The sequence below is a fragment of the Macaca mulatta genome, chromosome 14, assembly GCF_049350105.2.
Source record: "Macaca mulatta isolate MMU2019108-1 chromosome 14, T2T-MMU8v2.0, whole genome shotgun sequence".
Lineage (NCBI taxonomy): Eukaryota > Metazoa > Chordata > Mammalia > Primates > Cercopithecidae > Macaca > Macaca mulatta.
Window position 1 is genome coordinate 38,318,118 of NC_133419.1, and position 243,793 is coordinate 38,561,910.

General features: G+C 37.4%; 1 protein-coding gene and 1 long non-coding RNA gene across 3 annotated transcripts; one reads left to right on the top strand and one right to left on the bottom strand.

Moving 5' to 3' along the window:
- Nucleotides 1-8,276: 8,276 nt before the first annotated feature.
- LOC106993303 (uncharacterized) lies at nt 8,277-241,329 on the bottom strand. Of its 2 annotated transcripts, XR_001439508.3 has the most exons (5): nt 241,022-241,329; nt 229,110-229,168; nt 92,621-92,749; nt 31,045-31,159; nt 8,277-8,381 (listed from the first exon to the last, which is right to left on the bottom strand). It is a non-coding gene; the product is annotated as an uncharacterized LOC106993303 (long non-coding RNA). The 2 variants fall into 2 exon arrangements; XR_013404523.1 differs by lacking the exons at nt 229,110-229,168; nt 241,022-241,329 and adding an exon at nt 154,209-154,406.
- On the top strand, nt 136,858-139,433 carry LOC699832 (cTAGE family member 9-like). The gene has a single exon (XM_077964822.1). The coding sequence runs from the start codon at nt 136,858-136,860 to the stop codon at nt 139,213-139,215; it is 2,358 nt and encodes a 785-aa protein (XP_077820948.1). The 3' UTR covers nt 139,216-139,433.
- Nucleotides 241,330-243,793: the final 2,464 nt, after the last annotated feature.

Consider the following 243,793-nt stretch of genomic DNA (forward strand, 5'->3'; position numbering starts at 1 on the left):
GTATGATTGAGAATAGATGTTCAATATACATTTGTAGAATAAAAAAAAAGCTGCTTTAATGTGTTCTGTTTTTGAAATGTCATAATACACCAAAATTATGTTTTAGAAAAACATATTTTTTTTCAGAAAATCTTGTAATGGGAACTTAGTTTCCTAAGAATGCATGAAAAAGTTCAGAAAGTTCTAATACCCCTGGTGTCCAACAATGTTATCCATACTGTTATTCATACTTACATCCCTATCCAACCACACCACATCCATTTCTGGGAGGCCAGGCCCAGATATGATACAAGAAGCTGATGTTTGTTAAAGACCTGAGGGTTCTGCACCTCTTTCACTTCTTTGAGTCAGTGTTAAAGAAGTGAAGTGTCAGCTGCTTTTCAATGCACATCTTTGTATTGAGAATCACATACGATAATACTCTTTCCTTTCTCCCAGCCAAGTCACCATCCATTGATAGAGCCCAGGGATGTGACTGCAAATTAATGCTCAGTTATCATTTGTCTGCTTTTTTTTTTTTTTTTTCTGGGGAATCTCGTATATAGTATCTATTCTGGATATACACAGCACAGATTGCATTGGAAGATACATTGTGAGGCATGGAGTGACTTGCTTCCCTATGAAAAACATAGTGAAATACTTGGATTTTAGATGTGATATAATACTAACCAACTTGATTTTTCTTATGTTTTGCTGTAGAGTCAATGAATCATGGAGTCTATTGGCAAGGAGGTTTCTTAGATATTGTCTAACCTAACTCCCAGCGATACAGGCATATTCTCACCCAGCAATACAGGCATATTCTCAATCACATCACTAGCAAGTGGTCACTGAGGTCTGTTTGAGCTCCTCCAATGATGGAGAAAAAAACAGTTCACTCAGTTATTGGAAATCATTTGCTTATTCTGCGCTGAGCTTTATATCCTGGCTTCATGTATCTATTGGTATTGGTGCTACCCTCTAAAGATGTGAGATTGTATTACGTCTTCTTCTTGCTATGACATATTCATGCTGGACATTTCAGTCAACTTTTCCTTTTAGTTTAACCTGTCCTGTCCACTGCCCCACTGGCAAAAGAGGAATGAGCCAAGAGCAAACACCTGGCCTACGAATTGCTCTCCCTTGAAAATTTGAACCTAGGGATGCTGAGGCTGTGACTGATCATAGAACCCTTCAGAGTAGATCCCCCAAAATTTAGAGTCTGAATGCCATTGGGGCCTGCTATGGTGAAAGCAGAGAGACAAAATGGAAAGACTGGCTGTATCTTGAATTATCATGATCAAAAGGTAGAGTTTATTTTTCCTTGTCTTTATACAAGGCTGTATATATGAATGTCAAATTATTCGTGTATTTACTCTGAGAAGTCTTCATACTTATTTACTTTAGTTAGCACACCCCAAATGCAAGATGAGTTAACTAAAAATATTTTAAATATGTAACTGTACCAACATTAATTAAGCTGAGACATCATCTCCACATAGGCATTTGCCTGCCACAAGAGGATTGAAGAGGCCACACCCTTAACCATGGCACAATCTTGAACTGTGCTTTGCTTGCACTTTTAAGAACAGCCATTCTGACTCACAGTTTTTCTAAGTTCTTTGTGCACCAGCCTTCAATCTTCTACCTCCTCTCTGATTGAAATATTCAGATTGAGACTATGAGTAAGTTACCATCACATCTAATTTTTATGCAAGCCAGTGCTTGCCTATTTTAATCTCAATTTTTCTCTTGTGTCTTTATTTTAAAATCTGACTCTCAGAAACCAATGAATTCACACAATTTTCCCATTTTATTACTGCATTTTCTCCCTTATATTGTCTACAGTATGAAGCTACGAGATTTAAGGCTAAATCAATCTTACCCTCCAGGCTTATGTCCTAGTGCAAGTAAGGCAATTATGTGACATAGACCACACCACAGCCATGGCATAGATTACAAATCAATCACAACATGCTTTCTCTTTTTATTTTTTGAGACAGGATCTCCTTTTGTCACCCAGGCTGGAGTGCAGTGGTGCCATTAGGCTCACTGCAACCTCTGCGTCCCAGGTTTAAGCGATTCTCCCACCTCAGCCTCCGAAGTAGCTGGGACTACAGGTGTGCACCAACACACCCAGCCACTTTTTTTTTTTTCTTAGTAGAAATGGGGTTTCACCATGTTGGCCAGGCTGGTCTTGAACTCCTGACCTCATGATCTACCCGCCTTGGCCTTCCAAAGCGCGGGATTACAGGCATAAGCCACTGTGCCCGGCCACAACATGCTTTCTATCTTAGCTGTGCATCTTTCTCAGCAAGGGCTCTAAGGGCTCTAGGCAATAAATTCATTCATTTGCACATATGTTCATTACTTCAGCAAGGATTTATTGAACACCTGTTATGTGTCAGGCATTATTCTGAGCATTGATTTTAACTGGAAATTAAAATAATGCCATGCTTGAGTTTTAAAGATGAAATGAGACAAGGCATATAACCACCTTTTTTGAACTCTACAGCTGTATTCAAATAGGGATACAAATTAAGAAGTGGTTTTCATGTTCTTCAATTTCCAATTTTTCCTCTCAGTAATATTATTTTGGTAAAAGTATGATGCCTAATTTCTCATGGATATTGTATTTTTCAGTAAACCAGAGGCAGAAAGTTGTACAAACTATAGACTCCAGTATGTTTTTAAAATCTGGCTTTATATTTACAAGACCTCAGCCAAGTTATTTAACTTCTTTTGTTCTCTGGTTCCTTAATGTGGAAATGCTATGAAGAAATACCAGAGACTGGGTAATTTGTAAGGGAATGAGGCTTAATTGACTCACAGTTCTGTAGGGCTGGGGAGGCCTCAGGAAACTTACAATCATGGTGGAAGGGGAAGCAACCACATCCTTCTTCAAATGGCAGCAGGAAGCAGAAGAGCTGAGCAAAGGGGGAAATGCCCCTTATGAAGCCCTCAGATTTTGTGAGTACTCACTCAGTATCATGAGAATAGCATGGAGGTAACTTCCCCCATTATTCAATTACCTCCCACCAAGTCCTTCCCACAACATGTGGGGATTATGGGAACTACAATTTAAGATGAGATTTGGATGGGAACACAACCAAACCATATCAGGTTATCATCCATTTTATTTATTGTCAAGGCCCAACTATATGACAGACATATATATTCTTTATCTTCTTAAGCTTATTTGTTCCACATGACAGTTTTGCAAGGTAGGCATTATTAGCTTCATATTACAAGAAATGAAACTGAGCCTCAGTGAGATTACAAATGCTTTAAAAGAACACAGAGTGAAAATGTAGAAAAGCTGGTTTTGAACCTAGGTTTGTTTCTCTCCAAATTATATGTGTTTTCCAATACATCAGTGCATCATTACCTCAGTAGCATTGCATTTCTGCTCTGTACATAATTAATCAAAAAGGCAACTTTTCCTCTGTTCCGATAAATTGGAAACACAGGGTTCCACATATCCAAGAGTATTTATCTTGCTACATTAGTCCCTCCCCTTTTTATTGGCTCTTGAAATAGTGAGCATTTTGCAATTGAGAATTATTGAGCCAACATATGGTTTCAATTGGATAATTTCAATGTATCATAAAAAAGAAGAAAGAAAGAAAAACATAACCAACCTCTGTACTTTTGCAAATGTCTTTGAATAAAAATTTGTGAAGTGAAAGTTTAGAGTTAAGTAGAGACATATTTTTATATTTGTTTATTTTTACCTTCACTGTTGGTCATGCCTAATGGCCAGAGAGCTTCAGACACAGCTTTCATTCAGTTGCTTTTATGATTTCCTGCAGTTTGAGGCACTACTTACTAGAATTTCAATCTATAGCTTACTGTGTTTGCCTATGGCCTTGTGGTGGCTCAGTAGCTGCCAGTTTGAGTTGGTTCTTTGTCCCAGAAAAATTGTAAAGATTTAACACACCACTCCCATTCTACTGAAAGAGAGATTCATATACTCAGGTAGGTCTGCCTCTGAAATGCTTCAGGCTGGGAATCACTGCATTTCAATTAGACTGTGGTTTTCCACACCCAAACTAGTTTGGTAAAATCTGATATGTTAAGTTGGAGGCAATGGTTAAGGTAGGTTATGGGAGAATTCTAACTCTTCAAGGAAGTTTGGCACAGAGTAGAGGTGCCTCTGTCATGCGACTGCAATGATAATTATCATCATAATTTGTGTAGGAATTACAGTACTTTCAAATATATAGTTGCCTTTCATCTTCATATTAGATCTTTTGAAGTAGATATTATCAATATATTATTATACAGGTGTGGGAAATTCAGTTCATGGGAATTTTGACTTGTCTTAGTCACACTTAACACTAAGTAATTGATATTACAGACTATAACTCTCTCTTTTCATTTTGAGACTTTGTTGGACTTTTGTGATATCAAAGTCTGGTTTTCCTTCTCTTCTGACTGTCATTCTCAACAGCTTTCTCTATTTATTTTCCTCTTTGCTTCTGTGCAGCTATATATCAAGGTGTGTTGGGGTATGTTCCTTGAGTGATTTTTCTCTTCTCAGTCTATTTTCTTTGTATATGATCTCATTCATTACCAGGTCATTAAATATTATCCTATTCTGATGACTCTCAAATATGATCATAAGTGATACATCACTTCCATTCCAACCTAGATACACAGTTGTGAATTTTTCTTATTCTCTCCCTTTCAAATAAAAGTGTGGAAATAAAGAACTCCAAAATGACAGAATTGCAAGATGAAAGATGCCTGGATCCCTGTGTCACCACTGGAGGAGGGCATGAAGAATTGCAGGACCCACATTAGGCTGAGTCATGAACAGTAAATAAACCCCTCTTGTATTAAACCACTGACATTTCAGGGTTCATTGTTACTGCAGCATAGTTTTTCTTGACCTGGGATTGGTAAACTTTTTCTGTAAAGGAACATATAGTAAATATTTTAGACTTTGTTGCAGCAAACAGTCAAGAGGCAAAAATGGGAATTTCATACTTATAACAAGAAAGAAGCCAAATTTCCAAATTTCAAATTACTTTTTTAAAAGTAATAGCAATATAATGTTATATGTAATACTCTAAGTCACATTATGTATAATAATATGTTGTTTGTGATACAGATCCACTAATGAGAAAACTGAATTTTTTGGGGAGGATAATGTTTTTCTTAATTGAAATTCAGAGGTGGTGTTCTCTCTTAACAAAATCAACTGCAAATTTGCTTCTGTTAATGCTTATCTGTAATATTATATGTAAAACATATTTGATCTTTAAAACACTTTTCCACAAAGATACTGCCAAATATTGATATTAATCCATGTTAGTTGATCATTTATGGAATTCTGTTAGATTCTTCTCTTGATAGTTGCTTTTTAGCAGGTCATTACATTGCAGATTAATTACTTTAAATTGAAGGTTAGATGGACTCTAATAATAAAGTTACATACATTTTGAAATATAAACATCTCCTTTGCACTTAAATTGAAGGTAATAAAATCTTCTGGAACTCTGGTTTAAACTCAGAAATCTATTCATTGCAAATTTGTAAGGGAAGAGACATCTTCATTTTTGTTTTAATTTTTGGCAGCACAGAAAGTTCACAAGGCAGCTTGACATTTGTTCTTATCTGTTAGTGCTACTGTAAGAAAATACTCAAGACTGGGTAATTTGTACACAATGGAAATTTATGTCTTATAGTTCTGGAGGCTAAGAAGTCCAAGATGAAGGCACTGGCAGGTTAAGCATCAGAGGAGGGCCTAGACAGACCCAGGCCCTCAACCCCTTATATAAGGGGCATAATTCCATCATGAGGGATCTATATAGGTACCATGGCAAACCCTATGCTATGGTCTGATGTTTGTGTCCCCTCAAACTTCATAAGTAACTTAATCACCAGTGTGATCATTTTAGGAGGTGAGGACTTTGGGAGGTGAGTAGATCATTAGGGCAAAGTCTTCATAAAAGAGGCCCCAGAGAGCTGCCTTGTCTCTTCTACCATGTGAAGAAATATCATATGAGGGGCCATTTATGAATCAGAAAGTGAGCAGGCCCTCAACAAACAAAAAATCTGCAGGCAATTTGAACTCAGGCTTGCAGCTGTCAAGACTGTGAGAAATAAATGACTGCCGTTTATAGCTACTCAGTTTCTGGTATTTTGTTATAGTAGCCCAAAAGAACTAAGCCATCTTAGTAACTGACATTACAGAACTTTATATACTTAGATGGTGAAAAACTCCCTAGATGTTTCATATCTTTTCCATTTACTCTTTAATTTCAGAGGACTGCAACCTGGATTAAAGTCTGGAGAACTAAAAGGACAAAGGAAATCCAGTAGGTAGCTGTATAGTCATTCAAAATAGTCTCGCCTTGAGAAACATCTTAGTATTAAATGGAGGAGAAAAAAACATTGAGAAGCTTTTCTGTCCCATAACTGTTCACGCTAATTGTACTATTAATATTAGACTTGAATACAAAATACAAGTCTACTTTTCCTGCTTTCCTAGAGGAGCTTGTACTCCAGAACTAACAGACTACTTGTAGCTCCTCAACTATGCTATATTGCTTCATTGAGAGTTTGCAATTCATTGCATCATTTGCAAAATGTTGATGGAACATCTAACTGAAAGACTTTTGGGACATACCTTGAGGGAATGCATGTAAATTATTAAGCATGATACTTAGCGTAATCACATAGTAAATGCACATTATTATTAGCAGTAGTATTACTACCGCTTTCTGCATGTTCAAATGCTGTTCCTTTTAACCTGAAAGTGTCTTCATTCCATTCTTTTTTAGAATCTGTCCCCAATCTGGGTGACTTCTTTTCTGTGTTAAATAGAACTTTGATTATTTTATTTACAATGACAATAAAAATTCAGGTCACAAAAATTAAACAAAGGGTTTCACACCCTCATTATTGCCCCCAAAAATACAACAATCAAACATGATTAGATACTATCCTTATTACTTGTAGCCTTTGGAAGGTGGGAGACTTTACTCTCTCCAAGTGCACCTTGTCCCAGAGTAGGAATGCCCTGAGGGTGAACAAACACAGATATTTTTTTCTGAGCTTTATACTGGAGTTTCTGCAGGCTTCTGACCTCCTTCCTAGCACCAGCTTCTTTATAATATTTTGAAGTATGGGATTTGTGGCTCCTCAAGGCTACCGTACAATGGACATCCCATAGGCAATTATGTTAGACCCTAACAAAGGAATGAACCTCTTCCCAAATGCATTTGATAGGGTGAGCATGCAAGACCATTTAAGTTATGCAGTTTTCAAATGTTATATATTTTTTCCTCAGTGCAAAAATGCAGATAACCTCCTTAAAAATGTGTAACTCGCTTTGGTACAACTTGATTAACAATAGTCAATAATATTAATATTTCATAATATTACAAAAAGGAGAAATTATACACATGATTTGTACCAGAATTTCATAAAGTTATTTTTCCTCAGACTATAATGCACACACAGTTTTCTACTATTTATTTACTCCGCCAGTATGTCAGGACACATCTGTTACTTCTATTATTTATACAATTTTAATCTTTTCTGGAAGATTGAACCATTTATATATTTGTTCTTTGAAGGTACCATATCTATGTGTGTGGGTAAATGTACACATATTTCACCTCTGAGAGTCTTGCTTAGAGCACAGACATTGATAAAATATTGGAACATCCCTATTTGACTAAAGAATGAATCAATGATGAAAATCTAAGGCTTGCTGGCAGTTCAGTTCAGAAGCTGCCCCGTTGCATCTGCGCAAAACTGATTTCACATCTTGAGGCCCTGGATTTGGCATTTTCTTGGCATGTATATATTTGGGCTGAATCCCCAGGGTGACCTCCTCTATGTATTTTCACTAGCCATTGAATCCTTCCCAGGGAGAACAGGAAGTCTGGCACTGCTTTTGATGACACATCAATGACGTGATGTCTGGTTTCTATTAAAAATCAAAAAGCAAAAGTTTTTATGCCAGAAACAAAGTATAGATAATGTCATATATAATCATTAGTATATTGCTTAATATACTAAGCAACCAGGCTCAAGGGCTGCCAGTAGATCCTGCATCATGGTGAACAGCTTGACTAGAGGCCTAGCCAAGGGTGAGAAAGGCAAATGCCACAGGCAATCACAGACTTCTATGATAGTCTCTGCATTTTCTGTTAAATGGCCCCATTAAGATAGAACTGCAGTAGTTATTTGGTTAGAAGCAAAGTAGTATACCAGTAGCGTGTCAGGTTTTAAAGCAAAGCAGGTTCAACTGCTTAAATTGTGCCCATATATATAACATACCTGAATTTGGAACTTGTAAGGGGTATGACTTGGTTCCATTATAGACTCCAGACATAACTGTCTTTGTACCAGGATTTAAACTTGGTCCCAAGGAGTTCTTCTATCTAAAAATAAGCATATTATACCTACTTTTTGAGGTTCTGGAAAAAAGGAGATAAATAAGATTAGTGTTTTTCCCTTAAGAAGCATATAATCCATTAGGAGAGAGAGAGACATGGAACGTACAAAAGCAATTAGGTATAAGAAGAGCTGTGATGGGGGATATACAGATACAGACAAGATATCGAATAAATTGGGGCAAGAGTCACACCTGACTTCAAGAGGAGGCTGTAATGGTCAGATTCCCAGTGCTCACCATTAGTCATTCATCCTTTTGTGGTCCAAGAATTGGAGTTGTTTAAAATGTCACATACTGGCCAGGCGCGGTGGCTCACGCCTGTAATCCCAGCACTTTGGGAGGCCAAGGCAGGTGGATCACGAGGTCAGGAGATCCAGACCATCCTGGCTAACACGGTGAAACCTTGTCTCTACTAAAAAATACAAAAAATTAGCGGGATGTGGTGGTGGGTGCCTGTAGTCCCAGCTACTCGGGAGGCTGAGGCAGGAGAATGGCATGAACCTGGGAGGCAGAGCTTGCAGTGAGCCGAGATCGTGCCACTGTACTCCAGCCTGGGCGACAGAGCAAGACTCCATCTCAAAAAAAAAAAAAAAAAAAAGTCATGTGCTGCATGAGCAGGATAACCTACTGATATACCAGAGAGTAAGTAGAAGGGCCATGAGGCCACACAGATAAAGGAGTTTTGTTTTTGTCAACGGGAAAGGAGGAGTATTAATATTAGACATTAATAACTGACACTTAGTCTTACTATGTGCCAGCAACTACTCTAAGAAATTTACATGTATCATCTCATTGATCACATTGAATCTTCTCATATTCCTGTTAGCTAGGTATTATCTTGAGAATGAGAACCTTGTATAGAAAGAGGAATTACAGTTGCAGGTCAAGGAAGGGTGCTTTATCCTGGGAGGCAGAGCAAGAAGTAGAAGTTGAGCTATCTCTGGAGAAAACATTCATGGGAGTATCCCACCCAGAGGGCATGTATCTTGGACTGGAATCTGAGGCACGTGGAAATTTTGAGTATCTTAAAAGGACAAGTTGGAAGAGATGATGGGCACAGGAAGGTGGGGTGGAAAACTAACTTTTTCTGAAACTTATATAACTTTATTTACAAGTTTGGCCCTCAACAGTTTGATACGTGGTCTATCGTCAGATTTTGACTTCCTTAGAAAAATAACCTCTTTCTTTCACACGGACAGAAAGGGATGAAAAATGATAGTCACTGCTAATTTTTTAAAGAAAATTTACTATGTGCTGGGATCTGTTTCAAACACTTAGCATACATCATTTCATTTACTCCAAGTAACAGCTGTATAAGGAATGAGCTACTGTCATCCCTACTTACAGATGAGAAAATGGAGATTTAGGATGGTGAAGTAACTTGTCTAAGGGTCACATCTCTAAATCAGGTATTTGAACCAACATTAGAAACCATAGCAGTCTGATTCCAGAGCCTACACTCTCAACCCCAAAGAGAGGAAAGTGTTAGATTATAACTCAAGGCGAAACATTTCTGTTATGGTGGAAAAATAAGAAAAATAAATTCCAGCAAGATGTGTCTTTTCAAAATTAAAATATAGTTTAAGCAGTTAAAGATTTTTTGCTGCGAGGCATTACAGACCACTGATAAATGTGTGCTGTCTCAGGCGGAGATTGGAAACAACGCAGCGGTAGCTTTTAGCCGTCAGCCTGTGGTTTGCTGCAGCTGTGATTTTCCATGGATGCAGTTTTAGGCTATCTTGTCACTGGCTTTTTGGTGCCAGAGGCTGCAGAATGCTGAAGTTTTTCTCCTTTTTTATTTTTATTTTCTGCAGACTTGACTATGCCTGAATCACCTAAAATTATTACCAGTCATGAGCCCTTTGTTGAACTAACGTCTTACTCCCAGTGCTATTTTTTCTTATTTCAATTGCCTTGTTGTTCTTCAATGTGATTTTTACTCTGGTGGACGGGAGAGGGGGGGAACAATCTGTCTTTTGATGATTTTGTTGGTTTTTCATTGGAATAAATCTGCAAAAATGCTTTTCAAAACATTTTGAATGGCAGCAAACAGTCTGGGAGGTGTTTTAATGCAATGGAAAAATAAAGGATTCATGGGGAAAAGATTTTCAGAGAACGTGGACAGAAAAAAATGTTAAAGCTGTTTGAAACGCAGCTTTATCTACCAAAATGACCCATCTAGTGTCTTTACACAAGACTTTTCTTTCAGAGGTGTTCAGGATCCAACATTTTGAGTTCACAACAACAAGCAAATGCAGAATATTTGAAGCAGCAGAGCGAAGCATTGGCTTTAGCAGGAAGTCAATTATTGACATTTACTAGCTGGGAACATTGGGCAAGTTTCTGTGATTTACCTCTGCCAGTCTCAGTTTTCTCTTTTGTGAATTGATGATAATGATATTAATTAACTCATAGTTGTTATGAAGACTAAATTATATATATATACATAGCTATTTGCTGAGTGTTTGGTAATATTAAAAGCTGAATACTGATGGATATTATCATTATTTTATAAGTACCTTTTCTTTCCTGCATTGATGTTAAAATGACATCAGTAAAAGTGTGTTGGTATTGATCCTGGAAGAATTCTGGCTTCATCTAGTTCAATCTTCACCAGACCAAAGAATCCTGCCTTTCTCCCAGAGACATCCACAATGTACTCATTAGTGCCATCCGTGGGCACCTTACTTTCTTTCATGATTGTATGTAGCATTGTTGGAAAACTGGCTCAGACTCTTAGAAAGTACCTATTCTAAGTACTGGTTTCTAGTAATTTCTACCCATTGGCCTCAGTTCCGTTCCTTGGGGCCACCTAAGATGGATTTGGTCTCTTTTCCATATGCCCCAAATATGTGAAAATATCTGAACAAGTTACATAACCACTCCGGGCCTGGGTTTACTCATATGTAAAGTGCAGACTAGTGTTTCGCCCTCATGGTGGTCTCCTGAAAATTAAAAATAGATATATGTCTGAAGATAGCCTAGCTATAGCAGGTGCTTAATAAGCTGTAGTGTGCTGGACTTAGTTTAAGAGCCTCTGCAGATTCTGTGAGTATTTGTCCATGTGGCTGATGACTCTCTATGAAGATTGCCCAATGTCAAATGTTTTCCTGCAGGCCACAGAAGGGATGTTTGGATTTTGGTTAATGCACATGGCAGCTCTCCATGATGGGGGCTGTGTCTTTTTGGTACTCTATTACTTGGCCAAACAGCCACACTGTGAGGAAGTTTCTCACTGCCTTGTGGTGCTGGCTTTCATGACATGGCAGTGGCTTGCCTCACTTTGGACTTCCCATGTCAGTGCTTCCCTGTTGCCCCTGGGTCAACAGACCTTGAGAGGTGCCCACATTGGTGCCTTGGTTTACTCAGCCAGGTCAGCAAGACTGGCAGTTGCAGGCTGCAGATGAGGCTCACGGGCACCTATGGGCTCACCCCTCATGCCGTGACTTGTGCTGTGGGTGTCACTGCCACTGCCTCAGGTTCTGGCTTCCCCAGGTGAGAAGCTGCAATTCTGAGATGAGGTGAACTCAATATCCTGTGAACACTTTGACTAACAGGAGCTCAGAGCTGGGCTTTCTTTTTGCTCCCTGACAGCTCTAGAGTGCAGTAGTTTCAGGCAGTTCTCTGAAGATGCCCCATGGGACTCAGCATTCAGCAGTGTTTGCTATGAACATGCTATTGAAATGACTCTCCTTTCCATGACTCATTCCTCCCTTTATTTTACTTCTGTTTTCAGGGATTTCAGTCTCAATAATTTGGGGGGAGTTAGCATATAACATTTGTCTCAATCTCTGTGTTCTTGGGAACTCTGGTAAAGATGGGTAACTGGTATTACTATTGCCAATGCTCTTCCTCTTACTCAGATTTCATTTCTTTGGGTTCACCAACCATTGCTTTCATGGCGGATTATCAGCTCTTCACTCTCCTACTCACAAAGCAAAGCTTATTTCTCTATTTTATGAGTCATCGTCTTTGGCCCAGTACTTCCCTTCTTTTATTGCCGCCGCCAGAGTTTCTCCCTTAATTCTTACTCTTCGCTTTCAAATCTCATCTGGTAATCTGATCTAAATAATATGCCAACAAGTGCAAGAGACTTGACACATCTCCTATGGGAGATAGTATGTTTGAATATTCATAGAAGTTTTCTGGAAAAAGAACCCCAACTTAACTAGAAACCATGGATTGGCAAATTTTTCTTGCAAAAGGCTAGGGATTAAGGGATTAAGTATTTTAGGCATTGCCAGCCATAGCCATATGATCTCTGTTGCAGCTATTGAACTTTATAGGTGTAATGTGAAAGAATTCATAGCAAATATGTAAATTAATATGCACGGTGTGTTTCAATAAACTAAATTTGCAAAAACAAGTGTTTGACCAGATTTGGTCTATAGGTTTTGGCTACAGACACTTGCTCTAAACAATGGAATTATAAAATTTTGGAAAATGTGGGTTATTCAATATCTTTCAAACTCAGTTTTCTTAGTTTCAATTCATTTTTAATTCAGTAAATGATATTGAGAAGAAAAGGTAACAAATACTTATTGAATTCCCCAGTGAGCCATATTCTAGGCTAGGGATTTCCATATGACACATCATTTGCTGCTCCTAGCAACCCTGTGAAGTCACTGTTGTTATTCTACTTTTTAATGAGATGAATAAGCAGGTCCAGAGATAAGTGAATTGTCTCTTTGTAAAAGGCAGTGTCAAGATTCAAAAATAAGCTTACTTTAACTTGAAGATCTATATTAAAGTATTCTAATTAAGTACATACTGTATGTAAAGTTTTGTACCACTGGCTGCATAGAATACAGAGATGAATAAGACATAGTTTCCTTTTAGTTAGAAGCAAAATAAAATATCAGCAAAATAAAATAAGACAGGCTCTGATATCCCAAGAGACCTACAAGGTACTAAGGGAGTTTAAAGGAGCTGCCTATCAGGCAGGTGGGAGGCAGGAAAATCCCACAGAAAGGGTGACAATTAAGGTGATATTTGAAGAACTAATATGATTTTGAAAGCTAGAGATAAGGAAAAAGGTTGTTCTAAGCAAAGAAAGAAAGAAAGAAAAGGAACAGGAAGAATCACTGCCTACCGAGGAGGTGCAGGCCATCAAAGAGAAGGCTTGCCTTCGTAATTGGCCAAAGGCTTTGCTCAGCCCTATCCCTAAAGGCCCCCTCTGAGTCTATCTCTGTCCTTTGACTGACCATTAGTTAAGCGAAGTCGTCCTTGTCTAATCTTCTCCTAGAAGGGTGTTTCATTGTGCATGATGGATGCAAAAACAGAATTCTCATCAGTAAAAACAAAAGCACACAGAATGGGAACTAATGAGTCAGAAGCTGAGTAGATTTTGGAAGAAGGGAAGGCAGAAAATTGTCACAGGTAGTACCAAAGCCGTAGGGCCTAAGATAATGTTCTAATTTAAAAAATGGGAGTTGAAGGCTCATTTTTATTACATGCTGGTTTTACTGGATTCTGCAACATAATGACCAACACTTTGCACACATGCAGAACAGCCTAAAGCTGTAACAACTACGACACGACTAAATCCATTGGTCAGCTGTCTTTTGCAATATTTATGACAACTGCAATTTAAATTCTTACTTGAGCAATCATATTTTCCCTGGACCGTGAGGACAAATAAGGGCAGGAAATTTTTCTGTCCTGTTCCATGCTGTCCTTGCATTTGACACATTGCCTTGTATATTGTATGTGCTCAATAAATATTTGTCCATTGATTACTTGAATACATGGCTGGATTCAGCCAGATTACCCTACAAGTAGAGAGCTAGAGTTTGAATTTTGTAGTAACTTGTACAACCTTTCTCAGCAGAAGCAGCCTGTTTCATGGAAGTATTCCTGTAATTCACTGGAGCTTCCCACATTCTCCTCCCAGTCTTTGAAGGCTCATAGCCAGAAGGAAGTGCTCAACCACCTAGTGTAACCAAGAGTCTTGCATCATTCACACAGAGAGGGAGATTTTCCAAGTTCTTATTGCGGTGGAAAGATGAGGTCAAACTGTAAGGGGTCAGCAGTGCTCTTAACACTGCCTTTGTGTTGTTTTCATATAAATATTTTTACTAGGACATTTTTTGGCAAACAAGGCTGGCTCCCAGGACTGTGGAGAGCAGGGAAGCTTTGCTCACCACATGCCCATGGTATGCACTTGAGTCAACTTAGGGCCAGTGTGATTTGAAATCATGTCCTTTTTCACTTTTGTCTTGATGCTTTCTCACTGACTCAGTGTCTATCCTTTATCCTTTCTCCAAATGGGAAACATCTGGGCTAAAGTGAAGTCCATGTCCAATTCCCCACCTCCCTCTCCTACCAAGAAAGCAGCAGCTGTTTCTGACACACTAATCCTATTACAGATGTTCTGATAATTACCAAAAAGCTCAATTTGGCAGCTTATTGGTAGAGTAGCTAAACCAGATTCACACATTTAAACATCTTCTGCCATTCACCTAAGATAGTTCTCGTTAAAAGTCTATTATACAATTTGGTTGGAGAAACTCTGAGAGGGTGCTTCTTTACTGAAATAGGTAAGTTTATTAAAGCAAATATAAACAATAACCTTTGATGCTTCCACAGAGAGTGTGGTTGGTTCATCTCTCTGTTTCTCCCACTTTGCAAAGCCTAATCCAAAATGTTGCCAATGCCTATTGGAGGTGCAAATGGATAAATCCAACGCCATACATTGCACTTTTCCTTTTGTCATGTTTCTTTGTTCAAAATACATTTGACCCATGTCTTCGTGCCAGAGAGCAAAGCAACATAGTATTTGGTAATACGATCTTGTGATAATAAAATGCCTTACATATTAAAGAGTTTGTGTGTTGTTTTTGTCTCCAAGTACTGTCTTATCCACAACCTTATTTCATTTCTATTATGCTATAAGATAAGCAGAATGCATTATTTTCATTTCTTGGTTATTTTCTCTCCCTTAACTCTTATATCCAACATAAATCAAGGTCATTGATTATAACTCTGCAATGGTCTCGGAGTCAGTTCTCTACACACTCCTACAGCATTACTATTTTACCGAGGCTGCCATTTTCTCTCATATAGTCCCCAGCAATTTTTTCCTAGCTGTTCTCCTAAACTTCTGATTCTTCTGTTCACAATATTATTATCTTTCCAAAACAAGGAATTGATCCTTCCCCTCTCCTTTATCTGATATGTTAATCACTCATCACTGCCTTCCTAGGTCAAGTCTGAATCCTTTAGTGTCATGCACAAGATCTTGTCTACCTTTCTTTAGTTTCCAGATGACTTGTGGTTGTTAAGCTATGTCATGCCTCTTCAAATTTCTGTGCCTTTTCTCATATGGTATCATTCATCTGGAATGCCCTGGCCCACTCTGTATTCTTATGAAACTCCTATTTATACTTTAAGACTCATCAAAACATTCACCTTATTTGTGAATGTTGTCATGACTCAGGAAGAGTTGAGTGCTTCTTCCCTCTCTTTATGTGACACTTTACACCTTTACACAAACCTTTTTCTGGTACTCATCAAACTGTAAGAAAAGTATTTGAACAACCAGTTCCCCTATTAAACCATGAATTTACCTTTATATCTCCCCCACCCCTGACAATGGCCCAATGCATGTCACATACCAGGTACCCAGTGAATGCTTATTTAATAAATAGATTTTACAAATAAGAAAGAACACTGTGAAGGAGTATCAGGGACAAGACTTTGGAAATATGTTCTAATCCTAGCTGTTCTACTAATTCGTGGAAACCTCTCTGGACCCATTTTCTCACCTACAGAATGAGTGCATTGATTGGGCTATCTTTATGGTCTCTTCTAGGATTTACTACTGTAAGAAATTCTAATAGGTTGCTCATCTTTTTAGTTAACAAAGCCAGGACCAAATTCAAGATCATCTGACTTGGGGTCTAGGATTAACTTTTCTGAAGCAAAGGTTGAAATTAAAAAGGAAGATATGTAGGAAGACAAAAGGACCTATTGATCCCAGTGTTGGTAATAGGTTGCACCAGCTGTGTGACCTTGGGGAAGATATTGTCTCTCTGGTCCTAGTTTTTCCATTTGTATAATGAAGGCATTAAACTAAATTGCAAATAGGTGACACTACTTTCCCAACTTATTCCTTCTATGCCAAAGGCAGTCATAATTAATCAATTACAAAACATTTCATTTAATCTGTCTGCAGGGTCAGACTTCATCTCAACACGATGCTACAAGAAGCCACTTCTGTTCTTTGGAGTACTTTCAATGCCAAGAATGTACATGAGATTAAAACAAAAGAAAGCTATTGATCTTTTTGGCACTAGATATTTTCTGAAACCTTTCTCAGTTCTGTTATATTCTAATAGATCCATGGTGGACTTTTTCTATATTTGGACTTAGTTTCTTGTCTCTGAGGGTGACCATGAGGAGCAGACCATGCACAGATCCCTGCAATGGGTGGGTTCTTTCATGATGAGCCCAGGCATAATCACCATCCTGTGAGTGACCAGTGTCTTTTATTTTCTTCAGGTCTAATGCCAATGACTCAGTCACATAAGCCAACAGGGTATCCATATTAAATGCATCTGAGCAGAGTGAAAATCAGTCATAATTGGGCACAGATGTGGATGCAAAGTTCTCATGTGTCTTTTTTCTTCTCAGTGGACTACTGCAAAGGAAGTGTTAACTGATTTTGGCACTCTCATCTGCTTTCCAGAAGGCCTGTTTAGAAAAGCATATGAGCACTTGGGGATTCCTTGATGCTTCTAGAAAATAGATTACATGAGGACATTCTCTGAGTCCTAATTAAATTAATGTTCCTTTTAGTTCCTGGAATGTAATAAGTGTAAAAATAAACATTTGTGGAATGAATGAATTGTTAGACTTCTTTTTAGCTAGAAATTCTATTGCCAAGTGCCATTTTCTCTCTAGAATGATGCCTCCTTACCTTAGTATATTACAGAATCTCCCCTCTATGAGCTGCCTTATTCCTCTGACTTTGGAAATAGCCAACTTTGTGTCTCAGACTAGCCTCTAAGTCTCTCAGGCAGGGAAGCACCTTACTTCTTTTCATTATATTATATATGTTATAATATTTATGTTACATAGCTCTCATATATTTATATAATAAATTATATATTATATATGTGTTATCATAGGGTATACTTTATACTCAGCATTTAGTAACTACATAGCAGTCAACTCTCATCCACATTCATGGAAAGATAATCTTTTAAAATGAGAGAACCAAGGAAAGAGAAGAAGGTTTATTCAAGTATGGCAGAATATAGGCTTAAGCCACATAAGCAGAATCATAACCTCGAAGATATGGGGTGAGGCAGTCCCCTGGATTGATAACATGTTATATTTAGTTCTAGCTGATACTAGCTTCGGAGAAATAGGAATAACCTGGAGCACATTCAGAGAAGAGGGACAAGGTTGGTATCTTGGTCAGCTTAGGCTATAATAACAAATATTTTAGACTGGATGGCTTAAACCAAAAGACTTATTTCTCATAGTTTAGGAAGCTGAAAGTCTGAGATCAGGGTGCCAACATGGTTGGGTTTTTGGTGACGGTCCCGTTCTCACATGGCCTTTCCATGGTGCCTGCACACAGAGAGCGAGTTCTGATCTCTTCATCTTCTAAGGGCACTAATCTCATCACAGGGCTATGCCTCCCTGAGTCCACCTAAACTTAATTATCTCATAAGGCCCCATCTCTAAATGCCATCACATTGAGGATTAGGACTTCAACAAAGAGATTTGGGGGAGACACAGACATTTAGTCCATAGCAGTGAGTGACTTGGAAAGCAGGCTATGCAAGGACTGGTTCAGCACTCTGGAGGCATTTACTCAGGGAAGAAAGGGCTTAGTGCTGGCATGATAGCTGTCTAAATTTATCGGAAGGCCTGCCTTGTAGCCACAGGATTAAGTTTATTGTGTGTGCTTTCATAGGGCAGAACTAAGATTGGTGGATAGAAAATATTGGAATGTGAAGGTGAGGTCCCTCCTGAATATGCTTCATGAAGGGTGGATGTCTAAAATCACAAAATTCTCAAACTGCAGGATACTTACCAGGTTCAAGTATGAGTATTTGTTACACATGACTCAACATTACTTTTTGGATAAAATACACAGGGCCTTATTGCCACATGGGAACATTTGGTGCCTATTTTCTGCTTGGAAATATTCAGCCATCAAAATGAATTTGAGAAAACAAGCACTTCACACAGCAGATAAGCATCAGTAATTACCTAAAATCTAAACTTCAGGAATTGGGGGCTCAAATCCAGCAGATCTATGGTACCATCTTATGAAGCATCTGAAGCCATTTGACTGATTTTTATCACCTTTACTTATTCCTAATAGAGACAGTGACAGTGGGCTCTTAAGCTCATGGAATAAGTCTGAGCCTTCCTGGTTTTCCAGGAGAGATGTCTCCCTGATTTTTTCAGGTCTGTTCAGGAAGGAGATATCTTCTTTCACCCAACCACTTGGGAGGCTGAGTTCTTACAGCTGGCATTAATCTTAGGGTTTCCAGGCACAGAACAGAGAAGTTGCTAAAAAAAGCAATAAAACTGGGTGTGCTTCTCTACCCCAACATCTGTGCTGCCTTCACTGAACCATGCTTTGTACCATGCAGCCTAGTTAAAAGACTTTTACACACAGCAACATACTAGGTTTTATATCTTCTCAAAGAAAAAGCAAAACTAAGCAATAAAGAAAAATGAGCCGTGTCAACAAAAGCATATGAGCTATTTTGCAACTATTCTATTTAGACTTCCTTGTTGGTAAAACAATGTGTTCTCAAATTTTCTTCACTAACTTGCCTTCCAAGACTATGTTAATGACACAGAATAATGACTGTCTGGATATAATTTTTTTAAAAAAACTTTCCATCTGTCTTCTTCATATGACATCTTGTATTTCTCATGCATACTTTACCCTAGAAAACTGGTCTTCGATGTGCCGGTGCAATCAACAGAAATGTTCCAGCTCAGAAATGTTTTCAAGAACAATTCTTTATAATCAAACATGAACAAGCAGAGCATTTAAAAAATGTATTTCTCTTTGGAGAGGAGCCAGACCATGACCAAATTATCTGGAACCTGGAACATGAGAGTGAAGCCAAAATGTAAAAATGGAAATAGAAAATGGTGTCATGAACCAAAAATGGAGACCAAAGGGTGTGTCTCTATGAATTCATCTGAGCCAGACCTTTGGATAGAAGAAGACAATGAAAAGTTAAAACAATCCCTGTATTTTTCTCATTTGACTGGCATTGATTGGTTACACTAATGATTCTTAGCCTTTTGGGGGTCCTGGCCTTCTTTGAGAATTTGATGTAAACCTCAGATGTCCACCTCAGAAAAAGATTAATTCTCACATGAGCAGTTTGAGTTACAGAGAGATCACACAAGAACCTCAGGCGAGGGGATTAACAGGTTAGACACACTGATGTGGTTTAGCTGTGTCCCCACCCAAATCTCATATTGAATTTCCACGTGTTGTGGAGGGGACCTGTTGGGAGGTAATTGAATCATTGGGTGGGTCTTTCCTGTGATGTTCTCATGATAGTAAATAAGTCTTATGAGATCTGATGGTTTTAAAAAGTGGGAGTTTCCCTACACAAGCTCTCTCTTTGCCTGCTGCCATCCACATAAGATGTAACTAGCTCCTCCTTACCTTCTGCCATGATTGTGAGGCTTCCCCACCCACATGGAACTGTGAGTTCTCCATTAAACCTCTTTTCTTTGTAAATTGCTCAGTGTAAGTTATGTTTTTATCAGCAATATGAAAACAGACTAATACAGTAAATTGGTACCAGTAGAGTGGAGTATTGCTGAAAATATACCAGAAAATGTAGAAGTGACTTTGAAGCTGGGAAACAAGCAGAGGTTGGAACAGTTTGGAGGACTCAGAAGAAGACAGGAAAATGTGGGAAAGTCTGGAACTTCCTAGAGACTTGTTGAATGGTTTTGAACAAAATGCTGATAGCGATATGGACAATTAAATCCAGGCTTAGGTGGTCTCAGATGGAGATGAAGAACTTTTTGGGAACTGGAGCAAAGGTGACTCTTGCTATGTTTTAGTAAAAAGACTGGTGGCATTTTGACTCTCCTCTAGAGATTTGTGGGACTTTGAACTTGAGAGAGATGATTTAGGGTATCTGGCAGAAGAAATTTCTAAGCAGCAAAGCATTCAATAGGTGACTCAGGTGCTGTTAAAGGCATTCAGTTTTAAAAAGATAACAGAGCATAAAAGTTCAGAAAAGTTGCAGCCTGACAATGTGATAGAAAAGAAAATCCCATTTTCTGAGGACAAATCCAAGCTGACTGCAGAAATTTGCATAAGTAATGAGAAGCCAAATGTTAATCCCCAAGACAATGGGGTAAGTGTCTCAAGGGCATGTCAGAGGTTATCACAGCAAGCTCTCCCATCACAGGCCCCGAGGCCTAGGAGGAAAAAGTGGTTTTGTGGGCTGGGCCAAGGGTCCTCGTGCTGTGTGCAGCCTATGCACCTGATGACTTGCATCCCAGCTGCTCTAGCCATGGCTGAAAGGTACCAACATAGAGCTTGGGCCGTGGCTTCAGAGGGTGCAGGCCTAAAGCCTCAGCAGTTTCCATGTAGTGTTGAGTCTGTGAGTGCACAGAAGTCAAGAATTGGGGTTTGGGAACCTCTGTCTAGATTTCAGAGGATGTATGGAAACACCTGGATGTACAAGCAGAAATTTGCTGCATGGGCAGGGCTCTCATGAAAAACCTCTGCTAGGGCAGTGAGGAAGGGAAATGTGGGGTCTGAGCACCCACATAGACTCCCTACTGGGGCACCACCTAATGGACCTGTGAGAAGAGGGCCACCATCCTCCAGACCTCAGAATGGTAGATGCACTGACAGCTTGCACTGGGTGCCTGGAAAAGCCACAGACACTCAACACCAGCCCATGAAAACAGGGGGCAGTGAGGCTGTACCCTGGAAAGTCACAGGGGCAGAGCTGTCTAAGACCATGGGAACCCACTTCTTACACCAGCATGACCTGGATGTGAGACATGGAGTCAAAAGAGATTTGGAGCTTTAAGATTTAACTGTCCCACTGGATTTCAGACTTGCATGGGGCCTGTAGCTTCTTTGTTTTGGCCAATTTCTCCCATTTGTAATGGCTGTATTTACCCAATGCCTGTAACCCCACTGTATCTAGGAAGTAACTAACTTGCTTTTGATTTTACAGCCTCATAGGCAGAAGGTACTTGTCTTGTCTCAGATGAGACTTTGGATTCTACTTTTGAGTAAATGTTGAAATGTTGGGAAGACATGACTGGTTTTGAAATATGAGGACTTGAGATTTGGGAGGAGTCAGGGGTGGAATGACATGGTTTGCCTATGCTCCCACCCAAATCTCATCTTGAATTCCCACATGTTATGGGAGGGACCTGGTGGGAGGTAATTGAATCATGGGGTGGGTCTTTCCCGTGCTGTCTCATGAGATCTGATGGTTTTAAAAATGGGAGTTTCCCTATACAAGCTCTCTCTTTACCTGCCACCATCTACATAAGATGTGACTTGTTCCTCCTTGCCTTCCACCATGATTGTGAGGCTTCCCCAGCCACGTGGAACTGTGAGTTCTCCATTAAATCTCTTTCATTTGTAAATTGCCCAGTCTCAGGTATGTCTTTATATAACAGCCGCGTGAAAACGGACTAATACACACACAATACAAACTTAAGGTCTAATTTGCAGCTCAGAGCTCAACTAACACTATTTTTCAAGTGAGTTATCATCCCTGGCTCCAGAGGTTTAGACTCATAATTTATCAACGTACTAAACATCCCTACTGAATACCCATCCATATGTGCCATCATTAATTCAAATTCAGTCTACTTAAAATTTAACATCCAAGCTCAAAACCTGAGTCATTTTGAGTTTTCTTTCTTCTGCATTCCTCTAGTTAGTCAACACGTTCCAACAATTTCATCCTCCCTACACATTGTGATCTCTTATATCTAATCCGTTTGCTGCTCCCTCTGTTCCTGTGGTCCTTATTTCTTCTGATGTGACTTAGCTGTAGATTTCTAACTGTTTCTAACTGGTCTTCTTGTCCATATTAATAAAACACAGGTCTATTTTTTTCACATTTGGCTTGGAAACATTTAAATTTTTCACTATCTCATGGATTATATCTGAAATTTTGGAAAATATTCAAGACTCACCACCAGAAACTTTAATTCCTAGGTTTTGACCAAAATCCTTCCCTCCACCTGGTGACTTCATGGCTGCTTGCAGAGCTCTTACCCTTTCTTAAGAATCTCTTGATACTTCCTCTACTTGCCTTTCTTTCCTCTATCCTTTTTCCTTTTGGAGAAGTATTTTTTTCTTTTGAACTTCCATATCATTATACATAAATCTCTTTTCAAACCTTTTTGAGGTATAATTTATATATTATAAAATTTATCCATTGTTTAAGTGTGTGATGTAAAATAGATTTACAGAATTGTGGAACCATTCCCACAATTCAGTTCTGCATATATTTTTCACCTAATAGAATCAGCACTGCCAGGCACTGTGATTAACACATTACTTTCACAATTATAACCATTGTGATGGTAATAATTATTGCTATTTTATGAATTAAGAACTTAAGACATAGAGATATTAAGTAATTGTCTGAAATCACATAACCGTTTTGAGGCCAAATCAGGATTGGAGTCTAGGTATGCCTGATTGCAAAGATTATGTTTTTTGGCAATATGACATAATTTTTCTCCATTTAAAAATCTTACTTTGGAACTGTAATTCCCTAACTAGATGTGAATTCATTTGGTCCAGTGTTGTATCCATAATGCCTAGCACACATATAAGCAAGCTCCCGGTAAACATTTAAATTACTTCGTGAATGCATAACTATGTTTCATGATGGGGTTATTTTGGAATTATTCCACTATTATTTTTGTTCAAATAGTAGGCTATTGCTTGTCTTAGGTGTTGGAATAATTTGGGTAACTATCACCTGGGTGGTGTTGAAGGGATATAAATGTTTGTTAATCCATTTTCACATGAAAGAGGTAAGTAGAGCTAAAAATTTATGCCACTTTGTTAGTAATTCTTGATAAATAATCCCTCAGCATTTTAATTTTCTAATCTATAGCATGTGGTGGTAGTAACTGATATACTCATCTTGAGGAATAAGTATAGTGAGAAAAATGTGAGAATAATAGTAGGAAAAAACTAAAGGAGGAAGGAAGGAAGAAAGGAAAGAAAAAGGAAGGCAGGAATACAGGAGGTCAGAAAGGCAGAAAGGAAGAGAGGAAGAAAAAATTGCTGACTATATTTAAGGAAGCATGCACAACTTCGTTCTCTATTTCTCATGTCTCAGTGGCATATTCATCCCATTTACCACTTGCAAGTGAAGAATATATACTCTCCAAAATTTTTTTGATTATTCTGAAATTTTAAGATTTTCTAGATAATGAAGATCTAGTGTAATTACAATTAAATAAAAATTTTCTGTTGGTGACTTTAACTTCATTTTACCAACAATTAAACTTGCTAAATATGAGGGAAGGAAAGTAGGGAAGAAATAAATGAAGAAAAGAAAAAATAATGAGAAGAAAAGAATGAAGGAAGGAAGAGAAAAGTGATTGAAGGAATACAAGATAAAAAATAAAGAGAAAAACGAAGACCAAAAAAAAGGAGGGAGAAGATAAAAAGAAATTTTAAAATAATGGAACAATAGGAGCATAGAAAAACTTGAAAGGAAGAAAAGAGAGAAACTTAGCTCATACCATTTCAGCCAAGCCTATACATTTTGAAGCAAAATTTTCTGAATCTATGATTTAACCACAAGCATTTAAGTGTAGTTTGAGCTGGAAACAGTTTCCACCCTGACATTTCTCCAAATGTTTTACTGCTGAAAAGACTGCCTTATGCATGAGATCCTCTCCCAGTTCCAGACTGCATTTGAAGGCAAACACTGGAAGCACTGGTTTTCCATTTCCACAAGAAATGAAAGGTTCTGGCCTTTTGTTAGCCATACACGGGAGGGCTTGATTCACAAGTAGACACTGCCAAGGGTATAGGAGTTTTACATTGCTGCCTGGAGGCCAGATTGTTTATGTCTTTCCTGATCCTATTCCAATGTGATCTCACACATCATGACAGGGATTCTGTATCACTCCATTGGAAGTGGTCCTCATTAAGTGAACTCTAGAAGCCTCTTCAAGGCAAAATAAAGAAGGCCTTGGCCGGAAATGGAGACTCTGCAAAGGGAAAGAATGTTGGACTTTTCTTTTTTTTTTTTTTTTTTTTTTGAGACGGAGTCTCGCTCTGTCGCCCAGGCTGGAGTGCAGTGGCGCGATCTCGGCTCACTGCAAGCTCCGCCTCTCGGGTTCACGCCATTCTCCTGCCTCAGCCTCCCGAGTAGCTGGGACTACAGGCGCCCACAACCGCGCCCGGCTAATTTTTTGTATTTTTAGTAGAGACGGGGTTTCACCGTGGTCTCGATCTCCTGACCTTGTGATCCGCCCGCCTCGGCCTCCCAAAGTGCTGGGATTACAGGCGTGAGCCACCGCGCCCGGCCGGACTTTTCTATCTAAAGTTTAATGTCCAGCTCTCAAGATAATTCATGAATCATGCAAATTCTCTTGAATCCTTGCAAATAGACTATATATGCTATTTATCTGGAAAAATCTCCATAGCCATTTCTGCCCAACTGCTATATTTTTTCAAGACACTGATAAGCTATCTGTTTTATATTGAGGCAAATTGATAGGTCACATGTATAGCTCACTGAAAGGGTCAGAATTTCTATCATACTGTCAACATTTCTATCATAGTGTTTATCATGGTGTTCTATCATACTGTTTACCATGGTACAGGGAGACACTGGTCTGCTTATTCATATTTGTCACGGCTTCATTATTTGTGAAATAAAGTTAAAACCAGCTATAGGCAATGTTTGATTTAATTGTGATTATACTAGAGTCATATTAACTAGAAATACTAGCATTTTGAGACACTCAAAAGGGGATTATGAGGGCATATATTTTTTACTTTTGCAAGGAGAAAAGGTGATGGAGATACTATTGAGACATCACCAAGAAAATAGTTAATCATATTTCCTTAACTGTAAAGTCAGTGATATCTTCTTATTTCTGAACCTAATACATTCATCCTTTTAAAATATCTGGGATTAAGTAAATATTCCCAGAACATTTTGACACTAATCTACTGATGCTGCAATCATATCTAAATGTGTAAGATGAAATATTCCAAATACTATGTTGTTTCTTTTTCTTAGGGATAGTAGAGGCCTTGCACTCAATGATTGTTATCAGAGACAAAAAGAAAACTCTATGAGAAGGGAATATTCAATTTTCTTCAGCTTATGTGATTGAAGTTATTCATTTACAGAAGTTCTGATAGTCATATGATTGTGATATTTGCTAAGTATGTCCTATTTGGTCAAATTGGTTGGTTTAGATTTTCAGAGGAATTTTTTTTAAGACATTAAGCACTAGGACCCTTCAACAGATCCTCTCTCTCAAGGAATTTATGACCTAGCTCTAGTGGGTCCACATTTCTGGCGGGAGATAGCATTCATCCTGGGCTCTCCACCTACCCCACTTCCCCTCCTCTCCAGTCTTTCTTCCATTCACATGTCTATTGTCCTAAACAAACTGCATCACCTGCATGTCCCTGAAGGTCTCAGATTTGTTCATGTCCCTGGCCTTTGTACCTGCTAATCTCTCCCTGGAAAGTGTTTTCCCATTGGGATGATCCTATTTATCCATTATGATCTTATCTATTAATTAACACTTGGTGAGAGCTTACAATTGGGCAGATGATGTTCTCAGTGCTTCATAGATTTTGATTCACTTAACCCTCATAATACTCTTATTTTCACAGTGTTGATTACAGAGGTAGGGTTTTAGTAACTGGTCCACCTCTTTCTTGTATGTACAACACAAATTATTTAAACCCAGGGAACTGAACTTCCGTTTCTGATCTTAATGGCATGCTAGACCCTCATTACCCCCCACAGATATCACATTCTCTGAGAAGCCTTCTTAGTTTTTTTCTGAGGTTAGGTTTACTGTTTTGTTTTGTTTTTCCCATGTGCTCTAACAATTCTTTGTGTTCAGTCTTTATTACTGTACTCACTACTATGAAGTAATTACCTATTTATTTGTGTTTTTATTTTTTATTTTTTTTGCAAGTTAATGATGAGCTACTTGAGAGAAGGCACTGTTTTTTTAAATTTATCTTTTTCTTCCACTTAGTAACTATTACATAGTTAACCATCAACAAATGTTGAAAGAATGAATGAAGTGGTTGGCTGAGTATTTTGCTTATTTTTTGGTTTGTTTTTAAGCAACAAACTATGTCAAAGAAAAGAGTCAGTTGATAAACTTTACATGCTTGGGAAACAAGAGAGCATTATAATGTTCATTATGCTATAGGAAACTACAAATAGTATAGAAACATGATGATTTCAATTTCATTCAATTTTATTGTTTTCAATACTTGCAATTAAAAAATAAATAGGTGCTTTAAATTCTTTTATAAAGGTGGTGTGAAAAATACGTCCATACATGCATATATACATATACATAAAATACAATGCTTAGTGTGACCAAATGTTTATAAATTTATAGACTTCAAAAATATTAATTCACCAAGAAGAGCAAAAATGTTTGTCAAAATACTTGTACCAAACTTTGGTTTAAAAAATATAGTCACTGTAAAATTTGGGTCCACTCCAATGTTTGAGAATGAGAAAGCTAATGAAGATGATGAGACCCATCAAAGGAAGGCCTCTTCTTGTGGGGCATCCAGTCTCTGATTATGTTTTTGCCTTGTCCCTTAAGTGTTGAAAAGGCTTGGTTAATTATAGAGGCATGCTTTTGGCCATTCACTCATTATCTCTGCATTCGCTTTTCTGCTCCTTATCTCCATGATTATAGGGAATGATTCTGGCTATCACTGTGCAGCATGATGGACACTTTTAACCTTCATTTTCATAAACTTCTCTATCCCAAACTTGAGGGACAGATTTGAATTATAGGTATGTCCACCACTTTTACAATAACATTTGGCCATCTCCCAGGTCCAATTAAGGTAATCAAGAGAAATAGAGATTGAATATCATCCTAGTTAACAAAAGAGTATGTAAATCAAATATATTTGATTATAATTTCAAATTTATATCTTCCTAGCTGTGTGAGATCTTGGGAGAGTCACCTAACCTCTTTGAGCCTTAGTTTCTCTCTGTAAAATGGAAAAGAGTGGTAACTACTCAAGAATGCATTAAAAAGTACACCTGATATGGTGTTTAGCAAATAACAAACACTCAAGAAATAGAATCTCTCAATATATATATATATTTTTTTTTACCATTTTTAATGTTACAATTATTAACATCAGCATGAAGAGATTGCAATTGATGTAAACAAAATGGTAAGCCATTTAGCTGGGTCATATTGTCCACAAAAGATCATTGAATTAAAAGAACAGCTGATATGGTATATAAAATAGAATCAAGGTATAAAAATATACAAATACATACCACTTTCTTCAAGAGAGTGTCACAGTAATTTCTAGGCACTTACCTTTGGCTTTTGAGAACAGCAACTTATCAGGATTCTATAGTTTAATGGAATAACTGCTTTAAAAATAGTCAACACTTCCTTTTCTAAGTTTTTCTTTCTTAAAAATGAGAATTTGTAGATGTTCATGGAAATGGTGTTTTTATGGCTGAGTGCATTTTGAAATGTATGTATTAGTCCATTCTCACGCTGCTATAAGGACATACCTGAGATTGCATAATTTATAAAGGAAAGAGGTTTAATTGACTCACAGTTCAGCATGGCTGAGGAAGCCTCAGGAAACTTACAATCATGGCAGAAGGGGAAGTAAACATGTCCTTCTTCACATGGCAGCAACAAGAAGTGCAGAGGAAAGGCGGGAATGATGATGTCAATTTCACACTTATAAACCCGTCAGATTTTTTGAGAGCTCACTATCATAAGAACAGCATGGAGGCAGTTACCTACATGATTCAATTACCTCCCACTGGGTCCCTCCTACAACATGTGGGGATTATGGTAACTACAGTTCAAGATGAGATTTGGGTGGGGACACAGTCAAACCATATTAGTTACAAATGCTTTATTCCTACAGAAGTAACATTAGCATATTAAAAGTTCTGAATAATCTTATGGTTAAAGAGTCTCATTTAAATTAAAACCAGAATTTTCCAAACTTATTGGCCACATTCACACAGATTGCCACACTGCCTCTGATTTTTTTTGTCCAGAAACCTAAACATAGTCTGAGGAGTTCATTTTTTTTCAGATGACTAGCATTTCCTGAGCAGATACATGTCCGTCATTCTGGAACCAAGGATTTCTTCTCCACCTCCCAATGGAAGTTAGTTTTCTGTGAGTGGGGTTAGCAAATCCATTTTCCAGAACCCAGTTGTCTCTGAGTGAACTGTTAAAATCTAGTTTCTGAGCCTGTGAAACTAAGTCCATAAACTACCCATGAGTGAAAGATATGATGGAGCAGAAAGGCAGTGCTTTTGACATTAAAGAAAAAATGACAGTTTGGGTCCCAGAGCAACTGTCTTTAGAAAGTCACTTACTAAACTTTCTATTCTCCATTTTCTCCTTTCTTTAGTAAGGGGATAATAATGTCAATTTCACACTTTGTAGTTGCAACCTACTGTATTGATATATGTTACCACTATGACACAGAAACCCTGAAATATTTATCCCTATAGCTGGAAAATATTTGAGAGTTTTCTCTCGAAGATCCTGTCTTTAGAAAAGCGATATCTTAATCACCATTGAGAGGGTCCCTGGTCAATTTAATTTCAAAGTCAAAGCAAGAAAATTTTACACATGATAGGAATATGGCTTTTCAGATATCATATTGGGCTCTGAACAAATACTTGTCCAAATGAATTAAATTGAAAGCACTTTGTGGAGCATGTAGCTCATGTTAAAACTTCAAATATGTGAAAACTTGCTTTCCTTTTCCTATAACTGACTTTCTATCCTGACTCTCCATTCCTCTAGCCACAGATCACTTGATCCAGCCACTTCCAGGTAATTTTAGTCAATTCAGGTATAAAGCTCAGGCCCATTCAGGACTTTCTTCTTGTTCTACATCCCTGTGCTCCACAGTTCCTGGGACTCATGTGTATACAATGGTCATCTGTCTTGATATCTTCTGAGAGCTGCAGCTGTTCATTTGCTCTTTAATCATCTGCTGAGGAGGCTGAAACTTTCCCCTGTTGCCATCTATTGAGAAGTCTGTGCTCCTACCTGGCTTCTGCTTTCATGCTCTGTTCTGCCTTCTTCATTCCTTTGCTCCCTCCTTCTTCTATGTCCCCATACCCTTCTTGCCCTCTTCTCCACTTTCCCTTCTTCATTTGTTTTGTTGTTTCTCTCTCTCATCAATACACACACACACACACACACACACACACACACACACACACCATCTATTGAACACATAGCAAGTGTCAGCCCTACAAAAGTGACTAAGACAGGGTGCTTGGCCTTAAGGAACTCTCAAATAAGGGAGTCTGCATCATGAAGGTAAGCCCAACAATTGCAGCCTTGAAAAAAAGTCTAAGTCTCTTAAAAAATGTTTCCTTTATGTCAACCAAATCTTCATACACCAAAACTTTTGAATCCTAATATCATTTTGTCTTTGAGTTATCTTGTCATTGAAGACAACTCATCACCTGGTTTAGTGCCAGAAATAGGAGGACTACAGGGAATCCACAGGTTTTTTTTGTTGTTGTTGTTTGAGGATAAGAAATAGGAGGCTCATCTTCATATTCAAAATCACTTTGACTGCGGTTACTGATGAGGTAAATTCCCTCAGCAGGCTGAGGCAATATTTTCCAAAGGAAAGCAAGTTTTGTTTTTGTATTTGCTTCTCCTTCTCATCACAAGCCATGCTTAGATTCCCAGCTATATCTGCCCACAAATGACCATCTGGCCTACAGCTGCCATTTCCAAGTGGAAATGCTTTAGCACGAGTAGTCCAAGAGCTCTTTTCACTTCTTGTAAATGACAATGTCTTTGTTGTAGGTTACCCCATCCTTTCCAGTGGAAGACAATAACTGTCATTTTCTTTCTTTCTCTTTTCATGCACACTTGTTTACAGTGGAAACACATATGTTGCAAAGTGTTTGTTGCAAGGAGCTAGTAGGCTTAAACTGTAAGCGTGACCAGTTGCATTTTATCGACTCTGAGAGTAAGCTCTCAGAGAGAAACTTAGAAGCTAAAGTGGCAATGTTAGAATTGTGGAATTCAGTCAGATGCAAGTTCGTTTGCTGCTGCATGCACCCAGCCAGATGCATGTTCATTTGCCTTCTGGTTGAGTATTGAGAGTGGTCTCAGCCCTAGAAAATAACCTATCCCTTCCTTTTCTTTACACTGACCAAGTCTGTTGATGCAAAGAAGAATACAGTAATAATAGTTAATATTTATAGAGTGCTTATTATGTGACTGGCACCGTGCTGAGTGCTTTATAAACATTATTTTATTAAATACTCTTAACCACGCTGTGCAGTGGTTATAAATATTACCCCACTTGAAAATTTTGAAATCTGTGGCTCCAAGGTGAGTCACTTGTCCAAGGTCACAAAGCTTGTCTGACTTACTTTTCTGGGTTTTTAAAATGGCAAGACTGTTGTAAACTGCTGGAGGACAGGAATCGTGATTTGTCCAGCAATGAGTCCTCAATACTTAGCACAGAGCCTCACTCAGCAGAAGATCCTAAAAGCAAAACAAAACAAAAACAAAAACTTCCAGAATGACTAGATTTTGACTGAATGGATAACAAGTTTGTGCATTTACAGTAGAAGGCTATTTGTTTTCTCTTCTAAAAACCATGAATCTCTCCAACCAACTTTATTGAAAGTCATCTACACTCAGGAATGTGGTAGAGAAAAATGCTACTGTTACATTGACCTCTCTGGGAACTACTTTTACCCCTATATAATCTGACCCTTGTTACCTGAAAATAGATTACAGTTAATGTTGTCTTATTTCTGTCTTCAGTTTTCCCATGAGTCATGCTATTTGTTTCATTAAAATGTCCTCTTGTTTTGCCTGTTCAATCCTGTCTACCTTCAAGGTTCAGCCGAGACCTCATCTCCTTCAGAAAGCATCCACCTGCGTTCCCTGATCTCTTTTTGCTCCTACAGTGATTATAGTTTCATGAATGCCAGTTACAATGTAATGATTGCTAGGAACCCAATAGACTGTGTATAGAGGCTGAGGGATTAGGTTCACTGGGTAAAAAGAGCTTTAGGCAGACACAGTCTTGACACATGGACAGTCTCTAAGAGAGTGGTTAATAATGACTCAATGATCCAGTATTTGTGGCCAGAGCTTTGGTCTTATATTCTTAATGGCTAACCCACCCTTCTTTAGCTGCTTTTTTCTTTAACTGTGCCTATGAACATAGACACACAGCCTTATGAGACTATTTCTTCATATTGAGACATTAGACAGTATTCTAATGGGCATTTAAAGCATTTACTGTGTTCCAGTTAGTTTACTTACATCATAGCATGACTTTAGTAGTCAAAGAACAGGGCTAGCCTAAACTGAAATGAAATATATGTTTCCTGAGTGAGGATTTTAGGTGTACCGTGGAGGTCCTGTGGATTCCTTTTTCCTGAATCTTCTTATTTTTTACTGCTTGCTAAAGTTCTACTCTTGGAATTTTATGTTCTTATAGCTAGTCCAATACAGAGACAGGCATTTAGAATTTGATGACCATAGTATTATGTCTTAAAGATTTTTTTCTTCCGGGAAAGTTGGCCATCCAGTGACTCTAGCTGTCAGGCTGGCTGTGAATTTTGCTTAGCTCTTTTGATTGACCCTTCTGTGTTTTAGAACTAGAGTCAGAACAATGTCACAGCTGACATTTGATCAGAACATCATAATTTATGAAGTGTTTTCAGAGAAACTCTCCTGAGCTTTAAAACTCCATATAAGGGATAACAAGATTTTTATCCTTGTTTTGCAAATGAAGAAATTGAGAATTAAAGATAAAATTTCTCACCAAAGTCTATTCAGCCTGTAAATGGAGGGCTAATGTGTTCATATTCCTCAGTTGTTTTTCCATCATACAGTATTTCCCATTTTTAACATGGTTTCAGACAGTGCTAACCATATTAGAACTATCTGGGATACTTGTTTTAAAAATACCAATGTCAAAGCCTTATCCCTACTGATTCTAGTTTCAGCATGGGTAGGGCCTGGCCATCAGTATTTTTTATGTTCCCTATTTCTAATGTGAGAACCACTGATCTGTAGTCTTCATTTCCACCACACTTGGTGAACTACAAAGGACTCTGCAAACTGAAAGCAATATAAATATTAGTGGTGTCTTCTTTATAGCAGTTGCGAAAGTCAGGCTGTTAAACCATTAAATTTCTGGATAAATAAATTTTCTGTGGATATACAAGCTTCAAAATCCAGGTCTTCTGTCTTCTGCCAGACAGTTTTCCACTCCAGGCTGTATGCTGCCCCAAGCAAAATAACAGGCGAAGGTTATCTCCTTTAACTGGCTAGCTGTTAGTATTTTTAAAGTTGTTTGTGCTTCTGCGATTTCTCTGACACAGACATAGTATTTACAATCACCAGCTTACTTTTATATCTGACCAGCTGCCTTAAAAAAATGTTAACTAGTTTATAGCTTATACTTTCTCAGAAATTTTATGGTGAAAACATATTTTCCAACGAGTACATTCCTCTGTTTTTCTGGGTTTCAAGCATAACACTTTAGATGTGATCAGTGGCTTGGACCCAGAAGCACAGTCTGCTCACTCCTGGCCAGTGAGACCATTTTGCTGAACAACAGCCGGCAACTGCAGAGTCACCTTCAGGCTGATTCCTCCAGGCTCACCTGGAGTTGAATTCCACTGCTTTCTCGGGGGATCATCATTTTTAGTAAAAGGACAGGGTCAGTTCTCCCTTCTCTGCCTCTAGTAGAAGGTGAGTCTGAAGTGCTGGAAAAGTTACACAGAAAAGTGAAGGGAGGCAAAAGTGAAGGCAGAATTTCTCTTTAGTAAATAAATCCTAGCTAATGAGAAAATTCAGTTAGACTTTGGAGTGGAACAAGATGGCAGAATAGAAGGCGACACCAACCATCTTGCCTGCAAGGATGCCCATTTAATAACTACACCGAAAAAAATCACCTTCATAAGAACTAAAAAAAGATGAGCACACTGTAGATGGTGTTAACCTTGTATTGCTGAAAGAGACACTGAAGAGGTAGGAAAAACACTCTTAAATCACTGACGCCACCTTTCCCCCATCCTCCAGCAGCCCTGACATAGTATGGAGAGCATTTTCGTGTGCTGGGGAGAGGGAGATTATAGCATTTGTGAGGCTTTGAACTCAGTGCCTGGGGAACATGCCGCCTTGAAGGGAAGAACACAGGCATAACTGACTTTGCCACCTGCTGATTGTAGAGCCCCAAGGCCTTGAGCAAACATAGGCTGTAGCCAGGCAATGATTAAAACAAGCATTGAGCAAGACCCAGTGCTCCACAGGCTTCAGGTGTGAACCAGCCCAGTCCTAATCATGCTTCGTGTCACACCACCACTAGCTCCAGGTGACTCAGAACGGAGAGAGAGAATCCATTTATTTGGGAGAAAGTAAGGGAAGAACACAAGTGTCTCTGCCTGGTAATCAGAGAATTCTTCGCATCTTGTCCAAGACCATCAAGGCAGTACCTCTAGAGTCTGTAAGAACCACAGCATTACAGGGCTTAGGGTGCCCCTAAAGCAGATATAGCTTAAATCACAATGCCCAAGTCCTTTTGACAATCTGGAAAGCCTTCCCAAGGAGGACTGGTACAAACAAGCCCAGACTGAGAAGACTACAATAAATACCTAACTCTTCAATGCCCAGACACCAAAGGACATCTACTAGCGACAGACATCAACATCATTCAGGGAAGCATAACCTCACCAAATGAGCTAAATAAGGCACGAGGGACCAAACCTGGAGAAATAGGAGGTGACTTTTCAGACAGAGAATTCAAAATAGCATTTTGAGGAAACAAAGAAATTCAAGGTAACACAGAGAAAAAATTCAGAATCCTATCAGATGAATTTAATAGAGAGCTTGCAATAATTAAAAAGAATCAAGCAGAAATTCTGGAGCTGAAAAATGCAATTAGCATGCTGAAGAATGCATCAAAGTTTTCTAATAGCAGAATTGATCAACCAGATGAAAGAATTAGTGAGCTTGAAGACAGGCTATTTGAAAATACATGGTCAGAGGAGAAAAAAAAAAAAAACAGAATAAAAAACAATGAAGCATATCTATGGAATATAGAAAATAGCTTCAAAAGGGCAAATCTAGGAATTATTGCTTTTATAGAGGAAGTACAGAAAGAGATAGGCGTAGAAAGTTTATTCAAAAGAATAATAACAGAGAACTTCCCAAATCTAGAGGGAGATATCAATATCCAAGTACAAGAAGGTTATAGAACACTAAGTAGATTTAACCCAAAGAAAATTACTTCAAAGCATTTAATAATCAACCCCCACAGGTCAAGGATGAAGAGAGCATCCTAAAAGTAGAAAGAGAAAAGAAACAAATAAAATGCAATGAAGCGCCAGTACATCTGGAAGCAGACTTTTCAGTGGAAACCTTACAGACCAGGAGAAAGTGGCATGACATATTTAAAGTGCTAAAGGGAAAAAACAAAACAAAACAAAAAAAACCCCAACACCTTTTACCCTGGAATAGTATATTCAGTAAAAGCATTCTTCAAACATGAAGGAGACATAAAGACTTTCCTCGACTAACAAAAACTGAGGGATTTCAACACCAGACCTGTCCTATAAGAAATGATAAAGGAAGTATTTCAATCAGAAAGAAAGAGACATTAATTAGCAATAAGAAATAATGAAGATTCAAAAATCACTGAGAATAGTAAGCACATAGAAAATCACAGATATTATAACACTGTAGCTGTGGTGTGTAAACTGCACTTATCTTAAGTAGAAAGACTAAGTGATGAACCAATCAAAAAGAACAACTACAACAACTTTTCAAGACATAGACAATACAATAAGATATGAAAAGAAATAACAAAATGTTAAAAAGCAGAGGGGGATAAAGTTAAGTTATAGAGTCTATTAGTTTTCTTTTTGTTTGTTTATTTATGTGAATGCTGTTAAGCTGTTATCAATTTAAAATAATAGGTTAAGATATTATTTGCAAGCCCCATGGTAACCTCCAACCAAAAAACAATACACCACGAATACACAAATAATAAAAAGCAAAAATCTAAATCATATCACCGGAGAAAATCACCCTCACTAAAAGGAGACATGGAGAAGTGAAAGAGGGAAGAGAAGACCACAAAACAATCAGATAATAAATAACAAAATGGGAAGAATAAGTCCTTACTTATCAATAACAACATTGAATGTAAATGGACTAAATTCTTCATTCAAAAGACACAGAGTGGCTGAATGGATAAAAAATCAATCTGGAAATATCTGTTGCCTACAAAAAGCACACTTCACCTATCAACACACACATAGACTGAAAATAAAGGAATGGAAAAAGATTTCCCATGCCAATAGAAGCAAAAAAAGAACAAGAGTTGCTATACTATATCAGAAAAATAGATTTCAGGACAAAAACTATAAGGACAGACAAAGAAGGTCACTATATAATGATAAAGGGGACAATTCAGCAAGATGATATAACAATTTTAAATATATATGTACTGAATACTGGAGCACCCAGATATATAAAGCAAATATTAGAGCTAAAGAGAGAGCTAGGTCCCAATACAATAATAGCTGGAGACTTCGACACCCCACTTGCAGCATTGGATAGACGTTCCAAACAGAAAATCTACAAAGAAACATCAGACGTAATCTGCACTATATGAACCTAATAGGTACTTACAGAATATTTAACCCAAATGGCTTCAGGATACACATTCCTTTCCTCAGCAAATGAATCGTTTTTAAGGATAAACCATATATTAGATCACAAAACAAATCTTAAAACATTCAGAAAGTTGAAATAATATCAAGCATATTATCTGACCACAATGGAATAAAACTAGAAACCAATAACAAGAGGAATTTTGGAAACTTTACAAATATATAGAAATTAATACGCTCTTGAAGGACCAGTGGGTCAATGAACAAATTGAGAAGAAAATAGAAAAATTTATTTAAATAGATGATAATGGAAACACAACATACTGAAACCTATGGAATACAGCAAAATGGTACTTAAGAAGGAAGTTTTAGCTATAAGTGTCTACATCAGAAAATAAGAAAAACTTCAAATGAACAATTTAATAATGTATTTTAAGGAACTAGAAAAGCAAGAACAAACAAACCCAAATTAGTGGAAGATAAGGTATGATAAATATCATAGCAGAAGTAGATAAAGTTGAAGAAAGCAATACAAAAGATCAATGAAACAAAATATTAGTTTTTTTTAAAAGTTAAACAAAATTGAGAAACCTTTAGACAGACTAAAAAAAAAAAAAAAGAGAAAAGATTCAAATAAATAAAATTACAAATGAAACAGGAGACATTACGACTGATATTGTAAGACTCCAAAGAATAATAGTGACTAATATGAGCAACTATATGCCAATAAATTGGAAGATTTAGAAGACATGGACAAATTTTTAGACCCATATGATCTACCAATATTGCACCATTAAAGAATTGAAGAAATCTGGCCAGGCACAGTGGCTCACATCTGTAATCCTAGCACTTTGGGAGGCCAAGGTGGGCAGATTGCCTGAGCTCAGGAGTTTGAAAACAGCTTGGACAACATGGTGAAACTCCATCTCTACTAAAGTACAAAAAATTAGCTGGACATGGTGGTATGCACCTGTAGTCCCAGCTACTTGGGAGGCTAAGGTGGGAGAATTGCCTGAACCCAGGAGGCAGAGGTTGCAGTGAGCTGAGATCATGGCACTGAACACCAGCCTGGGTGATACAGTGAGACTCCATCTCAAAAAAGAAAAAAAATAAAATTGAAGAAATCCAAAACCTAAACAGACTAATAACAAGTAACAAGATCAAAATGGTAATAAAAAGTCTCCTAGTAAAGAAAAACCCTGGACCCAATGGCTTCACTGAATTCTACCAAACATTTAAGAATAACTAGTACTAAGCCTAATCAAACTATTCCGAAAAAGAGAGGAGGAAGGAATACTTCCAAACTCATTCTACAAGGCCAGTATTGCCTTGATACCCAAACCAGAAAAAGATATGTCAAAAAAAGAAAACAGCAGGCCAATATCTCTGATGAATATTGATGCAAAGTTCCTCAACAAAATACTAGCAAACTAAATTTAACAATATGTTAAAAAGATAATTCATCATGACCCACTGGGATTTATCCTAGGGATGCAAGGATGGTTCAACATATGTAAATCAATCAATGTGATAGGTCATATCAACAGAATGAAGTACAAAAGCCATATGATTATTTCAATTGGTGCTGAAAAAGCTTTGGATAAAGTTCAACATCCCTTCATGGTAAAAACACCTTCAAGAAACTGGGTGCAGATTGAATATACCTTAACATAACAAAATCTATGTACAATAGACCCACAGGTTGTATCCTACTGAACAGGGAAAAACCAAAAGTCTTTCCTCTAAAATCTGGAACATGACAAGGATGCCCATTTTCATCACTATTATTCAACACAATACTGGAAGTCCTAGCTAGAGCAATCAGACAAGAAAAAGATAAAAAGGGCATCCAAATTGTAAGGAAAGAAGTCAAATTATCCTCATTTGCAGATGATATGATGTTATATTTGGAGAAACCTAAAGACTCCACCAGAAAATGATTAGAACTGAAAAACAAATTCAGTAAAGTTGCAAGATACAAAATCAACATGCAAAAATTGCTAGCATGTTTATATGCCAACATAGAACAATATGGAAAACAAATGAAAAAGTAATCCCATTTACAATAGCCACGCAAAGAACCAAATACTTAGAAATTAACTTAAGCAACAAAGTGAAAGATCTCTACAATGGAAATTATAAAACACTGATGGAAGTAATTGAAGAGGACCCCAAAAATGGAAAGATATTCCATGTTCATGGATTGAAAGAATCAATATTGTTAGAACGTCCATATTACCCAAAGTAACCTACAGATTCAATGCAATCCCTATTAAAATGCCAATGACATTCTTCACAGGAATAGGAAGAGCAATCCTAAAATGTATATAAAACCACAAAAGACCAGAATTGATAAGTTATCCTGAGAAGAAAGAACAAAACAGGAAGAACCACATTACCTAACTTCAAATTATACGAAAGAGCTATAGTAACCACAAAAGCATGGTACTGGCATATAAACAGATACGTAGACCAATGAAACAGATCAGAGAACCTGGAACAAATCCACACACCTACAGTGAACTTATTTTTGACAAAGTTGCCAAGAACATACAGTGTGGAAAAGACAATCTCTTCAATAAATGGTGTTGAGAATACTGGATATCCACATACAGAAGAATGAAACTAGAACCCTACCTTTCACCATATACAAAAGTCAAATTAAAATGGATTAAAGACTCAAATCTAAGACCTCAAAATATGAAATTGCTGTAAGAAAACTTTGGGGAAACGTTCAAGGACATTGGTCTCAAAAAATATTTCTTGAGCAATATCCCACAAGCACAGGCAACTGAAACAAAAATGGATAAATGGGATCATATAAAGTTAGAAAGCTTCTGTATAGCAAAGGAAACAATCAACAAAGTCAAGAGACAACACACAGAATGGAAAAAAAATATTTACACACTATCCTGACAAGAGATTAATAACCAGATTAATATTTACAAACTGACAAGAGATTAATAATCAGAATATATAAGGACCTCAAACAGCTCTACAGGAAAAATATCTCTAATTATCCAGTTGTAAAAAAGGCAAAAGATTTGAACAGACATTTCTCAAAAGAAGACATACAAATGGCATTCAGGCATATGTATGAATGAAAAGGTGCTGAACATCACCAATCATCAGACAAATGCAAATCAAACCTACAGTGAGATATAATTTTACCCCAGGTAAAATGGCTTATATTCAAAAGACAGGCAATAACAAATGCTGACGAGAATGTAGAGAAAAGGGAGCCCTTGTACTGTTGGTGGGAACATAAATTAGTACAATCACTATGGAGAATATGTTGGAGATTCCTCAAAAAACTGAAAATTAAGTTACTATCTGATCCAGCAATCCCACTTCTGGGTATATACCCCAAAGCAAGGAAATTAGTATATCGAAGAGATATCTGCACTCTTATATTTGTTGCAGCACTGTTCACAATGGTCAAAATCTGGAAGCCATGTAAGTGTTCATCAATGGATGAATGAACAAATAAAATGTGGCACTTACATACCACAGAGTACTATTCACTGTAAAAATAATGAGATTCTGTCATTTGCAACAACATGAATGGAACTAAAGATTATCATGTTAAGTGAAATAAGTCAGGCACAGAAAGACAAACATTGCATATTGTCGTTTATATGTGGGATCTAAAAATCAAAACAGTTGAACTCATGGAGATAGACAGTAGAAGGATGGTTATCACAGAAGGGTAGATGGGGGCTGGGGGGAACATGAGGTTGGTTAATGCATCCAAAAATACAGTTAGAAAAAAATGAGTAAGACCTAGTATTTGATAGCACAACAGGGTGATTATAACTGATAATAATTTAATTGTATATTTTAAATATATAAGAGTATAATTGGATTGTTTGTAATGCAAAAGATAAATACTTGAGACGATGAATATCCAATTTTACATGATGTGATTATTACACATTGCATGCCTGTATCAAAACATCTAATGTACCCCTATAAATATATACACCTACTATGTACCCACACAAATTAAAATAAAAATACTTTGGAATAAAAGAAAATTCAGTTAGTCAGAACTCCTTTCTATTTTCCTGGAAAGTGATAAACACTAACAAGCAATTAAAAAGCAATTAAAAAAATCTTCCTGGCTATGTCCTATGTTGTATTAGAATGTAATATTTTTAAGTCAGAGATGGTCTTTATTCATCTTTGTATTCTTCTCACCTAAGGCACTGCCTAAGGAATATTTTTACTTGATATATTTGTTTTTAGACTCATTTTTATTTTTATCAAATTAACATGTTCATGGTTTAAATTTTTATAAAATAAAGCAAATGATATTTTCAAGCCTTATAATGAAAAACAGCAGCTTTCTGTTCTCTCCCATCATATTCTAACTCCATTCTCTAGTAACTTTCAAATACTTTGACTATTTTTTCTGACATTTTATTTCTTATTTGTAAATAATACATTAATGCTGATTTTTCTTGATTTATAGATTTTAGAAACTGTTAACCTGATGTCAACTTTAGAAATGATTTATTAACCTTTTATGGTAGAGAAGAATTTAGTTTATGTGTAACCTTCATTTCCCCTGACTTTTTAAAATCTCCACTCTCCCTTTGAACATAGTTACATCACAGTTTTGTTAAGTAAAATGTCACTAGTCCTTTCTTATCTGAGGTTTTACTTCGCATAGTTTCAGTTACCTCAGGTCAATGAGGTAACTGAAAATATAATATTTTGAGAGAGAGTGAGAGAGAAAGAGAGACTAGATAACTTTTATGACAGTGTATTGTTATAATTGTTGGACTTTATTATTAGTTATTGTAGTTAATCTCTTACTGTGCCTAATTTATAAATTAAACTTTATCATTGGTATGTATGACTAGAAAAAGACATAGTACTGTATATACAGGGTTTATTATTATTTTTGATTTTAGGTATCCATTTTAGGTTTTAGGGATCCACTGGGGGTCTTGGAATGTTTCCCCTGCAGATAAGGGAAAGTACATTTCTTTCTCCATGTAAATATTGTCCATGTAAATACTGCTGAGACCAGTAGTATATTATGATTCTATTTACTTTCTTGTATGCTTTGTTTTCCTTCTCAAGTTAATTGCTTGATTTTATATTTATTTCTTTTTATTTGCTAAAATTGTCTATAATTTTTTAATTGCTTTTAAATGCAACACAATTTTAACAGGCTTCTTGATACTATTTTTATGTAAATTGATATATGTGTACATGTATCAAATTATCAATTCCATTTTGATATTTTTCTCTTAAAGACTTCATTTCCTGTTTTCAGTCAAATCTTGATGGGCTGTTCTATGTAAATACTGAGCAACTGTCATTCTATCTGTAATAAGCAACCTCTGAGATAGTTCCTAAAGATCTCCTCTTGTTATTTATGCCCTTGTATAATCCTCTTTCCTCAAGTGTGGATTGAAATTCTTTATTTCTTCTAACAAAAAATATGCAACAGAAGTGATAGAAAGTGACTTTTTCAATAGAAAGCCTATGGCTTCTACACTGAAAACTCTAATTAGGCACTTGGTCTATTTCTCTTTCCCTCCCTCCCTCCCTCCCTCCCTCCCTCCCTCCCTCCCTCCCTCCCTCCCTTCCTTCCTTCCTTCCTTCCTTCCTTCCTTCCTTCCTTCCTTCCTTCCTTCCTTCCTTCCTTCCTTTCCTCTTTATCTTTTTTTGAGACAAACTTTGGCTCCTGTTGCCCAGGCTGGAGTGCAATGGCGGGATCTTGGCTCACTGCACCCCCCGCCTTCAGAGTTCAAGCGATTCTCTTGCCTCAGCCTCCCAAGTAGCTGAGATTACAGGCACCCACAACTATGCCCGGCTAATTTTTGCATTTTTAGTAGAGACGAGGTTTCATCACATTGGCCAGACTGGTCTCAAACTGCTGACCTCAGGTGATCCACCCACCTTGGCCTTCCAAAGTGCTGGGATGACAGGCATGAGCCACCACGCCTGGCCACAGTTGCCCACTTCTAAGGAAATCAGATGCTATATTGTGAGGTCATCCTGCGAACAGGCTCAGGTAGTAAAGACTAGCCAACATGAGTGAATTTGGAAGCAGATTCCCCCTTGCTCGCCTCAGTTGAATCTTCAGATAAGACTGCAGCCCTGACTGCAGTGTTTGGAGTGATGGAGTACTGCTCTTTTCAGTGTTAGTATACTTACCTTTTCTTCTTTTGATGGAGGGTGTGGTGGAGGTCCCTTAGTCTGTTTTGTGTTGCTATAACAGAATACCTGAGATTGGGTAATTTATAAAAAACAGAGATTTACTTCTTATAGTTCTGGAAGATGAGAATTCCAAGGTTGAGAAGCCTGCATCTGGCAAGGGTCTTCTTATTGTGTCATTCCATGGTGGATGGGCAAGAGAAAGTGGAGATAAGGGGACTTAACTCATCCTTTTGTGATCATCCTTAGTGATCACAGGAACCCACTTCTGTGATCACTAACCCACCATAGCAATAACAGCATTAATCAATTCATGAGGCGAGAACCCTCATGACCTAATCATCTCTTAAAGGTCCCACCTCTCAGTACTGCTGTATTAAGGATTACATTTCCAACACATAAAATTGGGAGACACATTCAAATCACAGCAAGGGAGAGTTCATGTTCCTGAATACCATCTTCCTTGTCTTGATATGCTTTTTCAATGGCTAAAGAACATTCTTTACTATTTTCCTAAAATAAGAGGGAAGAGAAGTAACATTTTTTAGTTTTTGCATGTCTGAATATATCTTTACATAATCCACACACTTGCTTGATAATCTGACTTTGCGTAAAGTCTAGGTTGAAAATAATTCTGCCCATAGAATTTGAAGGCATTGACCTACTGTCTTTTAGTTTCCAGTGTTGTTGTTGAAAAGTCTCATGCCACTCTGTTTCCTGTTGAAGTCTATGTGATATATTATTTTTTCTTTTCTTGGAGCATGTGGAAATCCTGATGTTCTAAAATTGCCAATACTGTGCCTTAGTATGGCTTTTAAATTATTATTTGTCAATTCAATATGGCAGGCAAAGACAACATCCAGCCAACGCACAAAAATGCAGTATGTAAATCAAAGTTCATTATTACGATTGCGTGGTGCCTATAACACTGCTGTAGAGTGCAACCAAGGTTTCCCTTCAGGAATGAAATATTTATTCCTCCGGCTCTGGGAGTACTACTAGATGACAGCCCTAAGCTGAGATCTTTCTTGCCTGAGCTAATGAAAACTGCCACATTTGTAGTCATGTCCCCTTCCAGGAATAATGTGTATTCAATGAATGATCAATGTTGAGTACAAAGTCCTGTTCTTCTTGCAATTAGGGAGACTTCTGAAGGGCCATTTCAATTCCCAGATTTCCAGTCATGTAGGACTTCACTGGGACACAGCACAATTTGCCTTTCTCCCCAGTCCTGCCTCCTTCATTTCTTTTTCACAACTACTGAATCCAGGAGCACCCCATAAAAAACATCCTGCATGTTAATCTGTCTGACAATAGCTTTCCTGTAACAACTTGAAACAGTGCCCATGCTCCAAGATGTTGAATAGTTTTAGTATCAACTATGAGTGGGCAGGCAGTGGGTGCTAGATTGTATCAACCTGGTGTTAAATGTCCTTCCATTTGAGGATATTTTCTTAATTTATTTGGTAATTTCCTTCTCAGTATTTTTTTTTTCCTCTTTCTGGATACCTTTAGTAGAATTTGGACATCCTTGATTGATCCTTTTACTGTCTTATCTTTTTTCCCTTATTTTAAAAATATTTTTTAATCTTTTAATTCTACTGTCTTAATGATTTCTTTGACTTACCTTTGAATATTTTAATTAATTTTTATTTGGTATTACATACAAATTCCCAAATGATCTTTATTATTGATTGTTTTCTTTCTCTTCTCACTGCCCTTTTCTCCTCTCTCACTGTCTCTCTGTGTCTTCTACCTGGCACCTTTTTATATCATGAATACAAAATCTTCTCTTATCTCCATGAATTTACTCTAGTTGATCACTCCAGATGTGAGGGTAGAGTTAAAGTTGTAGGCAAACACTGAACCTAGACTGTAAACACACTATAAAGCTCTATTCCTTCTCTTCTCTCCCTCCCTCCCTCTCTCCCTCCTTTCCTTCCCTTCCCTTTCCTTCCTTCCTTCCTTCCTTCCTTCCTTCCTTCCTTCCTTCCTTCCTTCCTTCCTTCCTTCCTTCCTTCCCTCCTTCCTTCCTTCCTTCCTTCCCTCCTTCTTTTCTTTCTTTTTTATTCAGTGATCCCTCCCTCCTTTTCCTCCTTCCCTTATTCTTTTCCTTCTTCCTTCTTTCCTCCAGTCTCTTCTCGTCTATCACTCTTCATTAATTAACTGAGTGCCCACTATGTTCCAACTATTAGGTAAGACATAATAAGGAAGATGAAGCCTCTGTCCTATTAGCTTTAGACCTAAAGCCACTAATCAGGCTTTATAGACTAAATTTAAAAGCAGTATCTCTCACAATCTGGAAGAGAGTTCTTCATGAGGACTTGCAGGTTGATGACTTCCACGTTTAGCCTGCTAGGTTTTTCATGCAAGTCCTTGTATTATTATGTCTTGTGTGCTTCCTCTCCATTGACCTCCTCAAACTCTACTTAGCTATAAATTTCTGACAAATTAAGAGACTAACTTCCATTTGTATCTTTCCCCTAGCTTCTGTTTCTCAGCTTCTGACCCCTCTCATTGCCAGAAATCTTATTCTTCACATTGCAGGAACGCCATAAATATTGTTAAAATATAAAGTTTAAATAAACAAAGCACGCCACCAGAGAGGGGCAGATGAATTATTATGGCTATTTAAAGAGGAAATTTCACAAAACTGCACAAACTGGTGCAAAATAAAAAAATGAGCAGGTAGAACCTCGTATTGGGTGAGGTTAGAAGCATGATTATAAAATCTGTTTTCTCTGTGGACCAAAAAAATGATGCACCCTGTCTGAGCATTGCACTCTGCTCTTCGTAAAATAGGCATATTTTTTTCTTTCTCTATGTCCCTGGACTGCAGGAGCATAAATTGGATAACATGTGTGAAAACAATCTGAACTCCTTGGAAGTCAGGAGTGACAGACCCAAAGCATGGTATTATGCTTTTCTTACTGAAATTTGGCATTTAAAATAGTGGCCTAAATAACATTATTTGAAGTTAAAAGGATTAATATACTTTATTTATGGTAATCTTTTAATTGCAAGACCCAAAAGGCATGTAAAACATTGGTTCAAAGGCATATAAAACAGCTTCATGTTAAGAATGGGATTCAATGTTTTTTGAATTAAAGTAGTTGCCTTACTTTATTAGTCAGGAGAGGCTAGGCTAATGCTGTGGTAACAAACAACCCTCAAATCCCAATGATTTAACACCTCAAGTTATTTCTCACTAACACAAAATCTGCTGGAAGTCCAGACAACTCTCCAGGGCAGCTGCCAGGGCAGTGATTCAGCAATCCATGCCACCTCGGTCTTGTGGCGCCACCATCTCAATGTGAGACTTTCTCCATGATTGCTGGAACATTGGGGAGAAAGACTGGAAAATCATGCAGAACTTTTCACTGACTCAGCCTGGAAGTGCCACATCCCATTCCATTATTATTAGTAGTATTTTTATTAGTCAGAACTAGACACATGACTCCCCCAGTCCCCAAAATGCTGGGAAGCATAGTCTCCTGTATACAGAGGAAGGAAAGATCTGGGTATTGGCGAGATGCAGCAATGTTTACCATACTACCATACTTACAAATACTGTTAGAGCATGCTCCCAGTTCTACGGATCATAAGGCATGACAGTGATAAAGATGAAGGGAAATCCAGCATTAACAACTCATTTCAGAGATAGGGAAACTATGGCTTTATGTCCAAGGACATGAGGTCAGTAATGATGAGTCACCACAAGAACCTAGAGTTCTCGATTTCTAGTTCAGAGCTTCTACCCCATAGCATTCCCCCAGTGCTTTCCCTGGGAGGCTAATAGGTATCTCTCACACACAAAATTGATTCTGTGATTAAATTAATTCATCAGCAACAGGGTTGAAAATTAGGACAAAGAAAGTTTATTTGTAGTAGAACTTCCCAGAGCCTTTAACATAATACAGTATACTGTGAATCTCAGAGTGCTAGAATATTAAGAAATTAGTGACCAATTTTGAAGACAGAAACCATCCTCTTACCCTGAGTATTTCTTTTCCTCAGAGTCCCTTGTAAGTGAGGATCATACCTCAGAAAATGCTACATTATCACACTGCACTTGCAGAATTGTTATGCAGACAAAGTCAATCTCTGGAAGTTAACATCATCAATATTGGTTAATAAATACATAGTCCTTCTCTCCATCTCTACTTAGGCAACCATTTCTTTCATATCTTGATTTTGAGGACCTTATCCCATTGATGTATACCGTTATTCTTATATTCACACATATTTCAACTCATAGAACAAATCTTTACTGAGAATATACTCTATGCCAGATTTGTTATTAATATTGGATATTTAAAGAAAAACAAGACATAATCTCATTTTTATACTACACATAGACTAAAATGGAGACAAATTCTCAGAGAATGATGCAGCAAAATATTCTACATGCTATTGTAGTCTCTGATAGGTATAATATTCTATGGAAGCACAAAATAGATGTGAGAAAATTCTGTTCTTCCTAGTGAGTTAAAACTCTTAGGAGACTTTTACAGGAACTATTTATTAAGTCCCTTCTATTTTTTATTTGCTAAAATACTATCCAGGATCCCAGCACTGGGCTTTACTCTTATGCCAGTTTCATTGCATCTTATTCATTTTGGCCCACTAGGATAATTAGTCAAGGTCTTTAGGAGGCTCGTGTGATAAGTCATGCAGTAGCTCTCCCTTCCTGATCCTGTCATTTGCAGATTTGATCAGCCTCCCTTACATATTTTCATCCAAGTCGTTAAAAACTATTTTGTTGTAAGCAGAGCCAATGACCCACATAGTGAACTGCTCTCATTATTAAAAAAATTTCATGTCACTAGAGAATCATCTTCTGTCCTTAAACCAATTTCAGCCTAAATAAAAACTCTGAAAAAAGAAAGCATTTACATTGTTCTAAGTGGGCCACTGCCTTCCAAATATTCATCTTACAGAAATTAGAAAAGAATTCTTATAGAAATTGGAAAAGAGATAATGTATTTGTTACTGATCCTTACTTTCTACATCTCCTTTTCTAAATGTTCATGGAGTTTCTACTGGGGTGCCAGACATTGTGAAAGGAATGGGAGGGATAAGGGATGGGAAATTCAATGTAATTTCCACAGCTACCTTCTAAAGTAAGGTGCTTGTATCCTTATTTCACAGGTGCAGAAACTGAAACAATAATTGTCATGTGTTTCCCAGGGACACATGGTCAGTAAGTAGATAAGCTGAAACTGAATCTGGGTTTGTCTGAATCCCACATCCAAACAGGTTTTACTTATAACATACTGTGCCTTCTCCTGAGGCCTCACTAGTCTCTAAATGCAAATATGACCACCATTCTGTTGACAATTGAATCCTCTTGCCTTATCACCGGCCAGGTGTCCTCCCATTACCTCTGGGAGTCCACATGGATATCTTATGTATATTCTATGCCACTGGTTCCTAAACCCATCATGATTAGAATGATCTGGGAAGATTTAAAAATTACATTTCTGGGCCCTACCTTTAGAGAATTTTGATTCAATTCATCTAGAATAGAGCGCAGGAGCCTGTATTTTTAAGAAAACTCAGGTGATGTGATGACCATCTAGGTTTGGAACCTGGATGGTCATTAGTATTGTTACATTAAGTTACTTAACTAAGCACAAGAGTTCCTGGTTGATGCCCACCATTTCCTGGTTGATGAAATAGTGGACACTGCCACTGCTTTGCTAGCAGGCACCCAAAGACCCCAAGATTCTACAGTTGCAGGGTATTCTTTCCATTAGGTTAGACTTTTAGTTTCAAAAGTGATAATGCTTGAGCTCTAATATGTATTGGGTCTGGTTCTCAATCTCAACTTACAGTCTTCTCTCTGTTCAGGAATCAGGCATACATCTAGAGGTCTGGGCCTGAGGAAAAGTCAAATAATCTTGTCTCAACTTGGATTCCCCATGAAGTAGATCCTGAGATGTTAGTGTATGGGATGGGTAGTTAGTGTATGAGATGAGTTAGTTAATGTATGAGTGTAGAGTTAGTGTATGGGATATTTATTAAGAAGTGACATTGAGATCCATGTTATATTAGTTTGCCAGTGCTGCTGCCATACAAAATATCACAAACTAGATGGATTAAACATCATAAATGTATTTTCTCACAATTATGGAGACTGGAAATCCAAGATCAAGGTTATGGTAGGGCTGCTTTCCTCTGAGGCCTCTCTCCTTGGCCTTCAAATGGCCATCGTCTCCCTGTACCTTCACTTGGCTTTTCCTTTGTGCATGTGCATGTCAGTGTTTTAATCTCCACTTATTACAAGAACACCAGTGAGGCTGGATTGAATTCCATCCTAACAGCCTCATTTAAACTTAATTACCTCTTTAAAAGTCTTATCTCCACACAGACATTTTCTGAGATACTAGGGGTTAGGGTTTCAACATGTGAATTTGGGTAGAAAGAAAATTCAACTCCTAAGACATGTAAATATCCAGGACCCTAGATACCCTGGGAGGAGAAGGATGCCCCAAAGAATAGAGAAAGAATTTCACAACCTTGTGGGATATGGTTGCAACATATTGATAATGGATATTGATAACAGGATGTGGGGGTGATCATGGGTAAATTAAATTATGTCTTAGTCTGTTTTCTGTGGCTTATAAAAGAATCTAAAACTGGGTAATTTCTAAGTAACAAAATTTATTTCTTGGAGTTCAAGAGTCTGGGCAGTTCAAGGTAGACAGGATACATCTGCTGGGAGCCTTCGTGCTGATGGGGACTCTGTGCAGAGCCCTGCAGTGGCACAGGGAATCACATGGAAAGGGATGAGTGTGCTAGCTCAACTCTCTCTTCCTCTTCTTATGAAGCGAACAGTCCCATTCCCATGATAAACCATTAATCTCTTAAACCATGAATCAGTTAATCTATTCGTGGGTACAAAGCCCTCATCACCTCATCACCTCTTAAAGACTCCACCTCTCAATACTGGCACATTGGAGATTAAATTTCCCTGTGAGTTTTGGAGGGGACAGATGTTTAAACCAGAGCAGATTAAATTCATTTATTGGAAATAAAGTGTTTATTGCACTCCCAAGTCTGTACATACTGTAAGATGGAAATACACAGGGGGCTATGAGAATCTTCACACTCAGAGTCAGGTTGGTTGGTAGCAAAGACTTCCTGGGAAAATGCCCCAGAGACACTCATACACAATGCTATTTTGCTTGTCCATATGCCTGTAAAATAGTCCATGATGTCAGGCAAACTAATTTGTTAATAGTAGTACAGACCAGGAATAAGTGACCTATGAAATGTCACTTAGAATTTTAAATATTATGAGAAAGACATTATCTGTCAGTATTTTATTTAAGTGATATTTATTAATAAGTCCAGTCTTAAACTTGAATGTAATACACTGGTGTGCTGTAACTGGTGAAAACATGTTTCATGCTTTCTCATTTTTGGCAAGAGATTGTGACCTCCTTGAGTGCAAATCTGCAAAGTTTTAAAATTTAATTTAATATTTTTGCATTGCATAGAACAGTGCCTGACATTAGTGGGCTACTGACAAAACTGAAAAAAGAGTGGAAGAACAATAAATATCAAAAGAGTAGAGAAGAAAGAGGTAGATGAAAGAGATATAGGTAAAGGAAGAAGATGGTAGAGAAAGAACAAGAAAAAAAAAAGTAGAGGGAGAAGGCAAGAAATAAGAAAAGGACAGGAAGGTTACAAAGGAAGAGTGAGCACTTGCTAAGGAGGAAAAAGTAGAAACAGGCCAGAGGGGTTAACTAATTTCTCCCATTTCTCCATCACAGCAGAGCAGGTTGTGGCTCCCAGGAACCTTCAACCTATACACAAGGTCTCTTCTGCTTCTTTTGGAGAGCCAAACTATGCAATGAGCAATTCCATAAAGCTCGGAGAGCCACTGGTAGCTCTTTACTGACAGGTTTGAAACCGCTCCTGTAGAGTACACAAGATTCAGAAGATTCTCACTTCCTATGTGAATGTTGTGATTTTGGGCAAAGTCATATTGTATTCAGAGAGGGAGATAGGGTAAAACTCACACACTCCTTAAGAGCCAAAGCATAGAGGTGAATTCTAGGTGTTCAACAGAAGGATCTTCTATTCGTATCACTGTCACCAAAATTGAATGGAAACATTAAAGATATGACATGTTTTCCCATCCTAGAAATATGAAAGTAGGCCAGGCGTGGTGACTCACGCCTGTAATCCCAGCACTTTGGGAAGCTGAAGCAGGCAGATCACAAGGTCAGGAGTTCAAGACCATCCTGCCAACATGGTGAAACCCCGTCTCTACTGAAATACAAAAAAAAAAAAAAAAAAAAATTAGCTGGGTGTGGTAGCATGTGCTTGTACTTCTAGCTACTCAGGAGGCTGAGGCAGGGGAATTGCTTGAACCTGGGATGCGGAGGTTGCAGTGAGCTGAGATCGAACCACTGCACTCCAGCCTGGTGACAGAGCGAGACTTCGTCTCAAGGAAAAAAAAAATGAAATAAAATAAAAATAAAAATAAAAGTAAGTCTTTGTTTTTGCTTCCTGGGAAAATTGCCTTTTCTCTAACCACATTATTGATTCTCCTCTGTTTTTCAAGCATAAACCCAAATAATTTTATCTTGTTTACATTTCTCTTTTTATGCTCATCATCTACACTAACAGGAAATCTTAACAAATTGGATTCATTAGGAAGTTTGTGCTGTTACAGTGGCTACTTCCATGATAATACATGTAAACATAGTCAGGAATTGGCTCACATGGCCTTGGCAAAGTCACTATGGAAAGAAAAGGGGGAAATTATAGGTATTTATTTGGGTAGAGGTGCCTAATAGTCTCTTGGAAATGAAATGTGTATCACTTTACAGATCCAGTATGTCAGTGCATTAAGCTTCTTTAGAAATGTGCAGCAGTCTTTGTAAGGTTAGATACCTTTATGAAAGCCATTATTCTGTATAAATGAATTATTCTCATAACTGAAACTGCTCATTTCAAGTCCCAGACTGAAAAATGAAAACAGATATTAGTGTCCAAAAATGTATTCTCTGCATCTTTGCTTTGTTGAGCAGGAAAATATAATTTTTTCTGATGAAACTGAATCAATCTTATAGACTTCTGTGATTTGATTTGATAGCAATAAAAGTTTGTGTGGCATTGCAGTTTCTGTCTTCTCTTATGTTAAACAATAAATTGAGATTTTCAAATTTTCTCTTTCTCTTTCACCTAAGTGTCAAAGCACAAGTTTCTGGTGGTAGATTTTTGGAATGTGATGGCTATTTCATGAGTTAAGAAACATTTTTTTTTTTTCTTAAATCGAAGGCATATTTGGAGGACAGAGTTTATTAGAACTATGAAGTGAGGAAAATAAAGCATTGCTTTCTCTCAATTCATACATTGATTATTAACCACTGCAAGAAACTCTCCTAATAGTCATTTATTGCTTTTAATTACACAGGATTTTTATAGTTTAAACTGCTCACCAAACGACTTCTTTAACTCTCTGTCAAATTACTACCTTGTGCCAATACAAACTGTACATTCCAGAGAAACAAACTTGTCAAGTACTGAGCTACTCTCTGTGTGTGTGTGTGTGTGTGTGTGTGAGAGAGAGAGAGAGAGAGAGAGAGAGAGAGAGAGAGAGAGAGAGAGAGAGGAGAGAAAGACAGTGGTGCTTGTCTCTAAATCTATTCTATTTTTAACACAAATTTTGCAGAAGTAAATTGAAATCATTGGGATCTTTGTGACTTAAGCTTATTTTTTAAAGCCACCATTTAGAAATAAACTGGTATATCACCAATTTTGCTTTTGTATTAGATATAACATGAACTCTTTCTATATGTCGGTTTCAGACATTCTGATGACAAAGGCTTATGTTTAGCAAGAAGAGATTGAAATTACATTCACTGCAAGCTGAATTTCTGCCACTCGTCATCAATGACTTTACCCTGAGACTCAGTTGATTCTGTCCCACAAACACATGTAATTATAGTTGTAGAATTCACAGGGCTATCATATTCATAGTCTCTTAATGTCAGCTTTTCTTTTTATTGACTTTGACTGAACAGCAGTTGAAAAAATATCTTCCTGTATTGCAGATGTCTCACATGATCTCTCCTACTCAGCCATGTTGCAGCATAACATGATACTTGGCTGCCATGTGTGTTTCCAGTATAAGACCTCTACACTTTGGCTCCAGTTTGACCAAATTGAGTTGCTTCCAGAACACAGTATAAAAAATTGGAGAAAGCCTATAATCAGTGGAGGATTTTTGTGGCTTGCGAATGCACCCCAAATTGCCAATAATGAATATTCCATAAGAAAACTTTTTTTCCAAATATCATTAGAAAAGTACAAATTCTGTTTAAAAAATACTTATTTTGCTAAATACTTTTGACCTTAGTAGATGACTTCAGTGATTAAGCAGAAAGACTCCAAGCAAGAGTGCCATTAACATCTAAAGTGGGATTTTCATGTACAAGCTGACTTCAGATGAAACGTTTCAAAATCATCCTCATCTTCCAAAGGAGATGAGAGATTTGCTCATATTTTCCGAAAGCTCAATCTCCAGGTTCAATCAATGTTGTTTATGTTACCAAATGATTTCTATTTATAAAAAATTGGAAGTGCTTCTGCCAGTGATTAAGAAATATATTGCTTACTGTTTGGAAGATAATTGACTTTCTCAGGTGGCTAGAGGACTTTGTCTGCTTTGGGGCTTTGCTGAAAAAGTAGAACAACATTAACACTGTTCAATTTCAGACAGAAATGTTTGGAACCTTTCAGAGCTGAATGGGCCTTTGAGAGTATATAGTTAAGAGGCATGATTTTAAAAACAAGAAAACGAAAGCCTAGAAGTGAAAGAAACGTATCCAAATTTATGCTGTAAGTTAGGTTGATCTGATTCTTCTGAGTTTCAGTCCCTCAGGCATTCTATCACATTAATATATCATTTTCCACCATTTCTTATCAGTTAATTATTTAGGACATATAATGTGGCAAGCACTGAGGTAGATCCTGGAGATATAAAGATATACATATGAAAGTTTCTATATCCAAGGAGGTAAATAATGTAATGAGAGAAAAGCAACAACTACAAACCCAGTAGTACGTTAAAAAAGTTGCTGTATTCAGGGTACTATCAGTGCACACAGTAGAGTGTGACTAGCTTGGTCGGGTAGGTAAGAGGAACTAATAAAGACTCAGAAGGGGAAGTGAGAGGTGAGTCTTAAAGGCTAATTAGGGTGAAGGATATTTCAAGCAGAGAGGAGAGCATGTACATGGAGCATTTTAAGGAGAGCAAGTAGTTTAGTGCACACTAGAGTAAAAAGGAGAAGCTAATTAGATGGACCGTAGTCTGATAATGAAAGGCTATGCATATTGTGTCATGAATTTGGACTCTATCAGCAGATTATTGAAAGATTCTGAAAATTTTAAGTTGGGGGTTATGTGATACTATATATTTTCAATTTAGAATCACATGGATATCACTGTGGAGATTGTATTGGAGAATAAAAGACCAGAGGCAAGGAGAAGACGTTGGAGGCAATTGCAGCAAGGCGGCAAGAAACGATGATGGCATGAAATAAGAGTGACAGTGAAGATGGCGAGAAGAAAAATGAAGGGGATCAACTTGACAGGTGTTCTTTTTTTTTTTTTTCCTGCTGGGAAGATTTCTTCTCAAGTTTTCTTCCTGATTTTCTCCGTTGTTTTATTCAAGCTTTTGCTCAAATATATTTTCAGAGTGGTTTTACCTGATCACTCAATTTAAAGAGTAACCCTCTCCCTGTATTATTCCTTACACTCTTCTTGTGCTTTATTTTTTTTTTCTTCTTGGACCACTTATCACCCGTAATATATTATGTATTTATTTTTCAAATTATTGTCAATCAGATACAATACAATGTAAGCTCCATCTTAGTTTTAGTCTTTGCCTGGCACATATGATCAGCACCTATATTTATTGTAAGGACCTAAAAGGCACCAACAATGTTACTACTCTACATAAAATAAGCTATTTAAGTGTACCCTGCTGAAAATGAACAGCATGTGTTTCTCCTTTAATCTATACCAGGGGATAAGCTAGGTATGTTTAGCAGAATAATATGATGAGATTCTTTCCGTTTTCATGTTGGCTGATACTCCAAAGGCTGATAATGACACAAGAAGTTCTAAGTGCCTCTACATGTGTGAGACGTTGATTGCCTATGAAGATTTACATAGGAAATAATTGAAAATAAGTTTTGTAATTCTCAGTTCAACAGGTTCCTCAATGGTACCTCAGATGTTGGAGAGACCAAGAGGGAGGAGAACACTTTTTGAGGTAATTCCTGTGAAGAGAGCTTTTGGACATTAGCAATGTTCTACGTCGCTCTATCTGTTCCAGTGCCTTCTGAACTGGTTGGATCAGGTAAACTTATCTCTTAAGCCAAGTAGCAATGGCTCCAAAAAATCATTCAGGGACTTCTACCTGTATGCTGAAATTTGTGGGGTACAGAGATATTGCTAGACCCATATTTATAAAACTCCAAAGTTAATAGATGATGGCTTTCTTGCCTCTTAGAATGGCTGTGTTGCCAATAGCAAAGACATGGAATCAACCTAAATGCCCAGCAATGGTGAAAATGTGATACATATACACCACGAAATACTATGCAGTCATAAAAAAGAATGAGATTGTGTCTTTTGCAGCAACATGGATGCAACTGGAGGCCATTATCTTCAGCAAACTAGTGCAGAAACAGAAAACCAAATACCACATGTGCTCACTTATAAGTGGGAGCTAAACATTGAGTACATATGGGCCCAAAGAAGGAAACAATAGACACCAGGGCCTACTTGAGGTTGGAGGGGGGGAAGGATGGTGATGTTCAAAAAGCTACCAATCAAGTGCCATGCTTATTATCTGGGTGATGAAATAATATATATATCAAACCCTTGTGACGTGCAATTTACCTATATAACAAACCCGCACATGTTCCCCTGAGTAAAAGTAAAAAGAAAAAAAAAAACTTTTTACTTTTATTTTTTACTTAAAATAAAAGTTTTAAAAAAATAGGAAAAGAATGGCTGCGTTGAGAGGTAATTTGACTTCTACTGATACTGAATTCATGATGTATATTTTATTAATGTATCATTTTAGACTGTAGATGATGCCAACTTGGGATCATTCCAGATTCTTCTCTGAGGAAATTCTAGAGGGATAATAAAACCCCTATCACTGCCTCAGCTGAAAAAACCATTTACTTATATTTCATATTTGGGGCTTCCACAAATGTTCACTGAATAATTTTGAATGGCTTAAAACAATAGCTTGAAGTCATCTGATATGTTGGCAAAAAATCCTCCCCCCAAATAATCACTGTACAATATGATAAATGTTATATATCTAGTTGTTATAAGGTGTTGGTGCCAGCAGAGAGGTGGAAAATGAACTCTTCCTGGGGAAAACTGTCAAGGTCTTCTTAAGGAGGTAAGCTTTCAGGCAGGTTTTAAAGAAAGAAGCAGAGAAAAGACAGTGTCATTCTGAGAAGAATAAACATTATGTAAAAACTCAGAGGAAGAAAAGATGTGAAATTCATTGAAGAATAAGTATACAGTGTATGGTTGTGGAGTTGAGATTGTGGTTAGAGATGAGATTAATAAAAAGAAGGGGCTTGGCATGATGGCTCATGCCTGTAATCCCAGGACTTTGGGAGACCTAAGAGGGAGGATTGCTTAAGCCCAGGAGTACAAGATCAGCCTGGGCAACACAGGGAGACTCCATCTCTACAAAAATATACAAAAATTTGCCAGGTGTGGTGGTGGCACACACCTACAATTCTAGCTACTCGAGAGGCTGAGGCTGGAGGATTGATTGAGAGCAGGAGGTAGAGACTGCAGTGAGCTGTGATTGTGCCACTACACTCCACTGGATAACAGAGTAAGACACTGTCTCAAAAAAAAAAAAAAAAAGAGGTTGTCTAGAAAGGGTCACAGATGAACATCTGATACACTGAATTTTTCTGGTAGTTAAATTCTAGAGTGTTCACTGGTACTATTGTACATTAGCTTCTTAAGGACTCTTCTCTCATTTACTTCTAATCTTTTTTCTAATCTGTCAGTGCAAATATGACTTTTTTTTTTTTTCTGAAGTCAAGCTTGCTGTAATGATGCGGATGGAATAGTAAAATCTTACCATGGCTCACCACATCCTGCCTGGTCTCACCTCCATTTGATGTGCCAACCTTGGGTATTCCAGGCTGCTCTCTATTTCATTTTTTTGTTTGTTTGCTTTTATTTTTTGTTTTGAGATGGAGTTTCACTCTTGTCACCCAGGCTGAAGTGCAGTGGTGCAATCTCGGCTCACTGCAACCTCTGCCTCCTGGGTTTAAGCGATTCTCCTGCCTCAGCTTCCCGAGTAGCTGGAACTACAGGCGTGCGCCACAACGCCCGGCTAATTTTTTGTATTTTTAGTAGAGACAGGGTTTCGCCACGTTAGCCAGGCTGGTCTTGAACTCCTGACCTCAGGTGATCTACCCGCCTTCGCCTCCCAAAGTGCTGAGATTACAGGCATGAGCCACTGTGCCCAGCAGCTGCTCTCAATTTCTGTACTCCCGCCACATGCTGGCCTTCTTTTATCTCCCTTAGTGTGCCATTCCACAGGGCCTCTGTTGTTTCTTGTGCCTGGAACTCACTGTATTTGGCTGCTTCCTACTCCCTGAGCTCTCTAATACCTTTTGCATCTAAATTTGCAGCTGCCCTCTTTCTGTCTCTTAATGGTACTGTCACTTCCTCAGGGCAACACTTCCATAAAATCTCACGAGCCTATGACTCACAGTCTCACTGCATCATGTATCTGTTTCACTGTTTTAATTGTACGTTATTTGTTTGATTACTGTAAGATCATTTAGGGAAATTACCGTGTATTTTCCTTCTCACCATTGTCTTTTTAGTGCCCAGCACACGGGTTCTAACACCCTCCCATATAGTATGTGTTTAATAAATATCTGTTGAATGAATTAATAAGGAGTTCAGTTACATATGAAATGAATGTGGGTAATGATTTTTATTTAAAACAAAAATTTGAAATGATAAATATGGTTAATCAGGTATGTCCCCCCAAAATCCAATCCCCACTTTCAGTATCCACATTTCAAAAATGTATATTCTCCTTATGCTGAAGGAAATATATTAAACTGTTTCTGAAGTAATTTTTACAAATCAGAATTGAATGCATTCCAAAATATGTAATGGAGACAATCTACTGTGATAATAAAAATAAATAGACTTTGAGTAATACCAGATGTTTTTGTGTGGCATATTTATGAAAGCTTCTTCTAAATAACGACTGTCAAAAATAATTTGTTTTATATAAAGCACTAAGATATATTACACCTGAAGATACAAAAGAAAACTGCATGGGTTTACGAGGGCAAGTTTGCTAAATAAAATATAAGATATGGTTTGAGTAATTGAATAGAAGAGTTTTTGTTTCAAAACCTGAATATAATACTAAGAACCAAGCTAACTTCTTTTTATGAGGGCAAATGCCATCACTTTGTGATAATTTTTATCATTTTATGGAATTCAAACAAGTCAATATTTTAGTTCGACAGTTGTTTTACTTCAAACAATATAACATTTCTGTGTGTGTTTTCTTTTCCAGATATATAAAGAGCCCACAAAGTTAAAATGGAACAAAATGAGGCAGAGTGAGGCTATGGTATACAATTCTTTAATGTATTCACGTAGTCAACACACACAATAAAATTCCTTTAATCAGATTACAGTCTAAAGAGTAAACAATTGAGATTCAGTCATCTAATTAACTGACATCCCCTTTGCCAGCCCCCACTGTCCTCTAGCAACTTTTGTGCATACTAATCACCTTGGATTCCTGTTAAAATGCAAATTCTGATTCAGTTGGTTTTTAGAGAAGCCTGAGATTCTGCATTTCTCACAAGCTCCTTGGGGGCTCCTAGGGGACCCCAATGCTTCTAGTCTGTGATCCCAATTTTGAGAAGCAAGGAGCTGGAGAGTGCCGAGACCAGAAGGCCACAAACAACCGGGGTGCTACATTTTTACTGGGGCTCTGGGTTTGGCTGGATAGATTAAGTGGCACTAAATTTCTGTGTAGGAGAGGTGAGATCATGTCCTCTTGAAGTTTCCACAGTTGTTTTCTTTTCTCTTTCAAACCTGAATTCAACACTAGCTGACAACCTTGATCTATTAATGGCACAACCATTCTCCCAACTATAAATACTTGAATATTCTAAGTTATTTTTGACTGCTCCTGCAGCCATTTTTTCCCTATTCCCTACATTCAATCATCTGGCAAGTTGTACGGCTAACCAAGCCCTGTGCCTGCTGCTTCTCTTTTCTCCCCTCACCCCATCATTAATCATCATCACCAGTGATTACTGAGAACTTCCAATATGGTGGGCTTTATATGCATTGTGTAATTTAAACCTTAAAGTATGTATGAGTTAGTTATTTTTAAACCTGTGAGGAAACTGAGGCTGAGAGCACCACTTGCCAATTCACATAACTAGTAAGTAACGACGTGGGGATGTACACCCAAGTCTGACTGGCTACAGATGTTGTTCCTAACCAGTATACTTTGCTGCTTTTCCACTCGAATCTCCTTCTTCACATCTGCATTAATTCTTACTAGGATCTAAGCAGATTTAATATGCTTGCCATAGCCATAACTAGTATGCCACATGTATGTGACAACCTTTTACGACCTTAATGGTATTATAAATATTTGTCATTGTCACTTAATCTATTGCAGAGCAGTGTCAGAGTTTGCTTTCGTGCATTCATGTCTGATAATGTCTATGCTGCGACCCAAATGTTTCAGTTGTATTTGAGCTCCTACATCATATGGTTGCATCTTACCTTCCTTTAAAATCTCAGTGCCTTCCTTCCACATCTCAACGCCTATTACCAGGGCTGTCATTTCTCATATCAACAATTAAGACTATATCACAGAGTCAAGGCTAAAGTATTAACTATTATCTTCTTCATGAAGTGTTTTCTGGTTATTGTACTAAACACATTCTTTTACTTCCAGAATATCTGTACTACTTTGTATCATCTTTTGGCACTTATTATAAGGAAGCAATGAAGGGTTATAATTTAATGTCTAGTTAAAAAGCTGAATTCAAGACAGGACACTGTCAAATTAAACAATTCTTTGGGTCACTGTATTTTAAAATCAAATTGCTATAAAAATTACCTTGACTCAGAACCTAAACTTTCATCACTTTTACACACTGACCCTAGGTCTGTATTTGAAAGCAATTTCGTCTCCCACATGCTATTACTTCAAATAATATTACTTCAGAAGGTTGAAGAAAATTATAGTCCTTCACTTATTTTAATCAAAATAAAATGTTTTAGTTCTTTCTGCTGTTTTTCATATAATTCAGTCTTCATACTTGTTATCAAAATTATTGCCTTCCAATTATAGGCTCTAGAATTGGTCTACCTAGGTCCAATCCCAGGTCTGCCATTAGTATCTGTATAATCTCATGAAAGGTGTTTAATGTTCTAGTGTCTATTTCTTTATATGTAAAATGGGAGTAAAAAATAACATTTACCTAATAGTTTTTATGGGGATTGAGGATGTATGTAAAATGTTTGATTAAAAAATTAACTCAATGCACAAGGTATAGGTTTAGACAAGTTCAGGAATAAGAGTGGAATTATTTCTGATGTAGTATCGTATTTATACTCAAGAAGTAAAGATTTCATTAGTTATTTTAGGTGTTTCACTACATTATTAGGTTACTGCTTTTGTAGTAAACTGAAAGTCCAAGTAAAGCTCTTGTTGACCCAAGGCTTCCTCAAGCTGTGGTTGGGCAATTGTCTTTTAAGACCCAAATACATAACTTTCCACTGATTCTTACTACAGTTAACATTTTTTGGTCTTTTGTTACAGAATTTTGAATTTTCTTTGATTTTTTTTTATAACTATCCAAAATACGTACTACCTTTCTTAATTATGGCTAGTCACTTTAAACTAATAGCAGCCCACAGTTTGGTTTACTGTTTTCCTTAGTGTTTCTTTTATTATTATTATTGTTATCATCGTACTTTAAGTTCTGGGGTACATGTGCAGAATGTGCAGGTTTGTTACATAGGTATACATGTGCCATGGTGGTTTGCTGCGCTCATCAACCCATCATCTACATTGGTATTTCTCCTAATGCTATATCCCTCCTCAAGCCCCCAACTCCCTGGCAGGCCCTGGTGTGTGATGCTCCCTGCCCCCCGCTGTGTCCATGTGTTCTCATTGTTCAACTCCCACTTATGAGTAAGAACATGCAGTGTTTGGTTTTCTGTTCTTGTGTTACTTTGCTGAGAATGATGGTTTCCAGTTTCATCCATGTTCCTGCAAAGGACATGAACTCATCCTTTTTTATGGCTGCTTAGTATTCTATGGTGTATATGTGCCACATTTTCTGTATCCAGTCTATTATTGATGGGCATTTTGGTTGATTCCAAGTCTTTGCTCTTGTATACAGTGTTTCTAACCTGCAAATTGAGATGCAAGAAACCTCTACAAGAGGGTCTCTGTTTTCCTTGGAGGCAATAAGGAGGTTTACCATTGTGGGGCTCATAAATAGCATATGCAGATCTATTGTCTGCTGAATTTCTCCTCTTACAAACTGTTTTTTAAGAGTGTAAGTAATTGTTCTTTCCAAAAGCAAGAAGCAGGATGTTTTCAAATGATGACACTGTTTGGAGTAATTGATAATTTCCAACTGGTCCAAATTTCTGCTTCATATGACTGCTGCAGTAAATTTGATAGACATTACATAGTTCTACATTACAGTCCATTGCAGGTACTGCTCTTAGCAGTTTTTAAAATGGGAGTTATAAAAGCAATAACTTGATTTCTGATGTCTAGACGTTCTTTCCCACATGACTCCATCAAGGAAGGCTGAGACTTAGGCTGTCCCAACCTGCATAATTTATATAGTTGAGGCCTATTTTCACTGTCAAGAATCCAAATCCCTGAGGCAGCCTTGCCAAGAACTGTTCCACTCATTTTATTTTTATCCCTGAGGCCTTCATTCTAACATTGGCTCCCCTTATTAACAAAAAGCAGGAAACAAGTTCCTATTTGTGAGATAATGTATTTTCCACTAGGAGAAGTTGGGTCCTTAGAGGAAATCATCTCTTTTCAAGTTGTTAACTTTTCCAGGAAGTTGACTGTTTATGTATCTAATGTTCACGACTTGATTCTGAAGTATGCCTTCAAACATATTTGTTGGACTTAAATAACTAAATGGATACGACTGTATTTCTGGTAAAATGGCATCTTTATGGGTGAGATCTTTCTAAATATCAATGAATAATGGGAGTGTCTTTTCTAATAACTTCTATACTAGCTTTGTAGGGGGCAGAGATGAGAGACAGGAAATGAGATCCTCAAATTCCAATTTATAAAATTATAAAGTCATAATTAAAAATTACTTTTATATGATAGGTCATATGTTAAGTCTTTTTGTTGTTGTTGTTTCTGTACAACAAGGCACGAGGGGAATAGAAAGAAGATTTGGCTGAAAATGAGAAGATCTAGAATGTAGTGCTATTGTGGCCAAAGTATGGTTGTGTTAACTTGGTCTAATGACTTTTTCTCTCTGGTCTACAATTTACTTATAGGTAAAAAGAGGAATCTGGACTTGAGTAAGCACTATAGCTCTTCTCAGCTCCAATATTTTAGAAGATATAGCCTGAGGCTCCACCTTGAACAAATACAGTGCAGGGAGTGTAGAGAGTGAGAAAGGAAAAAAGAGGGAATTTGGGGTCAGGGAAATATGTCAGATCCTGAGGATCAGGAATGAAGAAGTAGAAGAATGAGGTAGGTCATATAAGATCAGCTTTGCTTGTAGCACCTACTTCTACACAACAGAAGAGTAAGAAGACCTTTCATGATTAGAGACATGGGGGAAGTATGTATCACCAAAATGTGGCCTTTCTATCTTTCCTCATTTCCCACCCATGGAAGCTATGATTTCTGTACCTTAATAATAAAACATAACTAAGAATCAGAGACCAAAATTTGGTGTAATGTTGTAGGCCTAGTGAGGGTTCTGTGGTGTACTTGATTTTAAGAGCAGCAAAGAGCATGGAATGTGCTGATACTTTTTGCCCCATGATTTAATGGGAACTGGATGATTGACTCAGAGACATCATGTTTTTACTGCCAACAGGAGCTCTGCTACACTCCATCTTTTTTGTGATCCCATGATATCAAAGAAAAGATGGACCAAGGTGGGTTAAGAAAATCTTAGGATGTTTTTACATGACATTTTCATTGGAGAAGGCAAAGAAATGTAGCAAATTTAGTGTGAAGGGTTTTTTTTTGGGGGGGGGGGTAAAGCTTTATTTAGTTTTATGTAGTTAACATTTATGGTTAAATTATATACTAACTTATAACCTTTTCTTTTCAATTGCCACAGTGATCCAAATCCCACAACAAATAGTGATAGGGCATGCTCAGGAGAAATAGGAACAATGAAAACTCAAAAGTGTCTCTTTTTAGGCCCTCTCTGGTACTCTTGTCACTTTTTTATGGGCTCTCCACATTTTTTGACATAATGCACTTATTCATAAAGACTATAAATATCTCCAGATGAATTCTAGCACAGCTGACATTATGTTGTCAAACATATTACTTATATTTAAATTTACTTAAATAAGTTTCTCCCATTATGCTCCTCACTGGATGAAAGATATTAGACTATTTAACTTTTTCATATCAAAAAGGATCCCAGTTTGATTTTCCAAAACACCTTAAAACAAACAAAATGAAGTTACATATAAAATTATATGGCCTTTTCGAAAGAAAGGAAATCATAGAACAATGAAAAATATAGCCATGTGATGCCTGATTATAAAATTGAAGGAAAAGGGAACTTACTTGGGGTAACTCCATGGATTTCTGAATATTGAGCCTTCATTGGGTAATTGTCAGTCAAATTGCAACTCCTCAAGATGCTGTAAGTCTATTAATAATAAAGTTTTACTTATGCTTGAAAGCAATGACTGATGAAATTTGACTTGGGACCTTGAGTTGAAATGTGTTTCATGAATAATGACAAAGCTATATAAACTGGTTCTATTCAGGAATCTGTTCATCCCCCCAAAAAATCTATCAGATCTCATAAATCTTAGAATCCTACAGATCTTGGAAAGCATCATTGCAAGTTCTGAATCTCAAATTTTCTGTGGAATGTTACAATTCCATAATCTTGGGGCTCTCTGAGTGTACTATGTGCTTTACTCATTGCATGCTATTTAATAGTCATCATTTTAGGTAGGTTGGGCTCAACAAGAAATAATACATCATGTTAAGTCTATGTGCATGTCCTGAGGCACAACACAATACTAAAATCATGCATCTATCCAATCTAATTTGTATGACTAATAGTCAAACAAGGTGGGGATCAAGGGCTTCCACTGATCAGCTCACGGTCTTTATAAAGTTTTTACTTTTTTTTTTTTTTTTTTTTTTTTTTTTTTTTTTTTGAGACGGAGTCTCGCTCTGTCGCCCAGGCTGGAGTGCAGTGGCGCGATCTCGGCTCACTGCAAGCTCCGCCTCCTGGGTTCACGCCATTCTCCTGCCTCAGCCTCCCGAGTAGCTGGGACTACAGGCGCCCACAACCGCGCCCGGCTAATTTTTTGTATTTTTAGTAGAGACGGGGTTTCACCGTGGTCTCGATCTCCTGACCTTGTGATCCGCCCGCCTCGGCCTCCCAAAGTGCTGGGATTACAGGCGTGAGCCACCGCGCCCGGCATAAAGTTTTTACTTTTGACTGCTGCTGCTGGTCCAAAGATCACACTTTTAGTAGCAAGAGCTGGTCAGTTAAATAGGTATCTTTCATTTCCTCTCCTCCTAACAATGGAAGAGTGTCAGCCTTTGCCAGCTATTGCCAGTATTATTATTTTAGGAGATGATCAAACAGAGTTTATTCTCATGATAGCTGCTTGGCCTGGATCACATGTGTGGACATCTGTGCTTCCTGACAATCAAAGACTGCTGTCACTTAAGGTACCCCAACAACTGTACCTAAAATCTACTGATCAGGCAAATGAACCCAACAAACAGGGGAAAAAACTAGAAGACAGAGAAAAGACATGTTCAAGAGGAATGGTAGTGCTAGAGGAGATAACGTATTTTTAAAATGTAAAAGATTACCTATAATGAATCAATTTTTTTAAAGCAACCTTTTTCTGTTGATAAACATGACTTGGGACCTTAAAAAGCATGTAGACAAGTAGAAGAAGGCAAGGGTAATGGTTAAGACCTGTTAGGACCTGGAATAAATATCTCAAAACAAATAAAAATACCAAGAAATAGAAACAATTATGGAAACGTTTCCTGGAGAAGAGATCCAGGATACTTACCATGTTAAAATAATAAAATTTCCAAAGAAGGGAAAGAGAATAGTTGAAGAGAAACAACAAATAAATTAGTAATTTATCATGAATATTAAAAAGTACCAACTGAATGTTAGATTGTGATGAGAAGAGAAGAAACATATCTAGGTATATTCTGGTAAAATTCCACAGCTCCAAGAATAAAGAGAAAAACTCATGAACTTTTGATGCAAAAAATATATATCTACACAAATGAAAATCAAATAAGCATTTGATTTTCATATGCAACACTGGAAACTAAAAAATGGTAGAGTAACTTGTACAGAATATTAGCAGAAGGACTGCAACCCAAGTATCACATTTGTTCTTCATGATGAGAGAAAGATATGTCCAGATATTCAAGATACTAAAGAGTACCTACCACTCAGTTACCCCATCTGAGGGAATATTTCTCTATAAACTAAACAAAAAGCAAATAGATCAGAATTGAGACTTCCATATAGTAGAATAAGAGTCAGAGAGAAAAGAAGGGTGATAAATGTTGCAATAGTTATAGTCAAAATCTAAGTGGATAATTGGAGTGTAACTGGGAATGTGGAATTTAAGCCCCAAACAGGAATTGTTAAACTAGAAAAGACAAATTGTAAGTGAAAATCTAATAATAAACTCAAACCAAAAGTACCAAAGGAATAGCAAACTGAAGAGTTTCATGAGAAAGAGGGATAAAATAAATGCCTTTTGCAGACGTCCCAGAGTGAGGGAATTTGGGAAAGGCAACCTCTTTAGTGGGCTAGCTGCACTGGAGAAAGGCAAATCAATAGAACGCCTTGGACAAGGGGTGTTCTTGGACAAGCCTCCAGCATTTAAAAAATAATTTAAAATGTGTCTTGTTACTGTGTTTAGAAAGAAAAGGTAACTCTAAATAGGGTGTAAAAGTACAGTGGAAATCTCAAATTACAAGGGGAAATGAATAGCTGCTTCACCAAACTAGCGGAAATAGGAAAGAGGAACAAGACGAAAAAGGTGAAAAATAAATAGTAATAGATTAATTTACGTGGAAGCAGGGATCACAGTCTAATTTGTTTTCATAATACTAGAGTCCATTACATGGTATACTTTCATGAAATATTGATTGGTTGAGTGAAAAAATCATAAATGTGAGTTTCACCTTCTTGGCCAGATTAGTTACATTCCAGGTTAACAGCATTTTAAATAAAAAATCCTAAGTGAAAATTATGATTATTCAGCAGAAGATATTTCCATTGGCCACCCTGTCCCTCAGTTTTCATGCTCAGCACTAAACAACATCTGTGGAATTGCTATAAAAATGTATTGGAACAGCAATTCCAGATTCCCAAACTGGGTGGAGTTGCAACACTTCATTTTTTGCATTCTGATGGTGGCATTCCATCACCCCAAACTTTCTAAATAGGCAGAAGAGAAAAAGCCTTGGGAGTTAAATAGATTGGAATCCAAAGATAAGCAGGAATTATTTTCTAGTTGGGTGGCCTTGAGCAAGTCATTTAATCTCTTTGAGCTTCAATTTGATGATAATAATTAATGATGATAAGGTGATGATAATTTAAAAATGTCTATCAGTTATTGCTCACTTTGTGGCAAGCACAGTGCTAAGTATTTTGTATATGACATCTCATTTAATTCTCTAATAAGTCTGTAAATGTGAATATTATAATCATATTATAAGACTCACTGTACATTCTGAAATAGTAAATGTCATCCTAAGGTTTCCAAGGGATTACAGCCAATTGACTTAAGAATTTTTGGGAAAACCTGCAATTAACACAGAAGCCCCACTTACTTTCTTCTGTGTATATCCTTCCTATTAGTTGTGCTTTCTCATCATACACATCAGTTACCAAGTAAGGGGATATCCTGTTGGATACTCTCCAGTCATGGACCAGTTCTGAATGACTCTAATCCACCTACCTCATGCCCTCATTATGTCCTTTCTTAAATCACCCGGCATAAATTTTGCTCTTTATTCTCCATTTTCCAACCGGGTTTGCCCTAAAATTTCTGTGTTCTCTTTTCTTTCTTCCTGCAACATTCTATTACTTTTAAATTAAAAAAATAACCGTTAATTTTTTACAGAAAAACAAAATGTAAGAAATAAAGGAAAAAACTATTTTAACATTAAGCATTTCACCTTTTAAAATATAAATATTTTCCACATCATTAGTTTTTGTTTTGAAATGTCATTTAAAAAGTTGACTTTATTCTGTTTTTTGTCATTTTATTTATTTATTTATTTATTTATTTTATTATACTTTAAGTTCTAGGGTACATGTGCACAACATGCAGGTTTAGAGCAGCTTTAGTTTCAAAGCAAAATTGAACAGAAGGTATAGAGATTTTCTCTATGCACCCCCCTGTAATTCCTCATGCATGATGTGTTAGGCTGTTTTTGCATTGCTACAAAGAAATATCTTAGACTGGGTAACTTATAAATAAAAGAGGTTTAATTAGCTCATGATCCTCTAGGCTTTAAAGGAAGCATGGTGCTGGTATCCGCTTGGCTTCTGGGGAGTCCCCAGGATGCTTACAATCATGACAGAAAGTGACGGGGGAGCAAGCATGTCACAGGGCCAGAGCAGGAAAAAGAGAGAAGTTGTGAAATCCCACTTTTTTTTTTTTTTTTTTGAGACAGTGTCTCACTCTGTCACCAAGGCTGGAGTGCAGTGGCATCATCATGGCTCACTATGGCCTTGACCTCCCAGCTCAAGTGATCCTCCCACCTCAACCAGCAACCTGAGTAGCTGGAACTACAGGTGTGTGCCACCATGCCCAGCTGCCACACACTTTTAAATGACCAGATCTAATGAGAATTCACTCACTATCTCAAAGACAGCACCAAGTCATAAGGAGTCTGCCTCCATGATCCAAACACCTGTCACCAGCCCCTATCTCCAGCATTGGAGATTACATTTCAACATGATATTTGGGTGAGACAAATCTCCAAACTATATTCTACCACTTACCCCTCCAAAATCTGATGTCCTTCTCACATGGCAAACTACAATCATGCCTTCCTTATAGTCCCCCAAAGTCTTAACTCATTCTAGCATTAATTCAAAAGTGCAAAGTCTCATTTCATACAAGCCAAATCCCTTCTACCTATGAGCCTCTAAAATTAAAAACAAGTAATTAACTTCCAAGATACAATGGGGATGTAGGCACTGGGTAAGCATTCCCATTCCAAAATGGAGAAATTGGCTAGTAGAAAGTGGCTACAGGCCCCATGCAAGTTTGAAACTTGGTAGGACCATCATTAAATCTTAAAGCCCCTAAATCTGTTTTGATTGCATGTCCCACATCCAGGGCACACTGGTGTAAGGACTGGGCTCCTAAGGCCTTGGGTAGCTCTACCTCTGTGGCTTTGCAAGGTTCAGGTCCTTAGGATGCTGTCAGGTTTTTTAATGCCTATGACTTTTTGAGGCACAAGGTACACCCTGCCAGTAGCTCTATCATTCTCAGGTCTAAAGCAAGGTGACACCCTTTTCACAGCTCAACCAGGCAGTGCCCGAGTGGGGACTCTGTGAGGGTTCCAACCCCACACTTTCATTTTTGGCACTGACCTAGTAGAGGTTCTCTGTGGGGTCTCTGCCCCTGTGGCAGGATTCTGCAGTGGCACTCAGGCTTTCTCATACAGTGTCTGAAATCTAGTTGGAGACTAGAGCAATCTCCACTCTTGCACTCTGCATGGCCACAGACTTAACACCACAGGGAAGCCACCAAGGCTTACAACTTGTACCCTCTGGAGCAGTGGTGCAAGCTGTATCTGGCCACCTTGAGCCAAAGGTGAAGCCAGAATGGTTGGGATGTGGGGAGCAGTGTCCCAAGGCTGTGCAGGACATCAGAGCATTGGGCCTGGACCTGAAATCATTCCCCACAGGCTTCTGGGTCTATGATGGGAGGGGTTGCTGTAAAGTACTCTGAAATGCCTTTGAGGTCTTTTACCCAGTGTCTTCACTTTGCTCCCTTTTAGTTATGCAAATATCTCTTACAAGTGGTTGCTCCACAGCCCACTTCCAAAAAATTCCTCTTCCAAAAAAACTTTTTCTTTCTCTTTCACATGGCCAGGCCACAAATTTTCCAAACGTGTAAATTCTGCTTTTCTTTTAAATACAGCTTCCAACTTTAAGTCAGTTTCTTGCTCCTGCATCTGAGCATTGGTTGTTGTAATCAGCCAGGCCACATCTTCAACACTTTGCTGTTTAGAAGTTTATTCTGCCAGATGCCCTAAATCATCATGGAAGTTAAAACTTCTACAGATCTCTAGGGAATGAACAAATGCAGCCAAGCACTTTGCTAAGGTATAACACACATGACCTTTGCTCCCCCATAAGTTCCTCATTTCCATCTGAGACCTCATCAGCCTGGACTTCACTGTCCAAATCACTATTGGTGTTTTGGTAACAACCATTAACCCGTCTCTAAGAAGTTCCAAACTTTCTTTCATCTTCCTATCTTCTTCTGAACCCTTCAAACTCTTACAATCTCTGCCTGTTACCCAGTTCCAAAGTTGCTTCCACATTTTTAGGTATCTTTATAGCAATACCTCACTTGTGGTACCAATTTTCTGTGTTAGGCTGTTCTTGCATTGCTATAAAGAAATACCTCATACTGGGTAATTTACAAAGAAGAGAGGTTTAGTAGGCTCACAGCTCTGCATTTTATACAGAAAACATGGTGCTGACAGCTGCTTGGCTTCTGAGGAGGCCTCAGGAAGCTTACAGTCATAAAAGAAGGTGAAGGAGGAGGAGTGTCACATGGCTAGAGCAGGAGAAAAGAGGGGAGATGCCACACACTTTTAAATGACCAGATCTCATGAGAACTCACTACTGTGAAGACAGAAACAAGCCATGAGGGATCTGTCCCCATGATCCAAATATGTCCCATCAGGCCCCACCTTCAGCACTGGGATTACATTTCAACAAGAGGTTTGGGCAAGAAAAAATATCCAGACTATATCAGGTATCTTCCTCCATTATCAACATCCCCCATCAGTAGGGTAGAGGTTGTAATTTGTTAAAATTGATGAACCTACACTCAAAGTCCATAGCTTACATTAGGGTTCACTCTTTGTACTGTATATTCTTTGGGTTTGGAAAAATCTTTGTGACATGTACCAACAATGTAGTTTCATATGGAGTAGATTTACTGCCCTAAAAAATATACCATTCTATGCCTATTTACACAATGTCATTTTTAAATGATTGTCTAGTAGCATGGTTTGGCTGTGTCCTCACCCAGATCTCATCTGGAATTCCCACGTGTTGTGAGAGGGACCTGGTGGGAGGTAATTGAATCATGGGGGTGGGTCTTTTCCATGCTGTTTTTGTGATAGTGAATAAGTCTCACAAGATCTGATGGTTTTAAAAACAGGAGTTTCCCTGCACAAGCTCCCTTCCCTTGTCTGCTGCCATGTGAGACGTGGCTTTCACCTTCCACCATGATTGTGAGACCTCCCCAACCTACTGTAAGTCCAATAAACCTCTTTCTTTTGTAAGTTGCCTCGTCTTGGGTATGTCTTTATCAGCAGTGTGAAAATGGGCTAATACACCTAGTTTTCCATTTTAGAACCCAGATTTATTTGATTAGTCTCATGTTAGAAGCAATTTTGAAGCTGTATCCAATTTTTGCATTTTAAAAAATCAGTGTTGCTTTATTGTGGCAAAACTTTGTATTCATTGACAATTATTGCCTTCAGATAAATCTCTCAAATAATCAAAACTTGTGTACATATTTCAAAATTGATCTTAGAAAAATATTAATTTCTTCTTCCACTAGAAGAACAAGAATTTATAGTCCCTTAACTCCTTAATAAGAGCAGATATTGAGATTTTATTTTAGTTTAGTTTTTTAAATTTTTATTTCAATAGCTTTTTGGGTACAAGTGTTTCTTTGTTACATAAATGAATTACATAGTGGCAAATTCTGAGACTTTAGTGGACTTGTCACCCAAGAAATTTACACTGTATCTAATCTTTAAAGATAGTAAGATTTTAAAAAATCTTTGTCACATAGAATCAATGGTATATTGAATAAAGAAAATGTAGTACATATATACACCAGAGAATACTATGCAACCATAAGAAAGAATGAAATCATGTCCTTTGCAGGAACATGGATACAGTAGGAGGCCATATTACTCAGTTAATTAATGTAGGAACAGGAAACTGAATATTGTGGTTTCTCACTTACTATAAGTGGAAGTTGAATACTGAGCACATATGGATATAGACATGGGAACAATAGGCCCTGCAGATGACTAGAAGGAGGAGGCAGGGAGGGAGCAAGGGTTGTAAAACTACATGTTGGGTACTGTGCTCAGGGTAAAGAGATCTGTACCCCAAACCTTAGCATCATGCAATATTCCCATGTAACAAACATGAACATGTACCACCCACATCTAAAATAGAGGTTGAAATTACAAAGAAAAAGCATTATGCTAAGGATAAAAGCCAGACTGAAAAGGCTACATACTGTATTATTCTTTTGATATAACATTTTGTAAAACACAAAACTACATATCGAGAGAATAAAGATTGGTGATTGCAAGGGGCTGGAAGTCATGGGAGGAGGGGGTAGACTACAGAGTGGTACAAGGGAAATTTTCATGGTAATCACAATATTCTACACATCTTAATTGTGATGTGATCATATGACTAGATGCTTTGGTGAAAAAGATGAATATATAAATTATATCTCAATAAATTTAACTTAAAAAACAAAAACATCTTTGCCAATTTTATGGAAGAAAGTGACATCTTATAATGTACTTTGCATTTGCTTGTTTAATGAGATTGAAAATTTTAATATGTTTATTATTCATTTTTGTGATTTTGTGATTTGCCTATTGGTAGTGTGACGACTCCAGCTTTGTTCTTTCTGCTTAGGATTGGTTTGTTGATTCAGATCCATTTTTGATTCCAAATAAATTTTAGAATAGTTATTTATAACTCTGTGAAGAATATCATTGGTAGTTTGATAGAAACAGCATTGAATCTATATATTACTTTAGGCAACATGGCCATTTTAACAATATTGATTCCTCCTATCTATGAGCATGGATGTTTTTCCTGTTGTTTGTGTTGTCTCTTGTTTCTTTGAGCAGTGTTTTGTAACTCTTGTTGTAGAGATTTTTCACCTCCTTGTATTCCCAGGTATTTTAATGTTTTTGTGGCTATTATAAATAGGATTGCATTCTTGATTTGGCCCTGAGCTTGGATGTTATCGGTGTATAGAAATGCTTCTGAATTTTGTACATTTATTTTGTATCTTGAAACTTTGCTGAAGTTGTTTGCAAAATCAAAAAGCTTTGGGGCAGAGACTATGGGGTTTTCTGGATATAGTATCATGTCATCCACAAACAGGGTGTTTTTGTCCATTCTCATGCTGCTAATAAAGACATACCTGACTGCATAGTTGCAAACTATTGCAAGGACAAAAAACCAAACACCACATCTTCTCACTCATAGCTGGGAATTGAACAATGAGAACACTTGGACACAGGAAGGGGAACATCACACACCAGGGCCTGTCGTGGGGTGGGGGGAGGGAGGAGGTATAGCATTAGGAGATATACCTAATGTAAATGACGAGTTAATGGGTGCAGCAAACCAACATGACATATGTATACCTATGTGTCAAACCTGCACATTGTGCACATGTACCCTAGAACTTAAAAGAAAAAAAAAGACATACCTGAGACTGGATAATTTATAAAGAAAATTAGGTTTAATGAACTCACATTTCCACGTGGCTGGGGAGGCCTCACAATCATGGTAGAAGGTGAATGAGGAGCAAAGGCACATCTCACAGGGCAGCAGGCAAGACAGCATGTGCAGGAGAACTGTCCTTTATAAAACCATCAGATCTCGTGACGCTTATTCACTACCATAAGAACAGTATGGGAAAAACTTGCCCATATGATTCAATTACTTCCCACTGGGTCCCTCCCACGACATGTGGGCATTATGAGAACTATGATTCAAGGTGAGATTTGGGTGGGGACACAGCCAAACCATATTATTCTACCCCTGGATCCTCCCAAACTCACATCCTCACATTTCAAAACCAATCATCCCTTCCCAACAGTCCCCCAATATCTTAACTCATTTCACCATTAACTCAAAATTCCACAGTCCAAAGTCTCAACTGAGACAAGGGAAGTCCCTTCCACCTATGAGCCTGTAAAATAAAAAACAAGTTAGTTACTTCCTAGATACAATGAGAGTACAGATATTGGATAAATGTACCAATTTGTTTTGTTAATTATTATTATATTTTAAGCTCTAGGGTACATGTGCACAATGTGCAGGTTTGACACATAGGTATTCATATGTCATGTTGGTTTGCTGCACCCATCAACTTGTCATTAACATTAGATATTTCTCCTAGTGTTAACCCTCCCCCAGCCCCCTACCCCACAACAGGCCCTGGTGTGTGATGTTCCCCGCCCTGTGTCCAAGTGATCTCATTGTTCAGTTCCCACTTACGAGTGAGAATATGCGGTGTTTGGTTTTCTATCCTTGTGATAGTTTGCTGAGAATGATGGTTTCCAGCTTCATCCATGTCCCTGCAAAGGACATGAACTCATCTTTTTTTATGGCTGCCTAGTATTACATGGTGTATATGTGCCACATTTTCTTAATCCAGTCTGTCATTGATGGACATTTGGGTTGGTTCCAAGTCTTTGCTATTGTGAATAATGTTGCAATAAACATACGTGTGCATGTGTCTTTATAGTAGCATGATTTATAATCCTTTGGGTATATACCCAGTAATGGGATTGCTGGGTCAAATGGTAATTCTAGTTCTAGATCCTTGAGGAATCACTACACTACGTTCCACAATGGTTGAACTAATTTACACTCCCACCAACAGCGCAAAAGCGTTCCTATTTCTCCACATCCTCTCCAGCAACTGTTGTTTCCTGACTTTTTAATGACTGCCATTCAACTGGTGTGAGATGGTATCTCATTGTGGTTTTGATTTGCATTTCTCTGATGACCAGTGATGATGAACATTTTTTCCTGTGTCTGTTGGCCGCATAGATGTCTTCTTTTCAGGGGTGTCTGTTCATATCCTTCGACCACTTTTTGATGGGGTTGTTTGTTTTTTCCTTGTAAATTTGTTTGAGTCCTTTGTAGATTCTGGATATTAGTTCTTTGTCAGATGGGTATATTGCAGAAATTTTCTCTCATTCTGTAGGTTGCCTATTCACTCTGATGATAGATTCTTTCTCCATGCAGAAGCTCTTTAGGTTAATTAGATCCCTTTTGTCTATTTTGGCTTCTGTTGCCATTGCTTTTTGTGTTGTAGTCATGAAGTCCTTGCTCATGCCTATGTCCTGAATGGTATTGCCTAGGTTTTCTTCTAGGGATTTTATGGTTTTAGTTGTAACATTTAAGTCTTTAATCCATCTTGAATTAATTTTTGTATAAGGTGTAAGAAAGGGATCCAGTTTAAGCTTTCTACATATGGCTAGTCAGTTTTGCCAGCACCATTTATTAAATAGGGGATCCTTTCCCCATTTCTTGTTGTTGTCAGGTTTGTCAAAGATCAGATGGTTATAGATGTTTGGTGCTATTTCTGAGACCTCTGTTCTGTTCCGTTGGTCTAGATCTCTGTTTTGGTACCAGTACCATGCTGTTTTGGTTACTGTAGCCTTGTAGTATAGTTTGAAGTCAGGTAGCGTGATGCCTCCAGCTTTGCTCTTTTGGCTTAGGATTGTCTTGGCTGTGTGGGCTCTTTTTTGGTTCCATATGAACTTTAAAGTAGTTTTTTTCCAATTCTGTGAAGAAAGTCGTTGGTAGCTTGATGGGGACAGCATTGAATCTATAAATTACTTTGGGCAATATGTCCATTTTCACAATATTGATTCTTCCTATCCATCAGCATGGAATATTCTTCCATTTATTTGTGTCCTGTTTTATTTTGTTGAGTAGTGGTTTGTCATTCTCCTTGAAGAGGTCCTTCACATCCCTTGTAAGTTGGATTCCTAGGTATTTTATTCTCTTTGTAGCAGTTGTGAATGGGAGTTCACTGATGATTTGGCTGTTTGTCTGTTAATGATTGATAGGAATGCTTGTGATTTTTGCACATTGATTTTGTATCCTGAGACTTTGCTGAAGTTGCTTTTCAGTTTAAGGAGATTTTGGGGCAGAGACAACGGGATTTTCTAAATATAAAATCATGTCATCTGCAAACAGGGAAATTTGACTTCTTCATTTCCTAATTGAATACCCTTTATTTCTTTCTCTTGACTGATTGCCCTGGCCAGTACTTCCAAAACTATGTTGAATAGGAGTGGTGATAGAGGGCATCCTTGTCTTGTGCCAGTTTTCAAAGGGAATGTTTCCAGTTTTTGCCCATTCAGTATGATATTGACTGTGGGTGTGTCATAAATAGCTCTTATTATTTTGAGATACTTTCCATCAATATCTATTTTATTGAGAGTTTTTAGCATGAAGGGCTGTTGAATTTTGCGGAAGGCCTTTTCTGCATTTATTGAGATAATCATGTGGTTTTGGTCATTGGTTCTGTTTATGTGATGGATTACATTTATTATGTGATGGATTTGTGCATGCTGAACCAGCCTTGCATCCCAGGGATGAAGCTGACTTGATATTGGTGGATAAGCTTTTCGATGTGCTGCTGGATTCAGTTTGCCACTATTTTCTTGAGGATTTTTACAACGATGTTCATCAGGGATATTGGTCTAAAATTCTCTATTTTTTTGTGTGTGTCTCTGCCAGGCTTTGGTATCAGGATGATGTTGGCCTCATAAAATGAGTTAGGGAGGATTCCCTCTTTTTCTATTGATTGGAATATTTTCAGAAAGAATGGTACCAGCTCCTCCTTGTACGTCTGGTAGAATTTGGCTGTGACTCTGTCTGGTCCTGGACTTTCTTTGGTTGGTAGGCTATTAATTATTGCCTCAATTTCAGAGCCCATTATTGGTCTATTCAGAGATTCAACTTCTTCCTGGTTTAGTCTTGGGAGGGTGTGTGTGTCCAGGAACTTATCCATTCTTCTAGATTTTCTAGTTTATTTACGTAGAGGTGTGTATAGTATTCTCTGACGGTAGTTTGTATTTCTGTGGGATTGGTGGTGTTATCCCCTTTATCATTTTTTATTGCATCTATTAGATTCTTCTCTCTTTTCTTCTTTATTAGCCTTGCTAGCATTCTATCAACTTTGTTAATCTTTTTAAAAACCAGCTCCTGGATCCATTGATTTTTTGAAAGGTTTTTTGTCTCTCTATCTCTTTCAGTTCTCCTCTGATCTTAGTTAGTTCTTACCTTCTGCTAGATTTTGAATTTCTTTGCTCTTGCCTCTCTGGTTCTTTTAATTGTGACATTAGGGTGTCAATTTTAGATCTTTCCTCCTTTCTCTTGTGGATATTTAGTGCTATAAATTTCCCTGTACACACTGCTTTAAATGTGTCCCAGAGATTCTGATATATTGTGTCTTTGTTCTCATTGGTTTCAAAGAACATCTTTATTTCTGCCTTCATTTCGTTATTTACCCAGTTGTCATTCAGGAGCAAGTTGTTCAGTTTCCATGTAGTTGTGTGGTTTTGAGTTTCTAAATCTTGAGTTCTAATTTGATTGCACTGTGGTCTGAGAGACAGTTAGTTGTGATTTCTGTTCTTTTATACTTGCTAAGGAGTGCTTTACTTCCAATTATGTGGTCAATTTTAGAATAAGTGCAATGTGGTGCTGAGAAGAATGTATATTCTGTGGATTTGGGGTGTAGAGTTCTGTGGATGTATATTAGGTCTGCTTGTTGCAGAGCCAAGTTCAGGTCCTGGATATCCTAGTTAACCGTCTGTCTTGTTGATCTGTTTAATATTGACAGTGGGGTGTTAAAGTCTCCCATTATTATTGTGTGGGAGTCTAAGTCACTTTGTAGGTCTCTAAGGACTTGCTTTATGAATCTGGGTGCTCCTGTATTGGGTGTATATATATTTAGGATAGTTAGCTCTTCTTGTTGAATTGATTCCTTTACCATTATGTAGTGGCTTTCTTTGTCTCTTTTGATCTTTGTTGTTTTAAAGTTTGTTTAATCAGAGACTAGGATTGCAACCCCTGCTTTTTTTTTTTGCTTTCCATTTTCTTTGTAGATCTTCCTCCCTCCCTTTATTTTGAGCCTATGTGCGTCTTTGCACATGAGATTGATCTCCTGAATACAGCACACTGGTGGTTCTTGACTCTTCATCCAATTTGCCAGTCTTTGTCTTTTAATTGGGGCATTAAGCCCAATTACATTTAATGTTAATATTTTTATGTGTGAATCTAATCCTGTCATTATGATGTTCACTGGTTATTTTGCCCATTAATTGATGTAGCTGCTTCATAGTATCGATGGTATTTACAATTTGGCATGCTTTTGCAGGGGCTGGTATCAGTTGTTTCTTTCCATGTTTAGTGCTTCCTTCAGGAGCTCTTGTAAGGCAGGCCTGGTGATGAGAAAATCTCCCAGCATTTGCTTGTCTGTAAAGGATTTTATTTCTCCTTCACTTATGAAGCCTAGTTTGGCTGGATATGAAATACTGGGTTGAAAATTCTTTTCTTTAAGGGTGTTGAATATCGGTCCTCTCTCTCTTCTGGCTTGCAAGGTTTCTGCCGAGAGGTCTGCTGTTAGTCTGATGGGCTTCCCTTTGTGGGTAACTCGATCTTTCTCTCTGGCTGCTGCTAACACTTTTTCCTTTGTTTCAACCTTGGTGGATCTGACAATTATGTGTCTTGGGGTTGCTCTTCTCAAGGAGTATCTTTGTGGTGTTCTCTGTATTTCCTGAATTTGAATGTTGGCCTTCCTTGCTAGGTTGGAGAAGTTCTCCTGGATAATATCCTGAAGAGTGTTTTCCGACTTGGTTCCATTCTCCCCATCACTTTCAGATACTCCAATCAAATGTAGAATTGGTCTTTTCACACAGTCACATATTTCTTGGAGGCTTTGTTCATTTCTTTTACTCTTTTTTTTTTTTTGTAACTTTGTCTTCTCCCTTTATTTCATTAATTTGATATTCAATCTCTGATACCCTTTCTTCCACTTGATGGAATTGGCTATTGAAGCTAGTACATGCATCACCAAGTTGTCATGCCATAGTTTTCAGCTCCATCAGGTCATAAGGTCTTCTCTACACTGTTTACTCTAGTTAGCCATTCATCTTATCTTTTTTCAAGGTGTTTAGCTTCCTTGTGATGGGTTCAAACATCCTCCTTTAGCTTGGAGAAGTTTGTTATTATCGTCCTTCTGAAGCCTACTTCTGTCAACTCATCAAAGTCATTCTCTGTCCAGCTTTGTTCCATTGCTGGCAAGGAGCTGCAATCCTTTGGAGGAGAAGAGGTGCTTTGATTTTTAGATTTTTCAGCTTTTCTCCTCTGGTTTCTCCCCATCTTTGTGGTTTTATCTACCTTTGGTCTTTGATGTTGGTGACCTGCAGATGGGGTTTGGTGTAGATGTTTTTTTTTTGTTGATGTTGATGCTATTCCTTTCTGTTTGTTAGTTTTCCTTCTAACAGTCAGGTCCCTCAGCTGCAGGTCTGTTGGAGTTTGCTGGAGTTCCACTCCAGACCCTGTTTGGCTGGGTATCACCAGTGGAGGCTGCAGAACAGCAACTATTGCTGAACAGTAAATATTGCTGCCTGATCCTTCCTCTGGAAGCTTCATCCCAGAGGGGCAGCTGCCCATATGTGGTGTCTGTCAGCCCCTACTGAGAAGTGTCTCCCAGTTAGGCTACACAGGGGTCAGGGACCTACTTGAGGAGTCAGTCTGTCCGTTCTCAGAGCTCAAACGCCATGCTGGGAGAACCACTGCTCTCTTCAGAGCTGTCAGACAGGGACGTTTAGGTCTGCAGAAGTTGTCTGCTGCCTTTTGTATAGCTATGCCCTGCCCACAGTCTAGAGGCAGTAGGCTTTGTTGAGTTGCAGTGAGCTCCGTCCACTTTGAGCTTGCTGGCTGCTTTGTTTACCTACTCAAGCCTCAGCAATGGCGGATGACCCTTCCCCAGTCAGGCTGCCACCTTGTGGATCGATCTTAGACTGCTGTGCTAGCAGTGAGCAAGGCTCTGTGGGCATGGGAGAATCATCTTGTCTGCCAGTTGCTAAGACCTTGGGAAAAGTGCAATATTTGTGTGGGAGCACCTGTTTTTCCAGGTACTCTGTCATGACTTCCCTTGGCTAGGAAAGGGAAATCCCCCAACCCCTTGCACTTCCTGGGTGAGGCGGCATCCTGCCCTGCTTCAGCTTGCCCTCCATGGGCTGCACCCAATGTCCAACCAGTCCCAACAAGATGAACCAGGTACCCTAGTTGGAAATGCAGAAATCACCCATCTTCTGCATCGATCACACTGGGAGCTGCAGACTAGAGCTGTTCCAATTTTGCCATCTTGGAACACCCCCCAAATACATTCATTTCAAATGGGCAAACTTGGCCAAACAAAGGGTCTATAGGCCCTATGCAAATCAAAAATCCAGCAGAGCAGTCATATCTTAAAGCTCTGAAATGATCTCCTTCGACTCCATGTCTCACATCTGGGTCACACTGATGCAAAAGGTGGGTTCCCATGGCCTTGGGTAGCTCCACCCCTGTGGCTTTGCTGGGTATGACCCCGACTCTCAGATATTTTAATGGGCTAGTGTTGAGTGCCTACAGCATTTCCAGGTGCACGGTGCAAGCTCTTGGTGGATCTGCCATTCTAGGGTCTGGAGGATGGTGGTCCTCTTAACACAGCTCGATGAGGTGCCTTCTGAAACAATGGCCTGAGCTGCATGATGGCCCATTTCAACCATGGCTGGGATGCAGGGCACCAAGTCCTGAGACTGTGCAAAGCAGCAAGGACCTGGGTCTGGCCCACGAAACCATTCCTTCCTTCCAGGCCTTCAGGGCTATGATGGGAGGGGCTACCATGAAGACCTCAGAAATGCCCCAGAGACATTTTCCCCATTGTCTTGGTGATTAACATTTGGCTCCTCATTACTTATGCAAATTTCTGCACAAGCTTGAATTGAACCTCAGAAAATTTATGCTCTGTTTCTCTTTTAAATATAAGTTCCAATTCCAAACCATACCTTTGTGTATGTATAAAACTGAATGGTTTTAGGAGCACCCAAGTCACCTCTTGAATGCTTTGCTGCTTGGAAATTTCTTCCACCAGATATGCTAAATCACCTCTCTCAAGTTCAAAGCTCCACAGATCTCAGGGCAGGGGCCAAATGCCACACAGAGTCCCACTAGGATGTTTGTGTCTATGTTGATCAGGAATAGTGGCCTAAAGTTTTCTTTTGTCATGGTGTCTCTGCCAGGATTTGGCATCACAATGGTGCTAGCTTCATAGATCGAGTTAGGGAGAAGTCCCTACTCCTGGATTTCTTAGAATAATTTCAGTAGGATTGGTATTAGCTCTTCTTTGTTCATCTGGTAGAATTCAGCTGTGAATCCATCTGGCCTAAGATCTTATTTGTGTTGTAGGCCTTTTATTATTGGAACTCATTATTAGTCTGTTTGGGCTTTTAATTTCTTCCTAGTTCATTCTTCAGAGGCTTTGTATTTCCAGGAGTTTACCCATTTCTTCTAGTTTTCTAGTTTGTGTGCAATAGGTGTTTGTAATAGTGTCTGATGATTTTTTGTATTTCTGTTGGGTTAGTTTTAAGGCTGCTTTTGTCATTTCTGGTTGTAATTATTTGGATCTTCTTTCTTTTTTTCTTTATTAATCTAGCTAGCAGTCTGTCAATCTTGTTTAATCTTTTGAATAATCAAAATTGTCTTTTGGTTGCATTAATTATTATATGGATTTTAGTGTCTCAATTTTGTTTATGTCAGGTTTGATTTTAGATATTCCTTTTCTTCTGTTAGCTTTGGGGTTGGTTTGCTTTTTTTCTAGTTCCTTGAGGAGCAACATAGGTTGTTAATGCATGATCTTTCTAATTTTTTGATGTAGGCATTTAGTGCTAAAATTATTCTTAACACTGATTTAGCTGTGTCACAAAATTTTACTAGGTTGTATCTCTGTTTTCATTAGTTTTCCAGAACCCTTTAAATTTCTGTCTTAATTTATTTTTTTCTTTTTTACTGAAAAGGCATTCAGGACCAGGTTGTTTAACTTCCATGTTACTGTATGGTTTTAATTGATCTTCTTGATATTGGTTTGTATTTTTGTTGCACTGTTGTCCATGATATGGTTGGATGTTCGTTCTCGCTAAATATCCTGTTGAAATGTGATTCTCAATGTTGGAACAGGAGCCTGGTGGGAAGTAATTGGATCATGGGGTCAGATCCCACATAGAGGTTTAGCACTATCCCCTTGGTGATAGGTGAGTTCTAGCTCAGTTAGTTTATGTGAGATCTAGTTGTTTAAGAGAGTCTGGGACCTTCCTCTTCTCCCTCTTACTCCTTCACTTGCCTTGTGATATGCTGGCTCTCATTTGCCTTCCATCATGATTGTAAATTTCCTGAGACACTCACCAGAAGCAGATGCCTGCACTATGCTTTCTGTACAGTCTACAGTACCATAAGCCAATTAAACTTTTTAAAAAATAAATTACTTATTCTCAACGATTTCTTTACAGTGACACAAAATAGATGAATACAGAAAATTGGTACTGAGGAGGGGGCATTGCTATAAAGATACTCGAAGATGTGGAAGTGGCTTTGATACAAGTAATAAGAAGACATTGGAAGAGTCTGAAGGGCTTAAAGGAAGACAGGAAGATGAGGGAAGTTTGGAATTTCTTAGAGACTGGTTAAAAAATTGTGACCAAAATGTTGATAGTGATAAGTTCAGTGAAGTCTAGGCTGATGAGGTCTTAGATGGAAATAAGAAACTTATTAGAAGCTAGATAAAAGGTCATGTGTGTTATGCCTTTGCAAAGAGCTTGGCTGCATTGTGTCCATATCCTAGAGATCTGTGGAAGTTTGAAATTAAGAGTAATTATTTAGAATGACTTGTGGAAGGAATTTCCAAAGTATTCAAAATATGATCTGCCTGCTTCTACCAGTCTATGCTCAGATGCAGGAGCGAATGAATGACTTAAAACTTATACTTAAAGGGAAGCAGAGTGTAAAAGTTTGGAAAATTTGCAACCTTTCCATGCCACAATAACAAAAAGCAAGAGAGAAATTCAAATGGGCTGTGGAGCAACCACTTGCTAAGGAGTATAGCATGACTAAAAGGGAGTCAAGTGCTAAAATCCAAGACAATGAGGGAAAAGTACTCAAAGGCATTTCAGAGACTTCATGGCAGCCCCTTCTATTTCTTGCCCAGAGGCCTAAGAGGAAGAGAAAAATGATTTGTTGGCCAAGCCACGTGCCCAGGACAGTACTCCCTGTATTCCAGCCACTCGGGCTTCAGCCTCAGCTCAAATAGTCCCAGGTCCAACTTGGGCCACAACTCTGGAGGGTGCAGCCCATAAGCCTTGGTGGTTTCCATGTAGTGTTGAGTCTGTAGATGCTCACAATATGAGTGTGAAGAAGGCTTAGCAGCTTCCATCTGGATTTCAGAAGTGGAATGGAAAAGCCTAGGTAGAAGCCTGCCACAGGGGTAGAGTCCCAACAGAGAAGCTCTACCAGGGCAAAGGCTCAGGGTAATGTGGGATTGGAACCCCCATACAGATTCCCTGTCAGGACACTGCCTAGGGAAGCTGTGGGAAGGAGGCCACCATCCTTCAGAATATAAAAGGGTAGATTCACTGGCAGCTTGTATTCTCTCCCTAGAAAAGCCATAAGCATTTAACTCCAACCAGTGACAGTAGCCTGTACCACACTGCAAAGCCACGAGGCTTTTGGAGCCTACTCCTCATACTGGGATGTGGAAAATTGTGTCAAGACAGATTAGTTTGGAGATCTAAGATTTAATGATGACCCTTTTGGATTTCAAACTTGTGTGGGGCCTATTGGCCCTTCCTTTAGGTCAATTTCTCCTTTTTGGAATGGGAATGTTTACTCAATGCCTGTACCACCATTTCAGCTTGAAAGTAAATACCTTTTTTGGGTTACACAGGCTCATGGGTGGAAGAAAGAAACTCCAAACACCGCATGTTCTCACTCATAGGTGGGAAGTGAACAATGACATCACTTGGACTCGGGAAGGGGAACATCACACACCGGGGCCTATGATGGGGAGTGGGGAGGGGGGAAGGATTGCATTGGGAGTTACACCTGATGTAAATGATGAGTTGATGGGTGCTGACGAGTTGATGGGTGCAGCACGCCAACATGGCACAAGTATACATATGTAATATACCTGCACATTATGCACATGTACCCTAGAACTTAAAGTATAATAATAATAATAATAATAATAATAATAATAAAGAAAGAAAGAAACTCATTTCCAGATGATACTTGAGACTTCAGACTTTTGAGTTAATGCTGAGGAGCTATTGACTTTGAGAAACTATTGCAAAGACATAATTCTATTTTGAAATTTGAGAAGGGCATGAGAAGGCCAGAGGTGGAATGATATAGTTTGGATGTTTGTACCCTCCAAATGTCATGGTGAAATGTGATTCTCAGTGTAGGAGGAGGGACTTTGTGGGAGGTAATTGGATCATGGGATTGAATTCCACATGAATAGTTTAGCACCCGCCTTTTGGTGATAAGTGAGTTTTCTCTCAGTTAGTTAACATGAGATCTGGTTGTTTCAAAGTGACCTCCCCATTTTCCCTCTCTTGCTCTCTCTTTCACCATTTGATTCACGGCTCCCCTTTTCTTTCTGCCATGACTGCAATCTTCCTGGGACTCTCACCAGAAGCAATTGCTGCCACTATGCTTCCAGTACAGTCTGCAGAATCATGAGACAATTAAACTTTTATTTAAATAAAATACTCAATCTCAGATATACTTTATAGTGATGAAAATGGACTAATACAGTCTAAGACTGTGGTTGGCATGATTTTGATTTTTAAAAATTTTTGATACATTCTTCATGGCTGAGCATGTGGTTGATCTTGGAGTATGTGCTGCTTCCACATGAGAAAAGTATTTATTATGTTATTGTTGGTTGAATATCCCTTAGATGTCTATTAGGTCCAATTGGTCAAGTGTAAAGTTTAAGTTCAGAATACACTTGTTAGTCTTCTGCCTTGATGATCTGTGTAATGCTGTCAGTGGGGTGTTGAAGTCCCCCAGTATTATATTGTGGTTGTCTAAATCTCTTCATGGATTTCTAAGAATTTGCTTCATGAATCTTGGTGCTCCAGTGTTGAGTGGGCATTTATTTAGGATAGTGAAGTTTTCTTGTTGGATGGAGACCTTTATCATTACATAATACCCTTCTTTGCCTTTTTAAATCAAGGTTGGTTTACAGCCTGTTTTATCTGATACAAGAATAGCAACACCTGCTCTTTTTTGTTTTCCATTTGCCTTCCTCTATCTTTTACTTTGAGCCTATGAGTATCATTACTTGTGAAATGGGTCTCTTGAAGACAGCAGACAGTTGGGTCTTGTTTCTTTATGCATCTTGCCACTCTATCTCTGCCTTTTAAGTGAGACATTTTTTAGCCCACTTATATTCAGAGTCAATATTGATTTGTGAGAATTTAATCTTGTCAACATGCTGGTTGTTATGTAAACTTGATTGGTATAGTTGCCTTTATAGTGTCAGTTAGGTATGCACTTAAGTGCATTTTTGTAGTGGCAGGTATTCTTTAATTTCCATGTTTAGCACTTCCTTTCAGACCTCTGGCAAGTAAGGTCTAGTGGTAATGAATTTCCTTAGCATTTACTTGTCTGAAAAGGATTTCATTTCTGCTATGTTTATGAAGCTCAATTTAGTGATATATGAAATTCTTGGCTGGAATTTCTTTTTAAAAAAAGACATTAAAAATAGGCCTCCAATTTCTTTCTTGTCAGGTTTTCACTGAAAGGCCTTCTTTTAGCCTAATTGGGTTTTATTTTTAAGTGATCTGCCCCTTCTCTGTAACTGCCTTTAAGATTTTTCCTTTCACATTAACCTTACAAAATCTGATGACTACGTGTCTTGGAGATTATGTGGTTCTCTAAATCTCTTTGAAGATCTCTAAAAACTGAGTGCTCTAATGTTGGGTGCATATATATTTTGGATAGTTAAGTCTCCTTGTTGGTTTGAGCCCATTATGATTATGTACTGTTATCTTTTATAATAATCTCACAGGGTTTTTTGAATTTCTTAAATTTGCATGCCAACCTGACTAGTGAGATTGGGAAAATTTTTATGAACTATATCGTCAAATATGTTTTCCAAGTTGCTTGCTCTCTTGCCTTCTCTTTCAGGAATGCCATTGAGGCATAGATTTGGTTTCCCTATATAATTTCATATTTCTCAGAGGTTTTGTTTTCTTTTTAAATTTCTTTCTTCATTATTTTTATTAAATTTCCCTTTCTTTCCCTTCCTTCCTTCCTTCCCTCCTTCCTTCCCTCCTTCCTTCCCTCCTTCCTTCCCTCCTTCCCTCCCTCCCTCCCTCCCTCCCTTCCTTCCTTCCTTCCTTCCTTCCTTCCTTCCTTCCTTCCTTCCTTCCTTCCTTCCTTCCTTCCTTTCTTCCTTCCCTCCTTCTTGGATTCTTGCTCTGTTGCCCAGGCTAGAGTGCAATGTCACGATGTCCACTCACTGAAACCTCTGCCTCCCAGGTTCAAGCAATTCCCCTACTTCAGCCTCCTGAGTAGCTGTGATTACAGGTGCCCAGGACCATGCCTGGCTAATTTTTGTATTTTTGGTAGAGACAGGGTTTCACCATGTTGGCCAGGCTGGTCTTGAACTCCTGACCTCAGGTGATCCACCCACCTTGACCTCCCAAAGTGCCAGGATTACAGGTGTGAGCCACAGTGCCCAGACTTCTTTTTATTAAATTTCAATAGTTTTGAGAGAACAGGTGGTTTTGGTTACATGAAGAAGTTATTTAGTCATAATTTCTGAGATTTTGGTGCACCTGTCATCTGAGCAGTGTACACTGTACCTAAGATGTAGTCTTTAATTTCTCACCCCCCACTCACCCTTTCCCCTGAGTCCCAAAGTCAATTGTATCATTCTTATGCCTTTGAATCCTCATAGCTTAGCTTCCACTTATAAGTAAGAACGTACGAAATTTGGTTTTCTCTTCCTGTTACTTCACTTAGAATAATGGTCTCTAACTTCATCCAGGTTGTTGTGAATGCCATTATTTTGTTCCTTTTTATGGCTGAGTTGTATTCCATGGTGTATATATAATATATTTCTCCATCCACTTGTTGGTTGATGGACATTTAGGCTGGTTCCATATATTTGCAATTGCAAATTGTGCTGCAATAAACATGTGTGTGCAAATGTCTTTTTCATATAATAATTTTTAGTTTTCCTCTGGGTAGGTACCCAGTAGTGGGATTGCTGGATCAAATGGTAGTTCTACTTTTAGTTCTTTAAGGAGTCTTCATACTATTTTCTATAGAAGTTGTACTAATTTACATTCCCACCAGCAGTGTAAAAGTTTACTTTTTCACCACACCCATGCCAACATTTAATATTGTTTTATTCTTTTTTTCTTTTTGAGACAGTCTCACTCTGTTACCCAGGCTGGTGGGCAGTGTCTTGATTTCATCACTGCAACCTCCACCTTTTGGGCTGAAGTGATCCCTCTATCTCAACCTCCCAAGTTCCTGGGACCATAGGTGTATGGCAACACACCAGGTAATTGTTTTGTAGAGATGGGGTATTTCCATGCTCCCAGGCTTGTCTTGAACTCCTGAGCTCAAGTAATCCACCCACCTTAGTCTCCCAAAGTGTACGGATTACAGTCATGAGCCACTATGCCTGGCCTTGATTTTTAAATTGTGGCCATTTTTGCAGGAGTAAGGTCATATCTCATTGTGGTTTTAATTTGCATTTTCTTGATTAGTGATGTTGAGCATTTTTTTTCATACGCTTATTGACCATTTGTATATCTGCTTTGAGAATTGTTTATTTATGACCTTTCCCACATTTTGATGGAATTTATTTTCTTGCTGATTTGAGTTACTTATTATTTCTCAATATTAGTCCTTTGTTTGATGCAGAGTTTGCAAATATTTTCTCCTGCTCTGTTGGTTGTCTATTTGCTCTGCTGATTATTTCTTTTGCTGTGTAGACCTTTGTAGTTTAATTAGGTCCTATCTATTTTTGTTTTTGTTGCATTTGCTTTTGGGTTCTCGGTCACGAACTCTTTCCCTAAGCTAATGTCTAGAAAACTTTTTCCAATACTATGTTCTACAATTTTTACGGTTTCAGGTCTTAGATTTAAGTCTTTGGTCCTTTTCGAGTTAATTTTTGTATAAAGTGGGAGATGAGGATTCAATTTCATTCTTCTACATGTGACTTGCCAATTGTCTCAGCACCTTTTGTTGAATAGGGTGTCCTTTTCCCAATTTATGTTTTTGTTTGCTTTGTTGAAGATCAGTTGGCTGTAGGTATTTGGCTTTATTTCTAGGTTCTCTATTCCATTGGTCTATGTGCCTATTTTTATACCAATATCATGCTGCTTTGGTAACTATAGCCTTGTAGTGCTGTTTGAAATTGGGTAATGTGATGCCTCCAGATTTGTTTTTGCTTAGTCTTGCCTTGGCTACGTGTGCTTTTTTTTTTGGTTCCATATGAATTTTAGAATTTTTTTCTACTTCTCTGAAGATGATGATGGTACTTTGATGGGAATTACATTAAACCTGTAGATGCTTTTGGCAGTAAGGTCATTTTGACAGTATTGATTCTGCCCATGCATGAGCATGAGATGTGTTTCTATTTGTGTTGTAAATTATTTCTTTTTTCTTTTCTTTTTCTTTTTCTTTTTTTTGAGATGGAGTCTTGCTCTGTCGCCCAGGCTGGAGTGCAGTGGCGTGATCTCGGCTCTCTGCATCCTCTGCCTCCTGGTTCAAGTGATTCTCTTGCTTCAGCCTCCTGAGTGATTGGGACTACAGGCGTGTGTGATCACGCCCGGCTAATTTTTGTATTTTTAGCAGAGACGGGGTTTCACTGTGTTAGCCAGGGTGGTCTTGATCGCTTTACCTCATGATCTGCCCACCTTGGTGTCCCAAAGTGCTGGGATTACAGGTGTGAGCCACCATGCCTGGCCATAAATTATTTCTTTCAGCAGTGTTTTTTAGTTTTTCTTGTAGAGATCTTTCACTTCCTTGGTTAGGTATATTCTTGGTATGTATGTGTGTATGTATTTTACTTAATTTTTTTTGCCACTGTTGTAAAAGGGATTGAGTTATTGATTTGTATCTCAGCTTGATGTATTTTTTTTTCAGCTTAATTTCTCAGCTATTGGTGTATAGCAGTGCTACTAATTTGTATACACTGATTTTGTATCCTGAAACTTTACTGAATTCTTTTATCAGATTTAGGAGCTTTTTGAATGAGTCTTTAGGGTTTCCTAGATATATAATTATATCATTGGCAAACAGTGACAGTTTTACTTCCTCTTTACTGATGTGGACGCCCCTTATTTCTTTCTATTGTCTGACTGCTCTGGCTAGGACTCAGTACTATGGTGAATAGAAATGGTGAAAGTGGACATTCTTGTCTTGTTTCAGTTTTCAGGGAGAATGTTTTCAACTTTTCCCTGTTTAGTATAATGTTGGCTGTGGGTTTCTTTCTTTCTTTTTGTTTATTTATTTTTTCCAGATGGAGTGTTGCTCTTGTGGCCTAGGCTGGAGTGCAATGGCATGATCTCAGCTCACCACAACCTCTGCCTCTTGGATTTAAGTGATTCTGCCCCCTCAGCCTCCCAAGCAGCTGAGATTACAGGCATGCACCACCATGCCCTGCTAATTTTTATTTTTAGTAGAGGTGGGGTTGCTCCATGTTGGTCAGGCTGGTCTGGAACTTCCGAACTCAGGTGATCTGCCTGCCTCGGCCTCCCAAAGTGTTGGGATTACAGGCATGAGCCACCACACCTGGCTGGCTGTGGGTTTCTAATAGCTAGCTTTTATTATCCTAAGGTAAGTCCCTTGTGTGCCAATTTTGCTGAGGGTTTTAATCATAAAGGGATACTGGATTTTGCCAAATGCTTTCTCTACTTCTATTGAGATGATTGTAAATTTTTTTTAAAATTCTGCTTATGCGATGTATCACATTTATTGACTTGCATATGTCATACCATCCCTGCATCCCTGGTATAAAATTCACTTGATCATGGTGGATTATCTTTCTGATATGCTGTTGGATTCAGTTAGCTAGTATTTTGTTGAGGATTTCCACATCTATGTTCATGAGAGATACTGGTCTGTAGTTTTTTGTTGTTGTTGTTGTTGTTGTTATGTCCTTTCCTGTTTTTGGTATTGGGGTGACTTATACCACCCTAATGACTGGTGACATGGAATGATTTGGGAAGGGTTCACTCTTTATTTTGGACTAGTTTCAGTGAAATTGGTACCAACTCTTCTTTGCATGTCTGAGAATTCAGCTGTGAATCTGTCTTGTCCTGGACTTTATTTTGTTGGCAATTTTCAAAATTACTGTTTCAATCTTACTACTTGTTACTGATATGTTCAGAGTTTCTATTTCTTCCTGGTTTAATCTAAGAGGGTTGTATATTTCTAGGAATTTATCCATCTCTTCTAGATGTTCTAGTTTGTGTGCATGTAGGTGTTCATAGTAGCCTGGAATAACCTTTTGTATTTCTGTAATATCAATTGTAACAGCTCCCATCTCATTTCTAATTGAGCTTATGTCTCTCTGAAGCTCAAATGACTCCTAACAAAATTCATCACAAAAAGATTGTTAAGAAGACCCATAGTCATCAGACCATCTAAATTCAAGATGAAGGAAAGAGTCATACAAGCTGTGAGATAAAAGCATCAAGTAACCTATATGTGAAAAACCTGTCAGATTAATAGCAGATTTCTCAGCCAAAACCCTACAAGCCAGAAGGGATTGGGGTCCCATCTTTGGCCTCCTTAAACAACAACAAAAATTGTCAGCTGAGAATTTTGTAGCCAGCAAAACTAATAACACTTCTTCAGAAAAAACCCTTCTTCAGAAAAAAAACAAATGCTGAGAGAATTTGCCACTACATCTAGCATGATGAATAGAACAGTACCTCGCATCTCAATACTAACATTGAATGTATTTTTTTTAGACAGAGTTTTGCTCTTGTTACCCAGGCTGGAGTGCAATGGCACAATCTTGGCTCACTGCAACCTCTGCCTCCTGGGTTCAAATTAATCTCCTGCCTCAGCCTCCCAAATAGCTGAGATTGAAGGCACCTGCCACCTCACCCAGCTAATTTTTGCATTTTCAGTAGAGATGGGATTTTACAGCCTAAATGCTCCACTTAAAAGATACAGAATGGCAGAATGCATAAAAATCCACCAACCAAGTATCTGCTGTCTTCAAGAGACTCACCTAACACGTAAGAACTCATACAAACTTAAGGTAAAGGGGTGGAAAAAGATATTCCACACAAATAGAAACCAAAAGCAACCAGAAGTAGCTATTCTTATATTAGGCAAAACACTTTAAAGCAACAACAGTTAAAAAAGACAAAGAGGGGCATAATATAATGATTTAAAAAATTAGTCCAACAGGAAAATATGACAATTCTAAATATATATGCACCTAACACTGGAACTCCCAAATTTATAAAATAATTACTACTAGACCTAAGAAATGAGATTGATGGCAACACAATAATAGTGGGGGTGTCAATACTCCACTGGGAGCACATGACAGGTCATGAAGGCAGAAAGTCAAAAAAGAAACAATGGACTTAAAGTATATCCTAGAACAAATGGACTTAACAAATATTTACAGAACATTCTACCCAACAACTGCAGAGTATACATTCTATTCAGGAGCACATGGCACATTCTCTATGATCGATGATATAAATACTTGGGTAAAATTGGAAGGTGAGTGCTTAGGTAGAAATAAGTAACTACTGAGCCAGTGGAAGTAAAGTTTAGTTGGGGAATACTTTGTATGATACTGATAAATGAAGGCTTATTAGTTTTAAAAGTGCTGGCCTTATTTTTGTAGGTACAGAGTAGTGTAAAGGCAAGGCTTACTTAGCTTTTGGTTTTTACATACATTATTTATTTAGTATGCTAGATATTTTTTAAGGTGCACTAGCCACTTCGGATACTTTCACTGTTGGGAACTGAGATTTTTTAGATGCCTACATTGACTACTAATTTTGGGTTATTTTAGGTACATGCTTATTGAAACAGTATTTTACTTAGCCTGAATTTTAAATTTTGTTTTCTTATTATTTTGTTAAAGTGACAAATGTTTGTCACTTTGAATATCTGAAAAATAAAGACAGCTTTTATTTTTTTACTTTTTCAGCTAGAGCTTTAGCATGAGAATTATACTTTGACACAGAAAATTAGGTTTACAAGTGAAATGTAATAAAGTATTTAGGAAAGAAGGAGACTTTATTTTATAACTTTAAGAGAAAAATATGTGACATTAAGGCATTTGTAATTATTTTGTCTTTTTTTAACTTTGGGAATTAAGAATTTTTGCTTAACTGCTGAATTTGCAAATTGAAACAGAGTTTTGGGTTTTGTTATAAAAGCAAAGTAATATTTTTATTTATTTTATAGGATTATATACTATAACAACTTGAATTTATGGTTGGATTTGACTGAATTTATGTAGATACTAATTTGAATGACTTATATACAGAAAATGTGCAATATTTTAAGTATAAAAAATTAAGCTGGAACTGTTTGCTTTGGGAACTGTTTCTTTTCTTGGTTCATCACACTAATGGTCTACCAATTTTGTTGATCTTTTCAAGAGCCAGCTTTTTGTTTCATTTATCTTTTATGTTTTTTGTTTCAATTTCATTTAGTTGTACTTTAATCTTTGTTATGTTTTGTCTTCTGCTGTGTTTCAGTTTGTTTTGTTCTTGTTTCTCCAGTTCCTTGAGGCGTGACCTTAGATTGTCTCTTTGCACTCTTTCAGACTTTTTGTTGTAGGCATTTAACACTGTGAACTTCCCTCTTAGCACCACCTTTGCTATATCCCAGAGGTTTTGATAAGTTTTGCCACTATTATTGTTCAGCACAAATAATTTTTAAATTTCTATCTTGATTTTATTATAGACTCACTGATCACTTAAGAATAGATTATTTAATTTTCATTTATTTCTGTAGTTTTGAGGACTCCTTTGGAGTTAATTTCCAGTTTTATTCCACTGTAGTCTGAGAGGGTACTTGAAATTTCAATTTTCTTGAATTTAACAATTCTAGGCATTCTTCTTGGTCTTAAATTTAATAGCAACCACAAAGCATGTATATTATCACAATATTAATTTTCAAAGTTTTTTCTTTAACATTTAAAACCATAACAAATATACACATTTAGTGTTTATAAAAACTCAACTATGTCTTTATTAATAACTTTATTATAAAATTTAATAAATCATGTTTTTCAAAATAAGCTTATAGAAAATCCAGCTTCCCCAAAATGCTAATAGTTAAGTATGTCAATGTAATAAATAAATCATTCACTTGTACCCATAAAAATAATTAGTGTTATTTGCCTTCACTGTAAAAAAAAAAAAAGACTTTCATTTTTAAAATTACATTAAAAAATATTCCATACTAAGCACATTTGTAGCGTATATACTAACATTAGTTTATACACTACTTTTGCCACTAAAAAGTTCAAGTTAAAATGTCCCTCCGTCACATAGCTCTAAAACATATCTTTCATTCATAAGTTCCGCTCAAATAATTAAATAGTTTGCCATCTAGGTTATTTTCATTTATACTATAAAACAAAAGTTACATAAATCAAGCCTCATCACTCATACCTGCGTCTCTTTGGTTCTTCCTTCTGTCTTCCCTCCCTTCCTTCCTTTTCCTGTTTTTGTTTCCACTGTCCAGCTTCTAAAAGTCTTACATGCAGTTTTCGATAAACTTTCTTCATTAAGTCCAGAAGCCTAAGGTTAATTGAAAATAAACATTGCCTCATCATCATTCTGAACCTCAAGCAACAGACCTCTTTTTTTCAAGGAATGAATAAAGGCTTACATACAATGATTATTTTTTAAAAGAATTTTAATTTTTCAGAGTCAGAATCATTGCACAATTTGCCCATTTCCATGATTTTCTTGTAGGATTGAAAGTACAAGTCGCTATATAATCATGGCCTAATTTCAAACTTGAGACTTTTTTTGTGTCAATTCTGAAACTAGTATTTATAAGAATAATTTAAATTTTCATAACAGAGATTATAATGTAGAATAACGGAATGAGAAAAAAATAATATTAAGATTTTGCTTTGTCTCATTAAATCTGTAATAACCCCATGAGGTTATTTCACACAAGGAAACAGGATGATTGAGAGTTGGCAGCTATATTCAAATTACAGAGCTAGTAAGGACTGTACAGGGACTTGAAAACAGTACATCAGATTCCATGCTGTTTTTATTACCTAAATGTTCTGTATTAAAATGCAATGTAAAACTGTTATTACAATGACAGGAAGATCCCTTCTTTCCACTAAAAATGTATGAGATACATCATCGCGAGAAATGCATATTTGATGATGCTGATGATAATAAATCATTTGGTTCTCTATTATATTCAGTAAGAATATAATTGTTCAAAGTGGTGGCTAGGTGTTGTGGCTCATGCCTGTAATCCTAGCACTTTGTGACACCGAGGTGGGAGGATTGCCTGGATCCCAGGAGATCAAGACCAGCCTGGGTAACATGGCGAGACCCTGTCTCTTAATTTTTTTTTTTAATTAGATGGGCCCGGTGGCTGAGGTGGAAGGATCATTTGGGCTCAGGAGGTCAAGGTTGCAGTGAGCCAATATGGCACCACTGCACTCCAGCCTGGGTGACAAAGAATGCCTCTGTCTCAAAACAAAAACAAAAACGAGTAAACAAAAAATACCTGCATTCTGAGGCTCTGAAAGTTCTTCAGTGATCAAAGAAATATTTAAACATATCCTAATTAAGGCAGAAGACTTAAGTGGAAGCCACAATGTGTCAAGTACTGTTCTAGCCTCTATGAGACCCAGAAACATCACTGGTGTGATCCCTGCCTTCAGAACACATAAAATTAATTGGGGAGACAAGAACGTTGCTTGAAACAGAAACGTCACTGGTGTGATCCTTGCCTTCAGGACACATAAAATTAATTGGGGAGACAAGAACATTGCTTGAAATAATTAAGGAATACTTACGTGGCATAGGTTGAGTAAGAACAGGAGGTTGATAATTTTACAGATCATCAAAGTGTGGACAATAGTGAGATACAGTGTAAGGGAAGAAATATGATATCTGTGCTGGACCCTTAAATGTTCAAATGTATCTGTGGAAACACTTGATAGTTATGGCAGTCTTCCAAGGCTGAACCAAACTGCTTGCTTAGTCTCTGATAGTATAACTGATTTGATGTCCCAAAGAGGGAACAGGGATGGGAAAGAAGGTCAGTCCTTCATTCCTTGGTCCTAGAGACTTGGCTATGTGAAAGGGTGGTAATTTGCATGTTGTCATGGGGCAAGGGAAGAACCTAGGTTTGGTTGAGTATTGAGTTAGAAAAAGGTAAAAAATTCATTTAGAGTAAAAGGAGTGATCCCTCCAGTTCCATGGAAAGCAGGTAGGAAAGGGATGTCTTCTAGGACACGCTTCCTAAACTCAAAGGTTTATGAAATGCTTCTAAAGATCTTGTTTAAAAAATACTAACTCAGTGGACTTGATGTGGCAACTTGAGATTCTGAATTTAAAAAAAAAAATCTGTTGAGAAGAGTCATATGCAGGGAGAAGGTTCAGGAAATTTAGAGGAGGACAAGGTTGGATTGGAAAGTGGGCTTGGAAAGAGGCGTAGGGATGAAAGCTTTTGTGAGTAGAATGAAGCATCTATGTGGCAGGGAGAACAGAGTATAGGTAGGACCAGAGATGATGTGGCTGTGAATCTAATGGCCCTAAGCCTCAGGGCTTCTTGCTTAATAAAGTTGACATAGTAAAATATTTTTAAGCATCACTGCTTAAGATTATTGTCTTTTTCCATTCTCACTCACATTTTTGTCTGGTGATGCTGGAGTGGCTATGGGTATTTTGGGGATTCAATTAGTGGGAAATTGATTGGGGATGCATTTGTTTTATTTTTATCAGGATATATTTATATGGTTTATCAGAATATATTTATATGGTTCACTTCCATGCATAATTAAGTTATTACTAGCCATCTCAGTGCAGTAGAAACTTGCAGAAATAATCATAGTTCCCACTGTGCCATGTTACACAGCAGTGTGACTAAATGGTGCAGGGCCAGATGTCATATCATGATATCAACTTTCCTAGTGCACTTGGGTACTAATAACTCTTAATTGCTGCAAAGGTAGAAAAGACCAATCAAGGCTGGCCTAAATCAGAGAAGGCTTCATGAAAGAAATGATTCAAACTGAAACCTGCAGGATAAACCAGCATTTAGATAAGCAATTAAAACAAGCAAATCATGTGATGTGAGTGGAAAGACATGCACAATTCACTGTTATCGCTTGTGGGACCAGACCTCAGAAATGAAAAGAAACAAAGCCTTGCCCTAGCAAATATTTTGACCTAAGTTAGAAGTAGGCATGAACATGCTATTCAAGCTTCTCTCTTAAAAGAAATGGAACGTCATGATTGAAGTCATAAGTTTTACTGGCTAGACTTTCAAGAGTAATAGCAATAGGTTATTGTGTGTGCATATTTAAAGGACAAATGACTCTCCTTCAATGGGAAATTATTTTAAAATTATACAATAAAGTGATGGAAGAATATGAGTCACTTTTTGCCAAATCAAACTACAAGGAATGTTCCGATATCAAAGTTTACCTGTACTTTCCCTGGCAGAAAAGCTGTTATTGAGATATATGAGCCTGGTTGTAGAAGAAATAGTTCTACCAGTTCTGGGGAAATCATAACTCACAGTAATTCAGTCCTCCTGAGATCTTGGCAGAAATCAAGTGTTACTTCACAACAGCTGTGCAGTCTTCACGGGTTACCTCTGTGAATGGTCAATGATGAATGGCCAAAGGGAACATGGGGCTTTGATTTAGTTGAAAAGGTCCTAACTGACATAGCACACCTGTGAGTACAGCTCTGTATTTTGGGAATAGCAACAAATGTTTCTGATTCTTTGGTGCCTGAACATCTAGTTAAATTTATTGACTGGATAACTGAAACAAGACGACTGTGACATTTCAAAACATTGTCGAAATTTTGGGACTTTTTTTTCAAATCTCAGAGCCAAAATCATCACTTCATTTTGAGCTCCAAATGATCTCAGTATGATATTTAGCCTGACATTGATCTTTAAATGTAAAAGCTTAAATTATCTGAGTTCATATTAACTCTACTATCTTGCCAAGTGCTGTTACCTTCTTGGGATGACTTGGGCCTGGAGGAGGAGTAATTTGTGTAGTAGAGTGGCACTAGGGGTATGTGATTTGCTTTTAAACTACTTTACTGGGCTCTCTAGAGATTGATTCAAATTGTTATTATATGTGTCTGTCTTCAAGGCATCTTCCTAAATAAATTTGTTTAGTAATTAAGGAGATATGGATCCTTGGCTCTTGAATTTAGAATTTTAAGAGAAAACATTTTAGGTCTATTTTTTTTTCCAGTGCCGTTTTCCCTCACCTAGGGTGATAGTTAAAATATTTACCAACTAGGATGGCTGTACATTGACCAATAAAAGCAGCACAAAGGTAGGGGCAGGGTGGCCACAAAGCAGAACCTTAGAAACTTTAGTGCCTGAACAAACTGGTCCACTGTTCTATTTAAAATCATTACAACCATTTACAGTCAGAAAAACTTACATACATAACCAAGTTCACATTGCCAGCTGTTAGAAAATGAGGATAGGAAGCATAGACTTATAACTCCCTAAGGCTGAGGTCCAGTGGAAAGAGCCTTGGTTTGATCAGGGTTTGCATCTGAGGTCTACCACTTAGTATAATACTAACATATGAGCCAATGAGAACAGTGATTGTGTGTATATTAATTCATTCACTACATATTTATTAATCACCAACATATACCTGGCTTTTAAACTAAACCTTGAAGGATAAGTCAATAAGCACATTTCAGATACTTAAGATATATATTTGTTGAGTGATTTGAATTTTGAATGACAATGTTATCTGTATTATAAGGGGAAGGTAGATTAAATGAGAGGACATTTTAGTACCTGGAAGATAGTAAGTACTCAATACATGCTCAATGTATATTTATTAATTTATTTGATTTCTCCATGTTACTGCATTCTTTCTTAATATTTATATATATTTGCAATGCATTAAACATATATTTTTCTAGCTTGTAGAGATCTTTGATAGTCTCTTTCTTTCCCTCACTCTTGGATTCAAAAAACTGGTTTGTGGTTACAATAGACTGACATCTATACATCTAAACCTCTACTTATGAATACCCATATCATAGATTTTTCACTCAGACAATAAATCCTTATTAAGTTCCTACTCTTAGCTCTAGCATTTTCCAGACCTTGTGAGAAATAAAATTTATAGGGCATAGTCAATGTTCTTGAATTACATTCAGTCCTGAGACCAAGTAAAATTTATATGTATACCTTAGTGCAGCATATTCTAAACTATTTACTTTGCAATACCAGTGAGTTTGCAAGATATTCATGGACAAATACACTGATAAAACTCTATGTTAAACATTTTTAAATTATAGTACTTTAGTGACCTTTCAATATCTTATGACTTGTGAAAGTCTAGAGGTAATTATGCAGTGACTTTGAAACATACATTTTACCAGGATGCCTATTCACATTTATCAGGATGCTAGTATTCCACAGAAGTCACTTTGTGAAATGATGTAAGAGCTGGAAATAAAAAACACCTGGGCACTCATCGTTTCTCTGCCACCACACAATTACATGACATTAGGTAAGTTGCTTAACTTTTCTGTGACTCTCATTCCTCAACCTTTAAACAGGGATTGCAAAGTGATACAATATAGAAGAGAAAGTAGGAAGACGAATGTGAAAGTAATTTTGAAAAACAAAATGGTATATAATTGTATGTCTTTTATTAGTGAACTGAAAGAAAATAATAGATGATTTCCAGAATCATACAAGAAACTAGTTTATTGTGTGGTTTCTGCTGAACCATTTCCTGTGATGGTCACGAAAAGTCTTTAAAACATTGCTTTTCATAAAACATACAAGAACAGCTACAAATTGTCAGGCAAGGGTTATAATGATTGTAAATTCATCAGTATCTGCATAAAAATGATTCTAGTTTCTACACTATTAATCTGGCAACTTGGTAGAAAACCTTCAGAAGCAGATGGGCCATAGTCTCTAAATAGTTTCACATAAAATTGGACTCATATGTAGAAACAGGCAGCATGATGTAATTCTTGGCTAGTCTTCATAAAACAATAACATGTTTCACTTAACTCCCAATGCATATTCAATTATAGAGTTTTTTTTTTTACTATCAAAAGACAATATGTAATAGTTTTGAAGTTCTTTATAGAATCATTGAATAAGACCAAAATAATTATTTCTCAGTTCTGTGAGATACATGTGGAAACATGTTTTAGATGAACAGTTTCAGGAGAACAGAAATTTTTCTTACAGCACATCACAGAAAAATCTTTACTGTTATGATGGGTGGAAAGATTCCCTAAAACATTACCGGTGTCTTGACTTGGATTTTTAATTGTCTCTGTGGTTTTCTTAACATACAATCATAGCCAGCAAGGCAAACGATTACAGGGATGATATACTGATCCCCAGAAAGCGAGAAGTAAGGCACATAAGGAAAGCAGTGGAAGGGCTGCAAATGCTCAATGACTAGAATGAATGAGATGAGAATAGGCACAAAAGGCAATGCTTGCCTATGAGAGGCGGACAGAAGGCTGCATTAAGAGATTCAGGATGAGTTAGATAAGAATTTTAGCTTTCTCACTTTCAAGCTATATGGTCTTTGGGGAAAGCCACATGGTATCTGAACCCTAGTTTTCTATCCTATAATATGGGGAAAATATTATCTACTTCAGAGGTTGAAAGAGTCACTAAATGAGAAAACAAATCAATAATAGTGGCTGGCATATAGTAGGCCATATGTTCATTTCAGAAGATGTGTTTGGAAGAGAAACTCTTGCTCTTTCACTAAGAGTAGCAATACTCTCATTAATTGTACCACTCATTTTACATGCACAATTTTAATGAGAAATTAAGACCTTTGAAATCTTTGAGAGTAACAATAAAATAACATAAGAGTGCAGTGTTTACTGTGAATATGCCAAACACTCCCTTCTCTTGCACGTTAGGGACTTCTAGATTGGACCAGGAAACTGTACTGTTTTGTTCTACCTTTTGAGACCACCCAGGAGATTGAGCTGGAACAGGAGACTGGCTCATTTCCCTGGATTGGGAGCCAAGATGAACCTATTACACATCTGCTCTGTTGTCTGTCCTGAGTACCTAGTCTTTCTGTATAGTGTAGTTTCAAGAAGTAGACCCAAAGTCTGAGCCACATGATTTGAAGATTGTCTGTCTTCGTGAAGTTTCTCTTCATTATTCGAGATCAGGGACTCCTGACCCTCTCAAATCTATAAGAACCACTTTCTTAAATTTTGCCTATAAGCAATGTCTGCTTAAATATTTTTCATTAAATGGACCACTCCAGAAGTTAATTAATATATGTTTTCATGATTTAAAAAAAAATCCTCCAAATCTTTGTTATCTAACATATTAAGTACTCTACCCTTGGGCATAGGTCATATTTTGTGGAATGCTATCCCACTGGTTTACTGAAGGCAATAGCACCTCACAGGTAACAATCAGAAGGCAATGTCATACACTTAACCAAGTACTCTGGAGTATTACAGAGCTGAGCTCAAATTGCAGATCTACTAGTTACTATTTCTATGTCATTGAAGAAGACACTTTACTTTTCTGAATGTCACTTTCCTAGTGAAAAGCAAAATGCCTTGGTTGTACTGTCTTCAATTACTGTTAGCTATTCTGATGATTATGATAATAATTCTTATTATATTTTTGTTAATAACAAAATTAGGCATAGGGAGACAAATATAAAAATGCTTTTGGATGAGTTGGGGAAAGGAGAAGGTGCAAGCATGATTAGAAATTAGTGAAATAATTTTAGTTTCTACAAACTACCATCAGAGAATACTATAAACACTTCTACACAAACTAGAAAATCTAGAAGAAATGGATAAATTCCTGGACACATACACCCTCCAAAGAATAAACCAGGAAGAAGTTGAATCCCTAAATAGACCAATAACAAGCTCTGAAATTGAGGCAATAATTAATAGCGTACCAACCAAAAAAAGTCCAGGACCAGACAGATTCACAGCCAAATTCTACCAGAGGTACAAGGAGGAGCTGGTACCATTCCTTCTGAAATTATTCCAATCAATAGAAAAAAGAGAAAAATCCTCCCTAACTCATTTTATGAAGTCAACATCATCCTCATACCAAAGCCTGGCAGAGATACAACAAAAAAAGAGACTTTTAGACCAATATCCTTGATGAACATCGATGCAAAAATCCTCAATAAAAAACTGGCAAATCAAATCCAGCAGCACTTCGGAAAGCTTATCCACCATGATCCAGTGGACTTCATCCCTGGGATGCAAGGCTGGTTCAACATATGCAAATCAATAAACGTAATCCAGCATGTAAACAGAACCAAAGACAAAAACCACATGATTATCTCATAGATGCAGAAAAGGCCTTTGACAAAATTCAACCATCCTTCATGCTAAAAACTCTCAATAAATAAGGTATTGATGGGACGTATCTGAAAATAATAAGAGCTGTTTATGACAAACCCACAGCCAATATCATACTGAATGGGCAAAAACTGGATGCATTCCCTTTGAAAACTGGCACAAGACAGGGATGCCTTCTCTCCCCATTCCTATACAACATAGTGTTGGAAGTTCTGGCCAGGGCAATCAGGCAGGAGAAAGAATTGTTTTTTATAAAGGGTATTCAATTAGGAAAAGAGGAAGTCAAATTGTCCCTGTTTGCAGATGACATAATCATCCATTTAGAAAACCCCATTATCTCAGCCCAAAATCTCCTCAAGCTGATAGGCAACTTCAGCAAAGTCTCAGGAAACAAAATCAATATGCAAAAATCACAAGCATTCTTATACACCAATAACAGACAAACAGAGAGCCAATTCACTAGTGAACTCCCATTCACAATTGTTTCAAATAGAATAAAATACCTAGGAATCCAACTTACAAGGGAGGTGAAGGACCTCTTCAAGGAGAACTAGAAACCACTGCTCAGCGAAATAAAAGAGGACACAAACAAATGGAAGAACATTCCATGCTCATGGATAGGAAGAATCAATATCGTGAAAATGGCCACACTGCCCAAGGTAATTTATAGATTCAATGCTATCCCCATCAAGCTACTAAAGACTTTCTTCACAGAATTGGAAAAAACTACTTTAAAGTTCATATGGAACCAAAAAAGAGCCCGCATTGCCAAGACAATCCTAAGCCAAAAGAATAAAGCTGGAGGTATCATGCTACCTGACTTCAAACTATACTACAAGGCTACAGTAACCAAAACAGCATGCTACTGGTACCAAAACAGAGACCAATGGAACAGAACAGAGACCTCAGAAATAATACCACACATCTACAATGATCTGATCTTTGACAAACCTGACGAAAACAAGCAATGGGGAATCCCTATTTAATAAATGGTGCTGGCAAAACTGACTAGCCATATGTAGAAAGCTGAAACCTGATCCCTTCTTTACACCTTATACAAAAATTAATTCAAGATGGATTAAAGACTTAAATGTTAGACCTAAAACCATCAAAACCCTAGAAGAAAACCTAGGCAATACCATTCAGGACAAAGGCGTGGGCAAGGATTTCATGTCTAAAACACCAAAAGCAATGGCAACAAAAGCCAAAATTGACAAATGGGATCTAATGAAATGAAAGAGCTTCTTCACAGCAAAAGAAACTACCATCAAAGTGAAGAGGCAACCTACAGAATGAGAGAAAATTTTTGCAATCTACTCATCTGACAAAGGGCTGATATCCAGAATCTACAAAGAACTCAAACAAATTTACAAGAAAAAAACAAACAACCCCATTGAAAAGTGGGCAAAGGATACAAACAGACACTGCTCAAAAGAAGACATCTATGCAGCCAACAGGCACATGAAAAAATGCTCTTCATCACTCGCCATCAGAGAAATACAAATCAAAACCACAGTGAGATACCATCTCACACCAGTTTGAATGGCGATCATTGTACCCTAGAATATAAAGTTTAATAATAATAATAAAAAAGTCAGGAAACAACAGGTGCTGGAGAGGATGTGGAGAACTAGGAACACGTTTACACTGTTGGTGGGACTGTAAACTAGTTGAACCATTGTGGAAGACAGTGTGGCTATTCCTCAAGGATCTAGAACTAGAAATATCATTTGACCCAGCCATCACATTATTGGGAATATACCCACAGGATTATAAATCATGCTGCTATAAAGACACATGCGCACATATGTTTCTTGCAGCACTATTCACAATAGTAAAGACTTGGAACCAACCCAAATATCCATCAATGATAGACTGGATTAAGAAAATGTGTCACATATACACCATGGAATATTATGCAGCCATAAAAAAGGATGAGTTCATTTCCTTTGTAGGGACATGTATGAAGCTGGAAACCATCATTCTCAGCAAACTGGCACAAGAACAGAAAACCAAACACCTCATGTTCTCACTCATAGGTGGGAATTGAACAAGGAGAACACTTGGACACAGGAAGGGGAACATCACACACTGGGGTTTGTTGTGGGGTAGGGGGTGGGGGGAGGGATAGCATTAAGAGATATACCTATTGTAAATGATGAGTTAATGGTTGCAGCACACCAATATGGCACATGTATACGTATGTAACAAACCTGTATGTTGTGCACATGTACCCTAGAACTTAAAGTATAATTTAAAAGAAAGAAAAATGAAAAAGAAAAATGACATATTATATTCAGAAGAACAGTGATTCAAATGATTACATATTGCTCAGCAGAAACTGTGGAGGCCAGAAGAAAGTGAACAAGACATTTAGAGGGCTAAAAAGAAAAAAAAAAAGACAGTCAACCTTGAATTTCATCTTCACCAAAAATGTCATTTGGGAATGAAGGTGAAATAAAGTCATTTTCAGAAAAAGGAAAAGTAAGATGATTTGTTATCAGCAGAACTGTTCAGAAATAAATACTGAAGGTAGTTATTCTCTTCAAGAAAATAAAACATCAGAAAAGGTAAATGTCTACCTGAAAAGTAAGAACATTTATTTCCCTCTTAAATTCAGTTCCTTGAGGTACAAAGTTGTTGGTTTGAGATCTATTTTCCTTTATAATGTAAGCATTTATAGCTATAAAATTCCCTCAGCATTGCTTTTGCTGCATCCCATTAAGTCTTGGTTTGTAATAAGTGTTAAAATTAGAGTATTTAAGTATTACTTTCCTGAAGATTTTTTAAAAGCTATTCTGTATCTCTTGTATTTCCATATGGATTTCATGATCAGGACATAAATTTTTGTAAACAAGACAGTGAGATTCTGGGTGGTACTGCCATTGTAACAATATCCATTTTTCTGATACATGTATCTGTGATATTTCAATTTATTTAGATCTGTTTTAATTTCTTTCATAATTTCATTATCAGAATACATGAAAAATTTCATCTTTTTTTTTTTTTTTTTGACACAGGGTCTTGGTCTGTTGCCCAGGCTGAAGTACAATAGTGCAATCAGAGTTCACTGCGGTATCAACCTCCTGGGCTCAAGTGATCCTCCCACCTCAGCATCCCCAGTAGCTGGGACTACAAGTGCTTGTTATGCTCGGCAAATTATTATTATCTTTTTTTTTTTTTGGTAGAGACAGCATCTTCCTATGTTGCCTACGCTATTCTCAAACTCTAGGGCTCAGGGGTTCCTCCCTTCTTAGCCTCCCAAGGTGCTGGGATTACAGATGTGAGCCACCATGTCTGGCATCATTTATGATGTTCTATACCTTTCAATGTGTAAGCCTGGCGTTTCTTTTTTCTTTTTTTTTTGAGACAGGACCTCGCCCTGTCTCCCAGGCTGGAGTGCATTGGCGTGATCACAGCTCACTATAGCCCTGAATTCCTGGGCTCAAGTGATCCTCCGGCCTCAGCCTCCTGAGTAGCTTGTACTGCAGGGGCGTGTCACCACGCCCAGTTGATTCTTGTATTTTTTGTAGAGAAGGGGTTTCACCATGTTGCCCAAGCTGGTCTTGAACCCCTGGGCTTAAGCAATCCACCTGCCTTGGCCTCCCAAAGTGCTGGGATTACAGATATAACCCACTACGCATGGCCCTTGTATTTTCTTGTTGAATGTATTCCTAGGCCAGACACATTGGCTCATGTCAGTAATTCCAGCACTTTGGGAGGCAGAGGTGGGTGGATCATTTGGGGTTGGGGGTTTGAGACCTGCCTGGCCAACATGGTAAAACTCCATTTCTGCTAAAAATAAAAAAATTAGCTAGAAGTGGTGACGGGTGCCTGCGGTCCCGACTACTTGGGAGGCTGAGGCGGGAGAATCACTTGAACCCGGGAGGCGGAGGTTGCAGTGTGCCGAAATTGCACCACTGCACTCCAGCCTGGGTGAGAGAGAGAGACTTGGTCTCTAAATAAATAAATAACTAAGGGGCGGAGCAAGATGGCCGAATAGGAACAGCTCCAGTCTCCAACTCCCAGCGCGAGTGACACAGAAGACCGGTGATTTCTGCATTTTCAACTGAGGTACTGGGTTCATCTCACTGGGGAGTGCTGGACGATCGGTGCTGGTCAGCTGCTGCAGCCCGACCAGCAAGAGCTGAAGCAGGGCGAGGCATTGCCTCACCTGGGAAGCGCAAGGGGGAAGGGAATCCCTTTTCCTAGCCAGGGGAACTGAGACACACAACACCTGGAAAATCGGGTAACTCCCACCCCAATACTGTGCTTTAAGCAAACAGGCACACCAGGAGATCATATCCCACACCTGGCAGGGAGGGTCCCACACCCACGGAGCCTCCCTCATTGCTAGCACAGCAGTCTGTGATCTACCGGCAAGGCAGCAGCAAGGCTGGGGGAGGGGCGCCTGCCATTGCTGAGGCTTAAGTAGGTAAACAAAGCTGCTGGGAAGCTCGAAGTGGGTGGAGCTCACAGCAGCTCAAGGAAACCTGCCTGTCTCTGTAGACTCCACCTCTGGGGACAGCAATAACAAACACAGCCGAAACCTCTGCAGACGCAAACGACTCTGTCTGACAGCTTTGAAGAGAGCAGTGGATCTCCCAACACGGAGGTTGAGATCTGAGAAGGGACAGACTCCCTGCTCAAGTGGGTCCCTGACCCCTGAGTAGCCTAACTGGGAGACATCCCCCACTAGGGGCAGTCTGACACCCCACACCTCACAGGGTGGAGTAAACCCCTGAGAGGAAGCTTCCAAAGCAAGAATCAGACAGGTACACTCGCTGTTCAGAAATATTCTATCTTCTGCAGCCTCTGCTGCTGATACCCAGGCAAACAGGGTCTGGAGTGGACCTCAAGCAATCTCCAACAGACCTACAGCTGAGGGTCCTGACTGTTAGAAGGAAAACTATCAAACAGGAAGGACACCTACACCAAAACCCCATCAGTACATCACCATCATCAAAGACCAGAGGCAGATAAAACCACAAAGATGGGGAAAAAGCAGGGCAGAAAAGCTGGAAATTCAAAAAATAAGAGCGCATCTCCCCCGGCAAAGGAGCGCAGCTCATCGCCAGCAACGGATCAAAGCTGGACGGAGAATGACTTTGACGAGATGATAGAAGAAGGCTTCAGTCCATCAAATTTCTCAGAGCTAAAGGAGGAATTACGTACCCAGCGCAAAGAAACTAAAAATCTTGAAAAAAAAGTGGAAGAATTGATGGCTAGAGTAATTAATGCAGAGAAGGTCATAAACGAAATGAAAGAGATGAAAACCATGACACGAGAAATACGTGACAAATGCACAAGCTTCAGTAACCGACTCGATCAACTGGAAGAAAGAGTATCTGCGATTGAGGATCAAATGAATGAAATGAAGCGAGAAGAGAAACCAAAAGAAAAAAGAAGAAAAAGAAATGAACAAAGCCTGCAAGAAGTATGAGATTATGTAAAAAGACCAACTCTACGTCTGATTGGGGTGCCTGAAAGTGAGGGGGAAAATGGAACCAAGTTGGAAAACACTCTTCAGGATATCATCCAGGAGAACTTCCCCAACCTAGTAGGGCAGGCCAACATTCAAATCCAGGAAATACAGAGAACGCCACAAAGATACTCCTCGAGAAGAGCAACTCCAAGACACATAATTGCCAGATTCACCAAAGTTGAAATGAAGGAAAAAATCTTAAGGGCAGCCAGAGAGAAAGGTCGGGTTACCCACAAAGGGAAGCCCATCAGACTAACAGCAGATCTCTTGGCAGAAACTCTCCAAGCCAGAAGAGAGTGGGGGCCAATATTCAACATTCTTAAAGAAAAGAATTTTAAACCCAGAATTTCATATCCAGCCAAACTAAGTTTCATAAGTGAAGGAGAAATAAAATCCTTTACAGATAAGCAAATGCTTAGAGATTTTGTCACCACTAGGCCTGCCTTCCAAGAGACGCTGAAGGAAGCACTGAACATGGAAAGGAACAACCGGTACCAGCCATTGCAAAAACATGCCAAAATGTAAAGACCATCGAGGCTAGGAAGAAACTGCATCAACTAACGAGCAAAATAACCAGTTAATATCATAATGGCAGGATCAAGTTCACACATAACAATCTTAATCTTAAATGTAAATGGACTAAATGCTCCAATGAAAAGACACAGACTGGCAAACTGGATAAAGAGTCAAGACCCATCAGTCTGCTGTATTCAGGAGACCCATCTCACACGCAGAGACATACATAGGCTCAAAATAAAGGGATGGAGGAAGATTTACCAAGCAAATGGAGAACAAAAAAAAGCGGGGGTTGCAATACTAGTCTCTGATAAAACAGACTTTAAACCATCAAAGATCAAAAGAGACAAAGAAGGCCATTACATAATGGTAAAGGGATCAATTCAACAGGAAGAGCTAACTATCCTAAATATATATGCACCCAATACAGGAGCACCCAGATTCATCAAGCAAGTCCTTAGAGACTTACAAAGAGACTTAGACTCCCATACAATAATAATGGGAGACTTCAACACTCCACTGTCAACATTAGACAGATCAACGAGACAGAAAGTTAACAAGGATATGCAGGAATTGAACTCATCTCTGCAGCAAGCAGACCTAATAGACATCTATAGAACTCTCCACCCCAAATCAACAGAATATACATTCTTCTCAGCACCACATCATACTTACTCCAAAATCGACCACGTAATTGGAAGTAAAGCACTCCTCAGCAAATGTACAAGAACAGAAATTATAACAAACTGTCTCTCAGACCACAGTGCAATCAAACTAGAACTCAGGACTAAGAAACTCAATCAAAACCGCTCAACTACATGGAAACTGAACAACCTGCTCCTGAATGACTACTGGGTACATAACGAAATGAAGGCAGAAATAAAGATGTTCTTTGAAACCAATGAGAACAAAGATACAACATACCAGAATCTCTGGGACACATTTAAAGCAGTGTGTAGAGGGAAATTTATAGCACTAAATGCCCACAAGAGAAAGCAGGAAAGATCTAAAATTGACACTCTAACATCGCAATTAAAAGAACTAGAGAAGCAAGAGCAAACACATTCGAAAGCTAGCAGAAGGCTAGAAATAACTAAGATCAGAGCAGAACTGAAGGAGATAGAGACACAAAAAACTCTCCAAAAAATCAATGAATCCAGGAGTTGGTTTTTTGAAAAGATCAACAAAATTGACAGACCACTAGCAAGACTAATAAAGAAGAAAAGAGAGAAGAATCAAATCGACGCAATTAAAAATGATAAAGGGGATATCACCACCGACCCCACAGAAATACAAACTACCATCAGAGAATACTATAAACACCTCTATGCAAATAAACTGGAAAATCTAGAAGAAATGGATAATTTCCTGGACACTTACACTCTTCCAAGACTAAACCAGGAAGAAGCTGAATCCCTGAATAGACCAATAGCAGGCTCTGAAATTGAGGCAATAATTAATAGCCTACCAACCAAAAAAAGTCCAGGACCAGATGGATTCACAGCTGAATTCTACCAGAGGTACAAGGAGGAGTTGGTACCATTCCTTCTGAAACTATTCCAATCAATAGAAAAAGAGGGAATCCTCCCTAACTCATTTTATGAGGCCAACATCATCCTGATACCAAAGCCTGGCAGAGACACAACAAAAAAAGAGAATTTTAGACCAATATCCCTGATGAACATCGATGCAAAAATCTTCAATAAAATACTGGCAAACCGGATTCAGCAACACATCAAAAAGCTTATCCACCATGATCAAGTGGGCTTCATCCCTGGGATGCAAGGCTGGTTCAACATTCACAAATCGATAAACATAATCCAGCATATAAACAGAACCAAAGACAAGAACCACATGATTATCTCAATAGATGCAGAAAAGGCTTTTGACAAAATTCAACAGCCCTTCATGCTAAAAACGCTCAATAAATTCGGTATTGATGGAACGTACCTCAAAATAATAAGAGCTATTTATGACAAACCCACAGCCAATATCATACTGAATGGGCAAAAACTGGAAAAATTCCCTTTGAAAACTGGCACAAGACAGGGATGTCCTCTCTCACCACTCCTATTCAACATAGTGTTGGAAGTTCTGGCTAGGGCAATTAGGCAAGAGAAAGAAATGAAGCGTATTCAGTTAGGAAAAGAAGAAGTCAAACTGTCCCTGTTTGCAGATGACATGATTGTATATTTAGAAAACCCCATTGTCTCAGCCCAAAATCTCCTTAAGCTGATAAGCAACTTCAGCAAAGTCTCAGGATACAAAATTAATGTGCAAAAATCACAAGCATTCTTATACACCAGTAACAGACAAACAGAGAGCCAAATCAGGAATGAACTTCCATTCACAATTGCTTCAAAGAGAATCAAATACCTAGGAATCCAACTTACAAGGGATGTAAAGGACCTCTTCAAGGAGAACTACAAACCACTGCTCAGTGAAATAAAAGAGGACACAAACAAATGGAAGAACATACCATGCTCATGGATAGGAAGAATCAATATCGTGAAAATGCCCATACTGCCCAAGGTAATTTATAGATTCAATGCCATCCCCATCAAGCTACCAATGAGTTTCTTCACAGAATTGGGAAAAACTGCTTTAAAGTTCATATGGAACCAAAAAAGAGCCCGCAACACCAAGACAATCCTAAGTCAAAAGAACAAAGCTTGAGGCATCACGCTACCTGACTTCAAACTATACTACAATAACCAAAATATACTACAGTAACCAAAACAGCATGGTACTGGTACCAAAACAGAGATATAGACCAATGGAACAGAACAGAGTCCTCAGAAATAATACCACACATCTACAGCCATCTGATCTTTGACAAACCTGAGAGAAACAAGAAATGGGGAAAGGATTCCCTATTTAATAAATGGTGCTGGGAAAATTGGCTAGCCATAAGTAGAAAGCTGAAACTGGATCCTTTCCTTACTCCTTATACAAAAATTAATTCAAGATGGATTAGAGACTTAAATGTTAGACCTAATACCATAAAAATCCTAGAGGAAAACCTAGGTAGTACCATTCAGGACATAGGCATGGGCAAAGACTTCATGTCTAAAACACCAAAAGCAACGGCAGCAAAAGCCAAAATTGACAAATGGGATCTCATTAAACTAAAGAGCTTCTGCACAGCAAAAGAAACTACCATCAGAGTGAACAGGCAACCTACAGAATGGGAGAAAATTTTTGCAATCTACTCATCTGACAAAGGGCTAATATCCAGAACCTACAAAGAACTCAAACAAATTTACAAGAAAAAAACAAACAACCCCATCAAAAAGTGGGCAAAGGATATGAACAGACATTTCTCAAAAGAAGACATTCATACAGCCAACAGACACATGAAAAAATGCTCATCATCACTGGCCATCAGAGAAATGCAAATCAAAACCACAATGAGATACCATCTCACACCAGTTAGAATGGCGATCATTAAAAAGTCAGGAAACAACAGGTGCTGGAGAGGATGTGGAGAAATAGGAACACTTTTACACTGTTGGTGGGATTGTAAACTAGTTCAACCATTATGGAAAACAGTATGGCGATTCCTCAAGGATCTAGAACTAGATGTACCATATGACCCAGCCATCCCATTACTGGGTATATACCCAAAGGATTATAAATTATGCTGCTATAAAGACACATGCACTCGTATGTTTATTGCAGCACTATTCACAATAGCAAAGACTTGGAATCAACCCAAATGTCCATCAGTGACAGATTGGATTAAGAAAATGTGGCACATATACACCATGGAATACTATGCAGCCATCAAAAAGGATGAGTTTGTGTCCTTTGTTGGGACATGGATGCAGCTGGAAACCATCATTCTTAGCAAACTATCACAAGAACAGAAAACCAAACACCGCATGTTCTCACTCATAGGTGGGAACTGAACAATGAGATCACTTGGACTCAGGAAGGGGAACATCACACACAGGGGCCTGTCATGGGGAGGGGGGAGGTGGGAGGGATTGCATTGGGAGTTATACCTGATGTAAATGACAAGTTGATGGGTGCAGCACACCAACATGGCACAAGTATACATATGTAACAAACCTGCACGTTATGCACATGTACCCTACAACTTAAAGTATAATAATAATAAATAAATTTAAAAAATAAATAAATAAATAAATATATTTCTATTTTATTCTTTTTGATGTTACTGTAAATAGAATTTTAATTTTTTTCATATTTTTCACTGCAAATACATATAGAACCAATTTTTGTATATTAATCTGATATCCTGCTACCTGATAAAGTTGTTTATCAGCTCTGATTTTTCATATGTGGATTTCTTAGTTTTTTCTATATGCAAAATTATGTCGTTTGCAACAGAAATGGTTTACTTCCTCCTTTATAATTCAGTTCCTTGAGGTACAAGGTTAAGTTGCTGATCTGAGATCTATCTTCCTTTATAATGTAAGCATTTATAGCCACAAACTTCAGGCCAGGACCTGTAGCAAGATGTTGAATAGAAGTGGTGAGAGTGAACATCCTTGTCTTATTCCTGATCTTAGTTGAAAAGCTTTCAGTTTTTTGGCATTAATGATGATATTAACTGTGGTTGTTTCAAAGATGCCCTTTGCCAGGTTGAAGAAGTTCCTTCTTTTCTTTGTTTGTTGTTGAGTGTTATCATGAGGAGGTGTTGGATTTAATAAAATGCTTTTCTGTTAAAAAAAATTAGTTTCTGAAAATAGATGAAAAAATTCCAGAAAATTCAAATAAATATATAATGAGAAGTCTGATATTTCCCCCAAAAGTTCTCTAGCTCTCCTTTATATTTCCTATAGGAAATATATATATATAAAATAACCTTGTATATATATTTAATATATGTATTAAAAAGCACTTCGGAACAAAGGATAGTTCTCTAACTCAGCTACTTGATATAGTTCATGAGCAATTATATCAAAGATAATTTAGATTTTCATTTTTTTGCATTTTTAGGTTAAAAATGATTTCAGCAATGTTCTTAGAACCTCTTTTTCTTGTATTTGTGTACAAGGTGTTTTTTTCAAATTATTTGGTATTTTTCCAGGTTTTAAGAAAATTATTCTTTGCATTGGTGAATTTTAGCAAGTGAAATGAAGTGACTATTTTATCTTCTTAGGTTTATAAAATTTGCTAACATAAGCAGAAAAGTCTCTTATTTCTTTTATATAGTTGATTTCTTCCAAAATACGCTGATTCTGAAGTTACATTTCAGTCTAATTGCTAGATTGAAAATACCCGTTAATGTGTCAGAAATGTCATTTTTTATAAACTTTTGTGCTTTACTGCATCTGAAAATGAAAAACTCCATAAAACTTAGAGATTTTCATATATAGTTTCTTTCTTCAAATCCCACAACTATTTGACTAAATCTAAGATTTCATAAATATAAACATAATATTTTCAAGTTTTCCACGGTTAAGTTACACTGTAGATATATGATCCCATAATCTCAGTTTCTGAATCCCTAGTTACATAATGACTACAGTTAGTGGAATAGACACTAAAACATTTTTTTTCAGATTGCAGTTTAGAAATAGGATGATTTTGTGGGCATTCAATATTCTAGTATTTTCAAGAGTAGAGAAAATTACTTGGATATCATATACTGAGAGTGAGCCTTCACCTAATATATTCAGATAATTGCAACAAGTTTTTTTCTGCACCTAATTTGCTTTAATCATCCAGCTTGCTGTTCTTAGAGCTACAATCCAATGCTGAATTTTGCTGAAATTGCTCATGTGACAATCATAGGCATGTCAGACCAACTTAGGCCATGTTAAATTCATTAGTCTTATTATTTACTTTATATTTTGTGAAAACTATAATGCCTAACCTGGATGTCTAGTATAGGTTTCCTTTCTTTTCTACCCTATTTCCTTTCTCACCCTACTTTACCACGTTAATATTCACCATGAAGAAAACTTAGGGTATAATGAAATCTGAAAAATAAGACCTACTCTTTTCTGATTTTATATGCCATTTGTGGAAAGTAGACAATAATCAGCACAGTCATGAAGTCATAAATATAATAGCATCTCTATAATAAAACTTGCCTAAAACTATGATCTATCTCACTTTTAAAGGATTTTAAGAATGGTCTCTCATTATCATTCTTAATCACAACTTCTTTGAAAAGTGATTTGATGTATCTGTTAGGCACCAGACAATTATGCATCTTTGTGAGCCAGATTTTTGATCTGCTGGAAATTTATATCCTATGTGAGAGCAAATGATACCTACTGAAACATATTTATTGTAGTATTATTTAAACTAGCAAAACTTGTATACAATAAAATTGCCTACAGTGGAGTGGTTTTGGTGGCCCATGCTTTTTCAATTTGATGACATTAAAGAGCCATTAAAAATGGTAGTCATGCAAATTATAATACAATGCCTATATCTATGATAAAATGCTTAATGTTTGATACAGAATCAAAACAGAACTTATTCCTGTTCACAACTATGAAACTATTCGTATAGGGAAGAGAATATGAAAATCGGAGACTGTTACAGATGGATGACAGGTAGCTTTTATCTCTTTTGTCCCTCTTCTCCCTCTTTCCCTCTTTCTCCCCATCCCTTCCTTCTTTCCTTCTCTTGTTTTTATCTCTAGAATTATTAAATATTATTTGTAAAATACATAAATTAGAGGAAAATTGAAATATCATATTTCCCTCTTTAAGATATGTTATCCAAAAAAATTTCTGTTTTGTCTACATATGGATACATAATAGATTTGCTTTATAATATCAGATAGTGGCAATCTTTTACCTGAAATATTGAATATTAAGATAAACACACAAATATTTTTGTTTTAATTACTCATATAATTGTCTTTATTTTTTATGCCAGTATCTTTGGATTAAAATAAAGGAAACAGGCAACTGTATAAACATTCAGAACAAACAATTGATCAAATTTTCTAAATTAACTGTTTCAAAGACTACATAATACCAAATTAAACTGGATAATATAGTAAATCCAATTAGCAAAAATTGGTTTCAGAGACCATATTTAACTTCAATACATATTTTCCAGGTCAGGCAGGATGTTTTTGATCCAAGAACTGTGAAAAAAATATGTTGAAGGCTAGATTCCAAACATCTGTATCATGCCTTATGTTAAAATCTTCTAATTCTCTATGACTTTTTGTAATATCATTAGAAATCTCCAATTTGGAGACAGGGATGGTAGAAAAGGGATGCTTGATAAGACAGCCAAAGTCCTGAGTTCCAAACCCAGTCGGGCACACACTCTGTCATTGACCTTGGACAACTTATTACATCTCTCTGAAACTTGTGTTCTTCAATTGTGAAGTCAAAGAGATAGGCTATAATCTCTTTTAGGATTTGAGATCACAATATTCACCAATAGGACTTCAAAACTAAAGGCCATATTTGGACCTGCTCTTTCACATAAATGGAGTAGATGGTGACCTACTTAGTTCACAGAAAAGACTCTGGGCCAAAAAATATCTGTCTTTATAGTCTTAGAAACTAAAAGTTCCTTAAGGATGTCAGCTGATTTAAGGTATATTATTTTCTGAGAATATTCATTTGCTAAATTTTAGCAGATATGAGTTTCCTGGTTAACCTCTCATCTTTTTTCCTCAGTAGGAACTGGGGCTCTTCGATCCCAATAGATTTGGTTGGTAAACAGAGTCTCAAAATATATAGCATTGGCAGGCTCATGGCAGTCTGTGTATGTTTGGGGAAATGGAATTTAATAGGAAATATGATTGGAAAGAAATAGAAACAACAAGACAACACAATTATTTCAAAATATTGCATTCTACCAGCCCTTTTCGGTCTAAGAGAAAAGTGAGCAAGGAATCCTAGTGGTTTTGAGGGACAGCCTCTGAGCAGATCATATTAACAGAAGTGAATTATAAATTTTGTAAACGTTAAAGCAATCTCAGACTTTCAAAGAAAGAAAGATATACTTAATTAGGTAAATTGTCTCCAAAATAAAGTCACACATTATTCTGTTATGGGCCAGAGTAATTGTCCTTTGTTTGTTTGTTTGTTTGTTTGTTTGTTTGTTTTCCCCAGCCCAAGATAATATATCTCTTTCAATCCTTCTGAATACATTGTATTTCCAAATTGCATGAAATTTTGTTGTAGAAACATTCCCACAATTTGCTTTCTTCCAACTTGGCTCCCTTGTAAAGCAAACAGCCCATTTTACCTTAAATGACTGTAATAGTAAATGCCTGGTTGGCAATGAAGAACAGCTTGTTAATATGAGAAGGTAGCAATTATTTCCCAGTTGAAAAGGGTTCTTACTATGTTCTTTTTCTGATGATCCACTGGTAAAGTTCCTAAGAACTCTGGTAGAAATAACATATTATTAGAAATTTTTCTTGCTTTTCCCAACAGATTCACATGAAAGTATTACCTGGGCATGCTGGAATCAAAAAACTCACTAAGCTTTTAGGAATTAATTCTCGCTATTCATGCTTTCATTTTCTATGTATAATCTCTGTCTAATTTTTAATAAGTTCAACTGAAAATCAAACTGCAAAGTCAACTGGAAACTGGAATTTCCATTCACTAGGAAAGGCTGCGCAAGAAAATATGAATTGCCTTTAGTGTTTCCAGCACTATTAACTTTTATTGGGGAGAAAAAATGCTAATAATGTAAAATTCTATCACCCATCAGCTATTCTGTCTAAATAGAGGCATAGAGGTTAAGTTTTGTCAATTAAACTGTATTGGCTTTCCTCATAGTTGATTCAAATAATTCAGCAAGACTTGTGAAGTTTATAAATTTTAACAGGTAGTTGTATTATCTTCTAAGTTTTCATCTTCATATAAAACAGCTCAAGTAATAATTTACAGAGAAGAAAATAAATAGTAATAGACTGTAACAGTTAAGAATTGTATCTAGGTGTTTGAAGGATTATATTTTATAGAAAGCTATTTGTATCAAGTTTATAAAAGGCAACTTTCAAAACTATAATGCAATAATTTCATATTTCAAAATATATATGCATACAAAATATGCATAAATACATAAAACTACCAATAATTTCATCCCATATATATGCACAAAATATCCATTCTAAAATTTTGCATTCTAAAATTTCTGTATTAAAAGTGTATCCGTGTTGTAATAAAAATGAACAGTAAAAATTATCTTCTTAAAACTAAAATCATTACAATGTTTGTGAATTTTTACAGGTATTTTATATTTCAATACATATAGTATAATCTTGAATAAATTAATCGAACACATTAAAAAAAGAAAAAAAATGTTCACTCACAAATCGAAATAGTGTTTATTACTCCTGTAACTTTCTAACATGCACTATTGCATGTACTTCTTTTCAAATAAACTTTGCATTTAAATTCTAATAAAAGTTATTCCTTTTTTAAAAAGGTATTTTAATTGGAAATAATTTCAAACTTGTAGAAACATCGCAAGAATAAGAATAGTATATTGAATACTAAAATACCCTTTACCCAGATTTACCTGTTGATAACATATAGCCCTATTTGCTTTATAAGTTTCTCTCTATCCTCCTCTCCTTTTCCCCTGAACTACATGAAACTAGGCTGTATACACTATGTCCTTTACTTCTAAATACTTAAGTGTATATTTCATCAGGATAAAAATATTATCTTATATAACCACAGAATAGTTATTAACTTTAGTTAGTTTAACTTTTATCCAGTACTTTTCATCTACAGCCTGAATTCAAATTTTGTTGATTGGCTCAATGATGATCCTTATACACACTGAACTGTGGTATCTCACTGTTAGGAAGCTGAGCCTCATTCATTTGGAATATTATGATAAAGACAATAAGATGAAAGTTTCTGTAGTGTCTACAATGAAGATGTTGAAAATGGTGCCCACCGTATTCCAGGGTGTTGCCTTTATGAGGATCCACAGTAGAAATATCCGTGCACACTGAGAAGCTTTGATGTTTATTTTGGCTACCAAGGAAATTCAAGCCAGAATTAGGTGACAAGTCTGACAGGGATGTATGGTTTGTTTTTCTTTGTGCTATCACCATAACTTGTTTTCTCTTTCTTTTTGTTAAGTTTTTTTTATCTAATACTTTACCCTTTAATACTGGTTTAGAGCTGCCTCAATTCCCTCTGGAACAAAATTGGATATAAGTAAACAAATAAATAAACCAAATACATACATACATACATACACATGTACATAACTGGATGAAGGAAATGCCACACATGTAATTCAGACTCAAGACGAATACGTCTCCGTGTCCTAACCACATGTCTGTGGGGGTAGCATCTTCCCACATACTGCTTCCTCCATCAGCTGCTCACATTTCCATCAGAGAATCAAGTACCATAATCACATTTTCTCTGAAGGCTGTCTCTCTGACTCTCTTAGCAACTCCAAGATTCCCGGCATCCCAATCAAGTATCTCATTTCAGCCAACTGTTGCCAACTCTAAGAAGGCACACACAGGTGACGCTTAGATGTGTGGACATAGCAAATCCTCTCCACAGTTTGAGAGTAAAGAAGGTTTTGTGGCATTTGTTTTGCTAAATATAATTCCCTTTCATGTCTCAGGCCCCTTCTAAGCTATTCCATGAAGACTAAAGTACTCATATGTAAGCCAATTTCAGGAAGTGGAGACATTTCAGGCTTTCAAAACAATGGCTTTTGTTTTCCATTTTGAAATCTTTTGGTCAAAATCCTAAATGGAGCTGATTCAATCCAGAACACTCTGGCAGTGAAAAATCAGAGACTGCTGGAACAGGTAAAGAAAAATGGTATTTAGAAAAGATTTCCTTTCCAAACAACCAGTCTCCTTACAGGTGAGGGGCTGTTCCATGTGTGGGAAGTTCCACGCTGACCTACATAGTGTTGTCTCTATGGAAAAAATAGGAGATTTGAATGGTTTTATTGACTTTTTACTTGTGAATGAATTTGACGGCTTAGAAAATATAACCACACTCATGACCTTTCCCCATTTTCGCAGCAACCCTGTGAGAAAACTACAACATGAATTATGATTCCTACTTTGTAGATGAGAAAATTGTGACCCAGTGAGTTTAAAGCTGTCCAAGATTAGGAAAGGTCTGCCTGCACTTAATTTGTTCTATTGCAAGCCCCAAACCAATCTCATAACTTACTTATTTTACTGATGGCATTATTACATTTTTGGTCTTCCAGGAAAGAAACAAAAAACAAAACCTTAGATTAATCTTGAACTTTTCCTTCTTTGGAACTCTCTACACTTTGTGAAGAAGCCAAGCCCTGTTGTCTATGCCTCCCAAATGTCCCTGCCATCTGTTCCTGCCTTCTGTTACTTCATTACCCTCTGATTATTATTGCCTTGTTACAGTGGCTCTAAATTATAGTAACCATTTTCTAACTAGTCATCCTGCTACCAGCTTTTCTGATTCCAATGCAAACCTGCTGCCAGAGTGGTCTTTTTAACTTAACAACAAATAATCATGACCTTTCCTGCTTTAGAATTCGTACTAGATTTTTACTGAAAGTAAAAAGCAGATTTCTTAATCTGCCAAGCAGAGCCATCAACTAATTTTATTGATTTTATTTATAATTTTATTTTTCACTATGCATATATTCTCAACCTGTAACTTTTATTACAAAAACCGTATTGAACTTGCTATTCCAAAAGCATTATGCATTCTTTAGCTGTTGGATCTTTAATCAAGTTACTCATGCCATTCCCAAACCCCATCCTTAAGGATTTAGCCTAAACATGCCTCCCGCATAACAGCTCCTATATTTCTCCAGCTGGAATTCATCTCCTTCTTTCACATACTTGCATGACTCTTAGTTCAACTCCTATTTTAACATTCGCTGGGATCCAAACTTTTAATAGTTATTTCTATATATCTGTCTTTCATACCAGACTACAAATTCTGTAAGGACCTGAGACCCGAGTCTATTTTTTATCTTTGTAATTCTCTACATCCACTTCAGTGCTTTGCATTAATTAGTGTACAATAAATATTTGCCAAGTTAATTTACTTCAGGATGTTAGGATTTGGATTAAGCCATTGCCTCTGTTTATATTAAAGCGAGGATGTCACCTGAAAGAAGCAATATATTCGCCAAGTGCTACCAATTTTCTCTAACTGTGGTTAGGTTGTCAGAACAACAAAAGGCAGAACAACGTTCTGAGAGACTGAAAGACGAAACAGGCAAATTATAGCTGGAAAGGTTTTTGTGTCAGTGGCATTTTTGGATGGCTTAGGATAGGAAAAGAGGACCTAAAAAGAGATACAGAAGCCTACAGGGGAAGTATTATGTAAAGAAGTGTGGGAGGGAAGGACAGAAGGAAGTTAGCAATTTTTTTTGTAAGTGTCAATCTTTTATCAGACACTTTATCCTAGGTTTGTATTCGACCCCCACATTGCCGTGAAGAAAAGGTATTCTTATGCCAACTACATATTTATGTATTAATAGAGAGATTGAAACTCAAAGAGGTTTAGTGACTATGAACCCAGGTACATCTGCTTCTACAGCCTTTGTTCTCTGCCATGTTGACTTGGATAAAACAGATGCCTGGCAGAGGAAGAGCAGACGTGCTCAAAACGCACAAACAGAGGATGGTGGAAAGGACTACCAGGTGTCAGTGGGAAATTCTGTTTCATTTATGACTCTACCTTTGTTTGTTTTATTTATTTATTTATTTATTGAAGAACAAAAGAAAGTATATTCTGAAAGAAAGAAAGAAACCTCAAAGCAGATTTCAAACACTCAGCTCATTAAGGCTCTGCCCGTTTCCCAAATTAAGCTTTCCCATTTCCACTTATACATTCTACAGCTTGTCCTGGAAATGGGGAGCATGGGGTGGAGAGGAGGTGGACATGTGAGAGAGGAGGATTTTTTTTATACAACCACTTTCTTTTATGGAATGAACTATGGTGTGAAAATTAGTCTTGCTTTTTTAATATCATAAATCTGAGTGGGGCATGCTGTCTTGGCAAAAACCAGTAGCAACGTGCTACGTGTTTATTGCCAAAAGCAATAGTATCATGACAGCAGATAATTATGAACAGTGCTAGTGAGCAGGGCTGGGAGGAGATGGCTCTGAGAGAGCGAGAGTAGAGGCTCTGGCTGAAACCAATCAGACTCTCAAATCCTTGCCACTGATCTGCCTTGAAGCTCAATCCACTTTTTTCTTTATAAAGAGCAAGAATTTGGGCGGGGCGCAGTGGCTCACGCTTGTAATTCCAGCACTTTGGGAGGCCGAGGCGGGCGGATCACGAGGTCAGGAGATTGAGACCATCCTGGCTAACATGGTGAAACCCCGTCTCTACTAAACATACAAAAAAAAATTAGCCAGGTGTGGTGGTGGGCGCCTGTGGTCCCAGTTACTCAAAAGGCTGAGGCAGGGGAGTGGTGTAAACTCGGGAGGTGGAGCTTATAGTGAGCCGAGATCACAACACTGCACTCCAGTCTGGGCGACAGAGCGAGACTCCCTCAAAAAAAAAAAAAAAAAAAAGCAAGCAAAGAGTTGTCTGGAGAGAAGAAATCTCTTGAGAATTTGGAAACCAGAGATGAACTGGTGATCAAGGGTGAGGGGGTATTTTATTTTTAATGCTGAGCTCAAAGCATCTTTATACTCCCAAACCTGTAAAACGTGTTGGCATTCCAGTGCAGGTTCCTGAGGACCCTTATTATTTAGAATCTTTCATCCAATTTTCTCTCATGATTTCCAGTGGACACATTTTATTAGGTGCAATAGCTGGACCCTGCTGTCTCTTTCTTTTTGTCTGGAGTCAGCTTATGAATGAGGGCAATTCAACCTCCACGTGGTTGGGAGAAAAAAAAATCTAATGAATTCAGGCTGTGAGGGAAAATTCTGGGTCTCCCTTTCATGGGGAAGAGAGAAGAAAAGAGGCAGTCAGTCTGCTACCTGGCAGTCGTCTGGAAGCAGGGTGCTGTCTGGACGTAGTGTTTCCTGCTGGAGTTAAACAGGCCCTCTGTTACATAAGACCCTGCTGGCATTGCTCTCAGGCCACACCCCAGCCCTGCTCTCAGGAGCTATTGCCTTGATGCTTCAATGCTTACTTCATTTTGACAAACCACTCCTGTTTACAAGACTGCTTTTATCTGAACCTATGCCCTTCCTGGAGCATACTCCTTTAAGAGTAAATGAGGCTTAGCCACCACCAGAACATTCGTTGATTTAGCCTCATCGGGGATTTCAACGTTCTAGCAAGTGAATTGCCCACATAAATCACGATTAACCATTTGATCTGTAGGGGAAAATATTCATTCAGAGAAGACCGAGGTCTTCCTTTAAAGGCATTACCCACTTTCTTCTTAGAACATTTGGAATGTAATTCATTGCTCTCCTTCATGACCTGAGGTCATAGTTAAAACATTGATTTATTATCCTGTGTGATACAATGATTTCCTAAGACAGAAATGAGAGGCAAACTATTTAGTAATGGCAAGTAATAGAACTAACCAATCAAATTGGATGATGGCCATGAATAACCCATTTGGTCTAATTAGTGAGCCCTTGGAGGTGATCAGCTTTGTCCTTGGGGACTAGTGACCCTCGAACTTAATGTTCCCTTCTCACTGACATTTATCAAATATCTACTTATCTAACCAATTTAATCCTCAAATGACATTATGATACAGGTGAAAAGGCTTAGAAAGACCAAGCATCTTGCCTAATGTCATACCACAGCTAAGGCACAAGACCAATATTTGGACATTCCTTACGTGCTTGAATCAATGTCACCTCCAATACACTGCCTCATTCATTCCTCTTGCTCCTAGTTGTCTGCTGTAGAGAAACTGCCTGTCAAGCATATTAAATAGGTAGTCTTGTTTGCGTACCACACAGTTCTCTTTCCTTTACTGTTTCAATAAATAAGCATTCACTGAATGCCTACAATGTGCTAGGCACAGAAAAATCAAATGGCCCATAGAGTGAATAAACCCTGACCTCTCGCTTAATTAGCACCATATTTAATATCCAACTTACTCATATAATCTTTAACACTTTTGCCAAATATGAATGGTGCAATCTCTTCTACAAGGCAAGATTGTTAACTTTTGGCCTAACAAAGATCTTTCAACTTTTATTTTCAATTTCATGTTTGGTGATGAGACAATTGGAAGTCTAATCTTAGGGTAACAGATTATCGGTAAAAGTTCTCCTTTGCTTCCGCCCACCTGCCTGATACCCCTCCCCAACCTATAACACATGACTAAGGAGAACCTGCAGAGCAATTTATATCCACTGGTATCAGTACAGGGAAGAAGAAAGAGTCTCTCTTCATTTTCATTCATTCCACATATATTAATTGAATGCCTACTACATGTCAGAAACTCTTCTGGGAACTTATCTTAATGTTTGTTTTAAGTCTTTTGTGCTACCCAATCACAGATTCGAAGCAGCCTTCGTGCTTTTGTACTTCATATGCCTGCCTCGAGCCTTTCCCCAGTGATAGCCAAGAGCAACATGAAGTCTTTGAAACAGGGTTTACAGCCTTGTTTTTCTGTTACTAATATAGCATGCTGTTCTCATCATCGGTCTGATTTGGCTACTGACATGGTGACATGCTGGAATGTTTCCTCAGGGATCCAACAGTAAAAAGGAAGCAACAACAACAAAAAAGCACAAAGAGTTCAGAACAAGTAGGTGACTTCCAGTAAAGTCTACATGAAGGAATTGACTTCCTTGAGTGCCTTAAAAACCAAGTGTTTGCACTATATATAGGACAGGTAAGGATATTTTCTCAAAAATATCAGGAGAGAATCCTAGGAAGAACATGAAGCTGACTCTGTTACTCCTTCCCTTAGCGCTTTGAGGATTCCTCACCATTTTGGGGGGTAGATACAAATGCCTGAGTATGACATGTGAGACCTTTATAATCCCATAACTGTTTATACTTTCATAATCAGCTCAAGAATTACCTTTTCCAAGCAAAGTTTCTGGATAACCCTGCTCCAATAAAAAACTAGCCAGTCTTTCTTTGTGACCTTACTCTTCTATTCAATAACACTATTCATAGTAAAATTCAATATTGATTCAGCATGTAGGCTTCACGGTCTCAGATTGAAGCCTGACTTCTATACTTCATTTTCTGACTTTCAGCAAATTTTTTGACATCTTTGTGTCTCAGTTTGTCAGTAGAATGAGAATAATAATCATCATCACATCTTTCTAAGGGCATTTTTAAAATAAGAATCAAATGAAATATGGATAAAGTGGCTATCACAGTATGTGAAACATAGCCTTCAAAAACATGATTCCTTACTATAATTGCACGTCTACTACTCAGTGAGTTCTTCCAATGCAAAATCTGTGGCACTTAAATTTGTATTTAGTGCCTAATGATGTTCTTTTTATTTAATGTACAAAAGCTTCGCAGAGTAGGAAACAATTAATTATGGTCTATATTAGTTAGGCTAACACCAAACAATAACAAAATGAGAAAAAAATACACGTTAATTACTTGTCTCTGTAACATTTCTAACACGTGTTTCTGATGATCATGTACCTCGCCTCAAAAATGTGATACAGAAACTCAGAATCCTCTCATCCTGTTGGTTCCTCATTTTCAACATATAGTTTCCAAGACCATCATACTTGTCTGTCTGTAGATAATCAGAGGAAAAAATGTGGGAAAGGCACACTTATTCTTGACCACACTGGCCCAGAAAGAAAATACCTCACTTCTGTTGACATTCCACTGTAAAAACCATGATCTTTGCCACACAACTCTATGCCATGCAATAGGTAGGCAAGCATCCGTTTCTAATAGCCCTTGAAGAATGTTAGGAATTTGATGGAAAGAAGATGACAGGGAATGCTACTCCTGGGAAAAGAAAAGAAGGTGAATAATGGGCAAAGCGAAGTTTAGGATTATAGAATCAACACATTTCACATTTCAATGGAAATGCAGGGTACATGATGGGGAAGATAAGAGATAAGAGTGGGAGGCTGAACTCAGTCTGCACACCTTATTATAATTGTTCACTTCACATCATACACAGCCTAGGGCTCTATACTTCCTGAGCTTGACTTTACATACTGCCTCACACTTCAGTGTAAAATTAGCAAATGTGAAAGTACCTGAGCTTATTAGATAATGACTAATAGTGATCATTTTAAGCACAGTTGTCAGATTCGACAAATAAAAATATAGGACATCAGTTAAGTTTGTATTTAGGGCAAAAACCATTTTTACAGTATGAATAAGCCCCATGAGATATTTGGGACATATATATATTAAATATGTGTTGTTTATCTAAAATTAAAATTCAACTGGGTGCCCTGTATGTTATTGGGGCAACTCTGTTTTTTTTTTTTTAAGGGCAAGGGAAGGATCTAAATAATTGCCCTCTTAGTAATAATTGCAATTCTCTGTACTTTTGGTAAAATTATAGAAATTTTCCCTTTCCTTGTCACATTTTTTTCTTTCAAGTTCTGCACCAAAAATTATTATCTGACAATAGTCATTCTTTCGAGTTGCTTCAAAAGGTAAAAAACAGAAATGCATTATGCAGAATCACAGTTGGTTCTGTGATGGGACCATTATATGATGAGACTGCAAGCAGAAACTACACATTTATCGTCAGTTATTTTCCATGGTATCTACCCTTTTAACAGTTAATACTGATGACTAGCTATAGAGGTTCTTCAACTCATGTAGCCCATCAACTAGATAAACTTATTGATTCTGAACCATTTTTTTTTTAGGAAGGTTCTGTTTTGCTTTTAGACCAGGCTGTACCTCTAATACTAACCAGTTGTCTTGTAAATATATAGTGATAATAAAGCAATGTTAATGTAGCAATAGTCGTTGTGGTAGTAGGAATAACACCTTTATTGATCACTTCCTTTAGGGTAGCTATTTTTACAATTGTTTCATATGAATTATTTAAGCTTAATAAACTTTGCTACACAGAGGTTAACTAACTTGCCCAAGTCTGAACAGCTAGTAAGTGGAGAAGCCAGAACCACCGGATTGAGGATTGGTGTTAACCATCATAGTAGTTGGCTGCAATAGTGAAAACTATCTTCCCATTGGGACAATGACTCAAAGCATCAACATCTCCATACTGAAACACCATCCTGGAATGAGTCAAGTGGCATGAGCTCAAAATAATGCCTTTGGCATTTCTTAACTCGTACTTTGGGTAGCCTGTTTGACTTCTCTGTACTTTAGTTTCCTTATCTGTGAAAGGAAATGATAATGTCTACTTTATAGAGTTATAGTATAAAATTAAGTGCATTTTATGCAAGGAATAAATAAATAGTAACTGATATTATTATTATGAATATTCATTACATTCAAACTGGTTTACACAGAATTTTCTTGTCATAGAAATGAGGTCCCAATGTTCACATGTAGATAAGGAATAACAACAAATCTCTGCTATTTCTCTACTTCCTGTTCCTTCTATTAGTTTAATTAATATCTTTAATGTTTGCTTTGAACAAGTGATAGATGAAGAGCAACAGACATCACTGTGAAAAATACAGAATATAGAAAATTAAAAGCTAAGTACTTGTCAATGGTTGGTTAGTACCAAAACATCATTATTTTAGTTTTTATTTTATTTTCTAATGGAAGGGTTATATCTGTCTTTTCTCATAATGACTTAGGTACTTGTTCCTACCAAACAAGTTAAAAAAAGAATGCCATTGAAAATAAAATACTGAAATGTTGACATCACACTCAAATTATTACTTGGCATCTACTCTTTGCTCTTGGAACAAAGACTGTATACATGCTGGTCTTTGCACTTTTAGTTATACTATTCTCCTTGTGTCACCTCTTTCTACTTATCCACCCTTTAGCCTAGTTACTGCTTCAAGTTTCACCCCATAGACCTACGGATAAAGATGATGACCATCTCTGAATACCCAATCTTTTCTGACCAATCCCTTTTCCATACTCAGGTAGACTTAGAGCCCATCCAATAATTTGAAAGTTGGCATCCTATTATTGTGTAAAATCCATAAAAATAAAGCTTATCAGAAGAAAGAACATAAAATTGAGAATCTGAGCTTCTGTTGTTCCACTTCCTGAGAATTGAATGAGGTCTATCGTATTGATCTTCCCCACAACTAGTACTGATAGATGGGAGACATTTCATAAATGCTTGTTCGATTAATGATTATAATTTAGGTAACTAATGTGTGACAGTGGCTGACACATAGTAGATGCCCAAAGATCTTAATTTATTTCCCATTTTTATTATAACCATGCTTCTTCCATGCTACACAAGTTCATGGATTCCTAATTAAGTGGTGAGAGCTTGCCTCTGCATAGGCTTCCAATTAGAGTGGCTCTGCAATAAAAAAACTGAATATCTAAAATTCTACTTTTAACTGATTTAACAAGCTGTGGTCAAATAACTAGGAATGTTAGATATTAACAATCTGACATAATGAGTAGCATGTTGTTTTTTCAGGGATATAGTTTCTTAAGGGATGTGGCATATTGTGGCATTTTTCAAAGATAACCATCTCAAACATTCTTCTTACAATGTAATATTGATAGACCTCCATCATGAGGCAGGATTTTTACCCTCTCTCCACTCCTCCCCTCAAACCTGGATGGACCTTCATAATTGCCTCAACTAATAGTGGATGCCAGAAGTGATGCTATGTCTTCCTAGCCTGGCTCTGACCTTTCTGGGACATGTGTCTTCAGAACTTTAAGTCAACATGTAAAAATTCAGCTACCCTCAAGCCCCCATACTGGGGAGAACATGTGAAGACACCCCATAGAGTTACAGATGCCCAAGGAGTCCCAGATGAGTCAGCCTACAGTCCTCTCAGATCAGACATCAGAACATGTGAGGGAGGAAGTCTTCAGTATGATCCTGGTCCTCGCCATTGTCTCTTTGCAACCTCATTAGAGACCCCAAGTCAGAAGGCCCATATTGGCTTCTCTTAGATTCCTGACCCATAGAATTGTGAGAAACAGAAAATGATTATTATTGTTTCAAGCCACCAAGTTTTAGAATGATTGTTGCACTGCCATGGAAACAAGCAGGGCAATTGGGGAAAAAAGTTAGTCTAATTAGGTTTAAATTGCAAGACAGATGAGCCATGTCTTAGAACATTCCATCCTTCCATCTCAGTGATCACTGTGAGGGTAAGGCAGAGACTGCCCAGTCTATGAGGTTTCCATTGATTCCTGGGGTTGTGGCAACTGAAGTGGTCTAAGACAATTTTGTCCTGAAAACCTCGTGGCTCTGGAAGAATAAAATATACTTCTTCTTAATAGTTTTTCCAGTAATTAAAGTTTTATTTCCACATCCGTTTTAGTAAGTGTAAAAATACATTTCAAATCACTCTTTCCTTCAAAGTGGGAAAAGAAGGTGGGGGTTGTGGGGGAAGCAGAGCCTATATGTCTCTAAATAAATGCAATTACCAGCCCTGCCTTCACCGAGGTCATACACCTATACTGTGGAGGGCATGGGATGGTGGAGGGAGATTTTCACATCTGGATTTCATCAACTCATATTGGTTATAACTTGCAGACTGCAATTTCTTTGCCAATTTTTTTTGTCATTAATCCCTTGGTAGCATAAAAAGAAAAAAAAAAGGTTCTAGACTCTTCATAAACTGCAATTGGGCAATAGCTGTTGTGCACAATAGTCAGCCCAGACTTGCTAAATGTTAACAAAACTTCCCCCTCACTGCCACTAAGGTGAAACAAAATGTGAGGTCTACACAAGTAGAAATAGGTAAATAGCATAATTTTGCTTCTGTCCATCAGTGATGGGAGTGAAAACAAAATGTGCAAATCCTACCGGGACTGAGAGTAAGAAACCCACACAGTCCATGAGTGTAAAAGGTGTTGAATGGTCACTGAGTCCTTCTGGAATTGCTCCAGAGGAAATGGTTTCCTGAGGCCTTGTTCTGGCAGGGTAGAAACAGCATTGCTGATAGATGATTGTTAGGTTTATAAACAAGAGAAAGTATTTAAGAAGGCAAATGCAGGAACATTTTTTTTTCCTTTGTGTTTTACCCTGCCAGTAAGTAGAATCAGAAGAAGAGAAATTATAATTCCCAAATGTAACTTGGGCTTTTCCATCAGGAAGTGGCATGGACTTTTTTGAATCCAAGGGCAGAGTGAAATGATGAATAAATAAAAATGGGAACTTACTTTCTGCCTTTGGCTCCAATGAATAAAGATCTTTGGTGTATGATTGGTTTGGTTAAAACCCTTTTAAGCACCCTAAACTGTTTTTGGATTAGATGACCAAGTACTTTAGAATGTGTTAGTGCCTGATGCTACCAATTAGGTAATACAATGTTTTCCTTTATCCTTACGTAATTTAGAGTCATGTTTAAGAGGATGGGTCCCAAGCTTATACGCAGATTCAACACCCCCTGACTGCTTGAGCAGGGGTCTCCATTTCTCTGTGCCTCAATTTCCCCATGTTTAAAACATAAGTAATATTTTGTGAGGTTTAAGAGTGTTTTGCGAGGATCAAGTATAATCAAACAGGTATGAGCCTGGGACTTAGAGCTCAATAACTTTTAGTTATTATTCTTACGTTCAACTATACCTGCCTGACTTATTATGAACCTACACACAATTTTCTATGTTGGTTTTAGTCTTTTTAAAAAAATTTTCTCCCTATTGAGTAGTGAGTTGACTATTACCGCTTGTAGTATATAATCCCACAAGCTGTAGGTGATAATTAACCCTCTCCTTTTCTTCTCCTAAGTCTTAGATGATTTGTCTGGAGTTTAAACAGATCTTTCTTTCACATTTGATCTTACTAACAGCATTTAAAAACTGGTTCTTTTAGCTATGCTGAAATAGACAATACATTGTTGTAATTAACTATAGTCACTGCTGTGCAGTAGAGCACCAGAACTTATTCCTCCTATCTAACTGAAACTCTGTGCCTGTTGACCAATATCTCTCCTTCCCTGTTCACCCCAGCTCCAAAGCCTCTGGCATACCCTCTGCTTCCTGAGTTTGATTTTTTTTTTATTCCACATGTAAGTCAGATCATAAGGTATTTGTCTCCTTGAGCCTGGAAGTTTAAATGTTCTCCCCACAAATGGTACATATTTGAAGTGATAAATATGCTAATTAGCCTGATTTGCTCATTTCATAATGTCACATGTATCAAAACATCACATTGTACCCCATAAATATATACAATTACTGTTTGTCAGTTAAAAATACAATTAAAAAACCCGATTCTGAAAACAGAGAAACAAATACAAACCTCTGGATGTGATTGAAGAGATGATTATTAGGCCACAAGCTCCGTGAGGCCAGGGACCATTTTTATTTTGTTTACTATTTTGAAATACATAGAATGCAGCAACATCAGTTTCTCTCTCCATTATTTTTGCTATTATTATTCCAGAATAGGCTGGCTGTCTATAGGAACTGTCAGTCAGGGTTCAGTCAGGAAACAGGTGGCTCTACTCAACGTGGACACTTTAAGTAGAAATGAATAAAAGCACTATTTTGAAAGATGTGGGCAAGGTTTAGGGAGCACAGCAAAGTCTAGTGTCTTCCCTAAGGGCCAGTGAGAGTGGGGGTGCTGGGACTGCCACTGGCCTAAAGAGACTGGGGCAGAGTGGAGTTACCAGGAGCCAGAAAGAGGGAAGCTGTACAGAGGCAGAGGCCAGAAGGGAGCTGTGTGGAAAACTGGCAGGTAACCATCCAGAGAAATGAATACCTTGCTACACTGTGTTCCTGCCTCTGGTCTTCTGCTGGTGTCCCCCACTGGCAGAGTATAACTAGAAGCCAGAAGGCTAGGGAGCCTATGCTATAGTTGCTTAGGTTTAGGCTCCTAGAGCACAGAGGAGGGAGGAAGAAGTGTGGAGCCTAGACCTGGAGAGCAAAGGGGGGACTTCTAGCACAGGATTGAATATTCAGTCACTTCTATGCTGTGCTCCTTCATGTTCTCTAACCCTAATATTTCCCACTTAACCTTTAGATACACAGTATTCTCACTCAGTATGTCCTCCAAGGAATACCCAGTGATCTGCAATTTACAGCTTCATTAATTCAGTAAGTACTCATGGAACAAGGGAAAGCCAAGTGAGTGGCAGTGCTTGCCTTCATAACCTCTCACATACTTGGGGGAGAGACAGGCATGTCAACAATTTATGATCCACTGTAATAGGTACCAGGACAGAGTTGGCACAAAGCACTGTAGGAAACAGAGCTAATGACTTACTTTTCTCTTACGGTGAAAAGCAAGGGAGGTCAAGACAATTTTACAGATGAGGTAACAGTTAAAGTAAATCTTGAACAAGAAGCAAGTTCCATGGTTATTCCTCTCAGGGACTTTATATTAAACTTATTTTCTGGAGTGGGAGCAAGATGGCCGAACAGGAACAGCTCCAGCCTCCAGCTCCCAGCGCGAGTGACACAGAAGACAGGTGATTTCTGCATTTTCAGCTGAGATACTGGGTTCATCTCACTGGGGAGTGCTGGACAATTGGTGCTGGTCAGCTGGTGCAGCCCGACCAGCGAGAGCTGAAGCAGGGCAAGGCATTGCCTCACCTGGGAAGCCAAGGGGGAAGGGAATCCCTTTTCCTAGCCAAGGGAAACTGAGACACACAACACCTGGAAAATCGGGTAACTCCCACCCTAATACTGTGCTTTACCAAGGGTCTTAGCAAATGGCACACCAGGAGATTATATCCCACACCTGGCCCGGAGGGTCCCACGCCCACGGAGCCTCCCTCATTGCTAGCATAGCAGTCTGAGATCTAATTGCAAGGCTGCAGCGAGGCTGGGGGAGGGGTGTCCGCCATTGCTGAAGCTTAAGTAGGTAAACAAAGCCTCTGGGAAGCTCGAACTGGGTGGAGCCCACCGCAGCTCAAGGAGGTCTGTCTGTCTCTGTAGACTCCACCTCTGGGTGGAGTCTGACAGCTGTCTGACAGCTTTGAAGACAGCAGTGGATCTCCCAGCACAGAGGTTGAGATCTGAGAACAGACAGACTGCCTGCTCAAGTGGGTTCCTCACCCCTGAGTAACCTCACTGGGAGACATCCCCGACTAGGTGCAGACTGATACCTCACACCTCACACAGCTGGGCACACCTCTGAGATGAAGCTTCCAGAGCAAGAATCAGACAGCAACACTTGCTGTTCAGCAATATTCTATCTTCTGCAGCCTCCGTTGCTGATACCCAGGCAAACAGGGTCTGGAATGGACCTCAAGCAAACTCCAACAGACCTGCAGCTAAGGATCATGACTGTTAGAAGGAAAACTAACAAATACAAAGGACACCCATACCAAAACCCCATCAGTACGTAACCATCATCAAAGACCAAAGGCAGATAAAATGACAAAGATGGGGAAAAAGCAGTGAGGAAAAGCTGGAAATTCAAAAAGTTGAGCGCATCTCCCCCTCCAAAGGAATGCAGCTTATCACCAGCAATGGAACAAAGCTGGAATGAAAATGACCTTTGATGAGTTGAGAGAAGAAGACTTCAGTGGATCAAACTTCTCAGAGCTAAAGGAGGAACTACGCACTCAGTGCAAATAAACAAAAACCTTGAATAAAGAATGGAAGAATGGATAACTAGAATAACCAATGCAGAGAAGTCCATAAATGAACTGATAGAGATAAAAACCATGACACGAGAACTACACGACAAATGCACAAGCTTCAGTAACTGACTTGATCAACTGGAAGACAGAGTATCAGTGGGTGAAGACCAAATAAATGAAATGAAGTGAGAAGGGAAGTTTAGGGAAAAAAAGAGTAAAAAGAAATGAACAAAACCTCCAAGAAATATTGGATTATGTGAAAAGACCAAATTTACGTCTGATTGGTTTGCCTGAAAGTGATGGGGAGAATGGAACCAAGTTGGAAAATACTCTGCAGGATATCATCCAGGAGAACTTCCCCAACCTAGCAAGGTAGGCCAACATTGAAATTCAGGAAATACAGAGAACACTGCAAAGATACTCCTGGAGAAGAGCAACTCCAAGACACATAATTGTCAGATTCACCAAAGTTGAAATGAAGGAAAAAATGTTAAGGGCAGCCAGAGAGAAAGCTTAGGTTACCCACAAAGGGAAGCCCATCAGAATAACAGCAGATTTCTCGGCAGAAACTCTACAAGCCAGAAGAGAGTGGGGGCCAATATTCAACATTCTTAAAGGAAAGAATTTTCAACCCAGAATTTCATATCCAGCCAAACTAAGTTTCATAAGTGAAGGAGAAGTAAAATCCCTTACAGACAAGCAAATGCTGAGAGATTTTGTGACCACCAGGCCTGCTCTACAAGAGCTCCTGAAAGAAGCATTAAACATGGAAAGAAATAATAGGTACCAGCCATTGTAAAAACATTCCAAAACGTAAAGACCATCGATGCTAGGAAGAAACTGCATCAACTGATGAGCAAAAAAACCAGCTAATATCATAATGACAGGATCAAGTTCACACATAACAATATTAACCTTAGATGTAAATGGACTAAATGGACCAATTAAAAGACACAGACTGGCAAATCGGATAAAGAGTCAAGACTCATCAGTTTGCTGTATTCAGGAGACCCATCTCACATGCAGAAACACACATAGGCTCAAAATAAAGGGATGGAGGAAGATCTACCAAGCAAATGGAAAACAAAAAAAGGCAGAGGTTGCAATCCTAGTCTCTGATAAAACAGACTTTAAACCAACAAAGAACAAAAGAGACAAAGAAGGCCATTACATAATGGTAAAGGGATCAGTTCAACAATAAGAGCTAACTATCTTAAATATATATGCTCCCAATACAGGAACACCCAGATTCATAAAGCAAGTCCTTAGAGACTTACAAAGAGACTTAGACTCCCACACAATAATAATGGGAGACTTCAACACCCCACTGTCAACATTAGACAGATCAACGAGACAGAAAGTTAAAAAGGATATCCAGGAATTGAACTCAACTCTGCACCAAGTAGACCTAATAGACACCTACAGAACTCTCAACCCCAAATCAACAGAATATACATTCTTCTCAGCACCACATCGCACTTATTCCAAAATTGACCACATAGTTGGAAGTAAAGCACTCCTCAGCAAATGTAAAACAGAACTTTTAACAAACTGTCTCTCAGACCACAGTGCAATCAAACTAGAACTCAAGACTAAGAAACTCAATCAAAACCACTCAACTACATGGAAACTGAACAACCTGCTCCTGAATGAATACATTATTCAACGTATTTCATTTTCTCAAAATTATTATTTTGAGAGATGTTCCATCAATACAGAATTTATTGAGAGTTTTTAGCATGAAGAGCTGTTGAATTTTGTCAAAGGCCTTTGCTGCATCTATTGAGATAATCATGTGGTTTCAGTCTTTGGTTCTGTTTATATGCTGGATTATGTTTATGAAATCTCTTTCATGTCATACATAATTAAATGAAGGCAGAAATAAAGATGTTTTTTGAAACCAAAGAGAACAAAGATACAACATAACAGAATCTGGGACACATTCAAAGCAGTGTGTAGAGGGAAATTTATAGCACTAAATGCCCACAAGAGAAAGCAAGAAAGATCTAAGCCTGACACACTAACATCACAATTAAAAGAACTAGAGAAGCAAGAGCAAACACATTCAAAAGCTAGCAGAAGGCAAGAAATAACTAAGATCAGAGCAGAACTGAAGGAGATAGAGACACAAAAAACCCTCCAAAAAATCAATGAATCCAGGAGCTCGTTTTTTGAAAAGATCAACAAAATTGATAGACAGTTAGCAAGACTAATAAAGAAAGAAAGAAAGAAGAATAAAATAGATCAAATAAAAAATGATAAAAGGGATATCACCACTGACCCCACAGAAATACAAACTACCATCAGAGAATACTATAAACACCTCTATGCAAATAATCTAGAAAACCTAGAAGAAATGGATAAATTTCTGGACACATATATTCTCCCAAGACTAAACCAGGAAGAAGTTGAATCCCTGAAAAGACCAATAGCAGGCTCTGAAATTGAGGCAATAATGAGTAGTCTACCAACCAAAAAAAGTCCAGGACCAGACGGATTCACAGCCAAATTCTACCAGAGGTACAAGGAGGAGCTGGTACCATTCCTTCTGAAACTATTCCAATCAATAGAAAAAGAGGGAATCCTCCTTAACTGATTTTATGAGGCCAACATCATCCTGATACCAAAGCCTGGCAGGGACACAACAAAAAAAGAGAATTTCAGACCAATATCCTAATGAACATCGATGCAAAAATCCACAATAAAATACTGGCAAACTGAATCCAGCAGTACTTCAAAAAGCTTATCCACCATGATCAAATGGGCTTCATCCCTGGGATGCAAGGCTGGTTCAACATACGCAAATCAATAAACATAATCCAGCATATAAACAGAAACAAAGACAAAAACCACATGATTATCTCAATAGATGCAGCAAAGGCCTTTGACAAAATTCAACAGCCCTTCATGCTAAAAACTCTCAGTAAATTCTGTATTGATGAAACGTATCTCAAAATAATAAGAGCTACGTATGACAAACCCACAGCCAGTATCATACTGAATGGGCAAAAACTGGAAGCATTCTCTTTGAAAACGGGCACATGACAGGGATGCCCTCTCTCACCACTCCTATTCAACATAGTGTTGGAAGTTCTGGTTAGAGCAATTAGGCAAGAGAAAGAAAGAAAGGGCACTCAATTAGGAAAAGAAGAAGTCAAATTGTCCCTGTTTGCAGATGCTATGATCATCTATTTAGAAAACCCCATCGTCAGCCAAAAATCTCCTTAAGCTGATAAGCAACTTCAGCAAAGTCTCAGGATACAAAATCAATGTGCAAAAATCACATGCATTCTTATACACCAATAACAGACAAACAGAGAGCCAAATCATGAATGAACTCCCATTCACAATTACTTCAAAGAGAATAAAATACCTAGGAATCTACCTTACAAGGGATGTGAAGGACCTCTTCAAGGAGAACTACAAACCACTGCTCAGTGAAATAAAAGAGGACACAAACAAATAGAAGAACATACCATGCTCATGAATAGGCAGAATCAATATCATGAAAATGACCATACTGCACAAGGTAATTTATAGATTCAATGCCATCCCCATTAAGCTACCAATGACTTTCTTCACAGAATTGGAAAACACTGCTTTAAAGTTCATATGGAATCAAAAAAGACCCTGCATTGCCAAGATAATCCTAAGCCAAAACAACAAAGCTGGAGGCATCATGCTACCTGACTTCAAAGTATACTACAAGGCTACAGTAACCAAAACAGCATGGTACTGGTACCAAAACAGAGATATAGACCAATGGAATAGAACAGAGACCTCAGAAATAATACCACACATCTACAGCCATCTGATCTTTGACAAACCTGACAAAAACAAGAAATGGGGAAAGGATTCCCTATTTAATAAACCGTGCTGGGAAAATTGACTAGCCATAAGTAGAAAGCTGAAACTGGGTCCTTTTCTTACTCCTGATATGAAAATTAATTCAAGATGGATTAGAGACTTAAATGTTAGACCCAAAACCAGAAAAACCCTAGAAGAAAACTTAGCTAATACCATTCAGGATACAGGCATGGGCAAGAACTTCATGTCTAAAGCACCAAAAGCAATGGCAACAAAAGCCAAAATTGACAAATGGGATCTAATTAAACTAAAGAGCTTCTGCACAGCAAAAGAAACTACCATCAGAATGAACAGGCAACCTACAGAATGGGAGAAAATTTTTGCAATCTTCTCATCTGACAAAGGGCTAATATCCAGAACCCACAAAGAACGCAAACAAATTTACAAGAAAAAAACAAACATCCCCATCAAAAAGTGGGCAAAGGATATGAACAGACACCTCTCAAAAGAAGACATTTATACAGCCAACAGACACATGAAAAAATGCTCATCATCACTCGCCATCAGAGAAATGCAAATCAAAACCACAATGAGATACCATCTCACACCAGTTAAAATGGCGATTATTAAAAAGTCAGGAAACAACAGGTGCTGGAGATGATGTGGAGAAATTGCAACACTTATACACTGTTGGTGAGACTGTAAACTAGTTCAACCATTGTGGAAAACAGTGTGGCAATCCCTCAAGGATCTAGAACTAGAAATACCATTTGACCCAGCCATCCCATTACTGGGTATATACCCAAAGGATTATAAATCATACTGCTATAAAGACACATGCACACGTATAATTATTGTGGCACTATTTTCAATAGCAAAGACTTGGAATCAACCGAAATGTCCATCAAGGACAGACTGGATTAAGAAAATGTGGCACATACACACCATGGAATACTATGTAGCCAGAAAAAGGGATGAGTTTGTGTCCTTTGTAGGGACACAGATGCAGCTGGAAACCATCATTCTCAGCAAACTATCACAAGAACAAAAAACCAAACACTGCATGTTCTCACTCATAGGTGGGAATTGAACAATGAGATCACTTGGACACAGGAAGGGGAACATCACACATCGGGGCCTATTGTGGGGAGTCGGGAGGGGGAGGAATAGCATTAGGAGATACACCTAATGTAAATGATGAGTTAATGGGTGCAGCACACCAACATGGCACATGTATACATATGTAACAAATCTGCATGTTGTGCACATGTACCCTATAACTTAAAGTATATTTTTTAAAAAAAGAAAAAAGAAAAACAAGCAGAGAAACAAAAATTGATACAGAAAAAAAAGTCAGGCTTATGCACTAAATTATCCATAATTAGTTTAATTATGAATGGTCTATCAAGAGACAGATAATAGAAGAGTGTATTTAAAAGTATGACCCTTTCGTATATGTTTCTTGTATGCTGTGTACAAGAAACTCACTTGAAATTTACCAATCCAGGGCAGGCCAAATTAAAAGGATGAAAAAAGATATATTACACAAACATTAATGCAAGGAAAGCAAGAGTGCTTGTATGTATATCAGATAAAGCAAAGAAAATTACCAGAAACAGAGAGATTATGTAATGATCAAAGGTTTAATCCGTGAAGAAGACAGCAATTTTAAAAGTGTACTCACCAAACAACAGAGCTTCAAAATATGTGATGTGAAAATTGCCAGAACTAAGGCGGGTCGGGCTCGGACCTGCACTGCCTCAGGATGTAAAGCGTAACAAGGTGGCCCGCGGGGGTGGGGGGGGGAGGAATGCGGGGCCGCCCCATGGGTCTGTGAGGCCTATGGGGTGCCCGCGTTCCCCAGCGGCCCCCGCAGCCGGCTCCGCAGTGGTCCACTCCAGTTGGTTGCCGCCTGCGGATTCGGATTCCAGACCCAAGGCTGCGTGTTCTCCACCGTTTGTTGTGGCCGGTGTTACTGCGGTGATCCCAGAGCAGTTTGGCGCTATGGAGGAGCCCGGCGCTAACCCTCAGCCCTATTTGGGATTGGTCCTGGAGGAGCTAGGCAGGGTTGTGGCAGCACTACCTGAAAGTAGGAGACCAGATTCGGATCCTTATGGTTTTCCATGGGAATTGGTGGTATGTGCAGCTGTTGTTGGATTTTTTGCCGTTCTCCTTTTTCTGTGGAGAAGTTTTAGATCGGTTAGGAGTCGGCTTTATGTGGGAAGAGAAGAAATACTAGCTGCAATGCTTTCTGGACTAATTGAAGAAAAATGTAAACTACTTGAAAAATTTAGCCTTATTCAAAAGGAATACGAAGACTATGAAGTAGAGTCATCTTTAGAGGATGTCAGCTTTGAGAAGGCGGCAGCAGAAGCACGAAGTTTGGAGGCAACCTGTGAAAACCTGAACAGGTTCAATTCTGAACTTGAGGATGAAATCCTCTGTCTAGAAAAAGAGTTCAAAGAAGAGAAATCTAAACATTCTCAACAAGATGAATTGATGGCGGATATTTCAAAAACGATACAGTCTGTACAAGATGAGTCAAAATCTCTCAAATCACAAATAGCTGAAGCCAAAATCATTTTCAAGATTTTTCAAATGAATGAAGAACGATGGGAGATAGCAATAAAAGATGCTTTGAGTGAAAATTCTCAACTTCAGGAAAGCCAGAAGCAGCTTTTGCAAGAAGCTGAAGTATGGAAGGAACAAGTGAGTGAGCTTAATAAACAGAAAGTAACATTTGAAGACTCCAAAGTACACGCAGAACAAGTTCTAAATGATAAAGAAAATCACATCAAGACTCTGACTGGATGCTTGCTGAAGATGAAAGATTGGGCTGCTGTACTTGGAGAGGACATAACGGATGATGATAACTTGGAATTAGAAGTGAACAGTGAACCGGAAAATGCTGCTTACTCAGATGATCCTCCAAAAGGAGCTTTGAAGAAACTGATTCATGCTGCTAAGTTAAATGTTTCTTTACAAACCTTAGAAGGAGAAAGAAACCACATTATTATTCAGTTATCTGAAGTTGACAAAACAAAGGACGAGCTTACAGAGCATATTAAAAATCTTCAGACTCAACAAGCATCTTTGCAGTCAGAAAACATGTATTTTGAGAGTGAGAATCAGAAACTTCAACGGAAACTTAAAATAATGACTGAATTATATCAAGAAAATGAAATGAAACTCCACAGGAAATTGACGGTAGAGGAAAATTACCAGATACAGGAAGAAGAGAAACTTTCTAAAGTGGAAAAAAAGATCAGCCATACCACTGAAGAGCTGGAGACCTATAGAAAGCTAGCCAAAGATCATGAAGTAGAATTGGAGAGAACTATTAATTTTTATCAAAGGCAGGTTATTTCCTACGAGAAAAAAGGACATGATAATTGGTTGGCAGCTTGGACTGCTGAAAGAAAACTCAATGATTTAAGGAAAGAAAATGCTAACAACAGACAAAAATTAACTGAAACAGGGTTTAAATGTGCACTTTTAGAAAAAGATCGTTCTGCACCTGATGTTTCAAATACAGCATTTGACAGAGAGCATTCCCCATATGGTCCCTCACCATTGGGTCAGCCTTCATCTGAAACGAGAGCGTTTCTCTCTCTTCAAACTTTGTTGGAGGGTCCACTCAGACTCTCACCTGTGCTTCCGGGGAGAGGAAGAAGAGGCCCAAGAGGCCCAGGGAATCCTCTGGACCATGAGATTACCAATGAAAGAGGAGAACCAAGCTGTGATACATTAACTGATCCTCACAGGGCTCCTTCTGATACTGGGCCCCTGTCATCTCTGTGGGATCAGGAACGAAGGATGATGTTTCCTCCACCAGGACAATCATATCCTGATTCAGGTCTTCCTCCACAAAGGGAAGACAGATTTTATTCTAATTCTGATAGACTGTCTGGGCCAGCAGAACTCAGAAGTTTTAATATGCCTTCTTTGGATAAAATGGATGGGTCAATGCCTTCAGAAATGGAATCCAGTAGAAATGATGACCAAGATGATCTTGGTGATTTAAATATGCCTGATTCATCTCTCCCTGCTGAAAATGAAGCAACTGGCACCAGCTTTGTGCCTCCACCTCTAGCTCCAATCAGAGGTCCATTGTTTCCAGTGAATACAAGGGGCCCGTTCATGAGAAGAGGACATCCTTTCCCCCCACCTCCTCCAGGAACCATGTTTGGAGCTTCTGGAGGTTACTATCCACCAACGGATTTCCCAGGTCCACCACATGCTCCATTTGCAGTGAGAAACATCTATCCACCGAGGGGTTTTCCTCCTTACCTTCACCCAAGACCTGGATTTTTACCTCACCCTCACATTCTGAAGGTAGAAGCGAGTTCCCTTCAGGGTTGATTCTGCCTTCAAAGGAGCCTGCTACTGAACATCCAGAACCACAGCAAGAAACCTGACAATATTTTTGCTCTATTCAAAAGTAATTTAGACTGATGTCATTTTCAGTTTAAGTAACTGCTGTTACTTAAGTGATTACACTTTTCTCAAATTGAAGTTTAATGGAATTATAGTTCTTAGTATAGTATTTTGTAAATAAAGATTATTTAAACCAAAAGAAATTTAAGTGTGCTGAAGATAACTGCAACTCCAAACCTAACGCTGTGTAGTTCTATGTTTTGCCATCTCGAAGCAAAGTGGAACCAGAAATGAGAGGTAATGGTTTGTGAATCAATTGTCCTCTTTTTTATTGTCTGGTGAATCTGCTGATATATAGGCACTAACAAAATTGGCAGGCTAAATTTATCCCTTATGTGTACATTTGGTAAATGTGAAGCCAGTGTAGAAAGTATTCCAACTTTACTTTTGGAAATTGCAACACTTTGGAATTTTCTAAATGTATAAATTCTAAACTTGTAGCCCAACTGCCAATGTTATAATACTTATTCCTGGGCTACAAAAAACAAAACAAAACAAAACAAAACAAAAACCAAAAAATCACACATACAAAAACACAAAAAAACCTAGCTTGTAAGAAATGGAAGCTCATCATTCACTAAGGAAAACCCATTCTATTTTGTTTTCTGTGTTTAAAAAGCAATACATTTACTTTAGTATAACTACAAAAAATTATTTTTCCAAGAGCAAAAAAGTTAGAATATTTTCCTTAATTCTCAATGTGGCAACTACACTAAAAAGGTATAAAAAGGGAAGGGACTGTAGTAATTCTTTCTGGAAATATATTTACTTTAGGTTCTCAAAAATACCCTCAAACTTTACCATGGCTTTTTAAATATTTTAAAATACCAGCTTTTCAAGGTCCTGTCTAGCACTAACATTGTTTTATGAAGTTGTTAAGTAATGAGAAAATAATTTTTGAAGAAGAATATAATTAATATACCTCTTACTCAAGCATTTAAAAAAGTAATAGATGTAGTAGTATACAGGCTTTTAAAAAATTTATTTAATACATCTAGTAAATTAAACTTATTTTTAACATTTATATCTGAACATGTGGTATGTGTTTTCTAGCTGGAAGTATGGGTGGAGTTTAGAAAAGGAATGAGGAAGATAAGTTTATCTGGAGGTGAAACCCAAACTAGGCAGATTTTATGGGAGCAACCTGCAGATTAGTGGCACCTACGAAAAGCACAGGGCACTGCAGTGTGCTTCCCAGGTTCTAAGTCTCCCCTGGTGGGTTTACAGTCAGAGCAAGGGCAGCCTCATCTTGCGTAGGTACATTAGACTCTTTAGATGTTATGCCTGATTCTACCAAGCGCAGTGCAGAAATTGAGAATAATCTATTATTATATAATTCAGGAAAGAATAGGACACATTGAAAGACATCAATATGGCATAGAGGAAAAATGAAGCAAGGTACACATTCATAAATTGACATGCATTTGAGATAACTGTATTCACTTAATCAAAACCCCAGAGATATTTCCCTGAAAGTCAATAGGTCCCTTTGCAAAAATTATACCAGTGAGAAAATTATGGAAATGAAAGAGAACTGATCTAATCCACCTCCCCCATCTTGCCTTTCCCCTAATCATTCCTGGGCTTAGGCTAAGCTGTCTTTGAGAGATATTTAATTTATAGTTTTAAATGGGAATGGGCCTTCCCCAAGAACTCAATGGCCTTTGCCAAACGAATGAAAGACCATCAGGTTAGGGGAAAGAGAGGAGCCTGATTATGCGAAGGCACAGAAACAGATTGTCAGCCATTCCCGCAGGTAACACCACTATTGTATATTGGCCTTTGAAATTTCTTTTTTAATTTTTTTTTTTTTTCCATGTCTGACACCTATGGCTCCACTGGACCCCATGGCTCTACCTGGACCCTCCAATCCTGCCCCTGTGGCCCCACCCAGAAACATTTTAGCCCACAGGAGGACAGCTCTGACTCCCTAAAATTTCATCTCTGCCCCCACCAATCAGCAGCAAGGCTAGCCACTGGCACTCCTTTCCCCAAAATGCCTTTGAAAAACTCCTAACCTATAAGCATTGGGTAGATTGATTTGAGTACTAACTCCTATTATGGGGAGGGGGGAGGGGGGAGGGATGGCATTGGGAGTTATACCTAATGTAAATGATGAGTTGATGGGTGCTGACGAGTTGATGGGTGCAGCACACCAACATGGGACAAGTATACATATGTAACAAACCTGCACATTGTGCACATGTACCCTAGAACTTAAAGTATAATAATTAAAAAAAAAAAACTTATTTTCTAACTATTTTCTTAAAAGTTCTCTCCCTTTTTGTATTAGTTTCTAAGATGGTTTCAGTGATCCTCATCTCCTGGTATTCATGCCCTTCTACAATCCCCTCTAAGTGCAGGATGAACCTACTGACTTGCTTCTAAGAAAGAGAATATGATAAAATTTATGGGATATACATTCTGAGATTAAATAACTGGCTTCTGCCTTGCTCTTGTCTGTTTATTCTCTCCTGTCCCTCAGTTTCTCTGAGAGAAATTAGCTACCATGTTGTAAGTAACTTGTCTCAACTCATTCCTGCTGCTATAACAAAATATCTTAGAGTGAATAATTTATTAGTAATAGAAAGTTATTTCTCACAGTTCTGGCTGGGAAGTCCAAGACCAAGGCACTGGCAGGTGCAGTGTCTGGTAAGGGCTTGCCCTCTGCTTCCAAGATGGTGCCTGTTGCTATGATCTCTGGAGGGGGACACACCTGTGCTAACATGGTAGAAAGAACAGAAAAGCCAGGTGGGTCTCTGAAGCCTCTTTCAGAAGGACATTAATCTTGTTCCCAAGGGCAGAACCTTCATGATTTCATTTCAGAAGGCCTCACCTTTTATTACCATCACAATGGGATTAAATTTCAACATGAATTTTGGAGGGACACAAACATTCAAACCATAGCATTCCACTGCTCATTCTTCAAAATTTGTGTCCTCACATACAAAATACATTCATTCTATCTCAATGCCCCCAAAGTCTTAACTCATTCCTGCATCAATTCAAAAGTCTAAAGTGCAGAGTCTCATCTAAATTAGATATGGGTGAGACTCAAGGTACAATTCCTTCTGAGACAACTTCCCTCTCTTGCTGTGAGCCCGTAAAATCAAACAAGTTATGTGTTTCCAGAAATCCAGTAGAGGGACAGGCACAGGATACATATTCCCATTTCAAAAGGAGACACAGGAAAGAAGAAAGGGGTAATAGGTTCCAAGTAAGTCCAAAACCCAACAGGAAAAATGATGTTAAACCTTGATACTTGAGAATAATCTTCTTTGACTCTATTCTGTCCCTTCTAGACCAACAGCAGTTGGGGGTTGATCCCCCACAGCTCCTGGAGGCCCCATTCTTATGGCAGTTCTCTTTCTGAGCCACTGAAGCTCTCCAAGTCATCCTTTGAAATCTAGGTGGAGGGAGCCATGCCTCCATAGCTTATGCACTCTGCATACCTGCAGAGTTAGTACCATGTGGACACTCCCAAGGTTTAGCACCTGTGCCCACTGGAACTGCAGCCTGAGCCACACATGGGACTCCTTGAGCCACAACTGGGAAAGCTGAGGAGTGCTGCACCTGAATACAGGTTGCAGATAATTGATAAATGAGGTGGCATTAGGTAGTGAGGGCTGAGGTCCTGTGGGTCCCCATGACCCTTCTTTTGACATGACTCTGTCCCCCAGGCCTTGGCATTCTGGGCCTGTGATGAAAGAGACAGAACCAATAGTATTTGAAATGACTTACAGTTGGATTTTTATCTGTCATTTTGTTAATTGTTTTCTGTGTATCCATATTTGCTAATATTTTTCTTCCATTTTTTTTTTTTAAGACAAATTCTCACTCTGTCGCCCAGGCTGGAGTGTAGTGGCACAATCACGGCCTGCTGCAGTCTTGATGTCTCAGGCTCAAGTGACCCTCCCACCTCAGCCTCCTAAGTAGGTGGGAATACAGGTGCGCACCACCATGCTGGTTAATTTTTTCTTTTCTGTTGTTTTTAGACATGAAGTTTCACCATGTTGGCCAGGCTGGTCTTGAACTCCTGTGCTCAAGTGATCCAGCTATCTTGGCCTCCCAAAGTGCTGATATTACAGGCGTGAGCCACTGTGCCCAGTCTCTTTTATCTTTTGGGTTATATTTGTACTTCCATTTAAGATACAATGTTGAATTATTAGCTATTTCTCCTTTTCATTGTTTTAGTGGTTACTGGAGGGTTAACAATGTACATCTTTAATTTACCAGTCTAATTTCAAATAATATTCCACTACTGCAATTATTTTGCAGTAGAATAATTCCGATTCCTCTCTCACATCCTTTGTGTCATACATTGTACTCTATATATATACATATATATATATGCTATAATACATTATTACTATTTTTACTTTAGGCATTCAAATACAGTTTTAATTCTGAAACATAGAGATAATGTCTTTGATATCATATTTACCTTTATTTTTGCCACTTCAGGCACATTTTATTCCTTTGTATGGACACACATTTCTGTCTTGTATCATAATTCTTCTGACTAAAGAACTTTCTATAACATTTCTTGAAGCACAAGACTCCTGGCAATAAATTCTCTCATCCTTGGTATGTCTGAAAAATTACTTATTTTGCCTTATTTTTGAAAGATAGTTTTACTGAATATTGTATTTGGAGTTTTTAAGCTTCTTGTAGTTTAAATATTACTTTATTGTCTTGTAGTTTGCATATGTTCTGAGATGTCCTTTGCAAATCATATCTCTGTTGCTCTGTATGTGCTGTATTTCTTTTCTGACTGCCTTCAAATTTTTTCTTTGTCTTTTCAGTTGTTAAATTATGATGTATTTACGTGTGTGTGTGTGTGTGTGTGTGTGTGTGTGTGTCTTTATTTATTGTGTAAATAGATTTAAGCTCCTTGGATCTATGGTTTGATGTCATTCATTATTTCTGAAAAATTCTCAGCCATTATCACAAAATGTCTATTTGTCCAATTTTCTCTTTTGTCTCTTTCTGGCACACCAATTACACTTCTCTTAGAATATTAACATTAAGTGCTCTGGGTTTTTTTGTTGTTGTTTGTTTGTTTGTTTTTGAATTCACTCTTTTTCCCAATGTTTTGACTTGGACAATTTCTATTTATTCATTTTTTACTCAAAATCAGCCCTTTGAGGTCCATCTGAGTTGTTGAGTATATCAATAGTTTACTCCTTTTTATGACTAAATATTAACCCATTTAGAGTTTAGTGATTTTTTCCCCTTAGCTATCTTAAGTCTATTGATGAGCTTTATAAATAATTTTTTCATCTATGATGTAATGTATTATTTCAACTTTTCTATTTGACTTTTCTTAAGTTTTGTTCCTTCAGTTAAAATTCCCCATCTGTTCATTCATGTTGTTAAGGTTTTCCACTAGATTCTTTAACATGTTAATCATAGCTACATTAAAGTTCTCATCTTATAGTTTCAATATCTCTGAGTCTGGATTCATTAATCTTTGTCTTTCCAAATTTTTTTTGTATATTTCAGAATTTTTTACTGAATTACGGACCTCATGATAGAGACAGAGATAATATTTTTACTGGGAAATGGCTACACTTCTACTTTTGGGCCAATAATATGATGGTTCAGTCGTTCTAGACAGGAGATGATTTAGGTTTGGGTTTTATTATCACTAAAGTTAACTTCTTGCCCTATACGCTTCAAATTTCTCTGCCAGAAACCTGACTTTGTGATTAGGGTAACACTGTGAGTGTAGCTCTTGTCCTCGATTGTAAACAAATATCTGAGCATGATCAGAAATTATTTTGTTGAATTTCAGGTATAACCTAGGGTTATTGTATTCAAAATGTGATCCTATAGGATGACTACCCATTCCATTTTGCCCAGAACCATTCCAGGTTTAGCTAAAAACTCCATATCCTATGAAAAACCCTCATAGTTCCAGGCAAACTGGATAGATTGGTCACCGTATGACAAGAGACTAGCATCATTGATATTATCTGGGAGCCTGTTATTACATTGGTGCAAAAAACAATTGTGCCATTAATGGCAAAACCAATTACTTTTTGCACCAACCTAATAGTAATAAAGAATCTTGGCTCCACTTCAAACCTACTAAAGCAGAAACTGTATTTTAATAAGATGCACAGGTGATTCGTAGGCACATGAAACCTTGACAGGAATTGCTATGGACATAGGAGTCGAGAAGCTACATACCTGAAATTTATATTTCGAAGACATTTTGGATTTTATTTTTAAATGTTTCTATTTTCCACTCTCTTTGCTCTACTACCAGTGTCACTCAACTTATGGAAAAATCTTCATTTATCTCCCATCAGGACTTAGTTTATTATAATTATCTTGTGGAAGCACAATGTCAATTGCCCTCTAATAAGTATCAGCTGTTTTAGTTCCATTACTCTGTGTGTGTGTGAGTGTGAGTGTGTGTATGTGTGTGTTCATGTACTTTCTAATTAAATTCACTTTTTAAAGAAGATTTTTTAATTCAGATACACTCAGGTCTCTGGAGAGTGATTATGGGATTTGCTAAAATGCACAATAAGCAACTCACCATACTAAAAAACTAGCTAATGAATACAACTTTAGTAATTTTCTTCTATATTCTGATAATTTGGGGTTTGAAAATTATATCAATGAACTTCTCTGGAAAAATGGATGAAATTTTTCTCATCCATGTCTGGCTTCTTTGAGGATAGAAATGCCTTTAATTTTCATTTTTGTGCAAATGATTATATGATAATTTTATTTAAACATTCATGAAACCAGTAGTCAAAGTTATAAAGTAGATCTTTTGTATATAATGAAAGACTTTTGTAGATCTGCTGAGCTCTGTGTGTAATCTAACCATAAGGATTTCTTTCTTTCCCCTTTGGATGGCAACATCCATTCTATAGAGTAGTACAAAATGTAACTTCTGTGTTTTGGTTGTGTCTTTTCTAAAATACATTTCTTTAGCATTGTGGGTTTTCACACTCTGCTTTCAGACCCATGGAATACTCTCCTGAACCTCCAATGTTTGTTTAAGTTGGCATAAAATCCTAGAAAAATTCCAGCAAGGCTCCCTGTGGCCACCACCATCCAGAAACAAAGCCCAGATTCACTACTGGCCCATTACCTGAAGCCTTGACTACTAACTGGAACGGCAGGGTTGACTTCAGCTCAGGAATGAATGTATGGCTTTGTGGAGTAATTAGGTTTTCCTGGCCTTTGCTTCATGGCATATGTATTCCAGTTTAACTAAAGTATTAAACAACATAGCTTCATCAGACAAAACACTCAAATTTACTTCCAAGGAAAATAGTATTGTTAATAATACAAGATTTAAATTAAGACTCTGCTTTTTCTCCACCATTGAGAGTTGAATAACTTAGGAAACAATCACAGGGATTCTATGAGCTTCAGTGTCCCTATCCATAAAATGAATAATAATAGGCAATATCTTGCAGTGTTATTGTGAGAATTCATTGAATAAGTAATGAAAAACAGAATTCAATGGCTCAGCATGTTAGTTTCCCACTCTGAAGTGTCACCACAGTAGGTCTCCATGGTATTTGTAAAATGATACTGTTTGCTGTCCTGAAAATACAAATTTAAAAAAGCTATAATTCTGTACATATGGCTAAGCATATGTATTCAAATATGTTCATGTGTTTTCCACAACTATAATTTATTTGCATAATCTTTTCCTAGTCTGCTGCCCAAAATTTTAAGTGTCTTTTGGGGAAAGGACATAAAACAGCACATGCTCTGACTTGTCCCAGGCCAATTCCTTAATTTTTAGATGGACAATATCAAAATAACAGTGTTTTCATGGACTATATATGCATACACATGAAAACTTACACCAGAGCCTTGCTAGTCTTGAGTACTGGTCTACATTCTTTTTATTTTAGCATATGGTGAGTTTCCCCTTGACACCATTTAAGATAGTACAAATGTTCCAATTTTTACAAAGGTTTAAATATCTATTCTACCCTCTTGACATAGGAAACCATATGATGAAGGGATTTGGAGCCAAAATACCTGCCCTTTATTGATCCTAGTCAAGTCATTGAATCTTTCTCAGCTTTAGTTTTCACATATTTAAAGTAACAATAGTGATAAATTATTATTATAATAATAAATATATCAATGATTAAAATTGCCATGAACATTTATTGACTGCTTATTATGCTCTAACCCTCTTATATTTGTAATCCATCATAATATGCAGCATGATGAGGTAAGTACCTGCATTCACTCCACTTCATAGATGATAAAACTGAGGCTCAGAGAAGGTCAGTGGCATGATCTTGATTAGCCAAATTGTAAGCATGAGAACTGGGGTTCATAGTTTATGCTTCTATGTACTGCTCTCTACTACCCTCCACAAAGTGAGCACAATAGCTTATAGTTGCTTCTCAGGGCTGTTTTAGGAGGTAATTTGTTCGTGCAGAAAGATAGTGGTTTCTAAACTATAAACTTATATAAATGTTGGTTATTATTAGTAATTTCACAGGACTCTGGCCTTTGAAGTCAAAATAAAAGCTACTCTAGTATCAGGGAAATTTTAAGGAGGAAAAAGTTTTGCAAATCTACAATTTCAGGATCTTAAACCATTGAATATTTCAGAGATATTAGTTTCCTTGCCACAGGCCATTTCCAAAGTTATTTTTCATTATAGACTGAGCTCATTTCCTCTAGTAGGATCAAATTGCTAGATACATATTTTTATCTTCCTTTTATTTTACATAGGGATGATTATATTAGTTTCCTAGGGCTGCTGCAACAAATTAGAGTAAACTTGTTGGCTTAAAATAACAGAATTCTTTCTTATAAAACTAAACATACTCTTAACATATGAGCCAGTATTTGCACTCCTTGGTGTTTACCCAAATGAATTTAACACATTTGTCCACACAAAACCCTTTACATAGATGTTTGTAGTAGTTTTATTCATGATTACCAAAACTTGGAAGCAACCATGATGTCCTTCTGTAAGTTAATGGGTAAATAAATTTTTGCATATCCAGACCATGGAATATTATTCAATGAACAAAATGAGCTTTCAAGCCATGATAAAACATGAAGGAAACTCAAATGAATATTTCCAGGTGAAAGAAGCATATCTAGAAAGTCTGTATATTTGTGATATTTGTGATGGTTAACTTTGTGTTAACTTGACTGGGCCATGAGGAGCCCAGATATTTGGTCATACGCTATTCTGGGTGTTTCTGTAAATGTGTTTCTGGATATGATTAACATTTAAATTGATAGACTGAGTAAAGCAGATTGCCCTCCATTAATGTGGATGGAATGGGACTAATTTAATCAGTTGAAGGTCTGAATAGAAAACAAAGGCTGACCCTCCGCAAAATAGAATTCTTCCTGCCTGACAGCCTTCAAACTGAAACACAAGAATTTTCCTGTCTTTGGACTAAAAACAGAAACATTGTTTGTTGTTTTCTCCTGGGTCTCCAGCTTGCCAATTTACCCTGCAGGTCTTGGGACTTGCCAGGCTTCATAATTGCATAAGCCAATTGCTTATAATAAACTTCTATCTTTCTTTCTCTCCCTCTCTCTTTCTCTTCCCCACCCCCCGTGTGTGTGTGAACACACACATACATACACACACACGCTATTGATTCTATTTCCCTGGAGAACCCTGCCTGTTAAAAAAACGTGTGTGATTTTAACCTTATGATATTCTGGCAAATGCGAAATTGAGACAGTAAAATGATCAGCGGTTGATAGGGCTTGGGGGATGGAGGGTTAAATAAGCAGATCACATATAATTTTTAAGGCAGTGAAACAATTCTGTCCAATATTCTAATAGTAGATACATGTTATCATGTATTTGTCAAAACCAGTAGAATGTACACCACTAAGATTGAACCCTAAGGCAAAGCATGGACTTTGGGTGATGATGTACCAATGTAGGTTCATCCATTGTAACAAATAAGGTACCACTATGGTGTGGGATGTTGATAGTGGGAAAGGTTGTTATTTGGGAACAATGGGTACCAGGGAATTAGCTGTACTTTCCATTCAATTTTGCTGTGAACCTGAAATTGCTCTAAAAAATAAAGTCTATTAAAAGCAAACAAGACAAAGTCTATTAAAAACAAAAACATTAAAAACAAACAAACAAAGACATAAATTTATTCTCCCACAGTTCTGGAGGCCAGAAGTCTGAAATCCAGTTTGTCAGCAGGGCTGCATTTCATTTCACCTGGTGTCTCTATGGAATAATTCTTTGCATCTTCTAGCCTTTGTAACTGTGGGCTGTGGGCATTCCTTGATGTGTGGCTGCATCATTCCAATCTCAATCACTCCTATGACCATATTGTCCTCTCTTTCTCTTTTTCTCTCTTTGCTTACTTTCTTTTCTTTCTTTTCTTTTAGATGGAGTCTTGCACTGTCGCCAGGGCTGGGTGCAGGGATGCAATCTCGGCTCACTGCAACCTCCACTTCCCAGGTTCATGCGATTCTCCTGCCTCAACCTCCCAAGTAGCTGGGATTACAGGTGCCTGCCATAAGCCCGGCTAATGTTTTGTATTTTTAGTAGAGACGGGGTTTCACTATGTTGGCCAGGCTGGTCTCAAACTCCTGACCTCAAGTGATCTGCCTGCCTCAGTCTCCCAAAGTGCTCTTTTCTTATAAAGATACAGATTTTTGGATTTAGGGCTCACTTGGGCAAACTGGGATGCTATCTTCATCTGAAGTTGTTTATTGTAATTACCCCTGCAAAGATACTTTTTCTGCCTAAGGTAAGATTCATAGGTTTCAGAGATTAGGGCATGGGCACATATTTTTGAAGGCTATCATTCTGACAACTACAATGGTCATTTACCCAACCCTGGTCAAGAGACCTAAGAGAAAGTCTACTCAATGACTTGTAGAAAAGGCTTTCTCCTTTATTTCTCCTCTATTTATGTGTTTTCTCTATGCAAAAGAAGAAACTAAGTTTTCTTTCTAACTTTCTACACAGTTTAAGAGGGCAAGAGGGCTGGAATAGCAGCAACCGTCTTGGGTCCAAGTGGTGACAAGCCTGAAGACTTGTTTGAGCTACTGAAACAAGCCTGAATTTTATTTCATCTGAGGCTATAAATGTTCTGATAGTTTAAATTGTGGATCATTATGATTATTTTTGTTACTTGTAGTTCAAAGTATACTAACTACTAAAATGGGAAAATACAATTACCACATAAGGAAAAAGAGAACTTATGTTACTTATGTGGTAATTAAAATATAACAGATTTAGAATTTGGGAAAATAAACAACTATCTTAATGGTCAAGTTGGCTGAAGAGAGGGTAGTTTGGTGGTTATTCCAAGAACACAGACAGAAAGAGCCTTATTTATCCTTAGGAATAGGAGTCAAGAGAAATAGCCTAGATTGAGGATAAGAAAAGGTGGAACCAACTGCTAGACTGTCAATTCTGTGAAGTCAATCAGAACTATATAAAGCTTTGCATAACACATAGGTGGAGGGTGACGCCTAAAGCGGGCATCAAAGCTTCAAGGTCAAAGGCTCAGGAAAAGCTTTGGGCATCATCTGTGGTAAAAGTTAGAAAGCATCCTGGTGAGTGAAAACTTGATGGTCTATCACAGCTTAGCTCTTGAATGGAAGCTCAAATTCTAGGTACTTCAGGAGACACAACAATGAATTAAATGTTATAACTATCCTACTCTCAAGATAGTTACCATTTCTTGAAGAGAAAATACACATATACAAATGGTAATAAAGTAGGAAAGCTCCCAAGAGCTGTGGATGTAAGAATTTAGGTCTGGGTAGGAGAAGAAAGTGGGAATTCTGATATGGAAAGAGAAAACTGTGGAAAGACCTAAAAGCAATTTGGGTTATCATCAATTTGTCTAGTTAGAGGCTCTACTCTGGTACCCTAGCCACTAAAATCACAAACTCCTTGAACTCTTTCTAGATCCAAAGTCTATGCTTCTATGTTACTGAATTATGCTACATCCTTAAAATGGACACAGCAGACATAGCTGCACTTGATATAACTTTTCATTTTTGTTTCACAAAATATAAGCTAATATTGAATGTAACTGGCCCATAACAACCAGCAACAACAATAATTCTTCATAAGACAACTTACTCCTTTATCAACCACTGACATTCACAAAGGTTTTCTAATGTATTGTCTTTTTGTATCCTTTCAGAAATCGAGAGAGTAGAATACTTCAATTTTAAAATTAAAAAAGAAAGCATATAACATGGCCAGATTATAAATGTACACATGAATTATATCAAGCCTAAAGTATCTACTTATCTTGCTTCTAAACCTCACAGATCTCATGGGTAAACTTTGAGAACATACTGGTTTTGTAGTTAAGATGTGTATTCAACAAATGGTAAAGCTCAGATTTTTATATGTAGCCACATGTGAAAACTATTGTAAAGTGGACAGATCCTGAAATAGTATTGAATAACTGGAGCTGGATTTGACACAAATCTCATGTAATAAAATGCCAGTCTACTTCTGCTCATACTCCAACCATCACTGGCTCCCTTAGCAGTAATGAAAGCAGTAATGACCCAGACAAGTCCTTTTATGCACAGCTTGACAGGCAGCCAGGGGAAGTTTGTGAAAATTAAGAAATAACCCTCCATTATGAAGATCATGTAGTCACCCCCTCAATGCGGTTAAGTAGCTTTAATTTTGATTGCTGTCAGATTTTACAGCTCTCAACACCTGCAGCTCCTTGGCAGACTTAAGATAGGTGTTTTGCAAAATTATTTTTTATTTTCCACATCTATTGAACAGAACTTCATTTCACTGGAGCCATAAAATATCTTCCATTCTGCAACCAGTGGGTCTTCAACTGAAGTAGATGAATTAGTTCACTGATCAGACAGTCAGATTGTCTTTTTTTTCTGCTCCACTGTTAAATCTCTGCCTTCCAAAGCTCTCTGTCTATCTTTACTACTATGCACATCTGAAAATAAAAATTTTTTTTCTGCCCTATTTCAGAATCCTGACACATTCTCAGAGTCTCAGTCTTAGTGTCATGAAAACCATGCCATTTAAAGAAAGTCCCCGTGCCGTATCTAACAACCCTTATCACTACCCCTCCAATCACCAAAAATATACCCTTGTAGTTTTCTTTGTACCTGAAGAATAGTCCCTGACCAGTTTTAAATTTCAAGTTTCAAGTTTCAGGCAGCCTCTATTTTAGAAAGATATTATAATACTTAACCAAGTCTATTGCCTTTCCTTAATAATTGCTGGCATCTACTAAGAATTTACCATGTGATATTCACATCTCCTTTAATCTTCACAATTACCTTATTCAGGAAGGACTTCAGTTATCCATTTTTTCCAGCTGAAAAAGTCCTGCTTAGAGGACAGATCACTTAAATAGCATTACATAGCTTGTAAATGATGGAGATGGGGTCAAATTCAAACTTGCCTGTGCTCTTAACTTCTGTGTCTCCTCACGCTGTTGAGGTGTTTACTAGAGCTACATTTAAACCATAACTCTACCAACCTGTGCTCTAACAGTGATTACTCCAGAGAAGTTCCTACCTAACCAACCTTTATAAGAAGTAGAGAATATTTTCTGTCAGGAACTGTTGAGGTACAAATCTGTTAAGTTGAGTTGGGAAAGATAACCAGCTACAGTTAAGCAGTTTAACTTTAGGCTCTGTCAATGTCATAATTTTACATGTTTCCAAAAGAATAGGACCAGAAGTACAACATGTAAGCAGTCTGGGTTAGGTTGAAGACAGTCCCTTTAGTCTGCAAGACTCTGCATAACTGCAGAGGAAAATGTGAGTTTAAAGGTCTGAATGTGAGGCCAAAATTAGAGAGAGAAAGCAAAGATAAAGTCCACGAAAAGAAGCAACATGTAGATAATAGAAGTGGACTCTGCAGAGGACACAGATTTCAGTGTCCCCATATGCAAGCAATGTGAGGATCTAAGATAATCTTTGGGCCTCAATGGGACAGCTGAGTAATATAATCTAGATGGGGAGACCCCACACAGCTATCTTCATGATAGTAAAACATAATCCAGCCCTTTTGTTCTAATAAAATGGCTGGATATTTTGAGGGCATTGATGTGTTAGGTTCTATGCTAAGCAAATTACATGTCATCTTATTTCATTCTCACAATTCTCTCACAAAAGACATAGTGTTATATATTTTATTTTTCAAGAAGTTGAAGCTTAAAGCAATTAAGTTCCCTGACCCTCTCTAAAGTTCACTTTTGGATTTTTATTCTGATTTAAAGTATGAGAGAAAATTTTACTCTTAAATGATATATGGTCTATCTTAATTCATGTTTACTAATCATGTACAACATTCACAAAGAAATGAAGAGCTGAGCTCTAACACGTATTCCAAAATGTTGGTCCACATATGTTGATAGTTTAAATGTATTAAGTTTGCCTGGTTAGCTTTTTTTTTTTTTTTCAATAGCTTAAAAAGAAAAATTCTGCCCTCCCAGGATATTGGAGAATGTGACCTCCTATGCATTATCTAAATATAACTTGGAATGGGCAAAGACAGCTTGAGAGTAACCCGTGTAAAAAAAAAAATCTTAAGAAATCACCAAATGAGTCTATGTTATAAATAAGCTTGCAAAATGAACTAATTAAATCTAGGCTTCCTAAATAAATGGAACAATGTTTTTTAAAAATTCTCCCCAAAATATGCTTTTAAAAAATCCCTAAAAGGCATTTTTGTTCCTTGTAACTTTTCAAAGCCTAGGCTTAGTCAAAAATTAAAACTTTAGTAAAACCTACATTTTTTTTTTCCTTGAGTCCTAAACATTGAGCTACACCACAATGTCTGGTCCAAATATCACAGAATGACCCTACATGGCTCTTATGATTTCCATGATGCTCTATTCACTAAACACTCAGAGAATATTCCCCAGAGTTCTCTGGTGCCTCAGGAACAGATTCTATCTTACCTCAAGTTCAAAGATCCATTTCCTTTGTTGAGACCTTCCTATAACATCAGCCATGCCCTCTGTCCGGTCATGAATATTCATTCCCCCAAGGTCTGGAGGTACTTCTTAGGATGTCAGAAGAACCTACTTGAATGAAGTTTTTTGAGCAGGTGCTGTAATTTCCCCATCTTCACTGCTTTTGCATGAATCTTAGCATCTGGGAACTACTCACTGTTGAATTATATTAAACTGTTTGTGTGTGTCAGATTTGAATAAAAACATTGTTTGAGCATGACACAGCACTGCTAATTGGCTTGAAGAAACAAAACTTATTCTACTGAAATTTTTTTATGACAGAATGTATACCACAATTTACCTAATTTATTCCATGCCCTTTAGTTAGTAAAATGTTTATAATTTTAAGTTGGGTAAGACAGAATTTTCCAGGAATATGTAAGTGTTTCCATTATGCCCTTTTTTTTCACCCCAAAGTAGCACAAGTTTATTACTGTGTCCATAAAATTAATATTCCACTGAAACTTGGCACCAAACCATAAAGTAAATGTTTACATATGCCTTCGAATATTAGTTGAGTTGTTTCTACTAAATGCTAGACCTGCCAGGCGTGAAAATTGTTAATCTGTAGCCTAATGTCCACTAATTCATTTGGGTTACTCTTTCAGTAATTAAACTTAGCTAAGAAACAGCACCTGAAATGGACAGGAAACCAGAAAAGGGCTGACAGAGAAGGAGTTTATTAATTATCCAGAAGCTTCTAACATGAGGTCATCCTGAAAAGTGAAAACTATCAAACAAGGCAAATATAGCCAAGCAGGCAGGATGACTTGCACCAAAATATACATCCCTGTTCTCTGTCAACTGCATGTCAGCTGTCAGGAAATGGCCTAAGGGCCAACCCACATGCGGCATCTGAGGGGAACGTGCTCAGGAATGTGTTGCAGATGGAGGGCTGATTGAGCTCCCAATACATTTGGCTGACCCAATGGTGGGGAAGCCAGGCCTTCATAAGAGTTTAAAACTTTGTGTCCATTATAGGAAGGCTGAAAATTCTTTGGATGATTAAGGAGTCAGTGAGTAGAGGAAAGGAAAGTGTGGGGAGCTCAAGGATACAGAAAGAAAAGAACCAATGAACTGAGCTAGTCTCTTCTTTTGTCAGCTCCTATCCTGGTTCTGCATAGGATGAATTATTATTCTAAATTGTCTGCCTTCCTACCTCCTTCCATGCCTTTCTCTATATATTTGTATTGAAAAGAGTATGAAAATTAAAAGACTTATTTGATTCAAGACTTGCCTTCACCACTCACTAGCTGTGTGATTTCCAGCAAGATAATTTACTACCTAAATATTCATTTATTATTTATTTATTTATTTATTTATTTATTTTGAGATGGAGTCTTGCTTTGTCACCCAGGTTGGAGTGCAGTGGCATGATCTCTGCTCACTGCAACCTGTGCCCCATGGGTTCAACTGATTCTCCTGCCTCAGCCTCCCGAGTAGCTGGGACTACAGGCACGTATCACCACGCCTGGCTAATTTTTACATTTTTAGTAGAGATGGGGTTTCACCATGTTGGCCAGGCATGTCTTGAACTCCTGACCTCAGGTGATCCACCTGCCTCGGCTTCCCAAAGTGCTGGGATTGCAGGCGTGAGCCACCGTACCCAGCCCATTTTTTATTTATAAAGTAAATATCTCATGAAGAGTTCTCAATAAATGTTTGATGGTACTAAGTCCTGCTCCATTTACATGGCTAGGGTCAGAAACACATAAGCTGGCACACATAAAGCTGTTTGGTTAATAATAATAGTAATAGAAATAATTGTAGGGATTTATTATGTGCCAGGCAAGGTCAAGAATTTGGCATAAAATATCTTACCTATCTATCCAACACATATCTAAAGTATTTTTTGACTTTGCAGATTAAAAAATCAGAGGCTCTGAAAGTTTCAGCATCTTTCCCAAGATGTTTATTCTCCCTAAATCGACCTATAGATTTAACCATCAAAATTCCAGATAAATTATATTTTTTGTACATATTGATAAGTTGACTCTAAAATTGATACAGAAATGCAGAGGGCACAGAATAGCCAAAACTAATTTTGAAAAATGAAAAAGTAAAACAAGCAAAAAATTGGGGGATGTACATTACCTGATTTTAAAATTTATGATAAAGATGTAGTAATCAACACAGTTTGGTATTAGCATAAAGATAGATACACAAATCAATGAATCAGAAAGAGAGTGTAATAATAGATCCACACATGTATGATCATTGGTTTTATTTAAAGGCAATAGGGTAATTCATTGGGGAAGAATAGGTTGTTTTTAAAAAATGTAATGTGATGATAACTGTATCCACATGGAACAAAACATACTTTGGTCCCTACCTCATACTATATAAAAATATTTCAACATTCATTATAGATCTAAACATAAAAATTAAAACTGTGAAACTTCCCAGAGAGAATTTTTGTGACCTGGGAGTAGGCAAAGAGTTTTTTTTTAAATAGAACACAAAGCACACTAACCATAATAGAAAAAATATACATAACATAAACTTAATCTAAGTTAAAAACTTATACTCTTCAGAACACATTAAAATAATGAAATGCAAGGTACAGGTAAAAAGAAGTTTTTGCAATGCATACGGCCAACAAATAATTTGTACTAAAAATATATAATCTTTCACTTCAATAATAAGACAAACACATTATGTTAGCATTTAAATGAGGTTACTGAACAGCCAAAACTAATCTATAACATTAGAGACTAGACCAATGGTCACCTGGGCCTGGAGAGTGATTACCTGAAAAAGGAGAAAGAATAAACTTTCTATATTGATGGAAGTTTAACATTTTGTGAATGTGTGTTGGTTATACAAGTGTACATATTTCTTATCAATCCTCCAAATATCTGCTTAAAATATGTGAATTTTATTACATGTAAATGAGGTTTAAGTAAAGATGACTTTAAAAATTTACCAAAGTGGTCATCAATTGATTTTGTGTCTCTTCTTGTGTGTTGATTGAAATAAGAATTGCTCATAAGAGATGCCAAAATAATTTTGAGTGTACAATTTGTTCTAGTATAGCACTGTCATTAATGATAATATCATTCATGGGAATAGAATAGTCAGGAGAAAGAGAAGGTTTTGAAAAAAATTAGTTAAAATTTTAAAACATTTAGTATCACTTGTCTATGAAATATCTAAATAAAACAGTCCAGTAAATAGGTAAGCATGTGGGTCAGTATGTTATCAGATAACTTGCAGATATATGTTTACAATATATGTGTATGATATGGTTTGGCTCTTTGTCCCCACCCAAATCTCACATTGAGTTGTAATTCCCAATGATGGGGAAGAGACCTGGTAGGAGGTGACTGGATTATGGAGACAGATTTTCCCCACCCTGTTCTCATGATAGTGAATTAGTTTTCATGAGATCTGATGATTTAGAAGAGTGTGGAACTTCCCCCTTTGCTCTCTCTCTTGCTTTGCCATGTGAAGGTTGTGCCTGCTTCCCTTTCACCTTCCATTATGATTGTAAGTTTCCTGAGGCCTTCCCAGACATGCCTCTTATACAACCTATGGAACTGTGAGTCAACAAACCTCTTTTCTTATAAATTACCTAGTTTTGGTATGTCTTTATAGCAATGTGAGAATGGACTAATATAGAAAATTGGTACCAAAGAAGTGGGGCATTGCTATAAAGATATCTGAATATGTGGAAGTGACTTTGGAATGGGGTAATGGGCAGAGGTTGGAACAGTTTTGAAGGCTCAGAAGAAGATAGCAAGATGAGGGAAGGTTTGGAACTTCCTAGAGATTTGTTGAACTGTTGTGACCAAAATGTTGATAATGATATGGACAGTGAAGTCCAAGCTGAGGTGGTCTCAGATAGAGATAAGAAACTTATTGGGAACTAAGGTAAAGGTCACTCTTGATATGCTTTAGTAAAGAAACTGGCAGTGTTGTATCTCTGCTCTAGACAAATGTGGAATTTTGGACTTGAGAGACTTGATTTAGGGTATCTGGTGGAAGATATTTCTAAGCAGCAAAGTGTTCAAGATGTGGCCTGGCTGCTTCTAAAAGCCTACATTTATTTGCATAAACTAAGAAATGACCTGAAACTAGAACTTATATTTAAAAGAGAAGCAGAGCATAAAAGTTTAGAAAGTTTGCATAAACGTTTGGAAAATTTGTGGTGGAAAAGGAAAACCCATTTTGGGGGGAGAAATTTAAGGCATCAGAAATTTGTGTGAATAAAGAAAAGCCAAATGTGAATAGCCAAGACAATGGGAAAAATGCCTCCCAAACATTTTAGTGGCCTTCACAGCAGCCCCTCACATCACAAGTCTGGAGGTGTAGGAGGAAAAAATGGTTTTATGGGCCGGACCTTCAGCCCTGCTGCTCTGTGCAGCCTTAGAACATGGTGCCCTGCATCCCAGCTGCTCCAGCTCCAACCATGGCTAAAGGAGACGAAGGTACAACTTAAGCCATTGCTTCAGAGGGTGTAAGCCCTAAGCCTTGACAGCTTCCATGTGGTGTTGGGCCTGCAGGTGCACAGAAGGCAAGAGTTGAGTTTTGGGAACCCCTGCCTAGGTTTCAGAGGATGTACAGAAATGCGTGGATATCCAGGCAGAGGTCTGCTGCAGGAGAGTAGCCCTTATGGAGAACTTCTACTATGGAGGTGCAGAGGGGAATTGTGGGGTTGCAGCCCCCACACAGAGTCCCCACTGGGGCACTGCTTAATGGAGCTGTGAGAAAAGGGCCACTGTTTTCCAGACACCAGAATGGTAGAGCCACCAACAGCTTACACCATGCACTTGGAAAAACTGCAGACACTCAAAGCCAGCCGGTGAAACCAGCTGCAGGGGCTGCAGAGACACAGGGGTGGAGATGGCCAAGGCCTTGGGATCCACCCCTTGTATTAGCATGTCCTGAATGTGAGACATGGAGTCAAAGGAGATTATTTGGGAGCTTTAAGATTTAATGACTGCCCTGCTGGGTTTCAGACTTGCATGGGGCTTGTAGTTCCTTAGTTTTAGGCTGATTTCTCCATTTTGAGATGGGAGCATTTACCCAATGCCTGTGCCCTCATTGTATCTTGGAAGTAATTAACTTGACTTTGATTTTTACAGGTTAGTAGGCAGAGGGACTTGCTTTGTCTCAGATGAGACATTGGACTTGAACTTTAGAGTTAATGCTAGAATGAGTTAAGACTCTCAGGGACTGTTTTGTAAGCATGATTGTATGTAGAAATGTGAGAATGATATGAGATTTCAGAGGGACCAGGTGTGGAATAATATATTTTCTCTCTGTGTCTCCACCCAGAACTCATGTCGAATTGTAATTCCCAATGCTGAGAGGGTACTTTGTGGGAGGTGGTTGAATCATGAGAGTGGATTTTCCCCATACTATTCTCATGATAATGAGTAAATTCTAATAAGAGCTGATGGTTTAAAATTGTGTGGCACTTCCCTCTTTGCTCTCCCTCCCCTGCTCTGCATGTGAAGATTGTGCCTGCTTCCCCTTTGCCTTCCACCATGAGTGTAAGTTTCCTCAGGCCTCCCCAACCTTGACTTCTATACAGCTGGCAGAACCGTGAGTCAATTAAACCTCTTTTCTTCATAAGTTACCCAGTCTCAGATGTCTTTATAGCAGTGTGAGAATGAACTAATACAGTATATTTGAGAGTCAGAAGTGCAGATAGTAATTAAGCCTTAGAATAAATGAGATTATCTGTGGAGAATCTGCAGTAATAAAATAAGAAGCTTAGGGCAGAACTACAAACAATACAGGATTTGGGGAATGAGCAGGAAAGAGATGGCTGCTAAAGAGAGTAAGTTTTTGTAGCTTGAGAGTGAGAATAAAACCAAGAGAGCAGAGTGCCACAGAAGTGAAAGCTGAGTGAAGTATCATAGATGTTAAAGGAAGTGCCACATATTACTTTCACTAGCATTTAATTAAACAAATCAAGTCACTTGGCATCTCTGACTTCAGGGCGGCAGGGCAGTATAATCTTACCTTGTACAGAGAAGAAATAAAACAAAAATATGAGTGAGAGCCATGACATCTATCGCACTTTGTAATAAATTATTCCTTCTGTTTTCAGCCCCACATCTCATTCCTGTCCTCCATTGCTGCACCAATGTTTTTGCTGAATTCCCTGGCTCTCCATGGTTCTTTGTGACAAATTTGCTTATTTCTTCCCTATATTCTTTTTGTGCTAATATTCTAAGCTCTGCTCTGTTCCCACAGTAACCACTGCTTTTGTCCAACAGAATTTAACTGAGTTGCTCATTTACTGATGACATTTCGTGTCCCCTTCATTAACTAGAATGAAAAAAAACTAAAGTTTATATATATAATTTTTAGTAGGAGAGAGGCTATAAATATGTGAGTCTAGTTTATTAACTTTCAAAAAACATTACATAATATTTATAACTTGTACACTGGGCCAGGCACAGTGGCTCGCTCCTGTGCTCCCAGCACTTTGGGAGGCCGAGGCAGATAGATCATGAGGTCAAGAGATTGAGACCATCCTGGCCAACATGGTGAAACCCCGTCTCTACTAAAAAAAAATACAAAAATTAGCCAAGCACGGTGGCGGGCAATATTGTCCCAGCTACTCAGGAGGCTGAGACAGGAGGATCACTTAAACCCGGGAAGCAGCGGTTACAGTGAGCTGAGATTGCACCATTGCACTCCAGCCTGGTGACAGAGTAAGACTCTATCTAAAAACAAACAAGCAAACAACAATAACGAGATTTTTACACTTATCACTTTCTTTGCCCTGAATAAGAAATCTTTGTCTACCTCCAAGCTGTGAAGATATTTTCCTTAAAATTTTATGGTTTTGACTTTTATGTTTGGGTACATTGTTCATGTAAGATTAAACCTTATATAGGGTCTGGGATGACAATAAAATTTCAATATTTTTCCATATAAGAATATGGACCATTTGTTTAAAGGATCCTTCCTTTCCCATTGAAACTCTTTTGTCACTTTGTCAAAACCCACACTATTTCAGTGTAGTTTATTTCTTTATTTTGTTCCATGATCTATTTGTCTATTTTTAGGATGTTACAACATAGTTTTGATTACTCTAGCTTTATAGTGATACTTGAAGTCAAACAGTAAATGTCTTCCAATCTTTTTCTGGTGGTAATGGATACTGTACAGAACTGAGATCCTCAGTAGCCATGAAAATTGTAGAATCCCAGAACAGCAGAGACTAGGCCACAGCACTTAACCATCAAGAGAAAGGTGAGTATAATTCCCAAAATGAGCAGCAACAGAATACAAAATCACAAGCATTCCTATACTCCAACAACAGGCAAACAGAGAGCCAAATCATGAGTGAACTCCCATTCACAGTTGCTATGAGGAAAATAAAATACCTAGGAATACAGCTAACAAGGGAAGTGAAGGACCTCTTCAAGGGGAACTACAAGCCACTGCTCAAGAAAATCAGAGACGACACAAACAAATGGAAAATCAATCCATGCTCATGGATATGAAGAATCAATACTATGAGAATGGCCACAGTGTCCAAAGTAATTTATAGATTCAATGCTATTCCCATCAAACTACCATTGATATTCTTCACAGAATTAGAAAAAATACTTTAAAATTCATATGGAACCAAAGAAAGCTTGTATAGCGAAGACAATCCTAAGCAAAAAGAACAAAGCTGGAGGCATCACACTACCTGAATTCAAACCATGCTACAAGGCAAGAGTAACCAAAACAGCATGGTACTGGTAAGAAAAATACAGACTTATAGACCAGTGAAACAGAATAGAGAACTCAGAAATAAGACTGCACATCTACAATCAAATGATCTTTGACAAACCTGACAAAAGAACCAATGGGGAAAGCATTCCCTATTTAATAAATGATGGTGGGAGAACTGGCTAGGCATATGCAGAAAATTGAAACTAGACTCCTCCCTTACACCTTCCACAAAAATTAACTCAAGATAGATTGAATACTTAAATGTAAAACTCCAAATTATAAAGACCCTGGAACAAAATCTAGGCAGTACCATTCAGGACATAGACATGGCAAATATTTCATGATGAAAATGTCAAAGGCAATCACAACAAAAGCAAAAATTGACAAATGGGATCTAATTAAACTAAAGAGCTTCTGCACAGCAAAAGACACTATCATCATAGTAAAGAGACAACCTACAGAATAGGAGAAAATTTTTGCAATCTATCCATCTGACAAAGGCCTAATATCCAGAGTCTACATGGAACTTAAAGAAATTTACAAAAAAAAAAAAGAAAAAAATAACACATTAAAAAGTGGACAAAGGACATGAACAGACCCTTCTCAAAAAAAGACATACATGCAGCCAACAAACATATGAAGAAAAGTTCAACATCGCTAATCATTAGAGAAATGCAAATCAAAACCACAATGAGATACCATCTCATGACAGTCAGAATGATGATTATTAAAAAGTCACCTATAGTCCCAGCTACTCAGGAGGCTGAGGCAGGAGAATGGCATGAACCTGGGAGGCAGTGCTTGCAGTGAGCTGAGAGTGTGCCACTGCACTCCAACCTGGGTGACAGAGTGAGACTGTCTCAAAAAAAAAAAAAAAAAGAAACAACAGATGCTGGTGAGGTTGTGGAGAGATAGGAATGCTTTTGCACTGTTGGTGCGAATGAAATTGGTTCAACCATTGTGGAAGACAGTGTGGCAATTCCTCAAAGACCTAGAACCAGAAATACCATTTGACCCAGCAATTCCATTACTGGATATATCCCAAAGAAATATAAATCATTCTATTATAAAGATACATGCACATGTATGTTTGTTGCAGTACTGTTCACAATAACAAAGACATGGAACCAAGCCAAATGCCCAACATGATAGACTGGATAAAGAAAATGTGGTACATATACACCATGGAATACTCTGCAGCCATAAAAAGGAATGAGATCATGTCCTTTGCAGGAATATGAATGGAGCTAGGGGCCATTATCCTTAGCAAACTAACACAGGAACAGAAAACCAAACGCCATATATTCTCACTCATAAGTGGGAGCCGAACAATGAGAACACAGGAAGGGGAACAACAGAGACTGGGGCCTGTCAGTAGAGGGGAGGCAGAGAGAGAGCATCAGGAAAAATAGCTAATGCATGCTGGGCTTAATGTTTAGGTGATGGGTTGATAGGTGCAGCAAACCACCATAGTGCATATTTCCCTATATAACAAGCCTGCACATACTGCACATGTTCCCTGGAAATTAAAATAAAAATTTAAAAAAATGGGCAGAAAGGTCATAATGACCTTCAAAGGTTCTGATTTGAAAGGATCTTAGATATGCCTTGTAGAGCATAGTCTTCCTAGAAGCAAAATAGATGAGCATCCAACAAATGTCAGCCACTCTAATAAAGCAATTTTCCATTGCCTAGTTCCAAACCTCAGGCCAGTTCTAATCCCCAGATCCCATCAGTTAAAAGAAAAGTAAGTTTTCCTTGATAAAGGACCCTGAAATACCATAACAAGCAATAATACTGGTGTTTCCTTCAGTTCTTCCTCAAACAGACTTAGGAACTTTATCTGGTATTTAGGAAAGGGAAAACCCTAGATTCTCAATATCTTTTGGATACAAGGTCCAAGCTGATGTTAATACCCAGAAAACAAAAATGCCATCATAGCTCTCCTGTTAGAGTAGAGGTATACATGGGTCAGGCAATAAATGGATTCCTGGTACTAGCCTGTCTCACAATGGGTCCACTGCATCTAAGAGTTACCCATTGTTAACTCCCCTAGTTTCTGAACATCTATTTAGAGTAGGCAAATGCAGTCAGCAGAATCCTCAACTTAATTTCTTGAGCTATGGAATAAAAGCAATTGTAATAAGAATGTTTTTATACTAGCTTAGAGCCTTATGGAGCTGGCTAGTCAGAATTGGTCTTATTGAAGCCCGTCTTTCAGGAGGGCTTCCTGATACATGAGGAGTCTTCAAAAAGTTCAGAGAAAAATTATATTATGAAGAAATTATGCATTGAATTCACCTTTTTGCACTAGAATAAACTCATACTAAACTTGTTATAACTTATCTGAACAGGATCTAATTTGAGGATAAGAATAAGAGAGTTTGAAAAGATCCACTATCAGAGCAAAATGTATTCTGTTAAAATGGAAACAAGAACAAATAGCAAATTTATAGTGAAACTTGGGTGGAAGAATCGTGAAATCATTGTTGCCTTACAAAAATTTTATGAGGACAATGCCCCAAATAAATCAGCAGTTTTCAAATGGATAACTCATTTTAAGAAAGGACAAGGTGATTTTGAAAATGAAGCCCATAGTGGCAGACCATCCACATTAATTTGTGAAGAAAAAAACTCATCTAGTCCATGTCCTCAATAAAGAGGACCAACAATTAACAGTAGAAATAATAGCCAACATCACTGACATCTCAACTGGTTCAACTTATACAATTCTGGCTAAAAAATTAAATTATAACAAACTTTCTCCTCAATCGGTACCAAAACCAGATCAGCTGCAGACAAGAGTGGAGCTTTCAATGTAAATTTTAAACAAGTGGAATCAAGATCTTGAAGCATTTCTTCAAAGAATTGTCATGAGATAAAACATGACTTTACTCATATGATCATGAAGACAAAGCATAATCAAACCAATGGTTACTAAGAGGTGGGCATGGTCCAGCTAAAGCAAAGCAGACTAGTCAAGAGTAAAGGTAATGACAACAGCATTTTTGAGATTCTCAAGTCGTTTTGCTTGTTGACTTACTGGAGGGCTAAAGAATGATAACATCTGCTTATTATGAGAGTGTTTTGAAAAAGTTAGACAAAACTTTAGCAGAAAAATACCAAGGAAAGCTTCACTAGAGTTATTCCCCACCACAACCATGCCCCTGCTCATTCCTTTTATCAAACAGGGGCAGTTTTGGAAGAATTTCAAAATTATTAGGCAATGGTTAGGCAACTACCTTGCAGTCGGCTACTGACTTCTTTTCATTTGCTAATCTTAAAAAAAAATCTGTAAAAGGCATTTATTTTTCTCCCATTAATAATTAAAAATGACGACTGGGTGCTCTGGCTCACCCCTGCAATCCCAGCACTTTGGGAGGCTGAGGCTAGTGGATCATTTAAGGTCAGGAGTTTGAGACCAGCCTGGCCAACACGGTGAAACTCCGTCTCTACTAAAAATACAAAAATTAGCTGGGCGTGATGGCACATGCCTGTAATCTCAGCTACTAGGGAGGCTGAGGCAGCAGAATCGCCGGAACCTGGGAGGCAGAGGTTGCAGTGAGCCAAGATCGCACCACTGCACTCCAGCCTGGGTGACAGAGCAAGACTCCATCTCAAAATAATAATAATAATTATTGTAACTAAAAATGATTGCATTGAGGTGGTTAAATTTCCACGACCTTCAGTTTTCAGGAATGGACTAAATGGCCAGTATCATTGCTTACAAAAGTGTCCTGAATTTGATGGAGCTTATGGTAAGAAATAAAGTTTATATTTTTATTTTTATCTTTTAATTCAATTTTTCACAAACTTTTCAAAATCACTTCATAGATGTCTATTGTAAAGTATAGTAATTTGACCCAGACACATTATTTAATCCTTAATTTCTTTCTTTTTCAAAATTCTTTTGAGTAAAAATCTATTTGTCCATGAATATCAAGAAATAGGGTATCACATGGTTGTTTGGAAGTCTAACTAGAAATTACTTATCAAGAACTGTAAAGGGTCTGAGATTTCACCCTACTTGCAAGCTAACAAGTTAGCTTTTCATAGTTTCATGAATGCTGACAGAAGACATGATATTTTAGGTCAAAAATTGCATTATTCTTGTCAGCCAGCACCTTGGAGGAGGCCAAGCCTGGGCCACAGTGGGAGATAGTGTCCTGACCAAGAGAGATTGTGGGAGGATCATGGTGGACAGGAGGCAGGAGTAGATTGCAGCTCCCACTCAGAGGGACAGAGCAGTATGTGGAGGCATGCATCATGATCTTTTGCTCCAGAATGACTGCAGGAATACATTAGGAAAGCCAAGGGAACCCGCAGACCCTCTGAAGGACTTGGGAGGCACCCCAGATACTGTGAATGCCCAAACTGTGGAAGCTGGAAAGGGAGATCATCCACCCCGGAACATACACCCCCACTAGAGAACCTGAAGGTCTAGATTACGAGGAAAGATTCTGACCTTACCTAGAGCTGAGTCAATGTAGAGAGCCGAGCTAAACACAGGGGAGAGGAAGCAGCAGGAAAAGCCCTTATGGTCTCACTGGGTCCTCTAGCAAGCCATTTCTGCCCTGCCTCACAGGCATCCTTCGGGAGGCACTGGGTAAAGGCCACAGAGAGAAGCAAACTTCCAGCTGAACTTTGTTAACAATTTCAACCAAACCAGGAGAAGTCTCCTGGCCAGAACTCAAGGGAGGGAGTGAATCCATTGTGCAGACTCCACAGGTGGGGAAAGAAGGAAAGCCCTAATTGCTTTTGCAGCTGGGAGGTGGGTAGCCTGGGGCAAGTTCTCAGTCCTGCTCACCCACTACCTGGAAGCAGACTTGGGGCTGTTGGTGGGAGGCATGGTGGGAGTGAGACCGGCCCTTTGGGTTGTGTGGATATTGGATGAGGCCTGTGACAGCCAGCTTTCTCCCACTTCCCTGACAACCTGCATGATGCAGTAGAGACAGCCATAATCCTCCTAGGAACATAACTCCATTAACCTGAGAACTTCACCCTCATCCCCAACAGAAGCTGCAGCAAGACCTGCCCAAGGAGAGTCTGAACTCAGACACACCTGGCCTTGCCCCCACCTAATGGTCCTCCACTACCCACTCTGGTAACTGAAGACAAATGGCATATACTCTTGGGAGTTCTAGGGAGCTGGCCACCACCTCTTCCTCCCCATATTACTACAGCTGATGCTCTCTTGAAAGCACTACCTCTGGACAGGAGATCAACCAGCACAAAAATAGTGTATTAAGCAGCCAAAGCCAAGGACTCTCACGGAGTCCCTCTTACCCACCTGCCACCTCCACCAGAGCAGGTGCTGGTATCCATAGCTGAGAGACCCACAGATGGTTCACATCACAGAACTTTGTACAAACAACCCCAAGTGCCAGCTCAGAGCCTGATAGACTTGCAGATTGACTAGATCTAGAAAAGAGATAACAATCACTACAGCTCCACTCTCAGGAAACCACATTCCTAGGAAAAGGGAAAGAGTACTACATCAAGGGAACAACCCGGGGGACAAAAGAATCTGAACAACAGCCTTGAGCTCTAGACCTTCCCTCTGACAGAACCTACCCAAATGAGAGGGAACCAGAAAACCAACTCTGGTAATATGACAAAACAAGGTTCTGTAACACACCCCCCAAAATCACACTAACTCACCACCAGTGGATCCAAATCAAGAATCAAGCCCTGATGTACCTGAAAAAGGACACAGAAGGTTGGTTATTAAGCTAATCAGGGAGGCACCAGAGAAAGGTAAAGCCCGGCCTAAGGAAAAAAAAAAAAAAGATGCAAGAAGTGAAGGGAGAAATATTCAATGAAATAGATAGCATAAATAAAAAACTACCAAAACTTCAGGAAACAACGGACACACTTATGAAAATGCAAAGTGCTCTGGAATGTCTCAGCAATAGAATTGAACAAACAGAAGAAAAGACTTCAGAGCTCAAAAACAAGGTCTTCAAATTAATCCAATCCAACAAAGACAAAGAAAAACGAATAAGAAAATATGAGCAAAGCCTCCAAGAAGTTTGGGACTATGTTAAACGACCCAACCTAAAAATAATTGGCATTCCTGAGGAAGAAGAAAAATCTAAAAGTTAGGAAAACATATTTGGGGGAATAATCCATGAAAACTTCCCTGGTCTTGCTAGAGACCTAGATATTCAAATACAATAAGCTCAAATAACACCTGGGAAATTTATCACAAAAACATCACCTCTTAGGCATACAGTCATCAGTTTATCTAAAGTTAAGAGGAAGGAAAGAATCTTAAGAGCTGTGAGGCAAAAGCACCAGGTAACCTATAAAGGAATACCTATCAGATTAACAGCATATTTCTCAGCAGAAACTCTATTATGAATTGGGGCCTTATCTTCGGCCTCCTCAAACAACAGAATTATCAGCCAAGAATTTTGTATTCAGCAAAATTAAGCTTTATAAAAGAAGGAAAGATACACTCTTTTTTAGACAAACAAATGCTGACAGAATTCACCTACCAAGCCACCACTACAAGAACTGCTAAAAAGAGCTCTAAATCTTGAGACTATTCTGGAAACTCATCAAAACAAAACATTTTTAAGGTGTAGATCTTACAGGACCTATACGGCAAAAATACAATAAAAAAGAAAAAGACCAAGGTATACAGGCAACAAATAGCACAATGTGTGGAATAATGGCATAGTATCTCACATCTTAATACTAATGTTGAATGTAAATGGCCTAAACGCACTCTGCTTAAAAGATACAGAACTGCAGCCTTATTTTATTTTATTTTATTTTATTTTATTTTATTTTATTTTCCAGGATATATGTGCAGGCCGTGCAGGTTTGTTACATAGGTAAATTTGTGCCATAGTGGTTTGCAGCACCTATCAACCCATCACCTAGTTTTATTGCAACAAGAGAAAAAATTAACAAATGGGATCTAATTAAACTAAAGAGCTTATGCACAACAAAAGAATCTATCATCAAGGTGAACAGACAACTTACAGAATGGGAGAAAAATTTTGCAATCTATTTCTCTGAAAAGGGCTAATACCCAGAATCTACAAGGAACTTAACCAAACTTACAAGAAAAAACAAAACAAAATATTAAAAAGTGGGCAAAGGATATGAAGAGCCACCTCTCACAAAAAGACATACATGTAGCCAACAAACAGGAAAATTGCTCAACATCACCAAACATTAGAGAAATGCAAATTACAACCACAATGAGATACCATCTCATGCCAGTCAGAAGGGCAATTATTAAAAAGTCAAGAAACAACAAATACTGGTGAGACTGTGGAGAAAAAGGAATTTTATTTTATTATTTTTTTGAGATGGAGTTTCGCTCTTGCCAGGCTGGAGTGAGATAGTGCTATCTTGGCTCACTGCAACCTCCACTTTCCAGGTTCAAGTGATTCTCCTACCTCAGCCTCCCGAGTAGCTGGGATTACAGGCATGCATCACCACACCAGGCTAACTTTTTGTATTTTTAGTAGAGATGGGGTTTCTCCATGTTGGCCAGGCTGGTCTCAAACTACTGACCTCAGGTGATCCTCCTGCCTCAGCCTCCCAAAGTGCTGGGATTACAGGCATGAACCACCGTGCCTGACTGAAAAAGGAATGCTTTTACACTGTTGGTGAGAATGTATATTACTTCAACCATCGTGAAAGACAGTGTGGCGATTCCTTAAAGATTTAGAACCAAAAATACCATTTGACCCAGCAATCTCATTACTATGTATATACTCAAAGGAATAAAATCATTCTATTATAAAGATACATACATGTGTATGTCCATTGCAGCACTATTCACAATAGCAAAGACATGGAATCAACCCGAATGCCCATCAATGAGAGACTGGATAAAGAAAATGTGGTACATATACATCATGGAATACTATGCAGCCATAAAAAGAAAAAAGATAATGTCCTTTGCAGGGACATGGATCAAACTGGAAGCCATTATTCTCAGCAAACTAACGCAGGAACAGAGAATCAAACACTGCATGTTCTCACTGATAAGTGGGAGCTGAACAATGAGAACAGGTGGACACAGAGAGGGGAACAACACTTACTGAGGCCTGTCATAGGAGTGTAGGGGGTGGAGAGCATTAGGGAAAAGAGCTAATGCATGCTGGGCTTAATACCTAGGTATCTTCTTTTTTCAGTTGAATCATAGCCTAGCCCTGTCCAGAATTATTTCAAAATGCTAGTCAAAGACCTGTAAGCTACAACTTAGAAGGCCTCAAGGCTTCAAAATCTCACTCTTATAATGAACTGAGTGTTTTCATACATTGACTGTGTGAATGCATATTGGTAAAATTACTTTAAATGTATACATCTTTTGACTAAGGAATTACACTTCTAGTAATTTGTACTAATTAAAGGATAGGACATGTTCCACCAGGTGGATATAGAAGATGTTCATCAAGGCATTATTTACAGTATTGAGTAACAGTCAACTAGTTAAATGACCAATGTGTTATGAAGAATAAAAAGTAGACTATTAAATAGTATTTATAGGTAAGATATATGTTAAAATAGATTTGTGTGCAGTATGAGTGTGCATGTGTATATCTGTTTCCATACATGACAGAACTACATTTTAAAATGTGGATCAATGGGTTTCCTTTCCCCTCTTCCTACACACACACACACACACACACACACACACACACACACACACACCTTTCTTGTACCCAATCGTCTTCTCCTAGACCAAAAAACTAACATTGCCTTTCTCTAAACAGACTTTCAGAACCACAAGACTTAGGATCAATTTTTTCTTTTAAACTCAGGACAGATTTAAATCTCCCTTACAAATAGTAATCATAAATAGTAACAAAATACTTTTCACTGGTTGATTTAGGTTGCCCAAAGAAGATCCCTATCATTGGCAGCTTGTATGTTCATTGGAAGCTTAGAAATACTAGAAGTGGTTCTGGTAGATCCTCAAAAACATGGGTCAGCAATCTCTATGTGGACAAAAATAGAGAAGAGATCTGAAAAAACTGTGTGAAAGAGATGCTGCTTTTATATCCCATTTTAACTTCAGAGTTGAGAGTTGATAGTGGAGTGCCCTACCCAGATGGGAAAAGAGGTGAAAAAACGCATCATAACCAGAATGCTTCTTTGGTGTGCAAAACAACAAGTTTGGGGAAGATGTTGTGAGGTAAGGAGTTTCCAGGACTTGGCTAAGCTGAAAAGAGATTATTATTTTAGAAATCTTGAAGGACAGGAAGGGAGAGTAAGGGAATGGGCCCTAGTAGTCAGGGAGTTAACAAATAACAGAATAGAGCACTGTGTTTGAAAGACAAGATAAGACTTTATGTGAGTAAGAAACAAGAGTTTCTGATCCAGAAGAATCAGAAGCATGATTCTTGATGGAGCTGGTCAAGTCAAGCCGAGTAGGTAGCGTAGTAGCCGAAAGAATAATGCCAGGATGGGAAAGCAGGGCTTGCTTGGAAGGGGTGGTTTTATGAAGGAGAAGGTATGAAGGGAGATTTTAAAAGCTCTACCTTAATTCATAGGTGGTTGATTCCTCTTTTCTACTGTTTAGGTCATGACTTATATTTCAGTCATGATAATTGGATTTTTGCTTGGTTCTCAAGATTGTATCTTTACACCTTCTTTTGGTAATTGTGACATTGACTTGTTTTGGTATCCTTTAGTATCATTCTTGATAAACTAGTGAGCTTCTCAGCCTCTTTAGAACCCTGACCTGATCTTTTGCAAGGGGTCAAAATTTTATCCTTGAGTCTCAACCTCAGGGCCTGAATATGCAAGGAATAATAATAAATGAAAAAAAAAGAGAGAGAAAATTATTTTCCTGCTAAGGGAAATAATCGACATCTGCTGCCAGAAACTTTCCATATTATTTATTTTTAAAATTTCTATTGTGACTCTTCACCATCAGTTTTTCTTTCTGGACTGGTTGGGCTATGTTAGGTCTTGATGCCCGGCTAACACTTTATAAATGTCAACATATATCTTGGATATTATATGTTATGGGTTAAATTGTGAACTCCAAAAGTTATATTTTGAAGTCCTACCTGCCAGTGCCTCAGAACCTGACTTTACTTGGAAATAGGGTAGTTGTAAATATAATTAGTTAAAATGAGGCCATACTGGACTAGGTGGGTTCCTAATCCAATATAACTGATATTCTTATATAAAAAAAGGAAACTTGGACAGAGAGACGCACATACACAGAAAATGACATATGATGATTGTAGTTACGTTTTCACAAGTCAAGCAACCCCCAGAAGCTAGGAGAGAGATTGGAAATCATTCCCCAGTGCCTTCAGAGGGATCTTGGCCTTGAGGACAACTTGATCTCAGACTTCTACCTTCCAGAACTGTGAGACAATAAATTTCTGTTATTTAAGCCAATTGTTTTGTGGTACTTTGTTATGGCAGCTCCAGCAAACTAATACACTTTCTTCCAAGTGCCTGCCTGGAATTCTTCCTTGTATTATTACACATTTGCACTTTTTCTCTAGAACAGTGTTATGTAACAAAATTTTTGGTTATGATTAAATGTTCTATGTCTTCTATCCAGCTAGTAATCATTAGCCAAACATCACTATCAACCACTTGAAATGTGGCTACTGCACCTGAGGAACTAAACGTTTTGTTTTATTTAATTTTAATTAGTTTAAATTTACATTAAATGGCTACACATGACTAGCAGTTACCATATAGGATACTACAGCTCTAGAACTTGTCCTAGCCCACTAGGAGTGTCTACTTCTAAGTCCTGATCCTACCCAATTTGCATTTAGCCTTCTATGATCAGCAATATTTTAAGATCAAATAAGCCATGAATCCCACAATTTATCATTCAGGCTGCTAAACCCTGTTGGTAAGTCTACTACTGAATGGTTGGATTTCAACCAAACTGAAGGAAACAGCTAGCTTTTGGAGGATGTTGGATTCTAGTCTGTACCCTATTTTCTTTCAGTAGTCACTTTGATTCTGGTGAGCCTACTATCAAATTTTCCAGTTGTGTTAGTGGTTTTAATATAAATTATGACTATGGATTAAGAACTAGATGGTAATTACTGATGAATTTCAGCTTGGTCATGTGACCAGCCATAGAGGAGATTACTCATTACTTCAGTGACCTTAGTTAACATTGAACTGGTGCCCAGAATATACAAGGCTCTAACTCATATTTCCAATTATGTCTGACTTTCATGACTCAATCAAGCAGTATAAAGACTTTTACTCTTCCTTTATACTCTTATTTTTCTGATTCTTGTCACTAGAAAGTTAAGTTGTTTTTGTTTTCCTACGGCTCTTTATTTTGGACTAAAGCTTTCCCTAACATTTTCACTGGCTAAGACATTTATTTCTATTATTTGAAAAGTTTGCTCAATTAAGTTTTGTATTATAATACCAAATATGCACACATCTTTTTAATGAGACAGGGAATTTGTGCAACTGCATCATAATTTCAAAAGAAATCAGGCTTTTAATCATTGGTGCCTGAACTAGAGTATCTATCAAAAAGTCTTAGCAAATTATTTCTTCACCGTTTACTCTGGTTTTAACTTTTACATTGTTTTACATTTATAATCTCATTTTTTTCCATGTTACATAATTTTGAAAATTTTATTTTTCATTTGAAACATCCTGGGGGCATTTGATTTCTTTGTGAGAAAATTGTTTAATTAATATTTTATTTTGAAAGAATGAAATGGATTAAAAGAAAATTGAAATGAATGTGCTGCATGAATGTACTTTTTAATCAGCTTAAAATAATATAACTAAAATTAAAAATAATGATAACACGAAATGCTGGTGAGGATGCAGAGCAACCGGATCACATATACATTACTGGTGGGAATGGAAGATAGTGTGGCTACTCTGGAAAATAGTTTGGCAGTTCATTTCAAAACTAAAAATAAACTTACCCTGTGGCCCATCAGTTGCACTCTTGTGCATTTATCAGATAAAATGTTAGACTTATTGTCACACAGGAATTTATACACAATGCTTATAATAACTTCATGATAGACCCAAACTAGAAACCACTATTAGATAAATGATGGTATATTAGTACCACGAAATACAAGTCAGCAATAAAAAGGAACAAACTATTGATATGTGCAACAACATGGAAGAACCTCCAGAAAATTATAGTGATTGAAAAAAGCCAATATTAAAAGGATGTATACTGCACAATTCTATTTATTTTTATTTATGAAATAACACAAAGATAAAGAACAGATGGTTCTTAGTGATTGCAAGCATTAGTGGTTACAGAGTGAGGGATGGGGTCAGGGAAGGAATGCACACAGTGGAGGATGGGGACTCATATAGTGGGAAAGAGTAGATGGGTGTGGCTATAAAGGGTACTAGGAAGGTGTTATGTGGTAATAGCACAATTTAGTATATTGATTGTTGTGGTGGCTTCACAGGCTATACTTGCAATACAATCGCATAGAGCTATACTCCCCCACTGACAGACACACACATGTAATTTTAGGTATAACTAATGAAATCTATGGATTGTAGCAATGTTTATTTCTTGGTTTTGATATAATATAGTTGTACAAGTTGTAACACTGCGCAAATCTGGAACAAGCGTGCGGGGACTTCTATGTACATTTCTTTGCAAACTCCTGTGAATTTATAATTATTTCAAAATAAAAAGATCTGAAACCATTCTATTGTAACAATTTTTCTTCCTTCCCCATAATACTTATGCTTATATCCTTGACCCTACCTAAAATAAGGTAGCATCTTATTTTACTCCTTTTTTGATCTAAAGAATAGAAAATAAGCAAGTACTATTGCACTTGGTGTATATGATTTTATTTATTTATTTACATTTAATTATTATACAAACAATATATAGTATAGTAAAAATAAATTCAGACATTGTAGAATAATAAAGTAAAACTTTTTCTCGCAAGAATGTAGCTTAGTTTTCTAAAAATTACACTCCAAACAATTTCTTATTTGTTACTGAATACCTAGTATACATGGTTTTCTAAACCTGGACAATCCATAGGGAGTAAGGCAATCTGTCTTTGCTTAAAAACAGGAACTTAACAATAAAAAAATAAATAAATAAATAAGATAATTTTAGATCACGCAAAAACATGTAAAGAAAATAAGAAAATATAATACAGAGTAATATGTGAAACCAAGGGAGAAGCATTGAGTAGAATGGCTGAGGAGAGTCATTCAGGAGATGACATTTGACCAAGATCTGAATGACAAAAGGAGTCAGTCACGTGAAGATCTGGAATCAGCTGTGTCTCCAGTAGCAAAAACAGTAAGTATGAAGGCCTGAGATGGGATTGAATCTGGCATGTTACAAAAGGGAAGAAGTCCATGTAGTTATGGTATCATGAAGGGTAGGTTTGGGAGATGAGAAATCAATGACAAGATCACTCAAGTCTATGTAGACACGATAAACAGTGTGGATTACTATAAGTGAAATGGAAAACTGCCAGAGTTGTAAGAAGGAGAATATCATGAGATTTTCACTGTTAAAGGATCAATTTGGTTACTGTATGAAGAATGAATAATACAGAGGTGAGTAAAAAAGAGCCTGGAGGAAGCAGGGTGACAAGTTATGTCTAACAGTAGAGATAATGTCAGTTTAGACCAGAGAGACAGCAGTCATAAAATTATTATAATAATTGTAATAGTCCAGGCAAGAAACATTAAAGGTGGGTTTAAGGCAGTAGCAGTGGACTTTAGTTGGAGAAATATATAATTACATATATCCAACTTTTGACTAATTAGATATGGAAAGTGGGTGAGAGAGAGTAAAGTTTAGGATGACCCTCAAGTGATGGACTTGGGTGACTGGGTAAAGGATATTATTATTGACCACTGTCGAAAATATAGAAAAAAGAGCATTTTGGAACCTGAGAGGGCTAATTGCAAGTTTCATCTTGGATATGTGAATTAAGGTCCCTGGAGGACAAGCAGATAGTGCTGGATGTTTGGCAATAGATACATAGATCTGAAATGCAAGAAGAGATGAAGACTCAAAATATAAATTTGAAAATTATTGCATAAGAACATGTCTGTGTATCCAAGAAGAGATCACCGTCCTCAATACTGTGGCATGTATACATTGAGTGTAATGAAAATGTGGGTAATATTTAAATTATAGTCTTACTACAACTATGGAAGATATACACACATGTACATTCTGTTTTCATTCAGGACTTTTTAATTTACCCTGGACTTGAGACTAGCGGCTTTTTGTGATCAAAATGCCAATAAAATTCTGAGATTTCTTGGGCCACACAAGCCAAAGTAATCTGCATATTCAGTGCAATCATTATCAAAATACCAATGACATTCTTCACAGAAATAGGAAAAATAATCCTAAAATTTATATGGGACCCAAAAAGGCCCAAAATAGCCAAAACAATCCTGAGCAAAAAGAACAAAGTTGGAGGCATATTATCAGACTTCAAATTATACTACAAAGCTATAATAACCAAAACAGCATGGTACTGGCATAAAAACAGACATATAGACCAATGGAACAGAATAAAGAACTTTTAATGCATTTTCAAGCATCCTATTCTTTCTTTCATAACATTTATCACAGTCTTATATTGTTTAATTACTTGCATAATTATCTGTATTTTTTCCTGTAAATCTTAGTGGTGTATAACATTCATGGTTAGGAGTCAAATCTGCTTTGCTGTTCCCTGAACAGTAAACTAGCATAATCTGTGGTGGTGTAGATAGATGGATCAATAGATAGATAGGTAGATAGATGGATGGATGGATAGATAGATAGATAGATAGATAGATAGATAGATAGATATTATTTATATTTGAATAAATAAACGAACAAGTTTGTAGAGTTTCTTGCATTACTGGCCTAAAGTGAAGACCATTAGTATACAGTCCTTGCTGTGAAACCAACAGGCCATTTGAACTAGAGCAAATAATCCCCGTTTTGGTTTTCTTATATGCACAAAGAGAAAGTGAGAATGTATGTTTTCCGTTTCTTTTTATCTCCAAAAAACAAAACTCTATCCAGCAATCATGATTGAAGCCTCAAAATATATTGAATAGGTCTATAATGAAAGGGACATGTGTTTATTAGTATCATTGTGATATTTGTTTAAGTTGTTACTGTTTTTGTATATTTAGAAGCAAATTTAGGATTACATTTTCTGTCTCTGTGTCTCTCTTCTGCAAGATGATTTAATAAGATAAAACTCATACCTATTCATCACAAACAAAGTGAATTTGTGTGCGTGTATGTTTGTATATCATCTAGGCAGCCATCTTGAAAGACACCTTTGCCAATAGGATAAATTTTACCGTGAAATTTAAATATAACACCTCTCTAGTCTATGTAATTCATTATTTGCATATAAAGCCAGAGGCTATTGATTTTATTGGGATCATAAAAATTATAAAATAATCTAAATCGTTATTTTATAGGCTATTAGTGGTTCCAGCAATGAGAAATCTGTCATGTTTATTAATCTCTCTAAAATTAGACGATATAATAAAATGTACACCCTAGTCTTTATAAGTAAACATTCAAACAGGTCAACACCAGTCGGAAGATAACACACTTCTTCTAAACTACTAATGTTTATCTTCCACTATGTTTCCATTTCTATGTGTCGTATCTTCTAAGTTACCAAAGTCTTGCTTCCTTTCTGTTATAGATCACAGATGTTGGGCTAATAGTTTTATAAACTTGTCCTTACTTCTTGCTTTAAAATTGGTTCCACATTTACAGGACATTTTTGGAAACATCTACGAACTCAAATATTCAGAATTGTTGCTGATCTCAGAACCAAACAAAGCTCTCCCATTAAAGGACTAGGAGACTTTTTTTTTTTTTTCATTTGGTTCTGGTACCTGGTTGGATCCACTCCCCAAGAAACTTGAGATCATTTATCCTAAATTATCCAGTAATTGAGAAAACTGGACATGGGGAAGAAAGCCTTCCCACAGAAAGAGGCATTAGCAACAAATGGTGGGTCTCTGGTTTTGTAACTGAACCACTTAGGCTCAGCTACTAGAGTTCGAGGTAAACACATGGCATTTTTCCTCTCTCTCTTCCACTTAGGACCTGAGTAGGGGAGTAGGTTAACCAGCAAAATGTAGGATAAAGAGTGTGTATTTTGAAGCCAGGTAGAACAACTTCAAATCTTGTTTCTCCCATTTTCTGCTGTGAGCTTTAATGTCCTTACCCACATATGGAGGACAATGTTATATACCACACCAGGATGTTGTAAGATTAAACAGGATGATGTCCTATATACAGTTCCTTGGACAATAATAAATGTGTACTAAAGTGTTGTTATTACTATTATTATTATGTATGGACTCCAAAATGTAACTTTATAAAGAAAATAATGGTTTGATGACACATATGTAGTAAGGAGAAACAAAGGGTGTTTTACCAACTGTACGGTCATTACTTCTTTGTTCTACATTCTTTATTCTATCCTTGCCAGGTGTTATGCCATCTCTTTCTCTCAACTACTTGCTTAGTAAGTACCATGCATGCAGTCACACCACTAGTAAAGGAGTGACATCAGGAATTAATCTAGACTTCTTGAGTTATGGTTCTATGCCCTTTCCACTTTGACATAGATTTTTTTCCTGCTAACTAAAGGGAACAATTGTAGCTATCCACAATTTCAAATGTAATGCTTCATAGTATATACTGAATAAACATTTGCAACACAGAAGATGATAGAGGCATTATCTAACGAAGGGAAAAAAAGATGAGTAAATTTAGGGAGACTGATAACAAGTTCAGTGTTGGAAATCAGTATGAGATTCTCTGAGCTATATGCATGGAGATAGCTCTAGTTTGCAATATGAAATTAAAAGTCAGGTCAGAGAAAGGGACTTTATATTCAAATTAGGTTGTCACTGAAGCTGCATTGGTTGTTGAGACAATAAAGAGAGGTACCTGCAATATGTAGATTCTGAATTAGTTTGCACGTGGACACACATATATATTACTGTAGGTAAATAGAAATTACAGAGGAACATAGGTGACACATAACTCTCAGGCTTGTTTTGCATAGTAAATGAGTTTCCTAAAAAAATTAAATTTGCTATGTGCTAAGAAACAATATGTATAATAGTTCTCAGTTTCAACTCTGAAGCCATTCTGCTGGGTGAGCATTCTGTCACTTACCAGCTTGATCAAATTACTTGGGTTTGATGTGTTTCAGTTTCCTCATCCATTAAATGGGACTAATAATAGGGCCTACCTGACATATGGCTGGGAGGATTTAATTAAATATTTTATCTTTACAAACTGTTTAAACAACTTCTGGCACATCATAAGATCTCAGTAAATATTAACTGTGATTGTATGGGAATGTGAACAAAATGCTTTGGGTGGATCACAGAGAGAAAATTAATTTCATCTGGAAAGGTGAAGCAAGGCTTTTCTTTTTCTGGACTCCTCTTTTTTGACCATTGAATCTGCCTGCTGTACTCACATTTGTACCTGAAAATCTACCCAGATGGCATCCTTTTCTGTAAGGCCTCCTTTTCTTTATCAGAATGAATCACTGTGTTCCCTATGCTGCCTCTGGATTCTGTATCTCACCACCATCTACTGAATGGCTCTTACCTGCTTGCCAGCTTGTTTCCTCTATTAGACTGAAATGGACTTTCTTGAGTTATCAACTTTGTATCTTTAAAACCTACCCCAGTACTTGGTGTGGAGTAGATGATTATTTCTGCACATTGAACTGTTAAAATTACATTTATACTAAACTTTAACAATCCAAAGCTCTGGCAAATTTATAATTCTTAATTATAATAAAAGTACTGATGACTACTTACTATGATCAGGCATTGTGCTAAGGATTTTGCATGCAATATTGTTTTTCAACCTTGTAGAGGATATTTTCTTTCTTTCCCTTTCATTCTCAATTTTGGTATAAATGCCACTTAGGTAGAATATTGAAGATTAGCTTTTGAACATGTTAGGAGCATATAGTATAATAAATGTAGAGAAAACCACAGAGTAAAAGTAGAAAAACTACCTGAGGATTTATCCTGTTGACTATTAAAGCATATTTTATTATAAACAATTAGGCCAGAATTATGCCAAAATAGATGTGTAGATCAATAGAAGAGAAGAGAATGTCCAAAAAAGAAAGTTTTTTTTCAAACAATTAAATTCAGACAACTGGATAATTATTTGAAACAAATAAATAAAAGCTAGAATCTTATAGCACTACTTATAGTAAAATGAATCTCAGATAATTTGAAGACTGAAATCTTATTGAAAATAAAATATATGTGAATATATTACTATTTAGGGGCTTGAAAAAGGCCTTTTTCTAAGCTTATGACAAAGGCAGAAATTGTATTTTAAAATTGAAATTGAGAGAATAAAATGCATAATTTCCCTGTAACAGAAACATGGAAGAAAAAGATGTCAAAACTATATTAACAATATAAAGTTGGAAAAAATATGTGTAGCAGCTTCAAAAAGACAAGGATTAATAACCTTAACTTACAATAAACTCTTTAAAATAAATAAGAAAAAGACCAGCAGTTAGGGAGGCGAGGTGGGAGGATTGCTTGAGCCCAGAAGTTGAGACCTGCTTGGGCAACATAATGAGACCGTGACTCCACAAGAAGCAAAAAGAAAAAGAAAAAGAGTCATGCAAACAAACAAAAATAAAATCAATTAATGACATAACTAGGCAGCTGTCAAACGAAATATCAATCACTAATAAAAATATTTAACTAACAGGTAATGAAATATGTGAAATTAACTCATATTGAGATACCAATTTAAAATTATCAGATTGAGCATCATTTTTTTAACAGAAAAAAAGTAAAATCTATTGTTATTAATAGTAGGTGTATAGGAAAATAGCTTGTAACATAAATTGCAAATGAGGATGTAACTTTATGCACTGTTTTGGAGAGTCATTTGGCAACAGTTTATGTAACGAAAACTTACAAAAATATCTATTCCCTTAAATACAGCAACTCTACACCTAGAAGTTTATAAGAAGAAAGGAATCAGACTTGTGTGAAAATGTAAATGTACAAAGATTACAGCCCAGCAGTCCTTATTTACAATACTGCTATCCATCGGGGACTTTGGAATAAATTCTAGAATACCAATATATTGGTTAGTTATCAGCCATTAAAAATGAAGGCCTGTATTCACTGATACAAGGATGACCATAATACACTGTAAAGTATAAAAGCTGTTCTTAAAATATCACACTTATCATGATCTCAGCAAGAAATATGTGTGGACATTAGGGAGAAGTAGGGAGTTCATATCGAGGTGTAAAAAATGTATATAAAGGTTATGTCTAGGGTGGCATTTTAGGTGATTTTGATTTCTCTCAAACAGATGATAGGTACATAGATAGATAGATGATAGATGATATAGATAGGTATAGATAGAAAGATACATACATACACACATACATACATAGACACGTAGAAAGTTAAGATAAAGAGAGAGAGACAGAAAGACTAAGCAGCTTATGTCACCTCTGTTTCCTGTTTCAAAAAAGAATTAGAAAGGTTTGCTCTCTCCTCTACAAGTAAAGAGGGCGAAACCTGACATACATGTATACATGTATATATGCATATATGTATAAATGACTATGTTGTCTAGAATAAATTAATTGTGCATTTATAATTGCAACATTATTGTTATTGTGAGAAAAGAATAAATTACCCACTAATCAAATAGATTTAAAAAATACACTCTTGGCCGGGCGCGGTGGCTCACGCCTGTAATCCCAGCACTTTGGGAGGCCGAGGCGGGCGGATCACAAGGTCAGGAGATCGAGACCACGGTGAAACCCCGTCTCTACTAAAAATACAAAAAATTAGCCGGGCGCGGTTGTGGGTGCCTGTAGTCCCAGCTACTTGGGAGGCTGAGGCAGGAGAATGGCGTGAACCCGGGAGGCGGAGCTTGCAGTGAGCCGAGATCGCGCCACTGCACTCCAGCCTGGGCGACAGAGCGAGACTCCGTCTCAAAAAAAAAAAAAAAAAAAAAAAAAAAAATACACTCTTGTAGTTTCCAGTGGCATTAGCTAAGTACTTGGAAATGGTCATTTTTAAGGCCTCCCCCTGTGTAATTAGAAACATAGCTGCCAAGTCTTGCACATGAATAAGTCTAAACTCTAGATTTTGTTTTCCTATTTTTTTCTTCTCTTAATTTTCCAGAGTCTAGAGAAAATAAAACACCATGAAGTATTAGCCCATGGAAAAGTGCTCAGGGGAAAAGGCCATTTTCAAAACCTTCTTTTTAAATATAATTTGTTTTGTTCTACAACCTAGTCATTCAAAACACCCATGATTTGCAGTCTAGAATTCCAGATTTATTTCCCATGGAATGCCAGATACATTTTCCAGATGTGTTGTTTTTGAGGCCGTATTATTTATCACAGGTGTAAGGTTTTCTATCTCTAATTAGCCGAAGGGGACAGAGTAAACCTGTCTAATTCATTTTAGAAACAAGATACAGAAGCTATATAAGCTGCTTAGTCTCAAAATAGATGGGCTGGCAGGTGCCTATCATTGACCTGTTACATTGACACATGCCACTTGGTCAGAATTTGGTTAAGATGGTTTTTTCCTGATAAAAATATATATTTCTAAGTGAAATACAAAATAGCATTTTGGAGATGATACTTTTTAAAATTGTTTTAATTCATGTAGAGTGTGAAAACCCAACAAACAAATGAGAGCAGAGATCTAGCTGATACTGAGACACTGCCTTTCCAGTTCTTTAAAATATTGATCAAATATTAATCGTCTTTTAAATATTTCTATCATGTCTTTTCTATGTTTCTTTGTTGACAGACAATTTTCTACGCCTTCTTAGGAATTTTCCTTTAGCTAACGATGTTGACTTTTGCTACTGCTGCTAATAATGACAATGATGGAAATAGAAATTGTTTTATTACATATTCACGAGAAACACAACAATCCTATTATTATTATTGCTATTTTATAGATAAGGAAACTTGGATGTGAAAAATGACTAGTAACTTAGTGGAGCTGGAAATCAAGACATTCTGAAGTGGAGAAAATATATTTCTTTTAAGTGGAGATAGAATGTACATTTAAAACACCCTTTTGCACCAGCTACTATCTTCTTCGGGGTTATCAATCCACTTTTCTTCAAGGTGTTCTATAAATTCTTAAAGACCTGCACAGATCAGCAGTAGTCAGGAGTATAGAAAAATAATATAAAGGGTGATAGCTGTACTTAAGACAGTAAAACGCCAGCCTAGCAGTAAATAAAAATGACGCCTGGCTACTTCAAAACTTCTGACTCCAAGCTAGTACTTTACTCCATTGCCTTTCTCTCATGGCTTTCCTGAAGCCTATTTGGTATGCCAGTCTCAAATATGTCTGATTTTTGCTTCTGCCCCACATTGTATTAGGAGAACCAACTAGAAATAAATAAGCAAACAAGTAACTAACAATTGTTGGATGCATAAATGAAGGAATCAGTGGATTAACCTTATTTTGTAAAGATTTTAATAAATATATATAAAGATATAGAAAACTATATATTGCTATTCAAATTTTTAAAAGTGTTTGCTAACTAAAATAATCACAGAGATCATACCAATGTTTTCATTTAATGCTTTTGAGAAGCACTAGACAATGCAATACACCATACACATTTGTAAAATTAAGCATCAGTTATGTACATAAACATGAGCTGGTTAACTTTTCTTCTGTAAAGTATGTCTCAAGCTTAGGCAAGAATTTTTCATTTGTGCTTCTTGGGATTGAAGGCTTCAGAGTTCACAGAAGCCCCGGATATTTATGCAGAAATTTGTGTTATAAGTAAATGGGTGAATTTTTGTCTTTGCCATGTTGTTTCAAATACCCTTTACCGGTGCTAGTTTTACTGTTACGTTTGTCCTACCGTAAGTTGTGGCCCCACTTATTTCAATGACCAGCAAAATAAATTATCTTTTGATCATTTTTCTCTTTTATCTTAATATAGAAATTATGTTATATTCTTTTTTCTTCCCTTTTCTTCCCCTTATTTCTTCACTCGTTTTCTTTAACAGATAATTGTGAGTTTATATCTATGAAAGGTAACTACAAGAAGTGAGACAGATATTCATGCATATATTACAGAATAGTATAATTGCTAGAATATAATGGCCTAATATGTGCTTGATACTAAAATTGTATATGAAATAATTAAATTTTTATTTTGCATGCCAAGACACTATTTGTATCTTGGGGACTTTGATGGGCAGAACTTAAAGTGACACCATGTTCACAACCTGTATGGGGAGACTTGCTTCTTGCAAATAAAATATGAGAAAGCATGTTGGGATGTCACTCTTGTGATTATCACTCTGTGTGTGTGTGTGTGTGTGTGTTTTGCTAACACACATAGGAAACGCTTTTCAATTTGTCTCACTTCTTGAGGAAGTGTGTTGTGAACTGCCTATAGGAAGGGCAATGTGGTGAGAAACTTCAGTTCTAGCAGTTGAGAGCAGCCTCCAGTCAACAGCCAGAAATAAAAAAAAATAGGAACCTCAGTCCTACAACCACGAGAAGATGAATTCTGCTAACAACCTGAGGGAGCTTGGAAGTGGATCTAAGCCGTGCCTGGACTTCTGACTCATGGAATTGTGAGGTAATAAACAGGTGTTCTAAATAATTGAGTGTGTGGTAATTTTTTAAAAAGCATTGAAAACTAATTCAGACCCTAAACATCAATTATCATTTTACTTATTCATGTGTGCCAATGGTGGGCAATACAACTCTAGTCGAGAACATGCTGGATAAAACAAACTATACCAGAGTTATTTTCTGTCATTTGACTTGAATCTATAAGAAGTTTGTTTGAGTGAAGAAAAGTCAGCTTGAATGTTTAAAATAGGAAGAGGGATGCCTTTTATTTCACAACTTGATTTATGGATATAATAATTGCACATCTGCATTTCATTTCATGACATGGTCTCAAAAATGTTGCAGTCACCTACCAAGAGTTTTAAAATTGCATTATGCAGAAAAATCTACTATGTATGAACTTTGAATGGGAAAAAAGGAACACCACTGCCAGTTTTAAAAGATCCTTATTTAGATTAAATAATTTCTACATAAAATTATACAGATAATAAACATTTTTGAATATTTTGTAACCATGAAATGAAAATATTTTGATGAATCAAGTCATAGAGATGGAGGATTCATAACTCTTGTCTTTTGAATTTATAGTAAAGAAATTTTTTAGGAATGCTGTTTGCACAGCTTTAATAATCCCAGGCTTCTCACAGGGCATTCACATTGTGATGTCATAAAAACTCCAAAAGTTTATTTAGGAAGTCGGGAAGAGTGTCAGTAACCATGTGTTGAGTGAAAGCAAAAATAAACAGCCAAGACATAAAGGTGCTAAATGGCTACATTTAGAAGCATTCTTGCTTTCATCCAGCTAATGCCAGAAGTTCATACTTTTTTTTTCACAAAAATATGCTTTTGCCCATGATTTGGATCTTAGAACCTCCTATGTATTCGGCTTGCTTGATTGACCATCTACAACCTCTTGCCTGGATCCTCAGCATCTTTTTTTCTTTCTATTGGCTCTTCTCCTTTGGCACACAATCCCACCACTCCATAATCTTTTATTTTCTGAAAATCCTTTTCCAACTCTGACGCCATCTTCTTCTTCATCTGTTATCTTATCTACATACTTCCAGTTTCAGTCCAATTTTCTCTTATTTCCTGCTTAAACTGTTTCTTAAAATCTCTTCCTGGTCTTCACTTTCTAATCCATATATCACCCTGCTAAAAGAGTAACCTCTCCAGTACACAAGTCTTACTATATTATTTTCCTACTTCAGGAGTTCAGTGGCTCCCCTTCACCTTTATTCCAAAAGAAATTCCTCTACATGCCATGGAGAGTCCTTTGCTCCATCACCTACCATTTCTGCAGCTCTTTCCCTGCCTGCCCTTCTCCTACACACTCTCTTAGAGTTTGCTTTCCAGGTATCTATGTATTTATCTCATCTTACTCTTATCTCATTGTGCCTATAAAACCATATGTTACTTGAGAATAGGACCTAAGCCTGGTAATAAATGCTTATCAAAACATGAACAACTCGAATTCTGAATCTATTATTGGCCTGCCAACAAAAGGTCAATATGGTTGGTTGTTGTAGCCAGTGAGTCTGAGTAAGATCATGATGCACAGATGTGGGATTTACTTGCAAAATAACCACTCCAAGGCTTTTTCAAGACAGCAGCATACTTGCTCACTCCACAATATCAATGTGATAAATGTTCTGTCTTTGGGTCGTATTTCTATCCCCTTTCCAGCAGACTGAGGCTAAACACCTAATCTTAGAGCTCTTCTCCCCCTCAAGCCTGGGCTCCTTTCTTGGCCTCATGGACCACTAAAGGTTTCATATTTTAATGTTTTTCTTAGGGTCTGAGTAACTTCTCTTCTGATTAGACAGGACATGAGTGAATAATATTTGCATTAAGGGAAAGAGGCTGTCTTGGGTCTTTGCTAAGCAACCCAGGAGGGAGACAAAGCATGCCTGGAAGTGAAATACCAGGACCTGAGAAACTCAGTGCATATGTGGACTACACAGTGAGTCAAAACAGACCCTCATGTGGCAGCTGCTTTCTATTATATGCTGCAATCTCTGAAGTTTATTTCTTGTTTTTATCCCCTCAGGATCAAAATCTTCTCCATTGGCCTTACACATACAGAATTTCAGTCTGGAAGGGTTAGACTTTGACTACAAGTACTATAATCAGTTCTATGAGGACTAGAACCAGTGTGCTTACAAAGTTCATAGAAGACGTGATGCTTGACATCGGGGTGTTGTGGAATGATCCAGCTAAAAGATACCCCAGATACATGATAAACATACAGCCTATATTTACTGGTTTTCAAAGTGCTAGCTCTGTTGTGACTATAAACATATTAATATCTGTTAGAAAATAAGATTATTAGGCTGGGCATGGTGGCTCATGCCTTGTTTTCTCTTGAAAACAAATGTAAGTTCAAGACCCTAGAAAACTACAGAGTTGGCCGGGCGTGGTGGCTCACGCCTGTAATCCCAGCACTTTGGGAGGCCGAGGCGGGCGGATCACAAGGTCAGGAGATCGAGACCACGGTGAAACCCCGTCTCTACTAAAAATATAAAAAAATAGCCGGGCGCGGTTGTGGGCGCCTGTAGTCCCAGCTACTCGGGAGGCTGAGGCAGGAGAATGGCGTGAACCCGGGAGGCGGAGCTTGCAGTGAGCCGAGATCGCGCCACTGCACTCCAGCCTGGGCTGGGCGACAGAGCGAGACTCCGTCTCAAAAAAAAAAAAAAAAAAGAAAACTACAGTTTCCATAACCAAGACTGATTTTTATGTTTACCTTTATTTTCATTTTGTATATTTCCTAAAGCATATCATTATTCAACAGTTCACATTTGGTTATGCTTCTTCTCTTACTTGGGTTTAAGTTGAATTTATAGTTTTCTATCAGGTCATGTGTCAATGATTAGAATAAAATTTTTATTTATTATTGGGTTTATCTAGTCTATATATCAGTGTCTTGTAGCATATTCCTTGAATCAACATCATAAGTTTATTGTCTTTTAAGTAGGAACTCATGTAAAACACATTGCGAACTGGCTGGCATCCATTATTTACGAATATATTTTACTTTTAAAAGCAGACATTTAGGTTTAGTTTAGGAAAAGAAGGGAGAATATCCTCAGGTATCCCTTCAGCTAATGGCAAAGATCGCAGCCCCTATTTTAGAGGAGTATCCTTGGATCTCTGATTCTAGAAGTCACCCTGTGATGCCACCTCTGTTTGGGCAAATTGTGCACAGGTCTGGTGGCACAATTCACACATATATGAGGCTTAAAACAGTTTCTGTTTAGAAGCCACTGATGACCAGATGTGGCAATCTCACACTTTCCTTCTAATCTCAGACATTTTGGAAAGATGCTATAAAGAGTTTTCATTGGCTACATTCGAATTCTTTCTTTCCTCTTGAGCTATGCTCTCCATCTTGCTGTCTCCACATTGCCTCCTATTTGACTTTTATGACTCTGGACTTTTGAATTGATGCTTATTTGGACTATGTACTTGTTTTGCATTGGACTCCATCTTTCAAATACTCTTAATGTCACGTCTGGTGCTATAACTTATCCTTCCTCACTCATATAATCTGATTTAGTGGCTGGTACCTGGATTTCCTTCTTGCCTGGAAATGAAATCCACACCTGGCTATTCCTTTTTTTCCCAAGTTCCTGTAGAGGACCACACTCCTTAGAATCTGTGGGTCTTATGTTTCTCCTGACTACAGGAGAATGTCTCCTATTGCCCCATTTTCATTCTTGTTAACTCAAAGTTTCTCCAAGTGTGGTCCATAACTGTTGCAGTCTCACTCAGGAGTAGGTCACAGGAATCTGAATATTAAGCTACTAGGTTACTTTTTTGACTTTATGAGAATGAGTTTTTTTTTGTTTTTTTTTTTTGTTTGTTTGTTTTTTTTTGTTTTTTTGTTTTTTTGAGACGGAGTCTCCCTCTGTCGCCCAGGCTGGAGTGCAGTGGCACGGTCTTGGCTCACTGCAAGCTCCGCCTCCCGGGTTCACGCCATTCTGCTGCCTCAGCCTGGGCGACAGAGCGAGACTCGTGGTGGTTAGCCCACCACCACGCTCGGCTAATTGAAAATGACTATTTTAAAACTTATTCTTCTCTACCCTCATCTTGCAGCTCCCTCCTGTTTTATACCATTGACTCTCTTTTTAACACTCCAACATTCCCTTGTTACCTTGTCTTCTCACCACCTCATCTATTATCCTACCTTCCTTGGTGTCCATAGCTCCACTTTCTTTCTGCTACTTAAAATGAACTCTTCCTGCTCCTACTGAAAGCCAATCATGCTACAAGTGCCCTGGATACCATTTCTTCTTACTTGCTCAAGGATTTTGTCCTATAATGATTCCCTCTCCAACAGCATTTATTTTTTCCTTCTCAAAATAAAACCAGTAAGCAAACAAAAACCTTTCTAAACCTCACGTTGTATTCACCCCCACTCTTCTTCTGTCCCATTAACCTCCTCGGTTTTACAGCAGAACTTCTTCAGAGAGTTGTCCATGCTCACTCTTTCTACTTCTTTGCCTCCCATTTTCTTATTAATTCATTCTAACAGATTTTTCTCCCACTGCTCTACTTAAATTCCACTTGGTGTTGTCACAAAAGACCTTCACGGTGACAAATGCATTAGTTCTCCCTTGAAGCATTGTTCTATTTTGGTTTCTGGAATACCACTATCTTTTGGCTTCCTCCTACTCTCAATGGACTCTCCTTCTCCCTCTCCTTTGCTGATCCCTCTACCGGTTTTTACTATTAATGTTACAGTGCTCAAACTATGGATGCTTATTCTACCAATCATATTTACTCCCTGGATGACCTTGTCCAGTCTCATGATTTTAAAAACCATCTGTGTCCGATAACTTCCAAATTCCTGTGTCCAGATCCCGGGATTCCACTGAGCTCCTGAATGCTGTATTAACTGCCTTCTTAGCATCTCCACTGGAATGGAAAACAGGCATCACAATCTTCAGATACCAAAAACTAAATTATGACATACTATGTGAAATGTCCACTCAAATGCTTGGCACATGGTAGGTGCTCACTAAAACTAAGGTTCTCCTTGGGAAAATATGAATGTTCATGTTAGAAAAACTGGAAAGATAAAGCAATACAACCAAAAAAGAATTATTAATTTTTATCTCCCATTGTCTCCTGCCTTAATCATTCCCTTCACAGTAAATGGTCCTACCTATAGCATGGATTAGAAATACAGGAGTTGTCCTTATTCCCACCCTTTCTCTCAGATACCTCTTCCTATTTATTAGTAATTCCTGTGACTTTACAGTCTAACTATATTTTGAATCTTAGCATTCTTCCCTACCATCACCACAACCTCCTTAGTTCAAGATGCCATCTTCTTTCTGCCTAGACTTTGGCAATCACCTCCTAGTTTCACAATTTCTAGTCTTGTCTTACCTAGAGCCTTTTCTCATAGAGTGAAGTGATCTTCTAAAAATGTAAATCAGATTACTTTAACTCTTCTCTTCAGATCTTCTAGTGGCTTCCCATCATGCTCAGGACAAATCCAAGGTGTTCACTATGGCTAATTCCTTCCAGACCCTGCTCCCTCAACCAAAGTCTTTTCCACTTTTTGCCATATTTAGTTCTTCTGTCAAATAGGCTAGTTGTTTCTCGAATCTGCTAAACTTACTTCTACCTCCATAGCCTTTGTAGCTGCTATTTCCTATGGCATTAAACTCTTTTCTCAAACATCTCTGAAGTGTTTATTCCTCTCAATCTTATGAAATTACTTTTGGAATATAACCTCCTGAGAAAGATCTTTCCTGTGCACCTTAGCTAATATATTGCACTCCTTCAGTATTTATACCCTTACTCTGTTTTATTTTCTCTACACCACTATATTATCTATTGATGTTAATGTTTTTATCACACACTAGCCACTAGTTTGTAAGTTCCATGATGACAAAAGGTTTGTCTGCTTTGTTCACTGCTACATCCCCAGCTTCATGAATCGTATCTGATATATAATAGCTATTCATTAATACTTGACATATAGATGAATATATAACATCTTCAAATATGCCAGATTTTCAGAACTGCAATGTTATTGCAATTTTTATTATTTTAAAGATGACAAATATCTGAGGCTTATACTTATTCAGTGATTTACCCAAGGTTAAAACATAAATGGTTAGTTTAATCCAAATGACATAAACTCTATCATTCTCTATTTTACTTGATATTTAGTGCCTTATCAGCTAGTATACTTGTTTTCAAGAAAAGCATGGAACCATTTATTTTGAGATATTTCCTTAAAACAAGTGTGTTTTCAAATTCATGGCACGGCTTATATAAAAGTCTCATTTTCAGCTGGTAAGATAGTTGGTTGTTTTAAAAATATTATCCACTGTTCCTAGTAAGACTAAAAGAAAACTCAGAGTCTTCCCTAACAATACCATGCAATGTGGATATATGCACCTTAAAAAGAGTCTGTCCAAGATACACATTTGCATTGAAGGTATGCAGGAGAAATGATTTACAACTACATACAGTGCTTTATTGAGCAGATAGACAAAGCCACAATCCCTGCCAAGTCTAAACTTCATTTTTGTATGAATAATCAACCTTAAATTATAGATTTATGCCAGTTGTATATTAATAGTCATATTAGTTTGTTTTGAAACTCCTAGGATATTGGCACACCTGAAGAGGTTTTTAAATATGTAGATGGTTCAAATAAGGCACAGGTTTTATAGGGTTTTTACAAGTAATTTCAGAATAAAATTTATAAGAGTATGACAACATCTGTCTTTTCCAGTTGAAACTTCCAGGGTAATACAGATGAAGAAAGTGGGAGTGTTATTCTGAGGGAGTTGTTATTACAGAAAGAAAATAAATTGCTGGCTCTTAACATGTATAATAGAGAAATATGGCCCACTAAACACTTTGATAAAATTGGTAGATATCTGGTAAAACATAAAATAGCAAAACTGGAACAAAAAATAGAAAACGACTATTTTAACAATTAATTAAATAAATGGAAATATTGATCTCCAACAACCCCTTTCCATCACCCTTCCCAAAATGCTCAGGAGTAAGTGCCTTTAAAGATGAGTTCTACTTAACTCTCAAGAGACAGATAATCATTCTTATAGAAACTGCTGGAAAAATAGAAACAAAAAATGCTTACATCATTTTGTAACCATACTGGAAACTTGATTCTAAAAGTTGATAAAGACCATTTAAAAAAGAATATATAGTCTGATTACACTAATGAATGTATATTGAATAACCAGACAAAAATCTTGGCTAACCTAATTCAATAGTATATTAAAAATGAGTATAATATCACACCAGTTAGAATGGCAATCATTAAAAAGTCAGGAAACAACAGGTGCTGGAGAGGATGTGGAGAAATAGGAACACTTTTACACTGTTGGTGGGATTGTAAACTAGTTCAACCATTATGGAAAACAGTATGGCAATTCCTCAAGGATCTAGAACTAGATGTACCATATGACCCAGCCATCCCATTACTGGGTATATACCCAAAGGATTATAAATTATGCTGCTATAAAGACACATGCACATGTATGTTTATTGCAGCACTATTCACAATAGCAAAGACTTGGAATCAACCCAAATGTCCATCAGTGACAGATTGGATTAAGAAAATGTGGCACATATACACCATGGAATACTATGCAGCCATAAAAAAGGATGAGTTTGAGTCCTTTGTAGGGACTTGGATGCAGCTGGAATCCATCATTCTTAGCAAACTATCACAAGAACAGAAAACCAAACACCGCATGTTCTCACTCATAGGTGGGAACTGAACAATGAGATCACTCGGACTCAGGAAGGGGAACATCACACACTGGGGCCTATCATGGGGAGGGGGGAGGGGGGAGGGATTGCACTGGGAGTTATACCTGATGTAAATGACGAGTTGATGGGTGCAGCACAGCAACATGGCACAAGTATACATATGTAACAAACCTGCACGTTATGCACATGTACCCTATAACTTAAAGTATAATAATAATAAATAAATTAAAAAAAAAAAAAGAAAATGTGGCACATATACACCATGGAATACTATGCAGTCATAAAATGGATGAGTTCGTGTCCTTTGAAGGGACATGGATGCAGTTGGAAACCATCATTCTCAGCAACCTATCACAAGAACAGAAAACCAAACATCACATGTTCTCACTCATAGGTGGGAATTGAACAACGAGAACACTTGGACACAGGAAGGGGAATATCACACACCAGGGCCTGTTGTGGGGTGGGGGGAGGGGGGAAGGATAGCATTAGGAGATCTACCTAATGTAAATGACCAGTTAATGGGTGCAGCACACCAACATGGCACATGTATACATATGTAACAAATCTGCACGCTGTGCACATGCACCCTAGAACTTAAAGTATAATAAAAAATAAATAAACAAATAGAAACATCTTAAAGTTGAATAAACAAGAAATAACAATGAATGTATGTTATTGAAAACCTGGAGGTAACTAGCAGAATAAATACATAGAACTGCTTAAAACTTCTCTATTTTCAGACACCCCAGAAGGTAACTAGATCCCTGACTAAAGATTCTGATGATGAAGAAGAATTGGGGCTCTATTCTGATATTTCAAGGCAGCTCAACCAGGTTCTAAATAGAGGAGTGCCTAGGAGACACTAACCTCCAAAGGGGAAAACCAAGACTACCCTTCTAGAAAAGGTCCTGAAGTTTGCAGAATGCTCAAGAAGACATATCCCACACCAAGAGAACTCCTCTATCTCTAATTAGTTAAGGAGCCTTTAAACTTCCAGAGTTCTACAACAGGGTAACTCTGAGCACAATTTCAATGTTCATTAAGGAAACATGTACAAAAATATATCAATAAAAATCCAGGCCAAGCATGATGGCTCACGCCTGTAATCTCAGCACTTTGGGAGGCTCAGGCGGTGGACAGCTTGGGCTCAGGAGTTTGTGACTTGCCTGAGCAAGATGGCAGGACCCTGCCTCTACTAAAAATACAAAAACATAGCCAGACATGGTAGTGTATGCCTGTGGTCTCAGCTACTTGAAAGGCTGAGGTGGGTGGATCTTTTGAATTCCAAAGGCAGAGGTTGCAGTGAACCAAGATGGCACCATTGCACTCCAGCCTGGGTGACAGAGTGAGACCGTGTCTTAAAACAACAACAACAGCAACAAAACTCTAAAAACTGGGCATATGAAATATGCCTATTTTCTGAAAATTAAATTGAGTTGGTATTATGATTTAAATTTTATTTTAATGTCAGTTTTTGAGAAACAGGTTTCAATAATGAAAAATGGCATATGCTTGACTTGAATATTGAGTTAATGTAATCAATAAAATTACTTTCTTAATTACTCTATGCTGAAAAACTGCATAGCATGCTAATTTATCAAACTAGAAAGAAATCAATATAATTTAGATAATTAATGATATGTGAAACTGTAAATAAGAATGTAAACTTTATGTAAATGGAAGCTTATCCTGATTATAAACATGAGTAAGAATGAGACCTAAAAATAAACTTATGTCTGTAGTGCAAAAAAAAAAAAAAAAAAAAATGAGTATAATATTATTTTCAAGGAGAATTAATTCCAGAAAAAGAAGGACATTTTAACATTAGAGAAACTTGCAAATACCATTAATCATCTTAATAGTACAAAGAAAAAATCATGTAACAATATATTATATTACAATTTAATTATTTATGATTTTTTAAAATTCTTAAAACATTTAGAAAAAGAAGCCACATAAAAATTATCTTTCATTTGTGATTTTAAAAAATTTAAAAAGTAGGAATTTTATATGATTTAGTTAAAAACCAAAAATATAATAACCACACTTCTTAATAGAAAATCATCAAACACATTGTCTTTAATAAAGTCAGAAACGAAATAAATTTAGCAACTATTTAAACCCCTAGTCAACAGAGTATTGGATATCCTAGGTAACACAATCCAAGAGGAAAAATGATAATGAGATGGTATATATCTTGGGAGAGAAAAGTAAGCTATGATTATTCATTTGCTTATAAACTCAACAAATTAGTTGGAAAATTGTCAGAATTAAAATGAAAATTTAACAAGGCTGCTGAAGAGAAAATAAATTTTAAGAAAATCAGCCAAATTTCTTTATTAAAGATATACAGAAAATAAAAATATGCTTTTAATAAGAACATTAAAATGTATAAGCTCTCTAGGATTTACCTTATTAAAAATGCAAAATGACTCTATAGAAACAATTTAAAGATTTATTAAAGTTATAAAAAGAAATATCAGAACAAAGGGAAAACAATACCATCTTTGTCAATTAAATTATGTAACATTGTAAAGATGTTAATTTTTTTCAGAAGAATTAAAAAATTCAAAGCAATTCTTCTCAAAATATAGCAGACCTTTGAAGGCAGATTTGAAAACTGATTCTAAAATGTATATGAGAGACAAAGTTTCGCGAATAGCAAAGGCTAATTAAGAAATAATAAAATAGAAGTTCAAGACTAACCAGATACTAACACAACCTATAAACCTATATTAATAAAAAGTGTAGTGCTAATCTGTTTAGAGGCAAGTAGATTAATAAAACAGAAAGCAGTGAAACAAATATCACACACATAGACACAATATGCATACATACATTTTTAAGTGATACAGGAGGCATAAAAATCACTGGGAAAAGAGTAAATGTTTAATTCATATTGCTGAGAAAAAGACTTACTATATGGAGAAAAATAAAGTTAGATTTCTACCTTATACAAATATAAACCATAAGTAATCTGAAACTTAAATATAAAAAATAAATTAAAAAGTCAAAACCAATAGGAAAATGTCTCTTCAAACTTCAAGTGAGAAAGTATTTTTTAAATAACACAAAAGCACAAACCTTAAGGAGGAAAATAGATTGATGTGACTTATCAAAGTTTAGACTTCTCTTAATCAAAGTTTAGACTTCTCTTCAAGAGAGGATGTTACAGGCAAAGTTAGCAGATCAGTGATAACTGATAAGAGAAAAATGTTTGAATACAGTACAAAATCAACTAGGAAAATGATATAAATAAATCAAAAAAGGAAATAAAAATCATGATATTTATGATGAGATATTCAAATTTATAGTAATCTGAATAGTATAAATTAAAATAACTTTATACTCAGCAGGTTAACAACAATATAAAATTGGATTATGCCAAGTGTTCCTAAAATTGTGAGGAACGCTTATGCACTGCTAAGTAAATGTTTAACCAGTTACAGCCTTTCTGGAGAGTAACTTGGAAAGATTGGATGAGATAAGTTATGGTATCTCTCACAAACAAATAACCCTACTCTTATATGTATATGCCAGGGAAACTTTCCCACAATTCCATGAAAGTGTAGGTATGAGAAAGTTCAGTACATCATTGTTTAAGGAAATAGCAAATTGAGGGAAGTTGGACGTCCATCACAGAAGATACAGATGAACAAAATGCAGTGGGTGAATTTGCAGTGATAAAATATTATACAGAAGTTTCCAGTAGAAATTAGATTGCTAACAGCAAAATGGATAGATTTAAGGAATAAAGGACCAAGTATGGTGGCTCGTGCCTGTAATCTCAGTTTTGGGAGGCCACATCAGGATTCCTTGAGACCAGCAATTTTAAACCAGCCTGGGTAACACAGATCTCATCTTTAAAAAAAAAAAAATTAGCCAGGCATGGTGGTGCATCCCCACAGTCCTAGCTATTTACAAGGCTGACGTGGAAGGATCCCTGTAGCCTCCCTGGAGCTTGAGGCTGCAGTTAGCTATGACCATACCACTGCATTCTAGCCTGGGCAACAGCATGAGACTGTAAAGACAGAAAGAAAGTAAAATAAAAGAAAGAAAAAGAGACAGACAGAGATAAATAAAAAAGAAAGAAAGAAAGAAAGAAAGAAAGAAAGAAAGAAGAAAAGAAAGAGAAACAAGGAAAGAAAGAGAAAGACAGACAGACAGAAAGAAAGAGAAAGAAAGAAAGAAAGAAAGAAAGAAAGAAAGAAAGAAAGAAAGAAAGAAGGAAGGAAGGAAGGAAGGAAGGAAGGAAAAGGAAAGGAAAGAAAGGAGGGAGGGAGGGAAGGAAGGAAGGAGGGAGGGAAGGAAGGAAGGAAGGAAGGAAGGAAGGAAGGAAGGAAGGAAGGAAGGAAGGGAGGGAGGGAGGGAGAAACATGCTGAATTTTTTAAAAAGTAAAAATTGGAGCAAGAAAGTTTCTTTCAGGGATATATAATGTATTAGTCTGTTCTCACGTGCTACTAAGAACTGCCTGAGTCTGGGTAGTTTATAAAGAACAGTGGTTTAATTGACTCACAGTTCTGCATGGCTGGGGAGGCCTCAGAAAACCTACAATCATGGCAGAAGGCACTTTTTCACAGGACAACAGAAGAGAGAATGAGCTGCAGCCAGGGAAATGCTAGACAATTGTAAAACCATCATATCTTGTGAGAATTCACTCACTATTACAAAAGCAGCATGAAGGAACTGTCCCCATGATTCGATTACATCCACCTGGTTCCATCCTTGACATGTGGGGATTCTTACAATTCAAGGTGAGATTTGGGTGGGAACATAGAGCCAAACCACATCAGTCCACCCCTGGACCCTCCCAAAGCTTATGTCCTCACATTTCAAAACACAATCATGCCCTTCCAACAGCTCCCCAAAGTCTTAAGCAATTCCAGCATTAACCCAAACGTCCAAATCCAAAGTCTCATTGGAGACAAGGCAAGTCCCTACCATCTATGAGCCTGTAAAATCACAAGCAAATTAGTTACTTCCTAGACACAATAGGGGTGCAGACATTGAGTAAATACACCTGTTTCAAATGGGAGAAATTGGTCAAAACAAAAAGGCTACAGAATCCATGAAAGTCCAAAATCCTATAGGGCAACCATGAAATCTTTTTGTTTTTCATTTTCTTTCTTTTTTTTTTTTTCTTTTGCTTTTGAGACAGAGTCTCACTGTGTCACCTAGGCTGGAGACCTCCAAACTGTTCCAACCTCAGTTTGTTACCCAGTTACAAAGTCCCTTCCAAATTTTTGGGTATTTTTATAGCAGTGCCCCACTCCCTCGATACCAATTTACTGTGTTAGTCTGTTCTCATGCTGCTGTAAAGAACTGCCCAAGACTGGGTAATTTCTAAAGGAAAGATAAATGAAAGAAGTTTAATTGACTCACAGTCCTGCATGGCTGGGAAGTCTTCAGGAAACTTACAATTAGGGTGGAAGGCACCTCTTCACAGGGCAACAGGAGAGGGAATGAGTGCCAGCAGGAGAAATGCTACATCCTTATAAAACCATCGGATCTTGTGAGAATTCACTCACTATCACAAGAACAGCATGAGGAAAACTGCCCCCATGATTTAATTACCTTCACCTGTTCCTGCCCTTGACATGTGGGGATTATTATAAGTCAAGGTGAGATTTGGGTAGGGATACAAAGCCAAACCATATTATATACATATCAAGGAACATATTGAATAATTTATAGTGAATTCAGCCTAAAAGAATCAGTGGCAGTGAAATGCCAATGGGGTGGGAGGGATGAAGGAGAGAATAAAAATAAATAGAATAAAATAAGGAAGGGAACATGCTGGAATAATTGAGTATGATGTACAATGAAGTGAGGAGCACGGGTTACTCAGTTCTCTGTACCTGCTGTCCAAGAAATAAAATTGTCTAAGAAACCTACTAGGACATTTGCCCAGAATTATTTAATTGTGAAACTGTGTTCTGCTTTTATTCTTTGCCATCACAATTTCTCAGGAGTCCAGTCTCTTAGAAACTTAATGTTTCTCTTATCCTAAAAAACATACTTTTTTTCTCCTAAAACATGTGGAACATCTATTAGCATTAATAGTAGTTGAGGATTCACTTCATATAAATCAATAAATACCTGGTAAAATACTGGCAATGCCTACCTTAACGTACTGTGTATGGTTACTTCCCAATTGTTGCACATTTAAAGATGCTTACTTATTCACATGGTTCAAAAATTCTGGCTGGTTGCTAAGAGAATATATTTAAACTGTTCTCACAACAAAACAATTATATGATGTAATGCATATGTTAACTAGCTCAATTTAGCCATTCCACAATGTATATGTATTTCAAAACAACATGTTGCACATGAAAAATATATACAATTTTGCCATTAAAAACAAAAACAAAAGCAAACTCTGGCCCATAAAAACTACATACTATCTGGCAGACACCAATAAGGATACATATCTCTAGCATACTAGTGGCATATATACAGATCTATCTATCTATCTATCTATCTATCTATCTATCTATCTATCTATCTAATCAAGAGAGAGATATCCCACACCTTGAGATGTATAGAACAAATGCAGAGCAGGTCTTAATTGTTTGAATTTAGACATGAATATGTCAAGTAATTTAAGAGATGATTGAAACATAGAATAGAAAAGTAATGTTTGTGCTTTTCTCTAAGCGCTTACAAGGCCTGCAGTGCCCTGAGAACTCAGTGCTGAATTGTGTATTACAAGATGAAACCTGTGCTAAATTTATAGAAGGTCCCTGGTAAAGTACTAGGAAACTAGGGAAATTTTCAAGGCAGTCTTCTACAGTGGAAAGAAATCTGAACTAAAATTGTGAAGACTTGCCTTAGATTTCCCATGCTGCTACTCTCTAACAACTTGAGAAATCATGATATTCCTGAACCCAGTTTCCCCTCTTTAAAATGGTAAATAAATAGTTCTTAGTTGCAAGATTATTGGGGAGCTCTAATGACATAATACTTGTGAAACAGATTAGCACATTTTAGCTGTGACAATATAAGGGATTCTGTTAGGGAAACTAGGAGTAAGCATGATTGTTTATCGTTCCCTAACCATGTCACCTCACCTTACTTATTTGAAGGAGAAAAATAAAACAAGAGAATTATTTTGAAAGTACAAAAAAAAGCAAAAGAAGTTCTGAAGAATGTTGCATCCAGTTAGAGGTTGAAAAGAATGTTATATCAGCCCAAGACAAATTTAGCATCAATCTCCATGGGTTTTTTCTTTCTTCCCTCTCTTCTAATCCTAAACTTTGGTTAGTCAAAAGTGCTGAGGTTGAAGCTCACCTCCAAACCCTGTCAGTTTGAGGTCTTTAGTGACGTCAGAGTTGCATATCTCTTATCTCAAGAGATAAAAAGTATGGTATGGAAAAACTCTGCAAATAGATTATTTTTTTCCATACTGGGCACCTTTTTTTTTTTTTTTTTTTTGAGACGGAGTCTCGCTCTGTCTCCCAGGCTGGACTGCAGTGGCCGGATCTCAGCTCACTGCAAGCTCCGCCTCCTGGGTTTACGCCGTTCTCCTGCCTCAGCCTCCCGAGTAGCTGGGACTACAGGCGCCTGCCACCTCGCCCGGCTAGTTTTTTGTATTTTTTTTTTTTTAGTAGAGACGGGTTTTCACCGTGTTAGCCAAGGTGGTCTCGATCTCCTGACCTCGTGATCCGCCCGTCTCGGCCTCCCAAAGTGCTGGGATTACAGGCTTGAGCCACCGCGCCCAGCCTACTGGGGCACTTTTAAGAGTTCTCGGAAGTGCATATGTACTAGTGTTATTCTTTGCAACTGGGGCATATAATGATTCTAGGTAAAACTCACTTTTGTGTTTCCAGGCTTTTTGGCTCATGGATTAAATCAATTCACCAACACAGTGGCAGAGCTGAATTTCTCTAATCCTATTCTCACAAGCACAATTCTGAGAATCATGGTAATTTGAGTGCTCTTTAGGTTTTGCCCCTTCCCAGCTAGTTTACGAGGTCCCCATAGAGTAACTCCAGTGCGTGTGAATTCATTCCTTTTAGCTAACATAGGAATTGTTACCATTGCCTTCAGCAAATGCAGCGAATGTGGGGAATGTAACCATTCCTACTGCCATGGTATGGTACTAGACATTTTTACTTTACTCAGACATATTGAGTCATGATCTTCTGGTTGTCGTGGAGGCTCTGATATTCTTACCCCTGATGTTTTATTGGTTTCTCGTTTTTTCCTGATGTGAGTTTATCAAGTTTATGAAACTCCCGTTGTATGCATTCACAATATCCTCGTCCTCCTTTCTTATGTTTGTGCTTTATATTCCCCTGTCCTCTACAGACTATAAAACATTGCTTTCAAGGTCTCAATCAGAATTTTAGCTGAATCACTTTTATTTTTCACCACTGTTTCCACTCAAACTTTGGCACTAGCTTCTGGACAAAAGCATTGAATAGGTGGATAATATGAGTTGCTCTACCACTGTTGCACTGACGTTAATTTCTCTATAACTGACTGGCTTTGTAACAGTTTATGTGACTTATTTTTCTAGATGGATTTCCTTAGAATTATCCTTCATAGATTGATTTTTTTCTTTTTTCTTTTTAGAATTAACCTTGATTTTTTATAAAAATACAAACCGGGTAGGCAATCACCATCAGCCCCAGATATGTGTAAATACAATTTTCTTGTTTGAAACTAAGGTCTAAGATGCACACAATGTAGGAGCTTAATCTAGTATGTCTTACAGGCTATCAAAGAAAGATACCACTAGAGGCTGGGCACAGTGGCTCATATCTGTAATCCCAGCACTTTGGGAGGCTGAGGCAGGCAGATCACTTGAGGCCTGGAGTTTGAAACCAGCCTGGCCAGCATGGCAAAACCCCATCTCTACCAAAAATACAACAACAACGACAACAGAAAATAGCCGGATGTGGTGGTGCATGCCTGTGGTTTCAGCTACTTTTGAGGCCGAGGCAAGAGAATCGCTGGAACCTGGGAGGTGGAGGTGAAGGCTACAGTGAGCCAAGATTGTGCCACTGCACTCCAGCCTGGGCAACAGAGCAAGACTCTGTCTCAAAACAAACAAACAAACAAACAAACAGCATTAGGCAACAGCACGAGATAGTTGCTTATAATATGCTAAATTGTGTGCAATAGACTATAAAAGCCGTTTTAGAATGGGGAAGAAAATGGGTGGAACTTGACCTGGATATTAAAGAATCAATTGGTCTAGGGAAGGGATTACATTCTCTAAGGGAGAAAAGGCCTGAATAAAGACGTAGCAGCAGGGATGATTGTGCTTGTATTATAAGAATCCTCGACTGCTTGCACTGAATGATGCATTTGGGGATGTAATTAAAACCAGAATTGTCTCAGCTAACAGTTACTCAGTTTATGCAGGGGCTTGGAGTTGATGCAATAGGAGGAAGCCATTGTAGGTTTTAGATAAATAGATAGCTATGGATAATCATATCTACAGGATGGCTTAAAGTAGGTAATGATGGTAAACAGAGAAAACAGCTAGAATATATTAATAAAAGTTATGTGTGAGATGATACAAATTAAGACTCTAGCAGTGGTGGGGACAGCATATGGGTTGGGAAGGAAAATGAAAGATATTTTAAAGAAAACAGCTGACATGACTTGTGAATGGATACAGAAAAGTTATTTTTCAATGGCACACTTCAGAGTGCCAAGATTTATGCCTTGGAGGTTACTTGAGAGTATGGAAGAGAGAGAGAGTATGTGTGAGAGAAAGAGAGAGGAGGAAAGAGATGGAGAGAGAGCACTGAGCTTACAGAAGTCCCTCACACGCACTTTAATTAGAGCAGCGCCACTTATCTGTTTTATCTAATAAATTCATAGGATTTTTATGTAACTCAGGTTTTTAAGTTGTCCTGTATATTAGTTTGGTTCTTCTGGTTGCAAATAAGAAAAACAAAAAACAAAAATAAAAGAAAAACCCTCAGGTTAATTTCAGCTCCCTCACCCTTCCTTACTCAACCTCTTTGAAAGGAGAAATTAATTGCAGAAATCATCGCAGAACTGGAAGAAGAGTTGAAGAACTATTCCAAAGACAAAACAAATCCCAGGACTATTTCAGGAAGTTCAGCAAATTGAAATTCATAAATTTTCTCCTCCTTAGGTTGCTTCCATTAAGGTGATTTCATCTAAGGAATCTCGTCTTGGTTTTACTCTCTTACAACTTTACTGTCCTAGGACAGAGAATCAAGCCCAATGGGATCGAGGTTACTACTTCAGTATACTCTTAGCATGCTTCAGTTTAAGCATACAATCTCTAGGCACTCCTGGTTCAAGGCTTACGTGTGGTACTGGTGGGTTTCAGGTAAGCAATGAAGCATACAAACCAATAATAACTTCCCAATTTTGACTCCCAAAACTGGAAAAGAAAAGCAGCCAGGTGCAAAAATGAGAAGACAGGAGATGACATCAATAGTGAGAGTAGGGTCAAGGAACTGATTTTAAATGTGTGGTTGGATTTTGGATATGTGGCTATATGGCGAAATATCCAACAGACAAATATGAAGAGTATTAACTTCCAGGAAGGCCAGGATTGGACATAAATATTTGAGTCAGCGGCACAGGGCAATAACTAAAACTCTGAGAGTAAATTTCCTTTTGTGAAGGAAAGGGTAATGTAGAGAAGAATGAAAAAAGAATGGTTTCCCAATAGAGAAGAATGAAAGGGAAGCCTGAGATAAACTGCCTCATCATCTATGCGCAGGGAAAGTATCTATGGTTCCCCCTACAATACCCAGTCATGAACACAGGCTCTTTTGACTGCAAGGCTATAAATCAGAGATGTGACTTATGAATCAAATCGTGGGTTGCTGAATTATCTTAGTCACCCAGCTGTTTTGTATCATGCAGACCCAGCATGTAGCTTCTCCTTCATGCTCTCCCTCTGCATCTGAACTAGTGCTTCCACATGAACGTCTGCACTGTGATACTGATTCATGTACTCCTTTAAAGTCTGCCCAGCTACTTCTTTGTAAAGGCTCACCCCAGATGGGAGGTGATGTAGGTATTACCATCTGACTTTTGGAAATAAAAAGAAATTCCATAATTTTGTGAAATAATGCTTATAGTTTTCCTCATTTCCTACACAGATATCATTTCATTTTTTGCCTCTGGACCCTTCATGAGCATCTTGGGGAGTGGAGAATGAGAGAACCCTTTCAGTGAGAACTACCACTGTCTTCAGTAGCTCACAGCAGTTTTACAGAATGCTAGCTCAGCAAAAGGCACATGCTTCGGAGACCACGGCGCACGATGTAATATTTGCAACCACAGTGAAATTGGCTCAAATAATTTACTTTGAAAAATTCCAGACTGGGGCCAAGATATAGAAAACTAGCTACACAATTTATAGGTCCCCTTTAAATCCTCTCTCAGTAAAATTAAATTCCACTCTTTTTCCTACCTCTTGCAACAGCAGTTTCCTGGCACTGCTGACAAGCATTGCTCTTGAGAGTTCTACTCCTTAGAGCAACGGAAGGCTGTTTGCAAACTCTGGATTAACCTGCCAAGTAACTGAATGTAAAGCCATCACTCAGGAAGATTCAAAACAATCTCCACTCTGTTTTCCAGGTGGATTATTCCAAGGGCCAGAGCATGACTGGCCTAAGAGAAATCTGTTGTCGTTTGTGAGAAGGAGAGTGCAACATGGGCTTGGGGTTGATACAATTCTGGAATCTAGTGCAAGCTTTTTACACTGCCTCACCCTCTTTACATTGCTATCCCCTGTGACTGTTCCCTTAGCTTGCTGCATTGCTGACACCTTCTCATTCTTCTCATCTCAGCTTAACTGTCACCTCCCTAAGGAGGCCTTCTCTGAACAGTCCAGTGAAAAAGTAGCCCACTTCCTATTCTCCCTCTAATTATTATCATCACAGTCCTGGGGTCATTTATTTCAAACCTTTTTTCTCCAACTATACCTATTTTGTTTACTTATTTTTTAGTTTCCCCTTTCCTCTAAAAGGCAAGTTACTTGAAGGAAGAACCATAACTACATTTGTTTTATGTTTGAGAAGCAGAATATTGCCATGATTCTCAAACATTTTTGGTCTCCGCATCCCTTTATACTCTTAAAAGTTATTAAGGAGCCCAAAAAGCTTGTATTTATGTAATTTTTTTCTATTGACATTTACTATTCAATAATAAAAAATGAGAAATTTTAAAAATATGTTCATCAAATAATTTTAAAATATTAATAAATTATTACATGTTAAAATAACTTTTTAAATAAAATAACTGTTTTTAAAACATACAAAAATAGTGTGATGAGTGCCATTGTCTTACTTTTTATAAATCTTACTTTTTATAAATCTCTTTAAATCACTTATATATGCTTCTGAATTCAATTTGTTGTGATACTTTTTGTTGAACATTAAGAAAAGTCAAAATACTGCATATATTCCTTTTAATACTGTACTGAAAATTTTGACAAGTAGTAATTTCTTAAATGTTAATTGCAAAATGGACTCTGAAACCATAACTATGAACTTCTCACACTTACATTATAACCCATGGTTTAGCACTTTGAAAGAATCATTTACTTGTGAGCAATTTTGTAATATGGATTGATCATTTAAAAAACATTGGTTAACTGAATTATGCATATCTTTCAAATGCTGACACTTTTCCATTTTTAATATAATCATTGATACCATGAGAAGAGTCTATTTTTTGTTTTGTTTTGAGACAGATTCTTGCTCTGTTGCCCAGACTGGAGTGCAGTGGCATAACCTTGGTTCACTGCAACCTCCGCCTCCCGAGTTCAAGCAATTCTATTGCCTCAGCCTGCCAAGTAGCTGGGACTATAGATGTGTGCCACCACACCTGGCTAATTTTTGTATTTTTAGTAGAGACAGGGTTTCATCATGTTGGCCAGGCTGGTCTCAAACACCTGACCTCAAGTGATCCACCCACCTCAGCCTCCCACAACTGCTGGGATTATAGGCATGATCCACCATGCCTGGCTGAGAAGAGTCTTTATTAGGAAGCTATGAAGTGCACAGTGCTAAATATAAGTTTTCAAAAATTCTAGATTTTGCTTAAAAGCTCAAATTTTATGAACGGCAATAAATATTGATATCTGTTTGACTTTGTAGTGACAGGCTCACTTCATTCATTTTTGAGAAATTATCTACAAAATATGCAAGTGTGAGTGACCTTAATTTGTCTCTCATTCTTTGTAATAAAAATGATGCTGTATTAAAAAAAAAAAAATGCTGGGCATGGTGGCTCACGCCTGTAATCCTAGTACTGTGGGAGGCTGAGGTAGGTGGATCACTTAAGATTAGGCCAACATGGTGAAACTCCATCTCTACCAAAACATACAAAAATTAGCTGGGCGCGGTGGTGTGCACCTCTAATCTCAGCTGCTTGGGAAGCTGAGGCACGAGAATTGTTTGAATCCAGGAGGCGGAGGTTGCAGTGAGCTGACATCACGCCATTGCACTCCACCTTAGGTGACAGAGTGAGATCTTTTCTCAAAAAAACAAAACAAACAAACAAAAAAACTAGTGGCTAGTTCATCTCTCAATTCAAATAAACACACCAGTGCTTTTCCTTTAGACAACTATCATAATTTACCAGCAAAATAAAAGGCTTATGTGTACTTTTCATTTCATCATACACAGAATACTGAAAAGACATATATGCAAGTATTGAAATGTTAATGTGATGAATAATTTTACTGCTTTATCAAGTATAACATTAATATCCTTGGCATTAAGAGTTTTATTGTTTTCTGAGTATGTGAAGAGCACAATGACTACCAGTACAGTTCGATGCCACTGCATTCATCTTTGCAATGGCACCAGCAGTTTATCCACAAATATTTTGCCTCATGAGCATAAATGCTGCTATGAAAAAGGCAAATCATGCCTTAGTGTTATAGGAAAATAATGTTGGCCTGATGGATCTCATGGAAAGATCTCCAGAGCACTCAGGAGACAGCACTTTGAGGACCACTAAAGCAGTGGTTAGTGGAACAGGTCTATGGCTCTAGACTCTCTGGGTTCATACCTATGCTGTATTCTTTGCCATTGTATTGATAGGCAGGTTGCTCTTTTCTTTGCCTCAGCTTCCTCATCTCTACAAATTTTAGCAAGCTGGGTAAAATAACTACTTTGTGAATTGTGAGGATGAAACAAAGTCAAACATGTGGGAAAGTTCTTTTAGTTTTAGGTTCTCTAGAAATATTTTTTTCTAATAATAGAATTTTTTACTTATGGGCTTGCAGTCACGTTTTGGTACCTGTTTTACACTGGCTGTTACTTTTTCCCAGTCTCTGCACTCTTCATGCAAAATGCACCATCTTATGTCTCAATCTCATCAGGCATGAATCTGATCAGGCATGCATCTGAATAGCTACTCAGATATGTCAATGACAGATTAACAGCCAACATGTAAGAGTTGCATTGTGCTTGGTCTAGTAAAATTTGCGGAGGAGAAAATGTGCAACTTTGATCTAGAAAAGTACTCATAAAAGACAATGCAAACCTGAGTTTGATTAAGTTTCCAAGCTTAATAATCAGTGATGCCTCAGGCTTAATTTATATTAACAGCTGCTGAATTAGTTAGGACTATTGTTTACTAGTGATCAAACTTAATTAAAACTGTATAGGGACAAAAATCCTAGTGAAGTAGGTAGACATCAGATCACACATCTGAAGAAATATTCACATTTATTATCATTAGTTGTCTGTTTCTCTTCACTTCTCAACTTTGCTCTTCTTGGTATTGCCCCACTTCTTAGGTTCATACTCGTGATGGTTAATATTGTGTCAACTTGACTGAATTGAAGGATGCAAAGTATTGAACCTGGGTGTGTTTGTGAGGGTGTTGCCAAAGGAGACTAACATTTGAGTAAGTGGACTGGGAGAGGCAGACCCACCTTCAATCTGGGTGGGCACCATCTAATCAGCTGCCAGCATGGCTAGAATAAAGCAGGCAGAAGTTGAAAGGATTAGACTTGCTGAGTCTTCCGGCCATGATCTTTCTCCTGTGCTGGATGCTTCCTGCCCTCAAACATCAGACTCCAAGTTCTTCAGCTTTTGGACTCTTGGACTTACACCAGTGATCTGCCAGGGGCTCCCAGGCCTTTGGCCACAGGCTGAAGGCTGCACTGTCGGCTTCCCTACTTTTGAGGTCTTGGGACTTGGACTGGCTCCCTTGCTCCTCAGCTTGCAGATGGCCTATTGTGGGGCTTCACCTTGTGATCTTGTGAGTCAATATGCATTGATAAGCTTTCCTTCATATACATGTCTATCCTATCAATTCTGTTCCTCTAGAGAACCCTGATTAACATAGCACCCAAGATATAGTAACAGAACTAACCACAGACAGGTTCAAGCTCACAACACACACATGCTTAGAAACTGGTGGAAGGAGAACAATGCTTTCCCACCTATTGTAGCAAAGTCCTGGACAGAATTCTCACTGATATGCCCATTTCTTCACCACTCAGAGGACTATGTTCTCTAAAGATTACCAATTAGTAATCACACACCTAGAAGCAAAAGATAAGACAGTCCTGCTATAATTATGTAGGCTGAAAATGAAAAAGGAATGGTTTCCCCATGAAAATTTGATATACTATTACCAAAAGTGGGGAGAGAATTGTGGCAGGCAAAAACAACAGGTCTTTACTTAGGGCAGTATTAGACAAATATTGTCATGTTACCATTACAGACTGAGTATATATAATATGGGTCCTATATTTTAATAGGACTGTTTCTTGCCACAAGAGTGACTCTGATAGAGTGAATCCCAGGCAATGAGGCAGGTAAATTGGGGTGTGTGCTTTAAAGAGAGGGGCTTTGTATACCTTAAGATCCCATTAGTGAGTGGCCATTTGTCCCTTCTATGCAAAAGGAAGGTCTTCACATGAAAGAATCAAACTACTTTTTTCATTTCTGTCATTTCTGTCACTAAGTGTCATGTCCTCACATGAGCCATTTTGTTTTCTTCTGTTCCCAATTTTTCCCTTTCATCCAGGTCAGAGAACACTCTCTAGACTTATTACTCTACTGGCCATTCCTCCTCCAAACCCTTGAGTTGATATTTTTTCCTGTTGAAAGAAAGCGTAGTTTAATGATGTGAGCATTGGTATATACATGGGATTGTGAATTCTTTCCTCACTATGTCATCTTAGTGTTCAACATCTGTGAGCATCAGTTTTTTTGGCTGTAAAATGGAAAAAGATATTAGCAGTTATGAATATTCAATAAGCTACTACATGAAAAATTTCACATATAAAGTCTGGCCAGGAACAGATACATTCCTCCTCTGACTATCAACATTTTCTGAATGTGTATTGTTTCTAATTCTTTCATTTGAAATGCCTCAACACTGCTTCATTATGCTGAACTATCACCCTCTTCCAATTTAATTGGTGTTTCTAGTTCTAAGTGTCCTTAAAGTGTACTTAATCCCCATTTTCAACATGTGTTCAGGAACAAAAAAACCTAAGGCCAAATTTATATGTATAAGCAGACCAGGTGACCATTTACAAGGTAGGCAACGACTTAGAGAATGAAAATGGGAGGGCCTCTTGTCCTAAGCTTTCTTCCCCACCCACTTGTCAATTGTAAAAAATTTCCATGAAAATTTCCAATTGTAAAAAATTCTCATGAAGCTCACAGTATAATGAGAACAATTGACATTAAGTAAGTAGTTTCAATAAAGGCTGGTATGTTTTATAATAAGCTTAATCCAGGTACTTTAGGAGAGCATAGCTATAATACCTCACCTCCATCACCCAAGGGATTCAGGTAAAGCTTCATGAAAGATGTGCCTTTTAAGTTGAGACCTGCAGAAGGCTAAGATGTGCCCAAAAAAGAAAAGGGAGGAAAATCTTACAGAAAGAGGGAATAAAGGATACACAAGCCTGGTGACTAAAAACAAAAACAAAACAATGCATGGTATAGTTAAGTAAATAAATAAATTTTGTATCCCTGAAATATAGAATACATGAAAAAATAGCTAGAGATAAGGCCAGGGAAATAGGCAAGGATCAAAATCCTGTGAAACTGGATAAAGAGTAGGAAAGGGAGCATATGAGCCTTGCTAAGGAGGTTGTACTTCATGCTGAATTAATGCAGGGCCATTCCAAGATTTTAAGCAGAACAGTAGTATAACTGCATTTACTTTTATCAAGGTCATTCTGGTTGTAGTACATTGGAAGGGAACATGAATGAAAGCAGGCAGATGATTAAAGAAATTAATTACTGCAGCATTCCAGTGAGAGGATATTTGTAAGAGCTAATGCGGCAGTGATGATGATAATGATGATGATGATGGTGATGATCATGACCATGATGACGCCTATATTGACAATGGTGGAGGTGGTGACAGTGGTGCTGTCTTTAGGCACTATCAGGCTTATTTGCCTCCAAGTCTCTACAGCTGCACTGTTGAATCCTGTAGCCAGTAGCCACATGTGGCAAAAGAGCACTTTCAATGTGATAGTGAAACTGTGTCCAACTTAAACAAATGAGATAAAACAAAAAATGTAGTACCTCAGCTGTGCCAATCACATTACAAGTGCTCTTGAGCCACATGCACCTAGTGGCTCTCATGTTAGCTTGTGCAGGTATGAAACATTTCCATCACTGCAGAAAGTTCCACTGGACAGCCCTGCTCTATTGTTTTTCTCTCATCACATCTAGAACTGCTTAACTTCCAACTATATTTGTACCCAACCCTAGATTTTAGGACTAGTCTTATCTTTAGAAGGTGGAATTAGAGCATAATACAATACTTGAAATGCAGTAAGGACATTGTAATGCCCTAACAGTAAAATTAATTTAATGATGCTTGCTTTGACTTGCTCTTATGGGACTTCCAGATTTCCTCAAATTGTCTCTCAGTTATTTCAGGGATCACCTAGGCGACTTCTCATGTGTATACTTAAGTATACCATTTATAGTTAGTAAATAATTTCTTCTACTTCTTTCTCTCTTCTAATATATTTTCTTATCAATTTCCTTGTCCATGTAGGTCTGTCAAAGAATCTCGCTGACTTTTCTACCTCTGAGCATTTCCACAAAAATCCCTGCTATCTATCTGATCTCCTAGTACTCCTAGAATTATCAACATCAGCTGGGCATGGTGGCTCATGATTTCAGGAGTTCAAGATCAGCCTGGCCTACATGGTGAAACCCCATCTCCACTAAAAATACAAAAATTAGTTGGGCGTGGTACATGTGCCTGTAATCCCAGCTACTCGGGAGGCTGAGGTAGGAGAATTACTTGAACCTGGGAGGCAGAGGTTGCAGTGAGCTGAGATTGCACTGCTGCACTCCAACCTGGGCAACAGAGCAAGACTCCGACTTGGGGGAAAAAAGGAAAATTACCAACATCAAGGCACTAAAGAAACGCTGTTCCACCTGTCATCCTCGCTATGTCCAAACTGTGTGCCACCCAGAAGAGAGAGTGGGTGTACGTTTTCTGCATTCACTACTACATAATTATATAAGAGCACAGAAGCAGCACTGCTTGGCCTCCATATTTCACAGGGTCAACCATATAAACGGTTCCTGAGGATGTGTTAATTTAAGAAAACATTCAGTAAGCTTATACTGCATTCCCACACAAAGAGTACAAGAGCAATATATTCAACAACAGTAAAGCAAAATCAGTAAAAGTATTCCAAGTAAACTAAATAAGAAGGGTTTCCATGAACTGGGCAGTTGTTGGAACATGGGGTTGCTAGCCAATTCCAATATGTTCCCAGAATTATAATTTTGATACCAATTATCACATTACCCATCCCTCTTGTATCTTCTGAGCAGAGATCACTGGTTGATTCACCAGAATAAGCAGGGTCACTCTAAATTGCAGGAAAAAAACCTCAAAAACAACTGATGAAACTAGAATCTAATAACAGGTGTACCACAGTTCTTGAAACATATTTTTTTCTCTTTCCAGTCTTCCATTTTTACTAAAGACAAATCATGGTAAGAATGATTTGCTTTATTATATTTGTCCTGATTATTTATATAATGTGCAGCAAGAATAATTATTTTTCACATAGGCTTTTTAAATTGGCTTTGATGGAACTCTGTTCCAGAGAAGGAATCTCAGATAATATATACGTTTTTTAAAGCTGAGCCCAGCCATGTGTTTTCACCCTCTAATACCAATGAGTTGGGTAAATTTCTTTCCTGTTGAAGTCATAAGATAACTTGGGGCTCCTGGGCCTGTCAGAAAGTGACATTTTTTTTACTTACACAGGTTAGGAACCCTGCACAGGGACTGTGTAGACAACGTATGAGGCCAGTTTTCCCAAAAGGCTTTTATTGGCTCTTTAACTCAAATTTGATTCCTTACAGGAAAGCACATTGTTCTAATCAAAGTCTTGGTAAAATAACCAGTTTCTCCAGTTGTGTCCTAATACAAATGAAAACAGATTCCTCTTGCACTTACGCAAATAATTATATTGGCATGAGTTAATAATACTAGCAAATAGTTTCCAAATTCTGCAGAAATTAGGTAGAGAAAAACAAATACGCTCCAAATTTCTTTCACAGGAGTATGCTTTACTCAATTGTTAAAAGCTGCCTATATCTCAAAAGAAAAGTTTCCTTGACTCCAAAAAACAAAAGATCAGCACCATTTTCAGCAAAGCATCAAAAAGATTACTTCAGTCTTCTACTAGTTCAGTCCATGCAGTTAACTCCTGTTCTGCTTCATATTCATGAACATTTCAGCTTCTCATGAGAGTGCTGAAAGTTTTTCTTCTATTCTAATATCACAATCACAAAAGTTATCAGGAACTTGCATTCAAGAGCACCTGTCAAAGTCCTATAGATGATTAAAAACCACATTTTAAAGAGAATTAAAATAAGACAATTGTCTGTGAATGACAAAATGTCTTAGGACAGCTACAGTCAAAAACACAATTGACAAGGAAATTTGATTACTTTTGTGGCATACAATAATTTTACCTAACAATTATAACTATTAATAACATACACTAAATTACATCAAAATTATAGGAGTTTTCCATTAATTTGAAAAACATACCAATAACATATTTATACAAATACAGCCCAAAGAAAGCCAAACATCATTTCATACGTGACAATGCTTCCTGATGATTTTTATACCATCTAAGTCAAACTTCACCCTTTGCTTTAGTGTACTCTTAATGTCAACCCCAATTCTTAATAAAATAATCTTATATTCTTTTATTAAGAATCTTATAGACAAATCTTTTCGATTTTAATCAGTTTGATCTTAATATAGGATTCTCATAAACCTTTTATCATCCTTTATAATTTTTTTTTTTTTTTTGGTTAAAGAGTAGGTTAGTGCTCTAAGAAAAATGTGTTGTGCTTTTATTCCAATGCTCAATTTATGGAAAAACTGAATAATACTTCTTTAATGTTAGCCAATATATTAACACACATAATTTCTTTTACAAGATTAATTTTTTACAAACCTTCCACAACTTGTTCAAACCTTCAACTTTTCCCTATCTAACTTAAAACAATCCTTTAACCCTCTAAACCAGGCCAAAAAAAAAATTATTCACATTTCCATGCCTTCTTAGACTCTTTTACCAAAAACACATTTCACTATCCTTATACGTCTTGCATGTAAAACTGTTTTAGTTTCTCAAAGATTACTTAAGTCATATGAACTAAAAGGCATTACCTTTTTTACTTTTCTCACAAAATATTTGATTTAAGCACTTACTACATTTTTTTTTTTTTTTTCCTGAGACGGAGTCTTGCTCTGTCGCCCAGGCTGGAGTGCAGTGGCCGGATCTCAGCTCACTGCAAGCTCCGCCTCCCAGGTTTATGCCATTTTCCTGCCTCAGCCTCCTGAGTAGCTGGGACTACAGGCGCCTGCCACCTCGCCCGGTTAGTTTTTTTTTTTGTATTTTTTAGTAGAGATGGGGTTTCACCGTATTAGCCAGGATGGTCTTGATCTCCTGACCTCGTGATCTGCCCATCTCGGCCTCCCAAAGTGCTGGGATTACAGGCTTGAGCCACCGCGCCTGGCCAAGCACTTATTATTTTTAAGCCCATTAATTTGGAGAACTTTTATATATAAACATCACACACACAACATATATAAATACACAGACAGATAGAAGATCCAGTAGTTGTAAGGTTTTTCATTTACCAGTTTTTAAGGTTCTCTTTAAAGCATGCAGTTTCTACTACTTAATTAGCAGGCACAAGTGGAAGGCAAAACAAATCCCCAAAAGTTAAGGATCCCATTTTTACACCAGATCATAGATCCCAAAAAGAGAAACACTATGAACCCAGAAAGTGCAATGATTTTACTGTGCGTTTTATTTGATGACAATATTATTTGATGACAATATTATGCATATCCACTATGTCTGTACATCCAAAGAAAGAGAATCAGTTAGGGAATTTGCTATTTGAGAGAAGCCATATAAAAATGTCTAGATAGTGTAGTGCAATAGGTAACAAACAAATATATATATTATAGATACATATATTATAACAAAAGAAAAAGTTTCTTTATACACATTGAGGTTCAAGTGTGTGTCATTTAGGTATTCTTGGATTACAGGCTACAGAATATAACCCTGGTTGTTCTTAATAAAAATAATAATAATTTATTGGAAAGCTGACCATTTCCATAAAGTACGAGAACTTGGAGAACCTACCTCAAAAGAGACATAAACAAGTCCAGTCTAATAATCTAGATAATGAGAGAGTCTGATACCTTTAAAGGTCTGAAAGACACAGTTACCATCTATTCTCTCTGAGGGCTGCTACCTGTGAGGTTCCATCTATAGAGCAAGACCACCTTTGCTAGCCAAGCCTCCTCTCCCTCCCATAACCTGTTTTGCCATGATCCAAGTTCCTATTGCTCTTGTACATTCAAGATGGTATAAAAGTATCACCCATTTTGCTTTTCTTTGAGTTTTTATATTTTATGTGACTCTGGTGCACACGTGCGCACATAATAAAATATGTATGCCTTTTTTCCTGTTACTCTATTATCAATTTGTTTTATAAACTAAAATTATCAAATCTTCAGAGGAAAAATTTAAATTTCCCTATACCCTGATTCATTTCAAGGTGTAATTTTCCAAATAAAATTTAAGTTACTATTGTTACCAGTAAGAGGGAGAATACATGCTTGGCACTATAAGATAGTAAATATTACCCACCAAAAGCCAGTTGTGCAAGCACAAAATAGCAAATATATAAAGTACATGTGAGAAGAAGATTCAAGATTTTAGATACCATTAGGTACCATATAAAATTTATATATGAAAATGTTAATATAGATAGATGTATATATGTACATATAGGTACATAAACACACACATACACACACACACACACACACACACCCCACACACACACACAAATACTAATTACATTAATCAGACCACATTAGGAAAATTGATCTTCACACCTTGAGATCAGCATAGATAATTCCAGTATGTTTATAAACACACCTGCACTCTTATACACACCTACCCCCACATACACACTTCTAATTGATATGGCTCACTTCACCAGCTTGGAGCATAAGTAAGTTCATAAAATATACTATTAAAATAAATTGCTCAAGCCCTCATTTGTCTAACTTGGCAGGATGTCTCGTTCCTTTTGCTTTCTACTTTCTAGTTTCTGAAAACCCTGAGAACTTACTTGGATCAAAGGGCCCAGTTACATCTGGGTTCCAAACATGAGGCAAAGAGAAACCTAAGAGCTAGAATGATATCTTGGCTAGTTTTAGTATGCCATCACTTCCATCATTTCTAATTAAGTCACTAATAAAAACTGACATTTAAAATTATGGTACATGCTTGTCACTACTGTGGTTACACTCTTGCTGTTCCAGATCTTTCCAGAAGCTACATGTGCTGCTCCCAACCCCACTCAATACCTACATGTAAGTGAAGGGAGTATGACCAGGACTGAGCAGACATTAAACAATATTTGTTTTTCTTCCTGGGTACATATTACATCTATATTTCCTAGCTTCATTTGGAGTTAGTTTGAGACTCTATAAACAGATTCTGACCAATGCAAATGAGAGGAAGCAATGAATGTCAATTTGAGGACTGACTATAATACCCTGACTGATTGCCTGTGTTATTTCTTTCCTTTCCATGGCAGATGTGGAGGTTATACATTAAAGATGATGATATCACAAGATGGAAGGAGCCTGGATCCCTGAGTGATAAATTGGAGGAGAGTTGCACAGGGAAGCTCTCTAGGAAAGCTGTCCATCAGGTTGGAAATGATACATAAGCCTTTATCCTGTTAAGCCACAGAGGTTTGAGGTAATTGTTACTACATCATAATCTATGACTAAAACAGAAAGCTCCTTTGAGGATTACAACTCTCCAAGAATATATTCACACCCTTAGTCATTAATTCCAAGGCATAATCTTTTTAGTAAACCGGCTTAGTTAGTCATGAGCTATGTAAAAGTCAGTTTTCTTCTCCAGCCATTTAAGAGTCCAGGCCAATAATCCAGATGTCTATTAGTCTCATAGCTAGTTCTACTTGGCAGCCTTCGGCACGCTTTCCAGTTGTCACACCTCAGCTGGGAACGTCTCAACCCATCAGAGAGAGTCTAATAAAATTACCCCTCAAAAAACTGGTATTTGATGTTTCTATTTCTTTCTTCCCAGGGGGCTCATTGATTACTACGCAAATTTACCTAAGACATCCCCAGAGATGAACTCTATATATCAAGGAGTTTTATGGGGGCTGCCTCAGTTAGTAATTGAGAAACTGTATTAAATCATTCCTCTAGAATAGGGGCAAACAGACTTGAGCCTCTGGTAAATTCTGGTCAGTGCCCTGCTTCTGTACAGCCTGTAAGCTAAGAATGGTATTACCATTTTTAAAAAGTGTGTAAGTTTGAACAAGGAGAAGAAAAAGGAAAAGAAGGAGGAGCAGCAGCAGCAGCAAAGACCTCATGTGGTCCCCAAAGACTTAAGCCTTTACTTCCTGGCTTTACAGTAAAAATTTGCTGGCCTCTGCTTTAGAGCAATGGGTGAGAGCAAACCTTAAGTTGGCATAATTATGAGGACTCAGTTAAGTGATATTTCCTAGAAAAAGAAAATTTACTCCAAGGTGATTTTCAGTGCCCATTCTTAGAAATAGACATACATGGAATTGCTTTTTAAGCTTAGCCTCACTTAAGTATCTTGCTAAAATTTAGCAGTGTATATATGAATGTGAATAAATTTGGAAAGTTATATGCCAAAATATCAAAAGCCTCTCTTTTTGCATAGAAATGCTTCATAGATCATTTAAAAATATATATTTTTTGCCATCTGTGGTTTTCTAATTTTTCTCCAATAAAAATATATTACTTGTATTATTTTTCAAAATATTTTCAAAAAAGAATTGTGTATAATTCTGGGTGAAATTAGAAATAGGAACATTAACACATGAAATGTATGTAGAGGTTAAGTCTTATGAAAAATAATTTAATGAACCGTGGGAATTTCTCCTGGACATAAGAAAATTCAAAGGAGCTGTGATCACATCTCTGAAATATCAGAAAGAGCCATCAGGGGAAAAAGGAATTTAACTTATTCTATGTGATAAGAAGGAGTAGGAATAGAACAAATTGGGCAGTCCATAGGGAGACCAGTTTCTGTTTATTATAAGAAAGCTCTTTCCAAAAGTCAGAGCAGGGCAATATTTGTGATTGTCATGAAAGGTGTTGAGAAGTACATTGGATAAATATTTGACAGGGAAGTTGTAAAAGAGATTTGATCATACACAATAGGACTAGACAGGGGTCTTTGAATCTATTTCTAATCCTGTGTACAAGCACACAACACTGAGTCTCTGAAAATATTGCTGATCTCAATAATGCATCCTATGTCTACTCAGGTCACATACAGTCTGCACATCGACATAATGCCTAGTCATTACTCATCTTTTTCTAGTTATTCATATATAACATTTCTGGAACCAAATTCATGGGGAAGAATCAAACAATCTGATTGTATTCTATCCTTGCACTGACAAGAAATCTTCGGTAGAAACATGGTACCTGACATGCCTCAGTTCCTACCCAGATAGCAGGAAGAAAGAGAGGGCAGGCAGACCGTAAAGGAGTAGGAAAGAAATTAGAGGAATGGCACAGGAGTGGGTGTGATACAACCAGGGCTCTTTTTCCAGAACTAAGACAAAATTACCAGGTGACTATATTTTCTCTCCAGGAAAATCAACCCTATCTTGCTTCTTTCCATTGTTTCTGGACTTTGTGTAGATTTCTTTTTTTCTTTCTTTCTTTTTTTTTTTTTTTTTTGGTCTTTCTGATTTTTTTATTATTTTAAAAATATTTTTCTTGTCTTAGTTATTTAAAAGTGATCTAAAGAAAAGAGTAATGTATCCAGATGGCAGTGTTAAAGCAACCTGGAGAAAGTAGCTAAGCAAGTTGTGTGATCAAAGACAGCTTCTTTTTCGGTATAATTAAACACTTTTAGGGGTAAAAACCCTACAGAAAAGAACAGAGTTAAAGGTGCAGCCATTGGCCTTCTACCTAAAAGTCAGAAGTCAGAACAGCATGTAATAGGCCTCAAAGACTAGGGACACAAGAAACTACTGAAGCAAATCTTAAGATTGGTCTTTTTTTCCTCGCCCCCAAAAGCTGCTTAAGATTAAATTACAGGATGTTGATGATGTTTATATGTCCTTGGAAGTCACTTCCAATCTCTGTGCCTCATTTTCATCTGAAATAAGATTAGAACTACTGTTCCTAACCCAAAGTCACCGGGATCCTTATGGCTTTAGGAATACAAGATAATAACAAAAATTATTAAATTGTTTTTAATTATCTCTAAAAGCTTAATGGAAAACATAAGCCATGAAAGTAATCAAACTATTGAGTGTCTGCTTTTGTTTAACATTTATCAATGCATTTAGATCATATTGGTTTATAAAGGTGATGAATAGTGCTAACTGGCTACTAATCATTTAACTTGTACTTTATAAGTTAATTTATTTATTGAACTCTATAGGACTTGCTGGGATATAAATGGTGAACAATGTTGGTAACCAAACATGGTCACCCTGGTCATGACCTTTGTGAAGCTCTCTATTAAGTGAAAAAATAAATGAAAGGAGTCTGTGCTGATAAAAAGATAGAAAACTCCAGAGTAGGCAATTTCTAATTGTCCCTCAAGTCCTTATATTCTTCAGTTTTAGGTTTTTAATTTCTGTAGCCTAAATTTGCCATGATCGTATTTCATATTTCATATTTCATCGTTCATTCAAAATTAGCTTCCTAGGATAAACTTGGGAAATCCCCTCTCCTGCAAAGAAGAAAAGGGTGACATTTATCATTACAGAAGCAGTAAAATTGACAACCAGCCTTCTTTGACTGTATCGTAGGTACCATTTAAAGGATAAAACAGCTTTTGAAAATGTAAACCCCAGTCCTTTGCTTTGCCAAGGTTTTCCCTCTTTAGGAGGGCCAGGTCTGGTGTTCTTAAGCACGCAACTATTTCTTTATGTATGTTTCCATAAAGCTGTTTTTAAAATAAAAACATTTACTTTGGATCTTCCTTGTGAGCAATGACAAGAATGGAGTTGACAACTACACAGAGAATCTCAGTGCCCACCTTTTCAAACTCTAGACGTTTAAGTGGCCAAAGTGTAGTCTCTTTCTTTCTGTAATGTACTATTTCAAGTCTTTCACATCTGCCATTGGTATTATTTTAGTAATTGGTTTTTTGGCCTTCAATCTTACCATCTGACTATAGCAGTAAGATAACTCATTCTAAGGCATAGTTCTAAAAATACCTCCACTTAAAATCCTTCAAAGGCTTTTCACGGAATACAGAAAGAAGCGAAATCTTCTTAGCCTGGGATTCAGGGCACTGTATGTTCTGGTCTGGAATTATTTTTAGACTTTCTTCCCATTACAATCTCCTCTATCATTAATTCTAGCAATAATTCTGTACTTATTGTCCTCCATTGTATCATGTACTTTTCATGCCTCCAAGCTTTTGTTCATGATGTTCCCACCAACAAGATTTTTATTTTCATTTGGAATTTTTAAAAATTAAGCCCTTTGGGGACCAGTTGACATATTTCTTAAAGAAACATAAGATCCTCTCAGCAATTCTGCCTCTGTACTTCATTGGTACTTTGAACATGTTATATTTGACCTTACATCGCATTACATAGACTTGCCTGTTACATTTATGAATGGCTAGAGATCAAGAATTAAGTTTTGAATCTTGAATTTCTCCAAGGACTTCACAGAATCTCTAAAAAAACTTAGTTGCCCCCAAAGTAATCAACTGACAAATTATTTTCTCAAAAAGATCCCAGAGAAATAAAGTGCCCACATACGAAGAAATGTCTTCCTGTTACTTAAGAGCGAAAAAGTAAGACTTCTTTAATTTTTTCATGTTTCAGATAAGCCTCCATAATCTTCATTAAAAGCTTCCCTCAGCTACTTTGGTGTTACCAAGTTACTAAATGTCATGACCAGTACTCTGGTTGCTTTATTGTATTTTATTCTACCAGATTAGGAGCCTGCTCTCTGCTGACTGCTACTGGAAAATCATCCTTACCGCAGATATTGCCAAGGGTCCTGAACACAAAGATTCTTCCTGATCTCTGAAAAGAACATGTTACCAATCAAGAAAAAACAAATTTTCTTTACTTCAAAGTAGAGAATATCCTCTGCGGGAATCAAGGATGAAGAGCCTGAGGTTTTAAGGAGATCTGACCAGAGCTGCTCAGACGTGTCAGGCACAGAAGAGGATCCTGAGGCAAAGCTAGAGTGGCCAGTCACTAAGCCACAGGAAAGAAAACAAGCCAGAAGATTAAAGAAAGAGTAGCGCTCAATAGATAGGCAGACTTGGTGTCAAAGGTAGAATAACATGGAACCAACCGGAGTGTCCATCAACAGATGAACGGATTTAAATAATGTGGCATATATACACAATGGAATACTATTCACCCCTAAAAAAGAGGGAAATCCTATCATCTGCAACAACATGAATAAACCTGGCAGATTATTATGTTAAGTGAAATAAGCCAGGCACAAAAAGACAAATGCCACACCATCTCACTCATGTAAGGAATCTAAAAAAGCGTCAAACTCATGGAAGCAGAGAGTAGAATGGTGGTTATCAGAGGCTGAAGCTGTGGGGTTGAGGAGATATTGGTCAAATGTACAACATTTCAGGTAGAGAGAAGAATGTGTTCAAAAGATCTATTGTACATTATTGTGACTATAGTTCATAATAATCTATTGTGTACTTGAAAGTTGCTGAGATTTTAAATGTTCTCATCACAAAAAATAAGTATGTAAGGTAATGTATATGCTGATTACCTCGATTTAACCATTCTACAAAGTATATGTATATGAAAACATCATGTTGTATGATATATATATCATAAATATATAGAATTTTTATTTACCAACCAAAAAAAGGCAGGGTAAAGATTCCACTTCATAAGTGATTATTGTTTTTCCCTTGTTATTAAAAACATATGAATTTCTATTTCAGAATTTAGCATGAGGTATAAGTGAGCAGAGATGTTTCCAAACAAGAAAAAGCTCAATATTTAGCTAACTTACACAGCCTTACTATGATAAAATATATGATTCTATTAAGCTCTAAGAAATATTCATAATGGTTTGTAGAATTTTGCAAGCTCCCAGGAGCCCAGATTTAATACATGAGGGCATCATTACAGTGGATCTATCCCAATGCAATCACATTTATTTTTGGAACACCTTTATTTCAGGAAGAATATTTCCTCTAGCTTTACTTTCTCATCCTACTGCTTTACTCCCAGTAAAGAAGGTCTTCATTGTAAAATTCAGAGAATTTGAAAATCCCTCTGAAGCCACTTTTACTTTAATTGTTCAAGTCTGCCAATCTACCCTCTTCCTTCATGAAACCTAAGGCTGCCATCTGCAACTATTTGAAGATAAAGAGGTCTAGATCCAAGCCTTACAAAAAATTTTCTTCAAGGGAGGCTTAAAATGCATCCTGTGACATGAGAGTCGCATGATACCAGCTGAGAATAAGGCCTTTTGAGGCTGCTGGAGAAAGCGCTCAGTGGAGTGAGAGCAGAGAGGCTGCTCTCATCAGCCACGATTCACACACTTTGAGGAATCATCCCCCTTCCCTCTGTTCATGAGTGATTTGTGCTCAGTGAGCTGACATTTTCTCTTTTTATTCATTTATTTTTATTAAAAATCAATACATGCCTTACTATAAAAATTCTAAATAAAAATACTGCATAAAAAGCCAAATTATTCTTTTACCACGCCCTTATATCCCCAATTTTACAGTCAGTCCCAAGTCGCTATGTATCCTTACACATATTATTGTCTACATGTGTTAAAAAGAGTATGCGCATGCATTTTTGTTATCTACATAATATTTCATCACCTTACATATGATATAATTGTATTTCATGCACATCGTTTCATATAAATCATCACGTCCATGCAGTGTGTTCTTTTCACAAGCTTATGAAGTGAACTAGAAATAGAAAAATGTTTTTGTGTCTTTTTTTTTTCCCCTGGAGATTTGATCTTCTGCTTAATTCCAAATAATCAATTTGCACTCCCCTGTTCTGTAGCTGCAACTAGAGAACAATTTTAATATTAATATTTGCTTCTTGCATTTCTTTACCATGCCCTTCAGTGAAAATTTACCCTCCTTTCAGATAAAGAACAGCTGTAGAGCGGTTGTCAGCCACTCAGTATTTCAAAGTAGAAAGATAAAGGCTGATCATTAGAAACCTATAACACAAATAAAAAGCAAGTCTTTGCTGGATGGTTTACTGCAGATCATTTCTGTTTTCTTCTTTTCCTCTATCTTTACCCCTTTCTATCTTTCATGTGTCCTTTACTTCTCCTCTGTTTTGACCTCTCTTTTCCTGGGTGGTTCTCCGCTGCCTGTCGGCATTTCTGTTCTTTGCTCTTGCTTTTCAATTCTATCCTGTCTTACTCTCCTACTTAACTATTGATTTTATAAAATTATAGTACTTCTAAAAACATTTTTGTGGTAAAGGCCCAATTGAACATACTGTGGCATAATTACACACAGAGCACTATATAACCATTAAAATTTATAGCATGGAAATAAATTTTTAATATGGAAAAATGTATATGATACATTGTGAATTTTTAAAATCTACAAAACAGTATATATATATGTATATAAAATCCTGTTTTGGAGATAGTTCTATTTATAGAGACATACGATTTTTAGATAACAGTTTATGGGGTTTATATTTGGATAGTGATGACGTTATATTATTTTACATTATTTCTTTTCACTTTTTATATTTAAAATTTTTTTCTTATTTAGTATACATGTGAAATAAAATGTTTTTAAAGAAGTAACTTTAAACACATTTGCTGCATTTATTGAATGAAGTCATTTTGTCTTTTCTAAAATTTCGGTAAGAAAAATTATGAAGTTAAAAGTGCATAACAAAGGAAAAAATTAAATTAAAATTAAGATTTGAAGTAAATAAAAGATAAAGTAATTTTTCAACCACTTAAAAGCCTAAGAAACAAGTACAAGACAATTTTTCTATGCAGGGGTAATGAGGGACTTTGAGTTGAGGCAGCTGCCACAACCAAAAAGATACATATTCTGCTTATTTTCCAGGTTCACATTGCCCCACATGGCCTGAGGTCTACTAGGGCCGACACAGTCAGCCTGGATGGAAGTTAGGGGCAGAGCCCTATAAATGTATTTGTCATTTCAGCATCTTTCTGAAGACAAAACAAAACAAATAAAAAATAAACTTAAAAAAATACATTTCTTTTTACCTGTCTGTGGCCCTTGACTGAATTCCTAGTCCCAAACCTTTCCTCTACTCTGAGATTCTGGGCCCTAAAAACAAACAAAATCTAGCAGGTCTAGGGGAAACCACAGGAGTTAAACATGAAAAGGCTGCCATCTGGTGGCCTCTTAGATCGTGCTTTAATTGTCAGTTTAATTATGCAACACAGCTGGGTCATATTAAACTTGTTTCAAACTGTAGTCCATAGATTATACATACAAATCCTATTCATGCATTCGAGAAGAATTGGGTTCTTATATGGTCATTTTTTATTACTTTTTATGAAGAAAGGGTCATTTGAATTAGGGTGTGTGGCCCATTTCTGGCAGCTTTGCCATTAACATGACTCTGAATGACTTACTGTCTTCAGTCTTTGGGGACTCTTAGAAATTCACAGTGCACCTTACTGTGTGTGTTTGCTGCACACTGACGACGCTTTCCAGACCCGGGTAGAGGCAGCCACACAGAAGGTCTCTGTGTATTAAGCCAACAGAGACTATATTATAAAGAGGTCTTAGAATTCCATCATATGCAAAAAATTGTATCTGGAGGCTTTATTCCAACACACAAACACACACAATATTCATCTATTCATTTGCTTTTCCAATATTTGAGGAAAAGGCATGGTGGGCTTCAAATTGCCTTTTGTCGTTTTATCTGATGGCAGATGGCTCCTCGGTCAAATAATCAATGTTGAAATTACTGAAACATTGAAATTACTGAAAAAGACTTCAAATCTCTTCCAATATAGGCTCCTCAGACATAGAAAGTACTATATGACCAACTGTCAACCAGTTCCTGAGGGCTGCAGTTTTTGGAAACAAAAAATTCAAAGGAGTGAGTTTCTCTAACTTTCAATGCAACTGTGGCTGGCTCATCCTCTCCTCCCTCAAAATCAATTCTGAGAATTCGTGTTCTTATTGACTCATCATTCTCAGACATCATACTAAGTTCTCCCTCTAAATATCCCCTGATATCTTGCCTCTTCAGTCATCTTTCTTTTATTTTCATTATTCTCTTCAGCTACTTCCTCCTAGTATATAAAGTAGTAAAAACTCCATTATCCCTAAAACACAACAAGAGCAAAAACTAGTTTTGCTCCATCCGATATTTTTCTTAAGCCACCATTCCTCCAAGTTTTTCTTCTCTCCCTTATAAGCCTCTCAAGGGTATAATTTACTTTTCTGTCTTTCTGTGATTTTGAGGATGTGACTTAGACATGGAACTCAATTGGATACATAGATTAAGATGTCCTCAATAGTGACACCGTATCTTAATTAATCAGAACAAAAAGGTCATCCAGAAAACAAATATGGTTTGACAAGAAAAGAGGGCCGAGGATTAGAGGTTAAGAAAAGCCTACCTATAAGAGGCAGACAAAGAAAGCAGGGTCAGCATAGCAGCCCAGGTGGAACTTTCGGACATCGCCCTGTAAATACACTTGTGTTTTTGACATCTTCCTGAGGACAAAACAAAAGAAAGGAAATAAAAATAAAATAGAAAGTAGTTGATGAAGAGGGGCCGAATGATGAAAGAACAAAGTGGATACAGCCAGTACCAACAATGGTAGTAGAAGTGAGAGGTGAAGCCGGCAGGGGTTCTGGGTCAAGTGGGGACTTGGAGAACTTTTCTGTCTAGCTAAGGGCTTGTAAACGCACCAATCAGCACTCTGTGTCTAGCTAATTGGGTGGGGACTTGGAAAACTATTCTGTCTGGCTAAAGGATTGTAAATGCACTAATCAGCAACCAGTGTCTAGCTAAATGTTTGCAAATGCACTAATTAACACTGTGTAAAAATGGACCAATCTGCTCTCTGTAAAATGGACCAATCAGCAGGATGTGGGCGGGGCCAAATAAGGGAATAAAAGCTGGCCACCCCAGCCAGCCGCAGCAACCCGCTGCAGTCCCCTTGTATGCTGTGGAAGCTTTGTTCTTTTGCTCTTTGCAATAAATCTTGCTGCTGCTCACTCTTTGGGTCCACACTGCCTTTATGAGCTGCAACACTCACTGCAAAAGTCTGCAACTTCACTCCTAAAGCCAGTGAGACCACGAATCCACTAGGAGGAATGAACAATTCCGGACGCACTGCCTTTATGAGCTGTAACACCCATGGCAAAGGTCTGCAGATTCACTCCTGAAGCCAGCGAGACCAGGAACCCACCAGAAGGAATAAACTCCGGACACATCTGAACATCTGAAGGAACAAACTCCTGAAACACCATAACTTGGTTATGTCTATTTTTAAAAAGGATGAAGTTGATATATGGGATAATTACTCAGGATTTCAGAATCTTCACATTGACTGTCTATGTATTATATTCCACCTTGTTCTAGAAAGAATTTCAGAAGGCTTATTAAGCGACTTGTACAGCACAATAAAATATCATAAAGTAGCCTAGGTTAAATGTGGACAAAGAAATAAAAACTGTAAAAGAGTGGATCTGAGATAGAAACATAAATAAGGCTAATTCTTCAAATTATAATGAGCAACACATTTAACATGGGTGTGAGCCAGAAATTTTAGTCTAAACTTTCTGGCAGTAATGTCAAAAGTGGACAACCTGGCAATTAAACCAGAGCATCATGCAATAAAACCAGATGGGTTACTAAACTTTTAAGTAATCTTGGATTACTTGAGAGGGTAACCTCTTATTTGTATGTGTTTCACGTGAAAATTATTTTTGTCTGCAACAAGATTATCTCTCTCTTTCTTGACACCCTCCACCCCCACCCCATTATACACAGATGCACACACAGAAAAAAGTACCAAAGCTGATAGTAATTGAAGAATAGGTAATATCTGCATTTTCCCATATCAGCTAGTTTTGGTGGATAATTTAACATTCCTTCCTTTGCCAAAAATAATTCTAGACAATATTCCCTTGATATACAAATATACGATTGATTATTTTGCACTTTTTTGTGATAGGCTTGATAAAATTACAATTTATAGATAGGGTGATTAGGAGAAGAGAAGTGAGAGAGAAGAAAAAATGAAATTTTCTTTTAGATTTTTACTATGATATGAAAACCTATGAGCCAGTGTTTGACCTTGATTGTAAGAGAGCTACACCATGATGCTTAACTGAATCTGTTGCCAAAAGTTACCTAAATTTGTCATACAGATAATATTGTGTGTCTAAGGAAATATTATAAAACTCATGCAAGTCAAATGTGTAGGAGATCAAGTACTAACTGAAATAACATATAGACATAAGAAGACAGTGTCATTTGCAGTAAAGTATAATGAGCTGCTAAATTAGGTACTGTGGTCTTAAAAGAGCAAAGTATTTTTGGACAAACCCAAGCCAAAGTAAGTTCTCCAAATGAGAAAGGCTCATTAAAGTAAGATGTTTGGGCTCCACATTTCTGCAATAATGATAATCAGGTACTCCATAACAAGGCGTTGGTGGATTGCTGCTTTTATAGGCAAAGCCACTACAAAGTCTTGGCAAGTTTCGTTTTTGTTACATCCCAGCCATCAATCCCAACGGACTCTATACAGCTTCTAAAATAGAACATTTCATTTAGCGAGGGAGAATTTTATGGGGCTTATTAAATAATACCCTTGTGAGCAAAAAGAGATAGAGAAATGACCTTAATTACAGTTTGAAATTGAATGGAGAAACACACACACATATTGGACAACACAAAAACACATTCGTTATATGACAATTGGAAGAAAGCTTGAGTCCAGGAAAAGAATAAGTCCTAGTAGAAAGGTCATGAGCTTTGGAATTATATAAATCTGGATTTGTGTTAAGTGTATGATCTTGGGAAAGTAGAACAACTTTCTCGGTCTCAATTTTCTCACCTGTAAAATAGGAATAGTGATACCTATTTTTCAGAGTGGATAGAAAAAATAAGGAGATACATTGATTAACATACCTTGCACATAGCCAAGGCATACAGAAGAGTCAACACATGATGACCACTTTTTAAGGTTTTTTGACATTCTGCATAAAGGTATAGCCCTTAGTTTTAGAAATACAGGGTCTAATAGGAAGATGTGCAACACACAGTGATACATTTTTGACTGAAGCTCTAGAGTCTGAGATGAAAATAAAGGGTGAATGAATTTAAACAGTTGTAACAATAGCAATAATAGATACTATTCATTGAGTACTTTTTATACCCAGTCACAATGCTAAAAGCTTTAATACACTATTTAATTTTATTCTGTGAATATCTTGTTTTACATGGAGAATCTCAGAAAAACTAAAAAATTAGATAAGTAGAAAGTGAATTCCATTCCTCAGAGGGAAATTATATAAGGTCACTTAAGAAGCTTTCAACTTCAAGTAACAAAAGCTAAACTCAAATTCTGTAGTTTATTGATTCACATAATTAAAATGTCCAAAACTAGGGTAGCTCTAGTTGATATTTGGCCCTGAAATTTATTATTTTAAGAACCAATTATCATTTAGTTCCTGCTCTGTCTTCCAAAGATTTGCTGATTGAACAATTTAAATTGTGTGCTTATCCATTATCAATTACTTGGGCTTAAGGAATATGATGTGCGAACTCCTTTAAAGCTGACTTAATGTATGCCCTTGTGAACCAGTCACTATAGCCAGAAAGGAGGATGAAATTATGCTTATCAGTGAAGGCCTACAAGGGCCTCTTCTTGCTCGGGAGATACGGATATCAATCCTATTCGAACTTTAGGATTGTGAAAAGTGGAGTTCTTTTGGGAAGGGAAAGGAAGAGTAGAAGTATTCACTCAACAGAGTAACCGTGAAAGAGGATTAAAAGTGAAATTCTGGGAAAGCACCATGCTTAGAAAACAGACTAAAAAGTGACTTTGCAAGAGAATGAGAGTGTTTGAACATGTAAGAGGAAAACAAGAATATTACTCTCATTTGATCATAAAGCCTCACTTAACATTTTGCAATAATCTTCTCTTTCTCTTGAAATATTCTAAAATTCCTTTTTGCTTTTTAAAGAGAAGATATGGAGAGTCCAATCTCAGGCATATTGTATGGTGTTTGTTGTGGAGGGTCCTCTGACTTCCAACATTACAAGGTCTCTGTGATGCCTTTGGACTGGGCATAATCCCCACTGCCACTCCCAAGGTATTAGAAGACCAAAACATTCATCCCATAGCTGCACTTCTTAAGCACACAGCATCCTGAAGGACATGCTCAAACTATTTTCTACTAGATGAGATTACTCATTGAAACTAAACATACAGCATTGCTTTATGGAAACAACATAAATTGAAAGGGTCCTACAGATCTGAATTGGAATCTGACTTCTAATGCTAGTTGCATGACCTTAACCAAGCTACCTCATCCTTTTGAAGCTGAGTTTCCTGACAATAAAATGGGAAAATTAACGCTATCTTGAAAAGTGTTTATAACATCGAATAAAACAATGTGTACCTATTAGTTAGCATGATGCATCATAATTGTTCAATAAATGGCATCTATTATATGTTTTAAAGTTTCACATGTGTGTAATGTATAAATTCCTGTTATTATCTCACCTCCCTTCAAAAAGAAAAGGGAGTATAAATAATAGTGTTCACTCATATAAGAATTGAAGTCAAGTTTTCTAGGTATGAATTTCAAAGTCACTTTTTAATAATTGTGTGTTCTTGGACAACTTATTATCTCTGTACCCAGATTCCCAATCTGTAAGCTAAAAATAATAATAGTACTTTCTCGAAGTGTTGTTAGGAAAATTAAAATACATGATAGATGTGAAGTTCTTAGACCTGCCCCTGATGCTCACGAAGAAAGCAGTAAACATTAGCTTGAATTTCCATTATATAGGATGATGATGAGAGGACTTATAACTTTAATAGAGATATCTCAGGGATGCTTCACTCCCCAGGGCACTTTTTAATAACCTGACCTCATTTCATGAGAGTACTCTTCTCCTTTGTTATCTTTAGGCACACGATCTGGTCAAAGATATATGAACTCCTGGTGAACCCATACTCACCTTCGTGCCCAGCCTTTGATGTACAACGTGGTCAGAATAGCAGCAACCACTTCACAGGCCTGTTGTGAAAAATAAATGACATGACATTTTCTAACTATCCAGATCTAGATAAGATTACATGGGAGCTCCATCATATACTACCTAGAATTTCAAATCCTTCCTCAGGTGAAACTGAATTTTACACTCTCATGTTTAATTCTGGTCATGAGATTTTGCTTTTTCTGATTTTTTTCAGGATTATGAAGACTTCCCTTCCCACACGCTTCTGAATTCTATAATGGTTTTATCAGAAAATAGGGCCCGTCCTTGAATATCAGAAAAGAAGAAGGGAGAGAATGAAGGATGAGAGGTGATTGAAAGAGAGATTAAGTAAACACAAAACATTTAAGTGTGTAGTAAGGATCACTGAATATTTGGAAGAATAAAAGGTGTGTTACATGTCAATACTTTAAAGAAATCTCTAACTAAACATTAGATATTCCCACTTAAAATTCCCATATTAAGGGATTTTTTTCCATTCATTGTTTCACCCTTCGAAGTATACTGGCATTTACTCTTATAGTTTCACCTTCTCTGAAATGGCTTACTTATCAAAGGAGTTGGAACAACACTTAGCACAGTGAAGGCAAATAACAGTTGCTCAATAGATACAGCATTTAATATTAATGGAAATAGTAATAATCATTATTATGACCTTACCAAGGAAAAGGGCACTGGTCATGGGAGGAAGATATGGTTGCAAAGTGTCATGCTATTTATTTCTTAGATAGTAATTTGGGGCAAGTTACTTAACCTTCTTACTCTCATGTTCTGCGTCTGTAAAATGAAATATACAATTTTATCTACCTCAAAAGGTGGTTGTATGTATTGCATGAAAGAATATGCAATTTGCATAGCACTGTGCCTGGAATACACTTTACATTTAATGTTTATTAATTATGACTACTATTATTTGTATTTATGAAGTAAATGCTAATTCAGTCAACACATTTTGAAACCCCCAAACACAATTAGTTGTACCCATGGCTTTCTTTCCCAAGCTACTTCTGAATGCCTGGTACAATGGTTTGTAAAGAAATGTTATTTTCACTGATTAACCTATTGGGATATAGGAAAACATATTAGGGCATTGATCTCTCCATCTATACATAAGTATCCTAATTTTTATAATATTTAAATATAATACAAAATATATAATACATATATTTAATGTCTATATAGCATATATCTAGTATCATAATATATATTATATCATCCTCTAAATGTTTATATTTGAATATGCTTTATAATTTGCATATTAGTATATATATTATATATACTAATATATATAATATATGTATATATAATATATATATTATATATTAGTATAATATATATAAATACTATATATATTAGTATATATAGTAAATAATTTATAAGTCAACTATATATTAGAAGTATGATAAAAAATTTATATATATATATTAGAAGTATGATAAAAAATTTATATATATATATTAGAAGTATGATAAAAAATTTATATATATATATTAGAAGTATGATAAAAAATTTTTACCATGGAGTATGAAATTTAAAAACATTTTTTGAAAACCAATTTATAACTTTCTTGGACACAATGATATATTTAATTTCCTACAAGATATCAATTTTCCAGGATCTAACCAAACTCTTAGGAACAACATCAGTTGATGTTGGTATAGGAGAGTCATAGCATAAGCCATTAATTAAGAAAAATAGGTATCTAAGTCTAACATAGACGGCTTGTATAATAATTATTATTACTATAACTAACATTTGTTAAGTACTTATCATGCATCAGACATTGGGCTAAGCAGTTTTCATGTATTATCTTATGTAAACCTCATAAATATTGGCTGTGGTTACTACCGTTGCTGTTTTACATACGAGGAAAGCCCCAAAGAGGCTAAGTAACTTGCCCAAAGCGGAGAAATCTGAGTTAGAAGTCACGTGGTCTGACTACTCCATACATATCAGCATAACAAGATGTGGTTTTGTTACTTTTCTGTTATATTTGACTGAATCCAATATTTAAAACCTGCTAATGGACCCAATCTCATTTGAACCTCACAGCAAATCTTTAAATTGTAATTAGCTATTTCTATGAATGGTCCATATCATAGAGGTTGATGAGCCAAAATCTGGCCCATTAGATCACTGTACTGCAGGTTCCTTATATAATACTTTTTCTTGTATATAGCCATTGCTCTTAGTTAAATCCTGAATTCTGGTGAGTTGAAATATCAGAAAATTGTATGTTCATCTAATGCTTACATTTTGATTCTCAAGTGTAAACATGAACATATTAGTCTTATCTTTTGTTTCTGATCAATTTTTCAATGTAATCTAAAATCTATGAGTTGTATAACTTCGAATTATTTGTGAAATGCAAATTCCCTTTTCTGTGTTAATAAACATTAAAGGTCTTTCATCAGGTTATAACCTGTTGGATAAAGAAGCAACTAATAACGAACTCCTTTTTGTAAAGTGTGATCAGGGGATGGATTTTCTTTACTTCTTTGATGACTAATATCCTCATTCATTCTTAAGCTTCAGCAAAAACACAAGCCTGTTCATAATAGTCACATGCACTGCAAAAAGAGGTCATCATCTTCTAAATAAATGTGTGATGGTGGATATAAACATACGTATATACATTCCCAAAATTTCACAGAAAATATTTGAAGTTACATGGAAGTAGAAAAGGGAAGAATGGTTTCTTGTGCTTTCTGCAGTTTCTGAGAGAGATCTAGAGAGACAGATTTGTAAATATTTTTTGAAAAGTCCCTAGTCCAACAATTCATGAGCCGCAGAAAGAAAGTAGAGACAAAGGCAATTGCCTGGTTCACTAAGTTCTTATAACTCCCTCACCCAAAATAACAACATGATGAAAATAACTTGTTTTTGGTCTAAATGATCAGGAAAATTGCATGAGTAGTTCACTTCACATTGCAGATTTTAAGATTATACTAAAGTTCATATATATGTATATAAATATATTTATATATGTATACATTTATATATATATATACACACATATATATATATTTCTTATACAGCATACATCTTGCCTATCTAGTACCTAGAGCAGAAGATGACAACCTTTTCTGTAAAGAAACAGACACTGAATATTTTGGGTTTTGTGGGCCAAAGAGTCTCTGTTGCCATTGTAGCAGGAAAGCAACTAGAAACAATAGTAACTAATTAGGCATGGCTGTGTTCTAATAAATCCTTATTTATACAAACAGCAAAGTCCTCTGAGGATCACAGTTTGCTGTTTCCTAATATAGAGCTACAGCTTCCAAAAAACCTTCACCATCAATAAATCTAAACATAGAAGCTACATATACATGGAATATGCACATATGATACGTGTGTGTGTATAATAATATCTTTAATGATGGAAGTCCTATTCAAGCCTCATTTAATAAACTGAAATCCTTCTAAATTCTCATTTTTAAATTAATTCTATCATTTAAGTATCATACCAACTTCATGAGGCAGAAAGTGTACAGACATTATTATTTATTCACTTTCATTTTGTAGAAGATGAAGCCAAGACACTAGCTCATTAGTGAAACTCGAACCAGTTCTTCCAAACTCCAACCATGGGTTTTTTCTTTTACTGGGTGACTTTAAAATGTAGCTATTATAGCAAGTGTTGACTCTTCCTTAAATAAATTTATGCCTAGATTTTACAGTGCTATCTTGTAGACAAGTGTGGATATCAGGTACATCTAAATCCGAAATCAGAGTAGCATATAGTTAAATTTTATATTAGTGCATACATCCTAAAATATGACATTCAAAGGTTTTGTTTGCAGCAGTATCAATCTGAATTTTATGACATCTGTATCTCAAAGATCAAACACTCTTGCTCCCATACCAAACGAGGACTAGGACTGTAATAGAATTAACGCAAAGCTTTCTCTACATTTTTTTAGTAATCAAGGGAGGTCAAAGGGAGGCACAGAACGGAATTAGGCAGAAACTATACAGAGCTGATTTACTCTGAAAACAAAAATGGAAGAACTTTTATTTGATTAAATGTTTGATGTATTTTTCTCCTGAGGAGAAAAAAAGCGAGAGAAGAATAAAGCAAAGAAAGGGGAGAGGATGACTAACCAAAATAGCAAAATATAAACAAACAAAATAAAATAAATAGGAAGAATGGGGATGGCTAGTGTTTAGTTTTAAACCGTTTGCTTTGCAGTGATGGAAACAGCCCCAATGTAAAGTCTGCTCCACATTAAAAGCCGAAGTGCAATTTCTTACATGTGTAAATCAAAAAAAGAAGGCAGTGTTTTTTGTTTTTTTGTTTTTTTTTTCAGATCAGGGGGCAGTGGTGTACTGTCTGAAATTCTTTGGCTGGGAAAGACAAATTCGCTCTTGGATTAAATGCCCATTTTTCTCAGAATGAATCACTAGGCTAAGGTGGAAGTGGCCCAAAATAATCAATTGACCATCAAGTGCCTTAGTGACCTACTTACATTGGAGGCCTCCCTGAGCTAGGTGGCATTGCAACCATTGTCTATTTTCATTCATTCATTCATTCTATTTCATCAGGTGCCATACTGATCTACTTATATCTGGAGGCCTCCCTGAGCGAGGTGGCATTACAACCATTGTCTATTTTCATTCATTCATTCTATTTCATCAAGTGCCTTACTGACCTACTTACATTGGAGGCCTCCCTGAGTGAGGCGGCATTGCTACCATTGTCTATTTTCATTAATTCATTCTATTTCATCAAGTGCCTTACTGACCTACTTACATTGGAGGCCTCCCTGAGTGAGGCAGCATTGCAACCATTGTCTATTTTCATCTTTCATTTACATACTAAGCTGATCTGTCCTTAAATCAAGTTTTGTCCTGCTTATGCTCAATCCAGAATGAAAAAATGTCCATTTTATAATGTATTCCTGCTGAAACTACTGCCTGGCTGTAAGACTTGGTGGGTCCAAACATGACCCAGCTTATAATGGGGAGTTCTAGACATATGGTCACTTGGTCTCAGTGGCCAAGCTTTCATCTCTACCAGAGTCCAGAATCCAAAAGTCTACCCATTGAATCTCTCACTAGGGCCTGGCATAAATTCCTCAATGCATCTTTCTTCACTAGTGACATCTCCGTCACTAAAGATTTTTTGAGATCTTGTGGCCAAAGTGGCAGTCCTGCTTGTACTGAAGCTTAGATCTGCTGCAGAATGTTGTCTATCTCTGGTCCACTATAGAAGCTGACATTTTTTTCATGATGTCCAATATGTGGACCAGAAAAGTATTCCTAGGTGTGAAATGGGTTGCCTCCAGGAAAAAAACAAAAACAGAAACAACTTCCAAGAATATATAACCCACACAATTTAGCCTCCGCTTTAAAAGAATAAACTGACATATCCCTGACTTCTGATCCCTTTAAACATTTTGCTAAAGTGGTGGATCTCTAAATATTAATATGGGTATCTTGCCTCCACAGCACTCGTGCCTCAGCACGGGCTTTTGCATGCTAGCTGCTCTGGCTTATTCTGGCCAATCAGTGTATGTCAGTGATATACTAGATTAATGTGATATTCTGCAAGACGTTGGAATAGCCCAGATCTCCTCACCATGTTATGATAGAGAGATGGAAAGTTAACATAACCCTGGGGTAAAACTGTGAATATAGTGTCAATTTTTGTAAATGTCAACTGTTTCTGGTCCTCTATCGTGATGGGATAGGAAGGAATACATTCACCAAATTAATGGTCACATAACATGTACCCAAAGCCATATTATGTCAATCGACTGTAGAGAAAATATCTTATTTGGCATGATACCTGTGATTGATGCCACTCCTTGAGTGAGCTTGTGGCATCTTATATCAGTTTTTACAGGAGTCCAGACAAGCAAATAAAATAGATGTATAATAGGGACTTTCACCCATGCTCTTTTTAAATCTCTTAATGTTTTATTCTCTGTATAATCTCCTCTAAGATGTGGTGTTTTTGATTTACTACCTTGGCCAGGGGTGGGAGGCAGTTTCAGAGGTTTCCCCTTGGCTTTCCTCACTATATGAGCAATTACATCATAGGTAAAAGACTTGGTGTGGGGGTTACTCCAACTGTCAAAAATACCAATCACAAGCATAACTTCGTGGACTGAGAAAGCGATCACTAGTGAATTCACGTACCCACTGGATCCACTGTAATTTAAACTTTGAGGATGGTGTTGTTGCTTCAGATCTCCAGGTAGCAATCACCTTACGGATACTGTGTTCTACTTACCATCTCTCCAATTCTCAGTAGCTCAAGCACCCTTGACAGCCACCCTGATCTTGCCATTTGTTATGAGAACTGGTGACAACCTGGTTTCTGGCAGTAAATCATTGCCACTGAGATTCATTGCTTTATGGCCTCTTCATTCTCACCGCTATTAATGAGGCAAGTTCTGTGGCAGCCTCTCCAACCAGCTGATCTCAGAGATGTTGATACCTCTCTCTCCAGCAATTCCTGGTAGTTTTGGTGAATAATATACACTCCAGATCTGTTGGTAAAACCCAGTCCTGTGCTAATCACATACCTGTCTAGCTTGCTCACTTACCTGAGCCTATTTTTTTAAAGAAAATTTTAAAATTTAGAATAGTTTTATATACACAGAAAAGGTACAGTCCTTGTGAGGATTCCCATATGTCCCCCAGGCAATTTCCTCTACTGTTATTATATTATAATAATATAATTGTTACAATGAATGAACCAATATTTATACGCTCTTATCAACTGAAGTTCCTGCTTTTTTTGAATTTCTTTAGTTTTTATCTAATGTAATTTTCTGTTTTTGGACTTCATCCAGGCTACCACATTACATTTAGTTATTATATCTCTTTAGACTCCTCTGGATGGTAACAGTTTTTTAGACATTCCTTGTTTCTAATAATCTTGACAGCTTTGAGGAACACTGATCAGGAATTTTGTAAAATGTCTTTTAATGTCCATCAGTCTGTTATTTGTATCAGGTTAAACTGGAGTCCCTGAGCCAATTATCCCTTTCTCTGCTGCTGCCACCTACTATGGTAACCAAAGCACTTCAACCCCACTCAACACGGGTCATTGCTTTTCAGTTCTCTGGGAACCATTCTGATAGTGAATTTGTGTGATTCTCTGTTGTCCTTGCCAGCATGTTAAATATCATATCCTAAAAGGATGGTCCCAGATCAGCAAACTCTTCTTTCTCTAGTTTTACATTCTGGCTGAAGGTACTGATGACCATGGAAAAGATTGAGAATATGCAAAATTGTGGTGATATCTCTCGATATACATAAGCAGCTTAATAAAGAAAATTAAGACTCCATTTTCAAGAATCAAGAAGGTCCTAGGTGATGCCTGGGTCTATTGTGCAGTGTTTAGCTTTTTGGCTGGCACATAGAGAGTAGGCCATCCAAAAACATGCATTTCTTTTCTTTTCTCTTCTCTTCTGTTGGTTCTCTCTTATGGTTTGGCCTTTGAAAGAAAATTGCATGGTGAGCCTTCAGTTGCCTAGGAAGATGAAATGTGAAACAACTTATAGAAAGGTGTCATTCAAGACAGTTCAGATCCTAAAAATCATTGAGAATTCTTTTTCAGCTTAGAGATTAAAGGGTACATGTGCAGGTTTGTTACATGGATAAACTGCAGGATGTTGAGGCTTGGGATCCCAACAGTCTTGTCATCCAGGCAGTAAGCCTAATACCCAGGAGTGGTTGCTCAGGCCACACCCCCTCCCTCCCTCTTCCATCTAGTTGTGTGCAGTGTGTACTGTTCCCATTTTTATGTTCATGTGTATCCAATGTTTAGCTCCCACTTATAAGTAAGAACATGTAGTATTTGGTTTTCTGTTCTTGCATTAGGTCATTTAGGATAATGGCCTTCAACTCCATCCATGTAGCTGCAAAAGACATTATTTTTTCTTTTTTATGGTTGCATAGTATTCCTTCGTGTACATGTACATTTTCTTTATCCAATCCACTGCTGATGGACACTTAGGTTGATTCCATGTGTTTCCGAATAGCACTGCAATGAACATACTGGTAGATGTGTCTTTCTGGTAGACGTGTCTTTCTGATAGAATGAATTGTTTTCCTTTGGACATATACCCAGTAGTAGGATTGCTGGGTCAAATGGAGTTACATTTTAAGGTCTTTGAAAATCTCCAAATTGCTTTCCACAGTGGCTGAACTAGTTTGCATTCCCACCAACAGTGTATAAACATTTATTTTACTTCACAGCCTTGCCCACATCAGTTGTTTTTTGATTTTTAAATAATCATCATTCTCACTAATGTGAGATGATATCTCATTGTGGTTTTGATTTGCATTTCTTTCTTTCTTCTATGATTAGTGATGTTGAGCATTTTTTCATATGTATTTTGGCCACTGATATGTCTTCTTTGAGAAGTATCTGTTCATGTCCTTTGCTCATTTTTTAATTGAATTTTTTGTTTCTCACTTGTTGATTTGTTTATATTCCTCATAGATTCTGGATATTAGCCTTTTGTCAGATGTAGAGTCTGTGAATATTCTCTCCCATTCTGTAGGCTGTCTGTTTAGTCTGTTAGTAATTTATTTTGCTGTGCAGAAGCTCTTTAGTTTAACGAGGTCCTACTTATCCATTTTTGTTTTCATTGCAGTTGCTTTTGGGGGACTTAGCCATAAATTCATTGCCAAAACCATGTCGAGAAGGGTATTTCTTAGGTTTTCTTCTAGGATTTTTATAGTTTGAGGTGTTATATGGTTTTTATTTTTCTTTCTTCTAAGTTAAAGGGGTACAAGTGCAGGTTTGTTGCATGGGTAAATTGCATGTTACGGGGGTTTGGTATACAGATAATTTTGTCACCCAGGTAATCAGCATAATACCTGATGGGTAGTTTTTCAATCCTTGTCCTCATTGCCCCCCAACCCTCAAGTAGGCCCAGTGCCTATAGCTCCCTTCTTTGTATCCATGTATACTCAAACTTTAGCTCTAGCATGTAAGTAAGAACATGTGGTATTTGCTTTTCTGTTCCTGCATTAATTTGCCTAGGATAATGGCCTCCAGCTTAATCCATGTTGCTATCAATGACATTATTTCATTTTTTTTATAGCTGTGTACTTTTCCATGGTATATATGTATGAGGTCTTATATTTAAATCTTTATCTTGAGTTACTTTTCATATATGCTAAGAGAGAGGGGTTCAGTTTCATCCTTCTGCATATGAGTAGCCAGTTATCCCTGGACCATTTGTTGAATAGGGTGTCCTTCCTTCATTGCTTATTTGTGCTGATTTTGTCAAAGATCAGATAGTTGTAGGTGTGTGGGGTTATTTCTGGATTCTCTATTGTGTTCCACTGGTCTTTGTGTCTTTTTTTTTCCCAGTACTATTCTGTTTTAATTATTATAGCCTTGTAGCATAGAATTTTTTGCTTAGGATTTCTTTGGCTATTTGGGCTCTTTCTTGATTCCAAACAAATTTTAGAATAGGTTTTTCTAATTTTGTGAAAACTAAAATTGGTATTTTGATAGGGATGGCATTGAATCTGTAAATTGCTTTGGGCAGTGTGGCCATTTTAACTATATTGAGTCTTCTAATCCATGAGCATGGAGTATTTTTCCATTTATTTGTGTTGCTCTGATTTATTCTGGTAGTTGTCTTTGTAGAGCTCTTTCACCTCCTTCATTAGATGAATTCCTGGGTATTTAATTTTCTTTGTGGCTATCGTAAATGGGATTGTGTTCTTCATTTAGTTCTCAGCTAGAATGTTAATGGTGTATAAAAATGCTATTGATTTTTGTACATTAATTTTGTAGCCTGAAACTTTACTGAATTTGTTTATCAGCCCCAGACGTCTTTTGGTGGAGTTGCTAGCATTTTCCATGTATAGAATCATATCCTTAGGAAACAGAAATGGTTTGACTCCTTCTTTTCCTATTGTGATGCCTTTTATTTCTTTCTCTTGTCTAATTGCTCTGGTTAGGACTTCCAGTACTATGTTGAATAGGAATGATGAGAGTGGGCATCCTTATCTTGTTGCAATTCTTAAGGGGAATGGTTCTAGTTTTTGCCCATTCAGTGTAATGTTGGCTGTGGGTTTGTCATAGATGCTTCTTATTATTTTGAGGTATGTTCCTTCAATGTCTAGTCTGTTAAGAGTGTTATCGGCCGGGCGTGGTGGCTCACGCCTGTAATCCCAGCACTTTGGGAGGCAGAGGTGGGCAGATCACGAGGTCAGGAGATCAAGACCATCCTGGCTAACCCGGTGAAACCCCGTCTCTACTAAAAAATACAAAAAACTACCGGGTGAGGTGGCGGGCGCCTGTAGTCCCAGCTACTCTGGAGGCTGAGGCAGGAGAATGGCGTGAACCTGGGAGGCAGAGCTTGCAGTGAGCCAAGATAGCGCCACTGCACTCCAGCCTAGGTGACGGAGTGAGACTCTGTCTCAAAAAAAGAAAAAAAGAAAAAAAAAAGACTGTTATCATGAAGGAATGTTGGATTTTATCAAAGGTTTTCTCTGCATCTATTAAGATGATCAAATGATTTTTGTTTTCGATTCTGTTTATGTGGTGAATCACATTCATTGATTTGCATATGTTGCACCCACCTTGCATCCCAGAAATAAAGGCCACTTGATCATGGTTAATTAACTTTTTGATGTGCTGCTGGATTCAGTTTGCTAGTATTTTCCTGAGCATTTTTGTGTCTATGTTTATCAGGGATACTGGCCTAAAGTTTTCTTTTTTCATTATGTCTCTGCCAGGTTTGGGTATGAGGACTGGATTTTTTTTTCTTTAAGAATGCTAAAAATAGGTCCCCAATTTATTTTGGCTTGTAGGATTTCTGCTAACCGGGATGCTTCTAGCCTGACGGGGTTCCCTTTGTAGGTGATCTGGAAAATATATCATTTTTTTCTAGCAATTATTGCTATTTTTTTCCTTTACACTCAATGACTATTCCCTGGAATGAAGCTTAGTCATTTAGTAACTCATAGACATTCAGCTAAATCTAAATCTCATCCTTTTGATCTGTGATCATTGGTGCAGACTGGTAGTGACATCTATAACTAGATAAAACAATCATTAACAAAAGCCAAAGTCCACTAAAACTTCACCTGAAGGAAAAATGGACTTTGTTTTATGCAAATTGCTACATAAACTTTTAAAATTTAACAAAGTGAGATAAGTAGTGCATTTATAAACTTGATATCCTCAGTAGTGAGACCATTTATTGAGTTGTCATTTACTGAATTCCACCTATGCCTGCTCCTGTATCAGCAACTTTATAAGCATTATCTTATTTAACCCTTAAAACTATGCTACATAGTATGATTCTCATCTTATAGGTGACACTAGATCAAAAGTTCTCATAACTTTGCTCAAACCTGTAGTGTGGAACAGAGCTTGGAAAGGAACCCCGATTTTTCCCAGACTATAATCTGTCCACCATCACATCTTGCCTTCTTAATACTAAATATTTAGTTCTATCTTACAAAGTCACCAGTTGATTTTTAGCCCCTCCTCCCCCATTAGTTGTATTTCATGCAAGACTTACAAGTTTAGTTAGTTACTTGAAGCCTCTAACCTTTAATCAAGATATAAGATCTCTCTTGGGGAAAAACATATATATGGCTTAATAGTGGATGAGCAGACAGAGCCACACTTCCTAAAAATCATATCATTACTTTTGAGAAGGATCATTATGAGTTGATCCTTATGAAGAAATTACATGGAAGTGCCTAAATTTAACACATAGAGATAAAAATCAAACAAAACTGTTTCTATTTTTAAGTATTATGAGGTCTACTTGCTCTTCTTTTTCATTTGTTTTCTGTTGCATTAGTCTGTTCTCACACTGCTAATAAAGACCTACCAGAAACTGGGTAATTTATAAAAGAAAGATGTTTAATTGACTCACAGTTCCACACGGCTCAGGAGGCATCACAATCATGGCAGAAGGCAAAGGAAGAGCAAAGTCATATCTTACATGGCGGAAGGCAAAAGAGCTTGTGCAGGCGAACTCCCATTTATAAAACCATCAGATCTCATGAGACTTATTCACTACCACAAGACCAGTATGGGGAAAACTACCCCCAAGATTCAATTATCTTCATCTAGCCCTGCCCTTGACACATGGGGATTACTATAATTCAATGTGAGATATGGTGGGGACACAGCCAAACCACATCATTCCACTCTGGCCCCTCCCAAATCTCATGTCCTTATGTTTCAAAACCAATCATACTTTCCCAACAGTTTCCCAAAGTCTTAACTCATCTCAGCATTAACTCAAAAGTCCACAGTCCAAAGTTTCATCTGAGACAAGGCAAGTCCCTTCCACCTAAGAGCCTGTAAAATCAAAACAAGTTAGTTACTTTCTAGATACAATGGGGTACAGGCATTGGGTAAATACAGTCACTCCAATGGGAGAAATTGACCAAAACAAAGGGGCTACAGGCCCCATGCAAGTCTGAAATCCAGTGGGCAGTCAAATCTTAAAGCTCTGAAATGATCTTCTCTTACTGCGTGTCTCACATCTAGGTCACACTGATGCAAGAGGTGGGTTCCCATGGTCTTGAGACGCTCCTCCTCTGTGGCTTTGCAGGATACAGCCTCCATCCTGGCTGCTTTCACAGGCTGGCATTGAGTGTCTGTGGCTTTTCCAGGCACACAATGCAAGCTGTCAGTGGATCTACTATTCTGGGGTCTGGAGGATGGTGGCCCTCTTCTCACAGCTCCACTAGGCAATGTCCCAGTGGGGACTCTGTGTGAGGGCTCCAACCCCACATTTCTTTCCACACTGTGCTAGAAGAGGTTCTCCATGAGGGCCCTGTCCCTGCAGCAAACTTCTACTTGGACATCCCTGCGTTTCCATACATCCTCTGAAATCTAGGCAGATTTCCCAAACCTCAATTTTTGACTTCTGTGTACCTGCAGACTCAACATCATGTGGAAACTGCCAAGGTTTGGGGCTCGCACCCTCTCAAGTCATGGCCTGAGCTGTACCTTGGCCCCTTTTAACCACAGCTGGAGTGGCTGGGATGCAGGACACAATGTCCTTAGGCTGCACAGAGCAGGGGTGCCCTGGGACAGGCCCATGAACCCAATTTTTCCTCCTACACCTCTGAGTCTGTGATGGGAGGGACTGCTGTGAAGACCTCTGACATGCCCTGGAGACATTTTCTCCATTGTCTTGGTGGTTCACACTTGGCTCCTCATTACTTATGCAAATTTCTGCAGTCAGCTTGAATTTCTCCTCAGAAAATGGGTTTTTCTTTTCTATCACATTGTCAGGCTGCAAGTTTTCCAAACTTTTATGCTCTGCTTCTCTTTTAAACCTAAGTTCTAATTCCAAACCATATTATTGTGAAACATACAATTGAATGCTTTTAACAGCACCCAAGTCACCTATTGAATGCTTTGCTGCTTAGAAATTTCTTTCACCAGATGCTTTAAATCATCTCTCTCAAGTTCAAAGTTCCACAGATCTCTAGAACTGGGGCAACATGCCACCAGTCTCTTTGTTATAGCATAACAAGGGTCACCTTTGCTCCAATTTCCAGCAAGTTCCTCATCTCCAACTGAGAACACCTCTATCTGAACTTCATTGTCCATATCACTGTCAGCATTTGGGATTTTGGTCAATACCATTCGACAAGTCTCTGGGAAGTTCCAAACTTTCTTTCTTTCTTTCTTTTTTGAGATGGAGTCTTGTTCTGTCACCGAGGCTGGAGTGCAATGGTATGACCTCGGCTCACTGCAACCTCCAACCTCTGCCTCACAGGTTCAAGCAATTCTTCTGCCTCAGCCACCCAAGTAGCTGGGATTACAGGCACCCACCACCATACCTGACTAATTTTTATATTTTTAGTAGAGATGGGGTTTCACCATGTTGGCCAGACTGGTCTCAAACTCCTGACCTCAGGTGATCCGCCCACCTCGGCTTCCCAAAGTGCTGGGATTACAGGTGTGAGCCACTGCGCCTGGCCAGAAGTTCCAAACTTTCTCACATTTTTCTGTCTTTCTCTGAGCCCTCCAAACTGTTCCACCCTCTGCCTGTTACCCAGTTCCAAAGTCACTTTTGCATTTTCGGATATCTTTACAGAAGCACCGTACTCTACCAGCACCAATTTACTGTATTAGTTCGTTCTCATGCTGCTAACAAAGACACACCAGAGACTATGTAATTTGTAAAGGAAAGGGATTTAATTGATTCAGTTTCACATGGCTAGAGAGGCCTCACAATCATGGTGGAAGGCAGAGGAAGAGCAAAGTCACATCTTACATGGTGGCAGGTGAGAGAGGTTGTGCAGGGGAACTCCCATTATAAAACTATCAAATTCCATGAAATTTATTCACTGCCACAAGTACAGTATGGAGAAACTGCCGCCATGATTCAATTATCTCCACCTGGCCCCACCCTTGACATATGGGGGTTATTACAATTCAAGGTGAGATTTGGGTGTGGACACAGCCAAATCATATGATTTGGTTGTGTGTGTGTGTGTGTGTGTGTGTGTCTGTGTGTATGTGTATGTATGTGTTTGAGGTTGCTTTAATCCCATGGGCATTTGGGGGCTTTTCTTTCTTTGGTGACTAAAAGTAAGTACATCAATAAGTCAGGTTTACTGGCAGAAATCAGGGCATCCAAGCATATCAGCGGCAGTGTGTGGGTTTTCCTCCACCTGGA

What these genes read in the sequence shown, in the direction of transcription:
- LOC699832 (XM_077964822.1), top strand. Translation starts at nt 136,858, where the DNA reads ATGGAGGAGCCCGGCGCTAACCCTCAGCCCTATTTGGGATTGGTCCTG.